Source organism: Dasypus novemcinctus, chromosome 28 (genome assembly GCF_030445035.2).
Source record: "Dasypus novemcinctus isolate mDasNov1 chromosome 28, mDasNov1.1.hap2, whole genome shotgun sequence".
NCBI classification, from domain to species: Eukaryota; Metazoa; Chordata; class Mammalia; order Cingulata; family Dasypodidae; genus Dasypus; species Dasypus novemcinctus.
The window spans coordinates 34,192,154-34,476,058 of NC_080700.1; the positions used below are offsets into that span (position 1 = coordinate 34,192,154).

Genomic DNA, 283,905 nt, shown 5'->3' on the forward strand with positions numbered 1-283,905 from the left:
TGATGAAAACCATAAATTCATGAATCCAGTAATCCCAAGCAGAAGAAACATAAAAAAAAACAAACAAAAACCCTAAGTATATCAATCAAATTTCTTAAAATCAGCAATGAAGAGAAAACTTTTAGAAGCAGCCAGAGACCAGACCAAAATCCTCAAGACTGAGGAATAAACACAAGGGGGGTGCAACCACGGCCTAAGGTAGACTATTACTGTAGTAATGGAAGAACCTCACACACTGATGTCAAGGCAGTGGTCACCAGAGGTTCTGAGGGGAGGGGCAGGGAATAACAGGTGGAATATGGGGCATTTTTAGGGAATTGGAATTGTTCTGCATGATTTTGCAGTGACAGATACAGGCCATTATACATTTTGTCAAAACCTATAAAATAGTAGAGTGCAAAGGGTAAACCATAATGTAAACGATTGACCGTGGTTAGAAGCAATGCTTCAAAATTTGTTCATCAATTGTAATAAATGTACCACACTAATAAAGGATGTTATTAATAGGGGAAAGTGTGAGAAGGGAAGGGGGTGGGGTATATGGGAACCCACCATTTTTGATGTAACATTCCTGTAATCTAAAATTTCTTTAAAAATAAAGCTTAAAAAAAAAAAAAGCAGGAGAAAAACAACACATTACATATAGAAAAGCAAAGAATAACAGTAGTCTTAGTTTTGGAAACCACAATAGATGCCATTTAATATCCACTAGGTTGGCAAAATTAAGTCTGAAATTAACAAGTATCAAATTATGTGAAGCAAATGAATCTCACATGTGCTGATAGGAGTGGAAACTGGTACAGCTGCTTTCAAATATGTCGGTAATATTTTGTAAAGATGAAGATACTCATACTACATGACCAAGCCACTTTACTCCTAGATATAAAATGTTCATAGCAGCATTGTTTGCAACAACAAAAACAAAAAGAAACAAACAAAAAGTCAAATGTCCACTAACAGAAGAATGGATAAATTAATTGTGGCAGTTTCATATAATAGAATACTATATGGCAATGAAAATGAATGACTCCCCAAGAATACTAAGTTGAAAAAAGCAAGTCACAGAGGTAAACATACATTATGATATCATTTATATAAAATTCAAAAACATACAGAACTTCTTATTTCTTTTAGGGATACTGACATATTTTGTAAAACTGTAACAACAAACAAGAGAATGACAAATACAAAACTCAGAATAATAATTGAGAAGAAGAGGGGACTTCTAAAATGCAGGTAATATTCTATTTCTTATGCTGGCTGATAGGAACACAAGTATTTATTATTCTCGATATCTTATATATATATATATATATATACACACGTTTATGCATTTTTGTAGGTGTGAAATATTCATTAAAAAAGAATAGCAGAAAATATGAAAGACTTTTTAAAAATGAAGACTCTCATTTATGTATAACAATAAAATTAGTGTAAAAAAAGTATACAAAGAAAACGCTAAATTCCTTATTGTCTTTCAGTGCCCTATACAATCAGTTATTAATCTAAAAGGACCATAAGACTAGTGTGAAAAAAAATAATATGCTGAGTCTTTAACTGCTTTATCACAAATTATGAACATCTGTTTTCCTGGTACTGTAAGTTAGACGAGTAAATCTGTTAGCCACTCATTTCTGATTCTTCTTCTTTCATCTATACTTGGACTTTTCTTTATCTTTGGATTTCTTTGGACTTCTGCTTTGGTCTCTTTTTTTATTCCTTTCTCTTTCATAGGGATCTGTCTGGTATTTGTATTTGTGACTATTACTGTAACGGCCATCCCTTTCCTGAGATCGGCTACGACTCCGGTTTTGAGGTCGGTCTCTCTTTTCACTCTTTTGTTTCTCCCAACAGCTTTCTTCTTCTTCATAGTGACCAAATCCCATTTCCCTGTAGATATCCTGCCAAGCAATAGAGAGAGCGTTATAAGTGGACCAGCAAAATTATCATGTTATATATACTGTGAATTTATAAAATGTGGACAAGTTCACTATTAACAAGCATTTGGAACAGCTCAAATGTGAACACTACTACTAATACCAAGAATCCTGTAAATGAAAAAAGAAATTCAGAAACAGCTTTAACCCTTTTTCTTGTCAATTTCATTGTTTTCCAACTACTATTAGTTGAAACAAAGGATCAGCTCCAAAAACAAAGAATAGGAATTAGTGTAGTCTTTAGAGGAAGTTTGCAATACCTATAATTATGGTAATACGCAATCACCTTTCCACCTCCCTTGTCCCCCACTCCCCAAAAAGGTGGTCCAATCATCAATCTGCAGAGAAACTACTGGAAGTTCCCATAAGAATCCTATGAAGACATCATTTAAATAACATAGTAAGAAAGAGGTCTTAGACAAGTCAGTCTAAAAAGAAAAAAGTGTATACTTTGATCTGAGTGATTATGATTAATTTTTAATGTTTTATTTTATAACACCTCCTCTTCAAATCTTCAAAGAAATTTTCCATGTTTAGACCAAGCTATATTTAAAAAACAAAAACATTATTTACATCTTTCTTAAAAATTAGTTAAGAACACCAGAATAATTCATCACCCCAAAGGCAATAAAGTGGGTATATTTAAATCTGTTCTTATTTATTAAATAGTAGTAGTCATTTTCCCATATAAAAGAGAGCTGGTTACAATAACTATTTCTGCTTGTATCCTCTCCCTAATTAAAATGAGAATCTCAGCAACTAGTTAAAATCTAAAGGGACAAGAGCCACAGTTCTTTCATGAGGTAATTCAATTTTCTTAAAAGATTGCACAGAGGAAAGGCAAAATTCTAAGGAATAAGATTCCCAGGTTCTCAAACTCTATTACCATAGACATTGTTATCGTAGACGGAATCGCCAAAGTTTCAAATCCAGAGTAATGGATATCCATGACAAAGGACTAGTTATTAGGAAAATGATAAATTATTCCAAATACAATCTAGGGTAATTTACATTACATCTGGCAAAAGATTCACAGTATATGAAAAATAAATCCAACATAATTCTTACAAATTTAATCAACAGTGTTTGTGGAATACAAACCGATTCATGATTTCCTATACAATTCCAATAATTCTTGGCATTCTATGAAAGTCCTAGAGGTAAAATATGAGTAGATATTTTGGTTTAGCTCTTCACCAACTATTCTCAAAGAAAATGACATTCCTAGAAAAAAGGACTATTGGTGTTTCCTGTAATATACACAAAACGTAAATATCTTTGTGCTGTTCTCTATATATACCTAGTGCTTATTTCTGTATTAATTGAAACCATAAGCTTTAAAAATGCATGGACTGTCAATCACTGTGGAACTCCACAAAATCCTCAGCTATTATACAAATATGCACTTAGAAGCTTTGAATTATTTAAAAAATATATACAGATAAAAGGCTTACAGTACTTACTTTAAAAAAAAAAATTGAGGAAGCTGAAAATCTGGCATGGACTGAAAGCTTAAAACCACGCTACTTGGAGTGATTTTCAAAGCTACACAACTTTGACGTCAGGCAGATCTGGGCTCAGTTGGTCTTTGCCATTTAGGGGATGTGTCATAAAAGAAATACTCAAAATCAGATTTATCAGGAAAGGTTTCATGGAGAAGTTAGGACACGAGACAAGCCTCTAAGTATGAGTGGGTTTAGGTTTGGATGGTGAGAAAGTTGTGTGAGAGGAAACAGAAAGACAAGAATTAGCACTGTAGGAATGTAGGAGCAAAGTGTAGGTGGCTGGGGGAAACCAAATTAGATCCTCTAAGTATGTGCTAGCACGGTATGAAGTGCTTCTGGAATCCATTATTTTCCTCATTCCAGAAATAAAGAAACTGAGGCTGAAGAGTTTTATATAGGGTGGAGATAATTGTGTAATCCATCAGTAACTTGACATATAAAATTGAAAAGGACAGGGATGGGGTAGGGGAGAGTATGTGGCATAGAATAATGAAAAAAAATAAAACAAACAAAACCCCTGACCAAATCAAAATAAATGGGTTGAAGTTTTAGCTCTCCCACTACACTATTAAGGCCGAAGGGCTCTCTAGGGTTAGTATCTTCATTATCAAATGATTTAGATGAACTCTAAGAACTTTCTAGTATGGGCTCTCAAAAATTCTATTGTTCAACACATTTAAGACGTAAGATGATCAAACTAGTATGTGGCATGAAAAAACAAAACAACAACAAAAAAAAACCACCAAACAATATAGCCAATTTAAGGCCATCAATTTTACCTGGCAACTGACTGAACAAAAAATATCTAACTAAAATTAGCCTTGCTCAGGCCTCTGGGACTAAATCAAAGATTTATTTGCATTAAACCATTAAAATGACAGCAGAAACAGAGTTCCAAATTACAAGAATACTAAACACTCTGAAAACCACAGTGGAAGAACGCCAAGCAGCACGAACGCTCTTTACCGTCCTCCTCAGCAGGCAGCTGCAGCTGAACACTCATTTCCTGCAACCTCAGTACAGCCCAAACCTCACCAACACACTAACCATCTTGGAATTAAGACATGAAGTAGAAAAATTAAGTAGCTAAATTTTCCAACTGACCAGTAAGGTTGTCCTTCAATTAAAAAAAATTGAAAAAACGGGTTAAAACATTCTTTGGAAACCAGATTCACCAAGCAAAATGTCAAAAAATAAAAGAAATCTGAGATATACCTGGAAACTACCTAACCCTGAAAATTCTTTTAATGATTACAATTTTTAGACTGAAATCAAAAGGAAAATAACCAGACTACTACAAAAAAATTGGGGCCCCTGGTGATATCTTAAATCCTGATGCTGACTTTTATTTGAAGCAAAAGAAACTAAGCCTGTTGTAGGTACAGTGTGAAACAAAGCAAATGAATAATTATGTTGCTGTTTTTTGAGAACCAGGATTTCTGGCATGGGAGAAAGGAATTACAGCTATGAGGATCAATGAGGTTAAATAAAAACCTTGTTGTTTTCAAACTGAATTGGAAACACAAGTATGTGCTCATGATAAATTTTATCTTACATAAACAAGCAAACAAATAAAAAATATGCATTCTAACTGTCCACTGAAAAAGCCTACAAATTATGACCAACTCAGGAGCAATAAACAGATGATGGCTGTGGAACACCATCCTGAAAGGGAGCACGGGCTGCTGGAGAAATGACCAAGTCCACAGCAGGAAATGGGAAAAAGGAGCCCAGAACATCTTGTCAGAGCAGAAAGCCAGGTTATTGGAGACTAAGGTCCTGTCAGGACAGCAACGCCAGGGGCCAGCCTGGATGTGCTCCCTGTGCCAAGGTCGGGGCAAGGTGAGCAGCACTGAGGAGTGGGCGTCAGACGTGGGTGCAGCTATGCTGTTCACGATCCTGTTAAAAACAGTAACTCACTTGTCCCCACTGACCACTTGATACTTAGGGAACAGCTCACTGTGAAAATTGTTAAGTAAAAAAAAAAGCATCAAGCATTTATCCTGCCTTTTCTGTGTGAACTTGTATCACAGAGTAATCACAGACTTGATAAGGGAAAGTTCTCTTGGTAGAAGTGTTCCAGGTAGTAAGTGAAGAAGGGATGACAGTATCACCACTTTTCAACCCTTAAACGTATGAATGGGATGTAGGCAATGATCCACTCAAATCTCTCCCCCCACTCCTCTCTATCTGTCACACACACACATGCACAGATACAAACACAGATTCAGGATGTACCACCCTGATGGAAGTAGACAACACAACACTGCCTATGACATAGTCTTGTCATAAAATAAAAATTGAACCTGAATCTGACTGAGCCCTCTAGATCTAACTACTGATTTGCTGGAAGTTCAGGAGACAAAATAACATGTTAAGTGACAGCACTGGGGTATGGTCTGCAAAATGCAAAACGTGGAAACTCTTTAAGACAAATATCTAGTTTTTGCCAACAAAGGGGGTGGGTGGCAAAAGGTAGACAGGAACACCTACAGATTAGAAGAACCAACTGCATTGTATGATCCTTTCTGGGAAAACAATTCAAACAGCTTTAAAAACCTTAAGAATCAGGAAAAGGTGAGCGATGATTGAATATTTGATGTTACTAAAGGAACTTTAATGACCTTTTAAAGATACATGATAATAGAATTGGTTTTTTTTTAAGTCACATACTGAAATATTTATTTATGTATGAAACAGTATTTCTAGATTTGCTTCAACATAACCCACAGAGAAAGAGACGGTGAGTTGGCTAGAAGTGGATAATGGTAGAAGATGGCGAATCATGGCTTTGTTATATACTATTCTCTGTTTTGGTAGATGTTTGAAACTTTCTATAATAAAAATGTTTGTTTTTTAAAGTATGTTACATTAGGGCAAAATCCTATTGGTGAAGAAAAAATGGAAAAAGAAAAGAAAGGAACATAGTAAAAAATTTTCTGGCTGTTAAAGAGTTTATTCAGATTTTTAAAAAACTGATAATATTATTATCAATTGACAGAAATTATAGTCTTTGCAACTATTTAAATATATTTTAAAAACAAACTTTAGCCATCTACTCTAAGATGTGTAGGATTACTTTTCAAAATTCTCTTACACAGCACATAAATAAACACTTTGAAGGCAACTGCTTAAGGAATGCTTAGGATAGTTCAAAGAATGTAACAGTGGTTACCACTGAGATTTACCTCTAAGCCAGGCTCTGCACTAGGCAGTTTATATATAATTATCACAATTCTACAAGACAGATATTTATCCTCATTTCATAAATGAAGGAACTAAGTCTCTGAGAAGCTGTCCAAGGTCACTTGGCTTAGAAAGTGCCAGGCTTCAGACCCTGGAAGGTTTGATAACAAAGTCCAAGCTTTTCCCACCTCCCTTCAAAACAAGTACCATACTGGGGAAGTGGACTCGCCCTAGTGGTTAGGGCGTCCGTCTACCACATGGGAGGTCCACGGTTCAAACCCCGGGTCTCCTGACCCGTGTGGAGCTGGCCCATGCGCAGTGCTGATGTGCTCAAGGAGTGCCCTGCCACGCAGGGGTGTCCCTCGCGTAGGGGAGCCCCACGCGCAAGGAGTGAGCCTCGTAAAGAAAGCCGCCCAGCGCGAAAGAAAGTGCAGCCTGCCCAGGAATGGCGCCGCACACACGGGAGAGCTGACACAACAAGATGACACAACAAAAAGAAACACTGATTCCCGGTGCCGCTGACAACAACAGAAGCGGACAAAGAACACAGTGAATGGACACAGAGAGCAGACAATGGGGGTGAGGGGGAAAGGGAGGGGAAAAAAATATAACAAGTACCATATTAAATAAGGTGACAATTTACTGGCATAGAAAGGTGGGTACCAGTAACTGAAAAAAGCAAGTTATAAAACGGCATGTAAACTATGTCCTCATTTTGATTAAATTTTTTTTAACGTGCACGCATGGACAAAAAGATACAGACAGATCAAAAGATCTGAAAGGATATGCAAAAATCTCAGGGTGTTTTTATTTATTTTGCTAAACCTTGTCTTCTATATATGCTGCTTTATACAAATAGTACTTTTTTTTTAAGGGACATTTTTCATTTATAACAAGTTGGAACTTTGGTTTAAGGGTTCAAAAAGTAATAACAACAATAAAAGCCAGTGCATAAAATGCTTGCACATGCATTTTCCCCACTTAATCTTAATCTTAACAACACGTCTGTGAGAGAAGTATTATTTCAGTTTCACAGAGGAAGAAACTCTAGCTTAGAAAGTTAAATAACAAGCCACATCAATGAAGGGCTGTGTAGAAATTTAAACCTACCTCTTTTGACAGCAATTCCTTCACTTTGCCTACCATACTGCATTTCACCATCTTTGCTTGACATTCTCACTAGCTCGAGTTCCTTCTCCTCTCCCCGCTGCTTGCTCAAATCCTTCTTATCCTCCATGGCCTAGCTCAAATGATTTTTAGGTGGTAAAATGAAAACGGGGCTGTGATATAATTTGTTTTTCATTTAACAGAGGCAAAACGGCAGGTGGTAAATTATTTCTTCTCTAAAATTATAAATTCAAAACCAATCTTTGGTAATCTTTTGATATATATTCTTGAAGATTAAAGGTCATTACCTGAGTGAAACCATACTATATTTCAGAGTTGGGAACATCCTCATTCCTGTTCAGAACGATAGCCTTACCTTCTAAATTACACTGCTAACATGTAATTTACAACAGGATAAAATATGTGGAGATTATAAGCACCTGGTTAGTATTTCTAATGGGCATGTAGTCCTCATCTTCTTTTTCTTCAGAGCAGTGGCGGGTTTTCTTCTTGTGTTTCTTACTTGTGTGCGAGTGACTTGATTTTGAGTCTTCTGCCTGCTCATCTAGTATAAGATCATATTTTGCACTGTAGCAGCTAGTTAAGGAAAAGTGTGAGAAATGACGCCAATTACACATCAAAACCTAAGAAGCTGGTACACAACAGTGGCCAGCAGGTTAAAGGTAACTTTTTAAAGCAAAAAAGTATTTCACAAGCATTGAGTTTATTTCTAAAACAAAAATTCATTATATAGTCAGGAGAAATGGAAAGAAGCCTAACCTTAAACAAATAGTAAAAAAATACGGGGGAAAACCTATATCCACAAATGAAAATTCAAGTAGTATAAAACATAAAGAAATAGTTGTCAGTAATAAAAAAAAATGTAAACTCAGAAAGTGAGGCACTGTCTTCACTAGAAAAAACAGAGATACTATAAATCCTAATGCCAGAGAAGCTATATAAGAAAACATGTACAATCATATGAATCTTCCTTTAGGACATATAAATTAGTTCAATCCTGTAAGGAAATTTAGCAACATCTATCACTAGTTATCAATATGTTTAAATTCTAAAAAGAATTTATAAAAAATTATAATGAGTTAAATGAACAAAGGCACATAATAGGATTATTTTTAGTAACAGACACGGAGAACAACAAAACACCTAGTAATAAATATATACTTAAACACATTATTAAAGTTTTTGCAATATGATATGATAAATACTAGAAAAGTATTTATGAAAGAATTTAAAGTGAAAAAAGCTTGAAGCAAAACCTGCATGTGCCATGTAAGTTTACAAAACTATATAAAGCTTAAAAGGAATAAGGAGAAATTAAAAGTATCATTTACCTAGATGGTGGAACTACGAGTGAATCTTTTTAAAATTTTGTGTTATAAAATTTTAATAATATATGTTTTAAGCATTTTCTCTAGTATAGTAAAATGCCTCAGAATAAGACAAAATGTAAAACTATTCCATCCTCTGCTGAAAATAACCTTAACTGAGTGGATTCTGAGGAAGGCAGCTGGGCCAGAACGGTGGTCTGCAGAAGCAAGCACAGGACTCGCGCACGCACGGCCCTCCAGCTGCCGGGAGGCCTGAGCACCCGGCCACGGCTTCCTCGGGCCCACAGGCCCGTCTGCTCTCACACTGCCCTGGCTCCATGCCCGCCTCAGGGATGTCTCACTTCTACCTAAAGCCAAACAGGAAAACGCTGTCCCTCTAGCTCTTCACAAGATGGCTAACTGATCAAAGAGATTAGTTTACAGACATAATCTTTCTCTTTTGGGGATTCATAAAATAATCTCAAACTGCCACAGACGGCTAGCCAGCTGCACTATCATCTTATTCCCCCACTATCTCCAACTTCCTCCTTTATACAAAGTCACACTTATTTCTAGAGTATCTTCTGACTCTTCCCCCATTCTCAGCCACAAATGCAGTAGTAGCACTTGCCTATGATTTCATCGTCCTGTGTTTTTGCATGTGATGCTCTCCCTTCATCCAAAATACTTTACACCAGTGTTGTTCAAACTGATGGTGGTAATCCATCAATGGAGTACAAAATCCATTTTGTAGGTCACAACCAGCTTTTAAAAATACAATACAGAATTGAATTTTAAAAACACTATTTAATGAAATTATTATTTCTATTTTTGTTTCAGTTACATGTGTGAGAGAATGACTGTATTATGACCATCACTGGGTCAAGATGTGAACTGCATTTCTTAAATGATGGATCACAGTTAAAGGAACCAGCATCCCACCTCAGCCCTCCCCTTCCCCATAAGCAGGTTGCAGCTTCCGTGTCAACTGTTCTGGTGTTATTTGAGGGTCTTCCCTGGCCCCTCACTTGTATTATAAGCTCCCGTATACTTCCCTGCAACATGCTAGATGTATTTAATCAATGGTAATTATGTCTGTTCTTCCTTACTCCCTCCCCACTCCAAAAATACAACAATATAATGTAGGTTTCACGAAGGCAGGGAGGGGCTGAGGAGCTTCCAATGTTGAACTGGTTTGAAACAGGCAACAAGTATTTGTTGACTACCTGTTCCATCACCAAGACACGACATCTCTTCGTTGTTCATGAATGTTACCTTCCACTCACTCCTACGATGGACACTTCTGGAAGATGTCAAATCCCTCCAAAATTCTCTGAATAAAACACAAATTTGTAATTCTGACCTCTTTTCTCTCTAGTTTCTTCAAGGTCTAGTCTGGCCATATTAAACTTTCCTCTCTTCCAGTTCTATTGTTGAACTTTCTCTGAGGAGCTATATTCACAGCAATTTTTCTTTCTCTCACCCTACTATGTATATCCCCGTCAAACCTTTTTAGTTGATTAAAGACAACTTAACTGCACATTATCTTCTGAATCCCCTTCCCTTATCATAATATAATTATATAAATGTATGTGACTATACATACAAACACATATCTATCTTACGTATAAACACTTGCTTTGTCCTTCTCTTTTCTCTCCGATATTATAAATTGCTCACTAGAAAAAAACCTATCAACTACTAAGAACATGAAGACTATCCCAGTGGGTCAGACTCATGAATTTCCTCTTTCTTGTTCAATTTTCTATTTGAGAGTAATTAACAGTGGTTTGTACAAGATCATGCTTGTCTTCTCCATCAACTGCAAAAGGATAACCTGTGCTGTTTAATACAGGACCACTAGTTACATGAGGCTGTTTAAATTTAAACTTAATTTAAATTAAAGGAAAAATTCAGTTCCCCAGTCCATTTCACATGCTCAGTAGTCACATGTGACCAGCAGTCATACCAGACAGGAGAGATATAGAACATTTCCATCATTCCAGAAATTTCTATTTGATAGGATTGGGTTGGAGATTTATTCTCAAACATGCCTAGTTTCCTTTCTTAACTCTTAACAATCCATCAACTTGAATTTAAAACATTTTAATACTATTTATTCTTTCTTTTTAGCCTGAGAGGGAAAAGAAGCCCCCGTCAGCAACTCTACCTCCTTTTATTTGTCTTCCACTCTCCCCTGCTTTCAGCTGCAGTTCCTACTGGTGAAGCCTAAATTTAATTTCAAATATTTGGTAAGTATATCTAAAGTGTATTCCATCTATATCTTTTATGATTTTGAGATTTCAATTGTATTCCTTCTACTATTCATCTTCTGGGTCCAAATTTAAGCTTATCTTTAGGTCTGTATGATGTGAAATTTCCTCCCACATGCTGGTTATGTCCACATGCTCCAAACTTCAATTCAACTCTAATACCTCACACTATGCCTTATACATGATAGACAGTCAACACACTTAAAAATTAAATATATAACAAGTCAACCTGATAGTTCTCTTTCCTTGATGAATACTGGGAAAAGAAACGTCTACATAGTACGGGAACAGAATCCCTGAAATTCTAACCGAAACTGGGAAACAAAGAAACCATTTACCAGAAAGAATTGCAAAAGAAATATCCTTTGCAATGTGTGGAGTGATTGATTTATAATAAGACTACCAATAAACAAACTTAAAATGACATGATATGAACAGGACACTTCTTGTCTCAACCTAAAACTTCGAAGAATCTGAATTAATGGTTAAGTCAGTGGATTTCTTTTTAATCCTATGAAAGTCAACACTGCACACAACAGAAGCCCCATAAATACTTATTCCTAGACTACTGACAATGTACTATGCATAAAGAAACAACTTAATTCTGGAAGAGAACTACATGATTTTGTGACCTAGATATTCACTGTTTCCAAGGAAGTTAAACCTAAGAGGAGGGTTGGCCCAGGGATTTAGGTTAGCCATAAGATTCTGACTATGAGGAACTGAATTTTATCACTATATACAGAAAAACACAAATCTTACCTGAATATCTTTTGAGAATAGTGTTCATCTATTTTAACCTAAGAGTAGGAAGGTAAAAGAATTAGGCTAAAGATTTCTTTCAACCCTTTCTCCATGCAACAGGGAATATAATGAAAAACCAAGTATATGTCAGACATTGAAAAGAGATAATGAAAAACTAAATTATTTCTTCTCAAACAATCTGGAGCAGGAGTCTTGTCTTCAGGCCTCTGTGACACTTTAAGATGTGTCACACAGTACTCTAAACAGAGAGGATGGTCAATACATGCTGACTAACTGGTTCTTGTTAAGGATACTCCTGTTTGGGCTTTGCTTTGTCCTTCAGAACCAAATTAGATGATTTATCCTGTTCCTTTTCATACTCTTTGAAATCACTCTTGGTATATTTCCCACCTATTTATTAAGAAAAGAAAAAAGAACCTGGTAAGAAAAATCACCTAATTAAGCAACAATAATACTTTTATAGGAGTTATGATATAAGGGAGATTTTGTACGTGACAAAGGCTTAGAGGAGAATTTAACTGAAATCAGATATCCATTTTGTGAGATAGCAATATGCTGCCATCTAATGACATGTACGAATATTACAACACCAAAGCCATATTACAACACCCATGCCACAGATCCAACCTTAAGCTTTGTATGACACTATCAGGAATTACGTGACATAAACTTATGTATTGGTGGGAAATGTCTTACGTACAGAGAGAGTGCATAGTATATAGGAAAGCAAAACATCAGAAACCACCTGAGTCCACTAATATGAGAACTAGTTCAATAAATTATGATACACATTCAATGGAACAAAATGCACCCACTGAAAAGAATTATATGGGTTTTCCTTTCTAAAGGAGAAAATAATATATATCTGTTGATATGCATGAATATTAGAAGAATGTATATAGAAGGTTACATTAAAAACAGGTAACAGTGGTTCCCTCTAGGAAGGGCTATTGTGTAGATGAAGGGTAGGAGTGGAAGAGAGGCTATTTTCACCACCTTTTCATGAACATTTAGAATTGTGCACCATATGACAAATGAAGCAAACTTTAAAAATAATTTAAGAGTTTTGCACCTAAAAGAACTAAACCAGTCCAAGTCATAATGATTACTTTGGAAACATGTCATGTCTGCATTGGATAAATGTAAGTAATTTATAACACAAACACAGAAAAGTTTAAAATGCACACATACACACAACTACCCTTCTACCTTAAATTCTAGATAATAGCTTTGTAAAATTATAAATGGCAAGAGTTACAGTAGTTACTATTTCTCCTAATTAACAGCACTAAATCAAAGGATATTTTTAATCTGTGTGTGTGTATACAAGCATGCAAAATAGAACAGAAACAAAGGAAGATAAGCCAATATACCTTTTCCTTTCCATTTAACCTTTGCAACAGACTGGCTAAAATCCACATGTATTCTTCTGTCATCTATAAGCACATTGTCCATTTTGAAGAAGGCTTTCTCACAATCTTCTTCCTAATGATAATTATAAAAACTCAAATATAAGTATTTAGGTAAAAGATTTCTGTAGCCAGAATATCCAATATACATGAAATTTGTTGCTACTTAAACTAATATTTGAATGCTTATTATGCGTCAGATGCTGTTAAATGCTTTGTATCTCTTATCTCAATTAGCTCTGACAATAACCCTACGAGCTACTAAATATTATTCTCTCCATTTTCCTGATGCGTAAACAGAGGTTTAGAGAAGTACAGAAGCTGGCAAAGGTCACATAGATGGCAAGGGTCAGAGGCGGATCTGAATTAAGACAGCGTGATTGCAGTGAAGGTACACACACTGAGCTATTAATACCAACTGAGCTATACAAGTCCATGATCCTTTTTTTAAATTAAAACTTTATTTCAAAATTGAAAAAAAAATTTTTTTAATTAAAAAAACTAAACAAAACAGAAAAAGGCAGCTCAACAAGTTATAGAAGCATTACTCCAAAAAAACTGTCAAGGTACCTTTATCTCATCTAATCCCAAAAACAAACTTAATTGTTCCTCCAGTGTTCAGAAAGATAGGTAACTTAAAGGATATAATAAAGGTCTCCTTGTTAATTAAGAAAAGAAGAGGAAAAAAAGTTTAATTATATTCATATCTCACAAAAACAAACCCATATTTTTTTACCGTTAGCATATAGTACCTTCTTTGCTTTTGCTACAAAAATATCACAATATTGCTAATAGAGTCAATAATTTACATTAGTTATATTTCCCCCATATATCACCATATTCTTAAAATCTTGTAATAGAATAACTTTCTGGTATTTATATTATTAACCACAAACCTCATTTACTGCCAAAATCGCTGTTATACATTCACTGCATTAGTGCCCAGCTGTCTTCCAACTAACTAACCATGATCCTTTTTGTGGAATTCTAAAATCCAGAAAGATCTTGAAAATGGCTGCTTTTGTGAGTTTGGAGTCAAAATTCACTTGGCAGCAAAAACTAACCTTAATGGCGGTTATGGCCTTATCTCAATTATTATGAATATTCACTCATTTCACTACAGAAATATTTTTGTGATTGATTATGGAATGCTGACCCAGGCCCACTGGGATATTACATAATCCACACACACATACATACACTCATACAGACATGCAAACACAGAGAAAAGTTCTAAATTCTCGAACAGCTGTTCCCAAGGATTTTGGATAACAGATTGTGGATCTATGATACAAAGATCTGTGCTACGCAAGTATACCTACTGACAGAAACTTTTTCACATAGCCTCCATCTCCATTTCTGACCTCTAAAAGTCCAGAAGTGATACATTTCAACCTGGAACTGATCCATTTCCTTCTATATTCCCAGAAACTTATTTTTCTACTTTGCTCACTATCACTTCAGCCAATTCAAAGTGAGGCAGATAAATACTATTATAACTAATACTTTTATTTACCATGTGTGTCAAGAATTAGATTATAAGCTACATGAGGACAAAGTTTTATTCATCTATCTACGTCATTTAGAACATCATCTGGCACATAGCAGAAAATCAATATATGTTTGATGAAACTGACTGACTACACTTAGGCAAGCAGAATATCAACACTGTGCCATTTCCCCAACAAGAAAATTCTCAGAGGGAAACGGACTTTGGCCCAGTGGTTAGGGCGTCCGTCTACCACATGGGAGGCCCGCGGTTCAAACCCCGGGCCTCCTTGACCCGTGTGGAGCTGGCCCATGCGCAGTGCTGATGCGCGCAAGGAGTGCTGTGCCACACAGGGGTGTCCCCCGCAAAGGGGAGCCCCACGCGCAAGGAGTGCACCCGTAAGGAGAGCCGCCCAGAGCGAAAGAAAGTGCAGCCTGCTGAGGAATGGCGCCGCCCACACTTTCCGTACCGCGACAACAGAAGCGGACAAAGAAACAAGACGCAGCAAAAAGACACAGAAAACAGACAACCAGGGGAGGGGAATTAAATAAATAAAAATAAATCTAAAAAAAAAAAAAAAAGAAAATTCTCAGATAATTTTCTCAGGAGGATATCATTTGCAAACACTTGATAGACTTTTTTCTGCACAACAGTTAAGAAATCTCTTCAAATCTGACAAGCTGATTTAAAAATTTACATGGAAAGGGAAAGGACAAGAAAACCAAGACAATCTTCAAGAACAACAAAAGTTGGAGGACTCCCTACCATATAACAAGACATGATAAATCTCTTAGGGTTTTTTTGGAGGTACCAGGGCCAGAGACTGAACCTGGGACATTGTATGTGGAAGCCAGCACTCAACCACTGAGCTACACATGATGGGGTGCAAGGACAGACAAACAGACCAGTGGAACAGAAGAGCACCCAGAAACAGACTTCGCACTTGTATGGACAGTTGATTTCTCACAATTATGGCACTACAAAATCATGAGAATAGAACAACCTTTTCAATAAATGATGCTGGGTCACCTGGCTGCACAATGCAAGGAGAAACAATGTAATATATATAATATACAAAAATCATATTGTAGACCTAAATGTAAAAGGTAAAAAAAAAAAAAAAAAGAACTTCTAGAAAATATCTCAGAAGAATATCTTCATGACCTTGGGACAGGCAAAAACTTTTTTAAACAGGCTATCAAATGGAAGAAGAGGGAAGCGGATGTGGCTCAAGCAACTGAGCTCCTGTCTACCATATGGGAAGTCGCGGGTTCGATTCCCGGGGTCTCCTGGTGAAGGTGAGCTGGCCCTCACAGAGAGCTGGCACAAGATGATGCAACAAAAAAGACACACAGAGGAAAAGACAATGAGAGACACAACAAACCCGGAAGCTGAGGTGGCTCAAGTGATTTGAGTGCTTCTTTCCCTTGTCAGAAGGTCCCAAGATTGGCTCCTGTGCCTCCTAAAGAGAAGCTGAGAGAGAAGACAAGCAGACTCAGAAGAGCACACAGTGAATGGACACAGAGAACAGACTACTAGTGCAAGCGGCAGCGGGGGGGGACAAATAAAAACAAATCCTCAAAAAAAAGTGTAAGGAAGATATTGACAAAACTAACTAAATTAAAATTAGAAATTTGTTTATCAAAAGATGCCATCAGGAGAGTGAACAGACAATCCAAAGAGCAGAAGGTATGTGCAACACATATAAACCAAAAATGAGCTTGCATCCAGAAAATATAAAGACTTCCCACATGAACAAAAAGCGACAGAAAACCCAATTTTAAAAAAAACAGGCAAGTCTTGAACAAGTACTTCATGAAAAAACAAACACCCAGAAGGGAATAAGCACAGGAAAGGGGCTCAACCAGGGAAATGCAAAATAAAACCATAATCAGATATCACTACACACCCACTAGAACAGATAAAATCAAAACCACTGGCCATACCAAGAGTCAAGTAAGGGGGAAGACTAACAGCAACTCCCTCCCACACATACTAGTGAAAGGGAAATTGGTACAGTCACTTTAGAAAGCTCCCTGTAATCATCTACTAATGCTACACCTACCCTCTGACCCAGCAATGCACTCCTGGGTAAATACCCAACAGAAATATGCACATATGTATAGCAAAAACATGTTCAAAAGCGCTTTATATTAGCACCATTCATAATAGCCAATAAGTGGAAAGGACCCAGGTGTCCAACAACAGATATGTATACACAATGAAATACTATATGCCAATGAAAATTAACAAAAGTAACAAAAGCTATATGTAATTACAGGTATAACTCTTACAAACAGGAAGGAGAAAAAAGAAGGGTCTCTGGATGCTGGTAATTTTTTTTCTGCCCATGTTTTATTTCTTGACCAGGGAGTAGTTTATATAAGTGTATTATTATTGTGATAATTCATCAAATTGTTCACTTATCTTTTGTACTTTTCTGTATATATTTTATTCTTCACTTTGAAAACATTTTGGGATCAGATTATCCAAACCATAGAGAACTTGCTTAATATGCAAAACACACACTCAGTGATGAAGATTTACAAAGAGCTATCATCCATCAAAATTCTGAAGCAGAATACCTTAGTCAAATTTCAAGAGAAGAGAAAAGCTGCAAAAGATCCACCTCAACATCTGAAATGTTAAATGTTACCAAAAATTCACAGATTTCATCCCTGTCCTATGCTTTAAAGTTGAAATGAACTATAGGTTCCTAGAAAACGGTATGGCTGTAGAAGACTGAGAAACACAGTAGTCATTAGTCTATATGCTATAAATGAAATTATATTTTGAACAAATAAATAATATAGCCTATAGCATCAAAGATGGAATGACACTGTCAAATCTACAAAAAGTTATCACAGCAAACCAAAGGAAGCGATTTCCTTTCTGCTGGCACCAATGTACCTTGTATATATCATTTCTGGTATGTCTGACAGTGTCAAGATATAATCTCTTGTATGTCTGTCTTCCTCAACTCTGTGTTGTCTTGGGTCCCTAGAGCCCAATGCAGTGCCTGAAATGTAGAAAATGTTCAATAAACGCATTGGAATAACTGCAATCTAGAATGAGTTTCTAGCAGATACACCAGTCCAAAGCTGCACAAAGAAATGACAGAGCATAATGGCCAAAAGCAACGGCAACACAGGCAGGCATATCTAAGCTCAAATCTCAACTTTGACATCCTCTAGCTACATGATTCAGAACAAGTCACATTCCCACCGTATCTATCAATTTATGTTTTTGGAAAAGGAGGATCATACCAATCTCACACACCTACTTCGTGTGAACACTGTCCTAGGCACTTTACATACATTATTGCTAATTCTTTAAACAACCCAGAAATTCCATTTTAAAAATGAGTAAAATGGAATTCAAATTAAAGGCAGGTAAAGAAAGCATAATGCCTGGCTTAGAGTACTTAACAACAGCATTATTACTGCAGCCCTAAAAGGGACCATCTAATCTAATACTCAATTTTTATTTATAAGGAAGGTAAGGCTTAGAAAAATGGGTTAAATACACTGTCAAATACTATTTACTACGGGACTAATATCTCAACCTTAACACCCGTGCCAGTTCTATTACTCCATTCTAGCTCTGCCTAAATAACACGAAAAATCACTAAAAGAATGTGAAGGATGTTACCTAAAACTTGAAAAGTTCTAAAGACACATTCCTGCAGACTACATCTGAAACTACAGTAAAATTACAATTATTAATAACAACAGATCTTGAGTTTATCCCCTATTTGACTACAATAAAGTTATTTTTCTGAGTCCCTAAAGAAAGGGTGAACTATTTTTCAACCTTAGAGAGGGGAAGGAAGTCTATAATTTTTCACATTTTAATACTATATAAGAATGAAATAAATACCAAACTTAATAGATCTATGTTATGACATACCTTTTCAAATTCAATAAAAGCATAACAGAGAGATTCTCCTGTCTTCCAATCCCGGATAACTTCACAACTGAAAGGAAGTTTCCAAAAAAACGACTTTAAAAAAGAAGAAAGCATTCACTCTCTTTCTTCAAAAGTGAAGAACAAAATCAGCCAGTTTTTAGAAGACAGATTAAACTCATGGTACTATATTTCCCCAAATTTCTCCATAACAATTCTTTTTTAAGAAACATTTTACCAGTCCAGCAATTAAATTACCCAGATTGTGCTCTAAGCACCCTAAACTAGGCACACAGTCCTAAATTTCCTGAGCACTAAAAGGAAGAATAAAATTAAAATATTTAATTTTCCTTTGGCAAGAGTAAACTAGCGCTAAATTTTTTAAAAAATCACACTCTTAACTCCAAATATAGATAAATTATGGAGTATATGATGTTACTGTAGAATACTGTCTGCACATCCATACATACCTAAATATTTAGTAAGGTTATACTTTGGAAATTTTGAATTTTAATATAAACCAAGCTCAATTTCAACCCTTTAACATAACTATTACATAGAACAAATATACCTTAATGACCAAGTAAGAGGGTTGGCAGCTGGAGATAAAAGGACCTGGCTTGTCTTTCTCCCCATGTTTTTAAGTCTCATTTTAAAAACATAATGAAAGGAAATTCTAAACACCAAAAAAATGTTTTTTTACCCATTATAATATCCTCCTTTCTCACAGATGTTTTATCTAGCTTCAAAGATTTTTTTTTGGTAAAGCAAAATGTTTTTAGATTTTTAGGATTTTGTTCCCTATCTTTTCCATCCCACTAACAAGTAAACCATTTCTTTGCTGCCCATGTTATCATTTGTCCTTTTTTTCTTCTTTTGCAAAATTTTATTGTAGTAACACATATACAACTCAGAACTTGTCATTTTAACCACCTTTAGGTGTATCATTGAGTGATGTTAGTTATACTCACAGTATTGTGCTATCATAACCAACATCCATTCCCCAAACATTTTCCTCAACCCGTACAGAAAATCTGCACCCATTAAGCAATAATTCTTCATTCCCCTCACTTCAGCTTCATAGACTTTTACATGAATAATGCAGAAAAACTAGCCAAAAGGAAAATTTTGGAAAATTGTTTCAAATTAATTTTGACATCAATTGCTGGTAATTCTAGGCAAATGTTAAATGAGATAAATATTTTAAAGGTTGTTAAGAATAATATAGAACAAGACTTCTTTCCCAGAATAGGCACCTGAACTTACTTTGTTCCATTCATTTCCTGTTTTAGAGTGAAAATCTTTGTGTTGGAAGAGAATCTTTGAATTATATGTATATACGTGTATGTGTGTATGTGTGGTGTATGTATGTATACACACAGTTTTTTCCCCTATTCAAAGTCTCACCTATAAAAATTTACCTAGAGTCCACAGGCTGATCAAAAATTTTTCATTGGAAAACCAATAATTAATATCTAGTTTTCCTAAACCTTTCACTAATTACCTTCTTATTGGCCCAAATCTTGAAAATATTATCTCCAGATCTTCATCTGTGGTCACTGGATTCAATTTACACACAAACAGCACATTTTCTGGAGGTTTAATATCTGCATCAGGTAGGTCCCCCACCTAAAATATAAACAGAAGAACATAAATCAATTGCTTTATTTAGTTCTATTCTAAATGCCCTATCCAATCCCCTAATGCTGATTTCCCTAAAACATCTAAATTTACATTACTGATTGAAAGATCAGGAAAAGAAATATGAGTAAGATTTTAAAATTCAATGCAAACTTATTCCTGATAGTAACAATAGTAGCAGTTAATAGATACCTACTTTTTGTGAACAGGGTGCTTGGCCCTTTATATACATTACTGCTAATTCTAAAAACCACCCTGAAATTCCATTTGAAAAATGACTAAAATGAAATTCAAAAAGACTAAATAAATAACCTGCCTAAGGCCACACAGTAATAAGCAGCAGCACTGGGATTTGAACCAAGGTCTATCTGGCTTCAAAGCCTCGATTTTATCCCTGATGTTATTTTTGTTTGTTTTTTTTAAGTGCTTATTTCAAAAAGGAGAATTTGAGTAAAGTATGTCTAAGTTATGAAACATGAAAAGGAAACCACCTATTACTCTATAATGTCACCACCTAGCTTAAGAACTAAAATATTCCCCAATCCCATTATTCCTTTGCTTCTCTCACCAGAAATAGCTAATATCCAACTTTTTGTTTTCTTTTTTTTGGCATTCACTTGCATATCTTTAGAATTTTAACACATAGGTACATATCCCTAAGCAATACATTGTTTAATTCTGCTTGTTTTTGAACTTCTGAAAAATATACTGAATGTGGTTTTCTGCACCCTGTAAGACCCAATTCTTTCCACATTATTGTTCAAGATGCAACAGCAACAATTCCTGGATATTGTTTCTAGCTTTTTTCTCTCTCCATCAGTATCATCTTCCACTTCATCCAAACTGCAGTTAATTTCACAGTCAACTACAGCACTGAGCAGAGCAAGCAACTGCTCCTGAAGAATCAGAGAGGGGTCAGTGAGGAGAACAATGGTGATGGTATTATGGGAAATGGGCTCTAACAACAGTCCTTTACACAGACTGTACTTTATACATACATTCAAACACTCAAGAGATGATTTCTACTAAGATTATCATGTAAAGTATTTTCTCTTGGAGAAACAAATTTTTTAAAAAAACTTGAAAATCAGAAACTGTAAGAAGCAACAATAACAGAGCCAGCAAAATCTGCTCAATGTTTCTGAAGTCTATTAAAAGATAACAGTAACTTATGACCAATACAAAGTATCACAGCACATAAGTGAAAGAGCAAATAGGAAAAATTCCTGAAAGATACCTATAATCAATGGCAGAAATACATCTAAAGAAAGTATAAATGAGGGGGGAAAAAAAGTTAATGAATTAAAAAAAGAACTTGCTATTGCCACCTAGTCAAAGCTAACTTTAAAATAAGGAAATTTAAAATAATTATAACAGGTATGATGTTCAAAATTAATACTGAAAAACATTAAATTGAATTATCATTGTATTATATACAAATATAGAAGAAACTGATCTTATTAGAAAAGAAAGCAAAAAACGAAACCTGTTAATAGTGAGAATCAAAAGTACACAGGGGGAAGCAGCTGTGGCTCAGTCAGTTGGGCTCCCGTCTACCATACGGGAGGCCCTGGGTTCACATCCCAGGGCCTCCTTGTGAAGGCAAAGCAGGCCCGTGCGCCGTGGAGAACTGACAGCCCGTGAGCCAGGAAGAGCTGGCGTAGCAAGATGAAACAACAAAAGGAAAACAAGCAGATACAGAAAAAATGCACAGCGAATGGACACAGAGACGAGACAGCAAAAAAAAAAAAAAAAAGGAAAAAAGCCTCTGGGGGGGGAATAAATAAATAAATCTTTAAATGAAAAAAAAAAAAGTACACAGGATCCAGCTTGAAAGGGCTCCTACTGGCTATATCTGGGACTGTTTGAGCATAAAAACAAGGGCAGTAATATATTATAACCTACTGAATAAAACGGGAATCCATGAGTCCATACTAATAATGGATACTGATAAATAGGTAAGAAAAGAGGGCTCTTTCTTACCGTAGAATGCCAGCTGATAAAAAGTAGGAGTGGAGGAACTGGAAAATCACTACTTTGTAACTGTCAGGTAAAGAATCATGAAGAGATGAGAAATACAGATGGAAAGTATGATAAGGGGCAAGATATTTGGAAGGTATCAGTGTCTTGTCAAGGGGCATCTGAGAAAGACTGGGTCACATCTGTAGTGTTTTGGCTGGGGGGTGCATAACCTGAATCAAATCACTAGGTAAGAGGCGGATAAATACAAATTGAGGAAAATGTATAAATAACTCATATGTATTCTTCAAAAAAGTCAATGTCAACAAAGATAAACACAAGTAAGGAATGCTTCCAGGTTAAAGGAGACTAAAGAGACAAGACAACTAAATGCAATATAGGGAAGCGGACTTGGCCCAGTGGTTAGGGCGTCCGTCTACCACATGGGAGGTCTGCAGTTCAAACCCCGGGCCTCCCTGACCCGTGTGGAGCTGGCCCATGCACAGCGCTGATGCGCGCAAGTAGTGCCGTGCCACGCAGGAGTGCCCCCGCGTAGGGGATCGCCACGCACAAGGAGGGCGCCCCATGAGGAGAGCCACCCGGTGCGAAAGAAAGTGCAGCCTGCCCAGGAATGGCGCTGCACACACGGAGAGCTGACACAAGATGATGCAACAAAAAGAAACACAGATTCCTGTGCTGCTGACAATAACAGAAGCGGATAAAGACGACGACGCAGCAAATAGACACAGTGAACAGACAACCGAGGGGGGGGGGCGAAATAAATAAATAAATCTTTAGAAAATAAAAAAATGAAAAAAAAATAAATGCAATATATGATCAATCATGGGCTGGAATCCAGACTGGAGGTAGGAAAATCTATAGAGGACATTATTGAAATAATTGACAAAATTGGAATAAGGACTATAGTTTCTTTCAATTTCTAATTTCCTGATTTTTATAACTGTACTGTGAATATGTCAGATAAAATTGTTGCTCTTAGAAAACATACACTGATATAAGAAGTAAAGGGGAACAATATATGCAAATTACTTTCAAATAGTCCATAAAAAATAATGCGTATATATACATATGTATTGTCAGGAAGAAAGAATGTTAAAGCAAATGTTAAAAATTGGTGAATCTGGGGAGCGGATTTCGCCCAACGGATAGGGCATCCGCCTACCACATGGGAGGTCCAACATTCAAACCCAGGGCCTCCTGACCCGTGTGATGAGCTGGCCCACGCGCAGTGCTGATGCGCGCAAGGAGTGCCGTGCCACACGTACGGGAGCCCCATGCACAAGGAGTGCGTCCCGTAAGGAGAGCCGCCCAGCGCGAAAAAAGTGCAGTGGCCCAGGAATGGTGCCACACATATATCAGCAGCAAGATGACACTACAAAATGAGACACAGATTCTGGGTGCCACTGACTACAATACAAGCAGACACAGAAGAACACACAGTGAATGATCACAGAGAGCAGACTACAGGAGGGCGGGGGAGAAATAAATAAAAAATAAATCTTAAAAAAAAAAAATTGGTGATTTTGGGTAAAGGGTAAATAAAAGTTCTCTGTACTGTTTTTACAATTTTGTTTTATAAGCTTGATAGTATTAGAAAAATAGTTTTAAAAATATGTTTCTTCTGGCATAAAGTGTTACTGTTGAAAAGTCTGACGATAATTTAATGTTCTCTTTCCTTACAAGTCAATTGCTTTTTTTATTCAGATGCTCAAAGAATTTTTAAGTCTAGTAATTTTACTAGAATTTGTCTTGATGTTGCTTGTTCTGGGTCAATATGCTCACATATATAGTGTACTCATTAAAATGTGTATTTTCAAAACTTTTTTTTTTTTACTTTCAGGAAAAGTTTTCTTGAATTTTAGTATTTGTTGACTCAAACTGGTGATGCTAATACGAATTTTAAAAGACCACAGATCTCAAAGCTCCATCATATAAAACAATAATAATAACTTAATATTCATTATTGCTTCCCACATCCCTGGTACCTAGGGAAAAAAAAAAAGGAAAAATAAGGGGAGTAGATATAGCTCAGTGGCTGAGCACCTGCCTCCCATATACGAGGTCCCAGATTCAATCCCTAATTCCTCCTAAAGAAAATAAAATAAAATAAAATAAATAAATATATAACCACTGCCTTAAAAATGGAAAATTACAAGTGAGACAAAGATGTGGAGAAACTGGAACTCTTATGCATTGCTGGTGGGAACGTAAAATGGTATAGCCACTGTGGAAAGTTTGGCAGCTCCTCAAAATGTTAAATAGAATTACCATATGAACCGGCAATTCCACGCTTCAGCATATACCTCAAAGAACTGAAAGCAGGGACTCAAACAGTTATGTGCACACAAATGTTCACAGCAGCATTACTCACAACAGTCAAAAAATGAATGGAAAAGCCAAATGTGATACATAAAAAGTAATGAAATTATGATACATGTTATACTATGAATGAACCTTGAAGACATCATGTTTGAGTGAAATAAACCAGACACAAAAGAATATGATTCCACTCATATGAAATATCTAGAATAAGCAAATTCATAGAGAGAGAAAGTATATTAGAGATTGCCAGGGGCTGGGGGGACAGGGAATGGGGAGTTACTGCTTAATGGCTAAAAAGTTTCTTTTCTGAGTAATGAAAAAGTTTTAGTTTGACTAAAACTAAAGGTGGTGATGGGAGCACAAGATTGTAAAAGTAATTAATGTCACTGACTTACACATTTAAAACTGTGAAAATGACAATTTTATGATGGGGTGTATATATATATATATATATGTATGTATGTATGTTAACTCAAATTTTTTAAAAAGCTTAATTATCCATTTCTTCAAAAATTTATTCATCATCAACTATGTGAAAGGTATTCCTATTCCACATAAATAAGAAATGGGAAAAAAAATAAGTCAATTAATCATTTACTGAATACTTGTTCTCTAAATGACTTCATAATGTTAATAATAGAGAAGTATACTTTAGAATGCTCAATTTCCACCCACATTTATTTTATCCTGTGAATACTATATTCTACTATTTAAACTCAATGACTAAGTAGTACAAAGAAGAACCATTCTTTAACATATACACAGTACAAGTACAGTCCAATAAACACTCTTTAAAAAATGAGATGAATATAAACAATTAAAATCCAAGTAACACGTATTAGTTAGATACCCATTTCCCATTTTTGAAAAAGGCATCTTGCACTATATTGAAAGTAGAACCAAATTTATTTTCATATGCACTGTCATATAAAATTTAATCCAGAAAAAAAGCAAAAACCGTTAGCTAAATTTTTAGTATTTTTAGACTATCTGAAGAAATTTTAACCAGAAATAAACAAACCAACAAAGAATATATATTACCTATATTGCAGAGTAACTATTTGAGCAAAGATATACTTAGCTTACCATTTCTAACAGAATAGCTTGAGTTTTGGCCTCTTTCTCTGCCTTTATTTCTTCTACTTCTTCAGCTGATCTTCCTTTGAAATCATCAATTTCTTCATCTGCTCCTATTCGACCACTCTACAAAGCAGAAATAACTCATCTATATATTAAGGAATAAAAATAATCTGAAAAAGACATTACACTTTATTCTTTGTTCCATCAAAAGTCTTATCATAGGATCAGAAACAAACTTACAAATCTGTAAAAACTGATTTAAATTAATTCTATTATATTAGCCAGACTGTGCTTCTGATTGATTGTAAAATTAAAATAAAATGTATATAGAAACTATCTGGTATACCGCTAAGTGCTGAATGCCAGAAGATATATGCTCTTAGAATTCAGCACAAATTCCCAACCCATAAAGACTTATCTAGCTTTGAGGGAGCCTCATAAGCAGAAGTTTTTACCTTAAAACAACTGAGGAAAACATCTATTTTGGTCCACAGAAATTTCTGGGTTCTAGCCTGGCTCTGAATTATCCCCAGTGGAAAAACTCCCTCATGAGAGGACAGTGAAATTCAATCTTGAAGCTCAAGTCGTAATTCCAGTTAAGAGATAAGAAAAACATTTTCCCAAGTGTTCATATATGCTTACAGAGCTAAGGCTATTCTGGTGGAATGGAAATCGAAGAAAGAAAATTAGGCAAGTGAAAAATAGCTTTAAAAAAACAAACTATTATCTCTGTAGAAGAGAAAAAAGAACTGGAACCTTTCTTAGCATAACTGAACAAGCAGGATAATCATTCCCAAAGAACTGAGTTTCAATAAACTAAAGAACTAAGACCATACAAAGCATTAATATGCTCTAAGACAAACTCAGCAAATAAACGTCTTACCTTTGCCCCAGCATGGGACATGACTACTGGGGATAAGCCTCCTTGGCACCAAGGGATTAACACCAAGCACCAAGCAGTGATGCATTTGAAAAAAGACCTTGACCAAAAGGGGGAAATATTAAATACGAAAGAGTTTTTATGGCTAAGGGACTTCAAAATGAGTTGGGAGGTCACTCCAGAGGTTATACTTATGCATGTCTCAGGCAGATTTCACTAACTACAACAGTAAACCATGCCTCAAACAGGGGTGTTCCTGAGGGCTCCAGAGCCATCCAGACACATAGTCAAGACAAAGACAAAAAAAACCCTTGAAATCAGCACCCTGTTGGTGGGCCTTACCTTGGAATATGACAACCTATTTCCCCAATGTAACGGGATTAGACTCATTTATAATTTCCCTAAGCAAATCAAAGAATCGACCGCTTTCATTTGACCCTATAACTAGCACTATACCCATTAAATATATGTCCCAGAGACTTAAATTTTTGGTCTGTTCATATGCCGGTTAAGCCCTAAATCTTAACAAAGTTGCAGCCAATACCTATTCTCCAGTTCATCAGATTTGCCCAGGAGAGCAAACAAAATGATGATGATGGACAAACCCCATCTCAAAAAACAGAGAGTATCTATGAGCAAAACAGTTCGTTCCATCTGCCCCATAAGATCTAAGCTCCCTCTCAATCTGAAGCAAAAGCAAGCATCACCATGCCCAAATTCTCACGGTTCAGGAATGACCAAACATAAGGGCGGAATGCAACCATGGACAAAGTAAACTTATTAAGGGAAGTGGATGTGGCTCAAGTGATTGGGCCCCCGCCTACCACATGGGAGGTCCCGGGTTCGGTTCCCAGTGCTTCCTGGAAAAGACAAGCAAGACAGCAAGCTGGCTCAACAGGCTGGCACAGCAAGTTGACACAACAAGATGACATAGCAAGGAGACACAAAGAGGAAACATAATGAAAGACATAACAAAGTAGGGAGCAGAGATGGCTCAGGGGATTGAGCACCTCTTTCCCACGTGGGGGGTCCTGGGTTCAGTTCTGAGTGCCTCCTGAAGAAAAGACAAGCAGACACAGAGAGAAGACAGCAAGCACAAACAATGGGGGTAGGGAATAAATAAATAAAAATAAATATTTAAAAAATGTAAACTTAATAATATTATAGAAATGGAAGAACTTGTTATATTGATATAAAGAGAGTAGTCACCAGGGTTCTGAGAAGAGGCGGAAGGAAGAATAGGTGGAACATAGGGCACTTTTAGAGCAGCAGAATTAAGTGTAAACCACAAGGTAGGCAGTGGACTTGGCCCAGTGGTTACGGCGTCCATCTACCACATGGGAGGTCCGCGATTCAAACCCTGGGCCTCCTTGACCCGTGTGCAGCTGCCCCATGCACAGTGCTGATGCGCACAAGGAGTGCCATGCCATGCAGGGGTGTCCCCCACGTAGGGGAGCCCCAAGCGCAAGGAGTGCGCCCCGTAAGGAGAGCCGCCCAACGCAAAAGAAAGTGCAGCCTGCCCAGGAATGGTGCCGCACACACGGAGAACTGACGCAAGATGACGCAACAAAAAGAAACACAGATTCCCGTGCCGCTGACAACAACAGAAGCGGACAAAGAACACGCAGCAAATGGATACAGAGAACAGACAATCGGGTCGAGGGGGGGAGAAGGGGAGAGAAATAAATAAATCTTTAAAAGAAAAAAACAAAAAAAAAAACCACAATGTAAACTATAGACCTTGGTTAGTAGTAATGCAAACTCACGAACTGTAACAAATGTATCATACTACTGTAAGATGTTATTTAAAGGGAAAATGTAGAATTGTAGACAATTAATAGGGGAAGATGAGGGCGGGGTATATGGGAATCCCTTACACTTTCAATGTAACTTTTCTGTAATCTAGAACTTCTTTAGAAATAAAGTTAATTATATGGGGGAAAAAACAAAAAGCATTAATATGCATGTACCTTCAATTACAAGTGGGCTCTACTTACATCCAGCTGTTCCCTTGTGGGTTCTGGTGATCGATCAGGAATTAATAAATCAGGAGGGTCATCAAATGGATCATCTAAAATGACTGTATGATTTATCCTTACAAAATAAACCCAAGTCAGATGTTACATTTAAGTTATTTCAAAACCCATATTATATTTTTAAAAAGATTTTAACAAATGTCTTAAGTATCTCTAATGTCAAAAAACACATAAGCTCTTAAATTTTATTGCAGAAAGATATTAATAATCTAAAGTACATTTTAACAATTAGTGTTACTGTTTTCATTGCTTGATATATTTTTTACTTTGCATTACTCTATGTAAATAATGCAAATGCCTAAAACTGAGTACTTTTACTCTATTTCTCAATAATCTATATTTTTTAAAAACTGGAGCATTAATAATTCCTCCAAATATAAGCAATTATAAATAGGAAAAATGTAAAAATACAAGAGGTCCTTTTTACTAAAAGGATTCTTACAGTTTGTATTAATTCACGTATGAAATTACCCGGAAACAGTACTATGCAAGTCACAACCACATGTTAAACATCAGAGTGTTAAACAGTCTAGTATATTCACATAGTAAATTATGATCACACCTGATATCCTGATAAGGTACAAAGTCCTTGTCAACAAAGGTCTCATTAATTTTCTTAATTATGTCCATGCCTTCTGTTACCTCACCAAACACTGTATGAACACCATCAAGGTAATCTAGATTTTCTCCTGTAGTAATAAGAAACTATACAAAAAGACACATAACAAATATTTTAAAACCCCATATAATTCAAACTAGAATCACCTACAGACTGACAAGAAAAACACAAAAGACTACACTAACTGCACTGACTCTTACACACTTTTTACTAGAACTAAAAGTACAAAGTTCTATATAAAATATCGATATACACAGATGTTCCACAGACTGCTCAAAATACTTGGACAAACCAAGGCTCTGTTTCTTCATTCGCACACTGAGGAAAATAAAAGTCCCTACTCTAAAGGGGTTTTCAGGGTTAAATAAGACAATGAACAAAAGGTGCTCAACACAGCCTATTTTAAAATATGTAATAAAAACTAAAAGGAACAGACCCAAAGCAAGCTGTGATGATCTGTGCATGGTGGAATTGTGGGCAATGTCATTTTCTTCTTTGTCTTTTTCCGTATGTTCTAAATTTCTCACAACAGGCATGCATTATATTTAAAAGAACAAAAAAAGTTTTGATAGAAAAAGTGCAATTCTTTTTTCTAATAAATATCTTTGATTCAAATCATCTCTTTACCGCATAGTTTAAACAGTAACTTTGTGGATCCCTTCTGGTTCTTTGTTTTCAAACAAAACTCATCTTCTCAACCACTTTCTCACCTGAGAGCCATGCTGATCGCTGCCATTGTTCACCATGGACACGGTGCCTTTCTTCTTGTGCTTAATTCTTGGCACTTTTTCTGCCTCAAAAAAGCTTGCCTGATCACCATACAGCTGACTGAAAATACATATAATAAGGTTATAAAATAGAAGTAGTCTCATAATGAAATTTAGAAGTACTAATAACTATAGGCTTCACAAATATCACTGTACATAAATACTGTGATTCAAAATATTTCTCTCTTTTGTTATAGACATTAGGGAAGTCGGAAAAAGAACCTGTATTTGAACTATATATTTTAAAATGGAGTTCACATTGTAAGAGGCCTTTCTATTTTTATTCATTTACTCATTTAAAAAGAAAAGAACTGGGAAGCAGATGTGGCTCAAGCAACTGAGCTCCTGCCTACCACATGGAAGTCCCAGGTTCAATTCCTGGTGCCTCCTAAAAACGAGCAAGACAGCAAGCTGGCATGACAAGCAGGCATGGCGAGTTGACACACAAGATGATGCATCAAAGAGATACACAGAAGAAAGACAATGAGACACACAACAAAGCAAGGTGCTGAGGGGGCTCAAGCAATTGAGTGCCTCTCTCCCACACGGGAGGTCCCAGGTTCAGTTCCTGGTGCCTCCTAAAAAGAAGACAAGCAGACACAGGGAGCACACAGGAAATGGACACAAAGAGCAGACAGCTAGAGCAAAGAAGGGGGGGAGGGGTGGGATAAATAAATAAAGAGTAAATCTTTTAAAAGATAAAAGAAAATAAAAAGAACTCACCCAAAAACAGACTCTCCTCCACGACCAGTCCCTGTAGGATCACCAGTTTGTATGATAAAATCCCTCTATAATATACAGGATACTTTGTTAAGTGACCGTGTGCTAATATAGGCGAATTCAATAACAAATGACATGACTAAGATCCACCAACTCACCTGCACATTGTGAATAAGGCAGTAATTGTAATATTTTATTTTGCACAATTTCAGGAAATTCAAGCAGGCTGAAAGAAAATAAATACTAAATTTACACATTAGTCCACAAAATATTTTTAAGCAAGTAAAAGCACAGTTAATATAACTTAATTTCTAACATACTGTTTAAAAAACAAACAAAAAAAAAAAGGTCAAGTGGCTCCACCAATTGGGCTCCCATCTACCATATAGGAGGTCCAAGGTTTGATGCCCAGGGCCTCCTGGTGAGGGCGAGCTGGCCCACATGGAGTGCGGCCCACACGGGAATGACACCCTACGCAGAAGTGCCTCCCTGCATGGGAATGCCACCCAGCGTGGGAAAGGCACCCTGTGTAGGAGTGCCAGCCATTGCAGAGAGCTGGCGCAGCAAGATGACGCAACAAGAGACAGAGAAAAGAAAATAAGAAGATGTAGCAGAACAGGGAGTTGAGGTGGCACAAGAGAGTAATCACCTCTCTCCCACTCCAGAAGGTCCCAGGATCAGTTTCCAGAGCCGCCTAATAAGAATAAAAGCAGACACAGAAGAATACACAACAAATGGACACAGAGAGCAGACAACGGGGGGAAGGATGGGGGGAGAAATAAAATAATAAAAAAAGAAAGTAAGAAAAAGGCGTAGAAAAAGGCAACATTTTATATTATCTTTTTATTTTCGTTTTCTTAGGATTTCTTGGGCATCGAGCTAATATGGGAAATTGACCTCCAAATCTATACACTTATCTTGTACCAGCTTTTTCATATAAATTCACTTGCTTAGCCAACAAATATTACTAAACACCTACTAGGTGTTTGGTACTGCTGCCACAATTCTCATTAAAACAAAGTCCCTATCCTCAGGCATGCTAACTAGTTCTCAAGACATTAAACTAGTAACTAGACTGTAAGATAAGAACAGTCTCTGCTCTCAAGGAGAATTCACTAACTTGAGTACTTACACATGAACACAAATAGTTACAACGCTGAGCAATCCCTGATAATACCACTTGTGTCACTTAAGCAGTAAGTTATTTTTTAAAAAGGTCAAACAAAAAGTTTAAGGAAAAAACAAATCCTACTAGAATTCAAAAGAGAGACTGTTCTTGGCAGGGGAAATTAGGAAACCTCATGGAGGCATAAGGTGAGCATTAAGGAACCGCGCTGAGGGAGTGCAGGTGGCTCAAGCATTTGGGTACCTCCCTCCCACATGGGAGTCCTGCCCTTTCTCTGTGCCTCCTAAAAAAAAAGACAAGCAGACACGGAAAGCACACAATGAACAGATACAGAGAGCAGCCAGCAAGTTCAAATAATGAGGTGGGGATAAATAAATAAATAAATAATAAATCTTTCTCCTATATATTCTGTGACATTTATGTAATCAAAGTATCTTTTAAAAAATAAAAAAAAAGTGAAAATAATAATAAAGAAAATGGGCTGTCAAAGATGTACTGAAAAAGTACATCTGTACTTTTTGTACATCTGTAGCTGTTTTGTTGTTTATGGGGGTTGGGGGTAGGGGAGGATGGAGGAGGGAAATCCAAAAGACCCGTCTAAGCTCTGTGCTACTCTGGTATTAAAGAGTAATAGAGGGAAGCGGACTTGGCCCAGAGGTTAGGGCGTCCGTCTACTACACGGGAGGTCTGCAGTTCAAACCCCAGGTCTCCTTGACCCGTGTGGAGCTGGCACATGTGCAATGCTGATGCACGCAAGGAGTGCTGTGCTACGCAGGGGTATCCGCCGCGCAGGGGAGCCCCACGCGCAAGGAGCGCGCCCCGTAAGGAGAATCGCCCAGGGCGAAAGAAAGTGCAGCCTGCCCACAAGTGGCGCCGCACACATGGAGAGCTGACACAGCAAGAAGACACAACAAAAAAAAGAAACAGATTCTTGTGCCGCTGACAACAACAGAAGTGAACAAAGAAGATGATCCAGCAAATAGACACAGAGAACAGACAACTGGGGCGGGGGCGGGGAGGTATGGGGAGAGAAATAAATAAAAATAAATCTTTAATAAAAAAGGAAATTTAAAAAAAAAAAAAAGGTAATAGAGGGTGAAAAGAATGGTGAAGTTACATGGAGCCGAGATGTTGGAGGGCCCTGTACATCAGGCTCTTGGTTCCTTTGCTTGAATATATTTCTGGACTTACCACATTAAACAGATTGGAGTAATTTTTTTTTAAGGAAGTACCAGGGGTTGAACCTGGGACCTTATACATGGCAGGCACTCAAATCACTGAGCCACACTCACTCCCCTGGAGTAGTCATAGGAAACAAAAACAATAAATCCAGGCAACGATCACCAATGGTTGCTAAAATCTTTACATGAAAAGCTGAAGGGGGTGGCGGACTTGGCCCAGTGGTTAGGGCGTCCGCCTATTACATGGGAGGTCCACGGTTCAAAACCCGGGCCTCCTTGACCCGTGTGGAGCTGGCCCATGTGCAGGCTGATGCGCACAAGGAGTGCCGTGCCACGCAGGAGTGTCCCCGTGTAGGGGAGCCCCATGTGCAAGGAGTGCGCCGCGCAAGGAGTACGCCCCGTAAGGAGAGTCGCCCAGCGCGAAAGAAAGTGCAGCCTGCCCAGGAATGGTGCCGCACACACGGAGAGCTGACACAACAAGATGACGCAACAAAAAGAAACACAGATTCCCGTGCCGCTGACAATAACAGAAGCGGACAAAGAAGATGCAGCAAATGGACACAGAGAACAGACAACTGGGGGGGCGGGGAGAAGGGGAGAGAAATAAACAAATGTTTAAAAAAAAAAAAGCTGAAGGGTGGACAACAACAAGATGGTGGCAGAGCAAGGAGTTCCTAGAGTCAGCTCCTGCTTCAGGACAGTTAGTAAACATCCAGAACTCTCTGGAGCTAGCTGAAGCACCCATTTGGGGGCTTCAGGAGGCCAGAAGGGCATCCTGCAACGTCCTTGAAGGAGTGGAAGGAGGAGATGCTCGTCTGCAGAGAAGACTCGTAAGCAGAGGCTCCACACCACAGAGGCCAATGCCATCTTCCACTGGAGGCACAAGCCGCCTCGGGAGCTGTTCCACAGCTAATTGAAAGCTCCACTTCCCCAAAACGGGGGAGGAAGAGATGGTTAGGCACCAATTTCAGCTACTGATGAGCAAACTCAGCGGGCTACAGTATAATCCTGAGAACAGCTACAATTTGAGCCTATCCAAGTCAGGAAGAGGCTGGGAGTTGCCATCTTAACTCCGTGCCTGGCACGAGGGGAAGCGGGGTAGACTGAGAATCCCAGTGCTGGTGGGGACCAGCTTCTTCCCATCCAGGTCAGATTGCAGGTCTAGCCTAAGACCCAGTGCCACCTCCAGCAGGGAGGAAGCTGCAGGGACCTGCGCCAGCCTCCCCGGGAAATTGCCAGCCAAGCCGCAGAGGCTGGTGACTGTCTTACTCCAGTGGTGCATGCTGCCCCTGGAGCTGTTCTGTGACCAGAATTGGAAGCTCCATTTCCCAGAAACAGGAGAGGAGACGGCTGGCTGCCGATTTCAGCTACTGATTGGTAGACTCAGATGGCTAAGGAATAACCCTGGGAACAGCTGGGGTGTAAATCAGCCCAAGTTGGAAAAAGACCAGTGGCTGCCATTCTGACTCCGTCCCCAGCCTGAGGGGAAGCTGGGCTGACCAAACATCACAGTGACAGTACAAACCAGTTTCTTCCACTCGGATCAGCCTGCAGCCCTAGCCTAGGCTTCAGTCCCACCTCTGGCAGGGAGGAGGTTGGCTAGCCCTGCACCAGTCTATCCAGGTAACTAAGGGTACCTTTCGCTGGCACAAACTGAATAATCAGAAGTCTACTGGGGCAACTGCAGTCATCTTGGACCCGCACTGCATAGAATGCTGCCCACACCTGCAGCTCCATCCATGCCCCAGGCAGGGGAGAAAGGGGCGTGAAACTTTATCAGTCTCTCTGGGCAACTACAGTCTAGGCCTGCACAACTTGGATTATTCCACACAACTCTAACTCTGTCCCTACCTCTGGGAAAGGAGAAAGTTGGGAGATGCTTCATCCATCCCTGGGGCAATGAGGGCAGCTTGAGCCTCCAGTTTACAGCACCAATTACATCCTTGGCTCCTACTACACAATGAGAAAGGGCAGGAAGCCCTAAACTAAAGAGAAAAAACTGCACCCAGAATAAATACTCTAGTAATCCAGATGCCAAGACACCAACTAAAATTATAATCCACACCAAGAAACAGGAAGATATGGCCCAGTTAAAGGAACAAGGTAAGCCTCCAGATGACACAAAGGAGCTAAGACAACTAATCATAGATGTTCAAACAAATCTCCTCAGTAAATTCAATGAGATGGCTAAAAAGATTAAGGATATTAAGACGACACTGGATGAGCACAAAGAAGAATTTGAAAGCATGCATAGAAAAATAGCAGACCTTATGGGAATGAAAGGCGCAATAAATGAAATTTAAAAAAACATTGTAATCATATAATAGCAGATTTTAAGAGGCTTAAGAAAGGATTGGTGAGCTTGAAAAATTGGCCTCTGAATGTGAACATACAAAAGAACAGATGGAGAAAAGAATGGAAAAAATTGAACAAAGTCTCAGGGAATTAAACGAAGGCCAGAGATGTGCAAACATACATGTCATGGGTATCCCAGAGGGAGAAGTGAAGGGAAAAGGGGCAGAAGGAATATTTAAAGAAATAATTTTAGAAAACTTTCCAACCCTATTGAAGGACATAGATATCCATGTCCAAGAAGCACAATGTACCCCCATCTGAAAAAAATCTGAATAGACCAACTCTGAGACACATACTAATCAGAATGTCAAATGCCAAAGACAAAAAGAATTCTGAGAACAGCAAGGGAAAAGCAATGTGTAATATATAAGGGATATCCAATAAGATTAAGTGCTGAATGCTCATCAGAAACCATGGAGGCAAGAAGACAGTGGTCTGATATATTTAAGATACTACGAGAGGAAAGCAGACTTGGCCCAATGGAAGCTACTACAAGAGAAAAACTTCCAGCCAAGAATTTTATATCCAGCAAGACTTGTTTTTCAAAATGATGGCAAGATCAGAATATTCACAGATAAACAAATGGAGAGAATTTCTAAGCAAGAGACCAGATTTTCAGGAAATACTAAAGGGTATACTAGAGCCTGAAAAGAAAAGACAGGAGAGAGAGGTCTGGAAGAGAGTCTAGAAACGAAGACTATATCAATAAAAGTAACAAAAAGTGTCAAAAGAGTGGTGGAAATAAAATATGACAGATAAAACCCAAGCAGTCAGGAATAAACTTAACCAACAATGTAAAGCACTTGTATTCAGAAAACTGCAACCGAATGTTAAAAGAAATTTTAAAAATCCTAAATAACTAGAAGAACATTCCATGCTCATGGACTGGAAGACTAAATATCATTAAGATGTCAAGTCTACTCAAATTGATATACAGATTCAATGCAACATTGATAAAAATTCCATCAGCATTTAAAAAAAAAAATTGAAAACACAATTAGTAAATTTATTTGGAAAGATAAGGGGTCCTGAATAGCCAGAAACATCATAAAAGGAAAAGCAAACCCTCATCTCCAGACTTTAAATCATACTACCAAATCATGTACCAAGCTGTAGTGGTAAAATCAGCAAGATACTGGCATAAAGACAGATACATAGACCAATGGAACCAAACTGATGGCTCAGAAACAGACCCTCTCATGTATGGTCAAGTGATTTTTGACTAGCTTGTCAAACCCACAGAGCTCAGGCAGAACAGGCCATTCAACAATATGGTGCTGAAAGAACTGGGTATCTATAGCCAAAAGAAGGAAAGAGGACCTTTATCTCACACCTTATCCAAAAATTAACTCAAAATAGATCAAAAACCTAAAAATAAAAGCAAGAACCATAAAACTTCTAGAAGAAATTCTAGGAAAATATCTTCAAGACCTGGTGGTAGGTGGTGGATTCTTAATAGACATGAGAAGGACTGAGATGGACTACTGATGTGTAATGTAAGTAGAAATTTTAATTAGCTTTACTGTAAAAGTGTGGAAATGAATAGAATAGATGGTAAAAATAGTAATAGCTAGTTTACAAATAGGGATGTGGCTGAAAATGGTAGTCTAGGGATGTAAATGTCAATTGACAGAATGCTCGAGAATAATCTAGGAACTGAATAGCACAGTAAACCAAGAGGTGGATGAGAATTGCGGTTGATGGCACAGATGCAAGAGTGCTCTTTGTGAGCTAGAGCAAATGTATATCACTACTGCAGGGTGCTGGGAACACATGTGAAAAATACAACTGGAATGACCTATGGACTGCGATTAGCAGTAATAATATAATATTCTTGCATCTATGCCTAAAATGTATTGTGTTGATAATGGGGCAGTACGGAAAATGTGAGCCAAATATATACTATGGACATGGTAACAATTAGATGATATTATGTTATCTGTAACAAATGTTCCACCACAGAGTGGTGTGTTGATAGAGGGGTGTTGCTAGAGAATTCTACATATGTGCATGATTATTTTATAAGTTTACAACTTCTGGCATAAAAAATATATTTTAAAAATAATAATAAGGTGTGTTGGGGGAAAAACACACCAAATGTTAAGATAAGGACTATAACTAGTAGTAAGATTTTGACAAAATCTTTCATAATTTGTAACAAATATCTCAGGACAATGCAAGGTATTGATGCAGCGTTGATGTATGGGACCCCTGTATGATATTACGCATGTTTGCTTTTTAAGTTCACAACTTTTACCATATGCTTGTTTATGTATGTTCATATATAAACGACATAAAGATAATAATAACAGAGAGGGTTGAGGGAAAATACTTTGTTAGTAGTAATATTTTGACAATGTTCTTTAATCATTAGTTAAAAAGGTTTAAGAACAATGTAAGGTGTTGGTGGTAGGGTGAGTTACGAGTCCTGTATGATGTTATATGTTTGTTTTGTAAGTTCACAACTATTACTATCACTTAGTGTTTATGTATGTTTGTGTGTGGGTGATATATTTCAATAAATTAATTTTTTTAAAAAAGCTGATGGGCACACTTTATAAGGGATATATCAGGTAGACAATACCTTGACACACTGACCAATTTTAACATCACAAAAAGAGATAGTCAGATGTGGTGTGCCTCCTGAATATGATACATGGGAAAGTAAATACCACCATATATGAAATATTCTTGCCAAAAATTATGAGACAATAAGAAAATGTAAATGACACTAAGGAATTAATGCTAATTTTTTAGGTATGCTCATGATATTGTAGTTATGTGTTAGGGAAAAAAAATCCTTATCTTTTAGAGATACATACTGAAATAATTACAGATTAAATGATGTGATATAATATGGGATTTATTATAGTTAAGTCCAGGGGAGATGGCTATGTGGTTGACACGCTATTAAATGAAGCTGGACATGGGTATGTGAGTAGGAGGGTTTATTTACACAATTCTCTTTACTGCTGTACATATTTGAAATTTTCCGTAATAAAAAGTAAAAAGAAAGGGAAGCAGATGCGGCTCAAGCAACTGGGCTCCTGTCTATCATACGTGAGGCCCCAAGTTCAATTCCCAGGGCCTCTCCCCAGTGACAGCAAGCTGGCCCACAACTTGGAAAGCTGGCGCAGCAAAATGATGCAACAAAAGGAGGACACAGAGGAAGACAGTGAGAGATGCTGCAGACCAGGGAGATGAGGTGGCTTAAGCAATTGAATGTCTCTCTACCACACTGGAGGTCCAGGGATCTGTGCCTGGTGCCTCCCAAAGAAAAAGACACAAAGAACAAACAGCGAATGGACAGCAAGAGGGGTAGAATAAATAAGTAACTAATAAATCTAAAAGAAAAAAAAGAAAAATAATTAGAACGTCTGGCTATGTCTATCAGAGACTGATAGGTAGTACACAGCTAGGTAAGCTATATCCACTCATATGCTCGCAAATATAAACTCATGGGGTGGACATAGGTTTTTGTGTTCTAGGCTCTCTGCAGTACCACTGCTTGCCCAGTGTTAGTCTGTTAAGTAGATGGTATAACCTTACTTCCTCTTTACCACCCTATAACTGGGGAAAGAAGCCTCCTCATATTGCCAAGTCCTTTCACACAGAGAGAGGGTCAAATGAACCTAAAGCAAAATAAAGCCGAGAGGAAAATTTTTAAAATTAAAAAATCCTATACTATCCTTTGAAACCCTGGATCTGATCATACTTAAAGCCAAGTTTACCCAAGAACTTCCCATTAATGTGGGGCAATGTTCTTTTTTTAAGCCAGTATAAGTTGGCTTTTCATCATTTGCAGAGAGTATCATTTGCAGAGAGTCCTAACTAATACAACAAATTTATATACTTCAGTCCATATAATGAACGTTTAGTGTGTGCCCTCCGAGTGGCAGGCATTGTACTAGGGGATAAGGCTACAGATGATTAAGGCATAGTCCCTGCTCTTTTGGTGTTTACATTCTTGAGGAGAAAAGACTTGCATACATTTCCAGGACAAGGGATAAATGTTACAACTGAACATACAACACTGTGATATAAAAAGACCTGAGACAAAAGTAGAAGAAACAAAATCTAACTCTGCTTAGGCGGCCGTAAAAGATTCATAGAAGAAATCACACTTGATCTGAGATTTGAACGGTAAGTAGGAATGAGTTCACCAGATGGACAAGAGTGGAGAGAAATGTGGGGCAGAGGTAATGGTGTAAGAAAGGCATGGACATATGGGAGAACATGCCTGGAAGGGATGGCTGAGTGTGAGAAAAAGTGGAGAAAGGCAGGGGGCAATTACTGCACAGTATTGGCACTTGCTTTATCTTCTTCGATAGACTCTGCATTCCATGGAGGAAGGACACTGATTGTAACTAATCTCTATTTCTTCAGTTTCTCTCTATTCTGATACATTCTCTAAACTACTGCCTGTTATCTTTTCAAAGGAAAAATGTCTGATATGCCTCAATCCTTCTTTCAAAACCTTCCAAAACTCTGGTGGCCAACATAATACTAAAGGACTGACACTACCCACCTATAAGGCTTACTATATAAAGCTACAGTAATAATCAAGGCAGTTTAGATAATTAGATCAATGTAACTATTAAGAGAGCCTAGAAACAGATCTACACAAATAGAATTAACTAATCTTTGACAAAGGAGCCAGTCTTTTCAACAAATGGTGCTGGTACAATTGGTCATTTACATATAAAAACATGAATCTAGACACAGACCTTACACCTTTTGCAAAAATTAACTAAAAAAGGATCTCAAACACAAATTTTTTAAAAATGCAAAAATATACAAGTTTTAGAAGATAACAGGAGAAAATCTAGGTGGCCCTGTGTTTGGCAATGAGTTTTTAAGACACAATACCAACAACATGATCCCTGAAAGAAAACATTGATATTAAATTTCTTATTAAAATTAAAAGCTTCCGCTCTGTGAAAGACACTATTAAAAGAAAGAAAAGATAAGCCACTAGAATAAGTGAATTTCACCCTCTATGCAGCATGACCATCCACCACCCTCCTTTCCCCAAGTGGATGTAAGGCAGCAGCCTGGGCCCCTGGTGCAGCTTGCTGCTACCTAGGTGGGCTATAAAGACCTAGTGCCCCCAAATCCAGGGGTGTGTGGCCTGATCACTGATCACTATTTTTGATCAGCTACTTCAGATCACTGGGGGTGGGGTTCATGTGGGCAGCAAATTATTCCAACCCACCTCAGGGAAAAGTGGCAGAGGAATCTTAGAGAATCAGTACCTATTATTTTTTCTTCTCTTTTCTCTTTTGGGAGCAAAGAGAGCGTGGAAAAGCCACTAACTGACAGCTCCAGCCATCAACAACAACAACAAGCCCTAGAAATCCCAGAGGAACAGGAGAACTAGATTTTCAGAGTTACAAGATAATCCTCAGGAAAAAAAAATTAAGAGACACACAAAGACACAGGAAAGTATGAACCATTCACAGGGGGAAAAAAAAGAAAAATGAATTTGCCAGATCTATCCATGAGGAAGATCACATTTTGGCACTATTAGCCAAAAACTTTAAACCAACTTTCTTAAATATGTTCATGGAGGTAAAGGAATCCACATACAAAGAACAAAAGGAAATTAGGAAAACAATGCCTGTAAAAAAGAGAGAAATTATAAAAAGGAACAGATATTTGCACATCGATGTTCACAGCAGTCTTATTCACAATAGCCAAAAGGAGGAAGAAACCCAAGTGTCCATCAACAAATGGATAAATAAAATGTACTGTGTCCATATAATGAAATATTATTCAGCCATAAAAAGAAGTGCTAGTACATGCTACAACACGGATGCACCTCAAAGACATCATGTTGTGGGAAATAAGCCAGACACAAAAGGAAAAGTATTATTTCTATGAAATACTTAGAATAATCAAATTCAGAGACAGAAAACATAATAGTGCTTATTAGGGGTGAGAAGAGGGGAATGTTCTTACTAACGTATGCGTTTCAGTTGGGGATGATGAAAATAGTCAGGAAATGTGATGACGGTTATACAGTGTTGTTAGTATACTTCATGTTAAAGAAGTTTCCATTTAAAATGGTTAAAATGATTTTTCTATTATGTATATTTTACCACAAAAATAATTTTTAAAAATTAACTATCAAGTCACTTAAAGACACGGAGGAATCTCACGTGTATATTGCTAAGTGAAAGAAGCCAGTCTGAAAAGGCTACATATTGTTTGACTCCAATATATAGCAGTCTAGAAAAGGCAAAGCTACAGACAGTAAAAAAGGTCAGTGGTGCCCATGGGTCTGGGGGGAGGAGGGAAGGATTGTGTAGGTGGAGCACACTTTTAGGGCACTGAAAGTATTCTGTAGTCATGGTGGATACCTGACTTTATGCATTTGTTAAAACCTGTAGAACTGTACAACAAAAAAAGTGAACACTAATGTAAACTACAGGCATTATTTAATGATAACCTAACAATACTGGCTCACTGATTGTAATAAATATACCATACTAATTCAAATATTACTGACAGTAGAAACTGTGCTGTGGAGGGGTAACATAAGGGAACTTTGTATTATCTGTTCAATTTTTCTGTAAACCTAAAACTGTTCTAATATTTAAAATGTATTACTTAAAAACGAACAAAAATAAAACCAACTTTCGAAGATTCTGGTCCTCAGTATGACACGTATGTATGACGATCCTACTCATGATGTGGCCTAACCTATCTGACCAGGGTCACAGCCTGCCTTTGCACTTCAGGTACCATTTCCTCCAGCCATGTCCAACTTCTGGCTGTCTCCAGAAAATTACAAGGTAACTATTTAGAAAACCCTCATTTCCACCCACTTTTGAAAGAGCTAGTTCAGCGTTCTACTTTCTTTTCCTGTTTCGCATCTCCCCACCTCAACCAGGAAGAATCACCCCTTCCTCGGATTTCCACGGCAACGTGCACGTTCTTCTAGTGCAACACAAAGTTCAAATGGGTTCCCCAATCTCTGCTGCCCAGTGGAAAATGAGACCCTGCAGGAAGGGCACGAGGCCGATCCCAGAGCTTAATACAGTGTCTCTCAGTGTAGGTGGTCAACAAAAGTTTGCTAAGGCTCTGCACACGGTTCTTTGAGCCAGGGGATAGCCCACGTTCACTGCTTCAACCACAACCTACTTGCTTACTGATTACACACGATGTAGTAGCATCTGTCGTGCTCCTACCACGAGAAAAGAGTGAAGCCACAAAAGCTAGGGATATTGTATATACGGCCCGCATTTGGTGCCTAGCCACATATGCACACGCCCCCAAAGGCATGTAACGACCACACGCACCCGCCACCCGCCTGGCCAAACAAGATACTGGCGAAGGACTGCCGTTCAGGCCCAAGCGACTTTTCACAAAAACTTTCTAATCCAAGCCCTCTCATCAAACAGCCCGGCCGCGGGCACCAGCCCACGAGCAGCCCGACCCAGCCGGCCCCGGGCCGAAGAGGAGAACAGGGCGCGGAGGCAGGACAAGGCGCCGGCACAGGCGGGTGGGCCCGGGCTCACCGCGCGGCCGCTCCTCGGTGTACAAGTCGATGACGACGTCGCCTAAGGTGGTCTCCAGCAGAACCGCCATGGCGCCCAGTCCTCGTCGGCAACAGCCGGGGCTGACAGCGCAGCCCGGCGACGTCGACGCCGCGCGTCACCTCGGCGCGACGCCCGGTTGCGTCATCCGCCGGCGACCCCGCCCCTTCCGGTCCTCGCGGCGGCTCCTCGCAGAAGTCTGGCAGTGGGAAGGGTTTTTGTCAGGACTACTTACCGAACACTTCGAGGAGAGGAAGGACCTAAGGGACCTTTGTTTTTATCCTCCTCAGGCCGGTTCGGTCGTGGGGAGACCGCGAGCGGGGCGCAAACTCTTCCTCCTTCCATCCTGGGACTGTTCTCGGGGTCTCCTAACCAGTTTCTTATTGTCACCCGGAGTCAAGGACTTTAGGCCCTAAACGCTCAATTTGCTCTTCAGAGAGATGGTTAACAGGGAGTTCTTTACGGGCTTATCCTGTACGGGCTGGGACAGCCCAGAGATTCAAGTCTCTTGGACATACACGTGCCAACTTACAGACGGTGCTGTAAGACGGTGGGCCCTCAGCGGGACAAGCTCAGAAACAGGTTTCAGCCCAAAATTTCTACAGGTTTTATCAATACTTTTTAACTCTTCGCTTTTGTAATACTATTTGGCTCACACAATTACTGGCATATATAGGCAATTAAATAGATGTTTTATTGCAGTGGTTTCTAAAGTGGGATGCACAACACGACCCACGGGAGTACAGGAAAAAAGCACTAGAACCACTATATCGTTTATTTTTATCTTAATTCTTTTTACATTTCTTCTTATGCAGCTTTTTGTGTTTCGTAATATATAAAATGTATAGTAATTCATGTTTATAATTCGTGAATTAAATTTATACAGTATACTTATTAGGGGTACTTAATTTCTTTTTTTTTTTTTTTTGCTGACAGTAGTGCATGATCAAAAGGTCAAAATACCAGAGGCTTAAATAATAAATCTACTGTAATTTTTATCTCATTGTAGCCCTATTGTTTGACAGAGGACCATTAAGTCTGTTGCTTGGTATTAATAAAGTCTGATGTCAGTGAGGAAAATCACCTGAAAAACTAATGTAAACTAACAGTGATTTTATTCATTCCTTAGAATAATATGTGCATTATTTAATATATTTATTTTTAAAAGATATTTAGATTACATGAAATGTTATATAAAAAAATATAAGGGATTCCCATATGCCCCATTCCCCACATCTCCCACTTTTCCCCACATTAACAACTTCTTTCATTAGTGTGGTACATTCATTGCAATTGATGAACACATTTTGGAACATTGCCACTAAGCGTGGGTTATAGTCTATGTTGTAGTTTACACTCTCTCCCACTCAGTTTTGTACGTTATGGCAGGATATGTAATGGCCCGTATCATCATTCCTATATCATTCAGGTCAATTCTAAGTCCCAAAAATGCCCCCATATTACACCTCTTTTTCCTTTTCCCTGATTTCAGCACCTTCAGTGGCCACCCTCTCTACATCAATGATATAATTTATTCCATTGCTAGAATCACACTAAATCTATGGTAGAATACCAGTAACTTCACTGTAGTTCATATTTTATTCCCATCCTGAGGATTCTGGGATGGTGATGCCCACTCTACCTCTAATTGAAGGGAGCTTTGATCCCATATGGTTGATGGATGGGACTTTCTGGCTTGCAGTTGTAGACTTCCTTAGTTCATTGATGTGGTTGTCTATCCTTACCTCCTTATTAGTTATCCTGGGTGAGTCCAATGAACTAGAGAGTAGGTGTTGCAACTCTGCTGGGGCTCAGGGCCCAGCTGGCACATGGACAGCCCAGAGATTTAAGTCTCTTGGACATAGACCTGCCAACTCCAGCACCAACTGTAGGTTCAAATAAAAGGGACAGAAGAGGAATGTGTAGAGAAGTCACATCTGAGTCAAATTCTGTCACACACAGGTGCACAAACTCCAAAGTAGGGGCCACTGGCAAGGCACCAAGCTCCGGAGCTAGCAGCCATGATTGTAGGACCTGGATGTCTCCAGAGCCCTCAAGAGCCCCATTATTTGGAGTAGTAGCTACTTTGGCTGTCTGTGAGATCCTGCTGAGATGTGCATAAGTGTTACCTCTCTGAAGACTTCCCGACTGACTTTGAAGTCTCTTTAACCATGTAAACTCATTTGTCTGTACCAAGGTCTTTTTCCAGTTGCATCACCAGCCAGTGCTTGGTAGTAATCCCTCAATGCCAGGGAGGCTCATCCCTGAGAGTTATGTTCCACGCTGTGTGGAAGGTAATGCATTTATATGCTGAGTTTGGCTTAGAGAGGCCACATTTGAGCAACATGGAGGCTCGCGAGAGATAACTCTTAAGCACCCTAAAATACTAACCTAAGTTGCAAATTCAAGAGCAAAAGGGTCATAAGCATACTTGTCAATATCAAGGGCTGGGAAACGGACTTTGGCCCAGTGGTTAGGGCGTCCGTCTACCACATGGGAGGCCCGCGGTTCAAGCCCCGGGCCTCCTTGACCCATGTGGGAGCTGGCCCATGCGCAGTGCTGATGCGCGCAAGGAGTGCCGTGCCACACAGGGGTGTCCCCCGCGTAGGGGAGCCCCACGCGCAAGGAGTGCACCCATAAGGAGAGCTGCCCAGCGCGAAGGAGGGAGCAGCCTGCCGAGGAATGGTGCTGCCCACACTTCCCGTGCCGCTGACGACAACAGAAGCGGACAAAGAAACAAGACGCAGCAAAAAGACACAGAAAACAGACAACCGGGGGAGGGGAGGGGAATTAAATAAATAAATAAAAAATAAATAAATCTTTAAAAAAAAAAATATCAAGGGCCTATTAATGGATCATCCTTCTTCACTAGTCATTGCCCCTGTACTTGGGGGATAGTTGCTGTTCCATTAGAGAATGTGTTATAGCTCCCCAGGATGGGAATTCAATATTCTTTCAGTTCTTGTGTGACTCTCTACCCACTGTGGCAATGCCCCGTTATATGAATGCCCAGGCGAACTTCCTCCTATGTAATCCCATAATATGTGCATTTTAAGAAAGGAGTGTCTATAAATATAGTGGTGTAACATTAGCCACAGTTGCAACTGGGTGGGAGAGGTATTTGGGAAAAAGGAGAAACTCTCAAATCACTTCATAGATCACTTATATGGCTCTGTGCCATGATTAGGATTTATATCTTCAAATTCCTCTTCTTGCTCTCTCTTCTACCTTCCTAACCCACCAAATATATTGTTTGTTGTTGTGCTGGTTTGAGTTTTTTGTTGACTGAGAAAATTATGTTCTTAAGCTAACCCATGCCTGTACATGTAACCCTATTTTATGTGGGACCTTTTGGGTAGATTCAGTTAAGGGAACTTTTGATTAGATTGCTTTAGTTAAGGGTATTTGATTAGATTGTGGGACCCAGGGTGTGTTATAATCCTTTTACTGGAGTCATATACATGGAGGAGAAGACAAAGAAAGAGAACTATCATGTAAGAGAGGACGACAGCTCACCTACAGCCACAGAAAGATAGAGAAACCCCAAGAGGCTAAGAGAGTAGCCAGAAGCTAGAATCAGCAGAGCAGCCTGAAGGTGAAGAAATGTAGTCTGGGGAGAGATGAGCCATATTCCTGATTGCCCGCAACAGAGCTCAGGGAGAAAGTAAGCCTGGAGGAGAAAACTGAGACAAGCTGCCATTTTGCTTTACCATATGGCAGGAGTCCAGGATCTGCCAACTGCCGACCTTTGGTGAGACAGCATCTCTGATGATGCCTTGATTTGGACATTTTCACAGCTTTGGAACTGTAAGATTTTACCCTAATAAATTCCCATTATAAAAGCCAGCTGTTTTAGTCTGCCAAAGGGCTGTGAATGCAAAGTACAGAATGGTTGGATTTTATAAAGGGGATTTATCTGAGGTAAAAGTTTACAATCCCAAGGCTGTAAAATGTCCAGACCAAGGAACCATCAGAGATGCTTTCTCACTAAAGTAAGCTGCCATTGATTCTGGAAGCCTACCACAGGGCAAAGATGACCACTGATCTCTGCCAAAGTCTCTGCCTTCCCCTCCAGAATCTACCATCTTCCAGAGCTCAGCTATAGGCAACCAGGCACAGGCTTGTCTCTCATTGGGCCTCTTCTCTCAATCCCATCTACTCCACTTTCTTCCCAAGTTCAGCTGTGAACCATCAGACATATGGCTTATCTCTTCAGCCTTGAGCAACTCTGTGGGCCCTGCCTCTTGGGGGGCCGTCTTTCCATGCCTCTGCTCTGCTGGTTCTAGATTCCAGGACCTCTCTCAGCACTTGGGACTTTTCTTTTCCTGCACTCCTTTCTCTCACGTGGTAGGATCAGTATGGTAGCTTCTCTTCTCTCCATGTCTGTCTTTGTGTCTCCTTCTATATAAAACTCAGCAACAGGGCAGAGATTCAACCTGAGTCACACCTCGCTGACTTAGTCCAATCAAAAGGGTCTCACACCAACAAGAATGGATTAGTTCAAAAACATAATCTTTCTCTTTTTGGGATTCATAAAGTAACTTCAAACTGTCACACCAACCCATTTCTGGTAGTTTGCATTGGCAGCCTTTAGCAAACTGAAACAGTTGTTATGTGTTAGAATTTTATCTGTACTTCTCATTTTTATTTTTAAGGAGAATTGCTCTTATTTTTAAGTATTAATAACATTTCAAAATAACCTGCAGCACATAAGTTACTCAAAAGATGAGCAGCCCTAAGTTTTACATTTTATATATATAATACTTAACATATACTATGTTTTTATGGTTACGTTTTCTGAAATTTGTTCTAAATATTAAGGATCCTCTGAGATGGTAACCTTCTACCTATACCCAATCCCACACATATAAAAAACATGGAATCTAGGAAGTAATGTTTCAAGAATTGTCAAGGGTCTGAGATTTTACCCTACTTTTAAGCTAAGTTAACGTACCACTGTTTCATGGATGCTGTAGAAGATGAGAGACTCCGGTTACCACAGTATTTTTTTAAAAAACCAACAACTTTGAACACTGGAACATTAGTCAACTTAAATGCTTGATACTATGTATATAACTCATCTAATCTTTTCCCAAAATGATCTTAAACTATAAGGCTATAGGTAGCATTACAAAGTAATATTTGGTAAAATTCTGCGTATGCATAAAAGAAATACAGATCCAAGGGTGAAAAAGGATTCAGAAAAATAAAACCATTTTAAAGAAGAATTTGGACTACTCAAAGATAATTTTTAAAAATGACATAGTAAAATTTCATATCTGAAGTGATTTACTAGTATTGAGATATGATATTGTCAAATTGCTTGGAATAATCAAGACCCAGATGTGGCTATCTTAAACCCAAGATAAATGTCTTCATTATTTAGTGTATAATTACTGTATCTTTAAATTATGCTATACTTACTTTGACCACTAAATAACAAATATTTACCTTGATAAGTAAAATATCAATTCATGGTCATGATCTAATTTGTGCTTCTCTCTATCCTATTACACATTTTGTGTTTTTAATGTTGAATACCTGTGACCTGTGTAGTAGTTACACAGGTGAAAAGAAATGAGAAAGAGCTTCCACAATTCCATCGAAGATAAATACTACAGTAGTTGCAGTCTGGAGAAAAGATTGGAAAATCTTTATTGCTTTCCAAATCTCAAAATCACCAACCAAGGAAGTGGATATGGCTCAAGTGATTGGGCTTCTGCCTACCACAAAGGAGGTCTCTGGTTTGGTTCCCAGTGCCTCCTAAAGAAGACAGCGAGCTGGCACAATGAGCAGGCGTGGCGAGCTGATGCAACAAGATGACACAACAAGAGACAGGAGGAAATACATAATGAGAGATACAGCAAAGCAGGGAGTATAGGTGGTTCAAGCAATCAAGCACCTCCCTCCCACATCAGAGGTCCCAGGGCCTCCTAAGGAAACAAGACGAATAGACACAGCAAGTGCAAACGACGAGAGGGTGAGGAGAAATACATCTTTTTAAGAAATCATGAACCATCATTACTAATTCTTTTTATGTTGACACTATCAAATACCTAGTCTGAACAACATGTTCAAATGTCTGTAGCCCTAACTAAAACTGCCAAAAGTGACTCCTGATGTAGTAAATGAGCCATCTGCTACCTAACAATATGTACAATAAAAACATACATATGTATGCCCATGCATTAACATACGGTGCTGAAGTATTGGCGTGTTTGACAAATTCAGTATGATTTCCTTTATTCAACTGCTGCTCCCTTTCATGCTCTTTCCTCTCACGCCCAGAGGAATCCCAGATTGATGACCTGAGATCCATCCTGGTCACGGTTGTCACATTTACAGTGAACTTTCTGTTTGGGGAAGTGGCAAGCCTCAGGGGTTGAGAAAACTTTCTGGATGGCTGGAGAGCAGAATATTGAGAAGCAATTTTCTCTCATTTCTTTATCTGCCTGTCCTTGACAAGGACTTGAACTGTCCTTTCTTTGTTGTGACTTCTCTGTCACTGAACTTTTCTGTGGATATTTGTATAGATTTGAATTTGTCCATCATTTTGGCATCAGATGAGGTTGAGGATGACAAAGCAAGCCTCCTGTGTTCCACTGAATTGAATTAAGTGATTTGTGGTTTTAAAGAAGAAAATCCACTCCTGAATGCTACAAGTCACTGAAGGCAGAGGAAGTACATCCCGCCCTCTGCCTCTGCTTTCATCTCTAAAAAGTCCTAAAAGTTCAAAGAAGAATGAATATGAATCCTTTCCACCTACTTACCTAGGTTACTCAGTATAAAATCATCCCCAAACAGGCTCTCAAAATGATTTCTATCATTTAATCCTTCCTGCAGTGTTTGTCACAGATGGCCTGTTTCCTTGAAATCTGGTAACATCCCCTATGCCTCTATTTCAATCTTTTATTTTCAGGGTTTTTATCAGGATAATTGAACACTAATTTACAGTATGCTTTTTAACATCTGTGGGTGCTCACCGTGTCTGCACACCTTCAGGGTCATCTCCATTGTTTTATTGGGTCGCTGGAATCACTTCTCTGGGGGAACAGGGAGCCCCTCTTGCTCCAGTGCTGTTCCTGTTGCTGGAGAAGCAAGCTAACATCTCCCACAAACTCCTTTTCCTCCATTTCTCCCAACCCTGCTCGTATTTTTTAAGAAAGTCAATGAATGGAATGTTTTATAATCATTTCTCTATAAACATACCAAAAAAAAAAACTAAATTAGATTTTACATTTAAGGAAGTAAATGTGGCTCAAGTAGTAGGGCGCCCACCTACCACATGGGAGGTCCCAAGTTTGATTCCTGGTACCTCCTAAAGAAGACAAGTAAGACAGTGAGCTGAGGTGACAGGCTGACACGGTAAGCTGACGCAACTAGATGACGCAATGAAGAGACACAATGAGAGACACAACAAATGGGGAGTGGAGGTGGCTTCAGCAATTGGGTACCTCCCTTCCACATGGGAGGTCCCAGGTTCAGTTCTAAAAAAAAAAAGAAAGATGAGCACACAACAACGAAGGGACACAGCACAAACAATGGGGCGGGGGGAGGAGGAATATATCTTAAAATAATTTTACTTTTATAATGCTCCAGTAGAGTGTGTTGGTTCAGAATGCCAGGGTTAAAAGTCACAGCTCCATCATTAACTGTGAGGTAACTAAATGAAAAGTGCTTAATTTCTATAAAACTCTGTATATAAAAAATAGGACCATAAATTGTGCTCATATCATTAGCTTATTGTGAAGTTTAAATAGTATACATGACATATTTAACACAGTAAGTGCAGACTGCTACAATGATGATATTTCTATGAGTTCTTCATATGAAAAAAGTCTCCCATCACTATGAGTGTAGTGAAATTCATTTCTAATTATACAAGGATAGAGTGAAATGGCTTTTCAATACCACAGAAGAAAAATGAGGTAATAGAAAATAGCTACACATGTTAGTAAATTTGGAGATGTAAAAAGGATATTTCTCTTGCTCTCCCTCTCATCATCTGCAGATCTCCAGGAAGTTCAAAAATAAGTGGAAGATTAACCTTGGAAAATATGGGAGTAGACTGTTGCAATCAAAGTGCAGTGACTCACTCCAGAAACTGCAAACAGATCCAGCTCACCACCAGAATTCCCATCTGGTGTCAAACCTACTTTATAATTAGGATTATTAATTTTATTAATTTACTTTTTATTTGTAAAATATACACAACATAAAATCATTTTAACCAATTTAAGTGGATGATTCTTTGACATTAAATACATTAACAATATTGTGTTACCTTTATCACTATTTCCAGACTATTTCCATCATCCCAAACCAAAACTCATATTCATTTAGTAATAACTCCCCATTTCACCTTACCCCTACATACCATATGCTCTATCTAAAGTATCAATGACTTTTAGTATAATCACAATGTTGTTCATTCATCATCCCAAAAATTTTAGAATTATTTCATTACTTGAAAAAGAAAAACTCCACTCTCCTTAGTATGCTTTCCCTAGCCCTATATAACCACTAATCAAATTTCATCTTTTATAAATTGATTTATATTTACATTTTATATAAATGGAATCATAAAATAAGTTACACAATATATTTAGTTTACAGTAATGCAGTCATGCTGTATTTGTCCTTTTTGGCGTCTGGCTTGCTTTGCTCAACATAATGTCCTCCATGTTTATCCATGTTGTCATATGCTTTACAACTTCATTTCTTCTTAAAGCTGCATAATATTCTACCATGAGAATACACCACAGTTTGTTTATACATTCATTGGTTGATGGACACTGGGATTGTTTTCAACTTTTGGCAATTGTGCATAAAGCTGCTATGAACATCAGTGTGCAGGTGTCTGTTCGTGTCACTGCTCTCAGTTATTCTGGGTATATACCCAGTATCGGTATTGCAGGGTCATGTGGCAAGGCTATATTCAACTTCTTTGGGAACTGCCAAGCTGTCCTCCACAGTGGCTGTACCATTCAACATTCTCACCAACAGTGAATAAGTGTTCCTATCTCTCCACATCCTCTCCAACACATGTAGTTCACTGTCTTTTCAATCCTGGCTATTCTGATAGAAGTGAAATGATATCTCATTGTAGTTTAGATTTGCATTTCCCTAATCATTAGAATGTTGAACACTTTTTGGTGTTTTGTTGGGGTTTTTTTGCCTTTGTATTTCTTCTTTGGATGAGTATCTATTCAAGTCTTGCCCATTTTTTAATTGGGTCATTTGTCTTTTATTGTTGCGTTGTAACATCTCCTTATATATCATCGATATTAAACCCTTATTGGAATATAATTTCCAAATATTTTTTCTCATTGAGTTGGCTGCCTTTTCACTCTTTTGACAAAGTCCTGTGAGATGCAAAAGTGTTTAATTTTGAGGGTCCCATTTATCTATTTTTTCTTTTGTTGCACATGCTTTAGGTATAAGGTCCAAGAAACTGTCACCTACCACAAGGTCTTTAAGATGTTTCAGTTTTCATAGGTTTGTATAGGATTTTATGTGGGATCAGCATGACTTTTGCTCATCAGCTAACACATTGCTAGGTGAAATTTTGCAAGCAGGGTTACAGAAGCAGAATGCAGGTGCAAGGTTGCAGACTGATTTATGGAAGCAGGGGCCAGGAGTGGTTTATTAGATTACGGAAGTGGGGGGGGGCAGGAGTCATTTGTTTGATATTCTCCTGCAAGGCCATGTTCTCATGGGCTGATTTACAGAAGCGGGGACAGGAGAGGCTCGTTAGATATCTTGCAAGGTTATGATTTTTATTTCTCAATAGATTCAGTGTACATAGCTTGTGTGTTACTGGGAATTTGTTCATTTCATTTAACTTATCTAATTTGTTGACGTACCATTGTTCATAATATCCTCTTATAATACTTTTTATTTCTGTGGGATTGGTAGTAATGTCCCCCTCTCATTTCTGATTTTAGTTATTTGTATCCTCTCCCTCTCCCTCTCCCTTTCCCTCTCCATTAACCTAGTTAAAATATTGGCGATTTTACTGCTCATTTCAAAGAACCAACTTTCGGTTTCCATGATTCTAATGTTTGTTTGTCTAGTTCATTAATCTCCACTCTATTCATTATTTTTTCCTTTCTTCTTCTCATCTGGGTTTAGTTTTCTCTTCTTTTTCTAGATTTCTGGTTGTGAGGTTAAGTCTCTCATTTGTGATTTCTTTTTCTTTTTTTAATGTAAGCATTAGAGCTATATCTTTTCCTTTCATCACTGTCTCTGCTGCAAACCCTAAGTTTTGGTATGTTGTTTTCATTTTCACTCACCTCAAGGTATTTCCTAATTTCCCTTTTGATTTCTTCTTTAAGTCATTGGTTGTTTAAGAGTATGTTGTTTAATTTCCACATACTTATGAAATTTCCATTTCTCTCTCTGTTATTGATATCTAGCTTCATTTCATTGTGGTCAGAAAAGATACATTGGATGATTGCAATGTTTTTTAAGTTATTGAGACTTGTTTGTTATATATTATATAGTCTTCTGGAGAATGATCCATGTGCACTTACAGAAGAATATGTATTCTGCTGCTGTTGGGTGAATAATTCTATATATGTCTGTTAGGTCTAGTTGATTTAAGGTATCATTCAAGTCTTCTATTTCCTTAATGATTTTCTGTCTAGATGTTCTATCCATTATTGAAGTCTCTTACGATTAATGTAGAACCATCTATTTCTCCCTTCACTTCTGTCAATATTTGCTTCATATATTTTGGGGCTCTGCTGTTAAGATCACATATACTTATTTTTGTGGTGTCTTGCTGAACTGACCCCTTTATCAATATATAGTGACTTCCTTGTCTCTTGTAACAATTTTGACTTAAAGTCTATCTCATTTGGTATTAGTATCCCAGTTCTCCTTTGGTTATTATTTGCATGGTAAATTTTTTCCATCTTTTCACTTTCAACCTACTTGAGTCTTTAATTTAAGGCAAGTCTCTTTAAGCACATATATTTGGGGCATGCTCTTTTGTCCATTCTGAAAATCTCTGCCATTTGACTATCATTAACATTTAAATTAAGTATTGGTAAAGCAGGACACCGTTCTGCCACTTTGCTATTTGGTCTTTGTAAGTCTTATGCCTTTTTTGTCCCTCAGTTCTTCCATTAGGCCCACTTTCATATTTATTTGATTTTTTTGTTGTTTACCATTTTGCATAATAAATACATATTTGAGTAATATGTATATATTTTTTTTCAGGAGGTACCAGGAATTGAACATTGAACCCAACACCTCGTACGTGGGATGCAGGCACTTAACCACTGAACTACTGCTCCCCAGTCAGAGCTTTTTTTTTTTTATTTGTTTATTTCATTTTTAGGAGGTACTAAGGATCAAATCCAGGACCTTGTATATAGGAAGCAGGCATCAACCACTTGAGCTACACCTGCTCCCCTATGTATATATTTTTCATATATTGTCTTTACCATGGGGCTTAAATTTAAAATCCTAAATCTTTAACAATCACATTTGACTTTACACTGAGTTACTTTCAATAGCATACACACACACTGTTCCTATACTCCACCACCTCATCATTTTGTTGTACTTTTTACAAATTCTATCTTTGTACATTGCATGTCTAAAATCATAGGTTTATCATTACTTTTTATGTATTTGCATTTTAGAACCTGTAAGAAGTAAAAAGTGAAATTACATGCCAAAAAATATAATACAATAATACTGACATTTGTAACTACTAGCTTTACTGGAGGTCTTTATTTCGTTATGCTGCTTCAATCCACTGTGTTGTGTCCTTTCCTATCATTCTGAAGAACTCCCTTAGCATTGCTTATAGGGCAGGTCTAGTGGTGACAAACTCCCTCAGCTTTTGTTGATCTGTGTTAATCCCTCCCAAATGTTTGAAAATTCGTGGTTGGCAATTATTTTCTTTTAGCACTTTAAGTATTTCTTCCCACTGCCTTTTTGCCTCTGTGGTTTCTGTTGAGAATATGGCACTTAATTTTATTGGGACTCTCTTGTACATAACATGTTGCTTTTTTCTTACAGCTTTCAGAACTGGCACCTTGTCATTGGCATTCAACAGTTTGTGTTGTTATTATGAGTTTTTATGTATCTGAATGTGGTGGTTCTCTTCAAAAGTTACTTGTTTGGTAACTAGCAAGATGGTGGCAGAGTAAGGACTCCTAGAGTCAGCTCCTGCTAAAGGGTGGTTAGTAATCACCCAGCGCTATCTAAAGCACCTGTTAGGGGGCTCCAGGAGACAGGAAGAGCGTCCTGCAACATCATTGAAAGAATGGAAGGAGAAGACTGTCCATCTGCAGAGAAGATTCGTAAGTAGAGCACTCCATGCTGAAGCTGGCTACTAAGAGAGGGAATCAATAGATGGATCTGGAACCTGGCAAAGAGTCCACATGGACATCAATAATCCCAAGATGGCTGCTGAAAGACCACCCCCCTCAAACTCTACTAGTCAGAACAAGATTTCCTCCAGAAACCTGGAGAAGCCCTGGATACTCCCCAAGGGCTTTATCATTGGGCCCTCATGGGGGACTGATGTGTGGGGCAATCAACCAAAACAGCAAACAGCTGGAACTCCTTCCCTGCCATTAGCAAAGGGGTGGGATAATTAACAGTTCAAAAAGCAGGCGCAAGGCCTGAATTCACTCTCTCTTGCCTTTGGACCCCAACTCTTGCCTTCGCTATGCTCTGGTGCCAGTCCTGGTGCCAGTCTGTGTGCCTATTCCTGCCCTCTGCACCCTGCTTTCACTATTTCTCCTCTGCCTTATTGGCCTTACAAGTAAAACCTGGGCATTTATAATCTATAATGGGGAATTGTAGTCTATAAATCAGCTGCTTTATCACTTTTTGGCCCCTTCCTCTCTACCTGGACCCATGATCTGTTATTTTCTCCCATTTATCTTCCTCCCTACCTGAATACATTACTGACCTAACTCACCTGACGTGCTCTTGAAATTCATTTCTGCAGCATAGTTGAGAATCTAGACAAAATATCGTTGCACCAGGGCCAGGATATATCTTGCCCAAATCCAGAGGTGTGTGGGGTGCTTTTGATCCGCTACTTCAGAGAGCTGGGGCTGGGACTCTGAGGGTGGCCGCTTGCCCAATCTCCCTAAGGCAACAGCAGTAGAAGGGGCTTAAAGAGGTCGTACCTTGTCTTTTTTTTCTCTTTCCATTCCCATTTGGGGGTAACAATACTTTGGAAAAGTCACATCTTGATGGCTCCAGCCCTCAACAGCAGCCACCACCACCACTGTCTAGAAAGCCCAGAGAAGTAGAAGAGCTAGATTTCCAGAGTGAGAGGAAGGGACTACTCAGAATGTTTAGTTCTCAACAAAAAATTAAGAATTATGCAAAGACACAGGAAAGTATGGACCATTCACAGGAAACAAAGAATTTGCCAAAAACCATCTGTGAGGAAGCTCATATATTGGAACTACTAGCCAAAGATTTTAAATCAACTGTCTTAAATAAGTTCAGTGAGGTAAAGGAATCCATATACAAAGAACTAAAGGACATTAGGGAAACACTGTCTGTAAAAAATAAAGTGATAGAAATTATAAAAGGGAACCAAACAAATTTGGAGCTGGAGAGCTGTTATGAAATGAAAAACTCATTAGATGTATTCAACAGCATATTTTAACAGGCAGAAGAAAGGATGAGCAAACTTGAAGATGAGACTTTTGAAATTATCTAGTGTGAAAAAATATTCTTTTAAAAAAACCAGAGCTTGAGGGGTCTGTGGTACACCATAAAGTATACCAATATATGCCTCATTGGAGTCCCCAAAGAACAAGGGAGAGAAAAAGGGGTGCAAAAGTATTTGAAAGAAATAATGGCCCAAAACCTCCCAAATCTGATGAAAGACATGAAGATACACATCCAGAAAGCTCACTCAACTCTAAGCAGAATGGACTCCAAAAAATCTACAAGAATTTTTCATGCAAGAACAAGAAATCTTTGTGCTCACTTTTTAAACCATTAATTATTCCACCTCTTTGCTAATGGGAGGGGAGGAGTTCCAGCTGTTGGCTGTTTTGATTGATTACCCCACCTATCAATCCGCCTGAAGGGCCCAATGATAAAGTCCTTGGGGAATATCCAGGGCTTCTCCTGGTTTCCAAAGGAAATCTCATTCGGGATAGCGGAATTGTGTGAGGGTCTTCCAGCAGCCATCTTGGGGTACCAAATGAAAGTTGGACTTCTTGACAGATTCCAGATCCATCTGATTCCCTGTCTTACTAGCCTGCTTCACTGGCAGACTTCACAAGAGCCCAGGCTTCATTCCCACTGTTGCTTGCCACTACACAGAGGGTGAAATGCACTGATTCACAGCAATTTACCAATGTTTTCCTCCAGCACTTCTCTGGGTGCCAAAAAAATGTTCCACTAGACACCAGAGTTCCTCAAGACAGTTCCTTACAATTCAATAGTTGTTTCGTTGGAGGGACTGATTCCTAGAGTTTCCTATTCATTGTCCCACAAGCCTTTCCTTCAAACCTGCTTTTGGATTGTAGGAAAAGATGAATTCAAGTTTTGGTTATGGGAATAATGAAAATAACAAAATCTGTTGCTGACATAGAAGTATATCAAAGTTTGGAATGAAGGAATTATCTGGTGAGAGAATAAAGATGCATGTTTATACATTTTGTTTTCTATGGTATTAGACTGTTTCAGAATGTCTTTTGCTTTATGAAAAATTATCTTCAGAGAGCATAAAACATCTAATGTGCACAGAACTACACTTGTTTGCTATGCTAGGTAAATTGAATTCTTTTGGATGGATGGATGTGATATCAAAGATATGAAGTTGACATGTATCAATTTAAAAGAACATCAAAGTACACATCGTTTAACATTGGTGAATCTGTCAAGTTAATTTTGATTTTTGTTTCACAGATGAATTTGAAGGCTGAGTATGGCAAGCTGAATCTTTCAGTGAATGACAAGTAAGTGGAACCCAGCACCAATGTTTGTTTAAAGTTTTATTATAACTCATCACAGTAGTGGTAGATAGTGCTTTTACAGTTAATGGGTCATTTTAATAGCAAATTCTGTGGTGCTCCTGCTTTCATATAGCAAAAACAGCTACCTAAAGGGAACTATGTCATGCAAAACAGCGAAATTGATCATGATTGAGTAATACTGTCAAGGCTGGACTATTTAGCTGTTACTTGTCCAAGCACCTACTCCAGCAGGCTGAATCAGTAAAAGGCCAGCCGGGTTGCAGCCAGAGCTCAAAAACAGGGGGCTGCACTCTGGAAAGCACTGGTAAGTTCAAGAAGATTCCGCATAGCTCAGTGCAAGCCGCAGGTGGTGTTTATGTTAGTCAAACAAGTAAACCTTTTGGCCAAACCTTTTGCAGTTTGACCTAGTGAAAAAAGCAGGCAAGTGTGGGGATAAAAGTGGAAGGTGGGTTCTAAGAAACAGTAATGTGTTGCTTTTTTATGCCAAACGGTTATTTCAAAGAAAGACTAAGCATGCCTCTTATTCTGCCTGATTGGCATCGTCTCCAAGTTCTAAATCTATATGCAGTCCTCTTAATCTGAAAAGTCTGAATTTCTTGGCTATTCAGGAATCATTTCCTGATTTAAAGGGCTTCACAAAAACAACAATGAAAAGTCTGAAAGTGGGCAGAAACATCTTTCCTCCTTGGAGACGGACTAGAAAAGCCCTCGAGCCCACGTGGATGGGCTGCAGGTGTTCCCCTGTAGGGCTTGATTCTTGTCTGCCCAATAAAATCACCTGGGGTGCCAGCGCCTCAAGGCCGGACTCTGAATCAGAAACTTTTTAAAGCTACCTGGGCAATTCCCATGAGCAGCCAGTTTAGAACTCCCCTTTAACCAAAAATTCCCCTCTAAATGTGGTGTTTTATTTTTAATATATAGTAGTGCTCTGAATTATCAATATTTTCGTTTTACAGATGTATGCACACAGAAGGACGTAGACATGTGTATATCGGGTATATAGGGATTTAAAATAAAGGCCCCCAAAAAAAAAACGTTTACACACGTTTTGGTGGGGAAAAGCCATCCAAACCACAGCGATAAAGCCGGACCTTTGCTAACTTCCCGGGAACCCGCCCCCCCGAGCTGCGGGGCGGGTCTCGCCCAACGTTGTTCTCGGTACAATAGGCCCCGCCCCCTCCCCGCCCCCGGCCCCGCCCGGCCCCGCCCCCCGCCGAGGCCAGCCTGTCCAAGATGGAGGGCGCCCCGCGGGCCGCGCAGGCCCGGCTCGCCCTGCGGCTGTTGGTGCTCGCGGCGCTGTCCGCCGCCGGGGAGCTGACGACAGGCGCTCCGGGGCCACCGCCCCGAGGCCCTCAGGTAAGGAGTCTCGGAGGGTCGTGAGGCTGTGGCGTCCGCGACGACACCCCCACAGCGGCCGGCCGGCGAAGGGTGGGGGTCCGGGCCCGCGGGGGGCGCTGCGAGAGGGCCGGGGACACCGGATACGGTGCGGGCCGAGCCCCCGGGCGACCCCGCACCTGCTCGGAGCCTCCCGGGCGACCCCGCCCCTGCCTGGAGCCGGGGGCCGCGTCGTGGGCCCGGAGGGGGAGCGCCCCGGGCGGTGCACGGCGCTGACCCGGGTCCTCAGGGTCGGGAGGACGGGGACGCCCACCCGCCGCAGCCCGCCGGCCGGGGCCTCCCCGCCGGCCTCGCAGGGGCCCCAGGGCCCGGGAGCAGGGCCGCGGACCGCACCGGAGCCCGCCTGCCGGCTGGGTCTTCCGCGCCTGGCCCGGGGAAACTGACACCGAAAATGTCATTTTTTTACTTTTTATCTTTTAGAGTCCTGGCATTACCCTCTCTGGGTACAAAAATAATGATCACGACTCAGTTTCAGTTCTGCTGGGAAGTTCTAAGAGGCCAGACCGTTGCGGGCTCCAAGAACCACTAGTGATCTGAAATTACGTGGGGGCTGCATAATGGCCGTGGACAAAGACCAAGAGATCAAACAAAACTGCTCTCCCCTTTTGTCAATTTTAAAGATTCATCGTAGTAATGAACCCAAAGCCATTTGTGTCTGCCTGTGTAATCAGAGAAAAATGCATTTAGACTGCAAGTGTACAGTATGTGCTGCGCTGTGGGCTCTCGGTGATTTCACCATTTCAATTCTTCCTCCTTATTCCTCCATTCTACTTTTGGAAAATCTAAATCTAAGCTAGAATTTCATAGATGAAATGCATGCTGAGCAGAAAAAACGCCGTAATTATTTGGAAATGTGTATATGGGAAGCTCAAACCTCCTAATCTAAACTTTCTCAACATTAAGTTTGAAAGAATTTTACAGTGATCCCTGAGATAAGTGCTAATACCTCTTAAAATCATGCTTTCTTCACGGTTTACACATACATACACATCGATAATGATGGTAAATATAATCAAATTTTAATCGTGGATATTTCATAGTAAAGTTGTCAATGATTTTTTGTTTCTATTCTGAATTTTTGCTGTTTACTATAATGAAACTGTGATCTCCATGTCCTTAAAAAAATAAATCTGTATTTATTATGAATAAGGAAAAAAAAATCATGCTTTTCTCTTTCTAGTGACCTTCTGGAGATGATGGGTCTTTCTTTTTTTTAGAAAAAAATTGTTTTTAAATTTCTCTCCCCTTCCCCCCCTCCCAGTTTTCTATTCTCTGTGTCTATTTACTGCATGTTCTTCTTTGTCTGTTTCTGTTGTTGTCAGCGGCACAGGAATCTGTGTTTCTTTTTGTTGCATCATCTTGTGTCAGCTCTCCATGTGTGTGACGCCATTCCTGGACTGCAGTCTGCACTTTCTTTTGTGCTGGGCCGCTCTCCTTACGGGGCACACTCCTTGCATGTGGGGCTTCCCTGCACGGGGACACGCCTGTGAGGCACAGCACTCCTTGCGCACATCAGCACTGTGCATGGGCCAGCTCCACACGGGTCAAGGAGGCCCGGGGCTTGAACCGCAGACCTCCCATATGGTAGACGGACGCCCTAACCACTGGGCCAAAGTCCACTTTCCAAGATGGTGGGTCTTTATCTGTTCTGTCCCTTATAGTTGCCACTGGACTGCTGTGGCTCTTCAGCACTTGCAATATGGCCAGTGAGACTCAGGAACTGAGTTTTACATTTTATGAATTTTTAATCAATTTAAATGTAAATAGCCACCTGTGATGGTTGGGTATAGAACAGTGCAGACCTAGACGACCGTTATATTTTACAATACTTGCTTTATCTCATCTGTCCATCTGTGCTTCCTTCTTTCCAGCGTGATCTAAAAATTTAAGAAAGCTGACTGAAGTCAGGAAAATGCTCCCCATCTCCCCGCGGTGACTCTGATATATTGGATTACAAGCATTTTTCTGTTTTGTTTACATATGCAGTTGTCAGAAAATAAATAAAAGTTGAAATAATATTAAAAATAAATAAAATTAAAATAATATTAAAATAGTCACCAAAGAGAGGCATCCAGAGAGGACACTTATCTTCTTACATGTGTAAATATAGTTTTCATATATTTCCCTCAGTCTTATTTATTTTAAACCAGGTATCTATTACCTTTGTTTTTTGGAAGCTAGTTGTGCCCAGATGTATCATATGAGTGGAGGAATTAGAGGGAAGAATTGAAAATGAATGGGGAGAAACTTTTCAGTTCTCCACCCACTTTCTAAGCATACACCACCCTAGCTCGCAAGCCTGAACTTCCAGTTAATTAAGAGGCCCTCAGCAGGCCAGGAGGCAGGAAGGGGTGAGATTCCCTTAGGAAAGGAAATCATTCAGAAGCACCAAAAAGACCTTAATTGAATTTGCTGGTGCCCGTTCATTGTCTTTCACAAAACCTGTGGGCTAGGCAAGTGATAAATGTAAGTGCAGTAAATTACTGACTAAAATAGAGTACTAACAATAAATTACTGGGAAGCAGATATGGTTCAATTGATAGAGCGTTCACCTACCATTATAGGAGGTCCAGGGTTCGAATCCAGGGCCTCCTGGCCCATGTGGTGAGTTGGTCCATGCGCAGTGCTGATGCGTGCAAGGAGTGCCCTGCCATGAGGGTGTCCCCCACATAGGGGAGCTGCCTGAAAATGGAATCGGGCACAGAAGAACACAGCAGACAATGGGGGGGAGGGGAGAGAAATAAATAAACCTTTAAAATAAATAAATTAAGACTATGTTGTTTACAGAGAAAAACACATAGGTAGTAAAACTATTAAGAAAAACAAGAAGTGATTAATATGGAAGCCAGTATAGTATAGCAGGGGCTCTTGAAGAGGGGTCTGTGAGCTTGAATTGAAATTCAGAAACCATTATTCTTGTGGGGACATGCAGGTGTAATATATTTATTAAGTAATGCACAGTATGGTGTGGACTTCATGAGGTGTCCATGGTTTTCACCTGAGTGGCAAAGGGGTCTGTGGAACAAAAAGGGTTCAGAAGCCCTGCAGTGCAGGGATTCCTGTGGGGGGTCTCCTAAGGTATGCGTAACATTCTAGTTTTTGACCTAGTTAATGTCCACAAGAGTGTTAATTCTCTAAACTCTGAATTAGCTAATTTTATGCTCGTATATGTGATATATTTCACAATTAAATAGAAGGAATTATACAGATTGTAAAAAATTGGAATTATGAATAAGGATGTGAAAAGGACTAAAAACAAAAATGGTCTTTTAAAGTATTCATTTCATGTTGTGATAGTGAGGTACAATAAGTATAGTTTAGTGAAAAAGAAAAAGAACCGAGCTATTAATTTGTGAAATGCATACCTCTCCAATTTATGTAATGTTTGTTTTGTAGGACAGCATCAGAATTAATGTTACTGTCCTGCAAGATGGTGGGGAGGTATCTAAAGAACAGGTAAGTCTCCTTTCGATTAAGTTTTACTATATCATTTAGCTAAGTGTTATGCAACATTTTATTTTTAACTACACATCTAATTTAATTAGATAATATTTTTTTGTATAAAGAGTTGTCATCATTTTAAATCACTGGCATTAATGTACATGCTGCTTTATTTTAAGGTTGTTCTTAACATAACCTATGAGAACGGACAGGTATATGTAAATGACTTCCCTGTAAAAAGCGGTGTAACTCGAATAAGCTGCCAGACTTGGATTGGTGAGTATTGCTACCTAACTTCCATAATTGTTCAGTTTTAAGTAATACTAAACTAGTATATCTCTTTTACAAGATTGGAATTGATGGAATTATATTTCCAGTAGGAAGATATCAATATAAAAATGTATGTGTAGGTATTAAATGGAACAACAAGAGCCCAAACCCCGGAGGGGTGCTTATTAAAGTTGTAAAAAATAAAGAGAAAAATGAGTTGCCTCTCTGATTCTCTAGTTTGCAGTTTCTTCTATTCTTAGGTCAGTTTGATGTTTTTCTTTCATCTTGAGTTGTTAAAACTATAGAAAGGCAGATATATGGTAATATACCATTTTATTTGATTGAATGGAAAGGATGTATAATCTTTCTGTTTTCATTTGTGCATTTAAGGACGTAAATTCTCCTTTAAACCATTATATCCTATACATTTTAATTTGTTATATATCTTAATTGTCATTCAGTTCAAAATGTTTTCTAGTATTTGTTGTGCTAGTTCCTTGTCTTATGGGTTATTTAGAAGTGCTGCTTAATTTCAAATATTTGGAGCTTTTTTATATTCCACCATTATTGTTAGAGACCTCTTCTGTACCATTTTAATCCTTTGACATTTGCGACTTCTTTTTTGGTTCATCGTAGTCAGTTTTAATAACTTTCTTTCCGTGAGCACTTTAAAGGAAGTAAATTCTCTAGGTATGTAGATACGATGTTCTATATATGCCAGTTGGGTCAAGATCGTTAATTATGTTCAAATCTTTTATGTAATTACTGATTTTGTGTGTGTGCGCTGGTCTTATTTACTGAGAAGGGTATGTTAACATCAGTTCTGTTAATTTTTGCTTTATATGTTTTGAAGTGTTATTACTACTAAATGCTTACAGATTTTAAACTGTTGTACCTTCCTGGTGGATTAGTTCTTTTATTATTATAATACATCCCTCTTTATCTCTAGTAATGTTATTGCCTTAAAGTTGCTTTATTTTATATTTTTTCAGCTGCAACTCCTTTTGGGGAGGGGGAGTTATTATGTGATATATCTTTCCATTTACGTATTTACATATACTTTGTTCACGGTCACTTTCTATTTACTTTCAGTGTCCTCATATTTAAGGTAGATAACATAAACAGCATATATTTGTTGTTTTTTATTCACTCTGTCATATTTTCTTTTACTTGGGCTTTTAATTTATTTACATTAAAGTAAGTGCTGATCTAAATTTAGGACCTAAATCTTACATCTTAATTATTTGTTTCCTGTTTTCCTACCTGTTCTGTATTCCTCTTCCCATTTGTGCCTTCTTTTTTTTATTTTTAAAAAAAAATTTTGAGGGCATTTACAATGGAAACAAATATACTTAAAGTAGTTAAAATAATGATGCACAAGAACTTTATCAGAGGTGCTTTTATGTAACACTGGAGTAAGATAACTTCTATAATTGAGATTAAAATCAAACTGAGAATTTCCTGGTAATCATGGCTAAAAGATAAACATGATTGCTCCCATGTCTAACAAAAGAAACGCTACTTTTTTGGGGCTGTGTGCCTTTTCCTGATGTGGATTTAGTCAAGTAATCTTCAGGGTAAAGGATAATGACCTTAGCAATTAATAAAAAGAGTGAAAGGGAGCAGTTGTAGCTCAAGTGGTTGTGTGCCTGCCTCCCACACATGAGGTCCTGAGTTTGATCCCCCATACTTCCTAAAAACAAAACAAAGTATATTAGTCAGCCAAGGGGTGCTGATGCAAAGTACCAGAAATCTCTTGGCTTTCATAGAGTATTTATTTGGGGTAGGATCTTACACATACCAGGCCATAAAGCATAAATTACTTCCCTCACCAAAGTCTATTTCCATGTGTTGGAGCAAGATGGCTGCAGATGTCTGCCGGGGCTCAAGCTCCCTGGGGACCTCTGTTCCCAGGGCTTGCTTCTCTCTGGGTTCAGGGTTCTTCTCTCTGGTGCTTGCTTCTCTTTCCTCTCTGAGCTTACTTCCTGGGGCTCCAGCTCAAGACTTCAGCATCAAACTCCACATCAGAACTCTTAACATCGGGCGGCGGACTTGGCCCAGTGGTTAGGGCATCTGTCTACCACATGGGAGGTCCACAGTTCAAACCCTGGGCCTCATTGACCTGTGTGGAGCTGGCCCATGCACAGTGCTGATGCACGCAAGGAGTGCCCTGCCACACAGGGGTGTCCCCCGCATAGGGGAGCCCCACGTGCAAGGAGTGCGCCCCATAAGGATAAGCCGCCCAGCACGAAAGAAAGTGCAGCCTGCCCAGAAATGGTGCCGCACACACGGAGGGCTGACACAACAAGATGACTCAACAAAAAGAAACACAGATTCCCGTGCCGCTGACAACAACAGAAGTGGACAAAGAAGATGCAGCAAATGGACACAGAGAACAGACAACCGGGGTGGGGGGGGGGGAAGGGAAATAAATAAATAAATAAATCTTAAAAAAAATAGTGGGGAAAAAAACCAAAAAAACTTTAACATCAAATTCTCCAACTCTGTCCTTTGCCATGCCTTTTCTCTGTGAGTCCCCACCTACCAAGGGGCGGGGACTCAACACCCTACTGACATGGCCCAGTCAAAGCCCTAATCATAATTTAGTCATGCCTAAATACAGAATGGTTTACAAACAATCCAATATCTATTTTTGGAATTCATAATTATATTAAACTGCTACACAAAGGTAAATACCAACCTTCATTGGGGAACAGATGTCTGAGGTCCTGGGTTTAATCCCCTGAACCTTGTTTTAAAAAAAAAAAAAGTGAAAGTATCTTTTTAATAATGAATTTAATTTTTTTTAAGGGAAGATGTAAGTTTACAGAGAGATTATGCAGAAAGTACAGAGTTCTCATATAACCCTCTCTCCCCTGCCCATACCCACTGTTTTCCCTGCTATTTTTTTTTTAAAGATTTATTTATTTATTTAACTCCCCCCCTTCCCCGGTTGTCTGCTCTCTGTGTCTATTTGCTGCGTCTTGTTTCTTTGTCCGCTTCTGTTGTCGTCAGCGGCAAGGGAAGTGTGGGCGGTGCCATTCTTGGGCAGGCTGCACTTTCTTTCGCGCTGGGCAGCTCTCCTTACGGGTGCACTCCTTGCGCATGGGGCTCCCCTATGCGGGGGACACCCCTGTGTGGCACGGCACTCCTTGCGTGCATCAGCACTGCGTGTGGGCCAGCTCCACACGGGTCAAGGAGGCCCGGGGTTTGAACCACGGACCTCCCATGTGGTAGACGGACACCATAACCACTGGGCCAAGTCCGTTTCCCTTTCCCTGCTATTAACACTTTGCATTAGTGTTATAGTCCATAGTTTATGTTAGGGTTCACTGTGTTGTATGGTTCTATGAATTCATATTCTGGCAGCACAAATACAACCTAAAATTTCCTTTCTTAACCTCTTTAAAAACTATACAATACCTGGTATTATATGCACAATGTTGTATTACCATTACCACCATCCATTATCAAAATGTTTCCATAACCCCAAACAAAAGTTCAGTACCAGTTAAGCACTAACTTCACATCTCCTACGCCTACTGTCTCCCCTGGTAATCTTTATTTTAGTTTCTTACTCTGTATATTTGCATATTCTAGTTACTTCATCTAAATAAGAGCATACAATATTTGTCCTTTTGAGTTTGGCTTATTTCATACAACATGATGTCTTCAAGGTTCATCCATGTTGCTTCATGTGTCAGAACATTTTCTTTTATGATTGAATCATATTCCATTGTATGTATATGCCATATTTTTATCTATTTATCTGTTGATGGACATTAAAGTTGCTTCTATCTTTTGAGAACTGTGAATAATGCCACTATGAATATTGATGTACAATTCTCTGTTCCAGTCCTAGTTTTCAATTCTTTTGGATATATACCTAGAAGTAGGATTGCCGGATCATATGATAATTATATACTTAACTATCTCAGGAACCACCAAACTGTCTTCCACAGTGGCTGTACCATTTTACTTTCCCTTGAACAATGTTTGAAATTTCCTTTTTGTCCACATTTTCTCCAACACTGCTTATTTTCTGTTTCTTTTATAATAGCCGCTCTAGTAGGTGTACAGTGGCATCTCATTATGGTTTTGATGTGCATTTCCCTAATGGCTAATGATGTTGCGCATCTTTTCTTGTGTTTTTTTGGCTATTTCTATTTGTTGTTGGGTTGTAGGATTTCTAATTCTTTTTTTTTTTTTTTAATCAACGTTATTGACACATATTTATAAACCAACAGCCTATCCAAAATATTTAGTTGATGGTATTTGGTATAATCATAGAGTTGTGCATTCATTACTTCAATCACTATTAGAGTGATTTCTTTATATATTTTAGATACTTTATCTAAATAAAGTATACTAAACCTTTATCAGATATGTGGTTTCCAAATATTTTCTCAAGTTCTGTGGATTGTCTTTTACTCTTATGACAAAAGTCCTTTAATGCACAAAAATTTTAATGTTGATGCAGTTCTGTTTTTTTTTCTTTTGTTGCTGGTGCTTCTGGTATAAAGTCTCAGAAACCATTGCCTAACACAAGGTCCTTCTAGCAGTTTCATAGTTTTTCATCCTTATGTTTTAGTTCTTTGAGCCATTGGAGTCAATTTTTGTATGTGGTATGATATAGGAGCCACCATCCTTCTTTCACTTATGGATACCTATTTACTTTTCCCAGTATCATTTCTAGAGAGATTGTTCTTTCACCATTGCATGAACTTGGTACCCTTTTAAAAAATCAGTTGGTTTCCCTCTAAGATCAGAACAAGAGAAGGATATCCACTGTCACTACTGTTATTCAATATTGTGTTCAAAGATCTTGCCAGAGCAATTAGGCAAGAAAAATAAATAAAAGGGATCCAAGTTTAAAAGGAAGAAGTAAATATTCCCTATTTCCAGATGACATGATCCTAAATACTGAAAATCCTGAAAATTCCACAACAGAGCTCCTAGAGCTAATAAATGAATTCAGCAAAGTGGTGGAGTACAAGATCAACAACCCAAAATTAGTTGTGTTTCTATACACAATGAAGAACAATCAGAAGAAGATATCAAGAAAAAAAATTCCATTGAAATATCTAGGAGGTAGATGTTGCTCAAGCAATTGAGCTCCCTCCTACCATGTGGGAGGTCCCTGGTTTGGTTCCCAGTGCCTCCTAAAGAAGACAGCAAGCTGGTACGACAGGCAGGCATGGTCAGCTGATGCAACAAGAAACACAAGAAGAAAAACATAGGGAGAGACATAACAAAGCAGGGAGCAGAGGTTCCTGGTACCTTCTAAAGAGGATGAGCAAGACAGCAAGCTGATGCAATGGGCAGGCACAACAAGTTGATGAAAGAAGACACACAAGAAGAAAAACACAATGAGAGACACAACAAAGCAGGGAACGGAGGTGGCTCAAGCAATTAGGTATCTCCCTCCCATATCAGAGGTACTGGGTTTGGTTCTGGTGCCTTCTAAAGAAACAAGGAAGATGAACAGACACAGCAAGTGCATACAGGGAGGGGGTGAAAATAAATAAATAAAATCCTTTTTTAAAAAAAAACTTATACACAGAAAACTACAAAACATTGCTCCATTGCAAAAAGAAATTCAAGGAGGAATGAGTGTAACTCAGTGGTTGAGTGCCTGCTTCACAAGTACGAGGTGTTGGGTTCAATCCCAAGTACCTCAAATAAAAAAGAACTTAAGGAAGACCTAAATAAATGGAAGGACATTCCATGTTTATGGATTGGAAGACTAAATATTGTTAAGGGAAATGTATGTGACTCAAGCAATTGAGCTCCTGTCTACCATATAGCAGGCCCAGGGTTCAATACCCAGGGTGAAGGCAAGCTGACTTGTGTGGCGAGCTGTCCACACAACAAAGCAGGGAGCGGTGGTGGCTCAGCGATTGAGGACCTCTCTCCCACATTGGAGGTCCCAGGTTTGGTTCCCAGGGCCTTCTAAAGAGAAGATGAGCCGACAGCTAGCACAGACAATGAGGGGGGTAATAAATAAAATCTTTTAAAAAAAAAAAAGCATGGTATTGGCACAATGTCAGATTTATAGATCAATGGAATCAAATTAAGAGCTCAGAAATCAACTGTCATATTTGAAGCCAACTGATTTTTTGCACAAAGGGCAAAGACCACTCATTTTGAAAAGAATATTCTCTTCCATAAATGCTCCTGGGAAAACCAGATCTCAGTTTACAAAACAAAGGAGGATTCCTACCTCATATCTTATACAAAAATTTTTTGTATTATTTTTAAATCAATTTTACTGATACATATTCTTAAAGCATACAGTCCATCCAAAGTGTACAATCAGTAATGTGTGGTGTAATCACATAGTTGTGCTTCATACTTTAGTCATTATTAGAGCATTTCATTGCTCCATTAATAAAATAATAATAAAACACAAAACAAATAAAACTCTCCCTCTTAATAATCACTTCTCAATCTCTCTATCCTGCTATACATAGCTACTGTTCTGTCTCCATTAATTTATTCATATTTACTTTTTGTATAGATGGAGTCAATATGTAGTACCTTTTGTCTCATTTCTTAATATATTTACTTTCTCTTTCTTACCCTTAATGGAAGATTGTTAATATATTACCATGACTACTGCCCATAGTTTGCTTTCATTGTATTTTTACCTGTTATTAACATCTTTTAACATTAATGTACATTTGTTCAGTTTCAAAGAAAAAGTCCTATATATGCAATATTACCCATACTCATATTTCACACGAAGTTTTGCTATGCTATGCAGTTCCATGTCCCATTTTTTATTAATAGTTTTCCTTTTAGTAAGACACCTAACCCTAGAAGTTTAACTTTTAATCACTGTCATACCCATATATTAGCACTGTTACTTACAAATGCTATGATGTGCTTTCACCATTTCTATTCATTTCCAAAGATTAACAAGCAATCTTTTTACCAATTCACAGATTAAATCTCAGCTTTCCATTTTCTAACCTCATTTTATTTTCTGGTGACCTATATTCTAGTTATTAACTCCACGAGTTTACTACACAATATATTTAGTTCATAATAGAGCAGTCATACAGTTATTTGGCCTTTTGTCACTCAAAATAATACCCTCCAGGTTCATCCTGTTGTCCTGTGCTTCATGACTTCATTTCTTGGTACTGCTGCATAATATTCCATCATAAGTATACATGGCAATTTGTTTATTTGTTTATCTTTTGGCAATTGATTGTTTTTAGGGGGTACTGCGGCTCGAACCCAGGACCTTGTACATGGACAGCAGGCACTCAACCACTTGAACTACATCTCCTCCCTCCATCTTTTAGGAATTGTGAATAATACTACTATGAACATTGTTGTGCAGATATCTGTTCATGTCACTGCTTTCACTTCTTCCTAGTGGTCATATTGCTGGGTCACATGAGAAATCTATATTTAACTTCTTTAGGAACTGCCAGACAGTCCTCCACAGTGGCCATACCATTCTACATTTCCACTGCAGTGAATAAGCCACTTCCATCTCTCTACATCCTTTAACAGTGGCCATTCTAATAGGTTTGAAATGATATATCGTAGCTTTGATTTGCATTTCCCTAAATGCTTGTGATATTGAACATTTTTTTTGTGTTTTTTTTTCCACCATTTGTATTTCTTCTTTGGACAAATGTCTATTCAAGTGTTTTGCTCATTTTTTAATTGGGTCATTTGTCTTTTTATTGTTGTAGCATGTCTTTATATATCATGGAAATTAAGCCCTTATCAGATACATGATTTCCAAATATTTTCTCCCATTGAGTTTGCTGCCTTTTCACCCTTTTGACAAAGTCCTTTGAGGTGTTTAATTTTGAGGAGGTCCCATTTATCTATTTTTGTTTTGTTGCTTGTGCTTTGGATGTAAGGTCCAAGAAACTGCTACCTACCTCCAGATCTCGAAAGTGTTTCCCTACATTTTCTTTTAGTAATTTTATGGTCCTGGCTTTTGTATTTAGACCTTTGATCCATTTTGTATTGATTCTTTCTTTCTTTCTGTTTTTTTTTTTTTTTTTTTGAGGAATTTAACCCAGGACCTTGTATCTGGGAAGCTGGCACTCAGCCACTGAGCCACATCTCCTCACCTGAATCGATTCTTATATTGGGAGTGAGGTAGGAGTCCTCTGTCTTTCTTCTGATTTTGGATATCCAGTTCTCCCATCACCATTTGTTTAAAGAGACACTTTTCTATCAGTCACATGGGCTTGGTAGGTTTGTCAAAAACCAGTTGGCCATGGAGGTGAGGGTCTCTATCTGGATACTCAGTTCTATTCCACTTAGCAGTATGTCTATTTTTATACCAATACCATCTTGTTTTGGCTGCTGTAGCTTTGTAATGTATTTCAAGGTCAGGCAATGAGAGTCCTGCCACATCATTCTTTTTTTTTCCCCTAGGAGTTATTTGTGATTGAATCCAGGACCTCATATGTACGAAGCAAGTGCTCAACCACTGAGCTACAGCTATTCCACTTGCTCTTCTTTTAGGATGTTTTTGGCTGCTTGGGTACCCTTTCCCTTCCAAATAAATTTGGTAATTGCCTTTTCTATTTCTGCAAAGTAGGCTGTTGGAATTTTGATTGGTATTGGCACTAAATCTAAAAATCATTTGGGTAGGATTAACATCTTCACAATATTTAGTCTTCCAATCCATGAGTGTGGAATGTCTTTCCATTCGTTGAGGTCTTTTTGATTTCTTTTAGCGTCGTTTTGTAGTTTTCTGAATATAAGCCCCATACTTCTCTGGTTAAATTGATTCCTAGATATTTTTGTTGCTACTGTAAATGAATTTTTTTCCTGATTTCCTCCTCAGGTTGTTCAGTACTACTGTACAGAAACCTTATTGATTTTTGCATGTTAAGCTTGTATCCTGCCACTTTGCTAAACTTGTTTATTAGCTCAAGTAACTTTGTCATAGACATTTCAGAATATTCTAAATATAGGATAATGGCCTCGCTGTATAGTGACAGTATTATTTTCTCTTTTCCTATTTGGATGTCTTTTTTTTCTTGTCTAATTGCTCTAGCTAGAACTTTTAGTACATTATTGAGTAACAGTGGTGACAGTGGGCATGCTTGTCTTGTTCCTGATTTTAAGAGTGAAAGCTTTCAACCTTTTCCCACTGAATGTGATGTTGGCTGTGGGTTTTTCATATATACCCTTTATCATATTGATGAATTTTCCTTTTATTTCTATCTTTCAAAATATTTTTATCAAGAAAGGATGCTGGAGAAGTGGACGTGGCTTAAGTGATAGGGTTTCTGCCTACCATATGGGAGGACCCAGGTTCAATCCCTTAGGCCTCCTAGTAAAAAAGAAAAAGAGAAAGCATTCCTGTGTGGTGAACCAGTGCCCGTGTGGTAAGCCGAGTGCCCACATGTGAGCCGAGTGCCCAATTGCAGGTTGAGTGCCCGTGTGGTGAGCCAAGTGCCTGCATGACAAGCTGAGTGCCTGCATGACAAGCCAAGTGCCCACGTGGTGAACCAGTGCCCGTGCAAGTGAGTTATGCAGCAAGATGATTATGCAACAAAAGAGACATGAAGGGAGAGTCATGGTGAAGTGCAGCAGAAACCAGGAACTGAGGTGGCTCAGTTGACAGGGAACCTCTCTCCACATCAGAGGTCCCCAGGATTGAATCCCGGTGAATCCTAGAGGAGAAAAAACAAGAGGAGAAGACAAAAAGAGAAATCGACACAGAAGATCACACAGCGAATAAACACAGACAGCAAAAACAGCAGGGCTGGAGAAGTAGGAGGGGGAGGGGAAATTATTTTTAAAAAGGATGCTGCACTTTGGCAAATGCTTTTCTGCATTGATTGAGACGACTTGTTTTTTTCCTTTCAATTTATTAATGTGGTGTACTGTGTTAATTAATTTGCTTATGTTGAACAGCCCTTGAATGCCAGGAATAAATCCCATTGGTCATGGTGTAAAATTGAACTTGGCTCACATTTATTAACTAACTTTAAGCTGTAAGTAACAAAACCCAAATTAAGGTGGCTTAAACAGTAAGTTTTCAGAATGTAGTTTTTCACATGGTGTGAAATCTGGTTTGAGCTCTCTTCTTGAAGGTTGGTTAATTGTGACTCAATTGCTATCAAGGAACCAGCTTTTTTTTTAAGATTTATTTTTTATTTATTTACCCCTCCTACCTTGTTGTTTGCAGTTGCTGTCTGCTCTCTGTATCCATTTGCTGTGTGCTCTCTGTGTCTGCTTGTCTTCTCTTTAGGAGGCACTGAGAACTGAACTTGGGATCTCCCATGAGGGAGAGAGGCACTCAGTCACTTGAGCCACCTCTGTCCCCTGCTTTTGTTGTCTCTTTCATTGTCTTTCCTCTTTGTGTCTCCTTTGTTGCATCATCTTGTTGCATCAGCTCACTGCTCCTGCCTGTCACACCAGCTCGCTGTCTTGCTAGTCTTCTCCAGGAGGCTCTGGAAACCAAATCGGGGACCATCTGTGTGGTAGGTGGGAGCTCAGTTGCTTGAGCCACATCTGCATTCCCCAGCTGCTTTCCAATATTCTTTTCTATCATCCTCAGCATGTTAGCTAACTCCTTTTGAGGTCATTTGACATCTTTTAGTTTTTTTTTATTTATATGAGGACTTCTTTTCAGTATTCAAAAGTCTAGCCAAAGAGTTTTTGCTGGATAAAGAATACTTGGCTGGCAATTTCTCTCTTTCAGTATCTTAATTGTCTCATACCACTGTCTTCTCACCTCCATGGTTTCTGATGAGAAACCTGTGCTAAGTCTTACTGGGCATCCCTTTACATGATGGCTTGCTTCTCCCTTGCCACTCTCAGAATTTTCTCCTTATCTTTGACATTCTCAGTAGTGTGTGCCTTGGAGTAGGTCTGTTTGCATTTATTCTGATTGGGGTACGCTGTGCTTCTTGGACATATAAATTCATTTCTTTCATGAGAGTTGGGAAATTGTCTGCCATTATTTCTTCCAATACTCTTTCTGCCCCCTTCTTCCTTCTCTTCTCCTTCTGGAACTCTAATGACAAGTATATTGTTGTGCATCATGTTATCTATCATTCAATCCCTGAGCCCTGCTCAATTTTTTCCATTATTTTCTCTCTCTGTTCTTATCTCTCTTCAATTTCAGCAGTTCTTTCTTCTGCATCATTATTATTTCTTCTGTCGTTTTGAGTCATTATCATATACCTATCATGTGTTTTTATTTTCATTTTCAGAAAATAATTTTTCCATTAAAAAATAATAAAGTTAAGGAAGCAAGGTAACATACTTTTTTCCCTAATCCAAATTTAGCATACTACTTGTAAGAGATAAAGGTTTTTATGTGCATCCATAACCTATTATAGCTAGCTCCAAGATTATAGTGAAATTATTTTATGTTCTTTATTTTTAAAGTATATTTTTATCAGAGAAGTTGTGAGTTTACAAAACAGCCATGCATAATGTGCAGAATTCCCATATATCACCCTCCACCAACACCTTAGCATTGTTGTGGAACATCAGTTACAGATTATGAAAGAATCATCAGAATATTATCACTAACTATGGTCCATAGCATACATTTGGTATATTTTTTTCCCTACCTGTTTTAGTCAGCCAAAAGGGGTGCTGATGAAAAATACCAGTAATCTGTTAGCTTTTATAAAAGGTATTTATTTGGGGGTAGAAGCTTACAGTTACAAGGCCTTAAAAGAGTCGAACTCAAGGTACCATTAAGAGGTACTCTTTCACCCAAAGTCTGTTGCCACATGTTGATGCAAGATGGCTGCCAAGACCTGTGAGGGTTCAGCCTTCCTCGTCCCTCTTAAGGGTCTATGGGTCCAGCTTCTTCCGATCTCAGCTGTAGGCTGGCATAGGGCTTGCCTCTTTTCCTGGGGCTCATTACTTTCTGGGCTGGCTGCTCTGGTTTCTTCACCAGGTCAGCTGTAAACTATCAGGCTCATCTCTCTTCCCCGGGCTCTAGCGTCTCCTCTACCATGTCTTTTTCTGTGTCTCTGCTTCCATGTGGGAGTCTTTTTTATCCCCACCACAGGGAATGTGACTCATGATAGACCTTGCCTCTCTCCACAAAGTCAGCTGTAGACTGTCAGGTGAACGGCTCTGTCTCTCTCCCTGGGGTTTCTGCCGTGTCTAAGGAGCTGTTTCTATTCCTCTGTGTTCTTCACCTGGTGCAGGTTCTCTCTTCCTGGGGTTTGCTTCTCTTTCCTCTGTATGCTTATTTCCTGGGACTCCAGCTCAAGATTTCAGCATCAGACTCCAACATCAAAGTTCCAACATCAAAACCCTCAACTCTGTCTTTTGCTATGCCTTTTGGGGTGGGGACTCAACGCCCTTATTGACGTGACCCAATCAAAGCCCTATTCATAACTTAATCACGCCCAGGTACAGACCAGATTACAAACATAATCCACTATCTATTTTTGGAATTCATAACCATATGAAACTGCTACAAGTATCTTAAATATATCATACCACTGCCTTCTTGCCTCCATGGTTTCTGATGAGAAATCAGCCTTTAACCTTATTGGGCATCCCATGTATGCCATGAATCGCTTTTTTCTTGCTGCTCTCAGAATTCTGTCTTTATCTTTGGCATTTGACGTTGTGATGAGTATGTATCTCAGTGTTGGTCTGTTCACATTTATACAGATGGGAGTATGTTGTGCTTCTTAGACACAAATATCTATGGCCTTCAATAGGGTTAGGAAATTTTCTACCATTATTTCCTCATATTCCTTTTGCCCTTTTCCCTTCTTTTCTCCTTCTGGGTCACCCATGACACACGTTTGCACATCGTTTCATTCTTTTGCCATCAGTTAGTTCCCAGAGACCCTGTTCAGTTGTTTCCATTCTTTTCTTTATCTGTTCTTTTGTATGTTAGCTTTCAGAGGCCCTGTATTCAGGCTCCCCAATCCTTTCTTCTGCCTCTTCAAATCTGCCATTATATGCTTTCAGTGTGTTTTCAGTTTAATTTATTGTGCCTTACATTCCCATAAGATCTGCTATTTTTCTATGTACACCTTCAAATTCTTCTTTGTGCTCACCCAGTGTCCTCTTGATGTTCTTAATCTCTTTTGCCATCTGTATTAGTAAGCCAAAGGGTTGCTGGTGCAAAATACCAGAAATCCTTTGGCTTTTTAAAAGGGTCTTTATTTGGGGCAGAAGCTTACAGTTACCAGTCCATAAAGCATAACATACTTTCCTCACCAAAGTCTGTTGCCACATGTTGGGGCAAGATGGCTGCCACTGTTTTCAAGGGTTCAGCCTTCCTCTTCCTCTTAAGGCCCTGTCATCCCAGCTTCTTCCATATCATCTGTAGGCTGGGATAAGTCTTGTCTCTCGCCTGGGGCTCATTTCTCTCTGGGCTCAGCTGCTCTGTTCATCTTTTCTCTCCATCAGGTCAGCCGTAGACTATCAGGTGCTCTCAATTCCTCTGTGTTCTTCTCCTGTGTGTTTATTTCCCAAGCCTCCAGCATCAAAAACTTGACTCTCTGCTCTGCCTTTTCTCTCTGGGTCCCTGCTCACTAAAAGGGCGGGGACTCAGCGTCCTACTGCTGTGACCCAGTCAAAGCCCTAATCATAATTTAATCAAGTAAAAGTGAAACCTCTGAAGTGAATACAATCTGATACGCCCAGAGGAACAGACAAGTTTACAAACACAATCCAATATCTATTTTTGGAATCCATAAACAATACTAAACTGCTATACCATCTCACTGAATTTCTTAAGGAGATTTGTTTGAACATCTGTGATTAGTTGTCTCAACTCCTTTATGTCATCTGGAGGCTTAGTTTGTTCCTTTGACTGGATCATATCTTCCTGTTTCTTGATATGGATTGTAATTGTTTGATGTCTTCTGGCATGTGATTTACTAGATGTTTTTATTCTTGGTTCCTTTTCTCTTTTTAATCTAGGGCTTTCTATATGATTGGTCCCTCTTTGATACTTGGTTCACCTTAAATTGGAACTTTGTAATGGCTCCTGTTTAGCCAATCTGAATTTTTTTCAGTTCTTTTCATCTGTTTCTTACCCTTTCTCCCTTGCTGGTTGTGGAATAGTAGCTGAGGATGTGATTGGTTTTGTAAGCTGTGGAGACTGCAGTGTCTGCATTGCCCCAGGAACTGATGAAGCTTCTACCTTTTTTCCCTGCCAAGGGTAGGGATGGAACCACAGCCGTGTGCAGTAATCCAGGCTTTGCAGGCCAAGACCTTTTGTAGTTGCTCAGAGAGACTGACGAAGCTCTGTGCCCCTTCCTGCCCTGCCTGGGGTGAGAATGGAGCCGCAGGAGTGGGCAACAAACTGAACTCTGAATCGGAACTGACCACAGTTGCCTGGATAGACTGATGAAGTGCAGGCACCCCTCCTCCCCTGCCAGGGGTGAGAACGGAGCCTCTGGTATGCCCAGCGATCTTGTCCGTGCACGCCGAAAGTGACTGCAGTTGCCTGGAGAGGGGGAGGGAGCACCTCCTCCTCCTGCTCTGTCGGGGGTGGGAATGCAGTCAGAGATGTGTCCAACAGTCTAGTCCATGCAGGCCAAAAGCAACTTCAGTTGCCTGGAGAGGCTGAGGGGCCACTGTCCCTTCTGCCTTGTGAGAGTCAGGGATGGAACCGCAGGAGTGCCAGCTCTCTAGTCTGTGGGGTCTGAAAGCACCTACATTTGCCCAGACAGGTTGAGGAAACACAGTCCACCTCCTGACCTATTTCTTCACATCCTCACTAACACTTAGTAGCCATTGTAGTGGGTGTGAGGTGGTATCTCATTGTGATTTTGATTTGCATTTCCATAATGGCTAAATGTTTAAGATCTTTCCATGTTCTTGTTGGCCATGTGTATGTCCTCTTTGGAGAAATGTCTATTCAAATTCTTTGCCCATTTTTTAGTTGGGTTACTTGTTTTTTGTTGTTGCTGAATTGTATGAGTTCTTTATGTATTGTGGATATTAAACCCTTATCAGATATATGGATGCCAAACATTTTCTCCCAATATGTTGGTTGTCTTTTCACTTTCTTAATAGTGTCTTGTGTACAGAAGTCTTTAATTTTATGGAAATTCAGCTTATCTGTTTTTGCTGCTAGCACATTTGGTGTAAAGTCTAAAATCCATTACTTTTTGCAAGCCCCTGACAGTACTTCTGGATGTTTTCTTTTGAGTTTTATAGTTCTTATATTTAGGTCATTGATCTGTTTTGAGTTTATTTTTTGTATATGGTGTGAAGTAGGAGTTCTTTTACATGCAGAAATCCAGTTTTCCCAGCTAATGACATTGAGCATCATTTCATGTGTACAATTGGCCATTTTCGTATCTTCCTTGGAGAAATGTCTATTCAAGTATTTTGCCCAGTTTTTGAGTGCTTTGTTTCTTTGTTACTGAGTCATAGGACTTCTTTTTCTTTGTTGTTTTTTCAATCCTGATCTTTATTTTCTTTAACATATTTGCTATGTGTTGCTAATTTGAAGGAGGGAATAATGAAAATAACCAAAATTAGATAAAGGTGACCAAAGACTAAAAAAATGTTTCACAACCTTCAGTTATACCAAGTCAAGAAGAAGAGTGGGGAGAATTGCTGAGATCAGCTCAGCAAAAGTTTGGCTCGAAAGAAAGGCAATGCAGAACTTACAGAAATAAAAGGACGGAAAGAGAGACACAAGAGAGGAAATAAAGATGGGATCAGGGGACTCACAGCTTCTGGAATTGAGACCATAGATTCCACATCATATTAATTGGGAACTACCAAGCAGCTGTTTGCAATCAGAACTGCAACATCATCTACAATAATAGGGAACAACTGCAACATCTACAATAAGGAATAGGTCGTACAAAGTTCAAATACAATCTAAACTTTTTCCCACAGGGAACATTGCATAAGAAGACTACTGAAGTGCTATTTATATTCTTTCCATGAAATCATACTGAGAGTTATCATCGCAATTCCAATTTCTTCTCTTCAAGAGCGATTTGAATTTCTTTGGCAGCCAAGTATCATAGGTCAATAAAACTTCTGCTAGTTTCTTATGCTCATTTGCATGAGTAGTCAAGATATGTTTTGTTCTTTCATGAGTCCCTTAGAAGGATTCTTATTTCTTGTTCAAGAGCAGATTCAGTTTTGGGTCTCAGTTTTCCTGTGTCATTGTAGTCATCAAGCTTTTGACTCCAAATTTGGTAACCATCTGGTTTGCAATTTTAATTACTTTGTCAAAATCACTGGAAGTATCTGTTATTGGTCAGTTCCAAATACAAGCTCCTCTGCCACTTTTCCTCCCATACTAACATCCTTTCCTTCAAGTAGCTGGGCTCTAGTTTCATTCCACCTGTCAATTTAGGCAACATGGACCTATGTCCAAGTGTTGGCCCTTGTGGCATGATTGTAGCTTTGTTGATGAGCATTGCATCTTTAGTGTAATGTATAATAATAGCTTGAGCAGGTTCATAATATCCTGTATGGTTTTGGTTTTTGTTGTCAATTCACATGCTTCTTATTTCAGGCACCATTAGAATTTTATCTTTGGAAGACTAGTTCCTTCATAGTAACCATTTCTTTTCCATCAACAGCTGCCTTTAATGCAGCTTGAGTCACAGGATTCTCCATCTCTGCTCCAGAAAATCCATTAGTTCCTGAGCTAAGTTTTCTGGATCAACAGACCAATTATACTTTATTTTATTGAGATACCATTTCAGAATTTCTGTTTGACGTTTCACATCTGGCCTTGGAACTATAAGTTGTGTATCAAAACAACCAGGGCATATTAAGGCACTGTCTAATGCCTTTGGGGAATTTGTAGCTCCTATGATGATAACTCCTTCATTGGGTTTAAAGTCATCCATTTCAGCAAGACGTTAATTGATTGCCTTGAATATGGATGCATTGGAGATTCAGTACTTTCCCCACCAACAGAATCTAATTTATCAATAAATATAACAGAAGGAGCATTTCCTTTTACTTTCCTAAAAAGATTTCTGATGAATACCCACATCTCATCAAATTCTGATCCAGAAGCATAATAAAAAGGAACATCAACTTTTCTAGCCACAGCTTAGACAAGAAGTGTCTTTTCTGTCCCTGATGGTCCAACCAAAAGAATTCTTGCAAGTTTACCTCCAAGCACAAGTAAATTTTTGTGGATTTTTCAAGAAATCAACAGCTTCCTATAATTCTTGTTTAGCTTCCTCCACTCCTTTAACACGTTCAAAGGTGATCTTGTTCATCTGGACAGGATCTAATGCAGAGTCAATCCCTGTTGTTGTCCAGAAGCAGACAGATAAAAATGGCTTTTTTAAGAGTACGCAAATGCCAAAGAGAAAAAGATGAGTTCACCTCAGGAATCATTGGTTTTTGCAAATATTAGGTCTTGAGCTTTCAGAACACCTGCAAAACCAGTTTTAAATGCGTCTTTGTGAGTTTCAGGTATGTTTTTGGTTTTCATGGACTTGTCCAAACTCTCAACGTTGGAGCCTCTGTCCCATAAAAGAAACCCCTCACACAAGATGGCACTGTGTGCTTTGCTCTTCTTTCAGAGTTGGAATGTAGATGTCGTGTCCTTGATTCCCAGTGTTAAAACCCTAAGACTGGCCAGTACTGAAGATCTGAACAAATGCTTTGAAGAGTTCTTAGATGTGGTCTGTACAAGCAAGAGGAAAATGTAAAGAATTAAATACATCTAAATAACTGTATTTACTTCCAAAGAAGGGCTAGGCAGAGACTCGTGTCTGCCAATGGGAAGGAACATTTTTGCCTTTATGAAATCCAGGAAGTAGACTGTCTACTAGTTGATCAGTCTGTCCAGTTTTTAATTCAGACAATCCAGGGTCCCTTAAGTTAAGTCATGTCACATTGCTGGGAGCCTTATGCTCAGTCACTACATTTCAATGCTGGTTTTGAGGGACTGGTGCACTGACCGAAATAGATGTGGTTTTTGGTGAGTGGAAGATATTGATGAGATGACTGAGAGGAAATGTAGCTTGCGGCGGCACTGTGGTTGACAGGGAAAACATCTCCTCCAGGCCCTCAGTGACCTCACCCACCTGCCTAAGCTGCCCCTCTCGTCCACTGCCCAGCGGGGAGGTCCTGCGCCCCTTGTCTTCCTTCTTTCTCTTCCCTGTTGCCCTTTCTGAAACAAAAAATAGGACTTCTTTATATATTCTGAATATTAAACTCTTATCAGATGTTTCCAAATACTTTCTCATTCTGTAGGCTTTTTACTTTCTTCATAAAGTCCTTTGATGCACAAAAATTTTTATTTTGATGAAATCCCATTTATCTTTTATTTTGCTGCTTGTTCTTTGGGTATAAAGTCTAAGAAACCATCCCTAACACAAGGTTGTGAAGATGCTTGGCTATGTTTTCTTCTAGGCTTTCGTTTTAGTTCCTAGGCTGCTCAAGCAAACACCACAGAATGGTTGGGTAGAACAATGGGAAATTATTCACTTATGGTCTAAGACTAGGAAAAAGTCCAAACTGAGGCATCAGCAGGTCAGTGCTTTCCTCCTAAAATCTGAAGCATTCTGGCTGCTGGTGATTTTTGGTCTTAGCTTGTCCATGACAAGGCACGTGGCAGCCTCCCCTGGCCTCTCCTTTTTCTTCTGGGTTTCATTGAATTATAGTTTCTTGCTTACATGGGTTTCTCCCTATATGAATTATACTCCATTTAGAAAACATCCCAGTCATAGGATTAAGACCCATTCTGATTGGGCTGGGCCACAGCTTAACTGAAGTAACCTCATCAAAAGGTCCTGCTTACAATGGGTTCACACCCACAGGAATGAATTAAGTTTAAGAACATGTTTTTCTGTGTTACATACAACTTCAAACTCTACACCTTTTTATCATTTTGGTTCCTCTGTTTACATCTTTGATCCATTTTCAGTCGATTTTTGTATACGGTGTGAAATAGAAGTCAGCCTTCATTCTCTTATATATGGATTTCCAGTTTTCCCAGCGCCATTTGTTTTTTATTTTACTTATTTATTTATTTAAAATTTTATTTCCCCAGGAGGTACAGGGATTGAACCTGGAACCTCATACATGTGCAGTGCACACTCAATATCTGAGCTACACCCACTCCACATCCATTTGTTGCAAAGACCATTCTTTCCCAATTGAGTAAAATTGGCACTCTTGTCAAAAATCATTTGGACTAGATAAGAATGTTCATTTTTGAACTCAGTTCTATTCCATTGGTCTATATGTCTTTCCTTGTGCCAGTACCATGTCGTTTTGATTCTGTACCTTGTAGCAAGTTTTAAAATCAGGAAATGTGAGTCCTCCAGCCAACAAGGGTGGTACACAAATATTCTGTTTCTCCTTCAGGGCACACTATAGAGTTGAATATTCCCAATCCTTTGAAGTTAAGCTTGGTCCCATGTCTTTCTCTAACCAGTGAAATGTGAGCAGAGTGGCTTGTATCATATCCAGTCAGAAGGTCTGTAAGTATCTAATTCTCCTTTTTCCACCATTATGGGTCCCAGTGTGAGACCATAAACCAGAAAAGCCATAAATTCCTAGATGAGACTACAACAACAAAAAACCCTGTGTGTCTTAAATGCACACGTACATTCTTAAGCACACGTACATTCTTAAGCACAGTAGCTATCTGTACTAGAACCACTGGTGCTACATCTCAATAACTTCAAAGAGGTGTTTACAATCTTGCAGATCCCAGCATAGCTCTGTGCCTTCCTTGTTCTTACCCCGTATAATCCCCGATAATGCACTGGGTGATGCAGAGTGCTACTCTGAACATTCCTGCAGCCGCCCTCGACCACCTTCCCAGTCTGTAAGTTCCTTAGTGAACTGTTACTGTTTTGCTATAGCGAATGGCCTGCTTTGATTTTCCATCTTAAGTGCCCATCAAAGTTTGGTAGAACCTATTCTGTCGGTTCACACAATGCCTACATCCAACATCTTGTGGCCATGTACAGTGAATGAGAAAAAAAACGATTGCTTGAAATCTTCATCACTTAGGGGTTGCTACAGCATAGCCTTGCCTTCCCTAAGCAGTACAACTAATGAGGAAAAGGAAGTAGTAAATACAGCATACTCTGTAGAGGAGGGTTTTTTTGTTTTGTTTTGTTTTGTTTTGTTTTGGTATCTTCAAAAAGCAACTACGTTGAGTTAAAATTTATATAAAATATATTCATTTTGTATGTACTGTGAATGAGTTTTAATCTAATCTGAACATCTCAATCTACTGTTTTAATAACTGTGTATTCTATTATGCTAATCAAAGTATAGAATAATTCCATCCTCTCAAACTGCCTGCAGTTTCCCAGGTAGACTGACAAAGCACCAGCTCCCGTCCTCCACTGCCTATGGTGGGAATGGTGCCCCAGGCATGCCCAGCAGTCCAGTTCGTGCAGGTGTAAAGCAGTTGAAGTTGCCCTGAGAGGATGCCCTTTCAGGACTGGGGATGGAGCCACAGGAGTGCCCGACAATCAGCACCAGTCTCTGCCGTGTAGAGTGTTCTACCCATGAATCTTCCCTGCAGATGGGCAGTCTCCCCTTCCTTCACTCTTCCAAGGATGTTGCAGGATGTTCTTCTGGTCTCCTGGGCCCCCCAAACACTGGGTGCTTTAGATAGCTCTGGGTGATTACTAACTGCCCTGTAGGACGAGCTGACTCTTGGAGCTCCTTATTGTGCTGCCATCTTGCCCCTACTCCTCTCTAATGTGTTTTTTATATCACCTGTTGTGTCTTTCATTCCCATAAGTTTTCAGATTCTTCTTTGTGCTCGCCCAGTGTCTTAATGTCCTTTATCGCTATATCCGTATTCTATTTCATCTCATTGATTTAATTAGGGGAGGTTTTTTATGAACCTTGTGGATTAGTTGTTTCAAATCCTGTGTCTTATCTGGTGCTTTGGTATATTCCTTTGCTTTCATTTTCTTAGTATGGTTTGTAAGTTTTTGCTGATGTCTAGACATGTTTTGTTTTGTTTTGTTTTAAGATTCATTTATTCCCTGCCCCCTCCCCAACCCCCTTTTTCTGCTCTCTGTGTCCATTCACTGTGTGTTCTTTCTATGTCTGCTTGTATTCTCATTAGGCGGCTCCGGGAACCACTCCTGGGACCTTCCGGAGTGGGAGAGAGGTGATCATTCTCTTGCGCCACCTCAGCTCCCTTTACTCCTACATCTCTTACTGTCTCTCCTCTGTGTCTCTTCTTGCATCATCTTGCTGTGCCAGCTCGCCATGTCAGCTGGCACTCTTGCGCGGGGTGGTACTCCTGTGCAGGGGCCACTGCCACATGGGGCAGCATTCCCGCGTGGGCTGGCACTCTGTGTGGGCCAGCTTGCTGTGCAGGCCAGCTTGTCTTCACCAGGAGGCCCTGGGCATCAAACCCTGGACCCTCCTATATGGTAGACGGGAGCCCAACTGCTTGAGCCACATCCGTTTCCCTAGACATCTGATTTTGATGTTGAGTTTACTCTGGTGCTTAATTTCTCTCACTTGCCTAGGGATTTAATGGGGGGAGGCAGCGTGTTACTTTGATTCTTGGTTCCACCTCTTCTGGGTCTTTAGGATTTTCCTTGTTTGGTTGTTCTAATCTGGGCCATGGACCCAGTAATGGGTTGTAGACCCGCTTCCAAGGGCCCTGGGGAGGGAGGCTGTAAAGGCCCAGAAAGGCTTTCTTATTTATTTCCTTTTATTTCCCTTGTATGCACTTACTTCCTTGGTCTTCCAGCAGATGGCGCCCCTCTGCATGCTCCTCAGCTCAAACCCTGGTCAGAATGTGTTGCCATAACACTGACCAGAACAGAGTGACAGAGGATCCTGCTTGAGGGCTATTCAGAGCCTCACAATCAAACTTTCTGAGAAGCTGTTCTTCAGCCTTTGTCAGCTGCCCTTTCCCTTTTCCTGGGTTGGAAATGATACCACTTCCCTCGGCATCCTCAATAACTGGTCATTAGGGAGGGTATTGGGAGGGATCAATTTCATTCTGGGTGGGCTCCCAGGAAAAACAGTGGCGTGGCCCCACCCAGCCTGGGAGGGCTTGTGGGACTCCACAGACCAGATGTGTTGGCCAAAGCAGAATCGGCCTTTGGCTACATCCTTTCCTCTCCCCTTTCCTGGGGAGATAGACCCCATAGCCACCAGCCAGAGGCTGGAGAAGTCAAAGCTGTCTGCTGTGAGGGAGGGGAATGGGTGCTGGCGGCTGCAGCTACAGGTTTTACTCACAGTGCAGGTGCTGGAGCTTGCCCATGGTGCCCTTGAAGTAAATCCAGTTCTTCCTGAGCACTGACACCAGGAATTTCATAGGCAGGTGGATGTTGTACACAAGCTTATCTGTCATCTTCACATGTCTAGCCACAGCTAGACACAGCACCTTCTTCATCCAGAACTTGATTGTGGGCTTCACCTCAACAACTTTGGCCACCATTTCTCATAGTGGGTCATCAGGGAAGAGAACTTGCCTGCCTTATTCAGGACTGAGGCCAGGATTTGTGGAATTTTTTTGATAAGAGACTCAGAAACCAAAAAGGCATCATATTTCTTGGCCAGTCTCTTCACCAGCTTTGTATTCTTGAGTTTCTTTAGTGCTTTGATGTCTGTGTGGGGGATGTCCACAGCCTTGGCCTCATCACAGTGTTGCTGGTCTCCCAGGAAACACAGAGAGGACTTGAGGTGGAGAGTAGACTTAAGCCTGATGGTGCCTGAGAAACATTGGTCCTTCTGAGGGTCGCAGTTCTTCAAGCTGATCAGCAGCTCCACCATTGCTAAAACCTTCCAACATTTGTGCTGGTTCCTGTGCAGGACTTCCTGCGCTGCCTCATAGAGGGAATTACGAGACACTTTGCTGCTCATAGGCTGTAGTGCTGCAATAACCAGGAGTCTCTACTGTGTTTTTATTCTGTTTCACTTATTTCTGCTCTAATCTTTGTTATTACTTCTTCTACTCACTTTGTGGTTAGTTTGCTCCAGTTTAGATCCTCCAGTTGAGAGGTTAGATCTCTTATTTGAGAACTTTTTTCTTTTTAAATGTAAGCATTCAGTGCTATAAATTTCCCTCTGAGGACTGCTTTTGCTGCATCCCATAAGTTTTGGTATGTTGTGCTTTTCAATTTCATTTGCCTCAAGATATTTCCTAATTTCCCTTGTGATTTCTTTTTGACCCTTTGGTTGTTTAAGAGTGTATTGCTTATTTTCCATATATTTGTGAAATTTCCATTTCACCCTCTGTTATTGTTTTCTATCTTAATTCCTTTGTGGTCAGAAAAGATATATGATAATATTTTAAAATTTATTAAGATTCGTTTTATGTCCTAACATATGGTCTATCCTAGAGAATGATCTATACTACTCAAGAAGAATGTGTATTCTGCTGTTGAGTGAAGTGTTCTATACATGTGTCTCAGGTCTAATTGGATAATAGGATCAATCAAGTCTTCTGTTTACTTACTGTTCTTCTTTCTAGATGTTCTATCCATCATCAAAAGTGATGGAGTTTTTTGTGGTATGTTTGTGTGTTTTGAGGTACCAGGGCTGGGAATTGAACTGGGACTTTGTATATGGGAAGCCAGCACTCAACCACTGAGCCAGATCAGCTCTCCTGAGTTGGTTTTTTCATTTGTTTACTTGTTGTTTGTTTTTGTTTTGCTTTTCTAGGAGGCACTGGGACCCGAACCTGGGACCTCCCATATGGAAAGCAGGTGCTCAACTGCTTAAGCCACATCTGTTCCCCAAAGTGGTGTTTTAATGTCTCCTCCTGTTAATGTAGAACCATCTATTTCTCTCTTCACATCTGTCAATATTTGCTTCACATATTTTGGGACTCTGCCATTGAGTGCGTATAAATTTATAATTATTATTGTTTAATTGATTCCTTTCTGTAGTGACCTTCTTTGTTCCTTGTAACCATTTTTTATACTAAAGCCAATTTTATTTGATATTAATACAGCTATCCAACTCCCTTTTGGTTACTATTTGCATGATACTTATTTTTTTCCATCCCTTCCCTTTCAATAACCTGTGTCTTTGAATTTAAGATAGGTCCCTTGTAAACAGCATATAGTTGTATCATGTATTTTTATCCGTTCTGCCAATCTCTACCTTCTGACTAGAAAGAAACTTTGGATTACGTATCTTCTTCTGCCATTTTGCTATTTGGTCTTTGTCAGTCTTATACTTTATGCCCCTCAATTTTTCCGTTAATGCCTACTTTAATATATATATATATGTGTGTGTGTGTGTGTGTGTGTATGTATGTATGTATATATGTATGAGAATATATATATGGTAGTGAACCATTTTGAGTCCCTTCTCATTTCCTCTGTACATATTTTTCAGATATTTTCTTTGTGGTTACCATGGGGCTTAAATTTAACTTCCTAAATCTATAATAGCTATCTTTGATTTAGTAACAACTTAACTTAAAATAGTATACACACGCTCTGTTCCTAAACGCCTCCATACCCGCAGCTTTTTGTCATACTTTTTACAAATTATATCTTTCTACATTGTATGTCTAAAGCCATAGTTTATTACTCTTATGCATTTGCATTTTAGCACCTGTAAGAAATAAAATGTGGAGTTACATACCAAAAAGTACAAGACAATAGTACTAATATTTATACTTACTCATATGGTGACCTTTAACACAGGTCTTTCTTTGTATTGCTTTAATCCACTGTCTAGTGTCCTTTCCTTTTTGTCTGAAGAATTTCCTTTAGCAATTGTCTGTAGAAAAGATCTACTGGTAATGAACTTCCTCAGCTTTTGTTTTTCTAAGAATGTTGTAATCTCTCATTTTTGAAAGAAAGTCTTGCTGGATTTAAATTTTTTTTTCTCCCAGTACCAGGGCCAAATATTGAACCTCGGAACTCGAATGTGAGAAGCTGGCCCTCAACCACTGAGCCACATGGGCTTCTCCGAGTTGGTTTTTTGGTTTGTTTTACTAGTTCTTTTGTCTTTTTGTTTTTTTTCCCCAGGAGGCACTGGGAACCTAACCCCGGGCCCCCATGTAGGAGACAGAAGTTGAACCACTTGAGGCACATTTTTGATCGGCAATTGTTTTCTTTCAGGACTTTATGTGTTTCATCCCATGCCTTCTTACCTCCATAGTTTCTGATGAGAAATTGTTACTTACTCTCATGGGGGCTCCCTTTTTTACATAATACATTACTTTTCTCTTGCAGCTTTCAGAACTCTCCTTGTCCTTGGTATTTGAGTATTTGGGAACTGCTGTGTGTCTGTGCTTGATTCTCTTCATGTTTATCCTGTTTGGGGTTCGTTCGGCTTCTCAGATGTGTATATTTATGTCTTCTGTTAAATTTGGAAAGTATTCTGCCATTATATCTTTGAATAACCCGTTTGCACCTTTCTTTCTTCACCTTCTGATATTCCTCAAATGCGATATTGGTATACTTGACTGTGTCCCACAGGACTGTTAGGCTCTGTACAGCTTTTTCACTCTTTTTCTTTCTGCTCCTCAGTGTGAATAATTTCAATTGCCTTGTCTTCAAGTTCCCTGATTCTTTCTTTTGGCAGGTTGGTCTTTTTTGCTGATGGTTTCTGATTTTTTATCTTGTTTCTTCAGGTGGTCCATCATTTTTCTTTTCTTTGCCTTATAGTCTTTTAGACACTGTGCACTTTAATCTGGAATATAATCCCTTGGGCTGTCTTGTCCTTAAATTTGTAACCATCTAGTGATATGACAGAGAATTCCTTCTGTACCAGGAGATGACAAGATAACCCAATACAAATAAATACATCAGAAAATACCTTTCATAGTCTGCAGATTGGCTCTGGGTTAGCTGGTGCTTTCCTTCAGCATTTAGCCCTCTGTCAAGAAGATCAGCCTGAGGTGAAAGCGAAGTGCAGGTCTTCTCTGTCTTATCTCAGCCTGTTTCTTTGTTTTTGTTTTTTTCTCAAAGATTTATTTTTATTTCTTTCTCCCCCCACCCCATCCCATTCCCCTGTTGTCTGCTCTCTCTGTCCATTCGCTGTGTGTTCTTCTGTGTCTACTTGTATTTTCGTTAGGTGGCTTTGGGAACTGATCCTGGAACCTTCTGGAGTAGGAGAGAGGCGATCACTCTCTTGTGCCACCTCAGTTCCCTGTTCTGCTACATCTTGTTTTCTCTCCTCTGTGTCTCTTGATGCCTCATCTTACTGTGCCAGCTCTCCACGTCAGCCAGCACTCCTGCGTGGGGTGGCTTTCCCACCTGAGGCAGCATTCCCATGGGGAGCGGCATTCCCACATGGGGCGGCATTCTCACGTGGGACGTCTCAGCCTGTTTCTTGTCCTGAGCTTGAGTTCACTCATGGCCTAGGAATTTCCCTGTTTATAGGAATTAGAATATTCCCTGTGCTCCCTAAGAAATAGCCTCCCCCTCCTTCCAGTGCAGTAGTGTATGTCTTAAAGCCAGTTAACCTTTGCCCAGCCCACTTTGACTTACTTGTTTTTTATACTGCTTTTGCTTTGCTGCCTGCAGGAAAAGTATGGGAAGGCAAGGCAGAAGTAAGAGTCCTGGTTCAGTTTTTGAAGACACCACTCGATAGACTGGTACGCACACACCCCACTGTGCACATTGGGGTGGCTCTGCTCCCTCTGGAACTGGGCCATGGACCCATAAAGGAAGCACAGGCTGCCTGTACACTGCCTCGGAAGGAGTGTGGGAGGGCCTATAGGGGGCACCATGAGCTTCTCTACTGTTTCTACAGCCTTGTTTTCTTGATTTGGCACTCACTCAGTTACTGACATTCTTTGACTGTTTTCCAGAGTTGTGAGGAGGATGGCTCTGCTAATTGTTGGTAGATGCTCAAAGATTCTGTGAGGAAACAGCAACCTGGAGCATCCTACGCTACCATATTGGTCATCTTGGTCAGTCCTGTCGTTGCTTTTTTATAGCACTCATAAAGTTAGAGTAACCCTTTAACTGCTTTCCTGTGTTTTGAGGACGGTGGCTCTGCCAGTTTTTCCTGGTTGTTCAATGATCCTTTAGGGTAACAGAAACCTGGAGCATCTTATGCCTCCATCTTGGTCACCCAGAAGTCTGGTTTGTTGTTTTGTTTTTTTTTTTTTAAAGATTTAGCTATTTATTTTTCCCACTTCCCCTCCTCCTACCCTGCTGTTTTTGCTGTCTGTGTTGTCTTCTCTTCTCATTTTCTCTCCTCTAGGATTCACCGGGATTCAATTCTGGAGGCTCCTGATGTGGAGAGAGGTTCCCTGTCAATTGCACCACCTCAGTTCCTGGTTTCTGCTCTTGCTTCACCTTAATTTTCCCCTTGTCTCTCTTTTGATGCGTCATCATCTTGCTGTGCGACTCACTTGCATGGGGCACTGGCTTACCATGCAGGCACTTGCGCAGGCACTGACTCAAACCACATGGGCACACTTTTTCTTCTTCCTTTTCACCAGGAGGCCCAGGGATCGAACCCAGGTCCTCCCATATGGTAGGCAGAAGCTCTGTCACTTGAACCACATCCACTTCCCAAGGAGCACTTTTATTTGTGGCTTTGTTTTCTGTGGCATTTTGTGGAATCTGGCTGAATCCTGCGTGAGTATAACTTCTGGAATGATCTCCTGACTTACTTTGAATTGTCTTAGCCATAAAAACTATTTTATTTGATGTTTCCCCGTTTTGATCAAGGTCTTTTTCAAACGCATAGCTGAGTAATGCTTGGTAACAAGTCCTTGGTGCCAGGGAGGCTCATCCCTGGGAGTCCTGTCCCACATCAGGGGAAGGTATTGAGGTTATTTGCAGTATTTAGTTTAGAGAAAAGGGCACATTTGATTAGCAAGGGGGTTTCCAGGAGGCAACTCTTGAGCATTAATTACAATTAGGTTTAGTTTTACTGTTACAGGAATAAGCTTCGTAAATGCAATCCAAGTCAAGATCTTGGCTTATTTGCCTATTTTCTTTCATTAGGCAAGACATATATTGCAGTGTTTCTGGCTATCTTATTTGAGGAAGCAGTAGGACTTCCCCAGGAGGGAAGTTTTTAAAATTTTTAAAATTTAGCAGTTTTAGGTTTACAGAAAATACATGTCAACAGTACATAGTTCCAGGAAGCAGACTTGGCCCAGTGGATAGGGCATCTGTCTACCACATGGGAGGTCCGTGGTTCAAACCCAGGCCTCCTTGACCCATGTGGAGCTGGCCCATGCACAGTGCTGGTGCGCGCAAGGAGTGCCATGCCACACAGGGGTGTTCCCCACATAGGGGAGCCCCGTGGACAAGGACTGCACCCCATAAGGAGAGCTGCCCAGTGTGAAAGAAAGTGCAGCCTGCCCAAGAATGGTGCCGCACACACGGAGAGCTGACACAACAAGATGACGTGGCAAAAAGAAACACAGATTCCCTTGCTGCTGGGAAAGAAGAAGACACAGCAAATAGACACAGAGAACAGACAACCAGGGCGGGGGGTGGGCAGGTAGGGGAGAGAAATAAATAAATACATAAATAAATCTTTAAAAAAGAAACAGTACATAGTTCCAAAATACCCCCTTCACACATACACTTTACCACTCGTTTTAAATATTTTTCCCATGTATCACTATATTCTTAACACCTTGTGGAATAATTTTACTGTATTTATATTAACCCCAGTACTCATCTGCTGCCAAAATCACTATTATACATTCCCTGTATTATCCTCCAGCTGTCCTCCAACTAACATGAACCTCCCTAGACTACCTGTTTCAGCCATAATCACATCCATAAATCAACAATGTTTGTTGATTTCCCAATCTCAGTGGGAAAGCTTTCAGTCTTTTACCACTGAATACTATGTTAGCTGTGGGTTTTTCATATATTCACATTACCATTTTGAGAAAGTTTCCTTCTATTTCTATATTTCAGAGAACGTTTTATCAAAAAAGGATGCTGTATTTTGTCAAATGCCTTTTCTGCATCTATTGAGATGATCATGTAATTTTTTAAAAAGATATATATATATTTTTTCCCCCTTCCCTCCTCCCACCCTGTTGTTTTTGCTGTCTGTGTTGTCTTTTCTTCTCATTTTCTCTCCTCTAGGATTCACCAGGATTCAATCCTGGAGACCTCTGATGTGGAGAGAGGTTCCCTGTCAATTGCGCCACCTCAGTTCCTGGTTTCTGCTGTGCTTCATCTTGACTCTCCCCTTGTCTTTCTTTTGATACATCATCATCTTGCTGTGTGACTCACTTGCACGGGCACTCACTCACCACACAGGCACTCGAATGGGCACTGGCTTACCCGTGCGGGCATGCTTTCTCTTCTTCTTTTTCACCAGGAGACCCCAGGGATTGAACCCAGGTCCTCCCAAATGGTAGGCAGAAGCTCTTTCAGTTGAGCCATATCTACTTTCTGGTCATGTGATTTTTTTTCTTCAGTTTATTAATGTGGTATATTACACTGATTGATTTTCTTCTGTTGAAACCACCCTACCATACCTGGTATAAAGCCCACTTGATCATGATATATAATTTTTAATGTGATTTTTAATTTGCTTAGCAAGTATTTTTTGAGGATTTCTGTCTATTTTCATTAGATAAATTGGTCTGTTTCTTTTTTCATATCTTTATTTGGCTTTGGTATTAGGGTTATTTTATCTTCATAGAATGAGTTTGGTAGCATTCCTTTCTATTCAATTTTTGGAAAGAGTTTGAGCAAGACTGGTATTAGATCTTCATTAAATGATTGGTAAAATTCAACTGTGAAGTCATCTGGTCCTGGACTTTTCATTTTGGGGAGATTTTTGATGAACGTTTCCATTTCTTGTCATTGGTTTATTGAGGTCTTCTATTTCTTCTAGGGTCACAGTGGGTTGTTTGTGGGTTTTTACAAATTTGTCCATTTCATCAGTGTTGTCTGGTTATTGGCATGCAGTTATTCATAGTATCCTGGTATGGTCTCTCTTATTTCTGTTGGCTCAGTAATAATGTCTCCCTTCTAATTTCTGATTTTCTTTATATGCATTTTTCTCATTTTTCTTTGTCAGTCTAGCTAAGGGTTTGTCAATTTTGTTAATCTTTGTTGAGACAAAGACTTATCGATTTTTTTTCTTTTGTTGCTCATGTTTTGGGTGTAAGGTTGAAGGTAACTACTGCCTACCACAAGATCTTGAAAATGTTTCCCTACATTTTCTTCTAGGAGTTTAATGGTTGTAGCTTTAATATTTAAGTCCTTGATCCATTTTGAGTTAATTTTTGTATAAGGTGTGAGCTGGGGTCCCCTTCCTTTCTTTTGGCTAAGGATATCCAGTTATCCTAGCACCATTTGTTGAATAGACTGTTCTGCCGCAGCTGGGTGGGCTTGGCAACCTTGTCAAAAATCACTCGACCGTAGATGTGAGGGTCAATTTCTGAGTTCTTGATTCAGTTCCATTGGTGAATATGTCTGTCTTTATGCTGGTACTATGCTGTTTAACCACTATAGCTAGGTAATATGCTTTAGTGTCCAGAAGTGAGTGTCCTCCAACAACTTCTTTTTAAAGAAATTTTTGGCTATTCATGGCCCCTTACCCTTCCAAATAAATTTGGGTAATGGGCTTTCCATTTCTGCAAAAAAGGCTATTGGGATTTTTATTGGGATTGTGTTGAATTTGTAAATCAGCTTGGGTAGATTTGACATCTTAATGATATTTAGTCTTCTGATCCATGAACACGGACTGTCCTTCCATTTATTTAGGTTTGCTTTGGTTTACTTTAGCAATGTTTTGTAGTTTTCTGAATACAGGTCCTTTATGTCCTTGGTTAAGTTCATTCCTAAATATTTGACTCTTTTAGTTGCTATTATAAATAGAAATTTTCCTGACTTCCTCCTCAGATTGCTTATCAATAGTGTATAGAAACACTACTGAAGTTTGCATATTAATCTTATACCTGCCATTTTGCTGAACATGTCTATTAATTCTAGTAGCTTTGTTGTGGATTTTTCAAAATTTTCTAGATATAGGATCATATCTTCAGTGAATAGCAACATTTTATTTCTTCCTTTCCTATTTGGTTACCTTTTATTTCTTTATCTTGCCTAATTGCTCCAGCTAGAACTTAATAGACAATATCAAACAACAGTGGTGACAGTGGGCATCCTTGTCTTTTTCCCATCTCAGCAGGAAAGATTTCAGTCTTTCACCATTGAGTACAGTGCTAGCTGTGGATTTTTCATATATGCACTTTACCATATTGAAAATCTTCCTTCTACTCCTATCTTTTAGAATATTTTTTTAATTAAAAGAAGACTGTATTTTGTCAAATGCCTTTTCTGTGACAATTGAGAGGATAATGTGATTTTTCTTCTTCATTTTATTAAAGTGGTATATTACACTCACTGACTTTCTGTGCTGAACCACCCCACCCTTGAATACCTAAGATAAAACTCACTTGATTGGGAAGCGGATGTGGCTCAAGCGATTGGGCTCCTATTTACCATTTCTGGTGTCCTGGTGAGGGCAAACTGGCCCACACTGCAGAGAGCTGGCCTGTGCCCCAAGCTGACGCAACAAAAAAGAGACGCAGAGGAGAGACACAGCAGACCAGGGAGCAGAGGTGGCTCAAGCAATTGAATGTCTCTCTCCCACACTGGGGGTCCTGGGATCGGTTCCCAGTGCCTCCTAAAGAGAAAGGTGAGAAGAGAAGACAGGCAGACACGGAAGAGTGCACAGCGAAAGTACAGAGAGAGCATACAGCTGTGCCACAGGCGGTGTATAATTGTTTTAATGTGTTTTTGGACTAGGTTTGCAAGGATTTTGTTGACTATTTTTGTATCTATATCCATGAGAGAAATTAATCTGTAACTTTCTTTGTTCATAGTATCTTTATGGTTTTGGTATTAGGGTGATGTTGGCTTCATAGAATAAGTTTCGTAGTGTTCCTTCCTGTTCAGTTTTTTGGAAGAGAGCTTGAGTAAGAATGGTATTATATCATCTGTGTGTGTGTGTGTGTGTGTGTGTGTGTGTGTGTTACTAGGGATAGGGATTAAACCCAGGACCTCGTATGTGGGAAGCCAACACTCAACAACTGAGCCACATCGGCTTCCCTGAGTTGGTTTTTTCGTTTGTTTGCTTGTTTTGTTTGCTTGTTTTTTAGGAGGCACCAGGGACCAAACTTGGGACTTCCCATGTAGGAATCAGGCAGTCAACCACTTGAGCCACATCTGCTCCCCTATATCTTTCTTTTTATTTTCAGGAGGCACCGGGAACTGAACCTAGGACCTCCCATGTGGAAGGGAGGTGCCAAATTGCTTGCGCCACCTCCATTACCCCTATATCATCTTTGAATGATTGGTCAAATTCACTTGTGAAGCCAACAAGTCTTAGGCTTTTCATTTTGGGGAGATTTTTGATGACTGTTTCAATCTCTTTACTCATTAATGGTCTGTTGAGGTCTTCTATTCTTCTAGGGTTAGTGTATGTTGCTCGTGTAATTTGTCTATTTTGTCTCTGTTGTCTAGTTTGTTGGCATTCAGTTGTCATAGTATCCTCTTATTATTTCTGTGGGGTATGTGGTAATGTCCCCCTTTCATCTCTGATTTTATTTATTTGCATCTTTTCTGTTGTTTTCTTTGTCAGTCCAGCTAAAGGTTTGTAGATTTTGTTGATATTCTCAAAGAACCAATTTTTGTTTTTATTGATTCTCTCTATTGGTTTTTGTTCTCAATTTCATTTATTTCTGCCCTGGTCTTTATTATTTCTTTCCTTCAGCCTGGTTTAGGATTAGTTTGCTGTTCTTCTAGTTCCTCCAGGTGTGCAGTTATGTTCTTGATTTTAGCTTTTTCTTCTTTTTTAATATAAGCATTGAGGGCTATAAATTTCCCTCTCGGCACTGCCTTTGCTGTATCCCATAGGTTTTGTCTGTTGTGGTCTTGTTTTCATTCATCTCAAGATATTTGCTAATTTCACCTTCAGTTTCTTTTTTGGTCCACTGATTGTTCAGGAGTATGTTATTCAGCCATTCAATTTTTAATACTCAATATTAGTACTATATATTTGTTAGTATATATGAGAGAACATTCTTATATTTGTTCTGTTAACCACAGTCCGTCATCCATCTACCACTGGATTCCCTGTTATATATAGTCTCATGCTTTGTATAGTCCATTCAAAATGTACGCTCAGTGGCTCTCATTTTCATCACAGAGGTGTGCTATCATCACGTCAGGCAATTTTAGAACATTTTCATTATTCCAAAAGGAAAAATCCCATAACCCTTATAATCCCTTATTGTTGTCCCTTAGGATTGAAATATCTTCTTGCCATTGATCAAAATATTACAATCCAAATAAATGGAAGAACATTCCATGTTCATGGATTGGAAGACTAAATATCATTAAGATGTCATTTCTATCCAAATTGGTACACAGATTCAATGCAATCCCAATTAAAATTCTAACAGCCTTTTTTTAAAGAAAAGGAAAACCTAATTATCAAATTTATTTAAAAGGGTAGGGGGCCACAAAGAGCCAGAAATATCTTAAAAAGGAGGAACAAAGTTGGAGGACTCTCACTTCTGGACCTTAAAGCATTACTTAGCTACAGTGGTAAAAACAGCATGGTACCGGTATAAAGATAGACACAGAGACCAGTGGAACTGAATCAAAAACTCAGACATAGACCCTCACATCTGTGGTCAAGTGAGTTTTGATAAGGCTGTCAAGCTTACCCACTTGGGGCAGAACTGTCTATTCAACAATGGTGCTGGGAGAACTGGATATCCACAGCCAAAGGAAAGAAAGAGGATCCCTACCTCACACCTGAGACACAGATTAACTCAAAACAAATCAAAGACCTAAATATAAAAGCTAGACCCATGAAACTCCTAGAAGAAAATGTAGGGAAACATCTTCAAGATCTTGTGGTAAGTGGTGGTTTTTTAAACCTTACACTGAAAGCGCAAACAACAAAAGAAAAAAGTGGACAAATGGCACCTCCTCCAACTTAACACCCCTTTGTGCTTCTCCCTCCAGTTTGGCCAGTGTGCATCATGTATCTTGGGGCACCCAGGTTACGCTTTGCGCTGAACAATTTCCTAGGTTTTGATAAAATGTAAACTGGCCCATATCCATCACTCCAGAATCATGCAGGACAATTCCAGCGCCCTAACTGTGCCCCGTGTTCCTTCCACCTCTTCTTCCCTCGTGTTCTTCTTGTTGTGTACAGTCCAATAGCATTTACGTGTATCCCTTCCACTGCCCCTTATTGTTTCCTGAATATCTGTGCTTCCTTCTGGGTCCATTTTTCTCCAGTCTAAAGAAGTCGCCTTAATATTTCTTTAATGCACTTGTTAACAGTTAATTATCTGAGCTTTTGTGTGTTTTTGTTTTGCCTTCATTTTAGGAGAATGTTTTTGGCGTATATAGAAACATATAGTAATGGTTTGTGGTTGTTTTTTTCTTAGCTCTTAAAGACTGATTTCCATTATCTTCTGGCTTCTGGTTTCCTTTGAGAATCAATGTCAGTTTTATTGTTGCTCCTTTGAGGATAAAATGTCTTTTTTTTTTTTCGGGCTGCTTTTAAGATTTTTTTCTTTGCCGGGTCTATTCATTTTACTGTGACGTTCCTAGCAGTGGTTTCCCCTGTATTGTCCTGTCTTGGGATTCTTTAATTTGTGACTCGATGTCTTTTGTCAGTTTTGGAAAAAGATGGGCATTATCTTCTCAGCAGTGCTACTACCCCATCTTCTTTCATCTTCCCTTCTTGTTTTCCATTTAAGTTACACCTTTCCACGGGCCCGCATGTGTATCTTATGCTTTTTTGTTTTTTCCATCCTTTCAAGATGCAAAGTCTCACATCATTACATCTAATTGAATTAATTTCATTTGTTGAACTTTAAGATTTATTTTTATTTATCCACCCCTCCTGCCTCTTGCTTGCTGTCTGCTTTCTGTGTCCATTTGCTGCGCGTTGTTCTGTGTCTGCTTGTCTCCCTTTGTTGCATCATCTTGCTGCACCAACTGTCCGTGATTGCGGGCTGTCAGCTGTCTGCGTTGTGCGGGCCAGCCCACCTTCACAAGGAGGCCCCGAGACACGAACCCAGGGCCCCCCAGAGGGTAGACGGGAGCGCGGGAGGCCGACTGACTGAGCCACAGCCACTTCCCTGAACCTGTTAATTTTAGTAACTTAAAGTTCCTGTCCACTAACTCTAGTAACTTTGAGTCCCTTGGGGTCTGCATTTTTCTCCTGATCCTCTCTCTTCGGTCTTATTGTTTATATTCTGTCTGAAAAATCAGAAAAGCTCTGGGCCATTTTCTCTCCCACAGGGAGGGTTTGCTCTAGCCCCGGCCACCACGCCAACAAGGGCTGGCACCGCACTGATCCAGGATGGCGCAGGGTTGGGGCTGGGAGCCCGTGCCTGGGCGGTCTCATCTGTCTCTCCTTCACTCCCACCCTCAGGTGTGGCTCTGCAGAGGCCCCGAGTGGCTGTGGGGGGCTACCCAGACCCCCCTCAGACACCCCAGAACCCGGAGCAGCCATAGTCCTGCTCACCTTCGAGTGGCTGTCATGTTGTCCCAGCCCAGACTCTCATCCCAGTCTCACTTTTCTATCAGCCACTGCTTCGAAGAGAAGAGCCACATGGGATGTCGACCTCCTCCTGCCTTCCCCCTCTCCAGGGTCCCGGCCTGCAGCCCTGCTTACCTCGGTCACCCTAAACTTGGCCGTGCCCGGCTGCACGGCGCGGCAGGGCGCTTTGCTGAGCTGCTCTGCCCCTGGCCGCGGCCTTGCGTTCATTCTCCACCTGTTCAGCCTGGGAAGTGGTGAACTTCCCGTGGGGAGAAGGAGCATGGGAGGCCGGGCTGGTCAGAGGGCTGGTCAGAGGGCGTCTCCTCGGCCTTCTCAGCTCCCCCTCCTGTCAGGTGTGGGTGTGGGTGTGGAGTGTGTGTGTGTTGTGTGGTTTTGCCAGTGGTTCTCAGAGGGCTGGTCTACTACGAACCAGCCCGTGAGAGCGAGGAGAAGAAGAGCCTGATTCCTGGTTTACGTGACGGTTCCACGGGCCTCGTGCTCGCTGGGATTTGGGACGCAGCCTGGCTGCTCATTCATCAGAGCCCCCTTTCCTGTCCTAGCAGCTGGTGGCCGCGCTTGCCCTTTGGTAGCTGGAATAAACGCCCATCATGTCCATTTACAAGAGGACTCTCCAAACATTAAACGCAGTATATGAGGTGCAGAGGTGCCCAAAGATGTACTTACCAAATCCAATGGATGTGTCATGATGATGGGAACGAGTGTTGTTGGGGGGGGGGGGGAGAGGGGGGGTGGGGGGGTGGGGTTGAATGGGACCTCACATATATATTTTTAATGTAATATTATTACAAATTCAATAAAAAATAAAAAAATTAAAAAAAAAAAACAAAAAAAAAAAACATTAAACGCAGACACAGGAAAACCTTCTTGATTTCTTGGGGGCTGTATTCGTTACCTATTTCTGCCTAACGAATCAAGCCACAGTGTCGCGGCCTATGATGACGGTCTCCGTCACCCGTGGTTGCTGTGGTGGAGGTTCTGCACTCGGCCCTGCTGAGCCTCCTGGCTGAGGGCCTGCCGCCGCTGCAGGATCCCCGGAAGGATCCGCTTCCCAGAGTACTCAGGGGGTGCTCGGAGGATGGAGCCCCCCGCCGAGGTGCTGGCCAGGGCCCTCCTCTGGCGCTGTTAGCCCGCGGCCTCTGCCACTTGGCGGCCACACGGGCCTCTGTGGAGCAGCCAACGAGACAGGCTGCAGCAGGGGCCGCTGGCACGGCGGAGGTCAGCCTCCTGCTCTCGTCCTGACGTGGCAGTCCACGGCCCGTGCTGAAGGCTCTGCGGGAGGGAACGACAAGGGGCTGGAACACCAGGAGACGGGCTCACTGGGCGCCCGTGATCCTGGGGTGTTAGAATACAGAGGACTTTTGTGGTAGATTTATTTTCTTTTGCAACAGAGGTTTATGATTCGGGGGCTGAAGAGTCACCACTGTGGTGTGATCACGTGGCTGCGTTTGCTCCTCCCAGGGGTGCACCTGCCTGCTGCTGAGGTAGGGAGACCCGTAGGTAAACTGTCAATTCAAGGCACGAGAGAGGGGGAGGTTTTACAGCAGTGAGCCTTGGAGATGAGCAACGTGAAAAAATACAGAGCCCGAAGAGACCTACCAGAGACTCGTCAAGGATGGGAAGCAGATGTGGCTCAGGTGTTGGTCTCCTGCCTACCACATAGGAGGTCCCAGGTTCAGTTCCTGGTGCCTCCTGGAGAAGATGAGAAAGACAATGAGCTGGCACAACAGGCAGGCATAGTGAGCCGATGCAACAAGATGATGTAACAAGGAGACACAAAGAGGAAACACAATGAGACGACAAACCAGAGAACTGATGTGGCTCAAGTGATTGGGTGCCTTTCTCCCATATGGGAGGTCCTGGGTTTGGTTCTTGGTGCCTTTTAAAGAGAAGACAAGCAGAAACAGCGAGTGCAAAAAACAGGGATGGGGGAGTAGTTAAGTAAATAAAAATAAACCTTTATACCATCTCCCAGATGAGTTTTTTTTTTTAATCAAAACTATTTTGGGAAGCAGACTTGGCCCAGTGGTTAGGGCATCCGTCTACCACATGGGAGGTCCACGGTTCAAACCCCAGGCCTCCTGACCCGTGTGGAGCTGGCCCATGCACAGTGCTGATGCACGCAAGGAGTGCCGTGCCACGCAGGGGTGTCCCCTGCGTAGGGGAGCCCCATGCACAAGGAGTGTGCCCTGTAAGGAGAGCTGCAGCCTGCCCAAGAATGGCGCCGCACACATGGAGAGTTGACGCAGCAAGATGACGCAACAAAAAGAAACACAGATTCCCGTGCTGCTGACAACAACAGAAGCGGGCAAAGAAGAACACACAGCAGATAGACACAGAGAACAGACAACTGGTGGCGGGGGGAGAAATAAATCTTTAAAAAAAAAAAAACTATTTTAGTAAGCAGGGAAGTGATACCATCAAAACTGTATTTTAGTAAGAGCAATCTGGCACGTCTGCGTAATCCCCTAAGTGGGAGTTTCTTAGAAACGTGTTAGGAGTGGTGGGGGTGCGTTCCAGACGAAGGGAGGGTCAGTTCAAACTGCTGTGCCTTCAGGAAGTACCTCTGGATCCCTGCGTGGAAAACAATCCTGTCAGCGTGAAGATCAGAAACAAACTGTTGGTGGCAGTTCTCTTGGTTTGAGTTGCTTTCTCTTTCTCTAGAAGAGTGCTCTCTGCAGCAGAGCAGGCGTGGCTCTGTGACCCAGGAGCACGTGCCACCCCCCAGCTCCGCTGGGCCGGGAGCTCCCAGCTAGACTGTCAGGGCCGGCAGGGCCATTAGCAGGGACTGGTGACGGGGCTTCCCACCCACTCCATCCCAGCTCTCTTCAGCGATCTCATCGCTGATTGGGGAAAAGACCGAAAAGCCCCAGTGTGCTTACTGCTTGGGGCCCTTCTGTCACTGGGTTTGGGCAGTGAATGAATGAATGGCTTCCTCTGCTGAAACATGGGTTTGGCTGTCTCTGTCCTGCTTTGCAAATGACCTCACAGACAGGAAAGTATTTCATACTTTCATACGAAATCTAAAGACCATAGAACATTTCTCCCCATTCAGATGAGTATAAGCAGTTGTAAGGATTTGTTAGCTCACTTTTGTCTTGAGAAATCTGAAAAATCCGGGATGCAGAAAGCAAAGGAGTTGGGATAGAACTGTCTTGTTCCATGTAAATGACATCGAAATAGTCAAATTCAGCAACAGACTTGGTGTTAATTTTTGTTCAAAGCTGTCAATTCTTTTTTTTTTTATAGTGAAGAATGAAAATCTAGAAAATCTGGAGGAAAAGGGGTATTTTGGAATTGTCAGTCTAAGGATTTTAGTTCATGAGTGGCCTATGACTTCTGGTTCCAGTTTGCAACTAATTGTCATTCAAGAAGAGGTAGTAGAGATTGATGGACAACAAGTAAGTTAGTATGCTTTTTAATTGGAAATTAAATTCTATTAATATTTACATTTGTGCTACGTATTATGCATGTATTAAATTATTTCATTGTGCTTCTAATTTGATAAGGAAGGCACCCTAACATTATCTGTACCCAATCATTTATAATTTTTGTTTTAGCTTTTTTTTTTTAGGAGGTATTGCTGATTGAACCTGGGACCTTGTACATGGGAAGCAGGTGCTTAACCACTGAGCTACATGCACTCCCCAATGAGAGCTGGTTCTTAGTTTGTTTTTAGGAGGTACCAGGGATCGAACCCGGAACCTCGAATACGGGAAGCAGGCACTCAACCCCGAGCCACACCCGTTCCTTAACTTTTAAATATTGATCATATTCATACATGTTTGTGTATCACTTTTAAATGTTATGTACATCATTTAACAGAGAAAAGAAATGAAGAGACTGAATTTGGTTCATCGCCCTGCCACCATTTGCTCTGGCTAAGTCTCCGTAACTAAGAGAAGTGGAACTGAGCCTAAGCTTGTAACAGAGAGCGCTAAAGCAGACTGAATGAGTCAGGTTGCAGGTTACATGCCCCACGGAGGGGAAAAATAGGGAAATTGTCTGAATGGGACAAGTTCCTTAGACACAGAAATCAGGCTGTAAAATTAAAAGTCTTATGGGGCTGTGACGTTATTTAAAATAAAGAGTAACTGCTTTTTTTTTTTCTTTCACAGGCACAACAGAAGGATGTGACCGAAATTGATATTTTAGTCAAGAATCAGGGAATACTCAGACATTCAAACTACACTGTTCCTTTGGAGGAAAGCATGCTGTACTCTATTTCCCGAGACAGTGACATTTTATTTACCCTTCCCAACCTCTCCAAAAAAGGTAATTTAAAAGAACCTTATTGAAAGTGTTAAGGAAATTCTTTCCTTGGTTGGTTGCTTCATTGTATATGCTTTGTTACAAGAGTATATGTGAAGGAAGCTCTCAACCACTGAGCTAGCTCCACTCTGCATTGTTTTTTGTTTTTTTTTTTAAGATTTATTTTTTATTTATTTCTCTCTCCCCTCCCCCCCCCAGTTGTCTGCTCTCTGTGTCCATTCGCTGTGTCTTCTTCTGTGACTGCTTCTATCCTTATCAGCAGCACTGGGAATCTGTGTTTCTTTTTGTTGTGTCATCTTGTGTCAGCTCTCCATGTGTGTGGAGACACTCCTGGGTAGGCTGCACTTTCTTTTGTGCTGGGCGGCTCTCCTTACAGGGTGCACTCCTTGCGCGTGGGGCTCCCCTACACGGGGAACACCCCTGCATGGCAGGGCACTCCTTGCACGCATCAGCACTGCGCATGGGCCAGCTCCACACGGGTCAAGGAGGCCCGGGGTTTGAACCCTGGACCTCCCATGTGGTAAACAGACACCCTAACCACTGGGCCAAGTCAGCTTCCCCATTGTTTATTTTTAATCCTAAGTAATGGAGAATGTCTGGAAGCTTCTTTCAGAAACGCTTTATAACAGTGTGTTACTTTACATGTCCTTCTAGGACCTATTTTGAGTTTTTGTAAGACGTGACCAGCGCTGGTCGCATAGCACCATCGTCCTGACTGTCCCTCTTACCCTGCGCAGTCAGCCTGATCTCAGAAAGGGTCAGTTAGCAGAACACGGGTTCAGTTTTCTACCAAAACACAGCACTTTCCAGTTTTTGACTTTCTGAGTGACTGCTGTCGCTCCCTTGTAACTGTCTTAGTTTATATACCTCCCTCCTGGCATTTAAATCAGCGAACAATCAAGTATGCTCACTTCTTTGCCCCACGGTAAATGTCCTTCCTCTCCTAAAAGTGCTTGGGTCCTAAGCTGCAGGCTGAGGGGGAGACAGCAGCACCCCCACACCCGGGCACTCGGCTTTTCCCCCGCAGTGGGCGCCGGCTCCCTGCAGACCACCAGCCAGGCCCTGCTCAGGACCGTGGAGACCACCAGCGAGGAGGACGCACTCCCTGGCAAGTTACCCGAGACGCCTCTCAGGGCCGAGCCGCCCTCTTCCTATAAGGTACGCGGGCGTTGGACCGTGTCTCTCTGACACAAGTAGGTACGGTCACAAGACCAGGCGCTGGCACTTAAGACAAGCCGCAGGCCGCCAGGGCTGGACCAGGGAGCGTTTTAAGAGGCTCATCGCTGCTCTGATGTGGTGTTTTTAGGGGTCCCTGGTTTTCCTTTTCAAGTGTCATCTAAGGATAATACAGCCGGACCACGAGGATCCAGGCACTGGGTCTCACTTTGTTTGGGAATTTTCGGTTCAGCAGCTTTCCTGTGCCATGTCTGTCATCCTGCACCTCCTGCCTCGATGGCGCAGACGCCAAGGTGCCCCCGATCTCATGCCACGGGGCAGCGCAGCGGCTGCAAGTCTCCTTGCTTGAGTCCGGCCGCCCGGGTTGAAGGCTTGGTCCTGCCATTACTAGTGGCCTGGTTTTGTTTTTTTGTTTTTGTTTTAGATGATTTTATTTTATTTTATTTTTTGTCTTTATTTTCTTAATATTACATTAAAAAAATATGAGGTCCCCATATACCCCACAGCCCACTCCTCCCCCCATAGCAACATTCTCCTCCATCATCATGAGACATTCATTGCATTTGGTGAATACATCTCTGAGCACCACTGCACTTCATGGTCAATGGTCCACATCATAGCCCACACTCCCCCACATCACCCAGCGGGCCATGGGAGGACATACAATGTCCAGTAACTGTCCCTGCAGCACCACCCAGGACAACTCCAAGTCCTGAAAACGCCCCCACATCACATCTCTTCCTCCCACTCCCTACCCCCAGCAGCCTCCATGGCCTCTTTCTCCACACCAAGGCCACATTTTCTTCGATTACTAATCACAATAGTTCATGAATAGAATATCAGTAAGTCCACTCTAATCCATACTCTATTCCTCCATCCTGTGGACCTTAGAATGGTTGTGTCCACTCCACATCTATATCAAGAGGGGGCTTAGATTCCACATGGATGCTGGATGCAATTCTCCTGCTTTCAGTTGCAGGCAGCCTTGGCTCCCTGGTGTGGTGGTTGACCTTCTTCACCTCCATGTTAGCTGAGTGGGGTAAGTCCAATAAACCAGAGTGTAGGAGTTGCAAGTCTGTTGAGGCTCAGGGCCTGGCTATCACAAGGTCAGTCCAGAGATTCAGGTCCCCTGGGTATACATTAAACCCCAGCACCAACCACAGTTTCAGTAAAAGTAAGAGAGACTTGTGGACAGAGATCACATCACATCTGAGTCCAGCTCCATCACACAGAAACACAAACTCCAAAGTAGGGCCAACAGACATGACACTGAACTCCATCTGCCATGACCATAGAACCTGTGGGTCTCTGTAGCCCTCAGAAGAACCAATTCCTAGGGTTGTATCTACTTTATTTGTCTCTGGGACTCTGCTCAGTTGTGCATAAGGGCAACCCCCCTGATAACCTCCCAGTTCTTTTTGGAGACTCATAGCCATAGAAACTCATTTGTCCTTTCCATTTCCCCCTTTTCTTCAGGTCAAAAGCATTTTAACTCCTAGTATTATATGTAGACTGAGATATTCTGTTGGTCCGAGTTGACCCTTTTATTCAAGGTCATTTTCTAGTTACATCATCAACTGGTACTTGGTAGTAATCCCTCGGCACCAGAGAGGTAGTAATCCCTCGGCACCAGGGAGGCTCATCCCCGGGAGTCATGTCCCACGCTGGGGGGAAGGCAACACATTTACATGCTGAGTTTGGCTTCGAGACTGGCCACATTTGAGCAACATTGAGGCTCTCAGGAGGTAACTCTTAGGCACCTTGCAGCTCTAAGTGGCCTGGTTTTGAGCAGCAGCTTACACTCTGTGGCCTCAGCTTCTTCACTTGTAAAATGGGACACTGAGTGTGGAAGGCAGTGTCTATCACACGGCGGCTGAGGTGGGGGCAGCACACAGACCCAGCACTCAGGGAGCACCAGGGGCCGTGGCAGTGCCAACAGGCAGGTACTGGTGAGAGTCCCTCACCCACCAGTTCGGCCTTTGCCCCCATCACTTCCATTTAAGGAGCAGCGTGTGCGGTGGAGATGTTCTCACTGAAGGTCAGGGTTGCTGGCACCCCCCACTTGCTGCTGCAGCCCATGGCAGCCCCTCTCCCTGCCCCAGCCCAGGCCGGCAATCCCCCTGCGATGCTTTGCTCTCACATGGAGGATCGAAACGCGACTCTCACACAGCCAACTCCCCTTCTGTTCCAAAAGCCAGTACACTGGGCCTGCTCTTCCTTCTCTTGTCCCTCCCGCTACTGGAAGCAGAGAGTGGATTCTGGCTCATTTTATTTGACGTGGAATAGCCTAACCAACCCTTTGTCAGCTAGCAGTCACTGCCTTGGAATTTACAGTTAGCACTGCAAGCAGTTTTAAAGACCATTTCTGTACCTGTACTGAGCATGTAATTTTTAAAATTGTACCTAAGTTTTCTGAAGTACATTTTAAAACCAATCGTCTTTTTTAAGTGTACAGCTGGATGGGTTTTGACAAATGCAGACCCGTGTAACCACCACTGCAGTCCACATAAGGGATATTTCCGTGGCCCCAACTAGGACATAATCCCTCAAGGTGATTCTTTAGGGCGGATCGCTCATCCCAACTCCCCTTGCAGGTCATGTGTCAGTGGATGGAGAAGCTCAGGAAAGACCTGTGCAGGTTCTGGAGTAGCATCGTCCCCGTGTTCTTCATGTTCATGAACGTCATGGTTGTTGGAATCATAGGAGCAGCTGTGCTCATAGCCATCTTAAAGGTGCTTTTCCCAGTTTCTGAATCCAAGTAAGTATTTCTTACTTTTGAGACATGTTTTTTATTTTTTTAAAGATTTATTTCTCTCCCCTCCCCCCCCCCAGTTGTCTGCTGTGTCCATTTGCTGTATGTTCTTCTGTGTCTGCTTGTGTTCTTGTTGTCGGCACCAGGAATCTGTCTTTTTTTTGTTATTGTTGCATCATCTTGTGTCAGCTCTCCGTGTGTGTGGCGCCATTCCTGGGCAGGCTGCACTTTTTTCGCACAGGGTGGCTCTCCGTACAGGGTGCAATCCTTGCGCATGGGGCTCCCTATGCGGGGGACACCCATTTGGCATGGCACTCCTTGCACGCGTCAGCATCAGGAGGCCCTGGGTTTGAACCCTGGACCTCCCATGTGGTAGGCAGATGCTCTTATCAGTTGAGCCAAATCTGCTTCCCAAGACAACATGTATTTTTAATGATTAAACAGTGACTTATATTTACTACACATTAGAGTACAAAATCTAAAAATTAAGGAAGAGGAAGACAAGTGGGAGGAAAAAATAACACCTACTATTTTTCTAGTCCGTATTTCAATTTTTTGCAAAATTAAGGGACATTTATGGAATACCTGTTTTGATAAAGACACTTTTAGGGATTCAGATGTGAGTAAAACCATCTCTCCTGCCTAGGAACTTAAAACCTACTAAGGAGAGAAGTGCACAAATCCCCATAATGGAAAATGCAGGGAGTGTGATATAAGAGACACAAACAAAACACAGGACTTCACCCCAAAGTATCAATTTAAAATGAAGTTAATTTCAGAAGAATACCAGGATATTCACTGCAACACTGGAACAGCACATCCCAAATGTGTGTTTATTAGTGGGGGCTTAACTGAGTAATGGCCCAAGGTACAGTGAGCTGCTGTGGCATGCTCATGGCTGTAAATGCTGAAATGCAAAGAAGTCTAAGCTCAGTTGTGTGGTGTTTCTTTTTGGGGTGGGGGGGGGTGGGTGGAGTTGCAGAACAGTATGATCCCATTTGGGCAAAACGTTAAGTATTATGTGTATATGTATGCAAATGTGTATGTCATTTCTGGGATGATGTAAAGAAAACAAATGATCTCTTAGAATGAGTGGAAATGAGCACAGGGGTGGGAGACTTACTTTTCTCTTTCTTCCCTCTATGTAAGTTTGCTGCATTGGGTTTTTCTTTGTAACCATAAGAAATGATTAGTTTTATAATAAATTTTAAAATAAATTTATTGTTAGCATTTTCACAAGTTAAACGATTAGTCGTTTTAAGTATCAGTGGAAGTAAACTTCAGAGGACTTGACCAAAATTTTTGGCTTTGCTGAATTACCTTGTACGATGTTGGAAAGATCAGAGGATTTCCAGAGAACAGGCCTAATTTGACCATTTGCTCTTGCGCTGCTTTCTGAAGTCTCTGACACCCATCGCCCACATGTAAGGGTGAACGCTGGCCTCCTGGCAGGGCCCTTGGAGGTAACAGCTGAGCACTGCAGACTAGAGGTAGTAGTGCCCCCGACTTCTGGTTTGGGTTTCCCCCAAAGAACTGGTGTTGCCATTCCTTTCTGATAATGAGAATTCCGTAACTTACTGTTTCTTTCCTTTTCCATTTGGCTGCCAGGAATCACAGAGCTTTTTTTTTTAACTTTATTGCATAAGCCTGCACAGAAGAGAGTGTTGTAAAATCTGTTTCATTGTTTATTTTACCCATATTTTGTCATAGCCTCCTTTGTGGGAGAAGAGGTCATGTAAAATTAAATCCAGCTTTGCAGTGTACAAGGGCAGTTGTACAGAGGGTGTTTCTGGCAGTGGGAGATTTAATCAGTACAGAAATGGAGAGAGCAGTTAGTTGGAAGTTCTCCTTTACTTCCCGTTCTTCAGCTTTTACTTTGTACCCAGAGGTGGTCGTGTTAGCTGCTGGGTGTGCAGCTCTTAGCCAGAGTCTATGCACAGATGTCACTGTACACAAGAGGATTATGACCGCTTGACAACCAAGACTCTTAGGTTCTACACAGCACATTGTTCCACTTAAGACAAGCCTTTCTTTTCTTAGGTCACAGCACCCTAGTGCACCAGCAATTTTTGCTTGGTGCCCCTAGGCTAAGAAAAACTATTTCTGTTTCATTCTTAAATAACTTAACGGGATATGTATGTCTACAGGCAACTATGCAATACCTTACATCTTGGAATCAGATTGTACACTGCAACCCTCATTTCCTGTTTAGCATTAGCTTTTGTGCACTATTTGCTTTTATCACGTAACTACCAAAAACCCAACTTTGGAAAGACGTGATGACTTTATTGACAGGAATGTAGGGTGTCCATTGCTGTAACTGTGGGCAGTTACAACACTGTGTTTTCTGAAACACTTGAAATAGTCTGTGGTGTGATTTCCTGTGCCGCCCCAGAGGCCTCAGTGCAGTTTGGGAACCACGATAAAAGAGCTTTCCCTGTCAACACAGAGTCTTATCTGTGCTTTTTATGGCTGCACTGTTTTCCACATACGCATAAGCACCATCGTATAAGCACTCCTCGACATTTCACATCATACTCAATAATGCTTTAGTGTTCGTTCTTGTGTGTGTATATAGCTCTTTTCACTTATGTATTTTTATAGAAAACATTCCTCAGAGTGAAGTTACTGGGTCAAAGGATGTGTGCATTTAATATTTCCTTACATCTGTTATTAATCTTTTTTGTTTTTGCCACTCTGGACCAAAAAATCATTTTAATTTGCATTTTCTTATTACTTCTGGAAACCCAAACCAGAAGTTGCGAGGCAGACTGAGGTCCAGAAACTTTGTGATCATTGGCTCATGTTTCTTTTCGGACTTGCCTATGAAGAGCCTTTGTCTGTTACATTCAATACACAGTCCTGGTATTTTTTAGCCCTGACCACCATCTGTCCTTTGCCCTTGTTTATGGTATCTGATGTCATATAGAAGTTTTTAACTTGAGGTCAAAGCAGTTCACGTTCCTTTCTGGCTTCTAGAGTTTTTATTTTGCCTAAGTATGCCTTTTCCATCTTAAAATTACAGCATTATTTTAAAAATTTTCTTACTGTCACTTGTGTATGTAGTTTAAGCTAGAGGTCTGATTTTGTTTTCCAAATGGAGGGGCTATTGTCCCATCAATAACTGGCCTCCTGACTTGGGAGTGTGTATCATAAACCAAACTCCCACACGCATTAGGCTGCGACTAGACTCTCTTCTGTCCCATTCCTGTTTGTCACTGTGCCAGGACCAGTTTTAATTACAGCAGGTGATTAGGGCAAGTCTCACTTTCCCCCCTGCTTTTCTGAACAACATGTCATGGCTGATCTTGCAGTTTCTGCCATGAACATTAGAATCAGCTTGTTCAGGTCTACAGACGACTAGTCTCTACTGATGTTTTCATGAGGACAACTTCAGTCAGTCCAAGAGCCACTCCCTCATTAGGCACTTCAGTAACAGGGAAGAACCCTGTCTAAGGTCTCAGCTACGGGAGCCGTCAGTGGGCAGTACTGGTTAGAAAGCGGCTTGGACCTAGTCATTCTGCCCAACCTGTGCAAACTGAGGGCTCTGACTCTGCCTTGGGGACTGTCTTAGTCAGCCAAGTGGTGCTGATGCAAAATACCAGAAATCGGTTGGTTTTTATAAAAGGTATTTATTTGGGTAGAAACTAACAGTTACCAGGCCATTACGCCTAAGTTACTTCCTCACCACAGTCTTTTGCCACATGTTGGAGCAAGATGGCTGCCGACGTCTGCCAGGATTCAGGCTTCCTGGGTTCCTCCCTCCCCGGGGCTTGCCTCTCTCCGGGCTCTCTTCCCGGGGCTCGCTTCTCTTTTCTCACAACCAAGCTCCTCTGTGTGCTTACCTCCCTGGGCTCCAGCTCAAGGCTCCAGTATCAAAAACCTAAATTCAAAACTCCAGCATCAAAATTCCAACTCTATCCTTTATCAAAAATCCAAATTCAAAACTCCAGCATCAAAATTCCAACTCTGTCCTTTGCCAAGTCTTTTATCTGTGAGTCCCCACCCTTTGGTGGACTAATCAAAGCCCTAACCATAATTCAATCATGCCCAGGTATAGACAAGTTTACAAACATAATCCAATATCTAGTTTTGGAATTCATAACCATGTCAAACTGCTACAGTGACCCTGGCTTATCTTATCCCTTCTTTCCCACAGTACCAAGAAGAAACTTCTTGTCCTTTTTTCCTCCCTCAGTCAGATTTGTTAAGATGAACTTTGGGTTCAGAGTTTCTATGACCATTAGAAACTATTAACTAAATGAAGCGAGAGCTGTCTAGATGTTAGCAGTCCTGTCTTGCCATGGGAGGAGGACATGTTTGATCTGGACAGTAATTAATCCTCTTCTATTTCAGAGGGATCCTGCAGTTGGACACAGTGAATGTCATACCTGCCACAGCCGTCAGCTTAGGTCCTGAGAAAACAGTGAAAAACCCTGACGATAAAACACGGATTTAAGACATTATCTCAAATCATGGACTCTGAACTAGTCTGTTGGTTCTAAATTTGCCACTTGATTATAATTTTCTTTAAATCATTAAGAACCAGTTTATAAACTACAGAAAGTGCTAAATTCCTAAGACTGCCTAAAAATAATCTTTAAAGTGACACATTACAGATCAGCTTATTCTTGAGCAGAGCTGGATGTTCAGGTGATGAATTAAGAAAAATTTAAACAAAGTGGAAAGACGATGCGCAAAGAGACTTTGGAATTACCAAAAAAAAAGCAAGACAAAATGCCATATGCCAATAACTTTTCAAGGTGCCTTTAAGGAAATTATATCTACTTAATCACTTTATAATATATAAGACTTTATGAAAGCACTTTATGAAATTCTAATTTAAAAATTCAAGAATTTAAAACTTATTTTTCTATTCCATACACTGTGTCTTTATATTAAGTATGTGACTCAGTATAAATCTCCCAAGTGTATCATTTGATTGTATGCTGTTCCAAGACTACTTACCTTGAATACACCAGGATTTAAAAGTAATAGTGTCATATTTCTACTCAAAAATAAAAACTTTTTTTGGGAAAAAAACTACAATTTTGGTTAAAATTATGTAAAATCGTGCCCAGGTGAGAATTCCCGATCTATGACAGTAACTCCTTTCACTTAAACAGTGCCGATGCCAAGGCTCACGTCCACCAGGAGCCCACCAGCATCCCAGGCCTAGGACGAGCTCGTGGGCGCGTGGGCCAAGCACCGCGCTCTTTGCCCAACAGCAGAGTCTGGCTCTCACTTTTCAACATCACCCATGTTGACATACAGTTTACAGACAGTTCTTGCCTTTACTCCAAGTAATGCAGCGATACTTTCTACTTCATTCAGTTTTTTAAAAATGCTGACCACAAACCATCATTTTAAAAACACAGCCCAAGAAAACAGTGTCTTAAAAACGTCAAACTTTAGATGTAGATGAGTATGGACGTGTGGGGGCAGGACACCAGGGAGGGACATTTTATTTGGCCTCGCTGTCTTTAATTAGTTGAGAGTTTTCATAGCTAAGTGAGAGCATTTCTCTTGCAACATTTGTGGTCTGAAATAAAAATCAGGTAATATCAAAGTTAAACAAAGTTGTTTGCATCTTTAAAAAAGTACCTTTATTTAAGTAGAATCATAAGGTTTTTAAATTTTATCATGAAAGTTTAAAAAAATATAGCACTCAGTGCAGTGAAAATACTACATTTAATAATTATTCAAACATGTAAGGCAGGTTTTCTCGCAGTTTACATGTGAGAATTTAGCATGATCCAAACTCAAATATCCATTTCTCATATCTTTCAATGTCCACAGCAGATACTTAGAAACCTTTTTTAAAGCCATTTCGAAATCCTCCATAGTGGTAGGCATATGCATTTTTTCTCTTGAAAGATTTCGGATCTCCTCTGGAGTCAAACCTTCAATACGTCTTCTCATTGCCATCAAGGATGCTTCCCTAGGTATTAAAATTTGTATTAAAAAGCTTACCTGTATCAATATTTTGATTAAATGAAAGAAAACCTTTGACTAGAACATTTTTCAATGCATGTATTATAAAATTCTGTAATTATGATTCTAGTACAGACACACATGGTTCTTACGTAGAATTTTGTATGAGAATATAAGAATGTTCTGGGTTGTGTTTTAGTAGTTTTATCTTCCTCAGTGAAATATGGATGCTAATTAAGTAACCAGACTGAGCATGAAACCCAAGAACAAGTAAAAGGGTATAACAGGAAGCTAGGAATTGAATTTCAAGCACCTTGTTAATAAGCCTCTAAATGAGTCTTATATTAGGACAAAACCTATGTGAAAGAGATCAGAGGCAGTCTTTTTTTATTTTTGCTGTTCTGTCACCTTACCTACAATGAAAATGAGATTGTACTCTCCTTGGATATACCAAATCAGTATGTTTTATAATCTATTTTCCACATAACACTACATGGAAAGAATGCACTAAAATTAACTTTTTTATCCAAGACAATTATTTTCTATTTTATACAAATTGTTCTAACCTTAGCTTCCTGAACTTACAGCTTTCAAATGAACTGCACGCACTTCATGATATGTAATATATCCAGATACTTGACCAAGGCCTGTTAACACTAACTTGTGTCTCTGACTACAGACTGTAATGTGGGTCTTTACTTTTCTTATTTCAGCACTAAAAACTTATAATAGAAGTTGATGCCATACGAATTAGGCTTCCAAAATAACCCCTACCTGCACACGTTGGTGATGTCGGCACCTGAGTAGCCTTCCATGTTTTCTGCTATGTCAGCAAGGTCAACGTCGTTGGCCAGCTCCTCTCTGCCTTTTGCTAATGGCAGAAACACAAATTTTAAAATACAAGCATTTGGCATAAACACATTGTATCATTATTTCTCAAGTCTCCTTTGCGTGAGTTTTCTAATTCTTGGAGCCCATGTGCTTGAAGATTCAGAAGTCCTTTTTACTACAGTTTTAATTTCCTAGTAGCCAGCATTTTCAGCCTCTAGAGCTAGCCAAACTCAAATGGCCAGATATCTAACATCTGTTTCTTAAAAGAAAGTTCATAAATACAAGAATTTGAAATTTCTACACATAAACACCTGAGCATTAATGTGAACTTGCAGATAAGATTTAAATGAAAATACCTGAGGGCAGTGGAATATAGATTCTTTTCTCAAGCCGTCGTCTTAAAGCCTCATCAATATCCCAGGGGAAATTAGTATCCACCAGAACCATAACCATCTTGGAAGGGTCATCATTTTCAGAAGCACCTCCAACACCTGAAAGAAAGGTAAGGAGAGAGGAAAAAAAGAATTGCCAAGATTATACAAAACAAAGTTCAGATACTTAAGGACCAAATATTTAGTACAACATACAAAATCGTATGGATCTTTGAACTTCTTGAAGACTTAAAGCTAACTGAGAAGTAGTCCAAGAAAAATGAGTTTTTATGATACGCAAACACATGACAATCTAATCAAAAGACTAGCTCAGTTATCAGTTTAAAATTTTTTTTTGAAAACCATATAGATCCTTCCTCTAAATCCAATTTGCATTTATTTCAATTTCACAACTACAAGAAAAGAGATCACTTCATATGCCAGAGGGGTCAGTGTACCGGATTTATCATTATCAGTCTCCAGGAAACTGGCCTAGACTTCAATACTTGCTGCCCCTCTCGCAGGAGGGTGGTCTGGCAGGAGTCAGGAGCCCCCGTAAGAAGCCTGGGGCTAGCCTGTGGTGCCCCTTGACGCACCAGAGCTGGGACCAATCCAGCTGCCTGCCCCAAGTCTGGTCTTGTCAACACACCGTCCATCTGAACCAGCAATTCTGCCTTCACCCTCCTGCTGGCTTCGTGCTCTTCAGACGTCCCTCTGCGACTGCAAATGGAATCTATCTCATCAATAAATATGGTGGCTGGAGAATAAAATCGAGCCTACGGGAAGAAATAATGCAATACCAGGTTTTCATTTTGAAATAATCTACAAGTTAGCAGTTAGAAAACATCTGAGCGGTTAGAAAACATCTGACCAGCCGGCCACACTGGGCACCTCTCCCTCTGGCCCTAATATTGGGTGTGGGGGGTAGAATTAGAACAGCTGGAATACAGTCTCTTATGTAGGCTTATAATAATACACCTAAATATTACACGACAAATTTTTTTGTTCCACTTAATAATGCAACTATTTATTGATGAGTGATAGAAATACAGGATTATCCTATACACTACAATGACTTGGATAACCACAGTGGGTAAAGGTAAGTATATAAGTTGATATTCTAGTGTTCTAGTAAAAATTCAGTTAGGAAGAGCGATTATCTTAAAACTATTTAGGATGATGAATGTGATTAATAGTACAAATATAAGAAAGTCCCTCCATGAACTATAACAAATTTATGTCACTATTACAAGGTGTTCATGATGGGAAGGGGGGTATATGGGGAAAATATACCTAATGCAAACTGCGGATTACAGTCAACAGTAATATTTCAATATTCTTCCATTAACTGAGCACAGGTACCACAGCAACACTGTGTCAGTATAGGGGGAATAAGGGTGATGGGGTTTGTCTTTCTAAAACAATAAAAATATTCTAAAATTGATTGTGGTAATAAAAGCACAGCTCTGTGATTATACTGAGAGCCAATAATTATACATTTTGAATGGCCTGTATGGTATGTAAATAAAACTGCTTTTAAAAAATGAAAATATAAAAGCATATACATGCCCTCTAAGAAACTCTAATTAAATTGCCATTCTCTCCCTATGACTAATAAAAGTATATTTTTATCCTAAGTAGTCAATGAGAAGAGTGAATTTATAGGGCACATTTTTTTCACTGAGATAAAATTCACATAACATAAAATATACCATTTGTGTACAATTCAGTGGTTTTCAGTAAATTCACAATGTTGTACAATCACCATGACTAATTCCAGAATATTCTGATCATCCTAAAAGGAAACTGCCCACTAGCAGTCACTTCCCATCTTCTCTCTGTCAGCTAATGGCACCCACTCATCTCCTCTCGGTCTCTCTGGAATCGCCTGCTCTGGACACTTCGTGTAACAGGATCCTAAGACACTGGGTCTTTTGTGTCTGTCTGACTCCACGCAGCGCACTGAGGTCAGGGTGCATCTGTGCTGTATCACGTATCAGAAAGTCATCCTTTTCAAGGCTGAATATTAACCATTAAAATATAAGCGTATGTATTTTATAAGCTTATGTATTATATATATTATAAGCACTTTAAATGTATTTCCTCCTCAAACCCAAGAACAGGGAAGAATAATCTGATCCAGTATATAAGCCTCAGACAGGTATTAATCTACTAAACAGTTGCGTAAGACTCTATAGTATCATTCTTCTTTTAAGATATTAAGGAAACAATTTATTACAGTACCTAAAAAGTTTGTTGTGAATCATTTTTAAATCATTCAAAGAAATACCCAAATTTACAGATTCACTGCACAAGAAAGTTTGAACCTAAATGATGACAAAGATTCCTCAGAAGAGAATTTGAATGAACAAACATCATTTTAAAGGGTTTTCTCAAAATAAAAATGGCAAGTGGACAGGACAGATTTGAACATATCCTCAGTCTTACCAGTTCTTTTGGACTACAAGGGGTATAACTTAATAAAGCATTAAAGGCAACTGCTGAAAGCACTGTGCCTCCTATGGATTCAGTTTTAGCCTATTAACTTAGAAAATGCTAATATTTGAATCTCACTTTTTTTTTCCTAGTTGAAAATATGAATTCTAAGTCATCTATTCCGTCCAGATCTCATTTTTAATAGAGTTGTTAACTTGGATTTTAGGTTCTATGTATAAAAAATTTGTACTTTCTTTTCAAGAACTGGAGAGGGGAAGAGAATGAACTTATCGTTAAAACATCCAAGAAAATTCCCAACTGAAATTCTAGCCAGGCACCATCTACAAACAGAATCTACAGCCACAAAAATTAAATTTCAATCTGTTTGATGCTACTCCAAGCAAACACACTAGGCTGGTTTTCCTCAAACACTTGGGGAGCGGGACAATGGCTCTGGGTGACCCAGGAGAGACCTGGAGAGCTGAGTGGGTGCCAAGTGTTTCTGCCTGCACAGCATCCACTGCCGGTCAAGAAGCTCTCATAGCTCCTCCCTTGTCCACTCTTCCTCCACTATTTCAAGAGAGGCCAGGAAGCTCGAGGGCTGTGGCTGAGCCCACCCACTAGGTCACTCTTGACATTCAACCACCAAGAAGGTTCAGGCAGAGGCAAGCGACGCAGACGGTCAACTGAGGAGAGCTGGGCCCCCGGGGCTACCAGACAGCACTGGAGGACTGCAGCCCCCATGGACATCCAGCCACCACTCGGGCCTAAGAGCAAAGCTGGCCCAGAAGGACACAGAGCTAAAGGTCAGCAAGAAATTGATAGACTCAGTACATGTTCAGTATATGTTTCTAAAATCCAAGAAAACCACTGGGCCCAGCTAGACCTACAAATCTAAAACTTCTGAAAATCCCCAGTTACATGGCCCGTCACTTACTGGGTTTCCAACATTTTAAAATAGGTTTCTCAAGTTATTTTTTGTGTGAGTTTGTTACCTTGCCGTGTGGAAAACCCTGCAGAGATTTTCACCAAGTCCAGGGTCTTATTTAAAATAGAGGCCATGACGCATGCCCAGCATCTAGAGAGCTGTAAACCAAGACATGCAGAGGCAGTACAACTGCTTCGTGAGAGCGTCCACGGGGCTAAGAGAAGAAACTCAAGCTGCTTTCAATTTCAAACATGAGCTCTAACCACCAGGCACAAGGGCAGGCGCTCCAGACTGCAGCCATGGAGTGTGACTGAGCCCTGCTCAACGGGACAGCTCAGGGAGGACACTCCAGGAGGAGCAGCGAGGTCTCTAACGGTGGTTTGTGAATTTCCCCAGCAACCAGCGATAACATTACGCCTTCAGAAAGCTCTCTATAAAAAATCAGCACTTAGTTAAGAAGCTTCCTCCACAGAAGAAAGCGGTTATTTCTCTGAAATGTAAAACACTGTGTTGAGAGAGGGGGATGTGGCTCAGGAAGTTGGGCACCTGCCTACCACATGGGAGGTCCCGGATTCGGTTCCCGGTGCCTCCTAAAAAGATGATGAGCAGACAGCAACGGGGGGGAGAGGAGGGAGGAGGGAAATAAACAGACAAAATAATTCTTAAACAGTACAACAGCTTGTATCTATTGCACCCTTCTGAGTCGGACTCGAAGCAATTTACACGTATTAGCCGTTTACATGTATTAGCTTGTTTTACCTTCATAACATTACAGAAACAGCCCATGTTTCTTATCCTCTTTTTACAGATAAAGCAATTTGCCCAGCTAGGAAAGTGGCAGGTGGGCCTTGAACCCAGGCTACCTGATTTTAACAACTGCACACTGAACTGTATGTGCTATTTAACTTAAGTCTTTTAAGGGCTTAGTTATTTGAGAATACTGACTGGTAAGACATTGTTTTTTCCTGAAACAATGGGCACAATGATTTTTCAAAATGACCTAAGAAGTTCTCCATTTGATTCCTATTTATGCTAAGGAATAAGAATGAGCTATTAGGAACACGTTAAAATTTGCATCCTGGTAGAATTACCAAAGTAGAAAGAGAAAGAAAAAGGGAATTGAAACAGGAAGCAGACCTTCGAGGAAAGGAACACCTGGCGCTGGAAGGGCTTCCTCGGCTAGTTTCATGTGGGCCTGGACAGGAAACCTGCAGGTCGCCTGGGCTTGGCTCAGGAGGACTGGGGACGCCACGGCTTTGTCACTCTCTCCGTGGTAAGCAGGCCCTGCCCTACTACACTGTTTCTTCACTGAGGGAAGGGAACTCATCAGTGAAACTTAAATCCTGAAGTCTAAAAGCTGTTGAATTCAACCCAAACACTCTCGCAGAACTTGATGAATTCCATTTCTCCTCCTACTGGTACCCGGATGTATGGAAGTAGAAGGAAAAGGAAACTCTAGGAAGAACTTAATCCAAAGATCGAGCCACTGAACTAACTAAGGTATTTGGTGTGGTTAAGAGACTGGAGGCGACCTAAAAAAGTTTCATGATTTCACCCTTCAGCCTGAATGTTAAAATTCTGTGCCTTGACTTCCCAGGGCGGCCCTAACAAGTCCCACAGACTGAGGGTGGCTTCAAGCTACAGCCACTTCTCATCGCCCAGCTCTGGAGGCCACAAGCTGAAACCGAGGTGTTGGCAGCACCACGCTCTCAGCTTCCCTGCCCGCTCAGCCTCCCGAGGGACGGCCTCTCCTCCTCTTCTCACCGCCTTCTCCCCGTGGCCTTCTCCCCGTGGCCTTCTCCCCGTGGCCTTCTCCCTATGGCCTTCTCCTTGTGGCCTTCTCCCCGTGGCCTTCTCCCCGTGGCCTTCTCCCCATGGCCTTCTCCCCGTGGCCTTCTCCCTGTGGCCTTCTCCCTGTGGCCTTCTCCCCGTGGCCTTCTCCCCTATGGCCTTCTCCCCATGGCCTTCTCCCTGTGGCCTTCTCCCTGTGGCCTTCTCCCCGTGGCCTTCTCCCTGTGGCCTTCTCCCTGTGGCCTTCTCCCGTGGCCTTCTCCCCTATGGCCTTCTCCCCGTGGCCTTCTCCCCGTGGCCTTCTCCCTGTGGCCTTCTCCCCGTGGCCTTCTCCCTGTGGCCTTCTCCCTGTGGCCTTCTCCCCTGTGGCCTTCTCCCCGTGGCCTGCTCCCCTATGGCCTTCTCCCCTGTGGCCTTCTCCCTGTGGCCGTGAGAAGAGGAGGCAGAGGCCGTCCCCTGTTTTAAGAACACCTGTCACTGGATCCAGAGCCCACGCTACTCTTACCTAATGACATGAGCAGAGATTTTTTCCAAATTAGGTCACCTCCTGAGGTTATGAGTGGCCATGAATTTGGGGGGGACCCTATCGAACCCCCTACACACTGCATTTACCATCTTGTACCTAAGCCTACTGATTTAAAAGGCATAAGAATAATTTAAAAACCCTACAGCCGATGAGTAATATTAATCCCGTAATGTGAGCGTGCCCATGAACCAGCACTGAGGGAGAGCAGGCGCCAGAGGAAAAGGAGCTATTCACGTTGGGAAACGCCGTGGGCTTTCAGTGTACAGGAATCACGCACTGGGCAAAACGCCACCCTGCCCAGCCAGTCCACACACTGGCGACAGGCAGGAGCCCCGGTCTTTCCTTCTAGAGGAAAGAGTCACAGAGTTGTCTCAAACATTCACCATTTCAAACAGAAGGCGAACGAGCTTCTCAGACTCTCCTCTGTACTTGGAGGTGAGAGTTGATGAAGAGACGTTGAAGAAGGTCATCTTGCATTCTGTCGCGACGGCCTTCGCGAGGAGGGTCTTGCCCGTGCCAGGTGGGCCGACCATCAGCACCCCCTGTCGGGAATAGAACAGCGTAAGCAAGGGGTTTACCACCCTGCGCACAGGCTGCCGTTATTTGTTCTAACTCACAAGAATTCCATCACCAAAGAACCGATTTCAACCAACTTATCATAATATATTAAAACCAATGAAAGGCAGAAGGAGACTTCATCCCAATCCCTTTCCCCATTATTTAAATTTTGGAACTCAGATGAAAAACGCCCTAACACAGACACTGCTAATCTCAGTATATTTCCTGCTAGTCTTTTTGCCCAAATTAGGTGTGTTTTTTTCACATATTTGTACTCAAAAGTGTGTCTACAATTTTCTATCACACTTGTTGCTTAAATTTAAAGGATTTTATATATTAGTGATAGTTAAGTGCGAAATAAGCCAGAAGCTTTCACTTCTAAATCCAAGGAAAGTTTTCTGACAGTCTCCTTTCAGATCAGCCCACAACTTTAAAGTCCTTTTCAGAGGACATACAGTTTACAACTCTGAGGTAAAAAGCCTGCCACATCCCACTTAAAAAACAAAAACAAACAAAAAACCAAAAAACCTGGAAACAAAGCAGATATTTTTCTCATTAAATATTAAAGAACAATTCCCAAAAACACAGGATACAAATTACATATAAAAAGCCTGACATATAAAATGGAGTGTGTGTGCACTGGCTGGCGAGCGTATAGCCGCATCTACATTCCTGTTCTAAATCTGCTGTGTATTCCGCTTTCTAAAGGTCACACTGTACCTATTTCTTATTCCAGGTTCCTTGCAATAACTATTGCCCTAACACAAAATTATGAATAACACAACATATGCTTTTTAATTAAAATTTTTTTTAACCTACACCACTCTTTCCTCATACCTCCCTCAATAAAGAAAGGCAGTGGGGAAGCGGATTTGGCTCGACAGACAGAGCATCCCAGGTTCAAACCCAGGGCCCCCTGACCCGTGTGGTGAGCTGGCCCACGCACAGTGCTGCTGTGCACAAGGAGTGCCATGCACACAGGGGCATCCCCCACATAGGGGAGCCCCACGTACAAGGAGTGCACCCCATAAGGTGAGCAGGTTGGTATGAAAAAAGTGCAGCCTGCCCAGGAGTGGCAAGGCACAGAGAGCTGACGCAGCAAGATGGCGCAACAAAGAGAGTCACAGATTCCCATTGCTGCTGACAAGAATAGAAGCAGACACAGAAGAACACACAGCGAATGGACACAGAGAGCAGACAACGGGGAGGGGGAGAGGGAGGGGAAGGGGAGAGAAATAAATAAATTAATCTTAAAAAAAAGAAAGGCAGCGACTCTATAGCAATGTATTTGCCATTCGCCCTGGTAAGACCATCACGCTAATGAACTTACTTTCCATGGTCTCCTAATGCCCTTAAAGAATTCTGGCATCCACATAGGTAACACCACAGCTTCCTTGAGCAACTTCTTAGCTTCTACTAGATCAGCGATGTCATCCCTGAAAGAGAAGGCATTTTATCAACAAGCCCTCAGATGATATTTATATATTTAAGCCCAGGTAGCCGTTCCTGAGATGCCCCAGCCTAAGGGAATTTTACCGGCTCACAGAACTCCTTGGGCTCGGGCCCGCCACGTCCACCGGCACATGCAAGGGGCACTGTGTGAGCCCCAGGCCTCGGGAGTGAGTTCAGCTTGACGCCTCACAACACAGGCCCATTAGGCCACTCGTAAGGACTGTCACCTCCCGAGTTCCTGGTCTCCTGATGCTCCTCTCAGCAACCCCATGATTTAGAGACAAAAGGAGTCCGTTAGAGAAGCATAAAGGAGAGGAGCGCGTAAAGACCAAAGTTCCAACCCTGCTGCTTTGCCCCAGACCATGAAGAGGAAGACGCCGAGGTGAAGAGCAGCTCAGAGACTACCCTCAAGTCATCCAACCCCAGCACAGCTGCCGCTCCCACTGGCACACAGCACTTTTCATTACGAAAAGAACACTTTTATTGTACAAATACACATTCATTATAGAAGTAAAAGCAACAAAATTATTTTCAAGATGTCACCCAAAACCACACCTAATAATCCTTAAGATTTAAAAAAAAAAAAGATTTTATTTATCCGCCCCCTGTTGTTTGTGCTTATTGTCTGCGCTCTGTGTCTGTTCATCCTCTTTAGGAAACACTGGAAACTGAACCCAGGACCTCCTGTGTGGTAGGCAGGTGCACCCAACTGCTTAAGCCACATCCACTGCCCTAATCCTCACGCGGTTTTAAAAGAAAATATGTAAGAGAATGTACCTAAATTGTGGAAAAGTGAGCTTTTATGATTTGTGATGGGTTACAATTCTGTGAGTAGATGTAATATTAAAGTTAAGAACCACTGCTCTAATGGGGGAAAAAGCAGTATCTATAGGATAAATCGTTAGATAACAAGTACCACACATGCATAAAAACTAATTGGCTCTTCGCCATAAGATGATGTCATCAACAGAATGAACTTCTTACCTAAGAAGGAAGGTCTGTGACAGACCTGCGCGGGCCCAGCCCGCAGCACGGACTTCCACGCCGGGTTATGCCCTGGGTGAGTGCAACCGGTGCTGTCCTCAAGTGCCCATCTTAGGTGAGTCCCCTCGTGTGCCCCAACAGTCCAGTTCCAAAAAGCATCATCAGCACCCAGTTATTTTGGTGTGACGTAACTTACCATCGGATATTGGGATTCTGAGAAATAATATCTCTTTCCAAAGCTTCCACTAAGTCCTTATCATATCCAGTGGAGTCAAATTTATTTGTCTCTGGTTCTGTAACTGCAGCGGCAGGTGATTTGTTCTACATCGTGAGAAAAAAACAAAAGCTTTTGATTAACTCAAAATTTATATTTTGTGTCTGTGAGACAGAAACAAAGAGTGAATTCAAGAGATATTTTTAAAAATAAAAAGCTAAAATAATAGCACAATAGGGATAGAATCAAAGACTCTAAGTCATCCTTCTGTATCAACATCAGAGCTTCGTACTCAGTTTCTGTTGTTACATGAGAAGAGTGATGTATAAAAATATTCAAGAAAAATAACAAAAACCCCATCTGTGTGAAGCTGGGTTTTGGTATTTGCTGGGATAAAAGGTACAGTGGGAAAATCAACGAGGAACAGGTCAACGTGGAAGAGGAAGGAGGGTGGGATGTCCACTCTGGCTCCAAAGTCTGGGAAGCTAGGCAGGGCCCCACGGGTTTTCAGTTGTTAGGACATAAACGCTCGGAAGTTCTTTGACCCTAGTCACCTAGTAATATGGATGGATTTTTCCTTTGGCCTAATAGTACCGTGAAGAAATCGCTGAGACACTGCCAAATACTCAGAAAGGAGGAAAGGTATGAAACATCAGGGGAAACAAGCAGGCCCTCTGTCCTAGGACTGCCCCCTCGCCCCCACCACATGGTGAGTCCTGCGTCACCTGGTGCAGCCTAATGCCACTCTTCCCTTCTAGATCTAACCAGTGTTTATACCATTCAAAGCTTCCACCAGGTGGCCACATAAACTTCTGACGATCTACATATTCAGTACCCAAAATGAACCTGTGAGATTCAAGGACAGCATTGCGCAATATTTTAAAAAGAAGGAATGGGTAATCTTTTCCTCTCAGTATGTATGAAGTTGTTATTCACTCACGGATATTTAACCAGTACCTACTCTGTGCTAACAGCTGTGGGGAAGTCACAGAACAAAGACACTGTCCCTAACTATCAGGAATTTACTATCGACTGAAGACACAAATAGAAGGCACATCCTAGTTCTCCTTCTTTCGTTGCTCCCATATAAGATAACACTGAAAGAATGCTTGCAGACCAAGCAAAACCATTTTAGCTAGGCAGAAGGGAGGTAAGTGCTACAGTATCACAGGTCAGGCTAAGGGGAGGTATGGAATTTCAAATGACAACATTTTTAATAGAAATGCATTTAATCAGTTGAACTAACTAAAAGTTTAATCAATCCCTTGGAAAAGATGAAAATACTAACTACTCAGGAGATGGAAGTGAACAATGGAGGGGTTAAAATGAAACTAGACAAAGCTGCAGGTGGACCAATTAACAAGAAGATAAATCCCCGGGTTTAAAACCAGCTATTTTTAAAGGCAGCAAAATTCCATTTAGTGAACTGAGTTACTACTTACCACCGCCATCACCACCACCCCACCCAGCCCCTTGGAGAAAGGAAGCTGGAGCAAACCGGCCATGAGCTGTGCCCGCGTCTCCCTCCTGCCTAGGGAACGGCTGCTGAAGCCCCAGTGTCCTGTCCCTGTGCTGCAGCTTCTGAAGTGCCTGCGGAATTCACCGGATCATGGAAAGTGGAAACGGTATGAAGCAAGGAAATAACAAGCAGTAAGTCACTGGAACTTAACTCTTTTCCAAACCAAAGACTTTCAGACTGGGACCACAGTTCTGCCTGACTTTCACAGCAGGAGGCCTCCCAACAGCCATTCACAATTCCCAAGGAGCCTGCCTTCCACTGCGGAGGCTGCCAAGGGCAAGTGTCCCTCTCCCACCTCCTCCCCTGCAGCGAGCGAGCGCAGGGGCGAGCAACCCCAGCCTGGTGATGGGCTCACTCGGAGGTCTTTCGAGGGATCTCTGAAAAACATTTATATTCCTGATCAAGAGAGAAGCACGGGCTTTTTAAACACTGCCTTTTTGCCTTTGGACACATGTCCGAGGATGTCACCCTGGAAGTGAGGCAGCCACCTGCTGCCGCAGAGGAGAACCTGAAGGTAAAAGGTAACACGCTGCACACGGCAGAGTGGAAAGGGGGAAAGAGCCTGGGTTCCTGATGACATCACTGACCCACAGCATTAACTAACTTCCAGACCACCTTGTTTCCATCTTCTAGTTATGTGACCATCACAAACGCCCTTACATTTAAACTAGTGCTTCACAGTCAGGGGTTACACTGCACAATCTAGGGGCTCTTGGAAATGGGGGGGAAGGAGGACAATTTTTGTGTATTCCATGACTGGGTGGGGGCAGCGGCATGTGGTGCCTGGACACTAAGGAAGCGAAACCTCCTGCAAGGATGAGACAGTCTAAACACGGAGAGCAGTCTGATATGGTTATGAATGGACACGGAGAGCAGACGATGGGGAAGGGGTGAAAGGGGGAGAGATAAAAATAAATAAATGAAAAATTAAAAAGGAATAAGGCTATAAAAAAAGGAAAAGAGGAAAACCACGGAAGCAGAGATCGGGAATGAACACACTGCCTTGGGCCAAGAGAGGAACCCCCCATGTGCACGCGAGGGTGAGTCTCCCCAGCAGTGAGGAGGGTGGATGTTCCCACACAGTGTTCGGGGAGGGTGTTGGTGCCCCAGAGTACAGAGAGGGTGGAGCACATTCCCCAAGGATTAGGGTGGCTGAGGTCAGCACCCACAGGTCTGAGAGGGGTGGGCCTGTCCCCCATGGATTAGGAAATGCCTGACGGTCAACTCATCGCTCTGAGAGGGTTGAGGCTGAATGCCAAAGGTTAGGGGGAACGTAGAGTTCACCTCACTGTTCTAGGGGGGTCAAGACTAACCTCAAGTGTGGCAATCACCCCAACACTCTTGGAGAGTGAGGTCTGGAGCCTGCTTGACACCCAGATGGCTTGATGAGGGTGGACCCAAGAAAATGGCCACTGGGCAAGCCTGTGGGAAGGGTGGCTTCTCACAAGGCACCAAGGAGAAGAAACCAGCCTCTTAGGAATGACTCAGACTGAAATTGAATGGAGGATGCCCTGCAGGTTTACTGAACTGTAGACGATCAGGGACTCAAGTTTCTCTCCCAAGTTCTCCTTATTATGTAATGAAAATGTTTATCTTTTGTCCATTTGTGTATTGGAAACAGATAAATTGTTTTGTAAGTTTCAGAGGTCTATAGCAGACAGGATTCTGCCCCAAGACAAACTATATTTCTTGAAATTGATTATGATAGGATTTAGTACTTGGACTTTACTGAAAGGTTTTTTCCAATATTGTAATGTCTTTTTGGAATTCAGAGTGTGGAATATAGCAGTTTGATATGGTTATGAATTCCAAACATAGATATTAGATTATGTTTGTAGTCTGGTCTGTACCTGAGCACGATTAAGTCATGATTAGGGCTTTGATTGGACCACGATTTTAGGGCGTTGTCCCTAACCCTTAGTGGGTGAGGACTCACAGATAAAAGATATGGCAAAGGACAGAGGTGAGGGTTTTTGATGTCGGATAGAAAGAGAGAAAGATGGATGGACGGATGGACAGACGGATGGACCAAGCGAGAGAGAGAGAGAAAGAAAGAATGGGGAGGTTGACGTGGTTCAACTGATAAAGTGTCCTTCTACCCTATGGAGGGTCCAGGGTTCGATCCCCAGGGCCTCCTGACCCGTGTGGTGAGCTGGCCCACACGCAGTGCTGATGCGCGCAAGGAGTGCCGTGCCATGCAGGGGTTTCCCTGCGTAGGGGAGCCCCACGCACAAGGAGAGCACCCTGCAAGAAGAGCCGCCCCACGGGAAAAAAGTGCAGCCCGCCCGCACACACCGCACACACCGAGAGCTGACGCAGCAAGACGATGCAACAAAAAAGTGACACAGTTTCCCAGTGCCGCCTGATAACGCAAGCGGATGCAGAAGAACACACAGCAAATGGACAAAGAGAGCAGACAACGGGGGGAAAGGCGAGAGAAATAAAGTAAATCTTAAAAAAAAAGAATGATATGACAAATGTGGCAAAATGTTAAAATTGGCGGATCTGTGTCGTATCGGGGGGATGGTATATTGGGAATTCTCTTTATGGGTTTTGTATCATTTCTGCAACTGTCTTGGAAGTTTAAAATTATTTGACAATAGAAGCTTGAAAGGCAAAAAGGAACACTGCCACGCGCTCCACAAGTGATCACGTCGGACCACGTAGGTCCAGGACTCTGCTCGACCCCCTGCCCCCCAGAGCTGCGTCTTCTTTAGTAAATCATGACTGAGGTGCGGCAGGTGCAGAGATCTCGTCCCCGGAGAGACCACAGTGGACCTCTCGGGACACGCGGCGGCAAGCGAGGCTGGCACACCCAGCGGCCCTCCACGTGCCCCTGGCACGCCACGCTGGGCCATCGAGCTGCCTTTCCCCAAACAGGCCGGAGGTGCAGCACATCAATTTTACTTTAACCGAATCTGCAGAGCTGACGTCAGCCCTCAAGCCCACACGGGCAGAAGCCGTGGGTTCTGGGTACGCAGCTCGACGCTGTAAAATGATTAAGCTTCTGAGCAGGGGAGGCCCAGGGGCGAGGATTCCGGGAATGGCCTGCCCGCAGGGCCTGTGGGGGCTAAACCACCGTCCAGGAAACGTCGGAGCAGCTGCCTGCATGGGGAAGAGCCCTCACGAGCCCACGCTCACCTCTCTTTGTGGCTTTTATTGTCAAAGCAGTATTTGATGAAGGAAATCGCAAACCGGTCATAGCGCGCACCCGGTTAAGTATTTGTAAAGGCTCATGATATGGACCAACGCGCCTGGCCAAGAACGTGTGCAACGAGGCCAAGTTCCATCTCGGCCCCCCTCTAAGGGATGGGATCCGCCAGGGCCCCACCTCGCAGGTGCGTTGGGAGCCGCAGCGAGTCCACACAGAGGCCTCAGAATAGAGACCAGCACAAACGAGCAGGGCCCGACGGGTCCTCCTTACTGCCCTCGTTAGCTGGGGGGGCAACGAGGATCATTTAAAAGTGTCACCAGCACCACGCCTGGCGCTCAAGCCGTGGAGAGTACGTTTCAAATGGAGCAAGACCAAATACAGAAGCCCCGGCTTCCCTCTTTAGGAGCGAATGATCCTCCAGGAAATCTCACTCCTTTAGAACACATTTGTACACCGAGTGTTTGCTGGACTTTGGGGAGGGGCCGTGGATTGGAAATCACAGTCCCCATCGTGGGGGCGGCGAATTAAGATGCACACGCGAGAAACCACAGCCCGGGCGAGTGACGCGTTAGCGTTGACGTGTCACTGGTATTTGTCAATAATGAGAGGGCTGGGGATAAAAAGCAGAGATTGTTCTCAGCCTAAAAGGAAAGATGGGGAAGCGGATTTGGCTCAACGGATAGAGCGCCCGCCTACCACATGGGAAGTCCAGGGTTCAAACTCAGGGCCTCCTGACCTGTGTGATGAGCTGGCCCATGTGCAGTGCTGATGCGTGCAAGGAGTGCTGTGCCATGCAGGGGTGTCCCCCGTGTAGGGGAGCCCCATGTGCAAGGAGATGGGGGCCTAGGCGAAAACACCGCAGCCTGCCCAGGAGTGGCGCTGCACACACGGAGAGCTGATGCAGCAAGAGGACGCAACAAAGAGAGACACAGATTCCGGGTGCCACTGACAATACAAGCAGGCACAGGAGAACATACAGCGAATGGACACAGAGAACAAAGACAACTTGGGGGGAGAGGGGAAGGGGAGAGAAATAAAATTTAAAAAAAAGAAAACAGTCTTTTAAAAAAAAAAAAGTGAGAGAAGGCGTCGTTCCCAGTGCAACGGGGAGCCCTGGATCCCGTGCTGGAAGAGAAGCAGCCCCTGCGTGGGGGACCCGAGTGGAGACCGCGGTTGAGCGCAGCGTGTTGCGCATTTGTACATTTCTCAGCTTTGATAAATGCACCAGCTTTGTATAGACGCTAACACAGGGGAGCTGGGCGCAGGCTGTACGGGAACACGTTCTACCATCCTTGCAATCTTCTGCACATCTAAGAAGGTTACAAACTGAAAAATAAACCAAACTCCAGGCCTTCTTGGGCCATTCATCACCAGGGAAGCTGGGCAAGCGCCGGCTGGCGTCGAGGAGATGAGCTGACTGGGTGTCTTAGGAAGCACGTGGCCGATGGCAAGGCCAAGGGCATGCCCCAGCCGTGGCTTGGGGAAGCAGGACCCTCTGTGCCACCTCCCGCCCGTGGCCCGGCTGGCCTCTGGGGACACGGAAGCCAGCCTGCTCTTGCACGTTCCCTCCTGAGCGCATCACCCCAGCGCAGCGCCCCCCACCCACTGCTCCTGTGAGAGCTCCCCTGCCCACCAGAGGAGGTGCCCACGGTGCTCCCCAAGAGTTGTATCTTCAGCCCAGGGAGCTATTTTGAGAGCCGTAGTGAGGCGGGGATTCTCAAGGCGAGGGCGACCACCCAGCGCGTCAGCGCTCACGGGCCCACGTGAAGAAGAACGGCCACCAGGGAGCGGAGGGCTTGGTGGGGGTCGCCTGTTCTTTCTGGAGGCGCATTTCCCTCCGAATCCCAGGGCCCGCCCCGTGGGTGGTGGGCACCCATTGCATGAACAAACACACAGGAAAACGCAGCTTTACAGAAGAACCCACTTGTCACAGAAGCGCCAGCGCCCGGGCTCAGAGACCTCTGCTAGAAAGCCTTCCGGTCCCTCCAGCCTGAGGGAGGCACCTGCTTCCTCTCTGCAGTCAACGCTGACTGTAAATGTCCAAGCACCACACCACGCATGGGTGATTTAGGACGAACGTAAATTCCTTGGCAAAATAAACAGGACACCCAGCACCTACCGCATCGAGGCTAGTAAGCGCTTGTAGAGTTCCCTGAAGAGCATGGTTTCCTGGGCTTTAAATTCCTATAAATAAAACGTGCCCAGGGCTAAATTACGAAATCACAGGACCAGGTTGTTTTTAAGACATTAAAATTAGAGCGGGACAGGAGAAAGGTTAAATTCCACTCCTGCTTCAGAGCTTGAAGGAAGCCCGGTCACTTTCCAATGTGTCCGTCAGTCTCGGGTTCTGGACCCGGACGTGAGAAATCCGAGCAGCAGAAGCTCTGGGTATCCCTTCACCAGAGGGCAGAGGGGACTGAGGCGTCAGAAAGGGAGGTAGACATGAGCTCTAGGGTCGCATTTAGCTGAGAGCTTCTGGAATGCTCTCCTAGAGCTTCCGTTGTGGGCACGCTCCAGTGAGATTACAAAGCATCCCTCAACCATGAGATGTCAGGTACGTGCCGTGACGGGCCAGGGCTGGCTCGCGCCAGCAGTTCATGGGAACTACAGTTAAGTTTTCAGGAACTTGGCTAGCCAGCTGTTAAACACAGCCATTCTTAAAAATTAAGTTGCCAAACACACCAGGAAATTCATTGTATTAGAAACGAAGGTCATAAACACTCAAAGCTCATCCCATTCTAATTATCTGATTACAGTTTGCTGGTACCTGTGTCCTCGGGGCACTGGTCTCTGTCGTGTCCGCATGGAGGAGGAAGTCTTGCTGCCTGCCCTGCGGCCAGTGCCTACACCTACTGCCCGAGATCAGCCACAGTGGCAGTATTTACACCAGGGAAATCGGCAAATGCTGCAAAGCACGGTTCTTTTCCTCCTAAGAGTGGATTTTCACACGTTTACCAGCACCCTCCTGGGCATGCGTGTCCTTAGAAGAAAAATGGGGAAGGGATTATTTTATTTATTCCTTGTCCTGAGATAAACAACAGTTCTACATAAGCAATTTTTTCCAGGTAATCAAGCAGAGGATGCCAATAGGACAACATTTTCCTAACAACAGGAATTCCCTGTGACCCGATGTTTTCTTTCACGGCTTGCAGAGTCCCTCCATGCCACCAAGATGCAGAGAGCTTTTCTGGGCTCATGTGAAACAGCTCCAGTCTTCCGAGCTTTTAATAGACTCTCTGTCCTCCTTTCTGACAGGCTGTCAGCTGTCACTTCTCAATGCTCTCCCAGTATTTATATCTCGCAGCTACTCGGCTGCTTCCAAATCGCCGTGAACTACGAGGTCAGAAAACCAAGCCAGTGAGAACTGTGACTAAAGGAAAGTAAGAGGGGACAGCCTCAGGCTCTCTCCAGGAAATCATGAACAGAAACTCTTGGGCATCTGTTCAGCTTCTCAAAGTTCCCCATCCTTCTTTCTTTCAGAGCCCTCACGGTGTTCCAAATGATTGAGGCTACAGAATCAGTGATCTCCAGCAAGGGAGGTTCCACTCAAGATACAAAACATTCAAGTGAAGCAACCTGCATTAGTCAGCCAAGGGGGTGCTGCTGCAAAATACCAGAAATCTGTTGGCTTTTCTAAAGGGTATTTACTTGGGGTAGAAGCTTACAGTTACCAGGCCATAAAGCATTAAGTTACTTCCCTCACCAAAGTCTGTTGCCACGTGTTGGAGCAAGATGGCTGCCAGCCTTCAGCCTTCCTCTTCCTCTTCAGGCTCCGTGGTTCCAGCTTCTTCCAGTGTCAGCTGTAGGCTGGGGTAAAGGTCCTCTCTCTCCCGGGGCTCGATTCTCTCCAGGCTCGACTGCTCTGTTCTCCTCACGAGGTCAGCCGTAAACTCTCAGGCAAGTGGCTGGTCTCCCTTCCCGAGGCCCCTGCCATGTCTAGCAGAATCTTCCCTCTTTCCTCAGGTATTTGCTTCTCCTGCATGTTTACTTCCCAGGCTCCAGGATCAAAACTCTAACTCTCTTCTCTGCCATGTCGTTTTCTCTGTGAGTCCTCGCCCACCAAGGAGGCAGGGACTCAACGTCCTACTGACATGGCCCAGTCAAAGCCCTAATCATAATTTAATCACGCCCAGGTACAGACCAGTACCAACATAATCCAATATCTATTTTCAGAAATCATAAACAATGCCAAACTGCCGCACAAACTAAAAGAGCCCGGCAAACAGGTGACTGCATGGAAATCTCTGTCTTCCCCACGGCCATCTCTTTCTTTTTTCCTGGGGCAGCAAAAGGGGTGCTGGCAGGGGAGCCCCGCCTTCTGGCGCCAGTGCCCGAGAGCGGCCCCAGCTGAGCTGCCCGCCACCCCCACCTCCTCCTCCCCGTCCACAGGGAGGCGAGGAGCCCTGAGGCCCCGCTGGTGGGTCAGCACCTCTGGTCAGTTCATCGCAACCACAACCAAAACGCGGGGCGGCCCTCAGCCGTACAGAGAGAGCTGAGGGCTCCAGCAGTCAGAAAAAGAGAACGTCCAGCTCTCCCTCAGCCGGCCAGCTCCTCCTGGGGACGCAGCTTCACCTGTCATCAGAGGTCCCAGCTTGTGGCCTGCCCTGTGGAATTCATCTCGCCAATCCCCACAGTCACGTAGGCTAATTCCTATAATAAATCTCTTAATATTCATTATATATATATATATATAGTAAATATATCCTGTCTGCTCTGCAGTTCTGCTTCTCTAGAGAACCCTAACTAATACATAGGGTTTTGTTTGTTTTAAAATATTCTGATAGCAGCCTAAAGGCTCTAATTCTTAGCTTATTGTCTGCCACACAAAAATGTTAAGTAACTATAATGACCAAACAAGCTATCCCAGAAATAGAAAATTCCAAAATTACCCTCCTTGCAGCGTGTAAAGAGAGAAACAGCAAATATTTGAAAATTAGACATAGAAAAATCTAGGAGGTATCCTGCCATTTCCCAGCTCTGCCTTTTGCCTGGCACACAGTAGGCCCATAAAGAGTCATCGCCTTGGTGGCTGACGGCTGACTGGGTGGTTGAGCAGGTACAGCATTCCCGACTGGGTAGTCCGAAGTCAACTGGCCTTCCCTAGGATTTGGGCCAAACAGGATTGGTCCCAACACATATGTGGGCCTGTCCAAGGACTCTAACCAATGAGTCCAAGTAAAGTGAAGTCTGAGTATCTTTCCTCTGAGGGTCAACCTGGGGATTTTAAACACTCTCGCTTCCAGGCATGTTCAGACCAGCCCACGGCCAGGTGATACTTGCTTATTGGCCTGCCACCTACAGCCTACAGCCTATGGCCATCGTCCCAGTGAGGGAGACGAGCCATGAGCAAGCCAGGAGGCCCCAGTCAACACGAGAGCCCTCACCAGAACCTCTAACAGGCCACACCCGAGGCCCCTGGCGGTCACCTAGCCAAGAGGGGAGAGGACCGTCTCCCCAGTGAACGGCGCCGGGTCCACTGGATGTCCAAACGCATTTTTTTAAACAGCTCAATTTTACTGATACCTATTAATAAAGCATACAGTTCATCCAAAGTGTACAATCAATGGTATTTGGTATAAATACAGCCGTGTATTCATCACTTCCATCATTATTATAGCATTTTCATTATTTCAAGGATAATAAAAAAAAAACAAGAAAATTCTTCACCTCTCAATTTCTCCATGCTTCCCCTGCTATACATAGCTGCTATTTCTGGCTATTCTTGCACCCTTATTTATTTATTTATTAAGCAGTTGTTTTGAGATACAGTCACATACCACACAATCGATCCAAAGTGTATAATCAATGGCTATTAGTATAATCACGATGTTGTGCTTTCATCACCACAAAAAAATTTTAGAACACTTTTCATTACTCCAAAAAAGAAAAACTCCACACGACTTACCAGTCCTTCCCCAGCCTACATATTCTCTAATGTAATTTCATTTTTATAAATTGAATTATATTTGCAGTTTATATAATTGGAATCATACAATGTGTAGTACTTTGTGTCTGGTTTCTTTCACTTGGCATAACGGGGTTTTTTGGTCTGACATTAACGTCTTGTAGCATTAATATATATTTGTTCAGTTTCAAAGAAAGTCTTATATATGCAATTTTACTCATATTCATACTTCATACGTGTCCAAACGCAGCCTGATCCCTGCATTGCACACCCATAAAAATCAATCTCAGAGGCCTGCAGATCTAGGTATAAAAGGTAGAACAACGCAGTCTCCAAAAGCCAACATAGGAGAACATCTCCTAGCAGGCAGAGATTTCTTAAACAGGGCACAGAATGCAGTAACCAAAGAGGGGGAAAAGTGGATAAACTGGGCTATATTAAGAACTTCTGTTTGTCAAAAGACGCCATCAAGAGAGTGACAAAGACAGGCCACGGTGGAAAAGGTCCCGACCACCCACGCGTCTAACAGAGGACTCATATCCAAGACGTGTAAGGAACTTCATCAATCAATAAGAAAAAGGCAAACCTAAGTTGTTTTTTTTAATGGGCAAAAAGAATTGAACAGGCGTGTCATAAAGAGAATTTCCAGGGAGCCAATAAATGTATAAAAAGGCACTCAGCTTAGTCACCAGGTAAATGAGAATTAAAACTACAGGTGGCAAAAGTGAAAGCTACAGAAAACGCCAAGTACGAGTAGGCTGCTGAGCAACAGGGACTTTCATGCACTGCTGGGGGGTGTGGACTGTGCAACTACTTGGGAAAAGCGTCTGGGAATATCTACTGAAGTGAGTATAGACATACCCTACAACCCAGCAGTTTCAACGCTATGTATATAACCCAGTAGAGATGCAGACATATGCTCACAAAAGACACATGCAAGGCATGTTCACAGGAACGCAACTCAGAACAGCCCAAAACTGGAAACCTCCCAAATGCCCATCAGAAGTGGAAGGATTTAAAAAGCGTAGTATATTAACATGGAATACTAAATGGCAACTAAAACGAGCAAACCTCAATGGCACTCGACAAGAGAGATGCACCTCACAAGCCTAACGGTGAACAAAAGCTGTGGATATCAGAGTTCTGAATAGAGCAAAGCTGGTCAGCTTGCCTGGGTGCAGGTGGGGGGCTGGCCAGGGAGAGAGGGGCTCTGTGCCAGCAGTGTCCCATCTCTTGTTTGATTGGATGGCGGTTACATAGTTCAGTCTGGGAAAATTCACCGTCCTGTACACTTGGAATTTAGGTTCTTCGAGATACTGTGGCAGTTTGATATTATTTTTGAATTCCAAAAAAGATACAGATTATGTTTGTAAACTGCTCTGTTCTTCTGAGCTGACAACTCTTTGCTTATATTAGATTTGGTCTGATTATGTTAAGATTAAGGCTTTGATTCAACCATGTCATTAGAGTACAACTCAGCGTTGAGTGCCCGCGCCTTGGGAGGCTGATAAAACAGACTCTCACATGAAAGTAGATACAGAGAAGACACAGAGGAAGAGAGACAGCTCATTAGACACGGCAGAGGCTCCGGGAAGATGAGCCTTACTGTCTACAGCTGACCTTGTGAAGACAACAGAGCAGCTGAGCCCAGAAAGAAACGAGCCCCGGGGAGAGACCACGGGAGACCAAGGAAAGCTGAACCCTCGTAGACGCCGCCCACCATCTTGCGTCTACATGGGCAACAGACTTTGGGGGAGAAAGTACCTCTTATGGTACCTTGAGTTGGACGCTTGAGGGCCTTGTGACTGTGAGCTTCTACCCCAAATAAATACCTTTACAAAAGCCAACAGATTTCTGGTACTTTGCATCAGCACCCCTTTGGCTGATTAATACAGATACTATGATAAAAAAAAGTGGTTTTTTCACTCAACATAATATCCTCAAGTTTCATCCACGTGATCAGATGCATTATGTTGAATGAAATAAGCCAGACAACAAAAGGACGAATATTGTATTGTCTCCTTGATATGAACTAAATATGAAGAGGAAACTTACAAAGTTAAACTATAGAAGAGAGGTTAGTAGGAGACAAAATGTGGGTTGAGAAGGGGGAGGTGACATTGAATGTACGTGGAATGTTTAACAAGGATTGAACCCGGGTGCTCAGCCTGTGAACTTCAACCACTCCCTTGTGGATGTAAATGTGTGCAAATGGATGGAGTTGATGGCAACACCTTATAATGAGGATAATTAACACTGCCGATTTACACCTGTGATTGTGGCTGAACGGGATCCTCTAGGGAGGTTAATGTTAATTTATTTTTTATTTTATTTTATTTATTTATTTTTTTGCTCCTAATAGTGTTATTTATTTATTTTTTTTTATTGACTTTGTAATAATATTACATTAAAAATATATATGTGAGGTCCCATTCAACCCCACCCCCCCACCCCCCCCTCTCCCCCCCCAACAACACTCGTTCCCATCATCATGACACATCCATTGGATTTGGTAAGTACATCTTTGGGCACCTCTGCACCTCATATACAATGGTAAAGACAGCCAGAGGATATTCTAGTTACAATGTAACATAGTGATTTGTGTAGTCGGTGAGGATTGTGGCTAATAACGCAAATACAAGGATGTTCCTCTCCAAGTTGTTAGGAATACGGTGACTCATGGGGAAAATACAACTAATGTAACTGTGTAGACTATAGTTAGCAGTAATATTGTAATATTTTTGCAACAAAGACAAAGAAGGTACTATATCAATGCTAAGGGTCAAAAAATATACAGGATTTAGTTTAATGAGATGTGAATATGATCAAGCTTTTTTTTTTTATTTTCTTCATTAACAAGGAGACCTTGATCATGTCGTTTAACTAATCTGTGCTCATTTATTCATCTTTCAGAACACTGGAGAAACAATGGAGTTTGTCAAGATTAAATAAGATAGGCAGCGGACTTGGCCCAGTGGTTAGGGCGTCCGTCTACCACATGGGAGGTCCGCAGTTCAAACCCCGGGCCTCCTTGACCCGCGTGGAGCTGGCCCATGCGCAGTGCTGATGCGCGCAAGGAGTGCCCTGCTACTCAGGGGTGTTCCCCGCATAGGGGAGCCCCACGTGCAAGGAGTGCGCCCCGTAAGGAGAGCGCCCAGCACGAAAGAAAGTACAGCCTGCTCAGGAATGGTGCTGCACACATGGAGAACGGACACAACAAAATGACGCAACAAAAAGAAGAAACACAGATTCCTGTGCTGCTGACAACAACATAAGTGGATAAAGAAGATGCAGCAAACAGACACAGAGAACAGACAACCGGGGTGGGGGAAAGGGGAGATAAATAAATAAATAAATCTTTTTTAAAAAAAGATTAAATAAGATAAATTGTGCCTGGACTTTTTTAAAGTAATGCTTCCATAATTTGTTAAGCTGCCTTTTGTCTGTTATTCTATTTTTGAAGTTGAAATACCTAAAAAAAAATTTTTTTAATCTTCATTCTCCCAGACAGAAAAGCATATATGCTTTGACTCCATTTATTTAAAATTCTAGAAAATGCAAACTGATCTATAAGGACAGAAATCAGATCACGGTGTCCAGTCGGTGGGGAGGGGCGGGAGGAGGCATTACAAAGGCGTGAGCAAGCTGTGTGGGTGGCGGGGCCGGTCTCTTGATCGCGGCGATGGTTTCCCAGGTGTATACACTTGTCAAAGCTCATCAGAGTGCATGCTTTCCCTGTGCGTACTTTGCTGCATATCAGTTATTCCTCAATAAAGCTTAAAAAGCAGGGAGGAAAGGTGCATTCTCATTGATGCCTTCACCTGGGTTCTTTCTGTCCCTAGCTGCTCAACCATGCCAAGGTCTGTCTGCCTCAGGGCCTTTGCAGTAACTGAGCTCTCCGTCCAGAAAGCTCGTCTTTGCACAGCAGATGCCATCTCTCCTCTTGTAGGTGCAGGTTCCAATACAAGGAACTCCCTCAGGGAGACCCTTCCTGGCCCTGCCAACCTGGCCACTAGCACCCATTCTTTATCCCATTAGCCCATTTTATTTCTTTAATAGCGCTTCTCATGAGCTGCGTTATTTTTATTTATTCATCGTGTTTATATTTCAGTGTACAGGAACCTCCCCCCTCAGATTCTCTGCTGTATTGCTGGCACCTTCAAGCGCATCTGGCATATTGACCCACTGATTTGAAAACTGATGTCTGCACAAAAACCCACATGTAGTTACAGCAGCTTTATTCACAATCACCCAAAACCAGAAGCAACCAAGATTGATAGATGACTGGATAAGCAGACTGTGGTATGTCCATACAATGGAATGGTATTCCACCATAAAGAAGAGATGAACTATTGAGTCGCAATAAGATTTGGCTAAATCTTAAGTGCAGACAGCTAAGTGAAAGAAGCCGGTCTAAAAAGGTTACATACCCTATGACTCCAATCATACAACAATCTGGAAAAGCAAAACTATAGCAAGAGCAAAAAGGTCATTAGGGATTCAGAGGGAGGAAGGAGGGACAAAAAGGTGAAGTGCAAGGAATTTTTAGGACCATGAAATGATTCTGTATAATATTGGAATTGTGGAGGTATGACACTATGATTTTGCCAAAGCCCATAGAACTGTGCAGGACAGAGAGTGAACCTTAAGTGTGCAAACTACAAAAAATCATTTAAGAGGTCGGGGAATCCCAGGATTGAGCGCAAACTGGACAAGATAATCTAACTGTATTTCAAATGTACAAAATAACCTCAAAAATGGGCATCAGAGAAAAGAGGCTCACCCAAGGAACTTCGGAAATAAATGAAGATTACATGACTAACGGTAAAAGGAACTGCACATGAGCACTGGACTCAGGTGATAAAGTGTTTCCCACAGGGATGTGGGTTAACAATTCTGACACGGTATACAACACGTGTACACTGAAAATGAACAATTAAGTAATTATAGGGGGTAGTAGGAATCAGGTTTCTCACTGCTGGGGGTGGGAGGTTACAGATAAGCAAGGGGAGGCAGCGAGAATGATCCATGTGGTACAGAATTAGAGTGGAAGACACCAGTATGAACTTGTGTTGAGCTTAAAATAGATACAGGTGGATACTCTAGCAATATTTATGGATATGTGTATATGCTCAGGTCAGAACACATACACATACTTCTTTACACTATCTGCTCAGAGGACCTAGAAACAACAGTAACTCAACAGCAATGAGCACACCTAGTGTCCAGGTCTTGGTCTCTAAAACCATCCCCCAACCAAAGGAACCAGGACTCCTTGGTGACATGGACTCTAGGCCTGGGGCAGGGAATAGCAAGAAGAGCCTGGAGTATCATGCAGTGACAGAAAAAAAGAAACCAAAAGACCCACAATAATGGGACATATCATATGGACACAGGAGCCTATTGAGAGCTCTCAGCAGCCAATGCTGGAACAATTGGAGCAACAAAATAAATATAGTAGTATTGGATTATAACCCAAAGGACAAAATTAATATCCATGGGTCTGAACTGATATAAATAAATAACTGAATAAATAAATAAATGGGGGAGAAGAGACAAATCTTCTGGGGCAGAAGAATTCCAAATAATCTGTGTAGATACTCCACGCTCAAGGAGGTGGAACAGAACTCCCCACCCCTGAAGTGTGACTGCATATAGAGACTTCCTTCCAAAGAGTACGGAATGGGAAGGTAGGGACAGGTAACTTCACAGGGGAGAAACTCATCCAACATCATCTGTCGGTAGTTTGATGCTTTTATGGACCTCAGAAAATCATATCCTTAGGGCTAATCCATTTCTGTTGGGGCAAACCTATTGTAAGTGGGACCTTTTGACTAGATTACTTCATTTGGGGCATGGTCCAGAGTGGGTCTTAATCCTCTTCCTGGAGTCCTTTATAAACAGGGTGAATGAGGAGAGAGATACAGAGAGAAGCCCCACAGATGCTGAGAGAGAGTGTCACAGAAGCAGAGGAGAAGGCAGAGATGGGCTGACCCCGCCACGTGCCCTGCCATGAGATGGAGGAGTCCAGGAATCACCAGCAGCCAGGCTCCAGGGAGAAAGCATCACCTGATGACACCCTTTTTCGACATTTTTCTCAACCTTGAAACTGTAAGCTTTTAAACTAATAAAGTCCCGTGGTGATGTTCAGGGAATTCTGTTGAAGCCTCCTAACAAGAAGCATGCTCATTTTGAGGCACTGGCTCTATGGGTCCATATTCATGAAATCTGGGGCATGACCAAAACGTCAAGGCAGAAATGCCACTGGAAACCTTCCAAATCAAAAATCCCCTAAGCCTCTGCTCCCTTTTGGATCAAAGAACACACCTTTGGCTTGAACACATGTGTTAGCAAGGCAGACTAATGACGGCAAGAAGGAGGATATACGTTGCCAGCGGCGCTTTCACAGACACCCTGGGCTTTTCCTGGGATGATGGTTTTTAATGTTCTTAACCCTCGGAACAGCCCTGAGAGGGCCACGTCCCTTAAAAGGGGAAATTCAAGTAAGCCAAGGATGATGACTAGTACCTGCCCGGGGAATCAGAGGTGGGTGAGGGGAATCCTGCTCTATCCATCCCAGCAAATCAGAGGGTCACCCCACCATCCCAGAGAAGTAGGGGGTCCATCACCCTAAGAAGAACCTGTGATTACAACAGCGGAAGCTCAGAGGTGAGGCAAACTCTTTCCCACAACCAGCAGGAAGCCATCCTTAGCACCTTCTCTGTTTATTTTGCTTTTTCAAAGTGGGAAGGGGGAAAGGAAGATATCCAAGGGACTGAACTCCCTGAGAGTGGGGGATGGGAAGGGGCCCCACCCACACCTGCTGCTCCCCCCTACACCCTCACTCAGAGGACACAGTATTTCCTCCCCAGGTGAGGGGGTGACAGATGCCTCAGTCCTAATGGCCGCCATGTAAACCTGAATTTACTTTTACTAAACATTTCATGTTGTCTGCAATTCATCATTTGCCTTGCTTCATGGCTTTTAATTGTTTCATGCCAGGCAGTTTGTAGTCAAGTGTCAATGACAACTAATCAAGTTCTTCATTATGTTCTTCTTTAGAACGATGAGTTAACTCCAACTTGGGAACCTGCACGCATCCAGCGCAGGGGGTTTTAGGCACGGCTGGCAGTTCAGTGCTTCTAGGGTCTTGGGCTAGTTTACACGATGGCCTGTTTACCCAGAGCACACAGGTTTTCCTTGTTTAAACACGCATCCATGTAAACGGCATCTGGTGTAAGAAAACTAAATGCTGAACCCTCTGGGTTTGCTGAAGAAACGGAAGCCTCTAGCTTGACAAAAGGCACTTGCCTCACAATGACAGCACGTGTTATCTTTTTCATTGTAATATTTGCAGGGTGTTTTCGTTACAGCAAGCAGAATCCTGTTTCAGCGCCACATCCATGACTCATTTTCTTCTGACTTGTCAGAGAGCTGCCTCCCCGCACACGAACATGAGCCACACCAGGCGCCTAATTGGAGTGTTCCATAGGGCTAAAGGCCACCCTCGCCCATCGGGAAACTCAAGCCCCGCCTGCTCGGCTTGGAAAGGTGTCATTCCACTGTTATTAGCAGATACAAACAGCGCAGCTACATGGCTGGCACTCCTGACATGAAATACAGGAGAAACGGTATCAACAGGAGATGGGGCACAGCAGCTTAAACCGTGAGCAAAGACATCCTTCGGCATAAGCAAAACAAGGAGTAAGGGTTTTCCACACCTTATTTAGAAGAAGCATCGCTCCCTTAGGTATATCATGTCAACGGTAATACCTGGTTCTCTCAAACATGCAGGAGAAAATGCACACTGCCTCTGATGGCTTATTCAGGGTCACGTTCTCTTTTTTTAATTTTTCAAATTAATTTATTTATTTTTAATGTTACATTAAAAAAAATATGAGGTCCCCATATACCCCCTACCCCTCTCACCCCACTCCTCCCATAACCACAACCTCCTCCATTATCATGGGACAGTCACTGCACTTGGTGACTACATCTCTGAGCACCGCTGCACCTCATGGTCAATGGTCCACACCATAGTCCACACTCTCCCACAGTTCACCCAGTGGGCCATGGGAGGACATACAATGTCCAGTAACTGTCCCTGCAGCACCACCCAGGATACCTCCAAGTCCTGAAAATGCCCCCACATCACATCTCTTCTTTCCACCCTCAGCAGCTACCGTGTCCACTTTCTCCATCTCAATATTACTTTTACTTCCACTACTAATCCATATTAGTTCCAAAAGAGAGTATCAGTAAGTCCAGTCTAATCCATACTCTATTCCTCCATTCTGTGGACCCTGGGATGGCTATGTCCACTACACCCCTCCATCGAGAGGGTGCCTCGACTGCGCTTGGATGATGGATGCAATTCTCCTGCTTTCAGTTGTAGGCACTCTTGGCTCCCTGGTGTGGTGGTTGACCTTCTCCACCTCCCTGTTAGCTTGCTGAGGCAAGTCCAATAAACCAGTACTCAAAGAGATTGAGCAGGGAGCCAACTCCAGCTAATTGGATGGATGGAAGGCCAAAGGACCCACTGACCAACTGCAACCCCCCCAAAAAAAAATAGCACACTCACTGTGATGAATTATTGAACTAATGGATTTAGAGTTTTCCAAAGAAATAACTGAATCGAGTAAATGATCCATCTAAGAAATATCTGAAAACCATAAATGGCTCAATTAAAATGAAGCATATTTGAAAGCACACCAAATATATTAAGCAGAAAAGGCTTGCCCAGGTTACTGACCCAACAGGCTGGAATTCATGGGTTAAAAGTGGCCACGGGGGTGAAGGTGAAGCTGGGGTTGCTGATTCCAAGAGCTAAGTCTGCATCTTCTTCTTACTGACTGCTTAAACCTAGACATAGTACTAAGCCCCCTGAGTCTCAACTTTGTCACCTTGAAAATGGGGTAACTACTTACAGCATAGCTTTTGTGTGGACTGAGCAGGATGACCTGGCAGTACATTATGATACTATCCTCAAACACAGTATGAAAATATTATAAAAAGCAATGCAATAAAAAATATATTAAAAATAAATAAAAAATAATGCATTCTGTTTTCCACTTCTTACCAGACTTATCCATGAAAAATCTTTTGATTTCTCTCTTCATCCTGTCATGTTAGTTCTAAATCTAGCTAAAACGTGACATCAAGGAATAAATTCCCCAGTGCAAACTAATTTGTTTGGCACAGATTTATTCAGCCTCTTACACAGGCTAATTTGTACACTTCACACTTTTTTTTTTAATTCTCTAAAGCAGCTGTGATTTTCCCTCTCAGATGCTTGTTTTATATCTCAGCACAAATCTTTCACAAGTTATAACAAATAACACCTTTTGTTAATTATGAGCTGCCAAGATAATAGACAAATACTAACAACAGAAAAGCCCCCCCCACCAACAGCCAATATCAGAAATTATATGTCTGAAATGTTAAGTCAAATAAGCCAGCTCTTCTTTAAGGTTAACCCAATTAATTTTTTTTTTAATGCAGAAAGGGTGCCTATGAACATTTGTACTGTTGCATTTCCAATTTAACTTGGAAGGCAGTAGTTGAGGGTGGGAGTTCAGGAGGGAGGAGGATTTAGAAAAAAAAAAAAGGCTTCTCAATCTGACCCTTACATTCCTACCCACGTCATATCACACAAGCCATCATCTCAAGTGAAGGATGGACACACTCCTACTTTAGCTGTAGGAAATTAGCTTCATAGACTAGTTGACATATGCACAAACTAGTGCAATTCTTGTCTCAGGTTTGTCTTAAAAGGACTTCTTTTTCTGCGTTCCATTTCATGCTCTCTTTAATATGTCTCATTTTCTCCAATGCAAGGCAAGTTCTACCATAGACTCTCTGGTGGTTAGAGCTTGAAAGTTCTAGACCTCCTTCATCTTTTCAGATGAGGAGAGAAAACCCAAAAAGAAAACCCTACCGTGAATATGACTTGCCAGGGTCATAGAGCTGGAAAGTAACAGCCCAGCTAGAACCGAGTTACACAGCCCAGGGCCCTTTCCACTGTATCATCCAGGGGAGAATTCACTTTGATTTCACAGAAGCCAAAAATATCCCCTGGCCCATAAATCTTGCCCTGGTTTATCAATTCCTGAATTCCAGTTGTTAAGACATTAATTTCTCTTGCTTAAAATCTTATTTCCCATTAAAATGAAACATAATGAAATTGTTTTTAGTCATCAATGTTACACCGCCCATGAATTTATGACATCCTTTCCTGAAAATAAGCTTTGAGTAAAGGAAGAGGTACTCAACCATACATTCAAAGGTCAGAAGAAAAACTTGGAAAAGTGACAAGAGTGCACAGGGTTTATCAGCCAGGGTAGGTTAGGTTACAGTGCAGTAAGAAGTGACCCCAAATCTCAGAGGCTTGAGACACCATCGTACATGCTCCATGCAGGTTGGGAGTGCTCTGCTCCTCCCAGTCACTTGGGGATCCAGGCTGACAGAGGCGACACTATCTTCTGATACTGCCCTCTCTGCACAGGTTTTCAGGGTTCACTCCAGCAGGGGGGAAAAAACCTCAAAAATTAAGTACCAATAATTAAGTGCTTTGGCTGGGAAGTGGCCGCTCACATATTATCGGCCAGCACAAGTGGCATGCTGGACCTCACTTCAAGGATGTGGGAAGTGTCATCCGCCATGTCCCCAGGAACTGGGTACTGGCGAATGCTTGTAAAGTTGACACAAAAGGAAAGCAAAACACCGAAGACAAACTGTGCCTACTTCTTATCCACCTTATTCTCAGTTTGTCCAAGAACCCTTTGATCCAAACCCCTCTTCTCATTCAGCCCTATCCAATACCTGCCTTCCTTAATCACCCATGGTTTTGTCCTCCCTTCTAGTAGATGCTACCGTAAACCAGCTTTGGGGCATTCCAGAGCACCTGCTAGGCACCAAGCACTGTCTGGAGATTGCAGAATCGAAACCCACAAAGGCAGGGACCTAACCTGGCCTGTTCACAGCTGTACCCCCAGATCCTAGGACCCGACCCCTCCCATGCCACGGATTGACTGAATTCACCAGGAATGAACGGGGCCTGCCCTAAGTCATCGGGAGGCCTCCACCCCGCCTCTAACACGGGGAAGTTTCCCTTCATTCCTGGACTTTTCTCTTACACGGTTCAAAGGCATGGAGGGTCTTACTCGTCTGTGTCAACACCTGCTGAGGGAATGAATGAATATTCCCGCCTTCCACACTTCCTTCCCATTCACAGAAGGAGCGTTTTAGAGGGAAAAGGCCCCTCTTTGACCATTTTTCCCCCAACCGTCAAGCAATAACATTAGGCACTAACCCGCACCCCATTCTCCTCCTGTCTCTAAGCGTGTACATAGGGGAACAGATTTCCCAAATGCCAGGCTGACTAAGGAAAACCTGGGGCTATTTATCACCAGAACTGTGAAGCAGGGGACCCTGGCTTTCGATTCCTGTTCCATCGAGGCTTGTGTGAGCCTGCCACTCGCGGCAGATGGAAAAACCCGCGCCCTGCCTTCGTGCACCCAGTATTGCCACTCCCAACGGAATGAACAACTTCTGTGCAAATGAAAAAGCGTTCACGACTGAAAAATTAAAATTGCAGAGAAGAATAAGAGAGACCAGCAGTGACTTCCCGGGCAGACCCTCGGGCCCAAGCCTCACCGCTTTTTCCGTGACACCTTCCTTCCGGCTCCCAGTCTCAAAGGACGGCTGTAATTTTAATTGTCCTTGAAGTCAAGTGTGAAAGAGGAGGTTTTACATACAGACAGAGCTGAATGGAAAGAATGCGGTTAATTTCAAGTACATCTTTTGGAAACACAGTGTGGGGTACATCTTTTGGAAACACAGTGCGGGGTGGAGGGAGAAGCTTGCCATTGCCCTTGGGGCCAGGGTCTGTCTCACCTGCTGTAGCCGGGTGAGGGCACCTGGACGTGGCCACCGTGTGGACGTACAGGGTCCTACACTCAGGTCGCTGTGGGTGGGGAGGCGGAGGGTTACCTGGCACAGACTAGGGCAGGCCTGTTAACGAGCCCAGCTCCCCAGGAAAGCCTGAAAAACAGGTAGGAGGGATGCAGGTAGAAAGAGGGCTGCGGAGAGGGCAGAGAAGATTCTGGAGATGGGACGAGCAGGTGCAAAGGGTGTCCTGCCTGACCCACGTCAGGGGAAGAGGAAGGGAGGCTCTCCTTGCTCTTTCTGGAAGGCTGGCTGCAGGGAATACCTAGAATGGCTCTGGGTTTTAGGAGCCCACCCTGGGGCCACAGCTGGAAGCTGCAGAGGAGATGGAGGGAAGGCTCCAGAGCAGGAGGCCCAGCCCAGAGCCAGACACCGGCTCCACTCCTGATCCTGCCACCCGGGAGCCTTTGGGCCCTGAGCAAAGCCTGCGGCTCCGGCCCTCAGGCCTCTGTTTCTTTCCCTCCCCGTGGAGTTCCTGTGAGGATGGATGAGAGCTTGTGGAGGATGCACACGCAGTGGGAGCTTAGCAAACAGAGCTGCTGGCAGCAAGGGGCAGGGCGGCCAAGGGGAGGACTTTGCAGTCAGTTGACATCGGACGAGGACCAGTGACACCGCTTCTTCCTCCATCAGATGATGACCGTACCAGCCACCTCACGGAATTATTCTGAGGACTGTCTGAGATAAAATGTATGGATCACCTGGCCCTCAACGGAGGGGCATGTTAGTGGTAGAAGCAGAAGTGGTAGTGATGGTAGTAGTGGTAGTGGTGCTGGTGGTGACAGCGGTGGTTGTTTGGGTGATGATCGTGGCGGTGGTGGTGGTGATGGTGGTGGTGATGATGGTGATGGTGGCGGTGGTGGTGGTGATGGTGGCGGTGATGATGGTGGCGGTGGTGGTGGTGATGGTAGTGGTGATGGTGGTGGTGGTGATGGTGGCGGTGATGATGGTGGCGGTGGTGGTGGTGATGGTGGCGGTGATGGTGGTGGTGGTGATGGTGGCGGTGATGGTGGTGGCGGTGGTGGTGGTGATGGTGGTGGTGATGGTGGTGGTGATGATGGTGGCGGTGGTGGCGGTGATGGTGGTGGTGGTGGTGGTGGTGATGGTGGCGGTGATGATGGTGGCGGTGGTGGTGGTGATGGTGGTGGTGGTGGTGGTGGCGGTGATGATGGTGGCGGTGGTGGTGGTGATGGTGGTGGCGGTGGTGGTGGTGATGGTGGCGGTGATGGTGGTGGTGGTGATGGTGGCAGTGATGATGGTGGCGGTGGTGGCGGTGATGGTGGTGGTGGTGGTGGTGGTGATGGTGGCGGTGATGATGGTGGCGGTGGTGGTGGTGATGGTGGTGGTGGTGGTGGTGGTGATGGTGGCGGTGATGATGGTGGCGGTGGTGGTGGTGATGGTGGCGGTGATGATGGTGGCGGTGGTGGTGGTGATGGTGGTGGTGGTGGTGGTGGTGATGGTGGCGGTGATGATGGTGGTGGTGGTGGTGGTGGTAGTGGTGGTGATGGTGGCGGTGATGATGGTGGCGGTGGTGGTGGTGATGGTGGCGGTGATGATGGTGGTGGTGGTGGTGGTAGTGGTGACGGTGGTGGTGGTGATGGTGGTGGTGGTGGTGGTGATGGTGGTGGTGATGATGGTGGTGGTGGTGATGGTGGTGGTGGTGATGGTGGTGGTGATGGTGGTGATGGTGGTGGTGGTGGTGGTGATGATGGTGGTGGTGGTGGTGGTGATGATGGTGGTGGTGGTGATGGTGGTGGTGGTGATGGTGGTGGTGATGGTGGTGATGGTGGTGGTGGTGGTGGTGATGATGGTGGTGGTGGTGGTGGTGGTGGTGATGGTGGTGGTGGTGATGGTGGCAGTGGTGGTGGTCATAATGGTGGTGGTAGTAGTAGTAGTGATGATGGCAGTGGTGGTGATGGGTGGAGATGGTGGTAGTGGTGACGGTGGTGGTGGTGATGGTGGTGGTAGAGATAGTGGTGGTTGTGTGGGTGATGGTGATGGGTGGTGGTGGTGATGGTAGTGTAGTAGCAATCATGGTGGCAGTGGTGGTGGAGATGGTGGTAGTGGTGGTGGTGGTGGTGATGGTGGTAGTGATGGTGGTGGTAGAGATGGTGGTGGTTGTGTGGGTGATGGTGGTGGTGGTGGTGGTGATGGTGGTGTAGTAGCTGTCATGGTGGCAGTGGTGGTGGAGATGGTGGCAGTGAAGCAGGCTAGTAAGATAGGGAATTAATGGACAGATCTGGAACCCGGCAGAGAGTCCACATGGACATCAGTAACCCCCAAGATGTCTGCCGGAGGACCCTCCTCCCCACCCCGGATTCTACTATCCAGAACAAAGACTTCTTCTGGGAGCTAGGAAAAGCCCGGATATTCCCCAAGGACTTTATCATTGGGTCCTCACTGGGGGATTGATAGGTGGGGTAATCAATCAAAACAGCAAACAGCTGGAACCCCTCCCCTGCCGTCAGCAAAGGGGTGGAATAATTAACAGTTTATACAGCAGACGTGGAAGCCTGAGCAGGCTCTCGCCCTGCTCTCCTGCCTCTGGACCCGTTCCTGCCCTCTGTACACCGCGCTCATCATTTTTGCTCTGCCAGATGGTCACACAAGTAAACCTGGGGATTTATAATCTATAATGGGGAATTGTAGTTTGTAAATCAGCCCTCTTTTCACTTTTCAGCCTCTTCCTCTCTACCTGGGACCCCTGCTCTGTTATTTTCTCCCATTTCTCTTCTCTCCCTACCTAAATAAATGACTGACCTAACTCACCCGGGGTGCTCTTGACATTCATTTCTGCAGCACAGTTAAGAACCTAGATAAACTCCAGTAACAGTAGCAGTGATGGAGGCAGTGGTGGTAGCAATGGCGGTGGTGGTGGTGGCAGCAATAGTGGTAGTGGAAGCAGCAGTGGTCATGAGAGGGAAACCAGACCTAAGTGGCTACTGCTCCAATGCAGGCGAGCAGTCTGGAGGCAGCGGACAAAAGCAGCGGCAGTTTGCAGATGGACCAGGCTTGAGCACCAACAGGTCCACGAGCTGGGTTGGATGTGGCAGGCAAGGGAAGCAGAGAAGATCGAGTGACGCCTGGTAAGCTCCACAGCTGTGGCTAGCAGCCTGCCACTCCTTAAGGGAATCCAGGAAGAGCCGAGGTTTGCAGAAGACAAGAAGTAGCTCCTTTCCAGGCCAGAAGCTGCTGAGGCTCCCCTGGGGCAACTAAGGGGCATTACCCATCTCAAAGCTGCCTGAAAATGCCTCGACTGAAAATACAGATTCGAAAGAGTGAAGAGCACAGAGGCCGCAGCAGGGCAGGTAAAATAAACAGCAACGACGTCCCCTGGATTGAGACACAAGGAGGTTCCTGGGGGAACCCTGGGGTGCTGGATAAAGGAAGTGGGCACCAAGGGTGGAGAGAGCACCCCTGGGAGATTAGGCAAGGAGGCAAGTAGGGGTCAGAGAGAAGAGGTGTAAGCTTGTCGGAGAGCAGCTCCTCTTGGAGTAATGGGCAGTGGTTCTTTTCAACAGAGGAGCAACCCTTGAACTTGCATATATGCTGATGTAAATGGTCCAGCAGGGAGGGAGACGTTGGCAGCACAGAGGAAACAAGGCGATTCCCTGCGGGAAGTGCCCGAGGGCAGCTGGGCTGGCTTGGGGTGGGGGCTGCTGACGGGCAGGGGAGAGCCCAGGAAAGTTGCCTTGAAACAACGGAGGAAGGTTTGAAGTAGCTGAGGCAGGACACAAGGGTGTAAAACACAAAACAAAATCATGCATGCAAATAAAGGAACCCGGACTTAATTCCACTGTCTAGGAAGAGGCGACTCATGAGGAGAGCAACGAGCAGGGCACGATAAAGCCTGGCATGCCACATGGGACCAAGCAGCTCCAAGGTGGGAAGAAGCCAGAAGATGCCTCTGGAAGACCAGTGCCCAGGATGGAGGCGGCAGACAAGCTAAGGAAAAGAGAGTGCATGGGAGATCCAGGGAAGATAATCTTTTCAAAAGACTTTTCTCCATTCAAGCTTAAAAATCAATCCACTGCCACAACTGCCTTTAAATTCCTGTTTGGGGCAAGTGACTCAGTGAAGGTAGGTGTATTTTGCAACAATGCTGAAATAAAACCGTGATGATGCAAGCGCATGATATGGGTTATTATCACAAAACCATGCATCAGTTTTTTCCTATGATAAAGAAATACCACCAACTAATGCAGGAACTAACTCAAGGATACCAATTCAAGGACTTTTCGAAGTTTTTCTGAGGGTTGACCCTTTTTCATTCATTCATTCATTCATATAAATGCTTAATGGTTAAAGAAACGTGCTCTACTGGGGACATAACCAAAGAGAATGAAGGCAGTTCCTGTCTTCCAAATGTATATGAAAACCCACAAGACCTTTTAGAATGAGGAAGGTTCTAGATAAAAGGGGAATAATAGAGAACATTTGCAGCCTCATTTTCAGACCACCACAGTAAAGCAAATATCACAACAAAGTGAATTTTTTGGTTTCCCAGGGCATATAAAAGTTATGTTTACATTATACTGTAGTCTATTAAGTGTGAATAGCATTATGTAAAAAAATGTACACACCTTAATTTAGAAATACTTTATTGCTGAAAAAAAATTCTACCCATCACCTGAGCCTTCGGCGAGTCGTAATCTTTTCGTTGGTGAAGTGTCTCGCCTCAAGGTTGACGGCTGCTGCGTTGTGACCATTTCTTAAAATAAGACAACAATGAGGTTTGCTGCATTGACTGACTCTTCCTCTTCCTCTCCCAAAAGACTTCTCTGTAGTGAGAAGCTGTTTGATAGTCTTTTATCCACAGCAGAACGTCCATCAAAACTAGAGTCACTCCTCGCAAACTAAGTACGTGTCATATTCTAAAGCCTTTGTTGTCGTTTCAACAACGTTCACAGCATCTTCGCCAGGAGGAGAGCCCATCTCAAGAAACCACTTCTTGGCTCACTCATAAGAAGCAACTCCTCATCCACTCAAGTTTTCTCATAAGGTTGCAGCAATTCAGTCCCATCGTCAGGCTCCACTTCCAGTTCTCTTGCTACTTCCACCACATCTGCAGCGACTTTGTCCACTGAAGTCTTGAGCCCCTCAAAGTCATCCATGAGAGTTGGAATCAACTTCTTCCAAACCCCTGTTAAGGCTGATATTTCGACCTCCTCCCATGAACCAAGGATATTCCTAATAGCATCTAGAAGAGTGAATCCTTTCCAGAAGGTTTTCAATTTACTTTGCCTAGTCCCTCAGAGGAGTTGGTATCTATGGCAGCTACAGACTTACAAAATGTATTTTTTTTAAGGAGGTATCAGGGATTGAACCCAGAACATGGGAAGCAGGCATTCAACCACTGAACTACATATGCTCCCCTGTATCTCTTAATCAATAAGACTGAAAGTTGAAATGACTCCTTGACCCGTGGGCTGCAGGATGGATGTTGTATCTGCAGGCATGAGAACAACATGAATCTCGTTGTGCATTTCCATCAGAGCTCTTGGGTGACCAGGTGCGTTGCCAATGAGCAGTCATATTTTGAAAGGAATCTTTTTTTTCTAAGCAGTAGGTCTCAACAGCGGGCTCGAAATATTCAGTAAACCATGTTGTAAGCAGAGAGGTGCTGTTATCCAGGCTTTGTTGCTCTATTTATAGAGCACAGGCAAAGGAATTTAGCATAATTCTTAAGAATTTTCAGAATGGTAAATGAGCACTGACTTCAACCTAAAGTCACCAGCTGCACTAGCCCCTAACAAGAGAGTCAGCCTGTCCCTTGAAGCTTTGAAGCCAGGCATTGACTTCTCCTCTACAGCAAGGAAGGTCCTAGATGGCATCTGTATTAGTCAGCCAAAGGGGTGCTGATGCAAAATACCAGAAGCCTGTTGGCTTTTATTAAGGGTATTTATTTGTGGTAGGAGCTTACAAATACCAGACCATAAAGCATAAATTACTTCCCTCACCAAAGTCTATTTTTACATGTTGGAGCAAGATGGCTGCCGACGTCTGTCAGGGCTCAGGCTTCCTGGGTTCCTCTCTTCCCGGGTCTTGGCTTCTCTCTGGGCTCAGGGTCCCTCTCCTCCCGGGGCTTGCTTCTCTCTCCTCTATGAGCTGACTTCCTGGGGCTCCAGCTTAAGGCTTCAGCATCAAACTCCAACATCAAAACTCCAACATTAAAAACCTTCCAACTCTGTCCTTTGTCATGTCTTTTATCTGTGAGTCCCCACTCACCAAGGGGAAGGGACTCAGTGCTCTACTGGCACAAGAGCTTTATCTGATTAAATAATAATAAACCTCTGAATCCAATATAATCTAATTTGCCCAGAGGAAAAGACCAGTTTATAAACATAATCCAGTATTTCTTTTTGGCGTTCATCAAGAATATCAAACTGCTACAGCATCTTCTTCCAATAGAAGGCTATTTTGCCTACACTGAAAATCTGTCATTTAGTGTAGCCTCCTTCATCAGTGATCTTTGTTAGATCTCCTGGATGACGTGCTGCATCTTCGACATCAGCACTTGCTGTTTCTCCTTGCACTTTTATGTTATGGAGACGGTTTCTTTCCTTAAACCTCATGAACCAACTTCTACTAGCTTCAAACTTTTCTTCTGAGCTTTCTCACCTCTCTTAGTCTTCAAAGAATTAAAGAGGATTAGGGCTTTGGCTTAAGGGAAGGTTGGGGCTGATTTGATCTTCTAGCCACTCCACTAAAACTTTCTCCGGATCAGCTATTTCCCTTTCTTATCACGCGTGGGTTCACTGGAGCAGCACTTTTAATTTCCTTCAAGAACTTATCCTTTGCACTCACAACTTGGCCAAGTGTTTGCTTAAGAGGCCAAGACTTCTGCCTCTCTCGGCATCCCACCTGCCTTCCTCACTAGGCTTAATCATTTCTAGCTTTTGGTTTAAAGTGAGAGAGGTATGACGCTTCCTTTCACTTCAACACTTGAAGGCCATTGTAGGGTTCGTAATTGGCCTAATTTTCAGTACTTTTGTGTCTCAGGGAGTGGGGGGCCCACGGAGAGGGAGAGAGACCGGGGAGCTGTCGGTGGAGAGTCAGAACATACACAACATTTATTAAGTTTGCCACCTTGTATGGGCACCGTTCACGGCCCAAAACATTTACAGTAATAACATCGAACATGACAGGTCACAGATCCCATAACAGATAAAAATAATGAAATACTGTGGGAATTACCAAAATGTGACACAGACACATGAAGTGAGCGCATGCTGTTGAAAAATGGCACCTGCAGACTTGCTGGTCGCGGGGTTGCCACAACCCTCAATTTATAAAAAAATGGAGTGTCTGTGGCACACAGTAAAGCCAGGTGTGCCGGTACCCATACATTCTTCCCCAAATCGATATGGGCAGCAGTTAGTGGCAGGTTACAGAGCACTAGCAAAGCTGACTACACAACCACCATGTCCCACACCCTGCGAAGAGTGAGGAGGGAGCAGGTGTGGCTCAGTGGTTGAGCGCCTGCTTGGCATGTATGAGGTCCTGGGTTCAATCTCTGGTACCTCCTAGAAAAAAAAAAAGAGTCACACTGATTCCCCTTAAACCTATGGGGAAATTGAGACTAGAGGGGTTAAGGAAATTGACTCAATTAAGGGGTCAGGGTATAAATTCAGGTTCCTCTAGCCTCTGCCACATGGAGTGCCTCTGGTCTCCCACACTTGCGTTAGGTAAAGGTGATGACAGGTAAACACTCAACAGGTTACAGGTGCCTGCTCTTTGCTGTTCTCAGGCTGCTCCAGTGGCCTCAGAAGCTCGTGGCTGTGAGCTGACTAGTTCCGGGGCTCCCCAGCCTTGCCTAAGGACCACGGGGCAGGAGGGCACACCCTGCTCGGCCTGCTGGTACCCCGAATCACCCAGGTGGTTGGCTCCCTGATGGAATTACCTAAAGGGGAGAAGCCCCCGGCCCCAAAGCAGCGGCAGATTAGGAATCTTAATGGCCATGGAGTGTTGGTGTCTTGTATTTTGCTTTTCCGGGATCCATCACTCGCATTTAGACTGAAGCGTAAACATCCCGAGGTGAAAAAAAGCCTCCACGCCGCACCTCGTTTCAGACCTCCCGGGACGCCCCCTTTGACGGTCCATGAAGGGACGTACGTGACACACACCGGACAGGTCTTTTGACACTTCACAATTCTTTTACGCACAGATTTCGTTTTTCAAATTTTATTCCCGAACACCTTATAGTCTGAGTTTGTGAAGAGGAAAAAAACTGAAGCCTGGTTTTGTTCAAAAGCCCCAAATGCCAAACAAATGGGGACCCACCGAGTAAGCCACAGGAGGGGCGCTTGAGCGGCCGTTTTGATTCCAGCAGGCCACGAGCAAAGACGCCCGGCACGCTGATTTCACACGGTAGCGTGGGAAACCAACAGAAGACAAGCAGCAGAACGAAAACGAGCGGACTGTCAGTGGCACAAGGACAAACCCTCTGAGGGTGCAAGACCGCCCCACGATGCAGTCAAGGAAGAACTTACAGCCGCTGTACCAGGGGGCAGGCAATTTGGGGGTCTCCAGAAGGGACTGGGCTCCTTCCTGCCCCAGGAAGCAGCAAGGAGCAGTGGCCAAGGTGTGTCACCAGCCTGCTTGGCCACGCCTAGCTGAAGAGTCGGGACAATGCCTTGACTTCTCTGAGCCTCAGTTTCCCACCAGGTAAAAAAGGCGGTCACTAGATTACATGAGCCGTGCCTAATAATAGAAAGCACTCGAATGTCAGCTAATTCTGTTACTGAAATTTAGGGTTTTCCCTTTCTGGAGCAATAGTGTTTTGGGTTTTTTTTGCCATTTTTTTCTTTCTTTCTTTCTTTCTTTTAGGAGGTGTCGGGGATTGAACCCGGGACCTCATATATAGGGAGCAGGGGCTCAAACTTACAGCTATACCCGCTCGCCTGTTTTGTTTTTAATTGGTTTCACAATACGTAAAAGTGAGGTGTGGGGGGTATACGAGGACCTCTTATATTTTTTGAATGTAACATTTTTTTTTAAAATAGAGAAAAACACAATACATAAAAGCATTAGGAAATCAGTTTAGAGGGTCACAGCTGGCATTTTGGCAAATGAAATAGAATGGAGTTTTGTATTTCATTATTAATAAAGTCATCTTTCACATGATTTTCATCATTTTTTTTTAGCATAGCTACATTAAACAAGCATTCTTTGTGAATCTCTGTTTTCATATACCGAGGCATCTGTGTGTGTATCAGACAGCAAGGTAGGGGAGATTTCCTGCCGAGGGTCACCATCAAACACGAGTTTTAAAAGACTGCCTTAACAAAAAAGAGGGGGAAAAAAAAAAGACTGCCTTACAGGATGGAGATGACGGGGAGCCAGGGACAACCGAGAAGGTGTAAAATGACAGAAACCACTTTTTCAAAAGCAGGCAGCTGCAGTCAAGTGAAAAGTCTCCCAAGGGGACTGTCCCGACAACAGAATGCTGAGGGCGGGGCTGCTGCGGGCATCTCAGGCGGGCAGCACGCGTTCACGGCCAGAGCAGACCCAATCGCAAAACTGGAAGCAGGGATGGCGTCTCGACGCTGGGCAAGATTGGAAAAGCTGATGCGACCTACAACACTTGTAGAATTGACGCTATGTCAGATGTCCAATGCTCTTCCAAACCACGAGGGCTTGGAAAAGATACGGAAATGTCTTAAAGCAGGAATCCGTGGGTGTGAATGTGGATTTAGCCTAATGCAATCCGAACTCCTGGCTGAAAACCTCACTGCCTGCACAAGCATCTGAAACAATGGGGAACCCATCACTCATTGCAGAACCCAATCAAAGCTTCTATTTATCCCCAAGGACACGTGGTGTGGGGTTCAACGACGACCACCCTTAGACCAGGCAGGAGGGGCTGCGGCTCTGTGCCCCACTCCAACCATGCCCCCTCCAAAGGCACACCCCACCCAGAGCCTGGGGCCCTCCACCTCATTTTACTCTGTGGCTGTGGGTCCCCAGAACCCCAGAATTCCCCTCTCAGATCTGTCACTGGTGTGAGCAGCCGGAGGCTGCAGGGATGGGGAAGGAGAGGCAGAGGGTGTGGATGGAGGGTGGATGGACCTGCTGCCCTTCCCAGGACAGATTGCCCCCTCCCCGTACCCCCACTCCAGCTCAGCTCCCTGAGAAGTCTGAGGATCCCAAATTCACAGCCAGCCTGCCAGGTCCTGGCGAAGACAGCGGGCAGATCAAACTTGATACATAAACACTTGCTAGTTTCATTCACGACTTTAAAAGAGGTAGGCACACGGGCTTCCATTTGTTCTCGTGCAAAGGTACCGAGCAAGGACGCTGGCCCCTTCCTTGTCCACTCTGCCACTCACCAGCTACGGGAGTTTGGGAAACCCTCAATCTTTCTGCCTCAGTTTCCTCATCTGCAAACCAGGGATATTAGCCAAGCCCTTCTCACAGGGACGTTGTGAAGACTAAAGGAATCAGGGCCTACAGAGCACCCGATACTGCCCCAGGGACACCACACTGACTCCACACATGGGCTATTATTAGATTTTTCGCCACACAAAGTTGATTGGCCACCGCAGCCTTCTACAGAAGACCGCAGCCAAGAAGCTGTGTACATTTCTTCTTTCCCACTCCCTGCTAATTTTAAATAGCAGGCTTCATGTCACTCTAAAAGATCATCATTTTCTATTCTGAAAAGGACATGGCATCTGACAGCTGACCTTCCTGGCACAAGTTCCCCTGAACTTAAACGTGTGTACATCGACTGGCCCATCTCAGCAGAGAACTCGGGTCTTGGGCCACTTGAAGTCAGAACGTTGGCAAGTCAGCTTTCTGAAGGTTAATTGCATACGATACACAACGGAAAACATTACCGAATTTAAATGTCAAAGGGACACTTCTTAATTTATAAGGTTTGGGGCCATTAAACCAGGGTAGGTCCTTCTAGATTCTCAGCCAGACGGTTGATACTCAAAACTCTCAGCAAGGAAAGGAGGACCCAAAGCTAAAACCAGACCCCGACAAGGGGGAAATAAATCAAGAAGACGCTCCTTTATTCGGCTACTTATTCGTCCATCTGTTTTTATTATTAAATGACAAGGTGCTATCGGCATATTAACCATCTGCTTCCAAATTGCCAACAGCCTCTCAATGATTCACATTCGCTCAGCCTAACATGACAGAAGAGACAACTTGAAGAGAAAGACGTGCCACATTTTAAGGACATTCCAGCAACACTTAAGAAGCATCTTGTGTTATTTCACCCACAAAATCTCTCTGCCAAATCTCTCTGGGTGTGCAAGACATTGAGGTCTAATAACACGTGGAAAAGAGTACAAGGAACAGATTCAAGGTAATATTTGCCCTTTAAAATAGGCTCCTAACCCACAGGTGCAATATAGTGAACATTCAAACATCCATTTTCCCCCCATTCTTCTGAAGGATTTTTAAAATATATGATTTGCTGGTGTGCAGAGGTGCCAGAATTCTTTCTCAGTGTACTCAGCTACATCTAATTAGTCTCCTATAAAATAAGCAGTGCTGAAACACTTGGTAATTTCAACAATACTTTTGCTATTAACTCAAATCTCCAGACCCAAAAAGAAGCATAAAGGCCAACAGGAAATAAATGCCAGAATCTTGCTTAATTGGATTCTCAGAGGCAAAACTAAGCACATCCATGGGGTCCAACAGTAATTCCCATCCAAACCAAACACATTTTTTCCTTAAAGACTGGCACCAACTTCCTATAAAAGGCCCACGAAGATTTCCTATTTTTGCCAGATTTTATTTATGCAATCCGATTGACTTGTTATAAGAGCCAGGCTGGAGAAACAATATAAATTTTTTACAAGGCTATTAGTCAGGGAGTCAAGGATCATTATATCATAATCACTCATCAGTAGTTAATAATGAGAATGTCGTTGCCCTGTGCAGTGAAAACGGCAAAGAAAACGTGTGTGCACAAGAGACCATAAAACGCGTGAAATAGAGAAATAACCGCTTTCCAATCGTAAACCATTGGCAAAGCCAGTTAGTTCATCTCGCTTTCTCCACCCAGAAGCATGACAGTTCTAGGACACAAACCTTTACTTAGAAGCCGCGTCCTTAATTATTAATCACTTTTACGCATCCAGCCTTTCCAAATTCCCTCCTTTAAGAGGAGGAAACTTCATTTAGAATTACTGTCATCGCGGGCTCGTGGGAGAGTCCTTTGCCCTCGGACATTTTTCAGGCATACCTTAGTGGCAGCTTGTGCGAAACCTTTCTCCTGGAATCGCCACCAGTCAGACCCGGGTCTGAACGGTGGCAGGTCCCCGTGCCGCCGGGGAAGGCGATCGGGGGCGCAGGCTGGAGCCGCCTGACCCCGCGCGCCCCGCGCGCCCCCTCCCCGGGCACCCTGCCGGCTGGCCAAGACCCTCGTTCTGCGCCCATCGACGCGGGAGCGGAGCGTGGGGAGGGAGGAGAGAGCTGCTCTCACCAAAGCCCCAAGGTGAGCGGCCCGGCCGGGCGAGGGCGAGGGTGCGCGCGTCGGGGCTGGCTGCAGAGGCGCAGGCGCCCGGCCCGGGGTGCCGATGGGGCTTGAAGGGGCCCAGGGGGTCCCTGCGACAGACCCCCTGCTCCGACCCCTCGGCAGTTTTCAGATCCCCTCCCCCGCCCTCCCCGCAAACCCCGGGCGGCCAGATCCCAGCGGGGCGCGCAGGGCCCGCCGCCCCTCGGGGACCCGCCCGGGCAGCTGCTGGGGAGCCGGGGCGCCCCGGCGGGGTGAGGGCGCGGGGCGGCGAGGAGGAGGCCGCCGCGCCCCGGGCCAGGCGTCCCCGGCGCCACCTGGCCCCCGGGGGAGCGCGCCCCGGCTCTCGGGGCAAGGGCCGTGCGCCCCGGCGAGGGCGCCCCGCGGCGGGTACCTGGCAGTCGTACAGCCGGCCCAGCTGCTCCACGATCCACTCCTCCAGCGCCAGCCGCCTGCGCAGCTCCTTGCGGTCGTACTTCACCGTCACCTTGCCCTGCGGGTGGCGGCGCGCCGGCGGCGGCGGAGCCGGCTCGGCCCCGGGCGCGGGGGGTCCGGGCGCCGCGTCCTCCCGCGGGGCGCCGGGGCTCGAGGCCGGGCCGCCCCGGGGGCTCTGGAAGAAGACGCGGGCGCCCCCGCCGCCGCCGCCGCCCGCCCCGCCGGCCCCGCTGCTGCCCGTCGCCACCGACATGTCCGCGCCGCCCGCCCGAGGGCGCCGGGGGTGGCGGAGCGCGGCGGGGGCTGGCGCCGGGCCGGGCTGCGGGGCCGCCGCACCTGCTCCTCCGCGCGCCCGCGGCGTGTGCGGGGTCGGGCAGCCCGGCGGGCAGGAGGACGGGAGGAGGAGAGGAGGGGAGGAGAGAGGGGAGGAGGCAGGGGAGGAGGAAGGAGGCAGGGGCGGGGAAGGAGGCAGGGGAGGAGGGGGAGAGAGGGGGCGGGGAGGAGGGGGAGAGAGGGGGCGGGGAGGAGGGGGAGGGAGGGGGCGGGGAGGAGGGAGGGGAGTACGAGACTGGAGGGGAGGAGGGAGAGGAGTAAGGGAGGAGGGAGGAGGGAGGGGAGTAAGGGAGGGGAGGAGGGAGGTGAGGAGGGGGAGAGGAGGGGAGGAGGCAGGGGAGGAGGGAGGAGGGAGGGGAGTACGAGATGGGAGGGGAGGAGGGAGAGGAGTAAGAGAGGAGAGGAGGGGAAGAGGAGAAGGTGTCTGGCCTCGGACCCCCAGCTCACCCTCAACCCCCGGGAAAGAGCACCCTCGTGGGCAGTTGGGGGGGGTGCATGCCAGGCCCAGGGGCCTTTTGGGGGGCAGCGGGGGCACTTCCCCTGCTCCCTGCCCCTCCACTGCCACCTTTGGCTCAACTGGCGCCCTTTCCCTTCTCCCATGGGGGAAAAGTTGACCAGGCGGTGTTTGTGCGCACAGCTGGGCACTGTCCACGGGAATCGTCTTGAGACCCCTTTTCCTTTCCTCCCCCGTGAGTGTTGGATCCTAAGCAGCGCATTCAGGTGACTTTACTTCTGAAGACAGAAGGCTCGATGGCCCCCTGGGGCCCGTGGCTGGGGACACCCGGAGAGTAAACGTGTCTCTGAAAGCTTCAGGGACGGTGTGCCAGCTTTCCAATTCCCACTGCGGCCTTCCCCGCGAGCCAGCTTTCCACTCCCTCAATACCACTTCCAAACAGCCGTTATCCTCAAGAAAGCTGCCTCTGCTTGAAAAACGCCTTAGAGCCCAGATGGTTACAAATGAATGGGCTTATTATAAGGTTTAGGGGAAAGAAATGGGGACTGTGGGATGTGGTGTCAGATGATAGGAAGACACGAATTCATTGCTGTTCATTGCTGAATAAACGTAAAGATGCACATTTATTCCAGCAACTGAAAGAAACAGCACTGTTCAAATACATGTGGTAGAGTTCATGGACATAAAAAAATTTTAATTAAAAATAAATTTAATAAAAAATAAACGGCTGAGAACCAGCTCAGCAATAGGTTTGCTCGAAGGGAAGGTGCCGCGTAACTTACAGAAATAAAGAACAGAAAGAGAGACACGAGAGAGGAGATAAAGACGGGACCAGGGCACTCACAGCTTCTGGAAGTGAGAGCCTCTACCCTAGTTTCCGCCTAAACTACGGAGCAGCTGTTTGCTATTAGAACTGCAACATCATCTATAACAGAGAACAACTGCAACATCTACAATAAGGCACCATCTACACTAGAACAGGTGTGACATTTACAATAAGGAACAGGTAAGCCAGTTTCCCACAGCAAGAAATGACATCAACAAGGCAACCGGTGACCGAGAGGGTCTAAGGATTACAGTGAAGCTGTTCCCAGCTGACAGGCCCGAATCGAGAGGATCCGTGTCCTGAACACCAAAACCCCCCAGGAGCCACCCAGAGACACAACGAAGCAGAAAAACATCAAGCACAGTGGATAGATCACTTTTGATGGGATTGTCGACATTGCCCGACAGATGTCGCTCCAGTCTTTAGCCAGGGAACTCTCTCCGAACCATTAAAGAGATCCTGGGGACTGCCCAGTGTGTGGGCTGCAGTGTGGGTGGCTGCCACCCTCGTGGCATCGTGGTGCAATGTCCAGTGAGTTGATAACTGCAAAGGAAAGCGTTTCAATAAAGGATCATTGGAAAGTGGATTTGGCTCAACTGATACAGCATCCACCTACCACATGGGAGGTCCGGGGCTCAAACCCAGGGCCTCCTGACCCATGTGATGAGCTGGCCCACGCACAGAGTTGATGTGCACAAGGAGTGCCGTGCCACGCAGGGGTGTCCCCCACGTAGGGGATCCCCACGCACAAGGAATATGTCCCGTAAGGAGAGCTGCCCAGCGCGAAGAATGCACACCCTGCCCAGGTGTGGCGCCGCGCACATGGAGAGCTGACCTAGCAAGATGTCGCAACAAAAAGAGATATAGATCCCCGGTGCCGCTGACAAGAATCCAAGCGGACACAGAAGAACACACAGTGAATGGACACAGAGAGCAGACAATTGAGGGGGGGGGCAGAGGGGGAAGAGAAATAAATAAATAATAAAATCTTTATAAATAAATAAATAATAAATGCTCATTGACCCAAAAGGATCATGACTCGCAGCTTCTTAAGGAGATTTCTCAGAGCTAAAAGTCAAGTTGGTCTCTGAAAACACTATGCCTTGGAGAAGGTTCTGGTTGGGATTCCAGCATGGCGGCATGGCAAGCCAGATGGGTCCTACTGTCTGTTGGACTCTGTGGTCAACTGTGTTATTCTACCCGGATTTGCCTTTGTCCCCTCAGTTTTGGGGTTTTCCAGCAAGAGCCTGAGCAGGGATTTTCCCAAAGGACTCGATGCCTGGAGCAGGACCAGCCTTGCGCCATGAAAGGGAAAAATCTAGAAGTGCGCTGTGTGAAAGAGGGCTGATGGGACCCCGTCCTAATGAAAAGGGGCTCAAGCTAGAAGGTCTGTCCTGCTGGAAGGGGATGCTGTCCTCTAGCAGGTCAAATTCCCACCGTGGACAAGGGGGCCAGCGTGACCACCACTGGCCCCTGGGGACTGATGACCACTGGCCAAATCGCCTCGGCCCCCAGCAGCCCGGGCCAGCCAATCAGCTTCATCCTCTGAACATGACCCCTCCAGGAAATGGGGCTCTGTCCACAAGGAGGGAGAGGAGTGAGGGAGCCCTTCAGTGAGACTGATTGATTGAGAGGCGCCCACACGTAACCAGCCTTCTCGCTGCAGACATCTGGCAGGATAGCTAGCGCCAGCTTTAACCAACGGAAACAACCGGAGAATTTCAAGCCAGCCCAAACCAGCTGAAGCTGTCGTTCATGGTAGAGAAACACTATAAAACCTCTGCTCATTCTGGGGCTGGGACTTGGCACTACCAATCATTGTGTGTGTGTGTTGTGTTTTATATTTTTACACTTTTTTAATTAAAGTTAATAGATCACAATGAACGTTACATTAAAAAACATTTAAAAAAATAAGTTCCCATATACCCCTCTCCCCACCCCCCCGCCCCATCGTTTTGTAAATTGTATTTTTTTGAAGACATATACATCAAAAAAATAATTACATTAAAAAATATAAGAGGTTCCCCTATACCCCCCACCCTCCGCCCCACTCCTCCCACACCAACAACCTCCCCCATCACATCACTGTGGCGCACTCACTGCACTCGGCGAACACATTCTGCAGCACTGCTGCACCACGTGGGTAATAGATTACCTGTAGCTCACACTCTCCCCCGGGACGTTCAGTGGGTTAAGGCAAGCTGTATACAGTGCAGCATCTGACCCTGCAATAGCAATCATTGTGAACACAGTGTCTGTGATCCAGCAGTATAGACCAGAGTGAGGATTCCAACTCCTTCCCCTGAGCCTTTGGACAATGAAGCCGGCCATTCCAGAAGAACACCAAAGAACTAATAAAGATCCTTGAAGTTCTTTCTCAGAAAGCCTCGTGCCCATTTTTTCTCAGCAGGTGGAAGCCTTTTGCCTGTGTGGTTGCAACTGGGCTTCCACTTACAACTTCAAAGATGGCCGGCGCTGAGACATTTAAAAAGAAGTTTAGGGCTTAGGTACCTCACCCTGGGGAAGCCAGCCAATGGCTTCCGTCTCTGCAGGACCCAGGGCTGCAGGTACCCCGGCGAGGCAACGTGGCTTTGCAGTTAGGAGCTGAACTAGCGGTGGGAGTTCCTTCTCCTCTAAGCCCACTTGCTCCACCCAGGGCATAATTTACATTTGACGTGAACACGGTAACTCCCTCCCCGCTACACCCACACACACTTGATTCGGTGTCTGAATATTTACAAATCGATGTTCAAATCCCGACAGACTGAAGAATGACCACTTTTGCACATTTCAAAAATTGCAGGCAAGAGATTTGAGAGTAATAGAATTACAGAATTATTCCCAAGCCACTGGCTATAAATAAAATTCAGCAAATCCAAGATATTTCTCATCTATAACACCTCTTTCTCTCATATGTGTGTGTGTGTGTGTGTATATATATATATGGCAAGTGCTTTCTAATCAGTTTAGACACTTTTTTAAAAGCGCTGGTCAATGGACAGCAGTGAATAGTTTTAGCGAATTGAACAGTCTGGAAATTTCCTAGAGTGCAAGGGCTGAGCTGTACTAAGGCTTCCTGCTCTGCAAGCATCCTAGAGAAGGTTAGTTTGTCCATGTTCTTTCTTTATCGTTCTGTGTTTTCTTACTGTGGACTTTTTTTAATGACTCATGGATATGGGGAAAGTTTTCTAGGAATTAGACATGTCCTTCATCTGTGAGTATGGTCTTTATGCCCGAAAGGTTGTTAGATGAGATGACTTGATCAGGGTCCCCAGAAAAACAAATAAATTAAATACACAAGGTTTATCTTCTCAGATGCCCATTTCTTTACTCCTTAAAGACTAGAGACCATGAAAATTATGCAACACCTGGTAATCCAGCTTGAGCATTTGATCAGTTATAGCCTTGAGGCCCACAAATCTGAGTAGAAAATTCTTATTTTAAATAATAAGGTGGTGATAAGGTGCCTATATCTGAATTCTCTGAGAGATTTGATAAAGCAAAAAGATAAATCAAAAGTAATTTATAGGGAAGCAGATATGGCTCAAGAAGTTGGGTGCCTGCCTACCACATGGGAGGTCCCGGGTTCAGTTCATGGTGTCTCCTAAAGAAGTCGAGCAAGACAGCGGGCTGGCATGATAGACTGGTGCATCGGGCTGGCGCAGCAAGCTGATGTAACAAGAAGATACAATGAGGAAACATGAGAGACCCAACAAGCAGGGAGCAGAGGTGGCTCAAGTGATTGGGCACCTCCCTCCCACATGGGAGGTCCCAGGTGCGGTTCCCAGTGCCTCCTAAAGAGAAGACAAGCACACACAGACACAGGGAGCAAACAACGAGTGCACACAGCAGGGGGAGGGGGTGGAATGAGTAAGTAAATAAAAATTTTTTAAAAGTAATTTTAAGTCTGGTTTTCATCAGAGAAGATGTTTAATGTGTTCTTTGGGATTCTATCAGTTACAGTATTTTCCCATTTTTAGAACACAGCCCTTCATTGTTCTTTAGGGACTGACACCAGTAATATCAACACAAGTACAACTCTGCAGTTCTCTCTCAGGCCGCTGTTGCAGCCTCTTTTTTTCTCCTCCTAATTCTGGGCCTTTCCTTGCATCGTGCACTACAATTTGGAATCACATCAAAATAGATTTAGCTATTACTTGCACAAACAATTGAAGCAGCAGCAGTCACGGTCACAATTCTAAAATTGTCTCTCAGCAATTAACAGAAATCCTTTCCCGGCTGTTCAGACCTGATGAAAGGTAGAGAAAGAAAGTCTGGTGGAGCTTGAGCTCCTCCGCCACTGGCAAAGACGAAATCCCCAGCCCTTGCCTGGAAACCAAGCCTGGGCGATATTTTCTTCCTGGAAAAGTCGGGTCAGATTTGCTTCCAGAGGAGCAAGCCGTCCTCCCTTGCAGCCACCAACCTCTGGCCCTCATCTGCTCACCCCACATCTGCTTCTTGCCCTCTCGGGGCTCAGCCCTCTGCTGTCCACTCAAATTCCCCACCCCGGGCACAGGGGACCCCCGTGTCACCCAATGCAACGTTCCCTCTTCAGCCCCTGACTCGACCTCCCTCCCACGGGGGACAGAGTCTAACCTCTCCCTGCTTGCCCCCACTGTCCCCTCCCACTGCCCCCGGGCCACCTCTGTGTCCACTCACCGCAGTGCCTGCTGGGAGCTCCTCCTCCCACGCCCCTGCCTTCGGCAGGTGGTCCCCGCTCTCGCACGCCCTCTCCAGGTGACCTCGCCCTGGGCTGCAGCTCCGGCCACGACGGCCACCTGCCTGCCACGGCGCCGAGCCCTGGGGCCGGTCTCCAGCTGGAGCTTCACCCTGACAGCACACCAGTGACTGGTCTCACTAACTGGTTCCAAGGCCATGGGCACGGCCCCGCGGCAGCTCGCCAGGGAACGAAGCCGCGTCCCGAAGGCCTTCCTCAGCGGATGGGCAGCGCCCTGGCGGGAACCCAGCTTTCCAAACGGTTTTACCACAAACCACGACCCAAAATGTATGTCTCCGGGACAGTTTAACGCCTCCACCCCGTGTCCACTCCAGGGCCTGGAAAATCCCCCGCTTCACCCACCGTGCCCAGTCGGCAGGCAAGTCCTCGTGGGCTCTTGTCCGGATGTCAGGCCCGTGCCCTGCTCTCCACGCCCAGGGCCTCCCGGCCCATCTCCGTGCCCGTCGCCTTCGCCCACCTCCCGTCCCTTCTCAGTCCAGCTTCCCAAGAGGGACTCGGGAAAGCAAATGGGGGGAAGCGGATGTGGCTCAAGTGATAGGGCTCCCGCTTACCACATGGGAGGACCCGGGTTCCATCCCTGGGGCCTCCTGATGAAAAGGAAGAAGAGAAAGCATGCCCGTGCAGCGAGCCAGTGCCCACGTGAGTGGCCACACAGTGAGTCAGTGCCCGCACAAGTGAGTCACGCAGCAAGATGAGGATGCATCAAAAAGAGAGACAAGGGGAGAGTCAAGGTGAAGCGCAGCAGAGACCAGGAACTGAGGTGGTGCCATTGACAGGGAGCCTCTCTCCCCATCAGAGGTCCCCAGGATCGAATCCTGGTGAATCCCAGAGGAGAGGAGGGGAGAGGAGGGGAGAGGAGGGGAGAGGAGGGGAGAGGAGGGGAGAGGAGGGGAGAGGAGACGGACAGCAAAAACAGCAGGGTGGGAGGAGGGGAAGGGGTGAAAATAAATAAACAAATCTTTAAAAAAAAAAGCAAATGGGGTCACGCCACTCTGCTTTTGCGATGCTGCTTCAAATCTCGCCGTGCCCCCATTCCCTTGGGGTACAGTCCAAACTGCAGAGTTTCCCTGGGCCCGGCCCACGACCCTCCGCTCCGCGTACCCACACACATGCCACTCCACCTTCTGCCCAGGACCTGCAGCCTTCGGGGCCCCAGCGTTCCCAAATGCAGACCACCCCCGGGCGGCTGCTTCCCGGGCCTGCACCCTCGCTTCCCGGGCCCCCCGGGGTCAGCTCAGGTCTCACCGCCGCCACGAGTCCTCCTGATGTCCCGTGCTGCCCGTGGCCTGTCTGTCCCCTGCTGGCTCAGGGCTCCTCCAACGCCCTCCACCCCTGCCTGCTTCACGTCTCTTTCTCCTGCTCGTGGCGGCTGAGATGGCAGCCCCTGCTTGTTCACTGCCTTCTCCAGCTCCTAAAAACGGGGGTGAGGGAGCCCCAGCACCTGCGGCCTCGGGATCAGTAGGCAGCGTCCGCCGGGCCTTCTGTGCCCACCGCTGGCCTGGCAAGTCCTTGAGGAACAGGGGCTGGCGCAGCGGAGTTTGTACCCTCAGGATCCAGGGCAGCACGTGAAGTGCCCCAAAACCTGTAAAGGAATGCGTCCATCTCCACTTCCCGCTGCATTTGGGTGTTTTTGGCTTTTATGGGGTTTTTTTCCCCCCAATCGTTCAATACAAATAAACCAAAAAATGTGGCTCTCTTTCACCTCTCCCTCAGTAGACCCAATCGGGGTCTACTTACTCGTCACTGTAAGTAAGAGAAACCACACTCACCACCTCTAGGGAGACCCTCCCGTGCGCTTTGCTAGGTTTCCTTTTTTTTTCCTTAAAGATTTATTTTCATTTTTTTCTTTCCCCTTCCCTCTCCCCCCACTCCCCCCCCCACCCCGGGTTTCTGCTCTCTGTGTCCATTCACTGTGTGTTCTTCTGTGTCTCCTTCTATTCTTATCAACAGCACCGGGAATCTGTGTCTCTTTTTGTTGCATCATCTTGCTATATCAGTTCTCTGTGTGTGAGGTGCCATTCCTGGGCAGGCTGCACTTTCTTCTCGCACTGGGCGGCTCTCCTCACGGGGTGCACTCCTTGCGCGTGGGGCTCCCCTACGTGGGGACACCCCTGCGTGGCAGGGCACTCCTTGCGTGCATCAGCACTGCACATGGGCCAGCTCCACACGGGTCAAGGAGGCCTGGGGTTTGAACCCTGGACCTCCCATGTGGTAGGCAGATGCCCTAACCACTGGGCCAAATCCGCTTCCCTTTGCTAGGTTTCTTAGCAGGTACACCTGCCCCCACTTCATGGCCTGACCCTCTGGTTCCACCTCTTCCTCTATTTATTTTCAGCTCTTCAGCGCCTCATTATGAGGTGGCAGCTGGGGAACCGGGTGTGAAAGCAAGCTGTGACTCCAGCTCTACCTAGCTGGCTGGGCCGCCAGCAGGTTATATTCTTTCCAGAGCTTTCTCAGTTGACGGAGCAGAAGGATACTGAGGGCTCCTGCCAAAGGCCGGGTGTGGGGAAGAACCCGTTTCCCCCCAGCTCGTGCGTCCCAGAGCACGGCACACTTGTGCACACTGACTCGCACACTCAGCGACAGCTTTCACCGCCCTTGACCCTTGGAGCGAGCCTGACAGCAGGCACCCGAGCCATATCTGTCTGGCGAGACCAGTCTATCCCACGGGTCTAGCTTCCTGAACACTCCCGAAACCCTGGCTCAGTTTCTGCGTTCGGCTCAGCGTTCACCAGCTGGCACCCGTTCAGAGGCCGCACTCGGCTGCAGGGCACATTTTGTAATTATGAACGGCTTATAGACTTTAATAACAATAATAAGAGCAAAGATAATTGGGCATTGCCCTCAAGTGCCAAAGGATGAGACACTGGATTTAATTTCCTCCTCTAGAAACGCTTCATAAAAGTAGAGCCGGAAAGTGGGCAAAGCTCAGTGGTTGGAACACCTGCTTCCCCGGTAGAAGGTCCCAGGTTCAATCCCTGGTACCTCCTAAAAAATAAATAGAGGGAAGCAGATGTGGCTCAGGTGCTAGAGCTTCCACCCACTATATGGGAGGACCTGGGTTCCATCCCTGGGGCCTCCTGGTGGAAAAGAAGAAGAGAAATGGGAAATAGATTCGGCTCAACTGACAAAGCATCCACCTACCACATGGGAGGTCCAGGGTTTAAACCCAGGGCCTCCTGATCTGTGTGGTGAGCTGGCCCATGTGCAGTGCTGATGCGGGCAAGGAGTGCCCTGCCACTCAGGGGTGTCCCCACATAGGGGAGCCTCACATGCAAGGAGTGTGACCCGTATAGAGAGCCGCCCTGCGCAAAAAAAAGCGCAGCCTGCCTAGGAGTGGCACTGCGCACATGGAGAGCTGACACAGCAAGATGACGCAACAAAAGAGATACAGATTCCCGGTACCGCTGACAAGTATGCAAGTGGACACAGAAGAACACAGAGCGAGTGGACACAGAGAGCAGACAATGGGTGGGGAGAGTGGAGAGAAATAAATAAAAAATAATAATAACTAAAAAGTTACCTAATTAAAAAGAGAGAGAAAGCGTGTCTGCACAGCAAGCCAGTACCCGCGCAAGTGCCCGCGCGGTGAGCCAGTGCCTGTGTGAGTGAGTCACGCAGCAAGAGGATGATGCAACAAAAGAGAGACAAGGGGAGAGTCAAGGTGAAGCGCAGCAGAGACCAGGAACTGAGGGGGTGCAATTGACAGGGAGCCTCTCTCCCCATCAGAGGTCCCCAGGATCAAATCCCGGTGCATCCTAGAAGAGATAAAATGAGAAGAGAAGACAACACAGAGAGCAAAAACAGCAGGGAGGGAGGAGGGGAAGGGGGGAAAGTAAATAAATAAATAAATAAATCTTAAAATAAATAAATAGAGCTGACCCCAGGGACCCAGAAGGTGGCAGCGGATGGCTGGAGGCTCCTCCTTATAGAGATGACGTCCCTTTTCCTATATGTGCTTTTAAGGCCCTGCTCCAAGACGGGGGCCTCCATCCCAACAGGTGGGCCTGGGCGTCCGAGCAGGGCTTGGCACGTCCGGAGAACTGAAAAGTCCTTCTCAGATGTGGGGAACTCTGCGCGGCCGCCAGAGGTGGATGTGGCGATTTGCCCGTGGCCTCCAGGTTGGACCGGCGGAGCCGGCCAGGACCAAGTGGGCTCCCCGGGGAAGGGGACCTGCGCTTATCTAGGAAGACGTGACCAGGCGTGTGAGTGCTGGAGCCTAGTCATGCCCAAGCTGCCGTGGCTGGCACCTGCCTGGGGCCAGGTGCGTCGTCCTAAATGCCGGCCTAGAAGTTGCTCCACGATCCTGCCAGATAAGCCCTCTCCAAGGCCAGTGAGGATGCTCGTGTGGAAGAGAAGGAACACAAGGTAGGAGATGCCCACGGTCCCCAGCCTGAGGCTCACAGGTGGAGCCTGTGCCCCAAAAGACAAGGTCAAGTCCTAACCCCGACCCGTGGACACCAACCCATTGGTAAACGGGACTTTTACGATGGCACTGTTAATGAGACTCGTTTGTGAATGGCATCTTGGAAGACCCTGCTTGGAGGAGGCCAGATTGAAGGGGTGGGCTTACTCCACGTGGCTGGGGGCCTTGGAAGCAAAGGAAATTCAGACGCAATCAGGAGAACTAGAAGCCAGTAGAAGCCAGAGGGGCGGACATAGAAGAGAGGTCGTCACTTGGCAGAGGGTTGCTGGAAAGCTACGGACTCCCGGAGACCGGAGACCCCTGGAGACCTGGCACTTCGGACTCCCCTAACCGTGAGACCGTAAATCCCCATTCTTTAAGCCAACCCCGATGTGTGGTCTTTGTCGTAGCAGCCCTGGCAAACTCAGACGCCCGCCACCACCGGTCCTCCTCCTTATCCACCGGGACCAAAGCGGTAAAACTGCCTGGGAGGGAGACAGAGGGAAAAACAAGTGTAATAAGGGGACATTTTAGGGACATTGGAATTGTCTCAATGACATTGCCATGATGGAAACAGGCCTTTATGTATTTTGTCACAACTTAAAAATCATGCGGGACAGAGTATAAACTATAATGCAAACTATAACCCACACTTAGTGGCAACGCTCCAGTATGTGTTCATCCATTGTAACAGATGAACCAACTAATGACGGATGTTGTTAATGTGGGAAAGTGTGGGGAGGTGGAGGAGGGGGGCATATGGGAATCCCCTCTATTCTTTATGTAACATTTATGAAATCTAAAGCTTTTTTTTTATTTCTTAAAAAATAAAAAAAAAGTAAAAAATAAACTGACCGGGCTATATGTGAAATGTGATAATACCAGAGGCAAAGAGCTTCTAAAGGTAAATGCCCAAAAAGGAAAATAAGATAAAATAAAATAAAATGAAATAGGTAAATGCTTAGCTAGCATGGCCTCCCAAAGAAAAGGGTGGAAAATAAGTGTCATCTCAAATGCAGCTCAGGTTGCTTCGCAATGGCCGCTGCGGGCTCTGTGTGGAGAAGGACGCGAGGCAGCGCTCCAGCAAGCAAGGAGGAGGGCCATCGCACGATGTGACCTTCCCTGGGCCAGGGGACAGCGTGGCCTCGCGTCACACAGCGCCAGCCTGCCAGGGGCGCCTCCTGAGGCCCACACCCCTGCCCGCTCTAGGTGGCAGCTCCCACAACCCCCTTCTCTCTACCGTGTTCTCTGTTTTTCACTTTATAAGGGAAAAAGAGAAACGGATGCAAAAAGAGCCCACAGGCTAGAACGAGGGGTAATCTTTTCAAATGCCATTAATCTAGAAGTCCGGTCTTAGGAAAGGAAAATTAAACCGTCAGCTCTTATACAAATGCACTGGGTGCCAGTTGGTTTCTTAATTAATGGAAAAGAGCCCCAGGACCTCCTCAGAGGGCTAGCGAATGCTAGAGAGCGCCTGGAGGAAAGGGCCAACTCAAGAAAGGTTGAAGATTAAAAATAGCAAGTCAAAGCGGTTTCACAAAATGTGGGGGATTGGGAGAATGGTTTTTAACCAACGGGGTTTAGATGAGAAAAATCTCAAGAGGAAAACAGAGTGTGGACTTGGCTTGTTGCATTCCCTTGCTTTTCCCAGTACTTCGCGTGGTATTTGGCAAGCAAGAGCTCTAAAGTATAAAAAATGAGACACAGTTTCCCAGTGCTGCCAGATAGTGCAAAGCGGATGCAGAAGAACACACAGCGAATGGACGCAGAGAGCAGACAACGGGGGGGGAAGGGGAGAGAAAGAAATAAAAATGAATCTTTAAAAAGAATAAATGCATGATTCTATCATGAGTTGTTTTAGAAAGCGTAAAAATATTTAAGCATCGCATGCTATTTGCACATAAAAACATAGTCTTGCTCGCTGTGAGGGTTATTTTCACGTGTCCCCTTGGCTGGGTGACGGTGCCCAGAGGTTTGGTCAATATTGGCCTTGGCGTTGGCTGTGGGGTTGTTGTGCAGATGTGACGAGCGTCTATAATCCGTTGACTTTCAGGAATGGCGATGACCCTTCGCCCTGCGGGTGGGTCTAACCAATCAGCTGAAGACCTTCAGGCGAAGAACTGGGGGCTCCAGAGAGATGAAATTCTGCCCCAAGAACAACGGGCCCCTTGCAGGAATTTCCCTGCCCTGCGCAACTCAGCCTGCCCTAGGAATTCGCACTCGCCGCCCTCCACAATCTTGCAAGCCGATTCCTTCAGTTAAATCTCTTTATGTATCTATAACCTGTTAATGCCGTTTCTCTGGAGAGCCCCCACAGCACGATAAGCAGTACCTGTTCTCTACCCTTCTCCTTCTCAGTCTGCCAAGAAAGAGACTCCGAGAATCACTTCTACCTTCTCAAAGTCAGTATTCAAGGAGAATATGACTAGTACTGCTGTAGCAGGAACAGCGACACGTACATAACCTTACCAAATGCCGGCCACTGTCATCGTGGCTTTACTTACATCGAGCCACTGCTTCATCCTCACAACAGCTCATCATTGTGCAGATGAGGCACTGATGGCACAGAGAGGGTAAGTCTCTTGCCCAAATCACACAGCATCAACGGGCAGAGTTCCTCACTCCCCTAGCTGGCAGACCCTCCTTAGGACTCATTTCTCCAGAAAAAGTCTTGCATTGGGGAGTGGGTGTAGCTCAGTGGTTGAGCACCCGCTTCCCATGTATGAGGTCCCGGGTTCGATCTCTAGTACCTCCTAAAAAAAAGCCTTGCATTGAGCCCTGGCACTGGGCTGAGGAAGGTCCACTGAGTCTCACATGCCCCACCTGCCCTGACCGGCTCACACCCCTGCCAGAGACCCTGCGGCTCCAGCTTCTTGCCAGAGTCAGGGAATCCCTTACGACCCATTGCCCCACCAACGAGGTGTGAACCGCTGGTGTGAAGCGGGAAAGACGGAAGTTTCTGGCTTGTCCTCCTGAGGGGAAGTTAGCGCTTCAAGTAAATCACTGCAGCTGATTTAAAAAGCTGAAATGGGGAAGCGGATTTGGCTGAACTGACAGAGCCTCCGCCTACCACATGGGCGGTCCAGGGTTCAAACCCCAGGCCTCCTGATGGGGGAGAGAAATAAATAATAAATAAATCTTTAAAAAATAAAACAAATAAAAAGCTGAAATGTTTGTTTGCCAAAACAGCTATCTTTTCAGAGGTCACGTTTCCCTTTGCATGATCAGAATAGCCAGAACTGAAATTAAATTTCAAGCGTTCAGGCGAGAGGACGGTGATGACTCTGTTTGCAGGATCCAGACCGAAATTAGAATGGGATTAGGGAGTTTGCTAATGGGGAATCATTGACCTGACGAGGTAAATCATGTTTTCTTATGGCCTCCTGGGCTCAGCTGGTTAGTCGGCCCTTTGTTTGCATGGAATGGTAACTTAAAACTATGCAGGAAAAAAAAATTTTTTAATAAAAATTTTAAAAAACTATTCAGGAAAATTTTGGTCAACATTCATTTTTCTGGAAAACATAGAGCAGCCTTAGCAGCCCATGCATGACTTTTTTTTTTAAGATTTTTTTTTAAAATTTATTTCTCCCACCCCGTTCCCCCATTGTCTGCTCTCTGTGTCCATTCACTGTGTGTTCTTCTGTGTCTGCTTGTATTCTCATTAGGCGGCTCTGGGAACCGATCCTGGGACCTTCCAGAGTGGGAGAGAGGCGATTACTCTCTTGCGCCACCTCAGCTCCCATTCTGCTATATCTTCTTATTTTCTCTCCTCTGGGTCTCTTGTGGCATCATCTTACTGCGCCAGCTCTCTGCATTGGCTGGCGCTCCTGTGAGGGGTGGCTTTTCCCACGTGAGGTGGCATTCCCATGCAGGGTGGCTCTCCTGCGCGGGCACCACATTTCCGCATGGGCCGGCGCTCCGTGTGGGTCAGCTCGCCACCCGGGCCAGCTCGCCCTCACCAGGAGCCCTGGGCATAGAACCCTGGACCTCCTATATCGTAGACGGGAGCCCTGTTGGTTGCGCCACATCCGTTTCCCATGCATGACTTTGATGGGCAGTTATCTCCACTGGCCGTAGAGCCACACGCTCTGTTCAGACTCTGCTCATTGATCAATAGCGCGGATCAAATACGTGATGGCTGCGTCGAAGTTCATTCCATGCCATGGATGGTTCTGGATAGACGCCAGCCCTCCTCTGCGCAGTCACACGAGAGCCCCAGGCTCACTCCTGCTCGCCATCTTCCACACGGGGAGAGCCTGGAGGAGAGCAAGGGTGGGTGCCCATTGGCCAGGCATGTCCCTTTTCTGCCATTTGTTAAGTGCACAAGTCAGTGGCATTAATCACATCCGCCGTGTTGAGCTGCCATCGCCACTTCCCATTACCCCAACTTTGCCGTCCCCCCAACAGAACTGCACCCCACGAAGCCAAACTCCCCCTTCCCCCTACCCCAGTCCCTGGCAATGTCTAATCTACTTTCTGTCCCTGTGAATTTGTATCTTCTAGATATTTCCTCTAAGTGGAATCCCACCGTCGTGCCTGGCTTCTCTCACCCAGCGTCATGTTTTCAAGACTCATCCGTCCCGCAGCACGGGTCCCCACTCGGTCTCCTTTCACAGCTGAAGGATATTCACCCATGAACTCATCAGCCTTCTAGAACATCCAGTTTCAAAGTATCCTCTTGGAGAGGCGGGGAGCCCGGCTTTGGTTAAAAAGTGCCAAGATGGTCTACGGACTTTTCAGGAGAGAAGCGGGCAGTGCCTGCTGGAACTAAGGGGCCCCTTGTTCAAAGAATCATTAATGACTTCAAGACGGTGACAGCAGGGCACTCACCCGAGGTGGGCCCCCTCGAGTGTGGGGCCCCGAGCGGCCGCCCAGCCCGCGCCCTTGGAGGCTGACCTTTCCCTCGCCCTTGACCACCGAGGGGCCTCTGGGCCCCGCGGCCTGTGAGGTGTCTAAGGGTTGACTTGGGCCTCGTGGTGAAACCACGTTTGTTCACCTGCGCCAGGGCCCCTTTCCTTTGGCTCCCGGCACGGCCGTCCCCGGCGCCCTCCTCCCAGCCGTGCCCCCCACAGCCGGCGGGCCCCGGGGTCCCAGGGCAGGGAGGAGAGCTGGGGAACCGCGGGGACATTCCTGACCACCACCAAGAGCTCCCCGGGGGGCCCCGTGCTGCCGGGTCTTCAGAGTTCAAGAAAGGCCGGAAATGCAGAGGCTCCTGTGACCGCTGCCAATTAAACACACACTTTAAGATGACTGTGCTAAGAGGGGACAGTGCCTATGGACTTAAGTAGTATTCTATTATAACAGAAATTTTTTTAAGATTTTTTTAAAAATTTCTCTCCCCTTCTCCCCTCCCAGTTGTCTGCTCTCTGTGTCCATTCGCTGTGTGTTCTTCTGTGTCCGCTTCTATCCTTATCAGCGGCATGGGAATTTGTGTCTCTCTTTGTTGCGTCATCTTGCTGCATCAGCTCTCCATGTGAGCAGCACCATTGCTGGGCAGGCTGCACTTTCTTTCGCGCTGGGCGGCTCTCCTTACGGGGCGCACTCCTTGTGTGTGGGGCTCCCCTATGCGGGGGACACCCCTGCGTGGCACGGCACTCCTTGCGCCATCAGCACTGCGCATGGGCCAGCTCCACACGGGTCAAGGAGGCCCGTGGTTTGAACCGCGGACCTCCCATGTGGTAGGCGGATGCCCTAACCACTGGGCCAAGTCTGCTTTCCTATAATAGAATTATTATATTCTAGAATGTGCTATTATTCTAGCAATGGAAAAACTCTTATCATTGATGTAAACGCAGTGGCCACCAGAGGTTCTGAGGGAAGGGAGAGGGAAGAATAGGTGTGACATGGGGCACTTTCAGGACACTGGAATTGTCCTGCATGACATTGCAATGACAGACCCAGGCCATTATACATTTTGTCATGACCTATAAAATCGTGTGGTGCAAAGTGTAAACCATAATGTAAACTGCCAACTGCGGTTAGTGGCAATGCTTGGTTGTGTGTTCATCCATGGTACAAAATGGACCACAGCAATGAAGGCTGTTGTTAATGGGGGAAGGGTGGGAGCATAGGGGGTATATGGGGAGCCCCTACATTGTTGCCGTGACATTCATGGAATCTCAAGCTTCTTTAAAAATAAATTAAATTTTTTTTTAAAAGACAGCCGTGGAGCAAAGCCCCAGGAGCCCTGCTGGCCGAGGGCTGCACCCACAGGCTGAGCAGGTGAAGGTATCCTCTCAGCACCCTTCGCTCTGGTCGCCCACAAGGCTAGCGGCCCCCTCAGGCCGCACCCCCTCACCCCTGCACGTGCCACCGGCAGCAGAAAGGGACGGGCCTTGCACACCTGCACCTGGAGCCCCTGGGAGAGCGGTGACGTCCTCCCCGGGGTGGGCGTGGCCCCGACTGGCAGGTCAATGGGGAGGCCCCTGGCAGAGAAGGGGCCCGGGAGGCACAGGGCATGGATCGCCATCTGGGGGGGGAGGCCCGGGCAGCCGGGTGGGCTGGGGGTGGGGGCAGGGATGAGCAGGGGTGAGGGGAGCGGGGCTGGAGTGGAGGGGCCCCGCAGGAGGGGAGCCACCACGACAAGGCCACCCACTCACAGCTCTGCCCGGGGTCTGGTCAGAGATGGGTGGTAACGATGGCCCAGGGGGTGGCCCACCCGAGAGCAGGGCTCCCTCCCCGACGTGGCCCGAGGAGCCAGGGCCCACAGTCGTGAGCCTGTCCGCGTCCCTCGGCGGGCGAGGAGCCCGGAGCCGTGCCCACTCTGCCGACTGGCGGCCGGAGGAGCTCGTGGGCTCAGCCACCCATGAAGCTGGAGAGGAGCAAACTTGGAGAATTCGTGGGTGCTCCTCGCTGGGCGCCTGTTTGGTGACGTCCACAGCCCAGGAAGTAGCCTCCGCTGTCTCGGTAGCGCAATAGCACGTGTTGGGTGTGGGGGGGGCAACACTGGGTGGAGGCGCTGTTGACACGGCGGGAGGAACTGGCACTGGGTCGATACGCCTTCCCCAGCCTTGTCGCGTTACCCGGAGCCACCCCAGGACAGGGAGCAGGGACAGGAGCTGGGGTCCCAGGGCATTGCACCTTATAACCTGGTCCGGGGGGCCCGGGAGGTGAGGACGGAGAGGGCCCAGGCCAGGGCAGGGGTTGATGTGACCTCGGAGAAGGTGAGCTTCTGCGAAGGTTCAGGTAGGTCACCAAGACAGGTGCTGGCAGCCACAGACCACTGTCAACAGACACTTGGCCACGTTTGACCTGTTGGTATGAAATGAGCGCTAGTGGATTTCTTTTTTCTCTCCCTTCCCACTGCCCCCCCAGTTGTCTGCTCTCTGTGTCCATTCACTGTATGTTCTTCTGTGTCCACTTGTATTCTTGTCAGCAGCACCCGGAATCCATGTCTCTTTTTGATGATATCTTGCTGCGTCAGCTCTCATGTGTGCGGCGCCATTCCTGGGCAGGCTGCACTTTTTTCATGCTGGGTGGCTCTCCTTACGGGGCGCACTCCTTGCACATGGGGCTCCCCTACATGGGGGACACCCCTGTGTGGCACAGCACTCCTTGCACGCATCAGGACTGCGCATGGGCCAGCTCATCACACAGGTCAGGAGGCCCTGGGTTTGACCCGTGGACCTCCCATGTGGTAGGCGGATGCCCTATCTATTGAGCCAAATCCACTTCCCCACTAGTGGATTAAAACCCTAAGTGGAGAGCAGACAGCGACATGGTTGCATATATCCCCAAAACTGGAATTATCCATAATATCATTCAAAAGAGTCTAGCTGTGCAATATGAAGCCAGGTGAGCATTTGGCAACTGCCGTCTCTTGCTGATTTAACCAAAGAAGAAAAATTCTATTTCTTGGCCAAATTCCCCAGTGTGGCTCTGAACACGAACTGTACCAAACCATGCGTTTCTCCTCCAGCTTCCATTGACTTAAGGTTTCTGCTCCTCCCATGGCTCCTCATTCCGTGTCTGATTTTCCTTCAGTCCTGCTGGATTGAGGGCCAGCCTCCTCCAGTCTGGGCACCTCTTAGCTGGGAATATCTTCCACGGTTCTGTCACAAATGGGCTCACAGCCACGGGCTTGGAAACTGAACATCCCTTGTGGCGGACGTGATTCGATCCCAACAGGGATGCGGTTTGGAGAAGAGAATCAGTCCCAGCTGTAACTAGAGTGAAAGGGGGGAGGGGGCCAGGAGGGGGGGAGGGGGGTTGATGGAAAAACAGACCGAGAATACACTGGGACTAGATTGGAAGGGCTGTTAATGCCGTGGATTCGTATGTAAGCCATGGAAACCACATTGCCATGGTACAGATCCCAGCTCTGCCTCTTTCCAGGTGTGTGAACTTGAGCAAGTTTGGTAAATTCTCTGGGCCTCGATTCTTTCACCTGAAAAGGAAATGATAACAAGACCTGCCTGTGGTACCATGGATCACATACCCCAATTTAGACATGTTCTTCATCTTTTTTTTTAAGATTTATTTTTATTTCTTTCTTTCCCCTTCCCACCCCCTGCCCCAGTTGTCTGTCCTCTGTGTCCACTTGCTGTGTGTTCTTCTTTTTGTCTGCTTCTGTTGTTGTCAGCAGCACAGGAATCTGTATTTCTTTTTGTTGCGTCAGCTTGTTGGGTCAGCTCTCCGTGTGTGCGGCACCATTCCTGGGCAGGCTGCACTTTCTTTCATGCTGGGCAGCTCTCCTTACGGGGCGCACTCCTCACGCATGGGGCTCCCCTACACGGGGGACACTCCTGCAGGGCAGGGCACTCCTTGCGCGCATCAGCACTGCGCATGGGCCAGCTGCACACGGGTCAAGGAGGTCCGGGGTTTGAACCGTGGACCTCCCATGTGGTAGGCGGACGCCCTAACCACTGGGCCAAGTTGGCTTCCCTGCTCTTCATCTGAATCCACCTGCCTGTAGGTGGGAGCCTCTTGTAAACAGGACCTCTTGGAGATGTTATTTTTAGTTGAGGTGTGGCCCGACTGAAGGAGGGTGGTTCTTAATGCAGATCACTGGAGGACTTTAAAGGGAAGAAACCAGAAGCCAGAGTCAGAGCGAGTCACGGGGAGAAACAGGAAGTTAGTGGGACCCGGGAAGAGAAAGAAGACGTCACATGTGACGGGAAGCAGAGAGACAAGCCAAGGAGCCTCGAGGGTCACTGTACCCCAGCACCAGGAAGCCAGCAATCCCAGGAGGAAGCCAGCCTCAGGGCCTCTGATAGCCACGAGACAATAAATTCCCATTGCTCACGCCAATCTACTGTGTGGTATTTGTCATGTAGCCAGGCAAACTAAGACACTACCTTATAACTTATGAAATTAGATGACTTCATATAGGTAAGGCATTGGAACAGCGCCTGGAAGGTAGTAACATAAGGTAAGCATTACTCACCTGCATCTTCATTTGTTTGGAAATGTTACTATGGCAGCTCTGTGGATGGAGAGTATGGCAACTTTCTGGAATGTTGTACAAGTGGCATGGAAAGGTCTTGAGGACTAATTACATGTGAACTTTTCAAGTGGGGAAAGTCCAAGCATATGGCTAAGTTAAAACCCCAAGAGAATAAGAGGATGGGAAGCCAAAGACACCAATAAGCCAAAATTCCAGGTGTATTACAATGATGATTTTTTAAAATATTTTTAGGAGGTACCAAGAATTGAACCCAGGACTACCTGCACATGAAGCACGCACTCCACCCCTGAGCTGCACCTCTCCATGATGATGTATTTTTCACCAGTGGCACATGCCCAGCACTGGTTGGTGGAAGCTTTGGCCCCACACAGCCTCTCAGGAACCCAGGCTGATGGGAACTCTACCACCTTGGAGCTACATCTTTGGACCAGTAGCCTCCCTGGTCACTGCAATAGGAGATGAGATCAGTGGAGGGCCTGATACAAGCTCCTGAATGCTTTAGCCAGGATGGGTTCCTATCACCTCTGCTCAGAGCCCACGACCAGAGCAAAGTCCACCTGCCCCAGGTAGGCGGGGGCAATCAGGAGAACACTTGGATACCAGAGAGCAGGAAATGCCTCTGCCCACAAGGAATGCTTTGGACAGGGAAATAATAAATGTGGTTTTAGATGTATGAGGTTTGGCTTAACAGAAAGAGGCCTCTAGTGTTTGCCGTAAGAATAAACCACATTTGTTTTATGTTGCACAGTCTCACCCAAAGTCAATGAGTCTCTTTAGCCTAAGGAAATAGGATAATAAATATTATTTTTGTTCAGCTTTTGACAGAACACCAACAAGTTACATTTTCCAAACATGAAATAAAAGTAAAAATTTCTCTTGCAGAAAGCAAAAAAGAAGTCTAAACACCAAAATGCACTTGAAAATGCAGCTGTGAAATCAGGAATGGATTTACCCTGGCACTCATTAGAGAAACTGAGGCTGCAGTTCTGATCCTAATGAAAAGAAAATGCGTCTCAGCACCATGCAGTAAACCCTGACCGCATATCCGCGATTATTTCTTTACAGCTTTCATGAACCCACCCACAATCAGAATTGCCACTATTTGCCATGTCTCTGTCTACATGTTGTCAATGTTTAGAAGGACAGTGTAAAATGCAATCATACGAAATAAGTACATGAAAAAAACCCAGCCAGATGATTGAATATTTCTCTCTTCCCCATCAAGTTTGAGCATAATGGAAAAAGAGTGAATAACTGGGTTTAAAAGAAAAAAATGCCTTAAAATCATTCAGAGACATTCCAATCAAGGTAAATATTTACCAAAATCAGATGAACAAATACAGGCTACACAGTGAGCTACCTCAAGTCCTGGGCTCCCGCTTAGCTTTTTTCCGTGATGGACTACCAAGCACCCTGTAAAACCTTCTCGGCCAGCCTCCCTGGTTCTCTAACCTGGCATTCCCAGTCCCTGTGTGTGAATTGTTTCTCTCACCTGGGAGGGTTACATTTTTGACATCTCACATCTCCCATTGCTTCTCACAAACTGGACCTCGCTGGGCAGGGTTAAATCCTAATTCCTACAACATTCGGGGGTCATTTATGGCTATAAAAGGTAAAGAGCTGTTCTAGGTCCGTGGTTTGCAGCCTTCAAACGCTACTTTCCACCAATCAGTCAATGAAATGTTCCTTCCCCCCCCCCACCCCAAGAAGTGTGACCAAAACCGTCCTTTTAGCCCCTTCCCCAGCGAGGGAGGTGGGAGATGGAGGCCAGCCTGGAAGCCCTGAGGACAGGAGCTGTCTCCTAAGCCTGCTCCTTCCTGTGGGGTCTGTTATCAATCCAGCGTCATGCCCAGCCCCCAGCCCCCACCAAATACACACACGAGGTCACCGCGATGCCATGTCTGATGGGAAGAGATCAAGTCCTACGTGTCCCAGACCCACATCCTAGAAGAGAGGAGAGCCGTGGCAGAGAGGAGCAGGCTGCATGTCGCACATGCAGGTGGACTTGGGGAATTTGGGGAGCAAGTGAGAACCAATTTTGGTCATCGTTATTTACAAAAAAACAAAACTCAGTTGCCACCCAATGATTCTCATTGATGAGAGTGGTCTTGTTGTCCCATGGTCTTTGGGCCATTGAAGAAGTCTTTCCAGAGGATAGAGGTAGACGAGACTGAGGGCAGGGGGTCAAGTTAGGGGGCCACTCGTGGCTGTAGTCCAGGTAAGAGCTGACGAGTGCCTTAACTCTGCCACCGGCAGTGGACACAGGACTGAAGGAACAATTTGAAGATCATAAGGAAGTAGGGAAGCACATGTCACTCAAGTCCCACCTACACATGGGAGGTCTCAGATTCAGTTCCCAATGCCTCCTGGAAAAGACAAGCAGGACAGTGAGCTAGTGTGACAGGCAGGCATGGCAAGCTGACACAATGAGGTGATGCAATGAGGAGACAAAAAGATGAGAGACACAACAAAGCAGGGAGCCAAGGTGGCTCAAGCGATTGAGCGCCTGTCTCTCTCCCACATGGGAAGTCCCAGGATCGGTTCCCAGTGCCTCCTAAAGAGAAAACGAGCAGACACAGAGAACACGCAGTGAAAGGACACAGGCTGGGGAGCAGACTTGGCCCAATGGATAGGGCATCTGACTACCACATGGGAGGTCCACGGTTCAAACCCCGGGTTTCCTTGACCCGTGTGGAGCTGGCCCATGCACAGTGCTGATGCACACAAGGAGTGCCCTGCCATGCTGGGGTGTCCCCCGCGTAGGGGAGCCCAAAGTGCAAGGAGTGCGCCACATAAGGAGAGTCGCCCAGCATGAAAGAAAGTACAGCCTGCCCAGGAATGGCACCGCACACACGGAGAGCTGACACAACAAGATGACGCAACAAAAAGAAACACAGATTCCCGTGCCACTGACAACAACAGAAGCGGACAAAGAAGAACATGCAGCAAGGACACAGAGAACAGACAACTGGGGCTGCGGGGAGGAAGGGGAGAGAAATAAATAAAATAAATCTTTAAAAAAAAAAAGAACGGACACAGAGAACAGACAGCAAGCACAAAACAACGAGGTGGGGGAGGCAGTGGGTGTGTGGGAATAAATAAACAAAATAAATCTTCAAAAAAGATCATAAGGAGTGGAAGCGACAGGATTCCCTGATTGGTGGGATGTGGGAGGCAGCAAAAGAGAGAGGAAAGGGAGAAGTCAGAGATGGCTCCTTCCGAGTTCTGTGGCCACGGTGCCTCCATTTGCAAGACTAAGGAGGCAGAAGGAGCAGATTTAGGGCGGGTGATGATTTCTGTCATGGACAGGTCACACTGGAAGTGCCAGTGGAACGTTCTTTAGGACAGATATCCTTTGGGGTATCCTAAAGGTGGTGAAGTGAGGGGAGCCTGAGCGCAGGAGTAGGAAATGAAGATTTGGAAAGTGTGCCGTAGCTCTTGAAGCCAGAGTGGGAGCACAATCTCTCAGGGGGAAAATGTGCCTTGGGAAGCTCCATTATTGTCTGACACTGAAAGGATATTCTGTTGACAAGTCTTCCCACGACTGAAACGGTGCATTCTTTTCTTTAGCTTTGAGCAGAACTGTTAAGGTGGTCTTAATTTCCTGAGATCACGACTAAGCAAACTACCGTCAGAAGTGAGCACCTGTTACTTATCGCTCTGTGTCCTCTCAGCCTCGCCTACCTCTTAGTTCAGCTCCCACTGGGGCTCCAGCTCTGTGACAGTCCTGGCCAGCTTCTCCCAGGTGCAACTGGACCTAGATCCCAAGCATCTCGCCTCGCACCACAGAGCAGGATGCCCTGGGACCCCACACGTGCCCGCACGAGCCCAACCTGGAAGGCAAGGGGCGAGCCTACAGGGCAAACCTGTGATGAGAAGGGTGGGAGTCGATGGACAGTCCTTTCCTCCTCTTTCGTCCCCCCATGGACAGATCTGAGATGCATTTCAGGGGCCCGCAGGATTCAGCGAGCAGCCACCAACGTGGGCAGCTCAGCCATTCAGCTCTGCACTGCCTTCTCTTTCTCTGGGGTCACCCTCTCCAGGCAAGTCCTCATACAGCAAACGCCTTTGGCTCAGGTTCGGCTTTCCTTAGAACCCAGATGAAGACACAGCAGAAACAAGCATGTTGAGAAGCAAAACGATCAACCTGCTTTAACTATTCAACTATGTGGGCAAAGGAAAGAAGATATCCAGTGCCTCTGAAAAAATTTCAAAAAAAAATTTTTAATATAAAAGCAGCTTTTTCCTTAATAGTTGAAAACAAGAAACAACCTGAATATCCATCCACTGCTGTATAAATCATAGAACTATGATATATTCATACAAAGGAATACTACTCAGCATTTAAAAAGAGACCAAACTACTGACACATGCAACTGAAATGACTCTCATAATCTCTAGGAGAACAAAAGAAGCTCTATAGGAACAAGACTGTACTGTATGGTTCTATTTATGCCAAGTCAAAGGATGGGCAAAAACTAACCAGTGTGGTGGAGCCAGATGGCAGTTACTTCTGGAAGAAAGGGCTATTGACTGGGAAGAAGCACAACAGAGTCTTCTGGGTGCTGGAAATGTTTATTTTGATCTGGGTGGTGGTTACATGGTTTTACATACACATATTAAAAGTTTGGGGAAATGGATGTGGCTTAAGCAGTTAGGCTCCTGTCTACCATATAGGAGGTCCAGGGTTTGATGGCCAGAGCCTCCTGGTGAGGGCAAGCTGGCCCATGCAGGAGCGAGCCTGGGCCACGTGGAGTGCTGCCCCATGCAGGAGTGCTGCTCCACGCAGGAGTGTCGGTTAACGAGGAGAGCTGGCGCAGCAAGATGACACGACCAAAAGAGACACAGAGGAGAGACAATAAGAGCCACAGCAGACCAGGGAGCTGAGCTAGTGCAAGAGAATGATCGTCTCTCTCCCACTCCAGAAGGTCCCAGGATGGGTTCCCAGAGCCGCCTAATGAGAATACCAGCAGCCACAGAAGAACACACAGCGAATGGACACAGAGAACAAACAACAGGGGGGGCGGCGGGAGGGGGGAGCAGGAAATAAATAAATAAATCTTTTTTTTAAAAAAGTTTGTACTAAAGGAGAGCAGATGTAGCTCAAGTGATTGAGCGCCTGCTCCCATGTACAAGGTCCCAGGTTCAATCCCCACTTCCTCCTAAAAACAAAATAAATGGAAAAGACAGCTGTCACTGGAACAAATGTAGCTCAGAGGCTGAGAGCCTGCTTCCCATGTACAAGGTGCGGGTTTGATCCCCAGTACCTCCGAAAAAATATTGTACTAATATATGTTATATATCGAGGGGGAAAAAAAGGAAACAGAAAGCGTATGCTCCACAGGAATCCACTCTAAAGGCAACTTGATAGGAATGAATTTAAAATCACCTCCCAGTTTCTTTAGTAGCCTCTCACACTTGATAATGCAACTTTTCAGCCTGCCCTTGCATATGCACCTTCACACAAATAGCTGTGGATTGTTACCGGTTCTCGTTTCTTGGGTATAAAGGGTCAGGCATTATTATTCCGATTTTATAAATAAAGAAATTGAAGCTCAAAGAGATTGAGACTTTTTCAAAGTTATACAACCGAGTCATTACCAAGCCAAGATTGGAACTCAGGTCCCCTGAATTCAAATCAATCATCCTTCCGTAACAGCTGCCAACTCTTCACCCAAGAATGATTTCCAGGAATATCCTTGGTGTTAATGCACTTTCATTCCTCCTAGACTCTTTTTTTAAGATTTATTTGATTTATTTCTCTCCCCTTTGCCTCCATTGTCTGCTCTCTGTGGCCATTTGCTGTGTGTTCTCCTGCATCTGCTTGCATTATCAGGAGGCGCTGGGAAACTGCGTCTCTTTTTTGTTGCGTCATCTTGCTGCGTAAGCTTTCTGTGTGTGCAGCGCCACTCCTGGGTGGGATGCACTTTTTTCACATGGGTTGGCTCTCCTTGTGGGCTGCACACCTTGTGTGGCACAGCAATCCTTGCACGTGGCAGCACTGCACGTGAGCCAGCTCACCACACGGGTCAGGAGGCCCTGGGTTTGAACCCCGGACCTCCTATATGGTAGGCGGGTGCTCTATCAGTTGAGCCACGTCTGCCTCCCCCTCCTGGGCTCTTCAGTAGAGGAATTACCAGCAGTGGTAACCATCTGGTAACTGTAAGTAACCACATACTACGTTCATTCACAGGCCGGCGACACGTCCTCACGCTTGCTTTATTCCTCTCCACAAACTTGCGCTCAGTTACGCCGCTGCCCTCTCTACATCTGAAGTCCCCCAGGTGCCTTTGGGAACTTGCCCAAGGTCACACAGCAGAGAAAAGGGCGGCCGGGACGATTCCAGCCCAGGTCCGCCCGAGCTCAGAGTCTGTGTTTCAGCGGCCGCACCTGCCCAGCTCCCCCACCAGGTGTAACGAGGGCAGCCTTCCTGCAGGGCCTGCTGGCCGAGCCCCCGTCCTCCAGCCGGTGGACATCGCTGCCACCCGGTAGCCTCTGCGGTGTTCGGAACCCGAGGAAGAGTCCCTCCTGAGGGCCATGAAGATGCTGAGGTGGGAAGAAGCCGAGCCTGTACGTGGCAACGTTCACATCAACTTGTGTGCGTGTGCAAAGGGAGAGAAGAAGGATGCAATGTACCATACGGGCAGTACCAGCTCAAGTGCTAAACGCCATCTTACGTTCCTGGAAGATTCTGTGTTAGGTATTGAGCCTGTCCCTTAGGCCTCAGAGTTTCAAGGCAGGCTTTCAGTTTCCCTCTTTCCCTGCGTCCTGCAATACGTGCAGACCAAGGCTGAGCTCTCCCCCAGGCTCTGAGGGGGGCTGGTGAGAAAGAGAAGCGCCCTGGCAGCCAGGAGCTGCCCTGGCACGCACAGCTACGCTTCGGTGTCCTCCTGACCGGCACGCGCCGTTTCACAGAAGGACGAGGCGGTCGGGTACCACGGCGGAGCAAGAGAGGAACGCAATTGCCACTGTCCAAGCCACAGAAACCACCAAAAGCTCCCTTTCATGGCTGAGAGGTGGCCGCTGCCGCTGTACCAGCCCCTGCTCCAGTCTCCTCTTCTTCTTTTCACCTTCTAGGTAAGAATGATGAGGAAAGCAGTCATGGACTGTCAGCACTTCCCTACCCAGTCCAGGGCAAAGCTCCCTTGCCTCAAACCCTGCCCAGGAGCTCCAAACACAAGCCCCAATCCTCCAGCAGATGCCTCCTTGCCTTCTCCCTGGGACACCCACTGTCCCCCACGTGTCGGCACAATGAGTTCTAAGCCCACTGTTCTCAACTGCAGGCATGTTCCTCTGGCCTCACTGAAGACGCCATCGTGGGCTGCCTGCCTTCTGCATCCTGTGTGGTTGAGAAGTGTGAAAGATTTAGAAAACACGATGGCCCACACTCCACGTGTGGTGGCTGAAGTCCCCCCAAACACGTTCTTCTCCTTCATCCACCTTCCTGCGGGTGTGACCCACTGTAAGTAGGACCTCTTCATCCGCCTTCCCGCGGGTGTGACCCACTGTAAGCAGGACCTCTTCATCCGCCTTCCTGCGGGTGTGACCCACTGTGAGCAGGACCTCTTCATCCGCCTTCCCGTGGGTGTGACCCACTGTGAGCAGGACCTCTTCATCCGCCTTCCCGTGGGTGTGACCCCATTGTAAGCAGGACCTCTTCATCCGCCTTCCCATGGGTGTGACCCACTGTGAGCAGGACCTCTTGAAGAGGCTGTTTTCAGCTGAGCTGTGGCAACTGAATGAGGGCGGGGGCCTCCTGAAGAGGACAGGAGGTCACAGAAACAGCAGGAAGGGCACACCGCCACGGGATGGGAGGCGGAAATACAACCCAAGGAGTGCAAGCAAAGTAAGACATCAGGATAAGTCGATTAATCCTGCTTCAAAGATTAAGAATTCCAGGTAACAGGGAAGTGGATGTGGCTCAAGCCATTGGGCTTCTGCCTCCCACATGGGAAGTCCCAGGTTCGATCCCCGGTGCCTCCTGGAGAAGGCGAGCTGGCACAGCAGGCAGGCGTGGCGAGCTGACGCAACAAGATGTCTCAACAGAAGAGACACAAAGAGGAAAGACAATGAGAGACGCAGCAAGCCAGCGAGCTGAGGTGGCTCAGGTGATTGCGCACCTCTCTTCCAGGTACTAAAGCACAAGCCAGCATCAAAGGTTGTCAGTGAGAAGGCAAGTGCTTTTACCTATGGATGCTAATTTTAATGGGCGCCTTTTTAGGCAGCCCACGCTTCCGGCTTCCATATTGTTTAGTGCTCAGCATAAGCTGAAGGTCACTAGAGGTCAGTGAAGAGTGTTCCCACCTGGAGGTCGGATCCCAAGGAGAGGCAAGCAGAGACCCACCCGACCAGTGGGAGGAGGAGAACCTTGTGTCTTCCCATGCTTCCAGGCATGACTGCAGCAGGGACCCAGGTGGGCGAGGGCCCTGCTCGCTTACTGGAGACTTACATTCCCACGAGGGGAGACAGATCACAGAAGCAAACCAATGAGCAGGGTCTTTTCAGGTGTTAACAGGTGACGAGATTAGAGGGAAATAAAGAAGGGGTTCCCTACATGGATTGGGCCCATGAAAGGTCCGTTCTAAATAGCAGAAGCTTTATTAAAAGAAGATGAGCTATATCCTTTCCCTAGGATGCAGAGAAGTTGGCCAGATGTCTCTGGACTTCGGGAAATGTCTATGAAGAATTCAAGGTAACATAGCTTCATGCGTGCTGCAGTTGGAGCTGGCTGCAAACTGAGAACTCAGGTGGTATCATCAACCAGAGACACGGGCTGTGCCGTATTTTCAGCCGTAGTTTTAAATACATGCTTATAATTTTGCTGTTGTTGTTGTTTTAAAGACTTATTTTATTTATTCCCCCCTCCCATTGTCTTCACTCGCTGTCTACTCTCTGAGTCCATTTGCATTGCCGTGTCTGCTGGTCTTCTCTTTAGGAGGCATCAGGAACTGATCCTGGGACCTCCCATGTGGGAGAGAGGCCCTCAACCACTTGAGCCGCCTCCACTCCCTGCTTTGTTGTCTCTTCCATTGTGTTTCCTCTTTGTGTCTCCTTGTCGCATCAGCTTGCCATGCCTGCCCATCACGCCAGCTCCCTGTCTTGCTCATCTTCTCCAGGAGGCACCAGGAACCAAACCCAGGACCTCCCATGTAGTCTTGCTTGAGCCACATCCACTTCCCATATATAATGTCTTTTTTTTTTCTAATTTAATTTATTTTTTCTCTTTTTTTTAAATGTTACATTTAAAAAATATGAGGTCCCCATATACCCCCCCACCCCCGTCACCCCACTCCCCTCATATCAACAACCTCTTTCATCATCGTGGCACATTCATTGCATTTGGTGAATACATTTTGGAGCACTGCTGTACCACATGGATAATGGTTTACATTATAGTTTACACTCTCCCCCAGTCTACCCAGTGGGCCATGACAGGACATACAATGTCCAACAACTGTCCCTGCAGTACTACCACCTAGGACAACTCCAATTCCTGAAAATGCCCACACATCATATAATGTCTTTGTTCATTTGTTTGCTTGTTTCTTTAATATTTTATTTATTTCCCCCCCCAATTGTTTGTATTTGATTTGTATGTTCATCTTCCTTGTTTTTTTGGGAGGCACCAGGAACCATACCCAGGACCTCCAATGTGAGAGGGGGGTACCTAATTGCTTGAGCCACCTCCACTCCCTGCTTTGTTGTGTCTCTCATTGTTTTTCCTCCCATATCTCTTATTGTGTCAGCTTGCTCTCCTGCCTGTCACAACTCACTGTCCTCTTTAGGAGGCACCAGGAACCTCTGCTCCCTGCTTTGTTGTATCTCTCGTTAGGTTTTTTCTTCTTGTTTCTCTTGTTGTGTCCTCTTGTTGTGTCAGCTTGCCACACTTGCCCATCATGCCAGTTTGCTGTCTTCTTCAGGAGGCACCAGGAACTGAACCAGGGACCTCTCATATGGTAGGCAGGAGCCCAGTCACCTGAGCCACGTCCACTTCTCATATATATAATGTTTTTAGTGAGGATAGGATGAGGGCATGCTGAACCGCCATCAAGGGTAAGTAAATATTCAATTTCCAGATTATTTGCCATAACTACAAGATTGCTCACCTTAAAAAGCACACTTAGAAACTTCAATGATTTGGTCATGACTCTCTGGCATTGTATTTTCCTATGTATTTTCTGCCTAAAAAGGCACCCATTAAAATTAGCATCCATAGGTAAAAGCACTTGCCTTTTCATTTCGTTTTCTAGATTTCCAGTGCTTGGAAGGTCAGTGTGGCTGGTGACACCAAGATGCCATCCAAAACCAGTGGTTGCTTGTGTGCATTTAGAGCACATGAGCAGCCAGTCAGTTCCACGAACTTCATGTGTCAAGTCTCCATTTAAAGGGGGTTGTTCAGTTTTTAAATACTAAGATAATAACGTATGAGCTGGGACTAGCAGGATGCAGAGTAAATCCCAACTGTGAGTCTATTTGTAAGATCTGAAGAATTGATCATCCAGCATCACACAGAGTTGCCAAACAACTTTTTATTTCTTTCTCCCCTAAAGCCTCATTCCACAACCACAGAAGCTGGTGTCACTGGTAAGTGCACAGATAGCCTTTCATCATCTTTACCACGGCCCATACATCACCTCCCTCCGGTCATCTGTCCACTAGCCCGGGGCTCCCATATCTGGCCTCTGAACTGCCTTTCCTCACAGCTGCCTTCCACTCCATGCCACGCCTCCAGGAGTCCAGGCTTTCCCCCTTCTTGAGCCCTGCACTTTTCCTCTCTGTCCTTTGCCCATGCCATTCTCCCCATCCAGGATGTCCTCCCTCCAAATCCCACCTGCCATCCTTCCAGTCCTCCTTCAGCTCTTCCTTGTCCCCAAGCCCTTCCAGCACCGACTCAGCTGGGAGTGCCCCACCTCCTCTGTGCCCCATGGCTCTGGCTCTGGACCGCTGTCTTTCACTTACTACTGCCCACCTGACACTACACCACTCGCTCCCCCAGTAGACCCCAGGCTCCCCAAGGGCAGTTACACGTGTAATCTGCATCCAACCAGCACGTTACCTGGGCGAAGTTGGGCACTTAATAAATATTGAGGGAAGCGGCTGCGGCTCAATCAGTTGGGCTCCCGTTTTCCATCTACCATATGGGAGGCCCTGGGTTCACATCCCGGGGCCTCCTTGTGAAGGCAAGCTCACCCGCATGCCGCAGAGTGCAGCCCGGCCTGCTAGCACCGTGGAGAGCCAACCAGCCCACCAGCGCCACGGAGAGCCAACTCAGCAAGGTGACGCAACAAAAAGGAAACAACACAGAAGAGCACACAGTGAATGGACACAGAAAGCAAACAAGCAAGCCACAAGGGGAGGGGGAGTAAGGAAAAATAAATACAGACACAGAGAAGAATGCACAGCAAATGGACACAGAGAGCAGACAACAAGCAAGCTGCAAGGGAGAGGGGATAAATAATAATAATAATAACAATAAATATTGAATGAACGGAAGACTGTGACGATGGTGCATATGACTGAACAGCTGACATTGGAGTTACATATCTGAGCTCTCCCTCTGTGACCCCCTTGGTTTCCCCTTTCATAGTTTTGCTTATGCACAGTTGTCTGCCTTCTAAATTGAATTCTCCTGTTTCGCAAATTTCCATCTCGAAGTCCAGCTGTTCCAAGAAATGTTTCATCTTCATCCCCTTTTTTCTTTCAAATAAAGTAACATCTAAATAGAACAGACCAAAATATAAGGAATGAAAAAAAAAAAAACCAGAACCCAGGAGGAGATGTAATTTTATCAGGGGTCTATCAGATGCCGTGATCTTTTATAATCATTTACAAGTGTATTAAAGACCGTGTAAGATTTTTATCAACTCTGCCAGGGATTTTCTACTGCCTAATGCCAGGATCCTTCCTGAGACTCCACGTAACTCTCCCAGCTTTGCTCTCTTAGTTCAGGCCACTAAGGCTCAACCTAAATCTTACTCAGAGCGGCCCCCCTCCCCGCACCTTACCTGGTCACCTGCTCAATCTCCCTGGAGCCACCATTCCCATCTCCCTCCTCCGCATCCTTTTTGCTGCCCAGGACTCAAGCATATAGAGCCTTTTCCTCCTAAGCGTGATCCCAATGGGAAACGGGCACTGGCTCAGCAGACCCAGGTGACTTCTAGAGATCCCTGAAGTTCTGAGGTCACGATTCCCAGTCTCCAGGACTTGGCCCTCCACTTTGGTGGTCTTGGGCACGGGGCCTGCTTCTCCACCCCGTCCCCTTCCGTGAAAGACCATGACAGGCTCCAGGACGGTCCCTCTTACTAAGACGGAGAAGTGGGACAGCCGTGACCCCTCCACCAATAGCCAATTCTTTGTCTCTTTCTCCTTGAGCAAAGAGGAGACATGACCGCAAGGCTGAGGGATGGGGTTAGCTCTTAGAAACAAGTACCCAACAGTAGACGCCAGCTGTAGGGAACAGTATCAACTTCTTTTCTGGTAGAATTTCATCATTCTGGAACAATGAGTTGTGTCTGCAGAAAATCCAGGGAAATTAAAAAACCACTTCTCAAAATCCTCCCACTCCCCTGGAAAGCCCCTTGCAGAGGAAAGTTCTCTCTTTTTTATTTGAATAGTCGTTCCTTCTAGCCTCAGGCAGCGTCTTCTTCCACACCAACTTGTCAGAGCAATTGGGACTATCCCAACAGAAGCACCTTGAAGAAACTCAGACTCACAAAGCAATCCATTCGCTCCTGCAGGTGGGGCCAGGGCGCGGGCTTCTGAGGAAACCGCTTTGCCCAAAGCGTCCCAAGGATACCAGGAAACCAGGCAGATTGTGGCGGCTCCATCCTGAGGACGGGGAAGAGCCTAACGGCTTCCATGGGGATGGAAGGGTCTCCTTCCTGCCAGCTGGAAAGAAGAGAGGACCCCTCCACGGGGAGAGGCAAAGCCTTCTCCCTCTCAGCAAACATTTGTTCTCGCCTTAAAGAAATTAGTTGATACAATTGAGGCACATTAAATTTTTTTAGAAAGAGAGGGTTTTTATAGTTTTGCTGGACACAAATGGGCTTTGGAATCAGAGAGCTTTGGCTTGAATTCAGCACCACCTCGTCCCAGTTACGTAACCTCTCCAAACTTAATTATCCCAATTTATAAGTAGGAATGACATAGTACCTACCTCGCAGCATCGGGACGAGCTTATACGAAAGGATGCGTTGGAAGGACTCAGCACAGAGCCAGGGCTGAGTGAATTTTGGCTCTTAGTATGATTATGACTGGGGATTTTTTTTGGTGTTTTTGAAGTTTTAGTTTTTATTTATTTCTCTCACCATCCTGTGCCACCCCCTCCAACAGTCTGCTCTCTGTGTCCATTCGCTGTGTGTTCTTCTGTGTCTGCTTGTATTCTTGTCAGCAGCACCAGGAATCTGTGTCTCTTTTTGTTGCGTCATCTTGCTGTGTCACCTTTCTCTTTGTGCGGCGCCATTCCTGAGCAGGCTGCACTTTCTTTCACGCTGGGCAGCTCTCCTTATGGGGCACACCCCTTGCATGTGGGACTCCCCTACATGGGGGACACCCCTGCGTGGCAGGGCACTCCTTGTGTGCATCAGCACTGCATGTGGGCCAGCTCCACATGGGTCAGGAGGCCCTGGGTTTGAACCCTGGACTCCGACGTCATAGACGAACGCCCTATCCGTTAAGCCAAATCCGCTTCCCAATTATGACTGTTAGTATCATTGTGTCATTATGTATATGGTGCTTCCAGGAAGTTCCCACCTTTGGGAAGGGGAGAAAGGTGGATTTGTCCTTGACTAAATTGGGACATAGCAATGAACTAAGAAGAATCGAACTGACCGCAGATTCTCACCTGCACTTCCCTGAAAGAATTCTGCTGCCAGAAGGCCAGAGGATCTGGGCAGAAGCCTGACCAGGTTTTCCCAATCTTTCTTCTCTCAAAGCACAAATGCTCAAGCTTTAAAACAATGACACAATCCTCATCAAGCCCCTCGTTGAGAGACCTGCCCAGCACCAGGCTTCCAGGTCTCAATAAATAATCCAGCCTCGCCCTCATGCCAGCCCACCAAGGCTCAGCTTCGCCTTATGAAAAAACAAACGAAATAACTGAAAACACAAAACACAGAAGCTGACAGCCGGGCACGCGCTGGCTCCCTGGTTCCCATACCTAGGGATTCGGGGGCCCCCAAAATGCCTCTCTTTGGGCCCGCGTGAGAGATGGTTCCTCCCTACCCATTGTTTTCAACCGTTGGCTCTGAAGCCCGTATGCGGCTGAGATGGAGACCAGAAGCTGGTTGGCTTCCAAGGAAAATCACATAAATTAGAAACCTGAATGTGGCTATTCATCCTTTGGTCTCAGGGTGTGAATGGATCATTAATTAGTGCCCAAAAAGAGGTGCTCTCTCAGGCATGTGGGCACAGAGAAAGACTCCCCTAGCCAGGGAGTTCCTGCTGGGCAGCGGCCACAGCCGAGACACGATCCCAGTGTCCAGCTCGGCTCCAGACACGTGTGCCTGGTCCACAAAAGGGGAATGAATGAACGAGTGAATGCAAAATTGGTGTCAAAGGGTTTCAGCCCCTGCTCTCCACTTTCTGAACAATGCAACCCTGGGGAAATCCCTCCCAAAGCCCCGTTTTCCACCTCTGCAAAACAGAGCTTAGAAACAACTCAGGGAAGCAGACATGGCTCAGCAGAGCATCTATCTATATGGAGGGTCCAGGGTTCGATCCCCAGGGCCTCCTGACCCGTGTGGAGCTGGCCCATGCTCAGTGCTGCCTCATGCAAGGAGAGCCGTGCCACGCAGGGGTGTCCCCCGCGTCGGGGTGCCCCACGTGCAAGGAATGCGCCCCGCAAGGAGAGTCGTCCCGCACAAAAAAAGCACAGCCTGCCCAGGAGTGGTGCCACACACAGAGAGCTGACACAGCAAGATGACGCAACAAAAAAGAGACACAGATTCCCAGTGCGGCCAGATAACGCAAGTGAACACAGAAAACACACAGTGAATGGACACAGAGAGCAGACAATGGGGGGGGAAGGGGAGAGAAATTAAAATAAATCTTTAAAAAAAAATACAACTCACACCTCTTAAGATCATTGTGAGAATCACATCAACTAATGCAGATGAAAATTCCCCAAAACGCTTGCATAAGGCAGAGAGGAGGGGAATCAGCATTCCCTCCGTGCTCACTGGCCCAGCACGCTGGCAATGAGGCCCGCGTAGATTGTGTAACAGGGTAAGGGGGCGTCGTTGTTAGGTCATCCATTAACCCAAGGTGACGGACGTCCTTCCAGCCTTCGTCCCTGTCCCCTGGGAAGCGTCTGTCCCAGCAGCCCCGGGACCCGCCCGCGGCTCCTGCCCGGCAGGAAGCCCCGTCCCTGGTGAGCTCGGGCTGCACGCAGGGGTGTGGGCGCGGCCGGCGCGGCCCCCTCCTGAGCACCCCCGGGGACCGTGTCCCAGCACGTCGGGGACTGCCGGGGCCCTTGGTGGCACCAGCCTCGTTTTCATCTCCATGTCTTGGGTATTACAGCAAGTGAAACAAACAGGCCAATTAACTCGATTCGCAGTTCCCTGAAGAACCTGAAAACCAACAGCGTTTTAGGCTCAAACAGAATTTTCCAGAAGATCTGGCTGGCTTCTGCTTCCTCTCACCTGCCCCGTCTCCCCACCTCCAACCACGTCCAGGGGGAGGGAAGAGGCTGTGCCAACAGGCACATGCCCACCTCCCAGCCTCCCGTGAGAACTAAATGAAGCCACGCGAGTAGACAAATGATGATACCTGCAGCCTGCTCGCCGCAGGGCTTCACGCGTCCTAGGCTGAGCCCCGTGGAATGAACGCTGTGCTGCCCGCTCTACAGATGAGGAAACTGAGGTTCCAGAGAGAGCAATAACCTCTCAGACATCCCAGAAGTATGTTGAATAGTAGACGTAGCATGGAAATCACATCTGACTCCGAAAAGCTGTCCTCTTACCATCCATCACCCTGTAGCCTCAGCGCCACCCAGTGAGTGTCCGTTCTTCTCCTCTGGCAACGCCGGCAATGTAAAGACAAACCAACTTTTTCATGAAAACCTGTCGAGCAATTTTTTGATAATAGATATAGAATTAGCTGATTGCAGATCTACTTGGAAAGCTACTTCCTGTGAAGGTTTAAAGGGGACGGGATTTGGCAGTGACTTGGATTCTGATCTTTTTATTTGGGGGCGCTGCAGAGAAATGAATAATGGGCTGACAGTCATCGAGAGATGCTTGCCACATGGTCGGTGCCTGCAAATGTCACCTCCCTGCCCGCCCTTCCCCTCCTGTCCCCCACCACTGGTGACTGTAGCCCCCTTAGCCAGAGGCCCCTAGAGACCCCGCAGCCACTGACCGGTTACGAGAAGCACGTGTGGGACGCTGTACCCCTTTGCAGGAGGAGCCCCCCGCCTTCCCGTGGCCACAGAATATAAGATTTTCGTGCCCAATAGAAGACGGTTCCACACTTCGGGGCCATGAAAGGTGCGATCCAGCTGGAAGTTCAATCGGGGAAAGGCAGTGTCTTCGTCTGCCAGGGCTGCCGTGACCACGCACCACAGGCCGGTTGGCTTAAACCACGGGAATCGGTTCTCCCAGTTCTGAAGGCTAGAGCCCCAAATCGAGGTGCCGGCAGGGCCACGCTTCCACTGATAGAGGAGAAACCGTCTGTCCCATGCGTCTACCGTGGCCCCTGATGGGAGGCTGGCGGTCCATGGCGTGGCTTGGCTTGTGGTGGCGTCATGCCATCACTGCCTCAGTTGCATGGTCAGCTCTCTCTGTCCAAATGTCCTCTGCTTCTAAACATCAGTCATATTGGGTTAAAGAAAGACCCACCCTGCACAAAACCTTCAAAGATCCTATTTATAAATGGGTCCACGCTCACATGCCTTTTTGGAAGACCCAATTCAATCCATGACAAGCAGCAAATCGGCACAGGAAATAATCTGAGAATTCTTGCAGAAGAAGTAGCAAGGAATAGCAGAGAGCAGTCCATGTTACAGCAGTCGTGTGGATTGGATTCCAAGGTCTGTTCCCAGGCAGTGCGTCCTTGGGCTCACCTTGCCACGTGCTTTCTCATCTGGAATGGAGTCCATAATATTTCCCAACCAACCTGCAACAAGGACGGTCAAGTGGGAGCCAAGGGAAACAGACTTGGCCCAGTGGTTAGGGCATCCGTCTACCACATGGGAGGTCCGCGGTTCAAACCCCGGGCCTCCTTGACCCGTGTGGAGCTGGCCCATGCACAGTGCTGATGCACGCAAGGAGTGCTGTGCCACGCAGGGGTGTCCCCCGCGTAGGGGAGCCCCACGCGCAAGGAGTGCGCCTGTAAGGAGAGCTGCCCAGCACGAAAAGAAAGAGCAGCCTGCCCAGGAATGGCGCCGCCCACACTTCCCGTGCCGCTGACGACAACAGAAGCGGACAAAGAAACAAGACAACAAGACGCAGCAAATAGACACAGAGAACAGACAACCGGGGGAGGGGGATAATTAAATAAATAAATAAATCTTAAAAAAAAAAAAAAGTGGGAGCCGAGTAAAGAGCTGCACAAGCAAACGTTGGGCTTGGAGAAGGCAGAAATACAGTGGTGTAAGGGAAGGTAGAAAGGTGGCAGCTAAGACCACAGGCCCGGCTCACCCTCCCCTGACGCAGGAGTGTGGAGGAGAATCTTCTTCCTTGAAGGCCGTTCGCCCTCTCCACCCACCTGCACAGCCTCCTTCTGATGCACCTGCTTTCCAAATGGCATCCTCTGGGAAGGGTGCTGAATCAGTACAGAACTTCTGCTCGGGGTGATGGAAAAGTTTTGGTAATGGATGGTGGTGATGATAGTACAACACCATGATCGTAATTAGCAACCACTAAATTGCATATTTGAATGTAGTTAAAAGGGGAAATTGGGGGTAGGTGTAGCTTCACATGTACAAGGTCCCAGGTTCAATCCCCAGGACCGCCTTTAAAAAAAAAAAAAGGCAGGAGGGGATTTTAACTTGTCTATATGGTACTAGAATACAATTTTTTTAAAAAAACACGACATAGGACTGTACAACAGAAACAGTGAACCTAATGTAGACTATGGACTATAGTTAGTAGCACAATTGTAATAATATTCTTTCATCAATTTTAACAGAAGTAACCACACTAATGCAAAGTGTTGATAGCAGAGGGGATATATGGGAACTCTGTACTGTCTGCATGACCTTTCTGTAAACTTACAGTTTCTCTAATAATATATATGTACATTTATATATACATATTAAAATACAAATCTAATAAAACATTTATATATCTAATAAAATAAATACACATAGCTCTGCAACCCTTTGGGCATTTCCTTTCCTGTTTCTTGGTATATATCACACAGGGTCTCCCCAGAAACAGTTAATGTAGCTAAAACTCTATAAAAGAGTTTGTATTTATCCCAGATGACAACTCAAACAGGCTCATCCATTCCCTGCAATTCAGAGGAAGCGTCTTGTAAAAAGAGTGAACTGGAGAGCGGATGTGGCTCAAGCATTTGAGCGCCAGCTTCCCACGTGGGAGGGAGAGCAGTTTGATATGGTTATGAATTCCAAAAATAGATATGGGTTATATTTGTAATCTGGTCTGTACCTGGGCGTGACTGAGTTATGATTAGGGCGTTGAGTGCCCGCCCCTTGGCGGTGGGGACTCACAGCTGAGAGGCAGGGCAGAGGACAGGGGTGGAGCTTTTTAGTGCTGGAGGTTTTTGATGTTGAAGTTTGATGCTGAAGCCTTAAGCTGGAGAAGAGCACAGAGGAATAGAGACGGCTCCTTAGACACCGCAGAAACCCCAGGGAGAGAGACAGAGCCGCTTGCCTGGTAGTCTACAGCTGACCTTGTGGAGAAAACAGAGAAGCTGAGCCCAGAGGAACCCAGGAAGCCTGAACCCTGGCAGACGTCAGCAGCCATCTTGCTCCAACACGTGGGAATAGACTTTGGTGAGGGAAGTAACTTGTGCTTTATGGCCTGGTATGTGTAAGCTCCTACCCCAAATAAATATCCTTTATAAAAACCAACCAGTTTCTGGTATTTTGCATCAGCACCCCTTTGGCTGACTAATACAGGAGGTCCTGGGTTCAGTTCCTGGTGCCTCCTAAAAACAAACAAACAAACAAAAAAACAACAAATGAATGAAAAAACAACTCAGGGGAGCTGATGTAGCTCAGTGGTTGAGCACCAACTTCCCACATACAAGGTCCCAGGTTCACTCCCTGGTCCCGGTATCTCAAAAAAAAAAAAAAGAGTGAATTTATGCCCTCTGCCCCACGCTCCACCCTGGCCTGGAGCAAAGCGCCCTTGCTTACAGAAGAAAAAGGCACAGAGTAAATTTTTCAAAACTCTCAGCACTGTCGTTCGTTTCTTTCTGAAGCAGGAAAGCTGTTTGGTAAAACTGAATGGCAACGTAAACCATTATCCATGCAGGGCAGCAGAGCTCCAAAATGTATTCCCCAAATGCAATGAATGTGCCACGATGATGAAAGAGGTTGTTGATGTGGGAGGAGTGGGGTGAGGGGGGTGGGGGTACATGGGGGCCTCATATTGTTTTAATATAACATTTTAAAAAAATAAAGAGAAAAAAAACTGAATGGCTGTGCACACTTAGAATGAGCAGCCAGGAAGAAACTTCATCCTTATTTCCAGAAAATGTGCAGCAGAAGAGTAAAATATTATTTCTTCTCATGCCACTGATTTTCTCAGAAGTCCTGAATTTTGAACTTAACTTTTGTTTCTAGCCCAGACTACCTAGAATTTGCAGGGGAAAAAAGTAATCATCTGCATAGCCCTACTGTGGCAAAGTTAGGTTCTCAGAGTGCAAATGTTTAAAACCCAAATGCCACTCTTTGAACTCTACTCCAATTGGGAGTGGGGGGGGCGGTGATTTAATGAAAACTTGTTTCGCTTTTTCTTGATGATGGTAGTTACTGTGAATGCGTTGTTAAAAATGTGAGGAAGCACCTGGGAGTTGGAATTATTGAACTCTCCTAACTGCCCTCGACCACTTTTTCCCTCCGGCAAGTCAGGTGACTTCTCTGAGCCTCTGTATCCTCTTCTGGAGAAAGGCAGGCAATGGGACTGATAATCTATTCCTTCCAGCTCCAAAATTGTACAGATTAGAAAAATGCTTTTCTCAGTTTCTATAAGACCCAGGAAGAGAGTGGAGAGGCTACTGATGTAGTCCAATCAAAGGCCCTAAAGCCATCTAATCAAGTGATCTCATCAAAGTTTCCTTAACTGAATCTAATCAAAAGGCCCCATCTCTGCTGCATTTACAGATGCAGGTATGGCTTAGCTTAAGAGCATAATTTTCTAGGGTCCACAAAAGACATACCAGGGCAATACCCATCAACGTTCTTAATTCCAATATGCAATGCTCATGTTTATATTTTTTAACTAGGATGGGAATCAAAGAATTGTCAGCTGCATATCAGAAGGAAAATACAAGTGGTTAAAATGGGAACTTTTATGTTGTATATATGTTACCACAATAAAACCATTTTAACACATAAAACTGTGTAACGCAAAGAGTGAACTCTAAACTACGGACTTTAGTTAATATAATAATATAATTATATACTAGTTAATGTAATAATATAATTACTATTTAGTTAATAACATAATTGCTATAATATTGGTTTATCAATTGTAGCAAATGTACCACACTAATGAAAAATGTCAATCATAGAGAAAATTCTCTGTGTGGAGGGTGGGGGGATATGTGGGAACTCTACTTGCTGCATAACTTCTCTGAAAACTTACAACTTCTCTGAAAAATAAAGTCTATCAAAAAAAAAAAATACAGAGAACACAGATGATCCACAGTCATTAATGAATACACATTGCCATTTGTATTAGTGTTCTCAGGAACAATAGAATCTACAGGAGATACATTTATATGTGTGTGTAAATATTAAGAGAATTTTTTTAAAAGATTTATTTTATTTATTTCTCTCTCCTTCCCCCCTGTTGCCTGCTCTCTGTGTCCATTCACCATGTGTTCTTCTGTGTCTGCTTGCATTTTCCAGTGGCACTGGAAATCTGTGTCTCTTTTTTGTTGTTGTTGTTGCGTCATCTTGCTTCTTCAGCTCTCCGTGTGTGCAGTGCCACTCCTGGACAGGCTGCACTTTGTTCACGCGGGGTGGCTCTCCTTATGGGCACACACCTTGCGCGTGGGGCTCCCCTACGCGGGGGGCACCCCTGCATGGCACGGCACTCCTTGCACGTGGCAGCACTGCGCATGGACCAGCTCCACATGGGTCAGGAGGGAGGCCCTGGGGATCAAATCCCGGACCCTCCATATGGTAGATGGATGCTCTATCAGTTGAGCCAAATCCACTTCTCTATTAAGAGGATTTTATAGGAATTGGGTCACGTAACCACAGGAATTGGCAAGTCCAAATTCCATGTAGCAGGCTGCAAGTTGGAAACTCTATGAAAATGAAGTTGCACTTTCCAGGAGAAGCCATAAGTCAGAAACTACAATGAAGGTGATGCTGAAATCCTCAGGAGAAGTGCACTACCTGAAGTAGATAGGAATTCTTCTTTCCTGAAATCTTTAGTTCTGGCTTTAAACCCTCCAAGTGGTTGCTGAAGAGACACTCCGTCCCCCAATTGCTGAGGGCAATCTTTGTTGATTGTAGATGCAATCAGATGTAGATGCAATCAACTTACTAATGATATCAACCCATCTATGAAATACCCTCACAGTAATAATCAGGCCAGTGCTTGCTTGACCAAACAAATTGTACACCATAACCTAACCAAGCTGACATGTGAAATCAACCATCACACGTCTCAAGTGATTTAAAAAAACACATACACAATTTATAAGAATATTACTCATTTCCAAAAACATAGTTTAATTATCTTGCCTCTGGTAATAAGTGTATAGCAATGGGGGGAAATCATGCACCGCACAATAATTTTGGAAATCATCTTCAAAGAAGTGGCACTATAAAACTTTGCTTTATGTATACAATTGTAGGCTTTGGGAGCTGGAAGAAGCCGTGTTCACTTCTACCCCAACGCTTACCCCATTTCACATCGGATGAGCAAACTTGTCCTGGAGCAGTTGATGACTTGTCCAAGGCCCCTCCAAATAGTGGCAGAGGGAAACACAGAGCTGCTCGTGCCCCTCCCCTGCTCCACCTGTGTAGCAAGAATTAACTCATTATCACCCAGCTGGCTACATGGAATATGAGGTACATACATGGCACAATTCCAGGACAAATGAAGCTTGCCTAATAAAATAAAGACAAGGCAGAAACCGTTTGGCAGGAGGAAAATTTCGGGTGGTGACAGGTTTCTGTCTAATTTGATTGGGAGCAAAGACGATGCATCGATTTTCCCTTTCTCTCCACGTCAAGCCAGTTGAGCATCTCACTGGCAGACATGCCCGTTTGTTAAATGTTCTGGCCAACCCTAATTGGTGTTTAAAAGCATTTCAGCAATCGAGAGTTTAAAATTTGTTTTGAACCTAAATCTTTATTGTTATTGCACCCGCAATTTACAACCCGGTCGCCTGCAAAAGTTCGCTGGCATGTCATTTTCAGAGACTGGGACTTGGTTGCAATCAGAAATAATTCTACCCATCAGCGTTGGGTTCCCAGCAAGTCCTTCCCAGGAGTCTATTTAACCCGTAATGCCCATCGTGTAGTGCTAGCGGCACACCAAACCCTAAGACCTGTCACAGAGGCCCTGATCGTCCCCACTCGCCTACTAAACAAACAACCCCAGAAACGAAATCTGAATTAAAACCTCTCCAGGCTCTAGAGCTGCCTGTGCAATAGCACGGGCCAGTGTTTTCACGTGGAGGTGAGAAAAGTCTCCCCAGACCGTCTGCCTGCTCAGAGCAATTGGCTGAGGGTGTTCGGCGACACGAAACTTATGAAAAGTCTGTGTTACAAATGTGGCTGCCAATGACGTTTCTGGAAAAGTCTACCACTTTTCTCCTAATCCCCAGATAGGCCAACGGGTCGTCTGTGCCTCCGGGATAGTAACACAGGCTCTGGAGTCAGATCAAACATGACCCCACGACCCCGCCCGCTCACTGCCTGGCACGGCACCTCTGGAACGTATTTAAGGTTTGCAAACTTTCTGGGCTGGGGCTCAAAGGTTCCCACAGGATGGCCCCGTCCCCCTTCCCCACTTCACCTGCCCTCGCTTGCCTCCCAAGGAGCGTGACCAGCGCTTCCCAAGCAAGCTCTGCTGTCCAGGACCACTGCTCCGCTCCTGCAGAGCCACGCGCCATCCCGTCTCCAACGCCCATGTCAAGTCCACCCCCTCCAGCCTCATCGCTGATCCCCAGGGGTCATTTCTCAAAGCACTTGTGTTCTCATCACGGTCTAGTGATTCATGTTATTCCTGTCACGTACTTACTAAAAAGCTCCTGGAAGACGGAGTCTGCATGTCTTGAACTTCTTGCAGGGGCTCGCTCATTGCATCGTTAAGTGTCACGGGTGCTCCATAAATATTTGCTGAATTGAATCAAATCATGGATTAAAGATGACTAATTTATGTTTTTAAGGATTTGTTTTATTTATTTATTCCACCCACCATTGTTTCCACTCACTAGCTGCTTTCTGTGTCTGCTCATCTTCTCCTTAGGAGGCACCAGGAACTGAACCTGGGACCTCCCATGTGGGAGGGAGGCACTCAGTCACTTGGCTCATCTCAGCTCCCCGGTTTGTTGTGACTCTCACTGTCTTTCCTCTCTTTGTCTCTTTGTTGCGTCAGCTTGCCGCACCTGCCCATCACAGCAGCTCACCTTCTCCAGGAGGTCCCAGGAACTGAACCCAGGACTTTCCATGTGGTAGGCAGGAGCCCAATCACTTGAGCCACATCCACTTCTGAAAGTTGACTAATTTAGACTGCAATGGGTGAATGCCCTATCCCCAAATATTCATCCCAATTAGAAAGCAGACAAAGGTAGAATAAGTAATACCAACCAATGAAGTAGCAACCTTCGAAGGCTTTTTTCAAGTCTTCACTGCTGACAGTCTTGCAGGATGGAGAGAAGAAGGGGCAGCTCTTTTTCTCGAAGGATAAAGGGTTCCTATCAGCCTTGAACTGGAATCCCTGCTCACCAAGCCCCATTTTCATGATGAGACTGGCCTCCCTGGTATGTGGAAAGGAAATACTTTGGCAGATGAAATAGGAAAAGTCACTTCAGCCACTTAAGCCCCATTCTGCCGTCAAAACCACTTGCAAAACTAATACCTCTGAATTGTACAGTTGACCATGGTTAGAATGGGAAATTTGAGTTGTTTAAAATAACAATAAGGAGTAGATACAACCCCGGGTATTGGTTCTTCTGAGGGCTACAGAGACCCACAGGTTCTATGGTCAAGGCAGATGGAGTTCAGTGCCGTGTCAGTTGGCCCTTCTTCGGAGTTTGTGTTTCTGTGTCATGGAGCTGGACTCAGATGTGATCTTTTTTCACAAGCCTCTCCTGTTACATTTACTGGAACTGTAGTTGGTGCTGGGGTTTAATACATACCCAGAGGATCTGAATCTCTGGACTGACCATGTGATAGCCAGGCCCTGAGCCTCAACAGACTTCAGCTCCTACACTCTGGTTTATTGGACTTACCCCACTCACCTAACATGGAGGTGAAGAAGGTCAACCACCACACCAGGGAGCCAAGAGTGCCTACAACTGAAAGCAGGAGGATTGCATCCAGCACCCATGTGGAATCTCTTGACATAGATGTGGAGTGGACACAACCAATTCAAGGTCCACAGGATGGAGGAATAGAGTATGGATTAGAGTGGACTTACTGATATTCTATTCATGAACTATTGTGATTAATAACCGAAGAAAATGTGGCATTGGTGTGGAGAAAGTGGCCATGGTGGCTTCTGGGTGTGGGGAATGGGAGGAAGAGATGAGATATGGGGCATTTTCGGGACTTGGAGTTGTCCTGGGTGGTGCTGCAGGGACAATTACCAGACATTGTATGTCCTCCCATGGCCCACTGGATGGAACATGGGAGAGTGTGGGCTATGGTGTGGACCATTGACCATGAGGTGCAGCGATACTCAGAGATGTATTCACCAAATGCAATGAATGTCTCATGATGATGGAGAATGTTGCTATGGGGGGAGTAGTGGGGTGAGGGGGGTGGGGGCTACATGGGGACCTCATATTTTTTGAATGTAATATTTTTAAAAATGAATTTAAAAATTAAAAAAAATATTTAGATTTAAAAAAATAAAAATGAAAAATAAAGGTGATAGCAAAAAAACGGACTTGAGCTAGTTCCAGCATTCATTTTGTCTAAGGGTAGCGTGTTCACTGGAAAAAATCATTAATTATTCTCCCCCTGCAAATCTGAGGATGGCATGCTGCTTGGAAATATGATTCTTAAAGAATTTCAGGTGAAATTCTTGGTGAAAGGATCCATGGCTAAAGGAATAGTGTTCAGCTGCTTTTATTTTTGGGAACATGCAGTATAATTTCACCAAATACCAACATGTTTCCTATAAACTCCCAAGATAAGAAACCTTAAATTACTTGTATTCAAAAAGAAGGAGAGGCTTGTATTTAAATTATATCTCAATAAACTTGAATTTTATCGAAGGGAGGGAGAGGGAAGGATAGTAGTAGCTGAACAGTTACACACACACAAAGCAATGAAATTGTCACAGCTACAAGTCCATCTGGGACCAGGTATAAAAGGGTTTTTAACCTTTCCTGTGCCTCCACCATGCGGCGGCTTGCTCGGTCGGTGGCGGTGGGGTCTGGCTGCGGACGAGGGGTTGGTCCAGCTTTGGACAAGGGGTCGGTCCGGCTTGGGACGAGGGGTCGGTCCGGCAGCAGACGAGGGGTCGGTCTCACAGGGGTTGCGCAGTTTGGCTGACGGGGTCGCCCGGCAAAGCCGGCGACGAACTGGGGACAAGGGAGGCCAGGCCCTTGTTGGGGGCTCTCAGGACTGGAGGGCGCACGGCAGAAGAACTACCGCGGAGACGAGGTAAACACGCAGGTCCAACTTTATTGAGGAAGTGGCTACAGTTTTATAGGGGCTGGGGAAGGCTGATTGGTCGAAGTTATGCCGTGTTCTGATTGGCTGCCGCAAGCGGTTACTGGGGAGAAAGGTCGGTGGGAGGTACTGGAAGGGGGAGGGGTGGTTAGGGATTGGCTGTTGCTGTTGCTGGGGGAAGTGGCAGGGTTTAGGGATTGGTGGCTGCTGTTGCTGGGGGAAGTGGCAGGGTTTAGGGATTGGTGGCTGCTGTTGCTGGGGTGGAGGGCAGACTTGAGTTTCCTGCCTTGTGCCTGGCTGTTGCTGCTGGGGGGGGGGGGGGCGGAAGGCAGACTGGAATTTTCCGCCCTGCGCCTGCGCAGGGAGAAAGAAGAAGAAGGGTGCCGCCCCACAAGGCATCGTGTGGCGCCATCTGGGAGGAGGGGCGGCTGCGGAAGCATGGCTGCCGAGAAGGGGAGACCCGAGGGCACTCTGCGCCCATGCCGAGCTCCCTTCAGGGGTGGCGGTGAGTCCGACCAGCCACCCTATTATGGGGGCAGCGGCTTGGAATTAGGCCTACCACGGCCGCTCCCCCGCCAGGCCAGCAAACCACACTTCAGCCCGAGGGGTGACCACACACCAGACTTGTATAGTACAAAGTCCTCAGAACAGACACGACAAACCTGCACTGCCTTCTGGCTCTTTTCCCGAAATGAACACCCAAAAGACATGCAAGAGAAGCATATGCGGCTCAAAGCAGTTGGGCTCCCGTCTACCATCCAGGGTTCGATGCTCAGGACCTCCTGGTGAGGGAAGGCTGGCCCACGCGGGAGTGCCACCCACACAGAAATGCCACCCCATGCAGGCATGCCAGCTGACGTGGAGAACTGGCACAGCAAGATGACACAACAAAAAGAGACACAGAGGAGAGACAATAAGAGACGGAGCAGAACAGGGGGCTGAGGTGGCACAAGAGAGTAATCACCTCTCTTCCACTCCAGAAGGTCCCAGGATTGGTTCCCGGAGCTGCCTAAAGAGACAACAAGCAGACACAGAAGAACACACAGCAAATGGACACAGAGCACAGACAACGGGGCAGGGGGAGATAAATAAATAAGTCTTTAAAAAAAAAATCATGCAAGTACAGGGAGCAGATGTGGCTCAGGGAATTGGGTGCCCGCCTCTCACATGGGAGGTCCCGGGTTCGGTTTCCGGTGCCTCCTGAGGAAGACAAGCAGATAGACAAGGGAGCCATGGGGGGCGGGAGAATAAAAATAGAAGGAAAAACCCCATACAAGTATGAAGGAAACTGCAAAGGACAAAGGAGTATTATACCTAAAGTGCTGAAGGAAAAGAACTTTGAGTCCAGAATTTTATATCCCATCAAAACCTCTCTTAAACAGGAGGGCGTGTGTTCATTTTCTCTCGCAGCCGTAACACATGGCCGCACGCTCGGCTGCTTCAGGAGACACGTATTTACCCCACAGCCCTGGAGGCCGGAGCCCTGCTGGCTTGACTGAGCTCTCGGCTCCGAATTCCACAGGGTTGGAATCAGGCTGTCCACCAACCCTGCTCCGGGAAGAATCTGCAGCAGCCTCACTCAGGTTGTTGCCAGAATCCACTTTGTTGCCATCGGAGGACTGAGGCCGCCGTTTCCTCGCTGGCTGTCAGCTGGGGAGGAGGGGGAAAGGTGCTTCCTTCATCTCCAGGCCTCTCCAGGCCTCGTATGTGACCCACAACTCAGAACCAGTGACAGCACGTAGAATCCATCCGTGCTTAGAATCTCCGGCATCTTCTTCCGCCACCTCTCTCGCCTCCCACCTGAGAGTTCTCCGCTCTGAAGGGCTCGTGGGCTTAGACTGGGCCCCCCTGGATAATTCAGGATAATCTCCCTGCTGTTATGTCAGCTCAGTGGTCACCTTAATTATATCTGCAAATCCCCTTCACCGCAGTACCTCGGTTAATGTTTGCTGAATAATCAAGGGGCAAGACTCTTGGGGGGCAGATTCTACCCACCACATGGTATTAAAAATATTTTTGAGTATGTAAAGCCTAAAGAACATTTGCCTTATAAACCAGTAGATCTAGCAGGCATCTACAGAATTGTCCTGCCAAAAACAGCATATACACTTTCTTCTCAAGTGCGCATGATTCATTCTCCAAGATAGACCATATATTAGGCCATAAACAGGCGCCAATAAACTCTAAAGAGCTGATATTGTAGAAAGTATGTTCTCTGAGCACAATGCAATGACGTTTGAAATCAACAACAGAAAGAAATCTGGGCTATTCACAAATATGTGGAAATTAAACCCTCTCCTAAATAATCAGTGGGTTAAACGAGAAACCACAACTCACTACAACTTCTCAGAAGCAGCTAAAGCCCTGCTTAGGGAGAAATCTGTTGTCATAAATACCTTTATTATAATAAAACAGAGAGAGAGAGGGATCTGGTGATGGTTAAGTTCATGTGTCACCTTGGCTGGGTGAAGGTGTCCAGTTGTTTGGTCAGGAAGCACTGGCCTGATGCTTCTGTGAGGATAGTTCATGGGTTTAAATCAGCAGTAAGCTGATTGCATATGTGGCTGATTTCACCTACAATCAACTGAAGGCCCTAAAAGGAGACATGATGATCTCAGCAGACGGAAGAGGATTTCCATCTCTACTTCAGCCAGCCAGCTTTCCCTGGGGGATTCGCTGAAAGCCTTTATTGGAGTTCCCAGTTTGTGGTCTATCCTATGGAATTTGGATTTGCCATACCCACAGTGGTGTAAACCAGTTCCTATTTTTAAAATCTCATAATATTAAATATATATACATAGACAGGTGGTAGACAGATCTGCTATCAGTTGTTTCCCTAGAGAACCCTGGCAAACACAGATTTCAAATCAATAACCTAATTCTACTCTAAGAGACTCAAAGAGACTAGCACACTTGCCAAAGCAAACAGAGGGAAGGAAATAATAAAGACTAGAGTGGAAATAAATGAAGAAGAGAATAGAAAACTAATAGAGGAAATCTCCCCTCCTGGACAGAGAGCCTGGTCTAAATCAGGCCGGAACTTCCGACGCCCCTTTGTAGACAAACATCCACCAGGTCCCCCCTCCCCTCACTGTCCAGCCCTGGAGAGAAGTGGCACAGAGCCTGGGGCCGAGCCGTCCCTTCCCACTGACCCACGACTCATGGGACCTCAGAGCTGGTCATTCTCAAGTGGCGGCTTCCGGAGCAGGAGCCTTAGCCAAGCGTCTCGTCCCTACGGGGAGAGGCTCGGCCTGCTGGGCACGAGGCAGCCCCCTGACCAGAGCCACCTGCCGCCAACTGCCCCCGCGTCTGTCCAGAACACCTGCTGCCCACGAAGCCTGGGCATGGGTGCAGGGGGGACGGCTGGGGTGGACATGGGGGCAGCTGCTTGGCTTAGGGGACGGTCGGGGCCATGGAGGGTGGTGCTGGAAAGGGGGCTCTCCGACACGCGGACCCCTCCGCCAGGTCCTGCTCACTACTAGCCATGTCACTGACCACCCGCTACGAGCTGGCCACTGGGATAGTTTACTTAGGTGAGTGCGATGGAGTTGGGCCTAAACCACCTCACTGGGAAGCAGATGTGGCTCAAGCAATTGGGCTCCCGTCTACCACGTGGGAGGTCCAGGGCTCGATGCCCAATTGGGCTCCCGTCTACCATATAGGAGGTCCAGGGCTCGATGCCCAGGGCCTCCTGGTGAGGGCGAGCTGGCCCACGCGGGAGTGCTGGCCCACCCTGGAATGTCGCCCCATGCAGGAGTGCCCCACTGTGTGGGAAAGCCGCCCCGCGCGGGAGTGCCGGCCAACGCGGAGAGCTGACGCAGCGAGATGACGCAGCGAGAGACACAGAGGAGAGACAATAAGACACAGCAGACCAGGGAGCTGAGGTGGTGCAAGAGAGTAATCACCTGTCTCCCACTCCAGAAGGTCCCAGGATCAGTTCCCAGAGCCGCCTAATGAGAAGACAAGCAGACGCAGAAAGAACATGCAGCGAATGGACACAGAGAGCAGACAATGGGGGTAATGGGGTGGGATAAATAAAATAAATCTTTAAAAAATAAACAAATATAATAAAAGACCTCGCACTGTGGGGTGCCGAGTCCCCTGAGAGAAGATCCGTCTCCCACGTATTCTGCTCTCAGCCTAACAGCCCCTCCGCCCTGGGCCTTTGGGGTGAACCGACTCTCTTCTCTGACAGAAACACGAAGAAATCCCCTTGTGCACCCTCCCCCACTTGCCCTGTCCCCTCCCCTTCCCACTGGCCACCTGCACCCTTTGCCTGGTCTGTGGTCCTCCACGTGACTGGACCTGCAGGGTGATCACCGGTTATCCCGACGGACCCCTCATCCTCTGTTACGTCCCCGTGCCCCTGTGCCCTCCTCGGCCTGGGTGCCGCACTGCTGGGGGTCCCACTGCAAACTCGCCGGCCCCACTGAGGTGTTTTACCTTCTTGCAGGAAATGGCGGCACCTGCTGGCCATCATATGAACTACTAGCTCAAGGCTTTCCACTGTCTCAACAAGACGGGGCCGTGGCACTTCTGATGGGGTCAGAGTGGGCGGGAAGTGGTTTTCAAAGCTATTCATAAAAAAAAAAAAAAAAAAAAAAAACACGCTTTTTTTTAAGCAAGAACCACAGCAAAAATGAGGGTGACAGGAGATTATCAGAGGGGTCGCCCTTATGCACACCTCAGCAGAGTCCCAGAGACAGATAAAGTAGATACAACCCCAAGTATTGGTTCTTCTGAGGGCTACAGAGACCCACAGGTTCTATGGTCATGGCAGATGGAGTTCAGTGCCATGTCAGTTGGCCCTACTTTGGAGTTTGTGTTTCTGTGTGATGGGGCTGGACTCTGATGTGATCTTTGTTCACAAGCCTCTCCTGTTACTTTTACCGGAACTGTAGTTGGTGCTGGGGTTTAATGTATACTCAGGGGACCTGAATCTCTGGATTGACCATGTGATAGCCAGGCCCTGAGCCTCAACAGACTTGCAACTCCTACACTCTGGTTTATTGGACTTACCCCACTCAGCCAACAAGGAGGTGAAGAAGGTCAACCACCACACCAGGGAGCCAAGAGTGCCTACAGCCGAAAGCAGAATTGCATCCAGCATCCACGTGGAATCTAAGCCCCCTCTTGATATAGATGTGGAGTGGACACGGCCATTCTAAGGTCCACAGGATGGAGGAATAGAGTATGGATTAGAGTGGACTTACTGATATTCTATTCATGAACTATTGTGATTAGTAATCAAAGAAAATGTGGCATTGGTGTGGAGAAAGTGGCCATGGTGACTGCTGGGGGTAGGGAGTGGGAGGGAAAGATGTGATGTGGGGGCATTTTTGGGGATTGGAGTTGTCCTGGGTGTTACTGCAGGGACAGTTACTGGACATTGTATGTCCTCCCATGGCCCACTGGGTGGACTGGGGGAGAGTGTGGGCTATGGTGTGGACCATTGACCATGAGGTGCAGCGGTGCGCAGAGATGCATTCACCAAGTGCAATGAATGTCTCATGATGATGGAGGAGGTTGTTGTTATGGGGGGAGGAGTGGGGGGTATATGGGGACCTCATATTTTTTTAATGTAACATTAAAAAAAATAAAGACAAAATAATAATAATCAGGACACCTATGTGAGTGTGTGTGGGGGGTGTACGGGAACTCTGTTTCTACAACTTTTCCAATTAAAAACTTCAGTTTAAAAACCTCACAAAAAAAAAATGAGGGTGAGACAGGGTTTGGGGGAGATTTCCAGATGTGAGGAAGCTTCCAGATTTGAGGAGCTGCGCAAAAGCCACACACACCCCGTGAATAAGCTTTGGTGGTTATTTCAGAACGAAACAAACATATTCTTTGCTCTTTCAATTTCTGGGCATTCGTTTTTCAAATGGCTACTGCACTGCTGGGGGTAAAAATTACTTATTGCTTGGCCTTAACTACTTAATGAACAGACTTTTTTTAAGATTTCTTTTTTATTTCTCTCCCATTCCCCCCTCCCCCCATTGTCTGCTCTTTGTGTCCATTCGCTGTGTGTTCTTCTGTGTCTGCTTGTATTCTTATCAGGTGGCTCTGGGGATCAGTGTCTCTTTTTGTTGCGTCATCTTGCATCAGCGCTCCGTGTGTGCGGCACCACTTCTGGGCAGGCTGGACTTTTTTTGCACCTGGCAACTCTCCTTTCGGGGGGCACTCCTCGTGTGCATCAGCACTGCGCGTGGGCCAGCTCCACACGGGTCAGGAGGCCCCGGGTTTGAACCCTGGACCTCCCATGTGGTAAGCAGATGCTCTATCCTTTCAGCCAAATCTGCTTCCCAATAAATAGACTTTTTAGGTCTTTCTTTTGCCATAGGGGGCCCTAAAAATGCTGCTGAGGCGCTAAGGAGAGTTTGGGAACCTGTGCTTGGACTGCCAAAGTCCCAGCTTGTTCTCCAAGGCCCGCCCTCATTAGGGGGGCCACGTCTTCCAGGTATCTTACCCAGACACAGTTAAGGCCCCCTCTCCTCCCACCCGCCCTCTGCTCTCCCCCTCCCCCGCCCCTGCTGACCCCCTTCTGCCTTGAACCCCGCAAACCGTCCTCTGATCTCGCAGCTCTCGAGCTCCCCCGCGGGCACCGCAAACCATGGCCCGTTCTGCTTGGCTCGGCTCTGCCCTCACCATGGGCTTTCGCCTTCTTCCCCAGGGACCCCAGCGCTGGGCCCGTGTCCGTCCCCACCGTGGAGAAGGAAAGGCTTTTCGTCCACACGGCCTGGGACCCCTCCCCTGGGCTGCTGGGGTCTAGACCAAGGAGGACTGAGCGTGAGGCTGTAGCAAGAAGAGGGCATCTGAGAGGAGAGCGCGGGGAGGGGCTGGGTGGCAGAAAAGGGTCCTCTAGGCCCCAGTCGGCGACCCAGAGAAGCCCCCCGGAGGAGAGGGCTGCAGCGGGAGGGTGTCCCTCTCGGCCCTTGGAGCCTCAGTCCTCTCTCCGCACGAGCTTCTAGAAGATGCCAGGCCAGCCTCCATCTGGACGCACAGCAGAGAGTCAAAGCCACCCCCCAGCGCCGTGTCCGTGACTCTGGACGCCAGGCGGGAGGAGGGCCTGGGAGGAGGTGGCAATAGCAGGGGGTGGGGGCAGGACGCCCACCAAGGTCTGCTTCCCAGAAGGCAAGTGAGAGGAGGAGCGCGGCTGGGGGTGGGGCGGGCTGGACGCTGGAGACAGAGTCCAGCACAGCCCGGGCTCTCGGCCGCCACCCACGCCCCGGTGAACCAGGGTCCCCACCCCACGTGCCTGGAGGACGGATGACTCACCACGCGCCTCAGCCCAAGGCAGCGGCTGAGCCCCAAAGCGTGGCCCCACGCTAGAGGCCAGAGGAAGCTGGTGAGCAATTATTAATTCAACGAGGGCGACAGGGGCGAGGCTTCAAGGCCAAAGCCACGGCAAGGACTCACGCGGCCCGTGGAGGTCGTGGGGAGGAAGGAAGCCAGGACGGAGGACGCCCTGGAGCAGGTGCGGGGGTCGCAGAAGGGACGGCTCAGGCCGATGGCCACGTCCACGGAGCCCAGCAGGTGCAGCGGCCTGTGGCTCCCGGGCACCCGCCCTCCCTTGGCTGCCGCGCTCATGCGGGGTGCGGGGCCGAAGGCTTCCTCTCTTCTCCAGGCTGGTAAGGCAGGACCGTGGGAAAACATCGCACAGCTAAACACAGGAATGCTCGTCTCCGCTCTCCTAGGAATCGTGGCGTCCTTCCCACCACACCTGGTCCCCGCCGAGGGCTGTGCACGCAGGGCTATTCTGTCACTGGTCATTGGGGGCCACTCCTCGGGAAATCCTGGGTACACTTCCTTGTTCTGTCCATGGCTTCTTCATCCTTCCCAGCAGCTGCCTGAGAATGTCCACAGGATTCGCCCACCCCTGGAACACACTTCCTGAAGGCAGCTGGTCCCTCTTCTACCTGACTCCATCCACCCGGGAGCTCTGCTGGGGCCCTAGGGCAGGACACCCGGCAAAAGCGGGTTCTTCTCTCCCCATGGCATCCTTAAAGCCAATTCCTGAAGCACCAGGGTTCAGAGAGAGAAAAAGTCTGTTTGGTTGTGCAAACAATGAAGGTCCATCATCTTCGATGGCCCCAAAACTGCAGAAATTCTAATACGTTATAATACCAGGGTGCAAATGGATAGTTGGGGTGGAGCTGGACACAGGTTCCTTCACTAATTAGCATCAAGGGGTCGGACAAGCTGGGGGGGGAGCCCAAGCCAGGGGACTTACAAAGTTACATCATCTCCAGAGGTCACGGTTCTGAGACAGGAGAGGACAGAGCAAAGGTCAGGCACAAGGGTTTCCTACGGACGTTAAATGGAGGAGGGTGGAGTGGTCACATCCCAAGAGCAAGGAAGCACGAGGGTGGGCTCAGCCTAGAACTACCATCCCAAGAGCAAGGAAGCACGAGGGTGGGCTCAGCCTAGAACTACCATCCCAAGAGCAAGGAAGCACGAGGTGAGCTCAGCCTAGAACTACCATCCCAAGAATAAGAGCACACACGAGGGTGAGCTCAAGTCTAGAGTGAGCTGGCTGGAGAGGTAGGTAGGGAACGGGTTAACTCCTCCCCTGTGTGTCTCGGGTACTGCTTGCGTTCAGAGGACAAGAGCATTGAGAAAGCAGCACTTGCGTCATCTCCTGTGAGTCACGGCTCAGATGAGAAATGGCGCTGAAGCACAGACATCCCGGCCCAGAATGGGAGGGTCCCTTCAGTCCACACAGCCTCTCCTTCCCATCCTCCTCTCCACTCACAGCCCAGGCACAGATCCCGGTGAAGATACAGGAGGCGCATGTTATGCCAGTAAAGGCTCCGTTTCTAGTCTTACAAAAAGAGGGGCTCATCCACGGGAACAAGAGTCACCAGCCCACATTTCCATGTGCGGGATGCCGTGTGATTAAACCCACACTGCTTTTGCACTTGGTTGGCTTGGGTTGGGTGGTTTGGGGTGGTTTGGTGTGGTTTGGTGTGGTTTGGTTTTCTGGTATCTTTTCACATCCAGGAGATCTGACTTGGGGTCAACTACCTGACTCTTTCTTTGTGGCTGGAGAAAACGTTTCACCCCCAGATGCAGCACGTCGAGGATTCCCATGGCCTGTCTGTCGAGATCCCAGTTCAGCTGCTGTGTGCAGACCCGTGGGCTTCTGACCCTCTTCTCAGGACGGGTGCCCCCACTCCAGGCCCACATCACCCTAAAAGCCATCGAGCACGTGAGGGGTTCTGTAAGTTATTTTCTGCCCTCAGATATCTAAGGGAATGACGGTATGTTAGTTCCAGCATCATCAGAGTAGCAGCCTTTACACACTTTGCCCCAACATTTTCTTAGGACATAGTCAAACAAACATAAAGGATGAAAGAATTTCCATAGTGAACGTCTACTTACCCACCACCTAAGAGTCTACCATTACCATTTCATTAGACTTAGTTTCTACCCATCTGTCCATTCTTCTCCTCACCCATCAGTCCATCTTACACTTGACACATCCAGAGTAAGTGAGGACGGGGCTCTACGTCACTCCAAACCCTTCTGCATGCCTATCACTAGCTCAAGTTCTTTGTCTGCCTCCAAGATTCCCCCTGAGAACTGAGACTTCCAAAGGACAGAGTCGGTCATCCTCATTACGAATCCCCAGTTCCTGGATCCTCTCCGGCATGGAGGTGTCCACATTGATTAAATGAACGGTGTCTCCTTCAGCGGCATAGCTAACCTCTTCAGTGTTCCATTGAAAGGCTGTGGTTTAAAACCGGCGAGAGGATATGGCTCAAGTGATAGAGCTTCCGCCTGCCATATGGGAGGACCCAGGTTCGGTTCCTGGGGCCTCCTGGTGAAACAGAAGAAGAGAAAGCGTGCCCGCATGGCAAGCCAGTGCCCGTGTGGTGAGCCAGTGCCCCACGCAGGTGAGTCACGCAGCAAGATGATGACGCATCAAAGGAGAGAGCAGGGGAGAGTCAAGGTGAAGTGCAGCAGAGACCAGGAACTGAGGTGACGCGATTGACAGGGAACCTCTCTCCCCATCAGAGATCAGTGAATCCCAGAGGAGAGAAAATGAGAAGAGAAGACAACACAGACAGCAAAAATAGCAGGGCGGGAGGAGGGGAAGGGGGGAAATAAATAAAGAAATCTTAAAAAAAGAAGTACAATTATTGCGGTTGGAGGCAATGGCCCGTTGATTTATACTCATACTAGGATGTAAATGGCCCCCATGGAGAATTTCCTCCCACGCTCTACGTGCTGTAAGAGGGGGAGCCCTAGTCCACTGGCGGGAATAAAGGAAGAGCATGGGGTGGAATTAAGGGGCACCAGGAACCAAACACCTCTCCATCACTTCCCTGTTGGTTTTGTTGTTGTTGTTTGGGAGGTGCTGGGGCTTGAACCCAGGACGCACGAAGCAGGCACTCAACCGATGGCTACACCTGCTCTGCTTTTATTTTTCAGCCCTGTTTTTTGTTTAGTGTTTGCCCTGCTCAGAAAGAACATCTCCAATAAGGTTTCAGCATTAAAGCTTACCAGCTAAGTTGCCTCTCGTTCTTGGGGAATTACAGGAATTGCAGCTCCAGTATTTACCTAGAATGTGGCAGCCAAGTGTGCAAAAGGCACAGAGGAGAAGTTTGTCGGTAATGGTCCAGATTAGATTTGGGCATGTCATGGGGAAACAAGATTGGAGTTTATTTACTTTCACATCTGAGGCTTGAGGCTACCCACGGGCCATGGTGGCACACTGTGGTGTCAATGATCCAGACCCATTTTGTCCTCTTCCATCGTCTTCAGCTCGGTTTTTACTTCATGTCCCAAGATGGTTACCTGAGCTCCAGCCATGTCCTCTATATTCCAGCTAGCAGGAGGTACAGAAAGACAAAGGGGTTGCACCAGATATCTTTTAAGAAGGTTTTCAGCATAATATAGAACTTAATGGGCAATATTACCCATCCTCCCATCCCTAGCCCCCGTCAAGCCTACAAAGCCCCACCCAAAGGTAACCCTATTCCCCCATTTTATCCCTTCCTTGTACAAATACTTACTTCCAGCTTATCATAGATTTCACCCATGTAGGTGTCAGCTCACAACGTTCCTCTACCCCCCATTTTCCTTTAAGCCTATCCCATGGCCCACTGGGTGGACTGTGGGAGAGTGTGGGCTATGGTGTGGACCATTGACCATGAGGTGCAGCAGTGCTCAGAGATGTATTCACCAAGTGCAATGAATGTCTCGTGATGATGGAGGAGGTTGTTGTTATTGGGGGAGGAGTGGGGTGAGGGGGATGGGAGGTTTATGGGGACCTCATAGTTTTTGAATGTAACATTAAAAAATAAATAAAGACAAAAATATATGTATAGAACTTAGTTAGATGGCCATGTCTGTCTGCAGGGAATACTAGGTTAGATATAGTTGTGTGTGTGTGTGTGTTTTATATAGAGAGATATAGTTTTAATCCTACAGGGTCAACTCAGATAATTCCCTCACTGCTCTTCCTTGGCTACCGCCCTGGACCTCCATTCCCCCTTATCCCCGTGAGCTCACAGCACGCAGAGCTGAGCCCGTCATCCAGGAGGCAGAAATTTCTCCAGGCTGCCAAATTTGAATAGCACCGGGACGTGGTAGAATTTCTCAAGCAGTGCATGGAGGTGAGACAGGATGGAGAGAACCACGCCCTGGCAGGGATTCTCTACAACTGATTTTGTAGTTTCTCGATTATAATATAAATGCATGTTCACCATGGACCATTTGAAAAACCAAAATGAATGAAGAACAAAATGATACCCCAAGGATGCCTTGAATCTCTGGACTGCCCATGTGCCAGCTGGGCCCTGAACCTCAGCGGACTTGCAACTCTTACTCTCTGGTTCGTTGGACTTACCCAGGTCAGCTAACAGGGAGGTGAGGATGGTCAACCTCCACACCAGGGAGCCAAGAGTGCCTACAGCTGCAAGCAGGAGAATCGCATCCATCATCCATGTGGAATCTAAGCCCCCTCTTGATCTAGAGGTGGAGAGGACATCACCATCCCAGGGCCCACAGAATGGAGGAATAAAATGTGAACTAGAGTGGACTTACTGATATTCTACTATAAAACTATTGTGACTAGTATAGAAGAAACTGTAGCATTGAGGTGGAGAAAGTGGCCACGGTAGTTGCTGACGGCAGGGAGAGGGAAGAAGAGATCAGATGTGGGGACATTTTTGGGACTTTGGATTGTCCTGAGTGATATTGCAGGGTCAGATGCTGGACTGTGTATACCTGCCAGAACCCACTGGATGGACTGGGGGAGAGTGTGAAGTACAGGGTAAACTATCATCCACGTGGCGCAGCAGTGCCCCAAAATGTGTTCACAGAGCGCAATTAGTGTGCCACAGTGATAGGGGAGGTTGTAGGTGTGGGAGGAGTGGAGTGGGTGGGTGAGGGCAATACAGAAACCTCATGTTTTTTAATGTAACATTTTTGGGGGGATGTATATATCTTCAAAAAAATACAATTTACAAAAATGATGGGGTGGGTGTGGGGAGTGGCTTATATGGGAACCTTTTATGTTTTTTATATTTTTTTATGTTTTTTAATGTAGCATTCTTTGTGATCTATTCACTTTAATTTAAAAAGTGTAAAAAAAAATTATACCCAAAGTAAAGGAACAATTTAAAGATAAACACTGATGTGTTTCCTTTCAGGATTTTAATACGAGCATATTTTTGTTGAAAAATATCACTATCCTATGTACATTTTGTGCCAGAATTTTTTTTCATAGAGCATTACAGTCTATTTGCCTATGCCAATAAATATATTGGGGGGAAAAACATGATTTTTAGTAACTCAGTCATGACCTTATAGATGTAACATAATTTATTTTACATGAAAGCGATGATAAAGATCTCCATATTTAAATATTGGGACATACTTTTGATTATTTTCTTCAAAGGAATTCACAGAAGTGTAATTATCAGATCAAATGCCTTGGACTTTTTATACTTAATTTTTCCTGGTAGTGTGTTTGTATGTTTCATAAATGTCTTTATGTTTCATAAAGAAATAAATGAAAGCAGGGAAACAGAAAACTCACAGAATAAACAAAACCTATAAATTATACAAGAAGAGAAATTTGGAGCTGCAAAAGTACAGTAATAGAATTTACTCAAGCAAAGAATGTAGTGAAAGGATGAAAAAATATTTCCACGCAGTTATTAGCCAAATGAGAACACAAGTGCATATAATAATATCGGACAAAATAGACTAAGTCAAAAGTCTTACAAAACAGGATACATGCACACATAGATCTACACTACACTGTTAATATAACTTAAACCACGGACTACAGGTAATCGTACAATTCTACAAATACGATATCATCAATTGTCACAAATGTTTCATACTAATGCAAGGTGATAAGAACAGACTGGGACGTGGGTATCCTGCATTTTTTGGATGGGTGTGCTGTAAACCATCAGCTTCTCTGAAAAAAAATTAAAAACTAAAATCAGTTCCAAAAATAAAATAAAAGGGATCTGGGAGCAGCCATTCCCACCCTTGTCAAGCAGCCAGTCTCTTTGGCCCTAAGCTCAAGGCTCCAACTTGACTTTCCTGCGGTAGCTTCTGGGCAGGGGCTGCCGTGCCGAGGCTCCAGGAGCCGAACTTGAGTCATTTCCTGGACGGACCACGAAGCCGGCTGGTGGTGGCATCCCTGGCAGCCTTGGCAACCAGATGTGGCGCTTCTGAGACCACAGCGCTCTCCAGACAAGCCACCAGGCGAGCCAGACCTTGTGAGTCACCTCCACGCTCGGACCTTCAGGTCCGGCTCCTGCTGTCATCAGACTCACTGCCTCTGGGCAATCGACGTCCGCAGCCAGATGCGGTCCTACGTGACACTTTGGACCTTCTTGCTGGCCCTGGGGCATTTCCTCCTGAGCTGTTTGTCTGTGGGACTGGGGCAGCCACGACCGGAGACCTGGCACCCCTGAGGGCGGCAAGTTTCTCAATTCTGGGGATGCCGGCTGGGACCTAGAAATGGAGCCGGTCCCCAGACAGGAGAGAAACGGAGGCCAGCATCACCATGGCCGAGATGTAACTTCTTCCACCTTTGCTGTCCTCTTCCTTCATCCTCCCTGTTCTTCCACTTCTTTTCTGTTCCGTCATTAGTTCCTTTATCCACTCTAACCTTGTATGTACTTTTTTCACTTTTTTTTTTTTTTTTACTTTTAATATACATAAGGGGAAACGGATGTGGCTCAAGGGATTGAGCTCCCGCTTGCCACATGGGAGGTCCCGGGGTCGGTTCCCAGTGCCTCCAGGAGAAGATGAACAAGACAGTGAACTGGTGCGACAGGCAGGCGCGACGGGAAGACTCAACAAGGAGACCCGAAGAGGAAAGACAATGAGAGACCCAAGAAGGTCTCTCTCCCACATGGGAGATCCAAGATTTGGTTCCTGGTGCCTCCTAAAGAAGATGACAAGATGAGCAGACACAGAGGAGACCAGACATCAAGCAGAAACATTGCGGGGGGGACAATAAATCAATAAAATAAATCTTAAAAAAAAGAAGATATACATTAGCGTTTAATATGTATGGACAATTGAAAGTAATTATCAAGTGAAGTCTAACTCCACCCAGGTCAAGAAATTGCCAGCACCTCCCTTTTCCATTGCAACCTCTTCCAGGCTCCTTTTCCAGCCTACTACGTTTTCCTTTTCTGTTCAGGCTGTGATTTGACTTGGGTGGTAGGAACATGGGAACTGGGAAACTTGAAGCTGTTGTCCCACCCAGAGCAGCTGCCACCAAGGGCTGCCTCAAGGGGCTGTCCTCCCAGTGGACTGACCCATCTGAGCGACCGGCCGTCCTTCTAAGAAGGGCTCACCTGGGAGGAGCAGAGCCAGGGCTCTCCTTCCCGCCACAGCTGAAGAGGGGTGGGAAGTCTGGGCTGTTTCAGATCCTCTGGTCAGCTGTGTTTGTGTGACAACGTTTGTAATAAATAGAAAAAGCTTCTGCTCCCGGCAGTCCTTGTGCTTTGACCTCCCTGAGACTAAAGCACCGCTGCCTCCTCTGGGCCCTAGAGGGGGACAAGGACAGCTTGTTACCTGCTGGAATGTGCCAGAGAGAGGAGAGCTCAGGACCCAGCAACCCTGGCTGCCTCCAGCGCCTTGTCACGCGCTCCTTGCTCACATATTCCCGAAGCCAAATCTTCCTCCTCCTTCAAGAACCTAAGTCCACATTTGAAGAGTCAGGACCCCTTTTTATTTTTTGAGGATTTACTTTATTTCTTTCTTTACCCCTTCCCCCCCACCCCCCTCCCTGTTGTCTGCTCTCTGTGTCCACTCGCTGTGTGTTCTTCTGTGTCTGCTTGCATTCTTATCAGGCAGCACCGGGAATCTGTCTCCTTTCGTTGCATCATCTTGCCCTTACCCCAAATAAATGCCTTTATAAAAAAATTTTTTTTAAAGATTGAAACTTTTACCTGGTTATTTGTTGTCCCTCCAGGGAATCTTGACACAATTACAAACACATCTGACTTGCATCCTTAAACCCTGGCTTGAATATCTTACACTCTTGATAAATATTGTCACATTGTCCTCCTGAAAAGTTGTACAATTATCCAGTCCTGCTACTAGTGGGTTTTTCACCATCCTTTGCCAGAGGTATTAACAGTTTAAGGTATTTAGCTATTGTTGCAGTTGGATGAAATGAGAGAGACTTTTTAACTGTATCAATTTGGTTTTTTTTGGTTTTTTTTTTCCGCTGCTACTCTTTTTTTTTCTTTTTTTTTTATTGATTTCGTAAAAATATTACCTTAAAAAAAATATGAGGTCCCATTCAACCCCACCACCCCCACCCCACCACTCCCCCTCCAGCAACACTCATTCCCATCATCATGTTAACTGTATCAATTTGTACAGCAATTCTCTATCTAGGAATTTATTCTACAGATTTGCATAGTATGGTATGGTTATCGCTGCATTTTTTTTAAAGTTACTAACTGGAAAGCATCTTAATCCTTATAAGTAGAGGACTGGGTAAATATATTGTCATACAAAGTACAAATATACTACAAAATTTAAAAGAATAGGGAAACGGACTTTGGCCCAGTGGTTAGGGCGTCCGTCTACCACATGGGAGGTCCGCGGTTCAAACCCCGGGCCTCCTTGACCCGTGTGGAGCTGGCCCATGCACAGTGCTGATGCGCGCAAGGAGTGCCCTGTCACGCAGGGGTGTCCCCCGCGTAGGGGAGCCCCACACGCAAAGAGTGCGCCCCGTAAGGAGAGCCGCCCAGCGCGAAAGAAAGTGCAGCCTGTCCAGGAATGGCGCCGCCCACACTTCCCATGCTGCTGACAACAGAAGCAGACAAAGAAACAAGACGCAGCAAAAAGACACAGAAAACAGACAACCGGGGGAGGGGAGGGGAATTAAATAAATAAATAAATAAATAAATCTTTTTTAAAAAAAATTTAAAAGAATAAAGTAAACCCATATGCACTCAGATCTGCAAGAGATCTTCTTATGACATGATAACCTGAGTGCAGCCAAGTGTAAATGGCCTTCTGTGTGCATGACAAAAAATACATATTTAATCATATACATCCCCATAACCTGTTCCAAGTTTGTTCATCCCTTCAGAGGAAAAATAATTGCATTTGAAAAGCCATAGTGGCAGAAATTAATCCTAAAACACCCAATTCTAGAGTAGATTACCGATAACTAGACTGAGAGTTCCAGTGGGGACTTAGGGTAGGGGGCACCGCATGTGCAATGTAGTTGTCATGATTGAGAACACGCAGCGCAACCGATTGGATGACAAACTACATGCCAAGTTGGACATGTCAACCCAACACGCTGGAAACTTACATCAAATCCAGGTTGGGGATGCAGGAGGAGAGTGTAAGAGTAAATAATTCCTACCACACCAACGAAAGAAGTTGTTGATGTGGGAAAAGTGGGGGGTGCGGGGAGTGGGGCATATGGGAATCTCCTATATTTTTTAATGTAACATTTTGTGTGATCTATATATCCTTGAAAGATTAATTTTAAAATATATATTTTTAAAAAACAGTAAATTCCATGTTTCCCTTACTTTATTTTTTTTAAGATTTACTTTATTTCTCTCCCCGTCCCCATTGTCTGCTCTCTGTGTCATCTGCTGTGTGTTCTTCTGCAGCTGCTTGCATTCTTGTCAGCAGCACTGGGAATCTGTGTCTATTTTTGTGTACCAGCAGCCCTGCACGTGGGCCAGCTCACCACACGGGCCAGGAGGCCCTGGGTTTGAGCCCTGGACCTCCTACATGGTAGGCAGATGCTCTATCAGTTGAGCCACGTCTGCTTCCCTCCCTTACTTTAGAAACAGATTCAAGGTTTCTGTGTTTAAAGATCATGTATTGGGTATTCAAGGAAACCGGCTTGGGTTACCGCCTGCCCTGTGTGCCAGGGGCTGAGCTGCTCCCTGCCTGCTTCAAGCCCTCCCTTGGACCCTCTACCCAGGAGCTGGGCTGGGCCTCCTTGCACCCCCGCACCTGCGCCCTCCCCTTTGCTTCCTGCTCCTGCCAGCCTCACCTTGGAATGGCCATTCGCCCTGACAGCAGCAGCCGCAAGGCCACCTTTCAGCTTCTCCCCAAGCTCCAGAACTAAGCCTGTTGTCCCCGCCCCATGCCCTGGTCTACGAGCACCCCCTAGGTGCACCCACTCTTGAGAGCTGCACCCAGCTCTGCAGAACTGCCCTCCGGGCTTCTAGGTCTGATGACCCCTCCTCTTCCCCTGTCCCCCCAGTCCTAGGGGAGGGGATGCTTCCTGCAGTCCGTTTCTGCTGTTTGTTTAACCATTTCCTTCTACTGAATTCTCTGTGCTCAAAGACACAGGGCTGGGAAGTGGATGTGGCTCAACCAACTGGGCGCCTGCTTACCATGTAGGAGGTCCAGGGTTCCATGCCCAGGGCCTCGTGGTGAGGGCAGGCCGGCCCACGGCAAGCTGGCCCAGCAGAGTGCTGGCCGATGCAGGAGTGCCGGACAACACGGAGAGCTGGCACAGCAAGATGACGCAACAAGAGACACAGAGGAGAGAAAATAAGAAGACGGAGCAGAACAGGGAGCTGAGCTGGCACAAGAGAGTAAAGGCCTCTCTCCCACTCTGGAAGGTCCCAGGATCGGTTCCCGGAGCCGCCTAATAAGAAGACAAGCAGACACAGAAAAACACTCAGCAAATGCAGACAACAGGGGGTGTGTCTGTTAGGGGAAATAAAATAAATCTTAAAAAAAGAATAAAAGATACAGAGCTGACTCTTGCTTCCTGCACCCGGGTGGCAGGGCGAGTGCCCCAGGAGTCGGGGGCTTGGCTGCTCCTCTCCTTGGCTCAGAAGGTAGTGTGAGCACCTTAGAGGGAAACGGGACCCCGGGATGCACAACCTGCAGGGGTGGTGCAATAAATGAAAGTGTCACCGGAGGCTGGGTGCCAGGAAGGGCCTCCTGAGTGGTGCTTGCTGGGAGGACAGAGCAGCTGCTCATCTGACTGTTAGGGTCTGTTGATGACCGGAAGGAACGAGCGCCGAGGGTGGCTGCCACCCGCTGCACTGCAGGCATTGGGCCACGACAGGACAAGCTCAGAGCCTCTCGTCTCCTGTAGCCCCAGGGCTGACCTTCCTGAAAATCTCACCCGATCGTTAATTGCGTGGTGGGGCAGTTTGAGATTATTTATGAATTCCAAAAACGGAGATTATGTGGGAAAATTTGTCTTTTCCTCTGGGCATGGGGATACCCTTTGGTTGTATTAGATTCAGCTGAGATGCCCTTGATTCCATTAGGTTAAGATTAGGGCTTTGATTCGACCACCATGTCCTTAGGGCGACTCAGCTTGAGTCCCCACCCCCTTGTGGGCTCTGTAGAAGGACACTCACTCAAGGAGACACGCAGAGAAGACACACAGAGGAAGACAGAGCTCCACAGACACAGAAGAGGCCCCGGGAAGAGAGGCGGGCCATTCACCTGAGAATTTCTAGCTGACCTTGTGAAGAGAACAGAGCAGCTGAGCCCAGAAAGAAGCGAGCCCTGCAGCCCACACTGAGATGGGAAGAAGCTGGGATCACAGAGCCTGAAGAGGGAAGAGGAAGCTGAGCCCTCGCAGACATCGCCCGCCATCTTGCGTCAACACGTGGCAACAGACTGTGGTGAGGACGTGCCTCTTATGGTACCTGGAGTTGGACTCATTAAGGCCTTGTGAGTGTAAGCTGCTACCCCCAATAGATACCCTTTACATGAACCAACAGGGTTCCGGTACTTTGCCTCAGCACGCCTTTGGCTAACTAATACATGCAGATTTCACAACATAAGTAAAAATCAGGGATGTGCCGAGTCTTTTCTGTAAGAGTTGGGCATTTATTGGAAGAGACTGGATCCGGATTTGGAATAGGGACATCTAGGGGGACTTGGACAAACCCAAGAGTCTTTGACCATAGTCTATCTCAGAACAGACTTGCCAGTTTAGTTTGACAAGCAGGAGGTTTTTGTAGTATTGTAATTCATCTGGTTCTTGTGAAAAGAATATCTGGTCAAATTACAAGGTAGGAGTAAGTAAAGGGAATATATATAAATAAATGTAGATCAAAAGTAAAAGGAATATATATATATAAATTCCCTTAAGAGAAAGAAGGCCAAATAAAATAGCGAGGTAGTGGTAATTAAAGGGAATATATGTCTATATCTTTTCCTATATTTATATGTAATTGAAAAATACAAGGTATAAGAGGAAGGAACCAGAGTATTTCTATACAGGAAAGTGTAACACATTAGTTTCAGCACCACCCTGGGTTTGTCGATGCCTTGCAGACGGATTGGAGGCCAATCTTGAATGTAGTGACAGCAGCACCCACAGATGCTCCCCCTCTCCTCCCATTTCCCCTGGACCCCCTTGAACTCTCTTAAGCAGCAGCAAGTTGGGAACAGATGTGGCTCGAGCAGTTGGGTGCCCACCTCCCACATAGGAGGTCCCAGCTTTGGTTCCCAGTACCTCCTAAAGAAGACACAAGCAATGAGCAGACAACAAGGGAAAAAACAAAACAAGCAGGGAGCAGATGTGGCTCAAGCAGTTGCGTGCCCCCCTCCCACATGGGAGGTCCCGGGGGCAGTTCCCAGTGCCTCCTAAAGAAAAAACAGACAACGAGCAGACAACAAACAAAATAACGAGTAAAAACAGCGGAGCAAACAGACAAGGGAGCCATTGGAGGTGGTAGCGGGGGAGAAGCAGCACGTCATCCAGCCGTTCTAAAGAAGATTCCACAACACTGACACCGGCTCGGTAGAGTAATCCTCCTACGGGCACTGAAAATTATAGAACGTTCCAGGGAGAAATGAAAGCAGAACTGAACAAAGGAGATATATACCAGAGTCCTGAATCAGGAGATGTATTATTGTTCACATTTCAATTCTCTCCTAGCAGGATTTTTTGTAACCATTGACAGACGAATATAAAATGTACATGGAAATACAGGAAGCTACACAAAGCAATAACCAAAAACATTTTTTTTAATATTTTAATAAATGTTACATTGGTTTATAAAAGCTGCTCTGGGCAGTTTCCAAAGTTTGTTTCAACAAGGAATTATCTGTGAACAGACTGTAGATGGCAATTAGACGTCGCCGTGACAAGAAAAAACCACAGTCGACTCGCAGCACCAACACAAAAATACCCAGAGAACAGCAAGGGAAAACGTGGGGATCAAGATCAGGTTGGTTTGTTGGTTTATTACAAAAGAAAAAACTCTTCAGAAATGTTAAAGGAAAGGGATATCTGGCATGCATGGAAAAAAGACACCAGAACACAAAATGACAATTGTGTGAGGCCAGGCCTTCCCCAGCTCCTCAAAGGGCAGAGATGGGAAGACGAGCTGATGCCAAGCTACTCCGTAAAACAGAAAGACTTGGAACCCCTGTGCCTCTGATTAAAATCTAAACCTGCTTTGACTATTTTTTAAAAACTAATACATCAAAACACCTGCTTTAGTGACATGCTACTCCCACCAGAAAAAAACCCCAGGACCCGCTCGTCAGGAGCACATGCTAAACCCCTGTGTGTATGAGCTCCTGCGTCTCTTACACCAGCGCCGCCAGGCTCAGGTGACGCCACCGCTGGGAACCTGCTTCCGCTTGTTCCTGGACCCATTTCCACTGCCTTTCAGAAGGGGGAGCACAGTCACACCCCGTACGGGGTAGCAGGGCATAGCGGCCCCATGGAGCCAATGTCTGCACTCAGCAGAGTTGCAGCACCTGCTCTCTGGTTCGCTGGACTCACCCCGGTCAGCTAAGAGGGAGGTAAGGAAGGTCAACCACCACAGCAGGGAGCTAAGAGTCCCCACAGCTGCGAGCAGGAGGATGCATCCATCAGCCACGTGGGATCTAAGCCCCTCTCCATTTAGAGTGGAGTGGACATCACCATTCCAGGGTCCACAGGATGGAGGAGTAAAACATGAATTAGAGTGGACTTACTGGTATTCTACAGTAGAACTATTGTGACTCTAGCAATGGAAGAAATTGTATCATTGATGTGGAGACAGTGGCCACTGGAAGTGCTGAGGGCAGAGAGAGGGAAGGAGAAATGTGAAGTGGGGGCATTTTTGGGACTTGGAGTTGTCCTAAATGATATTGCAGGGACAGATGCTGGACATTATATATCCTGCCACGACCCACTGAATGGACGTGGGGAGAGTGTAAACTGCAATGTAAACTATAATCCATGCGGGGCAGCAGTGCTCCAAGATGTATTCACCAAATGCAATGAATGTGCCACGAGGAGGAAAGAGGTTGTTGATGTGGGAGGAGGGAGAGGCGGGTTTATGGGAACCTCTCATATTTTTTAATGTAACATTTTTTGTGATCTAAGTATCTTAAAAAAAAAAAAAAAAGACAATTGAAAAAATAAATAAATCCAAAAGAAAAAAGTAGATCCTTGTTTCTAATCAGATTACTTGCATTGAATTTGCTCCTGGTGCTTGGAATGCTTTTCTCCTGCAGACAAACTCACATATCCACATGCCCATGTAAATAATTTTTTTGGTTGTTTTTACATTTAAATGTAAAAACACAACTCTGCTTTGTGTGATAGACGGAGGACCAAGCAAGAGGAACTTCTGAAGGCAGGGCTAGCCATCGGTCACTCCCTGAGCTTTCTCTTCAGACTCGGGCATGTAGCGCCAAGCCAGGAAGCAGCAAAGAGACCAAGGCCGGGAAGCAGACGTGGCTCAACGGATAGAGCGTCCGTCTACCCTACGGAGGGTCCAGGGTTCAAACCCGCCGGAAGGAGGTAGAAGCCCCTCCCGCAGCCCCAGGCTAGACCCCGCCCCTGCCCAACAAGCAGAGGCCACGAGCCAGCAGAGGCAGCAGCCTGCGGGAGCACCTGTGCCTCAAGCCGCTGGGTGCGCGCCTCCCACGTGGGAGGTCCCGGGTACAGTTTCCGTGCCTCCTGGAGAGGGGCGGGCAAACAACGAGCAGACAAACAAGAGCACCATCTGGGTGCTTTTACACCCAGATATAGGTGTTTTACATGTCAATAAAGGACGAGCATCATTCACAGTACCAGGGAGGTGGAAGGCGGGGGCTTCCAGGGCCCCCTCTGCAGGAAAATCCCTGGTGAATTCTCCATCCCGCAGCACTGGGTCCCGCATCACAGAACACTTCCGCCCCCAAGTGGGAGCCCATTCACAGGACACATGGAGCGGGGCTTGGCCGCCCGGGACCCTGCCCTCAGCTGGGGTGACGCTGGCTGTTTCCTGTGGACGGGCCCAGGATGGCTGGGTCCTAAGGAGGCCCATCCTCCACGAGGGGGCCAGGAGCGGCGAGCCCCCCGGCCCCGGTGCTGCTACTGCTCTGGGTGCTGGGGCGGCGGGCTGTCCAGCAGGGCTGGCGGAGAGCTTGGGCCACGCTGCGCCGACCGCAGCTCTGCCACCTGCAGCAAAGACCTGGTGAGCATCTGGCTGGGGAGCCCGGGGACAGGCCCGTGGGGCAGTCAGCCCTGCCCAGGCTCCCCGGCTCTTGGGTGCTGCCCCACCCTCAGGAGGAGAGGCTGGTTTTCTCCTCTTCTCACACACTGCCCGCGGCCCACGCCAGCCCCTTCAGTCCCAACGACGGAGCTGTGTCCAGCCTCCGTGCAGCGGGGGATCGCGAGGGTATGTCAGGAAGTGCAGCATCTCCCCAGCTCCATGGGCTGGTGCACGGGGCCCCGTGGGGTGGGAGACAGGGCCCTAGCACCCCCAAGAGTGTGCCCCTCACCTCACACGTGCTCCTACCTGTCGGGAGTTCCTAATGACCACTGTGAGGCGGACAAGGAAAGTGACGACGACGGCGATCGATAGGACGACGATGATCAGTGCGGGGAGCCACAGAGGAAGCAGCAGGTTGGCTGAAGGGTTACTGAGTACCAGGGGGGGCGCCGCTGAAACAGACACCACTCCGTGAACGCCCCACCAAGCCTGCAAACCGCCCCCGTGGTGCCTGCTTTTCCACCAGCTGCCCCGCGCATTTCCTGTGTCCTGCAGCAGCGACTCTGGCAGGTCCTGGCGTCACAGAGACGCACCGGGGTTGAGCCCTGTGCCCCTGAGCTCCTGTTTCTATGGAGGGAGATGGACAAAGGCCCAGAGGTGCTCACGGTCACGGAGGCCAGAACTTTTTAGAGGACGCCAGAGGCGGGAGGTTAATTCCAGCTGGGGGAGATGGGAAGGCGTCAGAGGAAGTGACGGTCCTGCTGGTGGAAGGACATCTGGACAGAGGAAATGAGACGGCCTGAGGCACGACGACACAGACACTTGGGAACCTGCAGCAGCCAGCCCAGGGTGAGCTGACGGCCAGTGAGTGGGAGGCAAGGCACGAGGGTGCTGGAGAAGGAGGACTCGGGCCCGGGAAATACTCGGGCTCGAGGTGGGAAGTTCCCCAAGAAAACCACCCCCAACCCAGCTACTTTTTTTTTGAGGTTTTATTTGGAGGTACTGGGAATTGTACCTGGGACCACGTACATGGGAAGCAGGTGCTCAGCCACTGAGCTACACCCGCTCCCCATCCATTTTTCAATGACGCATGCACACACTCACATCCTCACAGGAAGGCAGGAGACCTCTAAAGGGAGCTCCCACATCCTTCCCACCTGCGCACTTACCTTCTGGCTCCAGCATTTTCCCCCAGTGCTCCGAGAATTTCCGTAGCCAGTGGCTGCAGTCCCCTTTGGAGACCTTCCTGAGATGCTCCGCCAGTGCCCTGTTGCCCTCCCACTTCTCCTTGATGCCCCGGGCTCCAGGATGGATCGCGGACCAGTTGGTGTGAGTCAAAGAGGAACACCTGCCCATTGACGCTAAATTTCCAGGACGCCTCCTTGCACAGGTCTGCTTCGTGCCGGCAAGTCATCTGCGCCTTCAAGGTGGGGGGACCTGCCCCCATCCACAAAGAGTTCACCCTGTGCTCAGGACCCCTCCCGTCCCCCAGGAGCTGTGTCCCCACATGGAGGGGCCTGAGCTCCAGGCTCCAGGATCTGCCCCTTCTAGCCCAGCAGGTTCTCCACGTTGCCTCCAGGCTCAGCCCATGCTCAGTCCTTTCACACGGTGACAGAACGTGTAAATGCACCTGCTGCCCCTCCCCATGTGCCCCCCCTCCCCACATGAGCCCCGCCCCCTCCCCACATGTGCCCCGCCCCCTCCCCATGTGAGCCCCCTCCCCACATGTCCCTCCCCACATGTGCCCCGCCCCCTCCCCACGTGTGCCCTGCCCCCTCCCCGTTCTCATCCCCGGCAGCATCGCCCACCCCACCCCCTTCCCACACTTACCCTTGATGTTTTCCTCCAGTTTGATGTCAAGCAGGTTCATCCAGAGCTCTTGGCCCACATCTTCCAGAGTTTCAGACAATTCTGTCCAGAATTTGATGGAGTTTACCTTCACCCCTAAGGGACCCAAAGGTTTGGCCCAGTGGCTGCCACAACCGTAGTAGAAGGAGGTTTTCTGGTCCACCTGGCCTTCCACCTCACACCAGGGCTCTCCAGGCCTGGACTTGTTTACCACGTTCCAGATACAGCTCAGAGAGTGAGTGTCTGTGGGAGAAAAGAGCAGGCCAGGACCTTTAGGCACACGAACCCCAGTCTCTGGGACACCAATACTGTTCCTGTGCAAGGCTGGGCAGGGGGGGACTGCTTTCCTCCACTCCCCGCTCCACCAACTCTGGAAACTTCCATAGGCCCACCAGCCAGCAGCAGGCTTCCTCCCGGCCCTCCAATCTCTACCTGACTTTTCCCTAACACCCCCGCCCTTTCTCCGATCTGAACATGCTCCTTGCCCTGGGGGTGAGAGATAGCCCCCAGCAGGAGAGGGGGCAGGACAGTCAGGGGAGGGACCCGGAAAAGAGGGCAGCACGGGGCAGCCAGTAGACCCTCCACCTGCCCACACTGGGTCTCCCATGCCCTCTTGTTCTCTGCCACCACACAGGACCCCCACACTGCTCGCCACCAGCACTCTCCACCACCCCACAGCCCGCCTGCCCTGAACTCCCACCATCACAGAGCACCCCACTGGGTGGTAGCCTGGCTCCCCGTGGTCCTGACCTGCCACCTCTGACCACACAGCCTGCCCACCTGGTGCTTCTGGCCTCACCTGAGCTCTTTAAATCCTGCTGACCTCACCTGAGCTATTTTTTTTCTTTTTTCCTCTTTATTTCTTTAAGTGTTATAATCAGTAAATATAAGAGGTTCCCATATACCCCTCCTCCCTCCCTCAGCCCACTCTTCCCAGATCATTACCTTCTCCCAGTGACATGACAGTGACATGACTCCCAGGGATGAGCCTCCCTGGCACCAAGCGATTACTACCAAGCACCAGCTGGTGATGTAACTTAAGATATTTAATACCTTCCTCCAACCACAGGTCCCACCCCTTTTCCCCCTCCCAGCTCCTCTTTCTGACATGCAAGACTTAAGGCCATTGCCTATCAAACTTCCTGAAGACAGCACCTCACTGTCCTCTCAGTTACATACTTTACCAGACTCTGTGTGCATGTAGCCAAAGCCATTCCTCAGCAAAGTCAGGGCCCAGGGGCCTCAGGGGTGCCTCCCCCAGAGTTTAAACCTAGGAGGTATCCCCCAGTCCTAAGTATGGGGGTCCCTTCCCAACAAACACATCGCCTGGACCCACCAGCTGTTGCTCCCAAGCCTAGGTCAGCCAGCACCCTTCCTGTCCCTCTACCTGCTCACACCAGGGCCAGCTGAGAGCCCCCATCCCAGGGCAGGCCCTGTGGCTTGGAGCAGGCCCCACACTTTCCCCAGCCTTAGGACATGTGCACTCAGTAGATCCTCCCAGATGACGAATGGAGGTGTTTTAGTCTACGGTTCTCATTTCCTGGGAAAGGGCATGTGGGCTTCCTTCCCAAGGAAGTGTAGATCACCTGGCTGGTGGCAGTCCTTGGCCCTGGGCTCCTCTGGCACATGGCAAGGCACATGGTGACCTCTCCTGGCCACTCCCTCCTCTTCTGGATTCCACTGACCTCCAGCTTCTGGCGGCTCCCTCTGGCTCTCTCTCTAAATGTCTGAATTTCATTCCACTTATCAGAGACTCCAGTAATAAGATTAAGACCCAACCTGACTGAGTTAGGTCAGCCCTTACCTGAAGCAGCCTCATCAAAAGGTCCTACCTACAATGGATTCACACCCAAGGAATGGACTGAGTTTGAGAACATGTTTTCCTGGATACACAACTCCAAACCACCACAATATAACATCCTTCTTTGTCTCCTAATCTTTTTTGACTTGAAGTCTCTTTTGTTTGACAGTAACATAGCCACTCCAGCTCTTTAATTAGTGTTTCCATAGAATATCTTTTCTCACCCTTGTATTTTCAACCCTTGTTTCTTTATACCTAAACTGAGTCTCCTGTAGAGAGCATATAGACGGACAATGTGTTTTCATCCACTCTGCCAATATCTGTTTTTTAATAAGGGAATTTAATCCACTGTTATTTAAGGTAATAACTGAGATGAATTTACTTCTACCATTTAGTGATTTATTTTCTGTATGTATTGTATGTTTTTTGTTCCTCGATTACTGCTATTTATTTTAATTGAGTTGCATTTGTAGTGGACTGCTTTGGCTCCCTTCTTCTTTCCTTTTCTTTATTATTTTTAATTATTTCTTAGTGATTACCTTTGTAAATACCAAGAGCATCTTAAAGTAGTAAGAACCTAGTTTGACGAACACCAAGCTGATTTCAGTAGTATACAAACTCTTTACTCCCATTATATTTGCTATTGTCTCAGATTATATCTTTACAGATTTTTAGCCCATTAGCACAGATTTATAATGTTACTTTTTTCGTTTGCTTGTTTTGTCATATGGTGCAGGGTAGGAGTTACAAACCAAAGGTACAATACAACAGGATTTTATATTTTTGGAGTTACCATTACCAGTGTTCATTACTTCTTCTTACGGCTTCAAGTTACTGTCCAACGTCCTTTAATTTCAGCCTAAACAACTACCTTATAGGGCAAGTGTGGCAGTTTGATATTATTTATGAATTCCAAAATGGGATATTGATTATGTTTGTAAACTGGTCAGTTCCTCTGCTTGAATTTAATACAACCATTTGATTGTATTAAATTCAAAGGTTATGTTTATTTGATTAAATTAAGATTTGGCCACATTCATAGGGCACTAAGTCCCCATTCCCTTGGTGGCAGACACTCATACAGAGGAATAGAGGCACATAACAGAGGAGAGAACTTAGTTTTGGCACTGGAGCCCCAGGGAGACAGCCCAGCCAGTCACCTCATCGATGACAGCAGACCTTGGGAAGAGAACAGAGCAGCTAGTTCAGAAAGAAACAAGCCCTGGGAAGAGAGACGAGCCTTATGACTCTTTCAATGTTTGTCTATCTATAAATGTCTTAATTTTGCCTTCATTTTTTTTAAAGATTTATTTTATTTCTGTCCCCTTCCCTTCATTGTCTGCTCTCTGTGTCCATTTGCTGTGTATTCTTCTGTATCCACTTGCATTGCCAGGCGTCACCGGGAAACTGCGTCCCTTCTTTGTTGCATCATCTTGCTGTGTCAGCTCTGTGTGTGCAGCCCCACTCCAGGGCAGGCTGCACTTTTTTTCATGCAGGGCGGCTCTCCTTGCAGGGCACACTCCTTGCATGTTGGGCTCCCCTATGCAAGGGTGCCCTTAGGTGGCATGGCATTCCGTGTGCACGGCAGCACTGCACATGGGCCAGCTCACCACGCGGGTCAGGAGGCCCTGGGGGTCGAATCCTGGACCCTCCATATAGTAGGTGGAAGCTCCATCAGTTGAGCCAAGTCCGCTTTCCTAAATTCATTCTTGAAAGATAATTTTGCCACATACAGACTTCTTGGTGGACACTTCTTTTCCTATAAGGATTTAATACAATTCCACTATCTTCTGACCTCCATGACTTCTGATGAGAAATCAGCTGTTAACCTTTCTTGGGGATCCCTTGTATGTGATAAGTAACTTCTCTCCTGCCGCTTTCAAAATATTTGTCATTGAATTGTGAAAATTCCACTCTAAAGGAGATCTCTTAAAGTCTATCCTGCCTGGAGTTCATTGAGCTTTCTCAATATGGTTATTCATGTCTTTAATCAGAATTGGAAAGTTTTTAGGCATTATTTCTTCAAATACTTTTTCTGCCCCTTTCTCTTTTTTCCTTCAAAGGCTCAAATGATTACATTGGTAAGCTTGAAGGTGTCGCACAGTTTCTTCAGTCTCTGTGTACTTTTCTTCATTATTCCCTCTTTTTCTTCTTCACTCAATAATTTCAAATATTTTGTCTTCAAGCTCATTGATCCTTTTTTCTCCTTGTTCAAATCCACTATTGAATCAGTCTAATGAGTTGTCATTTCAGTGACTGTTCTTTGAAGCTCCAAACTTTCTGTGTGGTTCTTTATATAATTTCTAACTCTTTATTATATTCAGATTATGTTTTTCCAATTTTCTTTAGTTCTTTGTACCTGGATTCCTTCTAGCTCACTTAACATATTTAAGATGGTTAATGTCATGTCTTTGACTAATAATTCCAATGTATGAGCTTCCTCATGCATAGTTTCCAACAAATTCTTTTTTTCCAGTGAATGGCGCATTCTTTCCTGGTTTTTTGTGTGTATTATGTACATTTTTTGTTGAGAACTTGACATTCTAAGTATTATGTTGCTGTAACTCTGAAAATTTAGTTTTTAAAACACTCCTCTGGAATTACAAGGTTTATTGTTTATTAGTTAGTGTTGTTGTTCTTGTTGTTGTTAGCTGGAACCATCAGTTTGTAACTCATCCAAACTATTTTTCCTCCCAAAGAGAGAATGAAAGTGCCAAGAGGAGAAAATACAAAGTACTGCCTTCCCCCCAACTTGGGATATGACTCTCATGGATGAACCTCCCTGGTACTAATGGATTATTACCAAGCACCAAAAGAGTTCCTTCCATCTGTCCTCTAATAGCTAACCCCCCTCTCCATCTGAAGCAGTCAGAGCAGACATCATCCCAAATTCCACAAGACTGAGTCATGAATGAACATTGGGGGAGGTGGGGTAACCATGGGCCAATAGAGATTTATTGTTATTCTAGGTATTATCATGTGGTAACAGAAGAAGTTGCAACATTGATATAAAGACAGTGGTTACCAGAGATTCAGAGTGGGGGGAGAGCGATGAATACGGCATTTTTAGGCATTGGCATTGTTCTGTATGCTACTGCAGTGATGGATACAGGACATGTTTGTCAAAGGCTATAAAAGTATAAAACATATAGATCTTGGTAGTAGCAGCGCTTCCATTTAGTTCATCAATTTTAACAAATGTACCTCACTAATGTAAAATGAGAGTAATCGGGGGAAATGTGTATGTGGGTGTAGGTAGTATGGGAATCCCCTATATTTTCAATGTAACTTTTCAGCAATCTAAAACTTCTCTAAAAATAAAGTTTGTAACAATTTTTTTAAAGTACTGCCTCTTTAAGACTCTGCCACTTTTCTCTAAGGTGGGTTGGAACAGTGACGACCCTCAGAGCCAGACCCCCAGAGATCTGAATTAGCTGATCAAATCAGGGATCAGCAATCAGACCACACACACCCGGATCTGGGAGCACTAGTTCCTACAGCCCACCCTGCCCCCAGCAAGCTGCACCAGGGGCCCAGGTGCAGCCCCCACTGTGGGCTGCCACGCAGATGGGGGGTAGGGGGTGCAGGCCCCTGCACGAAATTCACCCATGTTTACAGCTGTCCAGCCTCTTTCTCCAGCTCTTCCCTCAGTGCTGCAGTGTCCCATTAGGCTCTAGAGTTCCAAAAGAGTTGCCTCAGACAGTTGCTGCAAGTTTAATACTTTGTTTCAGTGGAGGGAGGGAACCCTGAAGCTTCCTACTTAGCCGTTTTCCTACAATCTCTCTTGAATTTCATTTTAATATCCATAATTGGAGCATAACATTTATTTTAATGAAAATGCTAGAAAGTTCATAAAATCTCATATATAAACTTTTTTTTTTTTTACAAAATATGTGAACAGTTGCAGTTTGGGGATGAGAACAAAAAAATGCATTGTTGCACTGCAAAATAGGAGCCATGTTTTTTTTTTTTAGCATTGTCATGGCTTAAACCCTGGGCCACTAAGGAGGAAAGAATTTGTCTTTCCTGAGTAGGTACACATTTACTCCATTGCCACCTTGGCACACTGTTGGATAAAAATAAAATCTGTTTTGCCTGATACGTACCATAAAAATAGCCTGGCTTAGGCACAAAAGGGTAAATATGGTATTACTTCGTTAGTATGAAGTAAATATAATGAGCAAACTCATGGAGGAAATAGCTACAATATAAATCACCAGAGAAGAATGCAGTTAGAGAATGGAAAGCTGAGGTTTAATCTCTGCAGAATTGGTAAAAAGTTCTTTGTAAATGTTTGGAAATAAATAGAAATGGTGAAGGCACACCACAGGATTTCTAACTAATAGCACTAACATATGGGGTTGATCACGGTTTTGATTTGGTTTTTGGGGGGTATTGAAAATGCTCTAATATTAACGGAAGTGATGAATGCACAACTTGGTAATTATACCATGTGCCACTGATTTTACACTTTAGATAAATTGTATGGCTGTTGAAAAAAATAATAATAGGGTGGGGTGGGGCAAAAATACACCAGATGGAAGATGGACTCTGGTTAGTAGTAATACTTGGAGGCTGTTCTTTCATACTTTGTTACAGATGTCTCACAACTCAAGGTGTCTGTGGTGGGGAGATGAATGGCAGCGCTGTAGGATGTTATGCATGTTTGTTTTATAAGCTCACACCTTTGATTACACACTTATTGTTTCTGTATGTTCATGTAAGAACGATATACGTCAATATTTTTTGTTTTAATTCCTGCCCTCCCTTGCGGCTTGCTTGCTGTCTGCTCCCTGTGTCCATTCAGTGTGCCCTCTTCTGTGTTTTTCCTTGTCTCCTGTTCTGTTGTGTCACCTTGCTGAGGCAGCTCTCTGGTGCTTGCAGGCTGGCGGCTCTTCACCACCTGCGGGCGAGCCTGCCTTCACAAGGAGGCCCCAGGACGCGAGCCCAGGGCCTCCCATATGGTAGGCGGGAGCCCACCTGACTGAGCCACAGCCGCGTCCCAGTAAATTCTTTTTAAAATGAAAAAAAAATAGCCCGGCTTGAATAGTTTGGTGATTTTGCAAAAAAATTGAAAACAGAATTAGCATTTGACTCAACAATCCCAAGTCTTGATATACACTTAAAAAAGAGCAGGAATTCAAACAGGTGTTTGAACACCAATGCCCACGGCAGCATTATTCCCAGCAGCCAAAAGATGGACGCAATCCAAGTGCCCATCGACAGATAGGTGGATAAACAACGTGTGGTATTTGCATGCAATGGAACTTTATTCCTTCAAAAAGCAATGAAGTTCCGGTACATGCAACAGTATGGATGAGCCTTGAAGGCCTCTGATGAGTGAATTAAGGCAGGCACAAAGACAAATGTTGTATGTTCTTGATAATATGAGATACCTAGAAGAAGCAAATTTCTTAGAGTCGGTAGTAGATTACAGGCTATCGGGCTTGGGAGAGGGAGGGAGACTTATTGCTTAATGGGCACACAGCTTCTGTTTGAGGTGATGAAAAAGCTGCAGTTGTGAATGTAATCAATGCCACTGAATTTTACCCTGGAAAGTGGTTAAAATGGGAAATCTTGAGTTGTAGATATGTTATGAATTCAGAGTTTTAAAAAAAAGAAAAACCTAAGCAGCTGGCTGACTGTATTTCCAAGATACTTTACGAACCAAAACCCCTCTCTCGGGCAGCACTCTCATGGTAAGGTCACTCCCTTAGAAGAGCAGACCCGCAATTAAACGGCCTTCCCTGGATCTCAAGGGTACATGGGGAGAGGAACCGGCGAATTCATTAATGATTTATTTAGAGCACTAACAACCAAGTTAATTGTTTGTTTTGGTTAATCACACCCAAACTCAGGCTGAAGCAGGCTTGATAGGGAATCAATAAATGGACCTGGAACCTGGGAGAAAAACCAGCGCCATTAAACACGTGTCCTCAGTACCCCCAAGACGGCTGCTGGAAGAACCCGCAGCTTCTCCCATTCAGAACGAGATTTCCTCTAGAAGCCAGGAGAAGCCCGGGGTATCCTCCAGGGGCCTTACCATTGGGCCCTCCAGGGAATGATGGGTGGGGTGATCAATCAAAACAGCAGAACAGCTGGGACTCCTCCCCTGCCATTAGCAAAGGGGCAGAGTAATGACTGGTTTAAAAGGCAAGGGGAGAGCGAGCCGGCCCCTCGATGTGCCTAGGCGTTCCCGCCCTCCCCCTGCCCCCCGCCAGGATGAACAACACACGAGTGAGTAAAACCTGCATATTTATATTCTATAATGGCAAATTGTACTCTGTAAACCGGCCCCCTTTATCACTCTTCAGCCCTTTCCTCTTTCTAGGAACCATGATCTGTTATTTTCTCCCATTTCGCTTCTCTCCCTACCTTAATAAATTACTGGCCTAATCAACATGGCTTGCTGGTGAAATTCATTTCTTGCAGCTTAGCCAAGAACCTAGAGAACAATCCAGCAATGGGGCTCTTATCAAAGTGTCCTGCTAGTTGTTTTATGAATAAAATATTAGATACATAAATTTAGTTTCATCTAATAGCCCCTAAACCATACTTTCATAACATTAAACTGCACCATTTATGAATTTGAAAATTAATGCCCTCCAAAAAATAAGTTGGCTTATTTCCAAAAAAGTAGACATTGTCTATTCAACAAATGGTGCTGGGAGAACTGGATATCCATAGCCAAAAGAAAGAAAGAAGGCCCCTATCTCACACTTTACAGACAAATTAACTCAAAACGAATCAAAGACCTAAATATAAAAGCAAGTACCATAAAGCTCCTAGAAAAAAATGGAGGGAAACATCTTCAAGACCTGGTGGTAGATGGTGGATTCTTACACTTTACACCAAAAGCACAAGCAAAAGAAGAAAACATGGATAAATGGGACCTCCTCAAACTTGAACACTTCTGTGATTCAAAGGACTTCATCACAAGGGCGAAAAGGGGGAAGCAGATGTAGCTCAAGTGAGAGAGCTTCCACCTACCTGGGTTCAATCCCTGAGACCTCCTGGTGAAAAAGGAGAAGAGCCAGCGTGCCTGCACAGCAAGCCAGTGCTCAGGCAAGTGCCCACGTGGTGAGCCAGTGCCCGCACGAGCGCCCCATCATGAGCCAGTGCCCGCATGAGGGCCCCCGTCGTGAGCCAGTGCCCGCGTGAGGGCCCCCGTTGTGAGCCAGTGCCTGCACGAGTGCCCCCGTCGTGAGCCAGTGCCCGTGCAAGTGAGTCACGCAACAAGATGATGACTCATCAGAAGAGAGACAAGGGGAGAGTCAAGGTGAAGCCCAGCAGAAACCAGGAACTGAGGTGGCACAATTTAACAGGGAACCATTCTCTGCATCAGAGGACTCAGGATCCAATCCCAGTGAATCCTAGAGGAGAGAAAAAGAGAAGAGAAGACAACAGAGACAGCAAAAACAGCAGAGTGGGAGGAGGGGAAGGGGGGAAAATAAGTGAATAAAAAATTAAATCTTTAAAAGAAATAATAAAGGTGAAAAAAGGCAGCCCACTCAATGGGTGAAAATATTTGGAAACCACATATCCAATAAGGGTTTGATTTCAATTCTATAGAAAGAGAATACAACTCAACAATAAAAAAGTAAGAAATCCAATTTAAAAATGGGCACGAGATTTAAACAAACATTTTGTTCCCAAAGAGGAAATGAAATACAAATGGCCAAAAAGCACATGAAAAAATGTTTCATATCACTAGATATTAGGGGAATGCAAATCAAAATAACAATGAGTTATCACCACATAGAATGGCCATTATTAAACAGACACCAATAAGTGCTGGGGAGGATGTGGAGAAATAGGAACACTCCTTCACTATTGGTGGGATTGTAAAATGATGCAGCCTCTATGGAAAACAGTTTGGGGGTTCCTCAGGAAGCTAAATATAAAACTGTCATATGATCCAGCTATTCCTCTACTAGAAATATATCCAGAAGAACTAAAAACTATGAAATGAACAGACATCTGCACACCAGTGTTCATAGCATTACTTACAATTGACAAAAGATGGAAACAACCCAAGTGTCCAACCAACGAATGGATAAACAAAATATGCTATAGACATATGATGGAATACTATGCTGCAGTAAGAAGAAAGGAAATTGGGACACATATGATAACATGGATGAACCTTGAAAACAGCATACCAAGCAAAGTAAGCCAGACACAAAAGGATAAATATTGTATGATCTCACTGATATGAACTAAATATGAAGAACAAACACATGGAGTTAAAACCCAGAGTATACGTCATTAGAAGATGAGAGAAGGGTTGAGAGGAACTACTGATGCTTAATGTATGTAGAAGTTTAAATTAACTTGACTGCAAAAGCATGGAAATGGATAGAGTTGATGGTACCTCATTGTAGTGCGTAGTAGCTAGTTTATAAATGGGATTGTGGCTGAAAAGGGTAGTCTTGGGAAGTAAATGTCAGTTGAAAGAAAGCTAAAGAATAATCTAGGGACTGAATAACACAGTGAACCCAGAAGTGGATGAGAATTATGGTTGAGAGTACAAATGTAACGGTGTCCTTCTGTGAGATAGAGCAGATGTACATCACTATTGCAGGGTAGTGGGAATGTGGAGAAGCATGGGAAAACTGCAATCAGTGTGACCTATAGACTGTGGTTAACAGCCATACTACAACAGTCTTGCATCAACACCAAAGATGTTCTGTGTTGATAATGGAGGTGTTTGGAAAAATGGTGCCAAATGTACATGATGGACCATGGCTGGTGGTGATACTCTGATGATATTATCTCATAATCTATACCAAATGTTCCATCACAGTGTGGTGTGTTGGTGAAGGGGTGTTGTATTTTTTAAGTTCACAACCTCTGTAATAAAAATAAATTTTCAAAAAATAGGGTGGGTTGGGGGGAATATACACCAAATGTAAGATGGGGACTATAGTTTGTAGTAATATTTTGACAATGCTTTTGCATAGTTTCTAACAAATGTTTCACAACAATGCAAGGTGTTGGTGGAGGGGAGGTGTATGAGACCCCTATATGATGTATGCATATTTATTTTGTAAGTTCACAAACTTATTGTTTATGCATATTCATGTATGAATTAAATACTTCAATAAAAAATATATTTTTAAAAATAGACATTGTCCTATGCTTACCTTGGCCTTTTTTCTGGAATCCTGATAAGAGATTCTTTGCCCAAGAGAGTTCAACTGAGCCCCGTAGCAGCTAATACTGAGCAAGTATGTCGTTCTTTAAGCCTAAATTTGTATTCATATATACTTTGAAGAAAACCAAGATTCAATTTTGAGTAGCAGAGCTCCTGAGAAGGTGAGATCCCCAACCCCATAGTCTACTGCCCCAGATTCAGAGCCTTGGTGGGAAGGAGAGGAAGCCGAGAGCTGGGAGGGACTTCTGGGCTGAAGCTCCCAGGACCCTCGAGTCCCGATCCCTGAGGCTGCGACGCCTGCGGAAGGGCTTCGCTCCTTCCAGGAAAGGCAGCACTTGCCCCGTGCTCGGGGTGAGAGAGAGGCCTCTGCCTCCAAGACCACACACCGCCCCCCAGGAGCACGGCTTACCCCGCGATCCCCAAGGAGCGGAAGGGCCCGGAGGAGGGTGGGGCGCCCGGGACGGGAACCCTACCGCCGACCCGCCAGCCGCGCGCTCCTCCCCCCGGGGTTTCTTCCTCCCCCCCGGAGGTCTTCCCGGCCCCGTCTCGGGACATCTGCCCACTTGGCCCCGCACACGCGCGCGCAGCTGCCCTGACCCCGCAGGACACCCCCCACCGCCCAGGCCCCGCACTCACCGCGCGCCGGCGCCGGAGCCCCGCAGACCCCGAGCATCGGGAGGAAAAGCGGGAGGACGAGGCCGGCCGCCCCGGCCCGCGCCACCCGTGCTCGGTGCATCCTGCGCCCGCGCCCCGGGTGCTGGGACCACCCCCTGCCGAGTGCCCGTTCCAGCGCCGGCGCGAGTGGCGGCGGCAGCTGGAGGTCAGGGCCCGCCCCAGGGGCGGGGCCGGGGGTGGGGCCAGACTCGTTGCTCCCTGGCGATTGGGCAGGGGCGGGGCCGGGGGTGGGGCCAGGCTCGTTGCTCCCTGGCGATTGGGCAGGGATGGGGCCGGGGGTGGGGCCGGGGGTGGGGCCAGGCTCGTTGCTCCCTGGCGATTGGGCAGGGGCGGGGCCGGGGGTGGGGCCAGGCTCGTTGCTCCCTGGCGATTGGGCAGGGGTGGGGCCGGGGGTGGGGCCGGGGGTGGGGCCAGGCTCGTTGCTCCCTGACGATTGGGCAGGGGCGGGGCCGGGGGTGGGGCCAGGCTCGTTGCTCCCCGGCGAGGGGGCCAGACTCATCGCCTCGCCCCATCCCCGCCCCCTCGCTCTTTTTTTAATTAATGAATTAATTTTTCATGCCTTTATGCGCTTCTGTGGTCAGCTGAAGGGGAATCTGTGTCTCTGTTTGCTGCGTAATCTTCCTGCGCCAACTCTCCGTAGGCAGCGCCATTCCTGGGCAGGCTGCACTTTCTTTCCTGCTGGGCGGCTCTCCTTACGGGACACACTCCTTGCTCCTTGCGCGTGGGGCTCCCCTACGTGGGGACACCCCTGCGTGGCAGGGCACTCCTTGTGCGCATCAGCACTGCGCATGGCCCAGCTCCACACGGGTCAAGGAGGCCTGGGGTTTGAACCGCGGACCTCCCATGTGGTAGACGCCCTAACCACTGGGCAAGTCCACCGCCACATTTCCGCCTTTTGACCACATTCAGAGATAGATTTCAGTGCTGTTAATGGCATTCACCACATTGTGCTACCATCACTGCCTTCCATCACCAAAACATTTGCATCTTTCCAAGTAAGAGCTCTGTACAGTTTAAGCCTTAATCCTCATTCCCTGCCCCCACCCCATCCCCTGGTAATCTAGATTCTACAATCTGACTCAGTGACTTGGCTTATTCTCATTATTTCAAGACAATGAGCTCATACAATATTTGTCCTTTTATGTCTGGCTTATTTCATTCAGCCTGATGTCTCCAAGGTTCATCCGTGTTGTCACATGTATCAGAATTTCATTCCTTCTTATGGTCAAATAACATGCCATTGTAGGTATATGTCACATTTTATTTATCTGTTCATCAGTCGATGGACTCTATACTTTGCAAATGTCTTTTCAGGAAACTGCATGTGCTTTATTGAAATAATGTCTTCCTATTTTAATAACATTTATTATTTAAATCTTCAAAATATTTATCCATTTGACATGTTAAACATCTACTAGGTAATTGTCCCCATCCTCTAAAATAGCTGCAGTTTCTTAGGGTTAAAGGTAAATTTGTCACTTCGACACAGTCATGAGTGCTATAACTTTATTATTTTAATAACTTTTATTGTGAACTTTTTTTCACTGTAGAAGATAGGGAAGGTGCAAAAGAATTAAAAAAGGGGAAAATGACTTAAAATACCACCCTTTATTGAAAATTATCTTTTATATTTTATTTATATTATAGTTGACCTTTCCTTCCAATAATTTATCCAGCTAGACATACTTTGTTTACTGTGTGGATTTTAGGTGCCCCTGTACTGATGGTGTCTTTACAGAAAGTGTGACTTCTAAGAAGGGCGTTTCTTTTGTGGGCTCTGGTTAACTTTTGTGTGTGTGTGTGGTTTCACTCTAGCATTTTTATTTTTTTAGTGTAACTTTTTGAAGACACAAAGATCACAAAAAATGTTACATTAAAAAATATAAATGTTTCCCACATACCCCACCCCACTCCTCCCACATCAACAACCTCTTTCACCCTTGTGGCACTTTCGTTGCATTTGGTGAGTACATTTTGGAGCACTGTGGCACCGCATGGATTGTAGTTTACAGTGTAGTTTACACTCTCCCCCAGTCCACCCAGTGGGTTATGGCAGGACATAGAATGTCCAGCCTCTGTCCCTGCAGTAGCACTTAGGACAACTCCAAGTCCCGAAAATGCCCCCCATCACCTCTCTTCTTCCCTCTGCCTGCCCTCAGCAGCTACCATGGCCACTTTCTCAAGATCAACCCTACAGTTTCTTCCATTAAGAGTCACAATAGTTCTATGGTAGAACACCAGTAAGTCCACTCTAGTCCATACTCTATTCCTCCGTCCTGTGGACCCTGGGATGGTGCTGTCCTCTCCACCTCTGTATCTAGAGGGGCTTAGATCCCCGTGAATGGTGGATGCGAGTCTCCTGCCTGCAGCTGTGGGCACTCTCGCCTCCCTGGTGTGGCGTCAAGCCGTTCCTTTGTTGGTCCTGCCACCTACTGGGCGAACCAGTTACTACACCCTGACTTGGGATTCCCTGCAGTCCATCTTCTTCTCCACCTAAAGGTGTGTGTGGAGAAGAGAGTCCCCCTAAGAAGCGGTCATGGGGACCAAGTGTCCTTGGCCTGACCTCTGATGGCGAGCAGGGTTGACGGGGGAGGCCAGGGCAGATGAGCTCCTGCAGCCCCTTTGTGGTAGAGAGGCACGTGAGCACAGAGCAACGAGCTGAAGGCGTCAGGGCGCAGGTGTCCTCTCCCCAGCCTTGATTAGGGTGGCCTTGGCTCTGCCTGTAGCATCAAGGAAGCAACGCATTCCTCTGGGCCTCAGTTTCCTCATCTGTTAAGAAGGCTTCCGGCCTGATCGATGAGCCTGAGAGCCCTGAAGTTTCAGGAAAGCTGAACAACGTGGGCTCACGAGCACTCGGTCCCCCGGCTGTGGCTGGAGTTGCTGCTTGTCCCCTGGCCGCTGGGACCAGCCTCGGGTCCCTTCTGTAATCCAGGTCTAGACGCCGCTGACGGGAGCTGGCACTTCATCTGACACGGGTGTGCAGGCCTGTTGTTGCCCTTTAGATAATACGACTCTGCCAGCGAAGATGTAAGGAACAGAGCTTCACAGGAGAGAGACTGGATGTGCAGTTAGTGTTTATAATACACAGTGTTTCTTCTCTACTATTAAAATAATTCATATATGCTGTCAAAAATTTGGAAAATACAGTAAAATATATAAGATAAAATTAAGATCAACTAACAAAACCCACCCTCGACGCTCTCTTCTCTTTGCTCTCGTTACTTCGGTTTATGCATAGAGGTGAGCAGATTTATTCATTTTCAGCAAAGCCAGGATTTCTTTTTTTAACAAAAGTTTTATTTTTCTCACATTGGAGCATTTTCCTGTGATGTTAAATATTTGTCAATGATGTGATTTTTTTCAAGTCCAGGGCACGGGGAGTGGGTGTTGCTCAGTGGTTGAGCACCTGCTTCCCATGTACGAGGTCCTGGGTTCGATCTCCAGTATCGCCTTGAAAAATATTTCCAAGGATGAAGAAAGTAGGAAGAAAAGAATAAAACTTGGAAAAGGCTAGACAGGGCCCTGGCAGCGATGTGGTTTCTCCTTAAACGTCAGCTTGTCTTCTTCTCCCCTCTTAATCCCTCACTCCACCAGACTCCCCTCCCTCAAGTTTCATGTGAGTCAAAGAGCCAGCACGATATATAGAGAATTTTTTTAAAGATTTATTTATTTACTGTTATTTTTCTTTATTTATTTAACCTCCCTCCCCCCAGATGTTTCTCTTGTCTGTCTGCTGGTTGTTTGCCCACCTTCTCCAGGAGACACCAAGAACAGAACCCAGGACCTCCCACATGGGAGGCGAGTGCCAACAGCCTGAGCCACACCTGCTCCCTGGGGGCTGTGGCATCTGCTGGCTTGTGGCAACTCAGATGATTGGGCACCTCCCTCCCACACAGGAGGTCCTGGGTTCAGTTCCCTGTCCTTCCTTAAAAGAAGACAGGCAGACAGAGCACACAACGAACAGACACAGCAGACAGCGAGCACAAACGACGGGGGAGGGTGGGTAGAGAAATTAATAAATAAAATAAATCTGAAAAAACAAACAAACCCAGATTTGGGGAGCAGATGTAGCTCACCCATTGAGCTCCTGCTTCCGTGTACGAGGTCCTGGGTTCAATCCCCAGTACCTCCTAAAAAGAAACCCCAGATATGGTTATGCACCGCCCCCCCACCACCCACCCCACAACCTGCTGTTCTCCACCGTCTTGTTCGCCTGTTTCCTTCCCTCGTCACGGTTTTGCTAACTTAATGTATTCCAAGAGGACACACTGCAGCTGGTCCTTTGTGCCCGTGACCCCTCGACTCCGGTGTTTCTCTAAAGAGGTTCATCCAGGTGCCAGTTTGCATGACACCGTGTTCCCTGCTCATCGGAAGGGGTTGGTCTTGTGCCACCCAGCTCCGCGCTCAAGGTGGCCTTCCAGTGGCCCAGTCTACAGGGCCAGTGGTCTTGCCCACCCGAGCTCTTCACTAGGGAGCTGTTCACCTTGAAGACTGCTGAGAACCTTCTAGAAGCCAAGTCAGGGGTCCATGGTGATCCCAAAGGGACCCCACACTGTGTCAGGGATTATGGGGCTCACGGGACCACCCAGTCCCTTTCCACAAAGAACTTTCCAGCTTCTCTGGAAACAACAGAAAGAAACGTATGAGCCCCCTCAAGCGAGCACCCCAAGGTGCGACTTATGTTCCGTTCGAGCGCCTGTCGACCCCTGAGCCCACGTAGGTGTGGAACCCAGTGTCTCCAGGCCCATCTCCCCCGCCCCTCGCCCGCCTTCTACTTCTGTGCGTCGTGTCTTCCTCCTGCCCCTTTGGGTATTAACCCAAATGGAGCTGCAGCCCCCGCTCTCCAGTTCCTCCCAAAGTGCCACTTGCAGAAGCTGGCACGTGGGGCTGCCTGGAAGGTTCTTGGGAAGGAAGACGGGACCGTTAGAGCTTCACACTGCTGAGATTTGGACCTGAAGGGTATCGGGAATGAAAGAAAGAGAAAAAGGGGGATAGAACACGCGAGAGAGCTGGGATCAGGGGGTCTGTGAGTAATAACTCCTCAGACAACTTTATTGTTTACAAGGGGCTCTCTATATACCCCAGTGTACGTGACAAGAAGCAGGAACACGTAGCTTACGTGCCATTAAGCATAAACACATAGCACACATGACATCAAGCAGCAACACGTATTAACTATCAACATTACCCATGGTCTAAGGAATTTTTAAAAATCTTATCTCAAGGTACAAAGTCTAAGTGTTCTATTCACTACAGTAAGTATGTGCTCATCTTTTCACTCAGCCTTTAACAGCTTCATGCCATTTGCCAGGATCTCTTAATTACTGCATTCCTTAGGTTGCAAGCATAGCCATGGAGACAGCACTAGCATGGAGACAGCACTAGCATGGAGACAGCACGTTTCTCCTTGAGAGGCCACTGTGCCTCAGTTTCCAACATCTCCCCCTTTTTGTTTTTGTCGAGGTGACAGTGCCTGTCTTAGGTTGCCCTCCTCTGAGAGTCTTACCGTCATTGACTACTGGCCAAGCTCTTTGACTTAGGGAAATTATTGAAGTGCTTTTGCTAGCACCAGGTTATTTGCATGTCCCATGGCTGTTATGTTTTGCAATTTTCTTTGAAAGCATTGTCCAGCACAGGCGAGAATCATGAACAACAGAACAAATATGATTAGCCCTATTCCTAAAGCTGACAGGAAATTCTGTGATTTCCACCAATTAACTGGGTTAAATTTTGTAATATGTGAATCATATCTAAGAAAATATCCTTATCATTGGCTGCATGAATTTGATTTTGAGACATTTCTAATATTTTTCTTTATAATTCCATTATTTCCAGAGAGATATTACTTTTATGGCCTAGCAAATGATTCTTAATTTTTCCCCATTCTACATCAGATGAATGATAGGCAAGAGGAGTAATACAAAAGTTGCTTTCATTCCAATTGCATTTCAATCCCTTTAACAAATTTAAATTATACAGTTGATCTCCTGTATGCAAAACAGCAGATTCTAAATCATTAACCCAATTATTTAACTGTTCATCAATGTGCGCTTGACTGTGCCACAAATCACTAGCATTTTTATGCCAATCATGCACATCTTGTTGAGTCTGAACAGTCTCATGCAAGGCGACAGCAGTGGTTGCAGCAGCTGTGATGATTCCAATTTGTCCCGTTATACTAATTATTAGGAGTCCAATAAATCTTTTTGCCCGTTTCATGATTTATTGCGCCATGTAGAGCAATAGCTGACTTTCAGGTGATGACTGCCATATTCGGTTCATTTGGACAGAAATCCATATACCTCGTCGTCTTCTGGCTATTGTGACGGTGTCCATCCTGCAGTACACTTTCTGACAGACATGTATACAAGGCACCATTCTTATAAAACAAGGCATTATTTTTTATGGTTACTTTTCCAGTAACAAATATGAAAGGATCCCTGACACATGCTTTCAATTGATAGGTTTGATTTAATTGTAGATATTGACCTGTTTGACTGTAATTACCAATCCATTCATAAGTAGGGGCAATTCCAAGAAATACTTTCCACAAGTTTTTATGTATATTAAGATTATAGGTGTCATTAATCCAAGGGGTTGGTAACCATTTTCCTTTACATTTCCAAATAGTAAGATTGTTAGTATATACCACTTGTTCACCCAAGAATAGAGGTTCTGAAAAAAGATATTGCATATTACTCACTCGTTGACCCTTGTTGTTAAGTCCATACCATGTAAATCTGCTGTTATATTTTTGGGGGGTCTCCATAGGAGCACTTTCCCACACTATTCCATAGGAATCATTAAAAGCGACAGATCTTCTTTCTATATGGCATTCCTGCCATCCCTTTATCTTTTCAGGTTTTTGGGGTGGACAATTATAATTTTGCTTTTTAGTTACTGAAGAATTATATATTAATAATTTTGTACCATTATTTTTCATGGTAACCATAGTCCAATTTTTTGTTTGCATGCAAGGGGGACCTTTTCCAATACATAATGGCCCATGATCAAAAGGAAGGGTAAGATAATATAATTCCTTCCCTTCTTCATCAGGTTTTAGGGGTAGTCTGTAATCTATAGGCCCAGGAAACACATGCGTTTTATTCAAAAATACAGGAAATGATGGGTTAGGAATATATGCCCAACAAATACGGTTTTCATCTGCATGACCCAGAGTTACCATTAACTTGACCAGAAGAGGAGAAATCGTCGTCAAAATTCTCTTTCTTCTCTATCCGTGGTTTAATCCGTCGAGCTGACAGCCAAATTTGTTCCCCGTCTTCTGTAATGACAAGAGCATATCCTCGCCCCCATGCTTTAAGCTTTCCCTTTTACCAAGTGTTAATTTGTACATCTTTCCAATATATTGGCTGATATTTAACTGAGTCACACAATACCTTTTATAAGGAATTCCTGTGACATGAGCAATGGAATATGTAGAGCAAAATGTTGCAAACTGTTTGCCAGAATAAGCTGGACCCTTATCAGTTTTGATTTCTGCAGAGCATCCCATAACTGCAAAGGCAGACCACAAAGGTGAACGAACATGACAAAACCTTTCCCCACTGTGTGTTGTAGCCCAGACAAAGTGAGAATAAGTATCAACACAAACATGAACACATTGCAATTTACCAAAAGTTGGAACATGTGTGACATCCATTTGCCAGATCAGATTTGGAGCCAGCCTTCGGGGATCAGTGCCTTTATCAAAAGGTGCTGGCATGAGAGGGCCACAGGTAGAACAATGTTTTATAATATCTTGTGCTTGTAATTTTGTTAAAGATGGAAATTTATGTCGCAGTCCCTTAGTATTGATATGAGTTAGAGCATGATATTTGGCAGCATCCTGTCTAGCCCCTACCAGAATATCCGCTTGCACATTATGTGTGGATAAGGGGCCAGGTAAAGCAGAATGTGATCGCATATGGGTAACGTACAGAGAATTTACTCGTCGATGAATGAGTGCCTGCAATTGCAGGAACATTTGAGAAAGCTCATCAGTTACAGAGATATTAGCAGTTTCAAATTGAGCAAGTTAAGCAAACGTACTCAGAGTCAGAAATAATATTGAGAGGCTCTTGAAAAGTTTGTAGGACCGTGAGAGCAGCTGATAATTCTGTACGTCGTGCAGAAGTAGGCGGTGTTTGCCAAACCTTTTCTGTAAAAGGAGTGACATAAGCCACTTGACCATTGTTACTACCGTCTGTTAAAATGCACTTTCAATTGGAAATGATTTAACTATTTTTGATAAAATCCAAGTTGTTCTCTGTAAGAATGTTAACAGCTTAGAAGTGGGGTAATGATTATTAATAATTCCCTGAAAATCACTAATAGCAACTTGCCATTGTGTATTTGTAGCATAAAGATGTTTAATTTCTGGGAAACGGACTTTGGCCCAGTGGTTAGGGCGTCCGTCTACCATATGGGAGGTCTGCGGTTCAAGCCCCGGGCCTCCTTGACCCGTGTGGAGCTGGCCATGAGCAGTGCTGATGCGCGCAAGGAGTGCCGTGCCACGCAAGGGTGTCCCCCGCGTAGGGGAGCCCCACGCGCAAGGAGTGCGCCCGTGAGGAGAGCCGCCCAGCGTGAAAAGAAAGAGCAGCCTGCCCAGGAATGGCGCCGCCCACACTTCCCGTGCCGCTGACGACAACAGAAGCGGACAAAGAAACAAGACGCAGCAAATAGACACCAAGAACAGACAACCAGGGGAGGGGGGGGAAATTAAATAAATAAATAAAATCTTTAAAAAAAAAAAAAAGATGTTTAATTTCATCATTAGACAGACTACATATTATTCGATCAGGATCAATCCCTTTAAGTTGCATGAGCCGTAATCGTCCTTTAGCAATAATAGAAATAAGTTTTTGTAAATATGTTTGCAATCTTTTTTGTTTATTATTGGGGATAAGTACCCATTCTAATATGCCATCTTTCCAGAACAAGGCGGTAGGAGATTGCGGGGTAGGAAAAATCACCCAGTCTATGGTTTTGTCAGGATCTATTTGAGTCAATTGTCCCTGTGAAATCCGTTCTTCAATGAGATTTAATTCCTTTTCTGCCTCTGAGGATAATTTCCTCAGACTTAAGAGGGCAGGCTCACCTTCTAAAGTTTGAAATAGGTGCTGCAGCATGTAGTTAGGAATGCCTAGAGCAGGACAAATCCAATTAATATCCCCCAGAAGTTTTTGAAAGTCATTTAAGGTTTTTAATTTAACACGTCTCAATTGTATTTTCTGTGGGCGTATGCATCCATTTGCCAATTGCATACCTAGATAACAATAGGGGGCGATCCACTGAACTTTTTCGGGGGGCAATCTGTAACCCATACTCAGGAAATACCTTTTCAGCATACTGAAACAATTGCTGTAACTTGTCTGAAGAATGTGCAAATAATATATCATCCATGTAATGAATAATCATAGCTTTTGGAAACCTCTTTCTTAGCACCTGTAGAGGCTGATGAATGAATAATTGACACCTGGTAGGACTGTTCATCATGCCCTGAGGCAACACTCACCACTGATATCTCTGCATAGGGGATTGATTATTTATAGCAGGAACAGAAAAGGCAAATTTCTCTTCCTCAGAAGGATGCAAAGGAATAATAAAGAAATAATCTTTCAAATCTATAAAAATCAAAGACCGATTCTTAGGAATCGTAGAGGGCTGTGGAGCCCCTGGCTGCAGTGCCCCCAGAGGGCTCAGAACCTCATTAACACCTCTTAGGTCAGTTACCATTCGCCATTTTCCAGATTTCTTTTTTATTACAAACACTGGAGAACTCCAAGGACTATTTGAGGGCTCAATATGTTTCTGAGGTGATTGTTCTTTTACTAAACTATGAAGGGCATTGAGTTTTTCCACAGGCAGGGGCCATCGATCAGCCCGCACTGGTGCTTCTGTAAGCCAGGTTGTGGGAATAGTAATGCCCTTTATTGCAATGGGCCCTGTGTTGAACTTGGCATCTCTGAATCCTGCCTCAGTGTAACAGAACCAAGTCCTCTACGATCCCCTTGTTGACGTATGTTAGGGTTATACTGCGTATCCATAAATAAAGCTTTTGCCTGTTCAGATAATGTAGGAATGTGAACAAATCTCCCCACAGACTAAGTAAATCACAGCCCCATAAATAAAGTCCAACATCAGCCACATAAGGTTGTAGTGTAGATTTTTGCCCATCAGGTCCTAATACATCAAAAATAGAGGTACTCTGATAAGTATCTGTCATAGCGCCAATGCCAGTAAAGACTGTTGGGACCTTTTGTAACGTTCATGATTGAGGCCAATATCGTTTAGCAATGATGGACACATCAGCTCCTGTGTCTGTTAATCCCAAAAACACTTCCCATCAATAGTAATAGTAACTTCAGGCCGATCATCGCCTACAAAAGTTTGCCAATAAATTTCATTCCCCGTAGACCCAAATCCCCCATTTCTAGCAGAAGAAAGAGTGTATGGTTTGTAATAGGACAGGAGTAACAATTGAGCTATATGTTGCCCCAAAATATCTTGTACTTGATTAACAGCTTGCACCATAACCTTAATTCCTTCCTTATAATCACTGTCTATAATGCCAATTTGTACTAGCAGTCCTTTCATAGGTAAACTACTCCTACCTACAATTAAGCCAACAGTTCCAGGAGGTAATGGGCCTTTTACACCTGTAAGTATAGTTTGCATACCCATAGCAGGAGTAATAAGTTTAGTTTCTGTAGAAGGTAAATCAACAGCAGCACTCCCTCGAGTAGCAGCCCTTAATTCAGAAACTGGGATGCATGCTGCTGGCCGTTGCTGACCGGGTATCTCTCCTGTAGGCTCATATCGTTTGTCTGAGGGCCTTGAGCTAGGCCTGCAAGGCAGTTTCCCGATAGTGAAATGGGAGAGCCAATTTTATGAAATCTAGATTTAAATTCATGAGCCCAATGAAAGCCCTTTAGACATACAGGGCACAGTTTAGAGAGGGTTTTTCCTCCCCCATTATTTTGTGGCTGAGCGAAATTTGCTCTGCAGTCCCTTTGAAAATGACCAGATTTCCCACATTTAAAACAACTTCCTCCTTTAGTCTGGGGTCTCTGACTGCCCCTTAATGCCGCAGCTAATATTGCCATCTGGTGGGTGGTGGAACCTATGTCCTGGCAAGCCTTAATAGAGTCTTGTATTGGCCTCCCGCTGCCTTAACGGATCTGATAGCTTTTTTGCATTCACTATTTGCTTGATCGAATGCAAGAGTTAATAAAATCAAGTCTCTAGCTTCCGGAATTTCTATAGTTTTTTGAATAATATCTGATAGCCTAGCTACAAACTCTACATATGGCTCATTTACTCCTTGTATAACTTTAGCAAAGGATTGTACAGGTTCCAGGGGCTGACATTTTTCTCCAAGCTGCTAAGCAGGACATTCTAACTTGAACTATTGCTACATCACCATACTGCATTTGTCTGCCCACTCCTGCCCAAGCTCCTATTCCCAATAGCTGTTCTGCCAATATAAGCACTGGAGGGTCTTGATTAGCATTTCGCCGGGCAGTCATATTAGCCTCATCGGTCCACCAAGTTTTAAATTGCAGAAACTCAGCAGGGCTCAGAACAGTGTGGGCTAACATTTCCCAGTCCCAAGGAATCAGTCTATCTACCTGAGCCATGCCCTGAACTAAGCCAAACGTATATGGAGAATTAACCCCATACTGCACGCAAGCCTGTTTTGAATCTTTCAGTAGTTTAAAAGGTATTGGTTCATGACGGAGCTCAGCACCTCCCTGAGGATTATTAGCATCTGATGGAATTGGTCGTGATATAATCGGAAAAGCTGATAAGAATTCCTCGGCCTCCAGATCCCCTTGTCGAGATCCTTGCAATAAACAGCGCATCAACGGTGTTTGAGGAGTGGAGCTGGAAACAACTATCTTTTTAACACAGGGTACAGTGTCTGCCGTATCTGAAAAAATTCCAGGGGCTGAGGTTGGGGCAGCCACAAACGGAGGCTCATCAGGCGCAGTAGGTTGGACCGGATCTAAGCTGGGATAAGCGCTTGGATGAGATATATGGAGATTGGCTATTTCATTAGAGCAGACAGTTGTCTTTTATCTATAAAAGGATTAGTACTGGGATTAGGCATAAACCAGGAGATTCTCCACCACTTTTGGTTCAGAATTTAGACGCAACTTTTTACAGGCACCCCACTAGCTTTCAATAAGGTTTTTAACATGTGTGAATGTTCTTCCACACGTCCAGTTCAATTTACCCATTACCCTGGTGAATTCGCAGAAAATTTTATTTACCTAAAAGAAGACTCAAGTCACACAGCTTTGGACGTCCCTCGACGAGGTCTTTTCCGCGGTTCCCGATACTGATTTGGAAGACTCACTTCTTCGGGCCCCACATTGGGCGCCAGATGTTGGAGATTCGGACCCGAAGGGAATCGGGAATGAAAGAAAGAGAAAAAGGGGGAAAGAATGCGTGAGAGAGCTGGGATCAGGGGGTCTGTGAGTAATAACTCCTCAGACAACTTTATTGTTTAGAAGGGGCTCTCTATGTACCCCAGTGTATGTGACAAGAAGCAGGACCACGTAGCGTACGTGCCATTAAGCATAAACACATAGCATACGTGACATCAAGCAGCAACATGTATTAACTATCAGCATTACCCATGGTCTAAGGAATTTTAAAAAATCTTATCTCAATATACAAAGTCTAAGTATTATTCACTACAAAAGGTATGTGCTCATCTTTTCTTTCAGCCTTTAACAGCTTACCCCATTTGCTGGGAACTCTTAATTACTGCATTCCTTAGTGTGCAGGCCTAGCCACGGAGACAGCACTAGCATGGAGACAGCACGTCTCTCCTTGAGAGGCCACTGTGCCTCAGTTTCCAACATCACGCGGCCAAGCAATTCTGTTAAAACCCAGCGCTGCCCATCCTTGTTCTGAGGGATCCCCCACGTACCCAGATCCAACCGCTTTAACCTTTTGTGGCATCACTTTATCAATCCTTCCACGTCTATCCACTTCTAAACATTTGACCTTTCTCTTGAAACCCCGTGAATGGAGGTGGGAGGGAAGTTTCCAGAAGAAAGAGGGTGCCACGCCAATCCCACCTTGCCCAGGCCGCCCAAGGTGGGTGGGGACAGAGGAGGGGTGGCGGAAGCCTGGGTGTGTCCCCCAAGGCAGCGCTGACGGGATTTCCTGATGGGGAAGGTGGGGAGAGGACAGGCGGGTGGCCCCGGCCAAGGCACCTGCTGCTCCCTCCCAGCCTCGCCGGGGTGAGCTCGGGCCAGTGGCCACCCCCATCTCGGGACGCTCATTGTAAGGACTGCAGCCCTCTCCAGGCTCTGGGACCTCTGCCGCCCTCAGCCCCGTCTTTCCGGGGGGGTTTTGGGGTTCTCAGACCCCTGCCCCACATCCTGGCCGTGTGCTTGGCGCGAAGGCCCCGCCATGGTGTGGCAGTGACCGGCCCCGCAGCACGTGGCCTCTTAGCCAGCTCTTGTGGGGAAGTGGAGGCCCGGCCTGCAGGCTGCGGTGGCCTGTGTGACCATCGGAGGGTCCCTTCTCACGGCCCCCATGGGGGGAGTGGGGAGGGACTTGGGGGGACCCGGGGGTGGCGGGCTTGTGCTCTGACCAGGTCTGCTGGACCCCAGACTCTGCTCGTGACCGTCACTGCCGTCCTCAGGCCAAGCAGCAGGTCCCCGGGCGTGCTCGTTACGTGCAGGTCCCAGGCCCCCGATGCAGCCTCTCTGAGCCCAGATGCTTCTCCAGCAGCCTAGAGCCTGGTGACCCCGTTTTACATTATGTTTCCTCTAGGTGGGTGTATTAGTCAGCCAGAGGGGTGCTAATGCAAAATATCAGAAATTGGTTGGTTTTACAAAGGGCATTTATTTGGGGTAGGAGCTTACAGATACCAGGCCATAAAGCATAAGTTCCTTCCCTCACCAAAGTCTATTTGGAGCAAGATGGCTGCCGACGTCTGCGAGGGTTCAGGCTTCCTGGGTTCCTCTGGGCTTAGCTCCTCTGTTAACTCCACAAGGTCAGCTGTAGACTGTGAGGCTCTCTAGACTTTGCCTCTCTTCCCAAGGTCGGCTATAGACTATCAGGTGAACGCCTCTGTCTCTCTCCCTGGGGTTTCTGCCATGTGGAAGGAGCTGTCTCTCTTCTCTGTGTTCTTCTCCTGGCTCAGGTCCTCTCTTCCCAGGGCTGGCTTCTGTCTTCTGCATGCTGACTTCCTGGAGCTCCAACTTAATGCCTCAGCATCAAACTCCAACATCAAAACTCCAACATTAGAAGCCCTCAGACCCTGTCCTTTGCCCTGTCTTTTATCTGTGAGCCCCACCCACCAAAGGGCAGTGACTCCATGCCCTACACACAGAGAGCTTTACTTGATTAAGTAATCAAGTCAAAAACCTCTGAATCTAATATAATCTCATATGCCCAGAGGAAAAGACCAGTTTACAAACATAATCCAATATTTCTTTTTGGAATTCATCAATGATATCAAACTGCTGCAGGTGTGGAGCTCAGACAGGAGGCACAGGTGGGCACCAGCTGCTGCTAAGGACAAATCAGGGACAGTGAGGCAGGGCTGGTCCAGCCCAGCTTGTGGGTTCCAGGGCTGCTGACGTGCCCGGATGGCAAGGCTTTAGCCTTTGGCGGCCGTGTTCCGGGGTGGGGGCAGGTCAGGGGGCTGCCCTGGGATGGCGCCAGTCGGGTTCGGGGGAATGTGGAACCCCGGGCCTCCAAGCCCCTCACTAACACGAAGCTTCCCCTTTGGGCACCAGGGGCCTCAGTCGGGGACGCTGGAGCTGTCCCTCCCCCGAGAAGTTGCCTCCACCTTCCAGCTGACGGCGACCCACACGGCGGGGCAGAGGCGCTCCGACAACGTCTCAGTGTCCATGCTCCCCACGGCCGCCCCCGGGCCAGGTGAGCACGCCCTCCCCTCTGTGTCCCCTGCCAGCCGAGACCCGCCACCTGTGGGAGGACGGCGTGGCGCTGCAGTGTCTCATTCCGCCTTTGCTTCCAGGGCCCTTCGATTTCACCTTTTTTCTTTTGGACTTCATATTTTGAAATACTTTCAAACTCAAGGGACAGTTCCAAAAACAATTCAGACCCCATACAGAGCGCTCCAGCATACCCCTATCCCCCCAGATGCATGGGTCCCCCAACTTGGCCTCATTTGCATATCTACCTATCAATCCATCTCTCTCTCTCCATCTGTCCATCTATTTTCTAAATACTTGAGCAAAGGTTGTATGCATCATGCTCCAGGAACACTGGGTACTGCCGTGTACACTTCCTAAGACCAAGGACAGTCACTTATGTAACTACATTAAGTGCAGTTATCAAGAAATTTAACATTGGTACAAAGCTCACAGTCTATATTCAAATTTTTTCATCTGACGCAATAATGTCCTTTGAGCCTTTTCTCCTCCCTTGCTAGATCCCATCCAGGATCATATATTCCCTTTAATTGTTACTGTCTCTAATTGCTCTTTTTTTTTGGGGGGGACATAGAGGCAACATGAACTTTTCCATCTCAATCAACCACTCTGAGCATGCCATTCAGTGGGATTAATCGCAGGCACAAGACTGCAGTTCCCTCCTCACCTTCCCTTACTAAATCTTTCCCTCTCCCCAAACAGAAGCCTACATCCATTATGCACAACTCCCCGTTCTTCCTGGCCCCCGTCCCTGACCACCTGTCTTCTCATCTCTGTCTCTATGAGCTTGCATACTCTCTGAAACTCCCTTTTTAATTACCATGGGGCTTAAATTTAGCTCCCTGAATCCATCACTTTGGCATTGCCTTTGGAACCAGCTTAACTTCATAGTAGACACAAAGTGTGTTGCTTTGTCCCTCCCACCACCCACCTTCATGTCATTCTTGTCACACATTACATGCTGATTTGAGTCCAAAACCACTGATTTCTCATTACACTGTGTGCATTTGCTTTTAGACCCTGTAGTAAGTAAAAGGTGGAGTTATAAACCAAAAATACAATAGCACTGTCATTTATACCTTCCCACGTCATTAGCTTTACCACCCATCTTTATTTCTTCATGTGGCTCCATTCGCTTGTTCTTTCCCTTCGACCTGCAGAACTCCCTTCAGTATTTCTTGTAAGGCTGGTCTAGTGGCTGCAAAGTCCCTCGCTTTCGTGTATCTAGGAATGTCTTCATTTCGCCCTCATTTTGTTTAAACAAATCAACTTTATTGATACATATCAATAAATTATACAATTCATCCAAAGTGTACAATCAATGATATTTGGATAATCATATAGTTGTGCATTCATCTCCTCAGTCATCATTAAAGCATTTTTTTCTTCTTTATTTTCTTTTAAATGTTACATTCAAAAAATATGAGGTCCCCATATAGCCCCCAGCCCCCTACGCCACTCCTCCGACATCAACAACCTCTTCCATCATAGTGGCGCATACACTGCACCTTGTGAATACATTCTGGAGCACTGCTGCAGCACATGGACAGTGGTCTACATTGTAGTCTATACTCACCCCCATTCCACCTAGTGGGCCGTGGCAGGACACACAATGTCCAGCATCTGTCCCCTCAGTACCACCCAGCACAACTCCAAACCCTGAAAACGCACCCACATCACATCTCTTCCTCCCTCTCCTTACCCTCAGCAGCTACTGTTGCCACTTTCTCTACAGCAATATTACAATTTCTTCCCTTACTAATTGCAATAGTTCCCCAGCAGAACACGAGTAAGTCCATTCTAATCTATACTCTATTCCTCCATCCTGTGGACCCTGAGATGGTTAAGTCCAGTCCCCCTCTACATCAAGAGGGGGCTTACATCCCACATGGATGATGGACGCAATTCTCCTGCTTGCAGTTGTAGGCACTCCTGGCTCCCTGGTGAGGTGGTTGATCTTCACTTCCCTGTTAGCTGCCCAGGCTAAGTCCAATAAACCAGAGGATAGGAGTTGCAAGTCTGCTGAGGCTCAGGGCCTGGCTGTCACATGGACAGTCCAGAGATTCAGGTCTCCTGAGTATATACCAACCCAAACACCAACCACAGGTCCGGTAAAAGTAACAAAAGAGGCATGTGTAGAAAGGTCACAGCTGAGTCCAACTCCATTACACTCAGGAACACAAATTCCAAAGTAGGGCCAACTGACATGGCCCTGAACTCCAGAGCCATCTGCCATGACCATAGAACCTGTGGCGGGGGTGGACTTGGCCCAGTGTTTAGGGCGTCCGCATACCACATGGGAGTTCCACGGTTCAAACCCCGGGTCTCCTTAACCCGTGTGGAGCTGGCCCGTGCACAGTGCTGATGCGCGCGAGGAGTGCCGTGCCACGCAGGGGTGTCCCCCGTGTAGGGGAGCCCCACGCACAAGGAGTGCACCCCGTAAGGAGAGCCGCCCAGCGCGAAAGAAAGTGCAGCCGGCCCAAGAATGGCGCCGCACACACAGAGAGCTGACACAACAAGATGACGCAACAAAGAGACACAGATTCCCAGTGCCGCTGATAAGGATAGAAGCAGTCGCAGAAGAACGCACAGCGAATGGACAGAGAGAGCAGACAACTGGGGGATGGGGGGGAGGGGAGAGAAAGAAATAAAATATAAATCTTTTAAAAAGGAAAAAAGGTAAATTTATCACTTCAACACAGAGTCATGAGTACTATAATTTTATTATTTTAATAACTTTTATTATGAACATTTTTTCACAGTAGAAGATAGGGAAGATGCAAAAGATTAAAAAGGGAAGGGGAAAATGACTTAATATACCACCCTTTATTGAAAACTACCTTTAATATTTTATTTATATTATATGTGATCTTTCCTTCCAATAATTTATCCAGCTACACATATTTTTTTTTACTGTGTGGATTTTAAGTGTCCCTGTACTGTTCTTTCCAAAGTTTCATGTGAGTCAAAGAGCCAGCATGACATATATAGAATTTTTTTAAAGATTTATTTATTTACTTTTATTTTTCTTTATTTATCCCCCCTTCCCCCAGATGTTTCTCTTGACTCTGCCCATTGTTTGCCCACCTTATCGAGGAGGCACTGGGAACAGAACCCAGGGCCTCCCGCATGGGAGGCGAGTGCCAACAGCCTGAGCCACACCTGCTCCCTGGGGCTGTGGCATCTGCTGGCTTGTGGCCTCTGCTCATCGCGGCGGGGGCAGCGTTGGCTGAATCTGGCTTGTTTTTGCAGCAGGAGGGGCATCCAGCTTGTCTTGTTTTAGGAGGCACTGGATCCCAGCTCCGGGACCTCCCTGTGGTAGGCAGGTGCCCAACTGGTTGAGCCACAACCACTTCCCCATATAGAGATTTTCAAAAGGCATTCCTGCTCGTGACATCTGTCCTGAGTTTTACAAGGAGCACCTGAGTTTACAAGTGCCGCACATATGGGCACTTTTGCCGCTACCTCCTCCCCTCAGCCATGTTGTGAGGGTAATCCCAAGGTTAACTCTGACGACGTGGTGCAGAGGCATGAGATGCACTGCCGCATCCCTCACACTGGCAGAGAGGAGCCTCGTAATGGTGTTTGTAAGAGGACAGAGACGAGAGGCGCTCACCCTCTGTGGGAATGAGATTTGTGCAGGCTTCCGGGGAGAGGGCAGCTGCTGAAGCCTTGAAAGTGTGTGTGTCCTTGAGCCCCGTGGCCCCTCCTGGGAGTTTCAGCTGAGCCTGCCACTCAGGACATAGTGAAGGACACGGGCAGGCGGAACGACTCAGTGTCCCCTCAGGCCCCTGCAGGCCGAGGGCCAGCCCTGTGGCAGCGCCGGTGGCAGCCGCTGCACCTGCTTTCTGGGTCCACGTCCTTGCTCAGTGGCCGCCAGCTTGTGCCTGACCCAGCGGAGGAAAATCTCTGGACCCAGCGCAGCAGGGCGCTTGGAAAGTGGAGATGCATTCCTTATAGTGAGGAGAGCCACATTTCCTTCCCTCTGTGGGTAAAAAGGGGGGCTGTTATTTCCATGAAATTATGTTCAGATTAGTAAGTCCTCTTTTATTGATCCTCTCCTTTGGAAAATGTCATTTCACCACTTGTCATCAGATGCCTTTAAGTACCCCTTTATCCTGGAGCACTTAGAGAAATGTTGATCTGGAGAAGACACCTCCCTCCTTCCACAAGGTTTCAATCAGAAAGTTTTGCACCATAATGGGAGTTATGTCATTTGTTTTTGTTAGGTTTTTTTTTTCAGTTTTTTTTTGAAGTCTGTGGCTTGTATATTTTTTACTCCCCCTCCCCCTTGCAGCTTGCTTGCGGTCTGTTCTCTGTGTCCATTTGCTGCGTGTTCTTCTGTGTCTGCTTGTTTAACTTTGTTGTGTCATCTTGCTCCTTCGGCTCTCCGCGGGCGCGGGCCAGCCTGCCTTCACAAGGACACAAGCCCAGGGCCTCCCATATGGCAGCCAGGAGCCCAGACAATTGAGCCACAGCCACTTCCCCTGTACTTAGTTTTGATTTGACCACTATGGATGATTTGTCCAGTAAATTCATTTTGTAACCCCTGACCCGTACGTGCGTCAGGGCCAAGGAGCCCTTGGTTTTTAGAGCCTGTAGTTGGCAGCTGTGACTCGAGAGCAGGGTGGTTCGGCAGGGGAGCTCTTGCTTTGGATCCGTCCTGTCTGATGATTCTACCGCCACCCATGACTAAGGACAAGGTATTTAACGTCTCTGAACTCTCTGTGGATAATATCTCCTTAGAGTGCTGCTGAAAGGACGGCACGAGATACTTTGTTTTCAAAATTAGTAAACTTTGTTTCAACTTCAAAAAATAAAATAACAAGGAAAACAGATGTGGCTCAAGCAGCTGAGCGCCTGCTTCCCACTTGGGAGGTCGCAGGTTCGGTTCCTGGTGCCTCCTAAAGACAACAAGCAGACAAACGAAATAACCAACTCAGGGAAGCCACGTGGCTCAGTGGTTGAGCACCAACTTCCCACATACAAGGTCCCGAGTTCAATCCCTGGCTCTGTTACCTCAAAAAAACAGGCAAAAGGCAGCTTAACACATTATGGGAGCTTTACTTTAAAAAGTCCCTGAAGTGCCGTGGCCCCTGGGCTGTGTCCACTGTGCCTCAGGATGGGTCAGCGCTGGCGAGGTGGACATGCGGCTGCTTTCTGAAGGATGAGTAGAGGGTGAATAAGTAGAATAAGGAGGACTTTAGTGAAAGGCGTGCGCAGAGGTGGGAGTTGTGGGTGGAAATGACTCGAGCAGGGCGCTCCGGCTGCCCAAGGGAAGGGCGCTGGTTGGGCACAGAGCGCAGGGCGGATGGAGAACCTGGAGGTCCCGGCTGAGGTGAAAGGAGGACGGCAGGAGTTAGAGACGCCAGTCCCCGAAGCCAGCGGGAGGACCAGTCCCCACCCGCGGTGCAGCTTTCACCCACCTGAGTCAAAGTGGAAAATAAGGACCAGGTGGAGAGCTTCTTACAAAGCTACATTAGGGAAGGGGCGGTGGCTCAGGCAGGGGGGTGTTCGCCTACCACATGGGAGGTCCCGGGTTTGGTTCCTGGTGCCTCCTAAAAGAAGATGATCAAGACAGTGAGCTGGCGTGATGGGCTGGCACAGCGAGCTGACACAACAAGACGATGCAACAAGGAGATAAAATGAGGAACACAATGAAAGACACAACAGGAAGGGTGTGGAGGGAAGCAGGCTTGGCCCAGTGGTTAGGGCGTCTGCCTACCACATGGGAGGTCCGCAGTTCAAACCCTGGGCCACCATGACCCCTGTGGAGCTGGCCCATGTGCAGTGCTGTTGTGCGCAAGGAGTGCCCTGCCACGTGGGGGTGTCCCCCATGTAGGGGAGACCCATGCGCAAGGAGTGTGCCCCATAAGGACAGAAGCCCAGCACGAAAGAAAGTGCAACCACCCCAAGAATGACGCCGCACACTCAGAGAGCTGACACAAGAAGATGATGCAACAAAAAGAAACACAGATTCCCAGTGCTTCTGATAAGGATAGAAGCGGTCACAGAAGAACACACAGCAAATGGATACAGAGAGCAGACAACTGGGGTGGGGGGAGAAATAAATAAAAAATAAATCTTTTTTAAAAAAAGGGGGGATGGAAGTGGCTCAAGTGATTGGTCACTTCCATCCCACATGGGAATCCTGGGTTCAGTTCCCAGGGCCTGTTTAAAAAAAAAGGAAAAGATGAGTAGACGCAGAGAGCACACAACAAACAGACACAGAGAGCAGACTGCGGGTGTAAAAGGGGGTGGGGGTGGGGTGGAATAAATATTTTTTAATGAGCTAAATTAATTCCATTTAAAGAACTGTCCTTTTGTGGAACTAGAACCCTCCTACTGTGGAGACTAAAACATGCCACCCTTTATGCTGAGGGAAGGTGATGGTCTTAGGAGGTGGTCAAGTCTTTTAATGTCCTTACTTGACAAAATATAAAATCGACAACCCTAAATTGGCCCCCAAAGTCATGATTTTTTTAGGAGGGACCGGGGATTGAACCTGGGACCTTGTATATGTGAGGCAGGCGCTCAACCACTGAGCTACACCTGCTCCACTCTCTAAAGTTATTTTGAAATTTAAGGTGCTAACTCCAAAGGTGTCGGGATCACCTACAAAATCTCTTGCCACATGGACAAGAACCCACGTCTCGACCGCCCCTAGCTCATCATTTTGCTCGGCGTCCACTGTCCCCAACAGGCCCGCCAGCCCCAGGCCATGATTTGACCTGTGTGGTGGGAACATGGGAACTCCCCCGCTGGAGCCAAGGCTCTGACGCATCTGAGCGACCTGCCATCCTTCTAAGAAGGGCTCACCTGGGAGGAGCAGAGCCAGGGCTCTCCTTCCCGCCACAGCTGAAGCGGGGTGGGAAGTCTGGGCTGTTTCAGATCCTCTGGTCAGCTGTGTTTGTGTGACAACCTTTGTAATAAATAGAAAAAAAACCTTCTCCTCCCGGCAGTCCTTGTGCTTTGACCTCCCTGAGACTAAAGCACCGCTGCCTCCTCTGGGCCCTAGAGGGGGACAAGGACAGCTTGTTACCTGCTGGAATGTGCCAGAGAGAGGAGAGCTCAGGACCCAGCAACCCTGGCTGCCTCCAGCGCCTTGTCACCCGCTCCTTGCTCACATATTCCCGAAGCCAAATCTTCCTCCTCCTTCAAGAACCTAAGTCCACATTTGAACAGTCAGGGCCCTTTTTTTCCTTGAGGATTTATTTCATTTATTCTCTACCCTTCTCACCCCCACCCCCTCTCCCCATTGTCTGATCTCTGTCCACTCACTGTGTGTCCTTCTGTGTCCACTTGTATTCTTGTCAGCAGCACTGGGAATCTGTCTCATTTTGTTGCGTCATCCTGTTGCATCACATCTCTGAGTGTGTGGCACCACTCCTGAGCAGTCTGTACTTTTCACATGGGGTGCACAACTTGCACGTGGGGCACCCCTAGCAGGGAGCACCCCTGCATGGCACGGCACTCCTTGTACGCAGCAGCACTGTGCATGGCCCAGGTCATCACATGGGCCAGGAGGCCCTGGGTATCGAACCCTGGACCTCCTATGCGGTGGGTGGACGCTCTATGGCATGAACCACATCCACTTCCCAAGGACCCTTTCTTTCTTCCTAGGGAGGAAACAGATTTCTTTTTTCTTTTTTCTTTTTTTTTATTGTCTTTTTGTTTTCTAAGATACACGGATCACACAGGGTATTGCATTGAAAACTGTGGGAGGTTCCCATATACCCCACGCCCCACACCCCCCAGTCCTCCCACATCGACAACTTCTTTCATAGTGAGGCACAGTCATTGCACTTGTGGGTACATTTTGGAGCACGGCTGCACTGCATGGATTGTTTCTTCCATTTCTTCCCTTGCTAGAGTCACAGTGGTTCTGCAGTAGAATACCAGGAAGTCCACTTGTAGCAGATTGATGGTATTGATGAATTCCGAAAAGAAATATGGGATTATGTTTGTAAAGTGGTCTTTTCCTCTGGGCATATGAGATTATATTAGAGTCAGAGGTTTACCTGATTACTTACTCTTGTGTCAGCAGGGCATTGAGTACCCGCCCCATGGTAGGTAGGGACGCGCAGATAAAAGGCATGGCGAGGGACAGAGGTGAGGGTTGTTGATGCTGGAGCTTTGATACTGGAGTTTGATGCTGAAGCCTTAAGCTGGAGCCCTAGGAAGTCAGCACACAAAGGAAAGAGAAGCCAGCCCCAGGAAGGGAGGAACGCTGAGCCCAGGAAGAAGCAAGCCCTGGAAGGAAGGAACCTTGAACCAGAGAGAAGCAAGACCCTGGAAGGGAGGAACCCAGGAAGCCTGAACCCTCACAGACGTCGGCGGCCATCGTGCTCCAAATAGACTCTGGTGAGGGAAGTAACTTATGCTTTATGGCCTGGTATCTGTAAGCCCCTACCCCAAATAAATACCTTTTTCAAAAATTTTTTTAAAAGATTAAAACTTTTTTCTGGTTATTCGTAGTTCCTCCAGGGAATCTTGACACAATTACAAACACATCTGACTTGCACCCTTCAACCCTGGCCTGACTATCTTACACTCTTGATAAAGGTTGTCACATTGTCCTCCTGAAAAGTTCTACAATTATCCAGTCCTGCTACTAGTGGGTTTTTCACCATCCTTTGCCAGAGGTAAATATTAACAGTTTAAGGTATTTAGCTATCATTGCAGTTGGATGAAATGAGAGACTTTTTAACTGTATCAATTTGTACAGCAATTCTCTATCTAGGAATTTATTCTACAGATTTGCATAGTATGGTATGGTTATCGCTGCATTTTTTTTTAACTTACTAACTGGAAAGCATCTTAATCCTCATAAGTAGAGCACTGGGTAAATATATTGTCAAACAAAATACAAATATACTGCAAAATTTAAAAGAATAAAGTAAACCCATATGCACTCTTCTGAAAAGATCTGCAAGAGATCTTCTTATGACATGATAACCTAAATGTAGCCAAGTGTAAATGGCCTTCTGTGTGCATTTAAAAAAAATACATATTTAATCATATACATCCCATAACCTGTTCCAAGTCTCTTTATCCCTTCAGAGGAAAAATAATTGCATTTTAAAAGCCATAGTGGCAGGAATTAGTCCTAAAACACCCCTGATTCTAGAGGAGATTACCAATAACCAGACTGAGAGTTCAGTGGGGACTTGGGGTCAGGGCGCATGTGCAATGTAGTTGTCATGACGGAGAACACACAGTGCAACCGATTGGATGACAAACTACATGACAAGTTGGACAAGTCAACATAAGACGCTGCAAATTTACATCAAATCCAGGTTGGGGATGAAGGAGAAGGAGAGTGTAAGAGTAAATAATTCCTACCACACTAATGAAAGAAGTAGCTGATGTGAGGAAAGTGGGGGGTGTGGGGAGTGGGGCATATGGGAACCTCCGATTTTTTTTTTTTTTTTTTTTTGTCGTCTTCTTCCATTTATTCTTTTGTACAGAGCAAGCTTATATAGCGCCTTAAGCATTCATGATGCAAGGGGATTGGTCAGGGCTGGAACAGTTGCAAGGGGATTGGTCAGGGCTGGAACAAGACCTTATATGGCTTTGAAAGGGCTCCGGGGGAAAAAGGGGCAGGGAGAGGGCAGGAAGCAGGGGGAAACAGTGCTGAATCATGCCGCCAGCCATTTTTTCTATTGGTGTGGGGCGGTCCGCAAAATGGCGGGCGCGCCCCCAACAGGTCCCCCTTTTTAGTTTTATTAGAAACAGGCTCGTGTGATAACAGAAAGGAGGGAGACTGTGCCTGTCTTAGGTCGAGGCTGCACCCGGTAAGGGATTTGCCTTACCCGGTATGCGATCAGTCTTACCCGTCATCGGGGAGCCATGGCAACAAAAGGCCATGTCCCTGTCTTAGGTTGACTGATGGGTCAGCCCAGTTGCCCGTCGTTGGCTAGCCGGCCTAGCACCTCAATGACCACGACCGTGGGGGGTGTGCATGGACAAATGCAGAATTCTCTGTGGCCTTACAGTAGCGCCTGATCTAGGCTGTCCTTGGCACCCTGAGAGCTGTATGGATTACACCTCTCCTTTTTGGCAGCCTTCTGGGCCTTATCACCTGTTTTTGGCTGCTAACTGACCTTTACCTAGGCCATACAGCTGCACCTGTCTTAGGTTGTCTCCCAGGAGATCTTACCCGTCTCTGGCTGCCAGCTGGAGACGCATTTTGCCCAGTGACCCCGAGGACAATTCTGTCCTGAGCCTGGGAGGGGGCCATATTGCTAAGGAAACATCGGGCTGGCGGCTTTCCTTACACTATAGGCACTGCTTTTATTAAGGTTGGGGGAGTAGGGGCAAAGGGAAGGGAGAGAGCGGTCCACTAGACAGCCAATTCTGCGACGGGGGTGGTGACGTCTTAGTAGTCGGACCCAGGGGCGGGAATGCGCTGATATTGTCAGGCAGCGGAGAGGAACATGACTTGAGCGGAGATCTGCCGCATTCTTTCCGCAATGATGAGTGGCAATAATCTTCCCGTCGTGCGCCGCAGGATTGGTGGCGGAGGCATGAACGGTGAAGGTGGCAGTATAGAAATCTTGAGTTACCGGTCACTTTGCTAAGGAGGAGATGGCCTGCACGAGCAGGACCCCCAGGACGTGGGTGGCCGCCGTAAACATAATCTTCCTTTCCCCGGCATCGCTGAAGGCGTTACCTCGGCTGCTGCTCCGCAACTCTCAGCTTTCGGGGGCTGCCTCACTGAACCCCTCGTGCTCGGGCCCCATGCTGGGCGCCACCTGTGCTCTCCTGCCCTGCCAGCGGGTGTACAGAGAGCACGAGGACAACAGGGTACCCGAGAGAGGAGTGGGCAGATGGCGGGAAAGAACCACTCAGAGCCGCACCATGGTGTGTCGTCTTCTTCCTCCTATATTTTTTAATGTAACACTTGTGTGATCTATATATCCTTGAAAAATAAATTTTAAAATATATATTTTTTAAAAAACAGTAAATTCCACATACGCCTTACTTTATTTTTAAGATTTATTTTATTTACTTCTCTCTCTCCCCGCCCCCATTGTCTGCTCTCTATGTCATCTGCTGTGTGTTCTTCTGCAGCTGCTTGCGTTCTGGTCAGCAGCACTGGGAATCTGTGTCTCTTTTTGTGTATCAGCAGCACTGCACGTGGGCCATCTCACCACACAGGCCAGGAGGCCCTGGGTTTGAACCCTGGACCTCCTATATGGTAGGTAGAAGCTCTATCAGTTCAGCCACATCCGCTTCCCTCCCTTACTTTAGAAACACATTCAGGATTTCTGTGTTTAAAGAAAATGTATTGGGTATTCAAGGAAACCGGCTTGGGTTACCACCTGCCTGTGTGCCAGGGGCTGAGCTGCTCCCTGCCTCAAGCCCTCCCTGTGACCCTCGACCCCGGGAGCTGGGCTGGGCCTCCTTGCACCCCCACACCTGCGCCCTCCCCTTTGCTTCCTGCTCCTGCCAGCCTCACCTTGGAATGGCCATTCGCCCTGACAGCAGCAGCCGCAAGGCCACCTTTCAGCTTCTCCCCAAGCTCCAGAACTAAGCCCGTTGTCCCCGCCCCATGCCCTGGTCTATGAGCTTCCCCTAGGTGCACCCACTCTTGCGAGCTGCACCCAGCTCTGCAGAACTGCCCTCTGGGCCTCTAGGCTCTGATGACCCCTCCTCTTCCCCTGCCCCCCCAGTCCTAGGGGAAGAAATGCTTCCTGCAGTCCATTTCTCCTATTTGTTTAACCATTTCCTTCTACTGAATTCTCTGTGCTCAAAGACACAGGGCTGGGAAGTGGATGTGGCTCAAGCAATTGGGCTCCCACTTACCATATAGGAGGTCCAGGGTTCAATGCCCAGGGCCTCCTGGTGAGGGCAGGCCGGCCCACGGCAAGCTGGCCCAGCAGAGTGCTGGCCGATGCAGAGAGCTGGCGCAGCAAGATGATGCAACAAGACGCACAGGGGACAGACAATACGAAGTCATAGCAGAACACGGGAGCTGAGGTGGCACAAGAGAGTAATGGCCTCTCTCCCACTCCAGAAGTTCCCAGGATCGGTTCCCGGAGCCGCCTAATAAGAAGACAAGCAGACACAGAAGAACACTCAGCAAATGCAGACAACAGGGGGTGTGTGGGGCGGGGGAGGGAAAAAATAAAATAAATAATAAAAAAAGAATAAAAGACACACTGCTGACTCTTGCTTCCTGGACCCCGGGTGGTAGGGTGAGTGCCCCAGGAGTCGGGGGCGTGGCTGCTCCTCTCCTTGGCTCAGAAGGTAGTGTGAGCACCTTAGAGGGAAACGGGGCCCCAGCATGCACAACCTGCAGGAGTGTTGCAATAAATGAAAGTGTCACCGGAGGCTGGGTGCCAGGAAGGGCCTCCTGAGTGGTGCTTGCTGGGAGGACAGAGCAGCTGCTCATCTGACTGTTAGGGTCTGTTGATGACCGGAAGGAACGAGCGCCGAGGATGGCTGCTGCCCGCTGCGCTGCAGGCATTGGGCCACGACAGGACAAGCTCAGAGCCTCTCGTCTCCTGTAGCCCCAGGGCTGACCTTCCTGAAAATCTCACCCGATCGTTAATTGCGTGGTGGGGCAGTTTGAGATTATTTATGAATTCCAAAAACGGAGATTATGTGGGAAAATTTGTCTTTTCCTCTGGGCATGGGGATACCCTTTGGTTGTATTAGATTCAGCTGAGATGCCTTTGATTCCATTAGGTTAAGATTAGGGCTTTGATTCAACCACCACGTCCTTAGGGCGACTCGGCTTGAGTCCCCACCCCCTTGTGGGCTCTGTAGAGGGACACTCACTCAAGGAGACACGCAGAGAAGACACACAGAGGAAGACAGAGCTCCACAGACACAGAAGAGGCCCCGGGAAGAGAGGCGGGCCATTCGCCTGAGAGTTTCTAGCTGACCTTGTCAAGAGAACAGAGCAGCTGAGCCCAGAAAGAAATGAGCCCTGCAGCCCACAGCTGAGATGGGAAGAAGCTGGGATCACGGCACCTGAAGAGGGAAGAGGAAGCTGAGCCCTCGCAGACATCGCCCGCCATCTTGCGTCAACACGTGGCAACAGACTGTGGTGAGGACGTGCCTCTTATGGCACCTTGAGTTGGACTCCTTAGGGCCTTGTAACTATAACCTTCTACCCCAAATAGATACCCTTTACGTGAACCAAGGTTTCCGGTACTGTGCATCAGCACGCCTTTGGCTAACTAACACATGTGGATTTCACAACAAGTAAAAATCAGGGATGTGCCAAGTCTTTTCTGTAAGAGCTGGGCATTTATTGGAAGGGAGTGGATCCGGATTTGGAATAGGGACATCTAGGGGGACTTGGACACACCCAAGAGTCTTTGACCATAATCTATCTCAGAATATCCCCTGCCAGTTTAGTTTGACAAGCAGGAGGTTTTTGTAGTATTGTAATTCATCTGGTCCTTGTGAAAAGAATATCCGGTCAAATAACAAGGTAGGAGTAATTAAAGGGAATAAATATAAATAAATGTAGATCGAACGTAAAAGGAATATATATATATAAATTCTCTTAAGAGAAAGAAGGCCAAATAAAATAGCGAGGTAGTGGTAATTAAAGGGAATATATGTCTATATCTTTACCTTGTATTGAAAAATACAAGGTGTAAGAGGAAGGAACCAGAGTATTTCTATACAGGAAAGTGTAACACATTAGTTTCAGCACCACCCTGGGTTTGCCGATGGCTTGCAGACCGATTGAAGGCCAATCTTGAATGTAGTGACAGCAGCACCCACAGATGCTCCCCCTCTCCTCCCATTTCCCCTGGATCCCCTTGAACTCTCTTAAGCAGCAGCAAGTTGGGAACAGATGTGGCTCCAGCAGTTGGGTGCCCACCTCCCACATAGGAGGTCCCAGCTTTGATGCCCAATACCTCCTAAAGAAGACACAAGCAATGAGCAGACAACGAGCAGACAACAAGGGAAAAAACAAAACAAGCAGGGAGCAGATGTGGCTCAAGCAGTTGCGTGCCCCCTCCCACATGGGAGGCCCCGGGGTCAGTTCCCAGTGCCTCCTAAAGAAAAAACAAACGAGCAGACAACAAACAAAATAACGAGCAAAAACAGCGGAGCAAACAGACAAGGGAGCCATTGGAGGTGGTAGCGGGGGACAAGCAGGAAGTCATCCAGCCGTTCTGAAGAAGATTCCACAACACTGACACCAGCTCGGCAGAGCAATCCTCCTATGGGCACTGAAAATTATAGAACGTTCCCGAGAGAAATGAAAGCAGACCTGAATAAAGGAGATATATCCCATAGTCCTGAAACGGGAGATGTATTATTGTTCACATTTCAATTCTCTCCTAGCAGGATTTTTTGTAACCATTGACAGACGAATATAAAATGTACACGGAAATACAGGAAGCTACACAAGCAATAACTTAAAAAATTTTTTTTGAATATTTTATTAAATGTTATGTTGGTTTATAAAAGTTGCGCTGGCAATTTCACAGTTTGATTCAACGAGGAATTATCTAACTGTGAACAGACAATTAGACATGGCAATTAGACGTCGCCGTGGCAAGAGAAAACCACAGTCGACTCGCAGCACCAACACAAAAATACCCAGAGAACAGCAAGGGAAAATGTGGGGATTAAGGCCGGGTTTGTTTGTTTATTACAAAAGAAAAAACATAACTCTTCAGAAATGTTAAAGGAAAGGGATATCTGGCATGCATGGAAAAAAGACACCAGAATACAAAATGACAATTGTGTGACGCCAGGCCTTCCCCAGCTCCTCAAAGGGCAGAGATGGGAAGACGGGTTGACACCAAGCTACTCCGTAAAACAGAAAGACTTGGAAACCCTATGTCTCTGATTAAAATCTAAACCTGCTTTGCTTATTTTTTAAAAATTAATATATCAAAACACCTGCTTTAGTGACATGCCACTCCCACCAGAAAATGACCCCAGGACCCCCTTGTCAGGAGCACATGCTAAACCCCTCCTCCCACGTCAACAACCTCTTTCCTCATCGTGGCACATTCATTGAAGAGTTGCAGCACCTGCTCTCTGGTTTGTTGGACTCACCGAGCTCAGCTAACAGGGAGGTGAGGAAGGTCAACCACCACAGCAGGGAGCCAAGAGTGCCTACAGCAGCAAGCAGGAGAATGCATCCATCAGCCATGGGGGATCTAAGCCCCTCTCCATTTAGAGTGGAGTGGACATCGCCATCCCAGGGTCCACAGGATGGAGGAGTAAAGTATGAATTAGAGTGGACTTACTGGTATTCCACTATAGAACTATTGTTCTAACAATGGAAGAAATTGTATCATTGATGTGGAGACAGTGGCCACTGGAGGTGCTGAGGGCAGAGAGAGGGAAGGAGAAATGTGAAGTGGGGGCATTTTCGGGACTTGGAGTTGTCCTAAATGATATTGCAGGGACAGATGCTGGACATTATATATCCTGCCACAACCCACTGAATGGACGTGGGGAGAGTGTAAACTGCAATGTAAACTATAATCCATGCGGGGCAGCAGTGCTCCAAGATGTATTCACCAAATGCAATGAATGTGCCACACTGATGAAAGAGGTTGTTGATGTAGGAGGAGGGGGAGGCGGGTTTATGGGAACCTCTCATATTTTTTAATGTAACATTTTTTGTGATCTATGTATCTTAAAAAAAAAAAAAAGACAATTAAAAAACTAAATAAATCCAAACGAAAAAAGTAGATCCTTGTTTCTAATCAGATTACTTGCATTGAATTTGCTCCTGGTGCTTGGAATGCTTTTCTCCTGCAGACAAATTCACATATCCACATGCCCATGTAAATAATTTTTTTGGTTGTTTTTACATTTAACTGTAAAAACACAACTCTGCTTTGTGTGATAGACGGAGGACCAAGCGAGAGGAACTTCTTAAGGCAGGGCTAGCCATCGGTTACTCCCTGAGCTTTCTCTTCGGGCTCGGGCATGTAGCGCCAAGCCAGGAAGCAGCAGTCAAGAGACCAAGGCCGGGAAGCAGACGTGGCTCAACGGATAGAGCGTCCATCTACCCTACGGAGGGTCCAGGGTTCAAACCCGCCGGAAGGAGGTAGAAGCCCCTCCCGCAGCACCAGGCTAGACCCCGCCCCTGCCCAACAAGCAGAGGCCACGAGCCAGCAGATGCAGCAGCCTAGCCTACGGGGGGCACCTGTGCCTCAAGCCGCTGGGTGCGCGCCTCCCACGTGGGAGGTCCCGGGTACAGTTTCCCCTGGCTCCAGGAGAGGGGCGGGCAAACAACGAGCAGACAAACAAAAGTTCAGAGAAGAAATCCAGCGTCTAAGGATGGCCCGTCCCCTCCGCAGTGAGCCTGCACCACGAGACGCGACCCCGGCGCCGGCTGGTCCCGTCCAGCAAAGCCCGGAGGCCTGCATGGAGGCGCAGCGTGGGGTTCCGCGTGGGGAAGGGCCCAGAAAGCCCCGCCACGAAGCAGCGCCCACATCGTCAGCCCCAGGGAGGAGGAGTCACTCCCCCCTCGAGGACCAGAGGGCCAGAGGGGCCAGCGGGGCCAGGTACAGGCCCGGGGGGAGGCGCCTCCCGCGCTGCACCTGCACTTGGCCTCCAGCCCGGGGTCCGGGCTCCCTGGGTTGGAGAATGTCACGCGCGTCACAGCGTGATACTGGGGAATTAAGTGCCTCCTGTGGGCCCCGCTGGACAGGACTCTTGGAAGCTGCGCCTTTTACCTTTGCTGATTTTGTTCGGTTCTCCTTTCTTTGTAATAAATCATGACTATAAGCTGAGAAAAACAGTCAAGGCTCTACTTGGAAAGTGTTAAATAGGTCCCTTTAAGAGACTCAAGACATTTAACAGGAAGAGTTTGTGGACGAGTGGGGAGTGTGACATTTGCACCAATTAATTTAAAAAAGCTACTAAATGGATTCAAAAATATATCAATACATACATACCCAGGGATGCCATTACATTTATTTTAATTCAACTCAAGGTAGGAAGTTTTAACTCCTAGCTAAAGGAAACTAATGAGCTAAGTGCTAAATTTTAGGTTATTTTGAGATGAAGCTGCATAAGTCCTACATAGTGATGTAAATCCTTTTCACCCTGGCCATCTTCTAAGCAAGATAATGTAAGAAAATATGTAATTTTCAAATGATTGTATGTGTTCATGATTCACTGTTATTCTTCTGATTTAACAATCTGTTGTTTTCATTTTAAAATACATTTATACTGCTCAAGCCTTATACGAGTCCATCCTTTTAAATCTCTTTTATATATTTATATTTAAATGAACATATGACATATTAGCAGAAGAGTAGACTGTCACGTTTCTATATGCTTTTGTGTTAGAGAAGTTGTGGGTTTACAGCACAATCAGGCATAAAATGAAGGTTCCCATATACCACCCTGGTGTTAACACCTTGCACTGATGTGGCACATTTGTTACAAATCATGAAAGCTCATTTTTATAATTGTCCTGCTAACTATAGTCCATAGTTTAACTTAGGGCTCACGACTTGTATAGCGCAATTTCATGGATTTAAAATTTTTTTTATCCTACTACCACATGTACAACCTAACATTTCCGCTTTTTTTAAAAAGATTTATTAATTTATTTATTTCCCTCTTCCCCCACCCCCCACCCCGATTGTCTGTTCTCTGTGTCTATTTGCTGCGTCTTCTTTTCCGCTTCTGTTGTTGTCAGCAGCACGGGAATCTGTGTTTCTTTTTGTTGCGTCATCTTGCTGCGTCTGTGGTAGGTGGACGCTCCATCCGTAACATTTTTTGTGATCTATGCATCTTCCAAAAAATAGTATAAAAAAAAGAAAAAGCTAACAAATGAAAGGCTCTCTGAGCAGGGAGGCAGCCGGCGGGCGCCGGCAGGGGCTGCCCAGGGGGCAGGAGGGGGCCCGTGCGTGGGAAGACAGGCTGAGGACCACAGCCATGCGCTGACGAGGACAGTGAGTGAGGGGGGGGGCTGGAGGACCCCCGGGTTTCTGGCCCACCCCTCGGGTTGACATCCTGGCATCCAGCGTGCTTCCGGGCGCCCCCCACCCCCAGAGCACTGAGCCTGCCCCAAGACGGAACACCATTCCCCCTGCTGTGGGCTGTCCCTGGGCAGGCGCACCCAAGGAAAAATCAGTTGAGCGCCTGCTTCCCACACGGGGGTTCCGGGCTCAGTTTTCCCATGCCTTCTAAAAAACAAGCAAATAAACAAACAAAAACAAGTAAAACAAACGAAAAAATGAACCAACTCAACGCAGGGGGGGCCTGTATGGCTCAGAGGTTGAGCACCCGCTTCTCACATCCAAGGTCCGGGCTTCAATCCCCAGCCCCCAGGACCTCAGAGGAAAAATGAGCAGGACCTGAGGAAGGAAAAGGAATATGCTCCCACTGACACACTGTGTGCCTTAGCTCTGAACCCCCAAAAACGCTTTGGCAGGGCCTGGGACTAACTCTGGATGGAGCAGGGGAGAAAGGGTACAAAAGGGCCAATCTCGAGGCAGGGACGGGGGTCTGAGACCTGGAGGGCCCGGTGCTGCGGCCGGCGCAGCTGAACAGCTTCCCGAGGTGGGAGGAGCAGGAGGCTGAGAAGTGGAAGACACGAAAGAGTGGGGCCATGTGGCGGGTGAGCAGCTGGCAACCACCTCAGGCCCTCGGCTTAATCACACTTTATATATTATGCCCTAAGGGAAAACAGCTCATTGGGGGGGGGGTTGCATTTCAGATCTTGACAAACACAAAAGTTATTCTACGCATAAACCTGCAGATAACAGTTTCTTTTTTTTTTTTTTTTAAGATTTATTTATTTATTTCTCTTCCCTTCCCCCCCTCCCCGGTTGTCTGTTCTCTGTGCCTATTTGCTGCATCTTCTTCTTTGTCCGCTTCTGTTGTTGTCAGCGGCACGGGAATCTGTGTTTCTTTTTGTTGCGTCATCTTGTTGTATCAGCTCTCTGTGCCCGCAGCGCCATTCCTGGGCAGGCTGCACTTTCTTTGGCGCTGGGCGGCTCTCCTTACCGGGCGCACTCCTTGCACGTGGGGATCCCCTATGCGGGGGGGACACCCCTGCGTGGCCAGGCACTCCTTGTGCGCATCAGCACTGCGCATGGGCCAGCTGCACACGGGTCAAGGAGGCCCGGGGTTTGAACCGCGGACCTCCCATGTGGTAGATGGATGTCCTAACCACTGGGCCAAGTCCGCTTCCCGGAAGTCACTTTAGATCCTCCAGAGCAAGGACTCAGGACTTTTGGCCCATCCGCATTTGGAAGAGCCGATGACCACGTGTGCATCCGTAATGAAATCTCTGGCTGCGTTGAAGAAACTGCGCGGGCAGAACGGCTTCTTTGCCTCCCGAGCGCAGGGGCGCAGGGGGGCCATCTGCCTGCGCTGCTGGCGCCTGCCGGGGGCGCACACGTTTTGGAGGAGAGAGGCCTGGCTACGAGACTTAGCCCTGCGGCCTGCAAGCGGCCTACTCGCCGGCGGCTGACCTACCTGCCCCGCGCCTCGGCTTCTCTGCAAACTGGTGGCAGTACGAGTGCTGCGGAGCAGAGCCGCTCGGGTCACGGCAGCGGCGCGTGCCGGTGGCTCGTGGGGCCGTCGCGGGCAGCTGACACTCGTGTCTGGCTTCACAGGTGCGATGCTGCCCCTGGCCCTGGGCGTGGCCGTCACGGCTCACCTGCAGGCTGCGGCAGGGGAGGCGGACCCTTCGGGAGGCTCGGCCCCCGCCCCAGCGACGGGGTGTACCTGTCTACCTGTAGTAAGCGGGACATGCGAGGAGGCAAGCCCCGCCCACTGCCAGTCGATAACACCTGCCAGGTGTGGACATTTGCCGCCTCCTCTGTTCCTAACTGTGCCAAGGAAACCGCTGAAATCCCCGAAGATTCTGCAAATCCTACACCTTTATTATTTACTGTGGAAGGGTTGTTTTTGGCGGGGGGAAGTACGGGATATACTTTTAGAGCCTAGACGGGTCGAGGCATTTACAACGCTCATTCTGATTATATAAACTGTCCTGAAAATAGAAATTTCCCTACCTCCACAGGTGGCTGCGGGGTGGGAGCCCCTTGGCTTTTATTTTTTCATTTTTCTCTTTTAAGAAAACATACAATTTATTCAAAGTGTACAATCAACGGTATTTGGTGTAATGGAATTGTGTGTTCATCACCTCGATCATTATCAGGGCATTTTCATTATTTCAATAATTATGATAATAAAGAAATAACAGACAAACAAGAAAATTCCTCGACCCTCAATCTCTCCATGCTCCCCCACTGTACCTAGCAGCTTTTTCTGGCTCTTCTATCCAAAGTGTGTAATTAATGACTTTTAGCATAATCAAAATGTTGTCCATTCATCCTTTCAAATATTTTAGAACACTTCATCACTCTTAAAGACTCCACACCATTTAGCATTCCTTCCTCAGATCTACATAACTAATCTCATTTCATTTTTTTTAATTTTTATTTTTCTTCTTTATTTACTTTTAAATGTTACATTCAAAAAATATGAGGGCCCCATATACCCCCACCCCCTCACCCCCTCCTCCCACATCAACAATCTCTTCCGGGAAACGGACTTTGGCCCAGTGGTTAGGGCGTCCGTCTACCATATGGGAGGTCCGCGGTTCAAACCCCGGGCCTCCTCGACCCGTGTGGAGCTGGCCATGCGCAGTGCTGATGCGCGCAAGGAGTGCCGTGCCATGCAAGGGTGTCCCCCGCGTGGGGGAGCCCCACACACAAGGAGTGCGCCCGTGAGGAGAGCCGCCCAGCGTGAAAAGAAAGAGCAGCCTGCCCAGGAATGGCGCCGCCCACACTTCCCATGCCGCTGACGACAACAGAAGCGGACAAAGAAACAAGACGCAGCAAATAGACACCAAGAACAGACAACCAGGGGAGGGGGGGGAATTAAATAAATAAATAAATCTTTAAAAAAAAAAAAAAAAACAATCTCTTCCATCATTGTGGCACACTCACTGCACCTCGTGAATACACTTTGGAGCACTGCTGCACCGCATGGATTACAGTTTACGCTGTAGTCTACACTCTCCCCCAGTCCACCCAGCGGGCCATGGCAGGACACACAATGTCCAGCATCTGTCCCTGCAGCACCACCCAGGACAACCCCAAGTCCTGGAAATGCCCCCCCATTGTGATTGGTAATGGAAGAACTGGTAGCACTGATGGGGACAAAGCGGCCCCTTGGCTCGTAGAAGCCAGCCGCTGGCCTTGCCCTTGCGCAGGGGCCTCCTGCTCTTCCTCCCTGAAGCCACCAGGGCTGTCCCTTCTCCTGGGAATGGACCTGGTCCTGGGAGTGGCTCTCCAGTGAGTTTCCATGAATACCTCCAGTGAGAAGTTCTTTCTTGCAGGAATATCTGAATTACCAACCTCAGGAGCAGGGGGGTGAGGCCTCGGGGCAGGTAACGTGGGTTTTTCCCCAAGCCTCTGACACCGAGCCGTCGTGGTGTCCCGGCAGGCTGACCTTTGGGAGAAGAAACTCCCGGCTCTAAGACGCTCATGACGTGAGGCAGGAAATCAAGGGGGACACAGAGAACCTGCCAGGCCAGAAGCGTTGAGAAAATGAGCAGAGGGCAAAGTGAGCGAGGAAGTTCTCACTTCCTGTATTTATTCAGCACTGCTTTACCACCCAGAACACCGCAAAGCACCAGCTTCCAGACTCAGTGTCTGATGGAAGAGAAAAATGCATTCAAATAGAAAAGCAGAACGCTGAATGGATCTCTGGGTACAGCTTCCGTAGAAACGTCACCATGTTTAAGTATCCGTAGGTTCTTGTGTCCAGTGGAAGGAGCCAGTATTTGCCATTATTTTTTAATGCTATAAAATAAAATGTTACCGTGAGGAATCAGCTAATGTCACGCTTGGGTGTTTCCGGATTATAAAGTGGTTTTGCCCAAATTCATCTTTACAGAAAACTGGCACGTAGCAAAGCATCTTTTCCCCCTTTAATCTCTAGGATTTTTATGACAAATTACTCCCATCATCACTTAATGCTGGGAGTCTACATACTCTAGAAATTATCCTCCCGAGAAGAAGGTGCAGTGTGGTACTTGTCTGCAATCACGTGATGGTCCCACTTAATTTTTTTTTTTTTTACCGTAAGTGGCAAATCTTATTAAACACTTGAAAAACACTAGTCTAGAACATTTTATTTTCAGATTAAGCCTAAAGTAAGCTGTTCCTTTAGCAATTTGGGTGGGTGGGGGTATAACATATCAAAAGACATGAATGGAAAGTTATTTCTAGAAAAGCAAAGAAGTATCCTGCTGTTTCCTGAGAAACTCAAGCATTTTGTTGAGTGTTTAGAATTGAGATTAAGTTTCTCGAGGGCAGTTTAGAGAAATTGTGTGAATAAGCTTAAGACACGTGTACTCTGTGATGCTGTGCAGGTTTTTATATAGAAGGATGTCACCTATAGACCTAATAAAATCAAAATTGATGATGCAAGCGTTTTTCAGCACATCTTTTATACATGAATAAATACACTTGAGAAAATGTCGTGTCTATGTAAAAATATTCCTTTAATAAACTGTATTTTATTCTTAAGCTTTTTTTATAACCCTTTAATTATAATAGTAGCTAATATTCTCTGAGCTGTTTCTTTATTACCAAGATTAAATTATACCAACTCTATTTTACAGTGGGGGAAGTTGAGCGTTAGCAAAAAGTGAGCTGCCCAAGGCCATATAAAGCAAATTGGAGGGAAGGAGAATCAAGGTCTACAAAATATCTTTATTATCAAATGGGCTGAATAAGGTTTTTTTAAAAAATTTTATTCCCACACCCACCCCACCCTTTGGTGTTGGCGCTCACTCTCTGCTCTCTGTGTCTGTTTGTTGTGTGCTCTTCTTTTTAAGACGCACCAGAAACTGAACCCAGAACCTCCCATGTGGGAGGGAGGCACCCAATGGCTTGAGCCACCTCCACTCTCACTTGTTCTATCTCATTGCGTTTCCTCATTGTGTCTCTGTTGCATCATCTTGTTGGGTCATCTTGCCACACCAACCCACCGCCTGTCTTCTTCAGGAGGCACCAGGAACTGAACCTGGGACCTCCCACGTGGTAGGCAGGTACCCAACTGCCACATCAGCTTCCCAGAATGGGGCTTTTTACAGGTCATCTTACCCGTGGTTATCTAATTGAAGGAGTTCTGCATCTGAGACAAATTCAAAAATAATTTTCAAGGGAAAGATAAGTCCACAGTTGACGTCTCAGTCCCATCCTTGTGTTTTACCTCTCTTTTGCTGAGAAAAGGCCCACCTACACACATCTTCCTGAAAGTTGGATCTTAGTTTCCTGTGGCCCTCAGCACAAGTGGACCACAGCTGCAGCTCCATCCTTCTATAGCATCCTAAGTTTGCAGGTCCCCCAAGGACCAGATGGGCTCTTCTTCCTTGGGAAAATAACATTTTTTTCAGCTTTCTGCCAGTGACTTCTCCCACCGTGTGATTTTGGCCCCGCTGTTCGCTCTCACACTTACCAACACCCGCCTTTTCATCACTGATGGTCATTATCTGTTGCCTTGACCTGAACACAGAGATGCCTGTTTGTTTGCCCCTCAGTTTTGCTGATGCATTTAAGTGGATTTCATCTAAACATACTCTAGTGTGACGTGCTGCAGAGTCCCAAATGCTGTCCTCACCTTTGCACGTTCCAGTCACCATCACGCTGATGCTCTTTAACCTAAGTGTCAGGTCCGGGATTCCGTAATTTGCGATCACTTAAATTATATTGTCCCAAAGCCATTTCTTTCAGGCTTTGACTCGCTTTCTTGGGTGATTATGCCACTTTGTTCTGAGCAGAGCTACTTTAATCACTGGTTTGCTTTTCTGGACTCTAGGTTTTAATTTCAGGCATCAAAGCTGAAGAATTCCTAGCAGAACTGCCCAAGCTGAATACAAAGAGGGATAAGCTTGGTTTGCAGCTCACAAGTGTTCTCCAGTCCCAGGGTTTTTAAACTGTGCTGCCAAAACTTTTTCTTGATTCCTGGCCCCATTTTCCCAGAGCTTTTTGCCCTACTCGATTCCAGTATTCTAAAGAGAAAGTAAATATTTTAAGTTACAACTACTTGAATAATATGAAAAAAAAATTCACCTCTTACAAAAAAGGATAGGGAAACCTTTGGACTTGATTTATTTTCTGTGCTTATTTAATGGCTAAGAACCTATAAATTCTTCCGCTAAATCTGAAACCACCAATGATGTAAATACGGTTATGACATCCCAAAGCTTTCCAGGAATGGACTGAATGGCTAGAGCTGACCATTTTCCTATATTTGCTTTTTTTAGGTCAAAGCATATCTTCATTCCTATTTTCTTTAATTCTCAAATCACACGCTAATTTTTTTCACTCTCATATGTCACTACACTAAATTGGAAAGAGATCAACTTGCAATATTATTCAGCTAAAAGATCTTTATATAAAGTTATTTCAAAACTTAGAAACTTCAAAACAAAATTTAATACAGGGAAGCAGATTTGGCTCAACTGATAGAGCATCTGCCTACAATATGGGAGGTCCAGGGTTCAAACCCAGGGCCTCCTGACCCGTGTGGTGAGCTGGTCCACACACAGTGCTGATGCACGGAAGGAGTGTTATGCCACACACTGGTGTCCACTGCGTAGGGGAACCCCACACGCAAGGAGTGTGACCCCCATCCCCCCAGCAAGGAGAGCCGCCCTGCGTGAGAAAAACACAGCCTGCCCAGGAGTGGCGCCGCACACATGGAGAGCTGACGCAGCAGGATGACGCAACAAAAAGAGACAGATATCTGGTGCCGCTGACAAGAATGCAAGCGGACAGAGAAGAACACACAGCGAATGGACACAGCAGAGAACGGGGGGAGAGGGGAGAGAAATAAATAATAAATCTTTAAAAAAAAATTGAATACAATTTTTTCCTTTTACAAAAAACCTTAGGAAATATTGTGTTGAGCATGTTTTTGTTCTGTTTTCATTTCCATAAATTTAGCTTAATACCCAAATAAATCATAAGGTTGCATTCTTACATGTAAGTAGAAGTTTCACAGATGAAACCAGAGATTTAGATAAATCTATCAGTTTAGGTACAAAAGACTAAAGAAACCAGAATCACAAACTATCCAATCTGAGTTTGTTTACCAGTGAGGGTGGATGACGCAGCGGTGGTCTGACACTCCATAAACTCTTAAAACTTCCTGGCCTTCTTTATCGAATTCTGTTGTCTACCCCCTAACCACTCGATGAAGCCAAGATCATAAAGCAGGGCAGAACTTTTCCCCCAGAAAATGTCCTTTAACAGTTGATTTAAGACAGACACAGGGAAGTGGATGTGGCTGAGGCGACTGGGCTCCTGTTTACCATACAGGAGGTCCAGGGTTTGACTCCCGGGGCCTCCTGGTGAAGGCGAGCTGGCCCGCATAGTGCTGGCCCCCGTGGAGTGCTGGCCCACACAGGAGTGCTGGCCTGCATGGCAAGCTGGCCCAGGCAGAGAGCTGATGCAGCAAGATGACACAACAAAAAAAGACACAGAAGAGAGACAATAAGAGACACAGCAGACCAGGAAGCTTAGGTGGTGAAAAGAGATTGAGCATCTCTCTCCTACTCCAGAAGGTCCCAGGATCGGTTCCTGGTGCCACCTAAAGAGAAGACAAGTAGACATAGAAGAACACACAGCAAAGGGACAGAGAGAGCAGACAGCAAGCACAAAACAATGGGGAGGTGGGTAGGGGGAGTAAAATAGATAAAACTTAAAAAAAATAAGATACAATAGTGCTCACCACTGTTTTTTATCCATAACATAATTTCAGGCAAAACCCCGATAATCCTCCTGGGACTAAGAGGAAAAAAAAGGTAAACAAATATTGGTGACAAATATATTGGTCCTCGTACTGGGATCTCTTTGTGGGGCATCATGTTCAAGATGTGGGAATTCAAACCCATATGCCCCACAGCTGCCGCAGACCCTTGGACTGCTGCCCTGTCACATGTAAAAAGTCTTCAGTGTTGCCGTCGCCTGCCCCTTGGACAAAGAAACTCTTCTTTCTGCGATGGCTATTCTATTGGGGCACTCTCTAAGTTCTACTCAAGTTAAATAAAAAAAGAAAAAAACAGGTCAGAGGCTCCAGGACGCATGGGCCAGGAGGGCCTTGGAGAATAGCCACGACACATATTTTCTCTCCCACCAAGCAAGGTACACTCCTCCAAAATCTTTGCCCAAACAACACAAAGTGACAAAGATGGTACCCAAAGGGGGAAACCAACTGTTGTGACGTCAGAGGCATTAAGGACTGGGAAAATTTACGTCTTGCTTTCCTTTCTATGCTAATCACTAACTTTCTAAAGGTCCCATGGGGAGCCGAGGGCGTCACCCCCCAGGACTCCTCCACCCTCTCCCAGCACCATCGAGTACAGTGGGGCACAAGCCATCCTGTTCTGAAAATTGGTAGGGGAAATCTGGAAGGAAGCAAATGAAATCAAATCAGAACTCATTGGTTTTCCCGAGTAATTTAAGAATGCATTGTTTTAGGAAATGATGCTGATTTATGCCCTACAGGAAATTTAGCACTTACTTCAAATAAGTTCTTGGCCTTTTGAACCCCACTTAGGATACTTTGTAAACTACCTGTGTTTATTTACTTCATTTACCATAGTTGAGTTCTTTCAGTGCCATTCCAGGTACAATGTGCCAAACCAAACAACTGGGTAATTTCTAACATGCACCTGAAAACCAGAAATGCTTACCTCCCTGATGAAACAAAATTAAGCTTTATTTCTTGGCTGACAGTCACACACCAAGAATAGCTTCTAAGAATTCATGAGCATTAAGTTATTACTAAAAAGTATTACTCTACTTTAGAATCCATTATTTTTTTATTTCTCCCCGTGTCTGCTGTGTCCATTCACTGTGTTCTAATGTCTGTTGTATTCTCATTAGGTGATTCCTGGAACCCATCCTGGGACCTTCCAGAGTGGGAGAGAAGCCATTATCCTCATGTCACCTCAGCTCCTTAGTTCGTTGCATCTCATACTGTCTCAGATTCTGTCTCTTTTCGCTGCGCCATCTTCCTGCATCAGCTCTCCGTGCGGGCAGCACCACTCCCGGGCAGGCTGCGCTCCTGTGTGAAGCAGCTCTCCTAAGCAGGGGCCCCCTGTGCGGGGAAGCATTCCTTGCGCATGGCAGCGCTCTGCGTGGGCCAGCTCACCACACGGGCCAGGAGGCCCTGGGTATCGAACCCTGGACCTCCTGTATGATAGGTGGAAGCTCTGTGTTGAGCCATGTCTGCTTCCCTCCATTTAATTTTTAAGATGCTTAAAATTCAAAGAGTTTGGTCAACACTTTTTTTTAACAATGGCAGTTTTTTTTTTTATAATTCGGGCAATGGACATTTTAGTATTTGCATGGACAGTGTTAATGGATTATTTTCCCCCAAAATGTCATTTTTTTCTAATGTTATTGGTTGAGTTGAAACCATCAACAAAAACAAATTCTTAATTCATTTGGCCTTTAATAAAGCCAAAGGCATAGCATGAACTTTGTTTCAACAACATCTCATTGGACTGGAACTTTCGGAAAGATTTTTGTTTGTTGCCCTTCATATTATTGAAAGAGATCACAATAGAGGGGAAGGTAAAGTGAAATACCAAAATAGTCTTGAAATTAGGCATGCTAAAGATTAAAGGGGTATTTTATTGCTAACCTACACAAATAAACTCCCTTAAAAAGCTGAGACCTAGTTACAGCTATTTCCATCACTCCCCTTTTATGGAAAAAAGTCATTCCTGTTTATCAACATTTTAAAACTTCAGCTCACCCAGGCATAAAGTCCAAGAGCAATGCTTGAACAACGTTGGAGGCACTTGGCTGCAGCAGACAGGTAGGATTTAGTTTGTTTTAGCACATTCGTATACTGTCTCTTCACCTGGATGGCAAACGCCTTGAGAGCAAGGGCCTTTGCCTATCCCTCAACCTAACACAGGGACTGACATATAATAAAATGTGGGGGTGGCTGTGAGGTGCAGATGAACGGGTAAATTTAAGTCCTGTGACATCTTCGCCCTCCCGGCCGCTGCTCCTCTCTCAAGTGATGCTGAGGCCTGGATCGGAGGCTCCCGGCCTGGGCCATAAACACAACAGCCGTGAACTGCA

The 283,905-nt window shown here is 45.3% G+C and overlaps 4 protein-coding genes and 2 pseudogenes across 7 annotated transcripts; 1 reads left to right on the top strand and 5 right to left on the bottom strand.

Moving 5' to 3' along the window:
- Positions 1-673: 673 nt before the first annotated feature.
- Positions 674-43,265, bottom strand: PPIL4 (peptidylprolyl isomerase like 4). The gene is made up of 13 exons (XM_004472797.4): positions 43,136-43,265; positions 31,109-31,176; positions 30,954-31,018; positions 30,174-30,291; positions 29,407-29,549; positions 28,806-28,902; positions 25,935-26,051; positions 20,410-20,534; positions 18,909-18,975; positions 13,475-13,586; positions 12,395-12,491; positions 8,176-8,323; positions 674-1,901 (listed from the first exon to the last, which is right to left on the bottom strand). Exons 1-13 carry the CDS (start codon positions 43,203-43,205, stop codon positions 1,650-1,652), a joined length of 1,479 nt encoding a protein of 492 aa, XP_004472854.2. The 5' UTR covers positions 43,206-43,265; the 3' UTR covers positions 674-1,649.
- Positions 43,266-59,335: 16,070 nt separating this feature from the next.
- GINM1 (glycosylated integral membrane protein 1) lies at positions 59,336-111,907 on the top strand. Of its 4 annotated transcripts, XM_071212539.1 has the most exons (10): positions 59,363-59,484; positions 59,944-60,525; positions 62,920-62,979; positions 63,144-63,240; positions 86,827-87,004; positions 101,908-102,059; positions 102,777-102,933; positions 103,958-104,088; positions 106,701-106,864; positions 111,215-111,907. In XM_071212539.1, exons 5-10 carry the CDS (start codon positions 86,917-86,919, stop codon positions 111,315-111,317), a joined length of 795 nt encoding a protein of 264 aa, XP_071068640.1. In that variant the 5' UTR covers positions 59,363-59,484; positions 59,944-60,525; positions 62,920-62,979; positions 63,144-63,240; positions 86,827-86,916; the 3' UTR covers positions 111,318-111,907. The 4 variants fall into 4 exon arrangements, with proteins under 4 accessions (XP_004472853.2, XP_071068639.1, XP_071068640.1 ...); XM_071212538.1 differs by lacking the exon at positions 86,827-87,004 and having other exon boundaries at positions 59,341-59,484; XM_058289696.2 differs by lacking the exon at positions 86,827-87,004 and having other exon boundaries at positions 59,944-60,224.
- LOC101444990 (ATP-dependent zinc metalloprotease YME1L1-like) lies at positions 79,149-81,218 on the bottom strand (annotated as a pseudogene).
- LOC105747531 (large ribosomal subunit protein uL1-like) lies at positions 85,374-86,025 on the bottom strand (annotated as a pseudogene).
- A 534-nt stretch (positions 111,908-112,441) lies between the features above and the next one.
- On the bottom strand, positions 112,442-158,570 carry KATNA1 (katanin catalytic subunit A1). Its single transcript, XM_058289695.2, is given in 9 exon segments — positions 112,442-112,663; positions 112,666-112,799; positions 113,567-113,663; positions 113,980-114,114; positions 114,644-114,770; positions 120,059-120,217; positions 121,564-121,669; positions 122,866-122,990; positions 158,277-158,570. Coding segments are annotated over 9 exon segments (1,236 nt in total). The 3' UTR covers positions 112,442-112,604.
- A 66,588-nt stretch (positions 158,571-225,158) lies between these two features.
- Positions 225,159-241,000, bottom strand: LOC101436366 (UL16-binding protein 1-like). The gene is given in 7 exon segments (XM_058289534.2): positions 225,159-227,375; positions 227,716-227,861; positions 228,075-228,185; positions 228,579-228,742; positions 228,744-228,846; positions 229,240-229,500; positions 240,852-241,000. Coding segments are annotated over 7 exon segments (972 nt in total). The 5' UTR covers positions 240,952-241,000; the 3' UTR covers positions 225,159-227,288.
- Between the last annotated feature and the right edge of the window lie 42,905 nt (positions 241,001-283,905).

What these genes read in the sequence shown, in the direction of transcription:
- PPIL4 (XM_004472797.4), bottom strand. Translation starts at nt 43,205, where the DNA reads ATGGCGGTTCTGCTGGAGACCACCTTAGGCGACGTCGTCATCGACTTG. An exon ending in GGAGGAGAGTCTGTTTTTGG is followed by an intron (nt 30,292 to 30,953) that starts GTGAGTTCTTTT and finishes ATGTATTTTCAG; the next exon opens with TCAGCTGTATGGTGATCAGG. An exon ending in CCATTAGAAATACTAACCAG is followed by an intron (nt 1,902 to 8,175) that starts GTGCTTATAATC and finishes ATTGCTTGGCAG; the next exon opens with GATATCTACAGGGAAATGGG.
- GINM1 (XM_058289696.2), top strand. Translation starts at nt 60,081, where the DNA reads ATGGCCGTGGACAAAGACCAAGAGATCAAACAAAACTGCTCTCCCCTT. An exon ending in TCCCAACCTCTCCAAAAAAG is followed by an intron (nt 102,934 to 103,957) that starts GTAATTTAAAAG and finishes TTTCCCCCGCAG; the next exon opens with TGGGCGCCGGCTCCCTGCAG. An exon ending in TTCCCAGTTTCTGAATCCAA is followed by an intron (nt 106,865 to 111,214) that starts GTAAGTATTTCT and finishes CTTCTATTTCAG; the next exon opens with AGGGATCCTGCAGTTGGACA.